Genomic DNA, 283,785 nt, shown 5'->3' with positions numbered 1-283,785 from the left:
TTCATTTCATACAGTGGGTGGTATTACGCTCAAATTTAAATTTCAAACAGAAAATGCACTGAGTTTCTCACGGATGACTTAGGGGGGGAAGGGTTGTTTCTTTCTTTAATGGAAGTAACATTTTCCTTGTTAATAAGGAAGGATGCATTCCAGATCGCCTCCAAAGCCTGTTCCAGAGAACAGCAACCATGCTACATTATGTTCCTCCATTTTACATAAAGCTGTTCATGAATATGTTTTTTTAATTAGGACTGCTTTTACAGAAAAATGAGTTTATGGATAAAATAGTTAGCTGAAACCCAAATATTTCAATTCTGATATGCCATCACGCTCTCTCAGAGGAGCTGTACTTCAGTTGCTTAATGTCCTTATTCTCATAGGTGGAGTGGATCTCCCCTGCCATATTTCATACTCTGTGATGCATCAGGCCATGAAATTCCCCTAACGTATCATCTCTCCTCCCTGAAGCAGAGGCTGGTGGAGCAGCATGGGCGATGTGCTTAGTCTGAGTGAGTCTGGGAGGCGCTCCCCGTGTGGCTCCCGCGGAGCGCTTGTGCAGCATTCGCTCTCTGAATTGGTATTGGGCCAAAATTGTCTGGTTTCAAGAACTGTGATTTCAGTGAAAATGCTTTCATTTTTTGTTTTTTGCAAAAAGTTTGAAAAAGGGAAGGGAAGGGAAGGGAAGGGAAGGGAAGGGAAGGGAAGGGAAGGGAAGGGAAGGGAAGGGAAGGGAAGGGAAGGGAAGGGAAGGGAAGGGAAGGGAAGGGAAGGGAAGCTGTGCAAATTCTGAAAGGATCGTTACAGGGCGTGCAACACTGCCATACTTCAGCAGTGAAGCTCTTCAGCATTGCCCGTTGTTCTTTGCACGTTCACGTAATCCCCCGATACCCTTTCAATATGTCCTTATGTACCTGAAAAATGTTGCACGGGAGGCAGCTGGCATGCTCATAAAACATACCTTTCAGTTTTGGCAGCTGTCATTAGAGAGTGAGGATCTTCAGAGAGTGGATCCAAAGCATTTTATAATGTGTATGTGCCAGTATGTCTCTCTGAGATTATTGAACCAGCCTAGCTGCAGCTTTGTGCAGAATCCCCATAGGTCCCTTACAACTAATGGCACAACTTCTTATTTGGGATAGTAACCATTGTCAAAACACAATAATGAAGAGGTAGTGTCTCTTTTCACTTCATTTTTCATCCAGAATTGGTATCTCCCATTTAGTTTTTGTGGTTCATTAGATATCAGGGAGGATAAAATGTCTTAATACTCTACTGATATCAAAAATAAACTGTTGCTCCAACAGGCAGTAGGGGCAGAGGCTCTATGGCTTCTTTCGGAAGGTTAGTGAAGTGCACGGCATCAGTAGAGAGTCCAACGCATTTCCAGCAGAAAATCCCATGAATGGTCCCTAATCTTCGGGTCAAATCTTTCTGCATAGGGTTACCTTCTGCCTCACCCAGTAAAGAAGCCGCAGGGAGCTGTGGAGAAGGGGAGCATCTTCCTTGTACACCAAAAGCACAGTTGCAATGTGATGTTTTATATGAGTTTTCAATCTTTTTTTGCTTTCAAAAGTGAAAAGAAAAAAAAAAAAGAGTGTATTCTACTTTGGAACAGAATTGTTTCTTTCTACATTACCTTCTCTTTGGGGTTTCTCTCCAATGTTTATCTTTTTTGTTCCTTGCTATATTCACTCAAGAATATAGACCAAGTGAAAACAAATTAATGCCTTTTCTGGGAAAAATAAAAGTACTACAGGAAAACCATTTTTGATAAAAGCTTTTTATTAAATGAAGATTGTTAATGACAACAAAAGCAAGCAGTTGGCAGTAAATTAACTATATTCTGACAGTACTCTACGGATAATAGTGGTGAATGTACGTAAGGCTGCATTAGTTGTACAGTTCAAAGGAGGAAGAAAGCAGGAGGGAAGCTAAAGCTGGGGGAAACATGGAAAAATACTGGTTTTGTGATAAAAAGACAGAGATTCTAGTCTCTTTGTATTGGGATTGAGTTTTACTAGCAAACTTGAAATCAGTAAAGGTATTCAAATTGTAAACTTCTGAGCAACCCAAAACTTTCCAGAAAAGGCTTAATTTTTAAAAAATACTGGTTTTTACTCTGACCAAATGCTGTTGGCTCCAGGCTCTTGTTAGTCTGTTTGTCTGAGTGGAAGACCAGATCTCCCACTTCCAAGTTGTGTTAGTTTAGAATAGGAAAGCTTGGAAAGAAAAGGAGACGGGGGAAGTTTGACTGAAATCAGCATAATTTGGTGTTACTTCACTGTCAATACATGTCCCTGCTTCCGTCATACCTGTTACTTCATCCTCTTTCTGGGACTGGTTTTACAGGCCACGTTAAGGCTGGGATGTCCAAAATTAAATTGTTCCCTGGCTGCCTAGTTTAAAGTGAATTATAGCCCTATGTGGATCATCACACGAGCACACTAAAAGTTGAACATATGACCTACATACACCTAATTAGGTACCAGAAATTAAGAATGGACAATTATTACCTATTAATACCTTCGTCCTTAGGCCTGTCTTAGAAAAATATCAAATGCTGTAACAGTCATCTCAGAAATCACATAGGGGATAGGATAAGAGGAATCAAACACATACACACACACACACACACAGAGCCACAGCCCTACCTGTAACTAGTGTAGGGGGAAAAAAGAGCAAATCCTGACATGGCTGTTCATTGTGGTGCAGTGTGTGTCAACCGATACCATCAATGAACGATCCTTAGAAATATCGATTCCTTATGTTTTCCCATGTCTTTTATTACCTCATTCATTTTGTTTTCCCCGGTCAATGAACGTGTAGCATAGGAAGATACTTATTCAGTGGCCAGAAAACAATGCTCAGTAGTCAATTTTTGGCTGCAGCTGTGGAGTGCTCCAGACAACCCACACAGGGAAAATCAGGCATTTTTGCAGCACATTATTGCTGCAGCTGCCCACTGTCCCAAGAAGGCAAGGTATTAAGCATGGATTTCCACAGCTCGTGGTCTGTAGCCTTTTTCTCCCAGTGATGCTGTGGAGGACAGGAGAACAGAAAAGCAGTTGCATCCAGCCTGGTCTCACTGGAAGGTTTCCTTAGTCGGAATGACCTTTCCATGGCTAATTGCTCCAATTCAGCATGTCCTAATAAGGCACTTTTGCACGAATCACCTTGCTCAGATCTACCATGCCCTTTGGGGAGGCGTTGGGCAGGGAGAAGGGTGGGAGCTGTCGTACCCCCGTTGGTGCGACCTCCCTGGTGCAGCCTGCGTGCTAGAGGCGGTGTTTCCTCCCCTTCCATCCCCACCCCATCACACCATCTCCCAAATTCATCAGCCTCTGGAAACTTGACGGAAGAAGTCTGCTATCCCACGAAACAAGCTCGGTGGGCGTGTTTCACTTTGCCGGGCCTGTTCAAAGCATTTTGAAGTTCCTACTCATCTGATACCCAGCTCTTTTACATAAGGTGGGAGCTTTCCAGGGGTGTTTGCAATCAGCCTGACTTCCCTGTTGTTGAAGTCGGGGAGAGTATGAGGGGCCGCTTTCCCCCCTTCTGAAAGTACACATAAAAGGAATATTCTGGGCCTGGTAAATACCTTTGTGTTGCCCCCGCTGCATATATTCAGCGAGATCTGCAGTACAGACTAGCTGTTCGGTTCCTCTTCACCCTCCTTACGTGGGCTGATTTGAGATGCAGCCACACTGGTAAAATGAACCTGACAGAAAAGCCTCTAATTTAATTCAGAAGCAGAATGCAGATTTTTTTTTTTTTTGCAATTAAACCATAGGCACGTGTCCACATCACGCAGTAGTTGCTGGGAAGAGTAGGAAAAACCCATGATAAGTAACACATCGAACAAAGGGACAGCAGGAAAGTATGAAAACAGCACTCGGCAGCAACATAACCATTCGTCAAAATGGAGTCGAGGCCTCCAAGTTATGTCGTCGCCTGCACAAAGAGCAAAGCACGCATTCCTCCCTCCGGACAGCATCTATTTCAGAATGAAGACAAATCACCTGGGAACGCAAAGGCCCGGTGGTAGGGGGCCACAGTGACTGTCTAACTGCAGCAGCCACCCCCAGCCAGCCCCATGAACATCAGGGAAATGCCGCTGTCGCCTCAACCGCAGCATCCAAACACCTGACGACAGTGTCAGACACTGCAGAACTCACACAGGTCGCACTCACGGCCACAATAAAGAAGGGAGGCAGCTATTTCCCTCCTGACTGTATTTGGGTTTCCTTCCTCTACTCCTGACCTGTTTGGGATGTCAATGGGGCTGAATCCATCCACATCACAAACATTTCCTGACTTTCCTCTTTTTGCTCTCACACCGCCTTGCTGACAAGAAAAATGAAGGGTTTGGCTCAGCAGAAGTGTCAATACACATCTCTCCGTCTTCCCACCAGCGGTGTAACTTGTCTGTAGCCAGCATCTCCGTGCCCATTGTCAAAGCTCTCCCATCCAGCCAAGGAGGCACCGCAATGCACTCAAAAACCCCCAGCGCTGGCTCTGTTCAGCCAGACTTACCAGTCTGCTTCCTTCTGCCTAGGAAAATTCTGTCGGCATTTCTCCAAGTCTTGCGAGTTGCCTTGAGGATACGCCATCGGTTGAGGCTGCATGACTGATCAATTCCTCCCTCTCCTCCCATCCTCCATTTTCCAGCTTAATCTTTTCAGCTGATGGATAAAACAACAACAACAAAAAAACCCAACAATTTTTAAAATTCCCATGGCAATAAATAGGTAGATAGATTACAGTCAATTACCAGAAACTGCTATTGATCAAGGCTGGTTTAGAAGTATACTTGCTTTCTGCAGTCAAGCTTACAATACAGTTTCCCCTGCATTCAGCATCTATTTCAATTAAAATGAGAGGGGAGGAAATGCCACTTATTTTAAATAAAAAGCTTTCAAGCTATTCTTGCTTTGAGGATCTAGGACAGATCAAAGCTGCTTTGAGAACTCATCCATTCTGCTTCGAATATGATAGCGCATTGTCCATAGAAAAAAATAAGGCGGTGTAAGATATCAAAGCAGCAAGCACATTTGGGGTTTCCAAGCAGTGGTCTCAAAACTGGTGAAGCCTGCCAGACAGTAATCCCCTCCGTTACAGAGACCAAGACATTGGCAATTGCGGGCACCGCACCAGAAATTGTTTCTTAAAGTAATCAAGCCTCTGCCTTAATGATAGTGAGGTCGTCTGTATGGATCAGAAGCCTTGGTCAATACCAGCTTCTCAAAACTGACTGAAATAGTCAATTATGAATAAGTTAGGAATTGAGGTTTACCCCAAAACTAATTCCTTTGCTGATTAGGACTTTATTCTAACTTCCAGCCTAAAAGCATTCATGGGAAACATATCCTTTTAATCCTTGTTTTGGCATTGTCCTCTGAATAATGTGTCTCTTTTTTGCCGCTCGATGCCTACTCCTTACGTAATGGCAGATAGCAATCTCATCTCTTTTCAGCTTTTCGCCAAGTTTAGCGAACCAGACTTTTTGGCACTCCGCTCGTGTGATAGTTCATCTTTCTTCTGAACACCCAGGTCTGCTTCTCTGTCTGCCTGTTCCAGGCTGAGTGCATCTTCCTTGAATAAAGGTAGCTATTCACAATAACCTAAATGAAGTCTCAGCAAGGTGCTGCGCTGTTCCAGTCCCTCTCATCTCTGCTGTCACTCTGCTGCATCCTCTCAATGTTTCTTTCTCCTGTCTTTCCGCTTCCTTGGGTTTGCGCTTCCTCCTACCACTTATTCCCACTTATACTGCTTTTGGTCCTGCTTCTTTTCTTCACTGCTGCTTTTCTCATCGAAGGCCAAAATAAGTGAGAGAAGTGTCGGGTCCCCCTTTGCAAACCTGTTGATTGAACGTGCTGAAGAATAAGCGGTCTGTGGGGAACAAGATTGATTGGGCTGTTAGCTTGAACGTCTGGTTCAGCCTGTTGAGTCTCTGAGCACAATTCCTTACTGCACAGCTCCACCGCTGCTCTTCCTCTCTCTAAATGCACTTTGAAGGGCTTTTGTATCAGTGTGTGAGGAACACGGGTAGGACCTAATTTAGGGGATGGGAGAAGCAGACTTCTCTATCTATCAGAGGTGGTTTCATGCCCTTAAAATGTATTTTTCAAAGCAACAGGTCCTGATGCTGCATGGCTAACTTGTCTTCCCTCTGTTGAAATTAGAGCTGCTGTCCTGTTGGGGTTTTGTCTGCTTGTTTGGAGGTAACCCATGTTAGCACAGAGAGAAATATCTTGTCTTAAAGTTCAGTCGAACTTCTGATTAAACTCTGTTCTTTTTATGAAGGAGGGACCTACTCTTATTTGATATGGTTCTACCTTAAAGATGGGGCAAACTCCAGATCTTGCTAATGAAAAGGATAAAGGAGGTTTAAATGAGAGATGAAACCCTTCTGTCATGCTAGGGCATGAAATTAGCTGGTTGCTAGCACGTTCCACACCACAGTGGGGCCGTATTTATTTTTGTGTGCTAAAGGCAGGGATAGTTACCAAATAAATAAATGAGTTGAGGTTGGATCCTTAAAGGAATTTCAAGTGGAACAAAAACTAAAGTGAAAGTAGAGACTTTAGCAACCTCGACAGTGTCCCTTTAAATTACACTTAATAAATACCATGGAGCTGAAGTGTTCTGTGATTATGCATATATTTGTAACAAACGGTTGCACAAATATTTGGCTCCTAACAATGAACTAAATGGTATGACATTTGCCTGGGAAAATTAATTACTTTAACATGTGTTGTATAAAATATGAGATAAGCATGTAATGTATGTGTATACTGTGGAGTGTTGCTGAGTGACTAAGTTATTACCAAAGGAAATTTATGAGAAATAAACAAGAAATACTCAGAGATGCTGTAAATGTCATGTTATGCTCAAGGGCCTTTTGCGGCTGAATAATTTTTATGTGGATGAGGAGGACAGGATCATGCAGCGAAAAGTCAAGATGGAACGAGTTAATCTTTGTATTCGCACGCAATTTTATTGGTATTTGATGTTGCTATGATGTTTCTGTTTCAGATTGTATGGTCAGTTCATAATGAAGAGGACAAGATCAAATCAGACTAAACTCAGTGATCCAGCACGGTCTCAGCACCAAATTTTAAACTGTTTATGTTCAAGAAGAAAAGCTGCCTATTAAAGAAAGGGGGAATAAGCCGGTTTTGATAGTCAAATCATGGCTGCTGGGTTGGGCAAAATCTTACTGCCTAATTTATGTGACATCTTGGAAGGATGAAGTAATCTCCTTTAGAGGTCTTGCCTGTGAAGAGGCGCTTCTCTGTGCAACTGTCACGTCTCGCAAGCAGGGAAGGTTCAGCGACTGCCAGAGCTCTGCCCTCCCCTCCCGTTAGGATGCTCCACAGGCCCTCCATGAGACTGCGTACATGAGGAAGAAATGGAGAGCAGTGAACTGGAGAAACATGAACTGGCGAGGGAAAAGCGGATACGTACATTTCTTCTCAGACAAAAAGTGTAGAGCGCAATGGGCCTGATCTCTAAATAGTAGCAGGAAATAATGCGGTAAAAAAAATCACATCCATTACACTCGTCTCCTTTCCCCTAAGAAACTCCGAGAGATGAGGGTCTTTTGTGAGCAGCTAGCAGAATCATTTAAAAAACCCAGGGCTGACTGGTTTGAGGGGGGTGTCTTTAACTACTCCAACAGTTATGAAGAATGTGCTAAACTAGGGCACAGCCTGCTTGGCGAGCATGTCGCCGGCATTTTGTCATGCAGCAGTACAGAAAGCAGCTTCCCAGGTGGCCATCCTGGAGTCGGTTCCTACCGCAGGAGAGGAACCACTGAGGAGTGAGAGGGTGAAGGACAATGTTGGTGAGAGAGTTTTAGGATTTGTAAGCCTCAGGGAACGAAGGAAGGATAACAGAAACCTGAAGGCAATGGACTGGAAGGCAGTAGACTTTAACGAGCACAGAGGATATTAGCAGGTAAATTCCTCTGGGAATCAAATCTGTGGAAGAAAAAAGCTCCAGAAAGAGCTGATGGTTCATTAAAAAAAACCCGAACACACACAAAAACAAACAAAAAAAACCCAGAACAAAAGACAGTAGGAGCAGAATCACGAAATATCCAAGCACGTAGAAAGGATTGAAAATGCAGTAAGAGATATCTGTGAAATCACAAGCTCTTCGATGATCTCAAGTGCAAGAAGAGAGTGTACGGAACATAGAAACTAGGTCAAATATCTAAAAATGAATGTTAAAAAAAACTCAGCATGAGCATACTGAGACAAAATCAGAAATTCTAAAGCACAAAATAAAATACTTCTATTCTTTGCTTATACTAATAAGCCATTTTAAGGGCATTTTTGATAATAACAGAAAGGGAAACCAAGGGAAAATAGGCAGATGATCCTGAGAGGCTCAGAGAGCTTAGTGCCCTTTTTGAAGAAGACTAGAAGAGGACAAACATAGTGCTTCTGTTAAAAGTGGGGCAGGGAATCGTGGAGCCAGGGAATTGGAAATAATCACCATCCCTGTAACACCTCAGAAAAGAATAAAACAACCAACCAGGTGATTTATAATCCCATGAAATTTAAAAATGAGATGCAGCTTGACATGATTTGCATTTTTTCCAAATCCACCAAATTGCCTTTTATGGCAAAAAAACAGGCATTGTAGGTAGGAGAAAAGCAATACAGGCCACGCACAAGGTTGTGTGTGTGTTTGTATGTGTTTGTGAGCGCGTGTGCTGGGGGTGAGGGGGAACCTGGCCAGGCTTACCACAAATACACGGGGTGGGGGCTTTCAAACAGAGGCCAAATGTGAGATCCCTCTGGTTCCTGCTACCAGTGCTCATGCAGCTGCCTACGCTGCAGGCTGTGCGGACTGTAATAGCTGTAAAATGCAGGGAGCACCCGAGCTGAAAGAAGCTGAGAGAGAGACGTGAGCGGTGGGTGAGCTCCTGCAGTGCTCGTGCAGCTGAGAGCAGTTCGGGCCCTTTGAAAAAAGAGGATGAACAGCAAGGAGGGGAGGACGCAGGGAGCGCTTGGAGACTGGTGGGGCCATTTGCTGCGTAGCTTTGAGCATCCTGTTCTTCTCAGACGAATGGCAGGAAAAGGAGAAGACCCCCAAAGCCTTGCAGGTAAGGAGGAGCCAGTCTTCCCGGTGGTGACAGCATCTGGCTGTGTTTCTGCATCCTGGGTGCTTGGGCCAATGCCTTAAGGAGAGCACCAAATGTGAGGAAAGACGCTGCACGTAAGAAAGGCCAATGCGCAAAATATCTCTCTGGAGCTGTGATTCTGTATCTGTGTTTAATGGCCATAGTGGATAAGACTAGACAAAAAGTAATCGAGTTAGAACAGAGAAATACTGTAGTGTTGGGGATGGCAAAGAGGAGTGTCTCACCCCCACTGAGCAGAGCACCCTCATCTTCCAGTGTTCGTAATAACAGGTCAGACAGATTTCTGCTAGGTGTGGCTTAGGTACAGCTGATCCACCCCAGGGTCAGCGGGGTGCTGTCAAAGAGTTTGTGTAGTCTTCTTTGGCAGTGTTTTTCACCCAGGATATGGTGAAGTGTATCTGCAGTAACGGCCTGGCAGGAGTCCCACTGGAAAGGTGAGGGAATGGGTGGCCTTTCACTCACGGCAATCTGGCTCATCGTTTGCTCTGAGGTGCACGTTCAGGGTTGTCCCTGTGGTGTCTTTTCCTTCTGCAACGGTATACTCACTCGGAAACAGTTGAGGAGATCACAAGGCCAATCCAGCGGGTGGGATATTTTGTCTCCAGGGTCAGCTGTGCCAGACACCTCAGGGGGAAATGCAGAAGCCTTGTGAGTGGGTAACCAGTGAATAAACTGCTCGTTGGTGGAAGAAGGGCAAATATGAGAATCCAGTTTCTACATTAACAAGTGAAGTCGTAACCTGAAGCACAGCTACCCAAGCCCTGAGACTGGCGGCATTTTAACCCTGAATAGCATAGCTGTTGATAATCTCGTCAGTTGTGGAGCGGATGACATTTTTTTAATCCTGCAAGGCTTTCATGGCAACGAAGCCTCACCCCCTCAATTCAGTAGAACAGCCTTCCTCTCTCATCCTCTGCCTCTCAGTGTCACTGATGGCTTTTGCTCTCTGATTACGAAAAAGTTGGGAGAAGTGCCAGGTCTACCTGCTCGTGACTTCCTTAGCGTGTATACTTCTGAATGCTCCCTGCGTAAATCAAACAGCTTCCTCAATCTTAATTTGTTTTTTCCCCGACTTCCCTAACAATTTTCATTAACTGTGCCTTACATTTCCGTGTGTCTTGATAGAGAAAGGGCTAACATTAGCATCTGTTTTAATGGAGAAAAACAGACTATTCTGAAGGATGGCAGAGAACAGTAACCTACTGCAAGGTGCTTGAAACGCCTCCTAAGAGAAAGCCAAAAGCTCGCTCTCATCTGCAGAGGGATCTTAGGGAGAGTAAGCTCCTTAAGCTAAATTATCTCTTCTGAGTAGGGCTCTGTAGAGCATTAGGCTGACCAGAACCAAATGCAGTGTTCAAGGCAAATAACTAAATCTTAATGGCACTGTAGTGGCATAATATTGGGTATATTTCCTGTCCCATTGCTTATGTACCCCAACATCTTGTTTGTGATTTGACTACTGGTTTGCACTGAACTTCCAGGTGAATGTCTCAGTCTTTCCCCGACTTTGTTGTCTGTGATTCAGGACCAAGCGCTGTGCGGAGCGTTTCAGGCTACTCCATCCGCGGGACATGACTTTGCATTAATAAGCACCAACAGCTTTATCATCCCACTGCCCACATGCTCAGGCTGGACAAAACTTTTGCGAATTCTTTTCCCTCCGTTGTCTCAGCCTAACCTAAATAACTTTGTGTCACCTTCAAAGGTTGCTCCCCCACCTCTTTTATAGATCACAAAGAGGTACTGCAAATGCCACTCGTCATGTTATACAATCCTCTGGCATATTAATATTAATACAGGATCTAAAAAAAAAATATTTAAAAAACGTTTCCATTACAAAGACAGGAGATGCCAGAATTAAAGCTTCTTATGGAATTTTGATCTAAATCCCTCTGTACAGCAATATAGGGTTTAGTCATGGGTATATAGAGGATTATTTAGAGGACCCCTTCTCATTTAAGAGGTAGTATAGATTCTGGACTAGAGGGACTATTTTCCTGACCAAGGATGCAGTCTCTGGGTAAATGTACTATTATTACGTGGGCACAGAGAAAATGCCGCACCAGTTCTGATTAGACAACATAAAAGCGACTTTGAGATGCAGTAGAATGTTCTCTCCTGGACCTTATTTTTTTTCTAATTGGTATAAAGAAGAGGGGAGAGAGGCCATCTTTCTAAGACCTATACATTTAGGTCATTTTAGATGAGTGAAACTGCCTTCTTCTTTAATAAAGTAGGAACATGTTTTATTCTGTGCCTGCTTCATCATAGTTATGGTGGAAAAGTACATTTGGAAATGTAAAGATTTGTGGTGCTTGGAAGCCATCACAGCTAAGCTATGATGACCAGCCCAGATACCGGACAGTTTTTAGTAATTTACAAGAACACAATTCATACAGATTAGTAAATTAAAATATGTGTTCTATGTGAAGCAAATTACTTTATAAATATACGTTTTCTTAGAAATTGACTCTTATTTTTTGATTGTCGGCTGGTCAAGGAAAACAAGGTGTGACAACATAGTCAATTTGAGATTAATGTTATGTATTCCTAAATGGCATCAAGACGGTGTCATTGCTACTGCGAAATAAATGAGTAATACCCCTAATCAAAGGCGTTTTTACCAATAATCGGTTCTGTTATTTTTGCAAAAAACAGTTCCACTATATACTCAGTAGTGCAACTCTATGACATGAGGGAATTACCTGCAGATGGGTACAGATAGGACAGATGAGCTGCAAAATGTGCCCCACAATGTGGCTATGCCCACCACTGCCCATTGGTCTTCTCCCAGCTGTGTGGTGGTCAGGGAATGGGGCAGTGGAAATAGCAGGCGTTCTCTCTCAGCCCACAGGCCTCCATAGCTAAACACAACTGAGAGGCCCGTTCCCTCTGCACATATGATGAGAGGGCTGGAGCACCTATGCTGTCAGGACAGGCTGAGAGAGTTGGGGTTGTTCAACCTGGAGAAGAGAAGGCTCTGGGGAGACCTTATAGTGGCCTTCCAGTACCTAAAGGGGGCCTACAGGAGAGATGGGGAGGGACTCTTTATCAGGGAGTGTAATGATAGGACATGGGGTAACGGATTCAAACTGAAGGAGGGGAGATTTAGATTGGATATCAGGAAGAAATTCTTTACTGTGAGGGTGGTGAGACACTGGAACAGGTTGCCCAGGGAAGCTGTGGATGCCCCATCCCTGGAAGTGTTCAAGGCCAGGCTGGATGGGGCTTTGAGCAGCCTGGTCTAGTGGGAGGTGTCCCTGCCCATGGCAGAGGGGTTGGAACTAGATGGTCTTTAAGGTCTCTTCCAACTCTAACCATTCTATGGTTCTATGATTCTATATCTTTGTTCCTAAAGCACCTACTAGGCTTCTGACAAAATGCTGTGTTCAGGCTACTGCCATCATCTCACGCATTTGCCCTGTGCTTGGACTCTCCCAACAAGAAGCGAGTATGCAACTGAGGCACAAGCATCCTGGGCTGGTTTGTGCTACCCAGCTAGGGTGATGGGTTGACGTCTACACACAGAAGATCCCAGACACAATCCCCCTTTACCTCCTGTCTTCGTCCACCAGGACTCCTTCACCCCAGCATGATCTCAAAACCAGAAAAAGAAGAGGCTGGTCTCTCTGTAATCTTTATAGTCAGGAAAGTAAGCATTCCCACTTTCTTGTTCCCTGTGGAGAGATCAAGAGGCCTAAATTCTCTTCTGCATCTGTAAACAGCTGGGAAAGGCTGACCCTTAAACTGTGTCCATACTGCTTTTCTTCTGGATTCCTCACCCAGCAGTTTGGCAGATTTTATGAATTTTGCTTTGGAACAAAATCAGATTCACTGAAATGGATAGCAATTTTATTAAGTGTTAAACACACAGCTGTATTAAGTAAGTAAAGTTAATTTAACCGTAAGTAAGAGCTAAAATTCAGTATAATCAGATTAATACAATGAACTACAATAACATGCTTTGAAACAGAATGACGCAATATCAACTGCATTTGCAGTTTGTGCTGATCTGGAAAGAAAAAAAAAACGTACCTGGGAAGACTGTCACCAGAGTATTACTGAGAGTTTTTTCTGTTGTGTAATTTTTTAAGAACCAGGACTATTTACTTGTCAATTGGAAATTAAACCAGTGAGACTCAATTAATGCATGACACCGTTCCCTTTGAGTACAAACATGACTCAGAAGCAGTTCATAAAGACGACAAGCTCTTGCTTAGTTTAGCTACATGACCTGCTTAGTTCTCAAAGGGACCCATCAAACTGAAATTAGGCAGTTAAAAAAAAATCATTCTAAATAAATTCAGGAACTAACAGATCCTGGAATCCCTCTGCTAATTGATATAGCTTTGCAATCACATTTTCCATTTTTTTTTTGTCAAGTTTTTCTCCTAGATGAGAACATGAAGGTGAGGGGAGGTTGTCTAATCAGAGCTTTACCGTCTGCACATCAAGTGGCAAGTTGTGCATAGCATGATGTCAGCCTATTATCAAGAAAAACAGGTCGCAATTTGTCCTGTGTGACCACTGACCACAGTTTTCTATGTTTTCGATGCTTGGTCAGCCATGGTGAGGATCGCTATGGTGGCACTGGTCATTTAAAGCATGAAGATTTTTGCAGGGACAAGCTGCCAGCAAGAGCTGAGCACAGAAAGTATCTGCCTTTCAGACCATATCATATCAACTCGAGGTCCCAGGGAAGGGAAGGGGCATCATTCCATTGGAGTGTGGTCATGCTGGCCATGACTCCTCTCCCAGCTGAGAGACTCCTCTGGCCATGACTCCTCTCCCAGCTGAGAGACTCCTCGGCGTGCAACGTTTGCTCTATTTTGCTGCAGATTATTTACAGGAGGTTTGAGTAACTGTGACGATATTTGGAAAAACAACCCAACCCCCTTTTTAAAAAACATTTCAGGCTCAGCAGTTTTGGGAAGAAGACAGGTTGGAAGTTGGTTGCATGCTTTCAAACAGGAGCTGTATAGAGGCGAGGGTGACATTCCCAGCTGTAGAAGCAAGCTGGATCTCTTGGAGCTATGATTCAGTTGTCTAAACAGAGGCACCCTGTTCCATGTGAAACACCCTACAGTATCCAAGTCATCCGTATAAAGCTGGTAGAAATGACACAAAACCCCATATGGATGGCTTTGGATATCCTGAGGTGTCCCAGGGGCACTGGACCCACTCTGTTCAGGCACCTGGGTCCTGCCCCTTCTGTTGCCCCATCAGAGATGAGGTGGCACCCAGATCTACAACATTCTGGACAGATAATAGCATGCATGCAGGGATGCCACTTTTTACTAAAGAGGTCCATCAGGTGAAATTTTAGGGTGCTTAAGAGGGCAAAATCCCTGAAGGACTTCATTATGCCTCTATGAATCCCTCAGCAACACTAGGCTACCTGAAAAGCCTCTCACTGCATTAGATTAGCGCATCCCAAAGTTGCACTAAGTCACAGGTGGAAGAGGCACCCTCCCAACCCTTGCCGCCTCATGCGCTGAGACAGGGCTGAGCATTTCTGAACCATCAGTGCTGGAAGTTTCCGTAATCTTCTGTTTGAAAAATTGAACAAAGCATCCCTGGCTTATGTCTTCCAGTGCTGCACGACTGCTGTCATTAGCAAATTTTCTCTATTGCCTAGCCTAAATCTACTTTGCTTCAGTTTAAGCTGATTTCTTCTTGTCCTTCTTCTGATGGACATGACGAGCAGTTGATCATAATCCTCTTTATAACAACCTTGTACGTACTGGAGACTGGGAGACAGATTTTCTGAGAACTTGGTTTGGCCTTAAAATAACTCTTCCAAATTGTTTTGCTTTTGTACCACTTGGCCACAAAATAGGCAGTTTTCATAAAAGAAAGAGACAGGAACGATCATTTGATAACCATCTCTATCCCTCTGCAAACACCGGTTTTAGTCCTCTGAGAGGCGACCTGTCAGACATTAAACTGATACTCCTATTTATCAGTGTCATGTATAATCTGTAAATCCTTCTAGTGAGATAAAGGTTTGCAATTTTGTTCCAACCAAAATGTTTGGAGAATTTAACTGACTGGTGCCTCTGATCCCTTATTGAACTTGCAGTGGCCTAAGTGACTAGTTGCTGAGCCAAGGAAAGCTATATTAGGTAATCTGGCTAGTAACACAACAGAGTTCCCACTTCTTACAAAGCCGGAGATTAAGAAAAGCAGTGCAGATAATCAACAAAATCAAAATACACTGATTTGAGAAATCACTCAGGAGCATTTTCTCAGCCATGTAAGACCGATGCTGCTGCTTCAGCTGTGCGTGTTTAGCTCCTGGTGCGAACCTTGGGATGCACGTGTCCACGTCTCCTCCTCTCTTCGGAAAGAAACCTCTTGCATGAAACTCAATTTGCCTTTCCTGAAAAATGAAACCTGTTTGTCAAGGAACAGGAACCCTGTCTGAAATCCACAATCAGTTGGCGCTGCTGCCGTTCATCCATGAGAAGCACTGACAGCCTTTGAAAAGCAACACAAAACCTGTGGGTGCCTCACGCTACCGTTCCAGTTTAGGTTTTGGTGCTGGGGAGATCAAGTCCATCACTGCTCGTTATCTTGAAGGAGAATCAAGGAATCAAGGAGCAAACAAGACTGTCTGTCTCCCAACGCTGAGCAGGCTGGGAGAAAGTCAACCCCCAAATTGAGAATAATACATATTGCACAGGAATGCTATCACTTTTAGCCATTGGTGGACATACTTGTGCTCAAGTTTCATTCAGAAAACACCAGTTTTGCATGTTATATAGCTCCTCGGTGGTGTGACATGGTAGCAAGGAGGAGCAAAAGTGATGGGTGACAGCGGTGGGCACTGCCTTGTCACCCCCAAGTCAGTAGGAATTGAAGCAACGCCTAACCGTTATGTGACCTGAGGAGTAAAGCATGGCTTTGTAGGCTTGGTTGTCGCTCCCAAAATACCCACACTATAAGATGGGCAGTGCGGTGTTGTACCCCCCTGTCTCTGTAACCTCCCCCCAGCGAGCTCGGCTGCCTGTGTCTCAAGGACTCAAGGCCCCCAGCTCTGATACGGCACAGCTGCGTAACCTTGAGTCAGGCTGCTGAGAAAGAGCCATGAGAAAGTCAGCACACAGATAAGGGAGAGTTACAGTCAGAGGCAGGGATGCTGAGATGGGCTTGTTGTGGAGCTCAAGAATTCAAGAGAGAAAACACCTGCAGGGAAATGTATTGAATCCTTAAAAAAAAACCAAAAAAAACCAAAAAACCATCAAGTGAGGCTGTCTGGGGGGCTGGTCAGAAATTAGGAGATGGTCAGGTCACATCGTTGGTGTTACCTCCCACCACATGGGGATACCCGGCTTTTTGAAATGCCCGTCATCCCTTGTGGTAGAGGTTCTGTTCCATGCATGGAGAGATGCTGCTGCAACAGCACCGGGGGTACACCCATGTCCTGTCCGAGCAGCACGGCGTGGAAAAGCAGATATTAATTTTGACACCTTGAGGTGAAGCAAGGATGCAGGTGGGTCACGCTTGCTGGACCAGTGCACAAACTCCAGGAACATGGTGCCTGCCTAGATGCATGCACACATGCACACACACAGAGCCACTCACTGGGTCACTACCGGATTTTCTGGCCCTCAGCAGGCTAATTCCAGCTAGACTCAGTGGTGCCGTTATTTTTCCCCGAGTCCTGAAATTAGCCAAAGATGAGTTTGGATATCCAAACCTGCACAGCAGCTGCCAAGCAGAGCAGAGGCCATGGTGGAGGATGAACTGGTGTCCATGGAGAGCTGAGGAGGGGAGGTCCTTCTCATATGGCAGCAGAACATGGGGACGGCACAAGGTCCCAGTCCTGGGTGGCCATGCCTCCAGGCATCCAGGCAATGTTGGCCTTGGCAGCTCTTTTGCCTCTGCAGTGCAGCTGCAGAGCGGTCCCATGAGGTCTCCCAGCCTCGGGCACATGCCTGAACCACACAAGAACTGCAGGTATCTAACGGCGGTCTGTCAGCCACCCTGCAGTGATGACCATCTCCCATTGACATCCATTTAGGATTTGGGCCTGCACAAGTTCTGGAGAGAAACCTCTCATGGCAGGTGCGATGTAAGTGTGCTGGGCAGGGTGGTCGCTGTAGATGGGGAGGATCTGAAGGATGCCGTTGTGTCCCTGAACGCTCCTCTCATTTTCTTAGTGTTGGTTATTCTAACACAGTCTGTAGCTCCCACAGCCCTTGCCTCACTGATTTTCTTCAGCCAGCCCAGCCAGGGTGGTGCTGCTGGTGCTGGCCACCGTGGAAACTCTGTGCAAAGCATCTTTGCCACCCTTCAGCTGGCATCTTCTGGTAGATGTTTCCTCCTGCCAACTGGAGATGGACTGGTTTATTCAGCTGCCCTCTGCAGAGGCTGCTCCCCTCAAGAAGTTCAGATTTTTCCAGCCCGTTTCCTTATCTCCTTTTTTTTTTCCCCTCAAGCAGAGGTCCCCCTGCTGCTTCCTGAGGAAGGTACTACATGCAGCTCTAGGAGAAGGTGAATGAAACACTCTTCAGTGCTCATGACTTTCTTCCTACCCAGTCTCACTTTTCAGCTCCTCTTCACCTCTGGAGACGCAGGCTGATGGTCTCCTGAGGGAGTCCTCTGGGGTACCCTGAGGGAAGCCCCATCTGACCCTGGAGCCAGCGCTGGGAAGAGGACTGTGGGTGAAGGAGCTGTGGGCAGACTCTTTGGGGAGCTACTGCCCGGTGCAGACCCTCGTCCCAGTCCCCCACCCGGCCATGGGCCCAGCTCATCCAGACCCCCACCCGTGGGCCCACGTTACCGAACCAGGGAGGTGCCCTACCACCCTCCCATGGGGTCCCCCCGCTGCCTTGGTCCCTGGGGAGGTATGCAGGTAGTGGGATCTTCCCCCCACAGGCAACAGAGGATTTAACCAGCCCGCAATACCAAGCAGAGAAGTTTACCCATAATTTTTATTTTATTTTTATCGGCTGCAGTTAAACTATTTCATAAAGGAGTCATATTCCTATCTAAAATAGATCAAGCAATAAAAAGGTGTGGAGATCAGAAGAGGGAAGGTGTGTGCAGATATAGCATATGGAGAACTTGTATTCTTCTCCCTTCTTATTCAACCTGTGGATGATAAACTGCATAGTACACATATTTACAGAGTTTTGCAAAAGGTTAGCAGTTACCTCCTCTATAATATATATTTATGCAGGGAAAAAACATCATTTGAAACTGTAGAAACATCAGAAACCCTTTGGAAAGGTAAATCACGAGCATAACATTGCCAAGACCTCTCCTCGTATTGACAAGAAAGGATTTGCACTGAGAAATCCTATTAATAGAGGTTATTTGCATAAATCTTTTGTGCAGCAGACTCCAAATCGTTTGTATGATGTGTACTTCTCCCATGGCATGTATGTTAAACCAGTGTATTTTTAATAATATATTCATTTTGCCACTTACAAACATCCACAGGCATGACTCACCAGTATTTAGTTTCTCCTGCAGAGGTGAACTCAAGCTTACAGCTCTGTAAATGCGGGGGTTGAGGTGCTCTCTCTCGTTTTTCAGTGTCAACTTCATTAAACACTCACCAGTTCTCAATAACTCCCTTTCCAGTACGTTATCACAACTGCTCCACAAAAGCTTTCCAGCATCTCCCTCTCCCTTTACAATCCTAGGATGTGATTTATCACTCCAGTCTGGGTGCGCTGACAACTTTTAATAGTACTAATTGCCTTATTATCCACTCCAGTGCAAGAGTAAAACCTTTTGACATTTTCCTTCCTTCCCTGAGGAAAACAAATCCCAGTTCCTGGGATATTGCCTTCTGCTGCCTCTGTGATTACTGGGGCGAGGAATTCCTTTAGGCCCTTTGCCTTATCAACCTCATCTGTCACCAACTTTCCATTCCCGTCTCTCTCTTGGTGCTCCCTAATCACTTTGCATCTTCTGTTATTTTGTGTTATTTTTTTTTCCTCCTCCTTTTTCATTTGTGATGTCAATCTTCATCACATATTCTATTCCTTATTTTCTATCAATGTACTTTTTCACATCAGGCTCTGTGATACTTACCTTGCTCCAGTTTACTATTTTTAAATTAGTGTAGGAGTGCCTATTAGAAAGAAAAAAAATATATCATTTTTCTAGCTGTTCCATATTTTAGAATTTGCTGCAACAACTCCACGCGTATACGAATTCCCGTATGTCACCTACCAGAGGATCTTAATTTTCAGAAAACAAATCTAATATCACAAGAACAGGCAGGTCTCTAACCTTTCCAATGCTGATATAATAAATAAATTTGCTTTTTTTTTTTAAAGCAAAAAAATGGAATTAATTGCAGTACCACATACCCTCAGCATCTATTTTTCCTGCTCAATATGAGTAGTAAGAAGAGACCAGCCATAGAAGAGCATTTATGACGTACATTCCGATGTGCAGGAACACAAGGCTAAGCCCAGGAGAAAGGCTGATGGGCTGAGTGCGATAACACCTGTCTTTCACAGTCCCATAGAAGTGCTGCTTGGACGGGACCACTGCAGCCTTCTGCTCACAGCAGGATGGTTGGTCATCAACACTGAATCAGGTCAGCTGTGGCTTTGTTCAGACAAATCTTGTAAACCCTGAGGAGGGAGAACCCGCACCAGCTTTGGGTGACTTGTTCCAGTGCTGCACCACCCTCCTGGTTTCCTCATGTCCAGTGTGACTCCCCCAAGCCACAGCTTGTGGCTGCTGCTCCTTGTTGAGGAGGGTTTGGCTCCATCATCTTTGTAACTTCCCTTCAAGTAGTTGTAGGCTGCCTTAGATGGCACCTCAGCCTCCCCTTCCCCAGGCTGAAGAACCTCAGGTCCCCTTCTAGGTCCTACGCTTTAGGCCCCTAACCAGCTTAGGCGTTTTTCTCTGGACCCTTTCCTATTTCTCCATATCCCCTTTGAACAGGAGGGCCCAAAAGTTGTCAGAGTATTCCAGGTGTGGCCTCACCAGCGCTAAGTACAGACAGGTGGGTCACAACTTTCTGTAACTGCTGACCATGCTCCTCCTAAGGTACCTCAGTATGTGATTTCCTTCACCTGCAGTAAAAGCACAGGGTTCATTCTAATTGAATTTGAGGTCCACCATAGCCTCCATGCCCTTTCCAGCATAGCTACTACTCAGGCAGTGGCTGTCTATAGGGTTAACCTGCCCCAGGCACTGGACTTTCTGCTTCTCCTTGCTGTACTCTGCAAGATTGCTCTTTGTGCAATGTTCAGCTTCCCCAGCTTTGCCTTTTGAATTTAAACTCTACACTTGAGTCTGCCGAGTTCCTCTCCTGACTTGGTGTCACCCACAGATTTGTTACAGGCCTGCATTGCATTCTGGCCCATCACACGGGTCTTTGATAAAGATATTGAAAAATATCCATGCAGCAGCAGTCCCTGATGTACTCCGCTTGTTACCACTGCCAGCTGGACACCGAGACATGGAGTCATAGAATCATAGAATTGTCTAGGTTGGAAGGGACCTTTGGGACCTTTCAGATCATCAAGTCCAACCATCAGCCTAACACTGACAAAACCATCATGAAACCATATCACTAAGCACCACGTCTACCCATCTTTTAAATACCTCCAGGGGTGACGATTCCACCACTTCCCTGGGCAGCCTGTTCCAATGCTCGATAACCCTTTCGGTGTAGAAATTTTTCCTAATACCCAATGTAAACCTCCCCTGGTGCAGCTTGAGTCCATTTCTTCTTGTCCTATCACCTGTAACTTGGGAGAAGAGACCGACCCCAACCTCGCTACAGCCTCCTTTCATTGATCGCTGCCCTCGGGGCCTGGCAGTGCCGGCAGTTTTCAGCCCACGTAAGAGTCTGCTCCACCAGCCTCCCCTTCTTCATATCCAGTCGCTTCTTCAGGGAAGGAGAACAGGCCAGGCAAGCATGACATGTCCTTGGTAAATCACCTCCTTGTCCTTCATGCCCTTGGCAGTTCAAACATGTTTCATGGGATTCATCTCACCCAGCCTTCAGTACCCACAGGTGAGCAGGTCAAGGCCTGGGATGCCTTTAAAAACAGTGAGGAAAAGCGGGTCCTCCTAGGTCGGATTTTCCTGAGCCACTGTAGATGTCAATTTTAGAATGAGGCAAATTTGCCACAGAAATGCCTCTTCCCTTTAATTCATATAAGCAGGCCATAGGGTACGTAGCTCGACATCCGTATTCAGACCGACAAATTCCACTTTTTGTGCCTTACCTTCTGCCCCTACACATTGTGCAGTCCCTGGTTTTTGGATTCTCTGCAGACTACCTGAGGGTCTCAAAGCCTAACTGGAGATTTCCTGCAACAACATGAAAAGAGAAAAAAAAAAAATGCGTATATCACTTCCAATGTTTGCTCTGCCCTTTGCTTTCACGCGCAAACCAGTTCGCCATTGAAGCACACGCTCAGCTTTACTTGCACAAGCAGCCTCAAAACAAAGCTCCTACAGGAGCCAGCACACAATTTACCTGGCACAAGAAGCTTTTAGGTTTGGAAATTAAGTATCATATTTGATGCCATGGAAATAGAAAAAAATATATTATCATGATTCGAAAGGCAATTTCTCAATATTTTTTAACTTTAGCAATCATACACTGTTAGAGGAGCATTAAAATACGGACTCCCTTATCGCTGTTAATTTTCATTCCTCCTCTTTATTGTCCCAAGTGAATTCTGAAACATTTGGCAACACTTGATTTCGATACATTCCTTTCATACATCTGCACGTTTTTCTTATGTTTACAGATTTGTTCAGATGTAGTTTGGCTTAGATTTCTGTCTGAGCAACATCAGCTATCAAAGCATTTCAATTGTCCCACTGGAGAGGATTTGAAATCTGAAAATGAAAATCTTTATATTTGGCTGCAGTATGAGTTTCTTGTCTGTTAAACACAGGAGAAAACAGCACAACCTTTACTTCACAATTCATACTTCAAGAAAGTAAGATGTTTAATTAAAAATCATACTAGATATGTTGGGTCTTAATTCTCTAGGTCCCATGAGCGTGTATCGGCAAGTGTGTGCACGTAGCCTCTTGTCACCATCAAAGTATCTGTGTTAAACGGGAATTTTATGATTCAATAGTCATTTATTTCCTTTCTAATGTTAACATTTTCTATTGAGTATTTTTAAAATATACAGTACACGTGTGCAAAAATGTTTTTTTACAGCCTAAGGCTGTAAGCAGTTGATTTTGTGGGGGTTTCACAGTGAAGCCAAAAATCTTCCCCTCCCCTCCCCTCCCCTCCCCTCCCCTCGCTTCCCCTCCCCTCCCCTCCCCTCCCCTCGCTTCCCCTCCCCTCTTCAAGCAGCGTATTTCACTATTTAGCAAGGATTTCAGGTAAACTTTGAGAAGGGACACAAGTTTCCATCCTCGTTCCCATGACTGCTGAAACACATCCCCACAACAGAGGGCATCAGCAGGAGAGACCAAGGATAGGATATCTCATGCCAAAATATCTCCTGGTTTGGCAGGTAGGGTACTGGTCTGGGAAACAGGAGAGGTTTCCCAGGAAGAGGTAACTGAATGTGGCCTCCAGCTTCTTTGAGCTCTCTAACTCAGAGGCGTTAGCTGGCAGACAGTCCAAGAGCTGAACAGGCTTGTGGGATTTATTCCCCAACTTCAGCCCACTTTCAAGCACTCTTTTTCACAGATCAGCAGTAGCGCCTGCTGTGGTGCTCTATTCCAGGTAGCTGTGAAAAAAAATAAGAAGGTAGGAAAAACGAAATCAGGGAGGTAGGAGCACACCGAGAAACTGGGGACACAGAGGTCAGGGGCCAAGAGAAGGGGGTGAGGGAGGCAGAGGACCTCTGTGTGCTGAACCCTTGAACTGCTCAGATCTGTTAACGTTATATTGGTTTACCCAAGCTATAAATTGAGCCAGCTTGGGTCCAGCAAGGTTGTTTAGTTAAAGCGTGGCACCTCTTGTCCTAGGACTCGCCCTGCTGCCTCCAGTCCGGTGTGTGAGCACAAAAGCCCGCATTAGGTCTCTGCACCGTGTCCCTCAGCGCTCCAAGACTTAAATGGCCTCTTGGCTGGAATGTGGGGCCAAATCCAACTGAGGTTTCAGGCTGCGCTGGATTGGCGCTGGATGCTTTGTGGTAACCCATCCCACAATTATATTAATTAAAATTGGCTTCTGGTCTTACAGGTCCTGAATGAATGTCAGCTGTCTCAGTAGTTAAGAACTCACCACCCACTTCCCAGATTGCCCCAAAATAACAAATGTCAACTTTTCCGTTTGTCCCGGTACCGAGACATCACCATATCACATCAGACCTGCTTCCCAGTCAAACAAAGGAAAAACATCTCTTTAAGGTGTTAATTCCTGTCAAATTTGTGAACTATAATACAAAAGACAAGGGAGGATGACACTCTCGGCAGATGTGATTCTAGTCCTTGTCTCCCACCGCCCCCCTGCCCCAGTCACAGTCCTAGGGTGACCAAAACCCACATTTTTTTATGATCAATCTCCCTCCCAAAATGTCACCGAGTTGTAGTTGCGCTGAATTTGGGTGAACATTCTCTTTTTCCACCATCACCTACAGACCACACACAGGCAGCTGCATGCTACGCAAGTTTGATTTTTAAAATAATTGAGATTTCCAATGTTTTTCAAAAGGTTAGGAGGAGGTATGACTGATGCTTCTTCACATTATTATATGCCAGGTGTGTTATGAAATCTGCACAGGCATCAGTTTTGAATTACAGCATTGACTTTGCATTTCACTCTGTATACATCCCCCCCTTCTTAAAACCTCACAACAAATGCACTTGAATGTATCTTTAGCTGCAATATTTTAATTTTCAGGGTGGCTGCTAAAACAGAAATAGCCTTTAAAGTCTTAGACAAACTTTAACTTCTCAAAGTTCAGTAATAAGATCACACTGGTTTTGACCAAGCATTCATCTCACTTTACATTAAAACTCATTGCCCAATGCTGCTTTAACTTAAAAAAAAAAATCAGAAAATTAATTATCCCATTACCCAGAATGGTAGGGATTGGAAGGGACCTCTGGAGATCATCTAGTCCAACCCCCCTGCCAGAGGCAGGATCACCTAGAGCGATCACCATTAAAATAATACAAAACAAATAAATGATTTATTAGTAACCTCTCCCAAAACTCACTATTTAGTAAACTTTCAACAGCTGCTCACTACAGAGGGATACATGGTATGCCTTAGTCGTTTAGCTTAGTATTCAATTTTGAAAAGTGACTGATGATAACAATTGTTTGCTGGAAAAAAACACACAAGCCTGGAGAAGGCAAAGGCAGGATAATCTGATCGCTAAGATGATTTTATCATGAACTTCACCAAGCAATATTAGCTATGGGCCCAGAAACCTGACATTGTTTTTCTTACGTCTTTGGATATAACTGAGCACTCCTGCAATTTACCTCAGCGTTGCCCCATCTTGCCCTGAATGGAGCCCGTTCCCTGGGTTCATTAGCACGCAGTGCAAACGAGCTCCACGGACCAATTAGACCTTCTGTGGAAAGCTGTTTCCCTGTGCTAGCTTCACGTTTTCCACCTTCCAGTTCGGTTTTCAGCTATACAATAAAAAGCACAGAATTGCTGGGTCAGTCTTTCATTAATTTACACATTTCTAACACTTTCCTTCTTAATCATCTGCTTTCTAAAATTGATGTTCTCTCTTCCCCCCTCCCAAAAAAAAAGGGTCTTCAAAAATTTTTTCTTCAATCTTTATTTCACCCTTCTCTGAACCTTCTTAGTCTGCATTAGTTTTTCTCAGAGGGTAATAGTAACTTTGAAATCATTCTAAAGAATAATTTACCACCAGAAACATAGTGTTTCCATTATGCGCCATTCCGTTCTCGATAATCCCATCCCTTTTTCTGACGGTAACTTTATAGAGCATTCCCTTACGCACAGTGATAAACAAGGCTGTTTTCTGAGCTGACACGTATAAAACCTCAGGCATTTGCAAGAAAAGCTGCATTTATTTGCCTCAGTACTTTATGTTTATCAAAGTCTGCCACTCCATCATCTCCTCGCCCTGTCAGTTGTTGCTGTAGTTCCTGGCAGCATCCCCTCTACCTCACCAACCTAAGGAACCGCAGCGGAGAATTTAGCAAGTATTGCTGTGCCAGCAGTCCTTCTTCTTACATCATGAATGCATTTATGTAAGGCCAATCCTAACACAAACGGCCAGTATTCACCATTTCAATCATACCCGTTTTTCCTTACTGTTTTTTTTTGTCCCTAGGACAGTTTTACACGTACATTACGCTTCTTATTCCAAAGGCTTCAAAAAAAGAAAATAATAAAAACCTCAAATATATTTAATTTGACCAGTTCTTTATTCATTGCCTTACCCCGAATCTCAGATAATGGCAACAGAATAATAGCAGAAGAACTTTCCTCTGTGGAAATCAGTCTTGCATATTAATCTATGCAAGTTGGAGGGTTTTTTTTGTGTTTGGTTTGTTTGTTTTTTTGTTTTTAATTCTACTTTTCACTATGAATTATATTCCTTGGTCACATGAGCAGCCTTTTTAGCAAGCGCACTAAAAGACGCTCCCTTGAAATCCTTTCACAAAGTAGACTCTCTTTAAAAATACAAGTTTACGGGTCCGTGCTATTGAAGTGGCCACTTCATTCCTAAAGGCCCCCAGAACGCCCGAGTTCATTCCAGTGGGGGTGGGTGACTCACGTCAGTTGGCTTCAGCAACTCTTCTGACATGCCAAAAATCCATTAGCTTCATCAGCAGAAAGGAGCCGAGGGGTTACCTTCCATTATCCTTTGGGCTGAACACTAAGGGAAAGAAGCTTTCACATTTTAACATTTTCATCTTTCTTAGTTTTTCTTTAAATCCCAGACAACCCAGCACGCGCATCCCTCCGTGGGCTTCCCATTTCCAATAAACTGCAGCAATTGTGTTTACATAGCTTTAGATATTCACCTTAAACCCAAAATATTTAGGATGCTAGCATGTTAGTTGTGGCCATTTATGTTCCTCGGTTTTGGGGGTTTGGTTTGGGGCAGGGGATGTGTGTCAAGTTTTATTTTCAAAAGTCCTAAATAGGCTTAACTAAACCCTTAAACCTCGCAGATATGCATGACGTGCTTTGCGACCTACTCACCTTGGCCACAAGCAGGCATGTATGAAGCCAAATATAACACAGATCTCTGAAGTCCACAGATGCACTAATCTAAATATATAATGGGCTCCTATGTCAAACGCCTTTCACATACAGCCCAGCTGATGGATGTTCATCCCATGTCCTGTACATGCAAAGTTCACACCCAGCCACCTGATGCCAATGCTGTCCAGACATGTGAACACGAACCCAACAGAACCTGTGTAAGAGAGACTTCATTTCACTTTTAACTTGCTGGTACAGTAAAAAAAACAGAGAGCAAACAGTTCTTCTTGGGCAGAAATTTCTGAAAGGTTCACAAGTTTGAAATGCAGAAAAACACATTAAGCATTTGTTTGGATTCTCAACTTCTTCAGAATAACCTAGTAACAAATTACCAAAGCCACCTTAAAAACCTACAAGAGAATAAATTTTCCAGCCCATCCACAGTTATGCTTCCAATCTCCTTTAGTATCTGCTTCCTGCTCTGACCTGTCAAAGGCGGAGGCAGCAAACACACTGAGGAGATTAAGTCCCATTTGCTTTCCCAGACATAGGCACTCTCCCAATAAGCTAACTGAAACCCATCTGTGCCCTTGTTTTCCCATAGCTGACATCCTAGACAGTGAAAGTCAAATTAAGTGACAACGGAGAAAAAAAGATATGTCTAAGTTGGGGAGAACATAGGTGGCAATAAAGGCGGATATGAAAGGGAGTACCATTTCCATCTAAAACAGACTGCAAGAGCAGCCTTCAGTTTGTTCCAGGCACATCGCGCTGACATCCTACCAAGCCCTACAAAGTACCAAGCCCTTGCAGAGCGCTTGGACAGAAGCCTCATCTCGTCATCTCCCCAACTACTGAATGAGTTTACACATGTCTACACATCTGGGAAAAATAACAGATACACACATTTACTTAGCACACAACTATCTCTGCAAATATTTGTACCAGATGCCTGCAGGCTATAAACATGAGACTTTCTTATTTTCTGCGTACACAAAGGCCAGAGTCAAAGTTAATTTTCACCTTTAATAAGCTCATGATTCTTTGTTATTTAATACTCTGTAAAAAGGTATTACAGATTGATAGATTATTGCAGTGACTTCAAAGAACATGGACAGCCACGAGGCTGAAACTACAGTATCATATACATTATGTAGTCATTGATACTATTTACTACAGCATGAAGAAATATACTTTTAAAATAAACAACATTTAACTGAAAACATAGAAATGGAGCTTTCATTCTTAAAGTATGGTTACATATCTACATTCCAAGAATAACATCTTAAAAAATGCTAGATCTTGAAAGGTCATAGATAAAAAGAGTCATGATGAAGATGAACCAGTTTTGCCCAGAAATGCTATGAGCAGCACACACTGCACAGTTTTTCAGCAAATCCTAGTTTTGCCAAGCTTCGAGAGGCAAAAGCCTGAAATGTAAGCGCTTCCAAGCTGTCTAGCTAGTCCACTCGTCCTGCTCTGGAAGGCCCAGTGACCCACACTGCTTTAAGACAGCGCGTCACCACAACTGTTCTTTGCCGGCACGAATGCCACCGGGAAGAGACGATTCAGGTCCTTACGATGCCAGGCCTAACAAAAAGCCTCCAACAAATCCACTGGACACCACGATGTTCTGTTTGATAAATTCTGTCGACTGAGAAGAAAAATAATATTCGTAAAGAACTGAGTCATTTGTGTCTGATTGTAACCTTGAATACTTATCACAATTGCCTGGAAACAAGAATACTAAAATTATGTAGGGAGGGAAACAATATTTTTAAAAACGTATAAAGCTAGGTGGCAACTGCTGGCACCAATGGAGTGAAAACTGACTCTCAGCTTTCGTTAACGATATATTTAAAACACTGTTAGCATTTTAAAAGTCAAAATACAAAGGAGTTGTCACAGCAATTTCATGCCAACACCACTCTTGTTTTGATTAAAACAAGACAGATATTTTACAAAAGATCCCTTGGCAAAAAAGCATGAGCACTACCATCACTTCAGTTTTAATTACATGAAAAAAGTTTAAAAAAATATTGGGTTTTGGAAGATTAGATCATTGAAAAAAAAAAAAAAAGAAATACGCTTCACTCCATTATGAGCCAGTTTCCTAACAACTTAATGCTACAAAAAGCACTTAATGTACAACGACATTTGTATACAGTATTCCATTAAGTAATAGCACAGAGTATAACGTTGTATCAAACGTGACATTTCATAAATCCTCCACTTCAAACACTTCAGATTGGCTACTAGTGCACAATTAGAAGAAAGTAACATAATCTGAAAAAAAAAATAAAAAAAAAGGAAACAACCAAAAACACCATGCTGTCCCACTCATTTTTGCGGGGTGATGGAGAAGGACAAGTTAAGCTATTTGGGATACAGAAGAAGCTAGGAAGCCATCTCTCTTGAACTTCCGCTTCACGTTAAAATTTAAGGTAACTTTTATCAACCTACGTGCAACTCCACACAGGTTAAATCTGAGATGTCAAAGCTCTTAATTACAGAGCATTAGTGTGGCTGCTGTTACGTTGTTTGCAACATTTTCCATGTCAGGATTTACTTACTAAGAAAGAAACTTAGATCGTCTGTATGAAATCTGAAAATACGTAAAAACAGGCTAAACGTACTTTTTTAAAAAAAGATAAAACAATTAAATAAAAGTCTTCAAATGACAGAATGAAACAGCCTCAGTGACACCGATCAGTATCACAGGCTACCTCGTTTCAACATAGTATCTGACAGATTCTGAAGACAGATATTCTTCAAACTGTAGAAAAATGAGATAAAAACCCACAACTCTAGTTAGGAAGTGGTTATAGCTTTTCTCCAGAAAGAAAGGTCAGCCTTTTCCAACCAAGTAATTGCATTATCAGCAGTCTAAGAACATTTGGGTTTTGTCTTTGTAGCTACCATGTTTTAACCACAACACCCTCAACTTTCTACCGTGTCATGACCTTACTGCTTTCTCACTAGCCAAGAATCTGCCAATAGCAGTCCCTAAGCTGTATCAGCTGTAAAAATGGATTAATGTTGAAGTTTGTGTGTCATCTTTAAGAATAAACAAAATAGAAAGCTAAATGAATAAAAGAGAGTACAGTCTGATAACTTTTAATAAAATATACAGCCAGACCATTTCTGATGCCTTCCAGTTTTGCACCTGCATTTTCAACTAATCATGACCTGCAATGGAAGGTAAGAAAAACTGTCTGGTAGAAAACAATTTATCACCATAGACTTACCTCTTCAATTAGAGTATTGATTTCAGGCGCTGCCTTATTTGCACGCTTTTTTAACTGTTTTTTTGCTTTGTTTACATCTTTTTCAACTCTCTTCCAGTCAACTTGTACATATCCACTATGACTAGCAATCTAGGAAAATAGAGAGTATTTAGTACAGTTGTAGTTAACATTTCATGAGTCAAAATACAGTATCTTAGTGCCTACAAAGTTGTTTTTTTTCTTGGTTTTTTTTTTTTAATTACAGATACAGAAAGATATTATTCCAATTACAGCAGGTACTCTGCTTCAGACACTAATATTTTCCACAGTAACAGCAGTTCAAATCAGATCAATGGCAAAGTTCAGTAGACTCTTGTTAATTTTACTAGTTATCTATTCTTTAGTTATAAAAACTTTAAATAACAATGTTTTTCTTTCAGCATTTACTATAACTTTACTTGTAAAAAAAAAAAGGACACATCGATGGGACAACAATGAAAAAACTGTTTCATTTCAGCTTCTTTCAGAATTGTGGAATTCTGATTTGTGACAGAGTATCTGAGGCTAATCAGAATCATCCTTAGAAATACTGAAAACTGTTATTTTATCCTACATCATTTAAACTGTCCAACAAAAAAGTATTCAATAAAAGAGAATTCTCATACTTTCTACAAAAAAAAGCCAGTAAGTAGAAAAATAACATGGCCTGTGTACAGTAGAAGTTCTGTAACATCAGCAAAATGGGTGCGCTTTGGGGGATTGCTCATAGCAATTTACACTCAAACTCTCCAAATGCTTAACTTAAGCAACACCCATGAGATTTTTAGGATGTTTAATCATCATCCCAATCCCCTTATTTCTCTTACTAAGATTTGATACTGGAAAAAAGTAAGATGTTCTGTTACTTGACCAACACTGACACTCCCACCAATTTCCCTAAGATAATTCACAAAAGAAATAGATTTAAATATTTATAGGATCATAGCTTAAAAAAAAAAATAGAAATCAGGCAATTACTGCATGTTCTAGAGAACAGTTAAAACAAAAAACTCATTAGTTGGGGGGAAAAAAAAGAGGGAAAACTATCAAAACTAAGGATTACTGCTTATTTTAACTGCTAAAACAAACATATAGACCACTAACTTTACAGGTAAATTACTGTTATACAAAAAACTCTCTATGAAGAACTGAGATTTCTCAGGTCATTCTTAAGCTCATGTTTGGCAAATTAATGTAACTTATGTAACAGCATTCTATGCAAACAGTATACCTGGTAAATAAAAGCCACAGATAATGAACTTTTGTGGAACAGATATTTAAATATACCATTTATTAGGTTTGGCATAAAAATAAATGTTTCACATGGCTTACAGGCACTAAATTTTGACGTTCACATAGTTCTTTCTACCAAATAACTAAAATGAGATGACCTAGCTTGTTTTACAACAGCCACAATAATTAAGCAACATATTTCACCACAAATTAGAATTTCATGATCCTGAAAAAACCCTAAAATGAAACAAATGTCAGACAGATTTTGCCTGAATTCAAAACAATGCTCCTAAAAGACCACCTCTGTAAGAAAGTAAGCTTCAGTTTCCATTTTTGCTCAAGATTTAAAAAAACAATTGACTGGACAAATACAACATGAACTTATTTAATATTATACTCTCATTTACTTCATACCTCAGAATACAACAACTTCATTGACCTTTCCTGTCGATTGTAAAACCTTTTATCCACACGGGCACTGGTGTCAGGCAGGGATAGCTAATTAAGGACTGTCTGTACAGTATGAAAACATGAAACCAGTTTTAAAGCTGTACTGGTTGCACATCCAGCCACTGGATGACATACCAGGAAAGAAAAAAATGTTGCACACTGGGGAAATTTTTATTTTATGAATTTACCATTACCACAAGAATTTCAAAAAGGTCCAAGCACTGAATTGGTGCCTTCTAACTCACAAAACTGAAAACTAAATATGGACTGATCTACAAAGTCCAACACAGTGTAAGAAATGCTAATATATTTGCTTGTCTGTAAAAAAAAAAAAAAAAAAAATTAAAAAAATATTTTAAAAAATTTGAAAAAAAACCCCAAAACCAAAAATTAAAAAAAATACATTTCATCAAGACTAGTTTAATTAGCTCAGTTATCCATCCACTACAAAGATAAGGCAGAAATTTTTAATTAAGTTCTGTTTGGCTCTCCAGTAGGTACAACTTACATTTGAATCAAAATTCAAGTTTACACAATAAAAATTATACTACTTTTCTCCCTGAACTTAGCACCATAGATCTTAAGTTCTGTTTTTGAGTATTTGTACACATCTATGAAATAAGCAACCGAGGACAATGTTTTGAATATAAAATTTATAACTGAAGAAAAAAACCCAAACTGTACTTCAGTGCAGTGACAGTCACAGCCTGTGTCATATCTACTTTGGCTGCAATCCTACTAATTACATAACTTTGTGTGTAAGCGTAGAAATAATCCCACTGAACTCACATGTTGGTGAGACAAGACTTCAATTTTTAGACCCTAATATCTCATAAAAAAACTCTTTGCTTACAACAGTAAATTTACATAAACACAAATTCTTAAAGTTCATTAGTATTTTTAAAACTAGCCCCTAAAATAACTGAGCAAATAATAATGTTACATTATGAGTTACATACTCATATATATTGAAGAGTCACATAGGTCTATACATATATATATTCTTAAAAGAGCCATATACGGGGGGGGTGTATAGCTATATATATAGAAATATATATTATATACATATTTCTCTCTCTCTCCCCCTCATATATCACATCAGTAAAATTTATTTTTGTTCAAGATCTTCCAGAACTGTTGAAAAAATAATGGATTTTTTCCAAAAAGGCAATTGAAAAAAATATATCCATTCAGGAATACTAAAAATACGTGCTTCTTTCTCTACACTAATCAAAGAAAAGAAAGATCTAAAGGGAAGACCTCATTTTGGGGATGATACTGGAGAGGCATGCAAGTACTTCATTATTGCGAAACATTGTTGAAAGTAATGAGCAAAACACATTTAAAAACAAAAAAATGTATATGGAAAGACGGCATAAGAGAGTTTTAATTTCCTCAAAGACAAAAATCTCTTACACTAAAACACACCCAACCAAGCCCAGAAAGTACATGTGAGGTCCCTGTGCCCAGCTGCCTGCGCAGCATTGAGAAGTCATGTATACTATTAGGTATTATCTGGTATTTAGATAGGTAGCAATCCCCGTCACACTCAAGCAGTTTCCAGAGCAGATCTGACAAGTCTCTAACTTCAGTATACAGGTAAGGAGGGACTGAGAAACGATACATTTTTTTTCAAGAGTTAAAACTGCAGAGGCTGTATCTTCAGCCACCATCTGCTGGTGCAGCTCCACTGTAACCAGTGAAACTACTCCAATTTAAAAAGGCAGAGAAATGATGCCCCTCCATTTCCTGTCAAAACCTGCCAGAAATATGGTATTTCTTTAAAAGGCTAACTTTCAACTACCATTTGCTTCAGCTGTTCACTGAATGTTCACTCAAAGTCTGCAGGCATCAACTGTGAAGTGGGATATTCAACGCAAAACTAAATCCAACTCCTTCTTATTAAGTCCCCACCCCCAGAAGCGTGTTGTTCTCCCCCCACTCACTGAGATGCCACAACATCATCGTGGCATGGTATCACCAAACCCCCTGTACAATATATAGACAAGGATACCTTAAGAGTTTGCTTTGCTTCTTGTGTTGTTTTCAAAGGTTCATTTTTCTTAAGTTAGAAAATAATTTAATGAAGAACTGAGTTGAATTCATCAGTGGCATATTAATGGGACAAGGCAAACTATATTAGTGAAAGCACAAATAACTGAAAAAAAATACAGTTTTATGATTAAATAATAGTCAACACACAATGGAAAAACCTGCAATTTGTATGTTGACTGCAGAGCAAAAAGCAATGAAACCATTATTAAGGATAGAGGAGTTTAAAAACACAGAGAGAACAGGTGCTCGTTAAGAACATTTGTTTTTATCTAATTCATTATAGCAGAACCACATGAGTTCATACATCCCTACCTTCAGGATTTCACTAAACTGTGCTGCATAAACTAGAAGTTATACAAGGAAAATTACTTGTTATGAGAAATGAATTATAATTTCCTTAATATAGTGCATAGGTACTGATCTTATACCAACACAGTTGAAGAAATACATCTATTTCAATAAAAAAGGATAGTTAATTGATCAAACTAAGCTGTTGAAATATCCAGCATAAAGATGTGATAATAGATCTTAATTTTGAAAACTATGTAAATTCCTTAATGTCATTTTTATTCTTTTCCTCAGACTACTTTTCGCTCAATCTGTATTAAGGCTGAAAAATTTCTAGATCACTTACAAAAATCTGAAAAATCTTTTTTGTTTCTTGTACAAACTGCCACTCCAAAAATATATCGCTTTCGGTTTCTTACTAGATTTCTTGAGATGAAGTCATCACACGCTGAAGAAAAAAAAATGAATTTTTTTAATCTCAGGACTGAAACGTTTCACTAGATGGGCTTTAGCCAAGAATCTTGCCTTCTGTAGAGTTCTTTTTTAGCAGGTAATTACAACGTCAATATTGCAATCAGCAGTTGAAATGACATCTGCAACTTCAGAGAAATTTACAGATAAAAAGGAAGTTTCTAGTCATGTGCTGAAACGCTCCTCTGCCCACTCAGGGGAAGCGCTGAACATGTATTCATAGGGAAATTAAAATCACGATGTGTGATCTTTAAATGAAAAAATTAAAGACTACAGAAATGTAATTACACTATAGAATTTATGACTCAGCTTTAAAATGCAAAACGTTTTGAATTAAAATGAAAGACCAAGGCATTTACTTCATTCCCTTCCAAGAGAATCTGATCTTACTTAATTAAAGATATAGACAACTCAATCAAAATATGCAACTCATTTTTCCTCTTGGATAATATTCCTTTTCAGATACACTGTAAATGAGATCAACTAAGAAATCAAGACACTAAAACACACAGCAAATCTATTTGATGTACAGGAAAGCTCCCAAAGCTTCACAGCTCAACAAGCAAAAATACTGCACAAGTAACGTGTTTTAAGCAATTTCTATTTTCCTTTGTCTATAGGTCTTAATTTTGACTTTTTGGCTTCCTGCAGTCAGAAGTACTAATGAAGGCACCTGCAGGCAACACTCTGCCTGTTACCCCTGGACACCAGGCCTCTGTTCTGTAGGCTCTTCAGTCATATTTAGATAAGAAATGTTATTAAAAGAATTAAAACCAAAGGCATACAACATGGGAAGAGAGAGTCAGATCTTTAAGTCAACTAGATGAAAAGGATGAAGAGTACTTCAAGATCCACTGTGTGTATATAAAGATTTAATTCTTAGCTCATGATCCAGAAACACACATTATGGGCTAAAGAAGTCCAGAGTACTCCATCAAATTGATTCGTTTGCCAGCATAGCACATTTTGCCACAAATTTACATCTGGATGATTCTGAACCATTTTAGATTACACACTCTTGTAAAATTCATCCCTATGTTTAGGTACAAGCCCAATAGCCAGTGATTTCCAGATTTAAAAAGGTCATCAGTGCACAATGGTGAAGTGGAACGAATGTTAATACTCTAAAAGCTTCAAATCAAAACTATTTCTCTTCGACTTTTTACATTGTTGTTGATGCTTGCTTTTGAGTAATTCAAAATAAAATACACTTTGTATTTGTTGAAAACAACTTAAACCAAACAATTCCAAGAGCATACATTCTCACGTAGAGTGCTGCAGTTCAGCTAGATGTTTAGCACAGGGTTTAAAAAAAAAAACAAAAAACAAAAATAAACCCCAAACCAGTAGAGGACATGATAATGAAGAAAGTTAATAAGAGTATTTCACACACTGTCACATTTTGATGCGTTACCTCTGATGCAGCAATCAGAGGTACTACCCAAGCCTTCCTGATGAACGGTTGACTGTAACAACCATTACAATCAAAGGAATAACCAAAAGTGGGATATGCCTTTCAGAAACCCTCCATGGTGATGTTGGAAAGAATAAAAGAAAATATACGTATCTTTAACATTCTGTCTCAAAAAATGGTATGTTACTGAACCTAAGTAGGCACTAGTCTGTTTCTTCTAGAATGATTTGAGGAAAAATTACAAGCTCCCAGGTGTTAAGACATAGAAAATGCCAGTATAAAAATTAAGAATTACTTGGCATCTTACAGAAGGATATGTTAAATTCTCCTTCACTTAAAGTTTCATCATCTAATTTAAAGGCTTTTTGGAAATATGTCCTCCCTTAACCACAATATCTGATGAAAAATGCAAATGGGCATGCCAGATAACATCATTAAAAAATTCTGGACTTGAAATCCAGTTGAACAGAGGAATGCAATGAAGCTATCGAAAATCAGCAAAGCTCCAGAGGTTCAACTAGTAAATACAACATGGGGAGAAAGGAGAAAAACATGGCTTCATAATGAGACCAACGCAAGCCTTCCAAGCAACTGCCAAAGCAGCCTACTTCTTCTAAAGCACTGATAAAGTTCTCAAACCTATTTAAAAAAAAAAAAAAAAACAACAAAAAAACAAAAAAAAACAGCTTAAATTCCTTTATCTCCCTAACCATCGCCTTACAGGCAGCTCCCGGCAATATTGAATCACACATAGCACAGAGATTTCTTTTGGCTTACTACGAACTATTTTACAGGATAAAGCAGATTCTGATTTATCACTGATTTTTAGCAATGTCTCTTCTGTACACAATATTCAAGCTGAAATGTAACTTTTTGACTGATAACACCAAAAAGATGAAGTAGATAAGAAGCCTTCCTAATTAAATTTTACTTAACAGCTGTGTTTTTCCTATTGTTTAGTAAATAACATTTGCCAACTTATAAAGCATGAAATGCTACATACTTGAAGCAGAAGAAAGCCACCACCTACTGCAGTTGCTGCAAGCTTTCCGACTTTCTGGAACAAAAATCCCGCACACCTTAGGAGAACAAAACAAAAAAAAACCCAGTCCAATGAAGCTGTCGGCTGAACAATGCCACACTCCAAAATTCCCAACTACAACTATTACTATTTTGTCATTTAACAAAGCAAGTGTATCATTTCACATTTTTAAATTTTAAAATCAGAATATTTAATACAAACAATATTTCCTTGATAATGTCTAACACAAGACAACACAAGTAATGGTTGATAGTTCATGGCTGTCTGATGGCCCCTTTAAAGTCAGCTTGAGATCTCCAGACCTTGTCTACACAAAAAAGCTGTATGCTGCTATTAAACGTAGCACGTTAATAAAGCACAATGTAATAATACAAAAGTGGCATTATAACTGTTCCCAAATGGAAAGTAAATATATTATACCATCATTTATATTAACTACACAACCCATAACTTAAATATCTCAGGTAAAAAGAAGTTACACCCCTACCACAAGAGTTAAAATCAGCAGGGCCACTCTGCTGGGACATGGCCTTAGTCTATTTTTAATGGAGCAAGGCAACCAGAAAATTAATTATCTTGTTCACAGTCTCCAAACATTCCCACGTCAAATACAGAACAGCACAGATATTGATATCATAGAACAGTTTAGACAGGAATGGACCTCTGGAGGTCATCTGGTCCAGCTGCATTCCCAAAACTGGGCCAGCAGCAATGTCCAATCCAACCTCTGAGCTAAATCAAGGTGCTCAGGGTCCTAACTCATGCAAGCGCTGAATGTTTCCAAGGCTGATGGCTCCGTAACTTCTCTGGGCAACTCTGCTGGTGTCTGACCCACCCCCCGCCAGCCCACACACAGAGGGGATTTTTTTTTTTTCTCTCTGCATATGAATGGTGAATTCATATTTATATACATGAACACACACACAGAGGTATATACATCTACACATATGGAAATATACAGTTTCCAGATCTTTCAATAAGCCAGTTTTTATGTATGCCAGATGAACTATTCCCTAGAAGCTTCAGAGTTTATGTATACACATCTAACTTTTAAAAATAATTTTAAGGCTACAGAGGCAAATAAAAAAATCAAGACTGAAAGCTAAACCTATGCTCCTCAAAGCTATACTGAGCCTGGCCACGACAATTTCATTTTTAGTCTATTTCATCCCCAAAATCTTGCATAATTCTGATTTAAAAGTTACTGTGCTACCATAATGCTGTTTTTCACTGAACTTAATTTTTAACAAATACCTTGACATAGCTGCTAAGACTGTGGTCGTATTTTCCAGTTTAAGTTCTCATCTTTACTGTCTAGCTTTCACCATGAATTGTTTTAGCATGTGGTATCTCTCTTCAGTTAACATGAAAGCAGACTGTTAATTTGTTCAAAATGGCTTCAGCTGAATTTAGAGGGAAAAGTCTCTACAAAATGGGGCTCTGAATTAAAAGTATATTGTGCCACACATTTTTTTTCCTTCATCTCTTTTACCTTTAAAATATGTCTCAGCCATAATATCATAACTGGGTTTCTAAATCTATACTAGTAAGGAAATATGCTTTTCCATACAAACAGAAGTTATATGCAGCAATTCTCCACTTATTCCTTGTACTTTTAGAGTTCTGACATTTCCCTAAATCCTGTTCACAGTAACTGGTACAAGTTCGCTTAGATAACTGGTGTTCTACTACAAAACACTTCAGAATGATGAGTCAGAGTAATGAGTTAAGAAATTGTTCACACGTGAATAATCTTGATCAATGATAAAGAAAATCCCGTTAGAGAAGATAAATGTATTTGCTTTAAATAGCCTTGGAAACGGGTCTTCTAACACAGTAAAAGGTCTAGCACAGTTATGAAAAGTGATGCTCCCTCACCAGCCAGTCACGCCGCCCATCACAATCTGGGTAGCTACGGAATATTTTTCTACAATTGGTCCTGAATTCCTGCCAAACACACGATTCCACCAATGGTGACGCCGTGCATACTCTGTTAAATCCAACACTTCATAGGAATCATCATCACTGTCGTGTTCTTGAAAAGACAAAAGAAAAAAAAGACAAAAGTTATTTCCTCACTTATGCAGTAAAAGTACCAACCTATGTAAAAAGCCCCAAACATCAGCAGAACCATTTTTGGTATTAAGTGGCTCATCCAATGGTTTAAATTGCAGCATACAGGCTACCTATGGTCAAGCAGCTCAGGATTTTGAGATTTTATGCCGTAATATTCAAGGTAAGGAGGAGACGATTATAGGGAAGGTACAACCTACAAAATCCATGACCGACACAGAAAAGGTGAAGAGGAATCACCAAGAGGTATCAGATGAAACTAGAAGGTAGCTGCTTCAACACAAAAAAGGAAGTCTTCCTCTCCTCTCCTTCACCCCGCATCCACCAGAAGCCCCAGTTAACCTGTGAAACAGCTCGCTGCAGGATGCTATAAATACCAAAAGCTGATGTGGACTCCAAATAACAACAGAACAAACCAAAAGGGAAAAAAAAATAATCTACCAAGGGCTGTCAGACACAAAGACAACAACCATGGCTAATGAGGTCCTGGGATGAAAATTATTAAAAACATTCTGAGAAAGTATCAGTACATGTTTACCCTGTAAATCTTTCTTAGATCATCCTGCAGCTGATGGCTTTCAGACACAGTATGCTGGGCTTTCATCGGACCTACTGCAGTTGCTTTTATGATCTTAAGCAACGTGAAACACATCTAACTTAAATAGAACGCACACACATCTCTTCTGGATAGACCAAAACTTTGAAAGATTGAGAACTTACGGTCTAGTGTTTTCCTCAAAAGGCTAGATGTTAGCATATGCTAACGAGCCAAGAATAGACACTTCTGTTCCTTTTCCACAACAGATAAAACAGATTAAGCTGGAACTTCAATTAAATTCCATACTTGCAGTACAATTCTGTCAACATTTTAAAAATAGGCCTCCTACAACTTCAAATTAAAGATCCTAAATACCATATACACTCAAACATCAAAGGGAAGAGATGGTTAAATCTTTTTTTAAGAAAAATAGTATTTCAAAAGCATACCATAGTTCTGTGGACATACACACATGAATTAAAGTCCACTGCAGTTAAATAAATATATTTAAGGTGAAATATAAGTTCAGTAATGATGCTGGGACATTCCAGAGAGGAAGAGAAGTTAAATTACTACCTGGAACTGCAACAAAAGGCTGTAGATATAAACATTCTCTTATATAAGAGTGTCAGCAATTTTTTTTTGTCATACTAAAAGTATGGCTAAACGGTTAGAGAATGCATGAAACACACACGTAGGTATGAATTCTTTCCCTTTATTATCACTTAAGTGTAGTGAGTACTAAAACATAAATAGCAAGACCCATAATGCTAAAAAGTTGTTATTCAATCTTCTTTTTTTCCAACTTTGAGGTATCAAGTACAAACCATTTAAATTCTTTAGACGGAGAACATAAAAACACCATCAGAGACTGATCGTTAATTCTGCCCCAAAATTAATATTATTCAAATCAAACCTTACACAAGTGTAACACATTGCATGGAAAATAATAGCGCTAGAGCATCTTCTACTAGTAAAAAAAAAAAAAAAAAAAAAAAAAAAAATCAATATTACTTTCCTTGCAGGATAACATTATACATACTCTTCACGCACGTAAAACTGTGCCTGTACAAAAAAGTGGTTACACCGTGAGGCCAAACCAACGCACTTAAAAGATCTGCACGTTAAAAGATGCGGAGACGAGGGAGGCAGGAGAAACGGCCCCTCGTTTCGCCGGTGAGCCCCGCAGGGGCCCCGCCGACGCCAGGGCCCGGCACCTCCGTCCGTCCCCCTGCTGCTCTGAGGGCATCTCGCTTTTAAGGCGGCTTTCACCCCCAGACCTGCCGCTTCCCCCTCGCCCCCATCATACCGCTCCCGCCTAGAAGCCAGAGGCCGGGAGGGGGGAAGCGCCGGGGCCACCAGCAGCGGTGGTGGTGGAGGCAGCCGCCGCCGCTTGAGCCCGCCCGAGCCCACTGACCTGAGGCGGTGCGGGGTCTCCGCGCCGCCATCTTGGCTGGTGTTGACAGGGCAGCCGGGCCCGCGGCCGCTTCGCTCCGCCCACAAAGTGCGCGTGCGCCCGCCGCTTCGCGGGTGTCTCCTTCTCCTCCCCCCTCCCTGCGGCGCCGCGGAGGATTGTGGGGGTTGCAGTTCCCCGCCGTGAGGGAGGGCGGCCATTTGGGCGGGGGCAGCGGCGGGGCGCCGCTGCCCCCGCCCAAATGGCCGCCCTCCCTCACGGCGGGGTCTGTGGTGGGCCGGAGGGTTGGAAGCCTGGGCCTTCTTGCCTGTGCGGTGGGAGGGTTATTCACCTTTATGAAACGTGTAAGGCCCTCAAAAAGTCTCAGAATAACTCTCGTGAGTAAAAAGGTGGCAGCAGAGGTGGCTGGACAGCAGGCCGCACGCAGCTCGGGGCGGGGGGAACGTTCGGAAACAGGCGTCGTGCGTTGCTGTGGGCATTAAGCGCCCCATAAAAATTAATAACCAGAAAAGAAAACGCGGTGCAAGGCCCCTCAAAGAACAAAGGTTAAAGTCAACGCGAGCCGTGAAACGTTTTAAAAAAAAATGAAATCTAGAATCGACCCAACCCAGTTTACTCCTGCCTTCAGTGGTGTCGTCGTTTTGGTGGGCTAAAAGCCACACAATTGTATTTTACTGCTTTTATTTTGTTTTTATTGTATGCAGCCTCATACAACCTTTATAGCCATAAAGTAGAGGTAGCTGACACAGTTAGGTACAGCTTGAGGAACGTTGTGGCAATATGCGCATCAAGAACACAAGAGAGTTCAATTATTACAAATAATAAAAGAAAATTGGAATCGGATTGTTTAAAAACGTTTACAGTCTCTCATTTGGACTCTCATGCTGCCAATACACAAGACTGGCAATTATAATGAAAAAAAACCCCTTTTTCCCATGTCGTAAAGCTCTTTTTATAGAATGAGACATCTCGCAACATGTGAGCTAAGCATTTGAGATTCTAATTAACCCCTTAATTGCACCAGCCTTAAGAAACATACAAAAAAAACCCTAACATATGTTCTACGTGAAGGTACTTCTTAAATCAGCTCTGAGACGGAAGTTAGCATGTGAAATTTAAGTTAGTTATAAAATTGTGGTTTGCTTAGTAACTGATTTTTATCACAAACATCATGATAGGAGTATGCCAGACAGAACTAGGTAATACATTATTTTCCTTAAGATTTTCAATAAATCTATTAATGTATGGAATGCAAATTTGTCTTACCGTTTGTTTTGACAAACACCTAAGATCTTTGGACTTTCATGTTTAAGCATAAAATTTGTGGGGTTTGATATTCATTTCCCAATCAATAATGAAAAGCTTGTTGACTTTTATTGATAAATGAATAACAATCTTTTTTTCTAACATTCATGGTTTGTCCAAAAAAAAACCCAAAAGATTTTGGATTGTGTTATGCAGTGGAAGGCAGCATGCAACAAAACTAAAAAAAATGCTCTCCTGGCTTCCTTCACAGGGCCAAGGCTGTACAAAAGGTAACCCAGCTAACTCATCCATGGTATCTAGAAAAGGTTTCCATTATCTAGGTCTTTTCGGTCTTCCTGGCTGTTGTCAGTGTGGGTTTATACCGGAGCGTATGCCTGCACGATATGGGTTGCTGTAGCAGATAGTCTCCCGGCCAGGAGAAGAGGGAAGGTGCTTCGAGTGATGCAGACAGACCTGCTGGCCGTTTTCAGTTTCACAGCTGCGGATGCAGTTGCAAACCCTACAGCAGTTTGTATGGCTGCCTTTCAGCGGCTCTATTTCTATATCTCGGGGAGATCCCAGCAGATAATTTTTTACTACTGTTTACTCTTCTGGCTGAGTGCATCCCTGTGGAGCTCTTGCAACCTTTCGCTCCTGTTGTTCATTGTGTAGACGAGGCTGTAGAAGAGAGAATAGAGAGAAAGGATTTTCAGGATGGTCACTATAGCCAGCCTTAAACCCCGTTTTGTGTCTCAGTCAGTGATTGAAATTTCTTATCCCGTGCCTGACAGAGACAATCTTAAATCTGTGCAAGATTTCCAAGTCAGGTGCCAATAAGGTAAGGGAGGTGACCAGAAGATTGTACTTTAATTGTGTGAGCCTGCTGGCTGACATATTTTTCTACTTTCTATTGCTCAAATTCTTGATATTTGGTTTCACTGTTTTTAAATTATCGTGCAGCAGTACTTCTCAGATGACTTTCATCATGCCTGCACAATTATATTCATTTCCCTTCAGAATGGAGAGATTTATATGATCAATACTTTTTTTAAGATTAATATTAGAAACTGCAGAATATTCCATATGCAACATCTGTTTGCATCAACTCAGAGAGTGGAACTAGACTAGAAAGCGCTGGATTGCTTGTTGAATTGCGTTTGTCTTAAATACTTAGCTGTGCATTGATGAACTGCTGGATACTGAATTTTGTCTGAAGTTCAAGTCTTGTGACTTATCTGCTAGGCTGTGTCTGCGTCTCACATGCAATTAGTGGTCCAACTACTACTCCAAACTTAACGCCACTGCCCTGAGGTCCCTCTGATCTTGGGGCTTGCTCTCCTCATTGGCACAACCAACCACGTCTGCACCCGTCTCTTCGTCATGCTCCACGGTGCTGTACTCTCAGGATGCCCACATCATCAAGGGCGTTCACACATTGCCCGGTCCACAAGCCTTTGCAATGTTTTTGGCAAGACCATCCTTGCACTTGTTTTGGATCCTGCCTGGGTGTACCAGACAAATACACCAGGCAGGGCAGTGTGACCAGCTGAAAGGAAAGAGTTTAGGAAAGAAACAGAGAAGGACCTTTGGGCAGGTTGCAGGACTGTGATATTTCACTCTTGGGATCAGGATGCACTCACTTCCTAACAGAAGACATTTCCCAAGAGGTAATTTACTGTGAGGGTGGTGAGGCACTGGAACAGGTTGCCCAGAGAAATTGTGAATGCCCCATTCCTGGAGGTGTTCAAGGCCAGGTTGGATGGAGCTTTAAGCAATGTGGTCTGGTGGGAGGTGTCCCTGCCCATGGCAGGGGGGTTGGAACTAGGGGCTCTTTAAGGTCCTTTCCAACTCCAACCATTCTATGATAATATAGGGACTGGTTGTGGAGGGTGTAGTAGGTCTCTGGCAACCACAGCCATGGTGGGTAGCTAGCCACGTCCTCAGCAGCTTCTTGGTGGCTGCTGAGTGTCCCTTATGGCTGCGTGGGATCTATGGGCACTGCCGGTGGGATTTGCTTGATGCCAGCACAAAAAGATGCCATGAGGATTGCTCTCGCTTCTTGCAAACTTCACAACCTGCGCAGAGACAGCAAACCTAGTGGCTCCAGCAATCCAGAATATTTTGGAGAGCTTTTGACCAGCCCCACCGTGATCTTTCGCTTAATTGTGTTAGACTGTACTGAGGAGACCACATGTTGTTCAATCTGTGTAAAAAACCCCAAGCCCATTCAAATTAAGTGCACATAGATGCCTCTTCAATCTATACACAGGGACAAATTTTTCAGGGAAAGGTAGGGAATTTAAACTCAGGCCACATTTTGGCTTCACCTTTAAAGGCTCTTTACAAACAAAGAGTTTCCCTGTAGCATCAGAGGGACTGTACAGAAAAATTGCTCTCTTTGCTTTATAATCCCTGGCTGCAAGTTCAGACGGTGCATCCGCCATCTGACCATGTACTCGTGGCAAGCAAGTTCGCTACCAGGGCTTGCAAGAGAACGTACATGGGATACTTACCTTGCGAATGCTAAAAAAAAAAAAACCCAATAAGCAACCCAAAGAACAAAAAGCAGAGGAGAGGCTGCGTGACTCCAGCTCCTACATCTCCTTTGTGCTGCTGACCAGACTCCCAAGCTGGGACACACACACTTGAATTTTTAACCATCTTGTGTGGTTAGTTATAAAAACTCAAGGCAACACACACTGCAGGCCATCTTCACTAGGCCATATATGTGAATAAAACTTACATTCTCGGCATGTTTAGCCTAGTAAATACAGTTTGAATAACCTGGCAATAAACATATTAGGAGGAGTGGATGATTCCTTTTCAAAAACCGGACTGGACGTGTTGTTATTCAAAGCTCGATAGGCCATTAAGCGGCAGAGAAATGTCTTCTCAGGTATGGGAAGGGATTTGAGTTCCCAGTCCCTCGAGATCCTGGCCGAGGGCTGTTGTGGGAAGGCAGCAGACTCCGACTCTCGGAGGTTACGACTCTTCTGCAGCAGCCGCCGAATTGTTTTTGGAGCAGGAGTGAAAGCTTGCACCAGGAGTTATCCCAGCTCTTGAGTGCTCGGCAGAGAGGTGCCGTAATCTGAACTGCGATGCACTAGGAGGACATTGAAATGAAGATCCTCCTCCCTGTAGTTATTATGCTAAGAAATACATACCCTTCTGCCTTGTGCCATCTCCGTATGTGACTTTTTATGACTTGCTTGTATTGGTTGTCTTCAACCTTCCTTTGTCGCTTTTCTTAACTTTGTAAAATGTTATTTAGTTAAGAGAACTTTTTTTGGTTTTGTGATCATCATATAAATTCTGCTTTTCTGTGTTTTAGTCCTCTAATCCTGTAACAGTCTCTTTCATCTTAATTTGTTTATCCTAATGAAAATTCAGTTAGGAATTCCCGCCACAATCCATGTATGAGGAGAGAAGGAGAGGGCGGAGAAAGGGATGCCTGTTGTTTAGATTAACTAACGGGAATTTAAATTTTACCTTGCTGATAAACTAATAGGTACAAAAAGAAAAACCTGAAGTTTAGTGTACTGTGAGAGGTTTTTTAATCTGTAAGAATCAAAGGCATCACCCAAGCAACATGCACTGGATCCGCAGCACCTGCATTTTCATTATTAAACAAAAACGCAGGTAAGGCTGTGGCAGGATACATTCCCGTGACCCTAACCTGGAAAAGTAAGGAAATAAAATCAAAAAGTCAAGTGGGAAGACTAATCTTTCCACTTTGTATTATTCACAACGTTGTTAATAATGCACGGTGATTACCCATTCATCTTTTGATCTCACCTCTGATCTGTTGTGAGACTTGGGCTTTGACCATGACCATGAGCTCATGCTATTGTATGAATCCCATCAATGCGTTCGGGCCGTCTGTATGTATTTGCGTGTGAGATGTAAATGCCGAGATCCCGGCCAGAGGTGAGCTCGGTTTTGCAGTAGATCGCACATCTGGTGAAGTTGAGCTCATTATTGCTTTAGGATCTCTCCAGGGGGTAGCTAATACTTGAGCAGTGGGAGCAGGCTGCGGGAGGAGATGACTGCTGTGACTCACGAAGATTAATCTTGCACAGTCAAAATGCTTAATAAGGACTGGAGCGTTGAACTAAATTTAAGGCTTCTTGTGATTACCTAGGCAAATAAAGGGAGAGGAGGGGAACTGAGAGTCTTAGAAAAGCAGAAGGTCTTCCAAGGCACTGGAAGGTTGTCTTTAACGTGATATAGGTCTCAACGAGATGCAGCTCTCGTCATGTTCTTGTTAAAGGCTTTTCTCATGTGTATGCAAAGTGACATTTTGGGTTTTTTAAGGGGTTCTGCAAAGTTTGTGTTCTTAATTTTTAGTTGCGTTACAAGTAAAATAAAGGTTTTTAACTTTCTGGAGGTAACCTTTCATCTACTGTATATCCATATTATAAAATTTCAGAAAAGGGTATTGACTGTATTACTGTGTTATTTTAGAGAAATTATTTAAACAGCTCTTAGCTATGATCCTGAATGTAATGATATATTTTATTTTTAAGTTGCCCTTCAGACACAAATATCCGATTCCTTTGTTATACCTTGTAGGTATTCAGGAGTTGCCAGCCACTGTCACTCAAGTACTCGAACAAACAATGGAGAGAGCGAGAGCATGGAGTGACAGAGGACCTTCTGGCAGTCTGTCTTGCAAAGGAAATGTAAGGAATTACTTCTTTAGAGAAGCTGTGATGATGAATCAATCATACATACCACTTCCACGGTTAACAGATGTTCCTATTAAGTTTCTGTAGCTAAGTGCACATAAACAATTCAGAGAAAAATAAAACTCTTTTGTATAGCTTTTTACAAAGCTAACAGTAATAGGATAACTGGGCAGGGCAGATTTAGAAACAATCCACACTGGAAAAAGTTGAGGACCCTCCAGAAATGCCATATGAGCAGCAAAGAACCCAAAGAATTTCAGACTTCTCTGTTCGTGAAGCCCCACACCAAGAAAAGGTTAAAAATCCTAAACTGAAGGGAAATGTGGTAATAATGTTTTTCATTTTCTTGCAAGAAATGAAAAACAATACAGAACTGTAATGAGTAAACACTAGACAGTATACAAAGAGAGAAGATAATTCATGTGAGTCATCACTGCTGGCAAGGAAAAAAACCTTTAATCAGATACTGCTCTGCTAGTCATAGGTAACATTCACTGAAACACCTGGCTGCTCTCAGCTCGCCTCAAGCTTATGAAGAGCCCTCCTACAGCTTCTTCTGTGCTTCCTATTCTTAGCTGAAATAAAACTAAATAAATTTCCCCCAGATAACTGAAAACATGCACATGGCCAACACAGTCAAACATGAGACTCCCGGAGTACCGGGCTGCTGCCAACTGCTCCGTTCCCTGTGGCTCTGTCCCCTTCCTAGATGCAGATCTCAAAATAACATTTCTCTGGCCAAAGGACTAGCTTAACTTTAGCAGCCCTGAGATTAAGAGAGCTGGATTTGGTTTTCAAGGGTAATTTTCCTGCAAAGATTGAGGCCCCTGGCAACTGGGGAGACAGACTGACAACGTAGAGAGGCATTCCTTATTACACTCGTACAGAGTAACAGTACCTCACCACCAAGACTTTTCCTAACTTCACAATGGCAATGTCAAATAAAATTTTAAGAATGTCTTTATAACAAAGATTAAGTCTTGAGAAATTCCCCAAAGGATCAGACTGTCATTTAGTTACCTTTCAAAGCTCAATAATAATAAAGTAGACTATATCACATGACTATTTCCAGGAGCACTATTAATTTTTCCATTTTTTAAATACTCAAATCTTGATTTCTGATAAAACAGTAACACAGTGTAACAAAAATTGAAAGCAGCCATTGCCTCTGACAAAACTGTTCCAAGACAGATAGTGTTCACCTTTTCCCCCTGATTTTCATTAATGTTTGTTTCCGTGGAAGTATTCCACCCACCGTGACTCATCACCACTGATTATCTTCAGCACTTACGGCCTCTCCAAGGACTCGACACTGCTTTTTGCAGACTGAGAGCTACGCCCCACCAAAGAAGACCAAGCACTGCTGTGCAGAGCTTTCAGCACATGGCAGGACAGAGGCAGTGCCGCCCGCTGAACCTATTTGGGACATAATTCTGAGCTAAACACCTGTAGCAGCAGCAATCCTGAGTTTGATTGAACCTGAAAATGGCACAGGTAGGGATTAGAGGAGGAAACCTCGTTTCTCTTCCTGTCGTTAGTTCATTGCATTGACAACCAGCAAGAGACTCTGCCTAGAGAACTTTTGGTTGCCATGTATTTCCTGGCGCTGATAGCATCTGCCCGATCCTACGGGTTGCAGCAACAGTGAGAGTGTGGTGGCAGGGGCTCCATTTCAGCCCAGTGTTTTAATGCTGTTCTCATTCAGTCTCGTCTAGAGTTACTCGGAGGAGGATGACAAGCATGAGAGATTTGTTTGGTCCGTTTTCCAACTGGAATCAAAACTAGCATGTAGAGTTTTCTAGTCTATTCCTCTATTCACAAAGCATGTACTCACTCGGAAGAGGGCAAGCAAGAACAACAGACTTACACACAGGCAGAATCGCTTCTTGGAGGAATCTGCTTTTCTTCATTTTGAAAATTTTGTTTCATACTGAGGGGTCGGATGGCAAACGCCATTTTGAATGCGGAGCTTCTCTGCTCCCTTTTTCTTGTAGACCAAGGTTTGGCTGAAGTTTTCACAGGGAGCTGTGTGGAAGCTCCACTGGTTGCTGCTGGCAGCCAAGTTGTCTCTCAGTGCTCAGCCCCAGGAAGCTGTACGTGTGCTGCAGGGACGTAGGTCACGCAGGAGCACTGACCTGTATGTCGCCTGGCAGAGGAGGAGGTTATGGAGAAGCAGCAGCTGGGCACGGTCTCCAGCCTGTGCATGAAAAGATATGGTAAGCAGAGACAGACATTGTGATCCAAGGGAGAAGGGGAGTCCTTCCAGGCTCTGGAAAAACCTGACTAGTACCTAAAAGGTGCTCAAAAGTGGTGACAAAATTAAAGCTGTGAAAAGGTATAGGCCTTCTGTATGTGTGTGTGCGTGTGCATTGCTATATGTTACAAGGGGCAAGATCAGGAGTGACTTACAGTTCGAAACCTTTCTGTGTCCATTTACCTCAACTTCCACATTTCGAAAGATGTGGATGCTTTCAGGACTGCCCCAAGACCAGGCTCCTGGAAGGCGTGGATGCTTATGCTGCCAGGGTATTTTCTGTGTTAGCATTAAGTTCCAGAGGCACAGATAGATGTGCTTTGGGACTCTGCTTCTGTGAGGTGATACTGACTCGTCGCTATGCACCACAGAGCTACGCCAAGCTGCTTGGAGCCGCAGAACGGCGACAGGGGTCTGCCAAAATAGTTAACACCCATGTGGTCACCACGCAGCAGCATCGAGCAGAGGGAACGACCGCAGGGATGCACATCACCCACCAGCTCTTGTTCAGCTGGGACCTCACCCAGGAGCTGCCGGGAAGGTGGTGAAAGCGGGGAGGATGTTCTGATAATGATCACTAGTGTAGATGTACTTTATCTCTTTCTTGCTTATTCATGATGTATCAGCAAAGTTAAAAAGTAAACTAGTGAGTGGATTATAAAGCTGGGCATCAGCAGCTCAATATTTTTGAAATACAACTTTGCAGCATATTATCTATAAACTTTGCTTTACAGTGTTTGGTGGTATTGTTTTGCTTATTTGTATTTCTGTATGCCATAGGCAGCTCCTGAATTCAATTTAGATTATTTTTTTTCTTCTGATTGATCAGGACCAGTAAGTAATCTTTAGAAAATTTGTTTGTTCTGTTTGTTCCTGTCTTCTTCCTAAATGTGTTTGATGAGTGGGTGATTTGTTTGTGCTGTTGTTACGAAAACCATATGTTGATGTGGTCTTATGGAGGAGTGTTTTTATTATTTTAAGAGTTCAACTAAGGATGTTTCCAAAGGAGTCATAATTGCTCTTCTAAGTACAAAGGCTGAACAATGACTGGCTTACAAATAATGCCAAAAATCTGTTCAGCTTAGTCTAATTATTTCAAAGACTAAAATCTGTTTCTCAGAAACGTCTTCTTTCCACAGTCTGAACTTCTTAACATACTAAGAAAGTTATGTTTACTCAAGTTCTCTATGGATTTATAGTCCAATTGCCTGGAATGAGGGAAAGTATCCACTTTTCCATGTATATGTCAGTGTATACAAAAAACCCTTAAGGCTGCTTCTGCCTTCATGTGAAATGCGTTGTGCCACAGCATAACCGATGGCTGAATCGCCCAGGGCGGGTGCAGGAACCAGCTCGGTGCTGCGTTTTGTGTAGGCCACTTGTGACCTCCATGAATAAAGGAGCCGGCACAGTTTGAAGCAGATGAGGATTTTCGCTTGTGAGCCACCTGACTCCTATCCGTTAGGAGCTGAGAACCAAACTGCTGGCTGCCAACGTGGTGAAACACCTACTTTACAATATCTGGTGAAAAAGGTTGGCTATAAGTTGACGTCTAGTGCTTTTTCTCTGCTGATGTGAGCTGAGTGTAAGACCCCATGTGGAGTACGGGTGCTGGGGGGTTTGGTTGCCCTTTCCATGGCCGTGGTCAAAACTGGAGGGAATTTTCTGCCAGGGGACTGGCAGCTGTACTGATGCCGGCTGGTCAGTATTCCTGGAAATACGGTGTGAGGCTGTTCGGCATCACAGGTGAGCAAGAGACAACTGCCGAAGACTAGGTTTTGACATAGATGGTATCAATTTACTCCGTAAATATGACAGACCCGTTGACACCTAGGGGACTACCTGCAGTATAAGAATGTGCGATGAGTGTAATGGTGGTGGAATTGGTCCCTAAATTGGCCGGTCTGTAAGGGGGTAAATACTACCCTGGCAAAAGGAGAAGCGCTGACAGTGCCTCAGTGCCCAGTAAAAGCTGCTGAAGAGGGAAGCGTATGGTAGAGAGTCAACTATATCTTTTATATGTAAAATATTAGATAGGGACTATTGTTCAGTGCTGCAGCAGTAAAGAAAATGAAAAGAGGAAAATAGCTGTGCAGCTGGCCAAGACCTTGAAAAGGACAAGACTTTTCAGAATAAGTTTCAGAAAAACAATTTCAAACCTCCCTGCTGCAAAGCCTCCTACACAGCCCTTGCAGAGAGCCTTTCAGAGGAGAACTTTAAACAAAGAAGTGCAACAGCATGGAAACATTTTGTGAGCAGCAACATGGCAAATAAATGCTACACATTTATAGGTGCACGTCAGCCAAAATAAGTTACCGATGAAGCTGCTTTCTTGTGGGTTGCAAGAAGAAATGGACGGGGGGGGGTAAAAGCGGAAAATACTAATTCTGCAGAGAGAGACAACATGTCATACTAACTGTCATACTAATGCACTTTGAAAACATATGCATATATATATAATGTTATATAAACCATGCATATATTATATAAATGCCATTAGGTTATAAATGTTACCTGAAATAAACGTACATGCATTTCTATTTTGTGAGTGTCTGTCTGTGTATATAAAATATATATCTAATGTAAAATATATGTTATTAGATTATTGCTGAAATGAACTATTCGTTTTTCTCCATAATCCAGCAAGATTAGAGAGGAAGCTGGCCCGGTGGTCAAAGCCACAGCCTGGGATTTGGGTTCAGGTGTTATTTTGCCTCAGAGCTCCTACATCATGTAAGGTGGGCGCTCTATGCCTTAGCTGCAATATAGCTCACAAAGAATTTAAGAGGATAAGTAATTTAAAGAATGAAAAACTCAACTCCATAGTGATCAGGGCTACCTAGATACAAAATAATAATAATGGGTATTTTTTTCTGAGGGATTCCTTTGTGGGAATTCCTGCTCCACGTTTCTTGGCCTGCAGAAATATCTTTTGCTGATCGTTGCCTTTTGGGATATCATACGATTGTAGCATGGGGTTTGAAGGGCAGTGTGAATGAAGAACTCTGTCATGGCTGTTGACTGAGGAATGGGAAGTTGTATTCCCGGCTTTGCATTGGTTTTGGTCCAGGTTCATTATGGCAAAGTGCAAAAGACTTAAAGAAACTGCAGACATCTAACTGCAAACCTCGGTCTCCAGAGGACCAAAGTCTCAGGTCTCTGTGCTCCCAGGGAGATGAGGCCGGGAACCTGGGACCCAGCCTCCCAAGGCTGCGCTTCCAGCAGAGAAGCCAGCCTACCATGGTGCCTGTGATCCTGGAGCAGCCACTTGCTCCCAACTCTTCACTGGATCTTCCCGGCCCTTCCTCATGCCAGCGCTTCCTGGACTGCGCTGCCAGCGGGTCACTGGAGGGATTGGAGCCAAAAGCCATTCTGCCGCAAAAAGGGGTGTAGTGCAGGGAAATGCATCAAGAAAAGACAGAGCCCCGTTCCTGTGCCTCAGAATTGCAGTCTCTGGGATTTTATTGGGCCCCTCCGATGGTGGCATGAGCAGACCAGGAACAAGGACAAGGCCAACACTGCCTCTACGGCGTGGGCTGCAGCCAACCAACCCTTTCACAGCCTGGACTCTTCCAACATATTTTCCCTGGTTCCCAATTTAAAACCAACCCAAATCACTCTTCTGCTTTGGAAATTATGCTGAAAAGAATTGCCTTTTCCAGGGTTCAATGAACAATGGGAGTCCCTCAAACTCGTCCTGAACCTAAGGGAACAAATGCCATCGTTCCCTACCCTATGGAGGCTGTAGGTTACAAACACAGGGACGGGCAGAGATGGGGTTGGAAGGGAGGGCTGAGAAGCAGGTTTTCCTTTTTTTTTCACCAGGCACGTCTTACTGCCCTTCCTTGCTTGGCTTGGTGAGGTACACTTGGATTGCTCAAAAGACTGAAAGTGACTATAATGATGTTGTTTATATTTGTTAAACCAAAGAACAGAAACCTCTCCCTTATTTGGCCGTGTCATAGCAAATAGACAAGCAACTTTAAAAAGAAATAAAAAAAAAAAAACAACATTGAGCTTGTTGCCCAATATTTTCTTGTTGAATATTCTCAGTGATTCCTTTTGGGTTGTAGAACCCAGAACGGCCAACCGGAGACACGGCTGAGCATTGTTGGTGTAAAGCAGTGGATCACTCCTTTATGAAGATGAAGTTGTGTTTGCTGCAGACCATGTTTCTAGCACGATCAGTGGGAGAGCAGGTACTGTAACAACTTTGGGATAACGCTATCCCTGCGTCTGCTCCTTGGCACCGTGTGCCCATTACTGGTGGAAGCCGGCAGGATGGACAGGATGGTGGCCTCCCCAAAGCTGAACTGCAACTAAGCCCTAGGGCAAACCTCTGGTTTAGCTCCTAGACAGAAACCTACCCACTAGTTTTCTTTGGGAAGAACAAGAATTCAAATATTGGTTTGGCCTGAAAATTGTTCTGGCTACCCTGAAGGCAAAGGGAAGGTGATTCTGCAAAGCCACAAGAAGAAAGTATTTTAATTCACAACTCATTTCTCTGATTTAAAATGTTAATTTTTATCTAACATTTTCCTTACTCCAAAACCACATTGGGTTTCAGTTACGTTTCCTTTGAAACCAGAAAGCGATTGTACTGAAATGCAATAAAAGGAACTAAAAATACATTACTTTTTGCCCCCTCTTTGTGCCTTTCCCTGCCTCCCCAAATGTCAGAGGAGCAAAACTGGATGCTACCGTTGCACAAATTTGGGGGCAGGAGCGAATGGTGCAAGATGCCATCAGGGAATCAGTATATTTAGCACAGAAGGGCTATTTCAGAAGAACTTAGCTAGAGTGACGTGCAGCTGGGTTGTGGCTTGGGTAGAATAGCTGGCAGGTGCTTCTGTGTTTAGCCGAGCCAACCGAACAAGTAGCAGATAAAGCCCTCGGACAGGTTACATACCCTGCACCAGACGGATTAAAACTCCCTGGAATGCTCAGGGTACCAAAGGGCAAGGAAAGCGCGTACCCGCCGTCGGTGGTGGAGAGAAGGCAGCGGCTGCTCGGGGTTCCTTTGGCCAAGGCAGGGCTGGGACCTGCCCAGGGACTAAGTGGTGGTTTCACAACCTATTTGTCAAGACGGATAAATTGGAGGGTAATCCCTATCTGAGATGCCGCCTTCATGCCACTAGCAAGAAGATCCTATCCCTCTGTCCCTGTAGCGTCTGTTTCGGAGGAAAGGAGAGAAGAGCAAGTTTCTCTTTCTCTCGGGAACAGAAGCGCCGTTATCCTCCGCAGAAGTAAGACTTAAGAGGTCTGTTGCTATTCTGATGCTAAATGTTCTTACAGATTTCTGTGAGAACTCTCACTTTCACATGTGCAACGCAGATATGAAATACTGCCAAATCGTCCTGTTAGCCTTTGCCCATGCTTTGCAAAGTTGTATGTGGCCACCGGTTACGCAGAACAGAGGAGATACAGGCCTGCTCCTAGCAGGATCCATTCATTGCCCTGTAATGGATTTTTATTAGTTTGCAATGAAATGTGACAAATTAATCACGGCTCAATTACACTTGTAAATAGATTGCTGTATTTTAACGTGTGCATGCATGCTTGTCTGTTTTTAATTACCCGGCAAAATGCAAAGTTAGGATATGAAGATCAAAGAATTCAAATTTGTCCCACAATGAACAACGTCGCTGCCTCGCCACATGAAGCCAGGCTGGGGGTGAGCACTAAGAAGCAGGGAACAGGGGAATTCCCCTGTTGGCAAGCGGGAGGACTGGCAAATCCAAGAGGCCGGGAAATCTGATGGAAAACTGATCCTCATTCTCCCTCCTTGTTTTTTCTACTCCCACATCTCCCTTTCTCAGCCTGAAATTCACTGTGCTTGTTTCCAGAAAGTGCCCACCATCGTACTTTTGGGGTGTGCTTCATCCTCGCCAGCCGGGGAGCGCAGCTTCGGGTTCAGGCATCGCTCTGTCCTCTCAGCTGGCCCAGATTTATCCCAGGGTTCTCTTTGTTTTTTTCTTCTGTCTATCTGGGTCGGTAGTACTGGATAGCCCAGTTTACTTTTGGCCTTGCCTACTGGGAATGTCAACTGAGGACAGAATTAAAATGTGGGTAGACAAAACGTAAGGATGTTTCTACAGTGACACATATTAAAATCAACTCATTCATTAGCACTCACATTGTGAACTTATTAAATGCTCTTAGTTAACATAAATCTCTTAAAAGACTTCCTAGTTTAATGTCTAGTGCTGCAAACAGCTGCTTTCTGTTTACAAAATAAATGGCGTCTCCACAGGATAAAGAAAAAATAAGATAGGATTTTTTCTTTCCAACAAAGTCTGTAAAAAAGTCCTTTGGTACCTTACACGCACAGTCTGCTCTGAGTAACTGCGTTCGCTAAAGGGCAGTCTTGTACAAACACTGCCTAACGTGTAGTATCAGGCCTTTTCACTTCTGCATATTAATTTATGCTGACGTCAAAAGAATTTGGATCGTATTTTGTAAAATCTCTTTAAATGCTTAACTCATACTGAGACTCCTGTGCAGTGCTGAGGTCCGTACCTAGCGCTAGACTGTGATGAAAGTCGCTGAGGCAGTAACGATATTGAAATAAGGAATGGAAGCGCATCATTGGACTTGGGGGAGAAGCCAAGGGTCACCATTTCACTCTCGGGATCGTGTGGACGTGGGTAAAACACAGAAGCAGTTTCTGTGCAGGGGACTGCTCAAAGCAGGTGGTAGAAGTAAGCATAGTTTGAGTAGACTGCAGGTTGTCCCTCGTAGCTATGTAAATAAAGGTCTGTCGTGGAGAAAGTGGAGGGTGTGAACATTTGATCTCAGAAGGTACCTCCAGCGGCCTGAGATGGCTCTTAAGTCCTTTCTTCTCTCCTTGACCATTTGAGGTACCCAGAGCACTTAGACACCCCAAACACACAACCTCCCCCCCTCCCCACGTCTGTGAGATCTTGTTTAGCCCTTTTCTCCAACACGAACCATTGTAGCTGCTCACCTCTCTGTCTCCCAGAAATCTCTACCCTCTCCTTTACCCACAAGTCCCAAGACCCACTTTTTGAGGGGCCTCTGGGATAATCTCTCCAGTGAGTTGCCCTCCCTTCTGGGTCTAGCAGCGTGGTGCGCCTCTTCCCCCTTCAGTGGGTGGCATGGATTCAGTCCCGCTCCCCCTCCTTGCTCCCGAATTTGCCCAGCTGCCCAGGGCACATGCCCCCGCCTTCAGCAAAGGCTGTCCTGGCCAGCTGCAACCATTATGCATCAGCCCCTTCCCTTCTCGTTACTGCTTTTAAATACAGATGTATGTACGTACCCATAAAGGGGGGGAGGGTTTTGAAAACAAATTGCTTCTAATTTACGCTGAAAAAACTTTATTTAAAGAAGTTTTCTGTCCCCCCCATCCCCCAGAAGGCCACGTAGAGCCGGTTGGGAAGTCAAGCGCGGGACCCCACTGCCAGCCGCTCCCGTCGGGCCAGAACACCTCCTGGCCTGATTTCAAACTGACATTTAGAACTACTCGGCCATAAAGAGAAACATGACGAAGCCTTTAAAAAAAAAAAGGAGTAAAATTTAAAAAAGCTAAATGGCTCCTGCTCTTCGGCTGAAAAAAATTAAAACAGGCAGCACAGTACAGCGGAGGAGTGGGAAAGGGGACGTAACGGGAGCGTGATGTGATCCAGGGAGGCAGCTGCCTTCAAGGGCTTCAGCTGGGCACCCCCCAAAGGTGCCTGCTGGAAGGTGGCTCGTCTGCGATGCAAACTGGCACCACGGAAACGGGAGAGGGGCAAAAAGCTGTAAACACCTGCACTGAGCCGGAAGATTTCTGCAGTTTCTTATTCATTATTATAAGACACGTCGCTGTTTTTCTAAAGATAGAAGAACACACTGTAGAAATTACTACAAAGCACTCTCAATTACTTGGGTATAAATAAGGGCAATTTATGATCCACTTCTTATCGCAAATGCTATTTACTGCAGCATACCCTGCGCTAATTTTCATAGTTACACAATTTTTAGCTTTTTATACTGTTACATCGAGTCAATAGGACTTTGGAAGTGTAAACGAGGAAAGATCTCAATCACAATGACAAATTAAACGACCACAGGCAATTATTGTGAAATCAGAAAAAGCATATTTATACCACACATAAAATTGAGCTAGTCTATCTTTTATGATGATAGTCAAAGAAAATAAGTGCAAATAGATCCTTTAGAAGACAGGGGTAGTAATTACTGATTACGCTGTAGTTAGGCTGTTTATGTCTGACGTATTAAGTACAATTCTACAAGGTCTTAAGCCATGTTTTATAGCAGCTTCTGATTGATGTTGCTACTGTAAAACATTGTGGTTTCCAAGTTACCAAACATCACATTTGTTTCTATGTTAACTTCCATTTATTTTTATTTGGAAAAGAATAATTTTTTTCAGCACTATGGGCATTATATCAATTTCTTTTGTAGTGATCCTAGAGTAACCTCTCCGCTAATGGCATCTGAATTAAGAACAACAGAGCAAAAGATTTTTCACTCACAACCTCCCAGCAGACAAACAGATCAATAATCCAGAATTATTTGGCTCTTCCATAATTCCCCATTTAAAATAACTACTTTAGAGTTGATGTAAGAATAAGATGACTAATCCTGGCTGTTGTAGAAAGCAGCTGTTTGCTAAACCCATCTTCAATTTACTGCAAATGAAAATGTCATCTGTAAAGGTCTGTGATTTTTTAGGACAATTCATCACAGTGATTAGGCACCTCCTCAAGCAAGACGTTATCGACTCCTGGTTTGGAAGAGTTAATTCACTGTGCTGCAAACTGATGTGAAATGGAGGAATTGCAGGGGAAGGAAGTTTTAGCTTTGATATGAAAAATGAGCAGAATGAAACTGAGAGAGACATCAAAAGGGAGCTTTTTATAGAAAATACACTATAAAACTGAAATTCTGCTTCCGTCTCTCTCTGTTCACTCCCAGCACTCCGGTCAGGAGAAATCATAGACTCATAGACTGGTTTGGTTTGGAAGGGATCTTAAAGATGATCTAGTTCCAACCCCCTGCCATGGGCAGGGACACCTCCCACTAGACCAGGCTGCTCAAAGCCCCATCCAGCCTGGCCTTGAACACTTCCAGGGATGGGGCATCCATAACTTCCCTGGGCAACCTGTACTTACTGATGACTGTTTCTGTGTGCTTCCTGGTCCCTGCTTATGACAGGGTAACCTCCAACTCACCTACCCACCTCCGCAGCATCAAAACTACGTAAAATGTTCCTATTGACCCATTACTTGCTTTCCTTCCAGTGAATCCTCAACATACGTCTTTGTACAAAGGTACAGCTATACCCCATAGACCCTGAATTTAAATAAACAGAATGCTGTTTTGACTGGGACAATGCTTAATTCAAAGTGCTGCCACTTCTTCCTGTAGGTCAAGGGGTAAGCTCGGCAGAAAATTTTTTCCGTCAGATTTGGATTTCCAGAGACTGAAGATCTCGTCGTCAGTCTCTCCATACGTACAGCCTTTAAACTGAACTGAAATAGATGGCAGAACTGAAAAATAAGACTGACACAGTAAATCATAATGATTTATGAGCATTTAGGAATATGGGAAAATTTACTCTTTCCCATTTATTTAAAAATAAATACATTACTTATTTATAAACTTCACTCTCTTGCAGCATAGAATTTGGGATTGTCTTGCCAAATGGAAGCCATTGGATTTTACCAATTATAGTGTCAAATTCTGGTATCCCTTGCGTGCATGTATATGCAGTTTCAGTTTCCTGGATGCGGTACAGATTTTAGATACTAAAAACCTATTTTATTAGTCATCCTAATACATTCAACCAATACAGAATTAATCACTGATTTTTCCACATCTTTTCCTATCTAGTTTTAAATGTTCAAAGCAATGGTTTATGCTGCCACGTAGACATCAGTAACTAAATGTTTGCTAATAATTAGCCCAAATCTTATATATTTTTAAATTTTATCTATTTTCTTTCATTTTTTTTAATGAGTTGCACTCTAGTTCCCTTCTTGATGTTGTAGGGCTTCCTCAGCTTGTATATTTCAATTGTATATCACTCCTGAATGTTTAAACCTGTTTTAGAAGAACACACAAGCATCTGGCAAATCTGGGGAATGGGATAACCAGGAAGCAAAAGAAACATGGTCAATATTCCCTTTTTTACTGACAATTTTAATCTCTGAAACTGTAAACACATAACGTCAAACCTTGGGATCCAAACCTTAGGGAGTTTACTAACTCCACTCCGCTCCTCAAGAGACTGTTAATTAGGATAATCTGTAACAGTTTCATTTGTTTGGGTTTGTTTCTTTTTTTACATCTTGCTGTTTAAATCATAACTTTTAATCTCCCTGTCACTTTTCTGTTCTTTTGTAAACCCCTGAGTTATTTTTCTGCTATCGAGATGAAACTGAAATCAGTATTTCAAATGTGATCGCAAAAGTCTTGTGAAAAGAAGGCAATACGCGTTGGTCTCCTATGTCACACCTCTGCTACTTAAAATTGCATTGGTCTTTTGCTGTATGGACTTGCCCAAAGCCGCTCCTCGGTTTCTTTCAGCATTTTTGTCATCCAGGTTTGTCCCTCCCCTGGAACAGCATTGCTCTTGATCACATTGCCTTACCAGCACTAGGTCACGCTTGGCCAAGCATTCTGTCGTTTGTTGTTTTCAGTCCTGCATTTGCATTATGCCATTCCTCTGGTGTTTGCATGTTAGAATTCACGCTAATTGATAATAATCAACTTCCTTCCTTTTTATCTGAATGACTTACTAAGATACCAAACAGGACAGAACAGCGCTCCGTGTCCCCCAGTGTTCTTTCCAGCCGGAGACATGTATCCTCATCCTTGGTTTAGGAGAGTGCTCGCGTTCCAGGTAACCTTTGCTAATCCATGTAAAACTGAACGACACATTGTCAAATGTTCCACTGAAGTCCCAGTTATATTCTACTTGCCGCATTCGCTTCACTGACTAATCCCATGTTTCTCTATTTGGTAGTCGTACAACTGCGTAGGTTTACAGAGTTTTTCAAGTTTGTGTTCTTCTTTTGAAACAATTAGAAAACTAGCTATGCAAAGGACACATAACTGGGAATACAGAATTGTATACAAAACTATTTATCAATTAAACAAATAAGTCTGAACTACAAAAAGTCCACAGAAAGACACTAGGAAGATAGTCAGACTTAAAAAAGCAGCAAAAAACCATTTCAAATTAAAAAAAAAAAAAACCAGAGACAGAAAGATAATTCAGGATTCCGGACATCTACTGTAAAGAGAAAACACCAAATAATGTGTTAATACAATAGGAAAAAACCAGTAAAGAATTTATTAAAATTCTTGAAATAAATAAGTTTCAGGAACATCAGAATCTGGAGTCTAGCCTTCACCCTACAAAGTCTGTTTTTTATCACTTAGTTGACATAGTGGAAAGAACTTACACTGTTTTGATTAACTAAGATATAGGCATTTGGAAACATTATTAGTTTATGTTTGGATGAAAGTAACAGAGAGATTTTGAATCCTATGAAAGCAAATTAAGGATACAAGGTTCAGGTATTTCCATGATTACTTTGACTTATGGGAATATCGGGGGAATAAACCCAGTTTTTTTTCCTCCTCTGATCACCACACTAGAAAGCTACTTACCTTTTGCACTGTTCATTAATGGTATTTTTCTTATTTGGCATTTCTTGATTTCACAAAAATGGATGTGGTGCAAAAAATTACAAGACACATAAACATAAATGCAAGACTATTTTACTGGATGCAGTAGCAAAAGAACAACAAGAAATAATTGTATAGAGGATCCTATAAATGTTTAATATATTTGCAGGCTTGACAACAAACAAAAAACGGATAAAATGTTAAAAGAATCTGCATTATTGACTAAGTAATAATCAAAATGCTTGGGGCTTTTAAATCACTTTTATGCACTGTACTTCATGATGTACTAATATGTTAGGCCTGTTGATGATCCTCAACCTTGCTTGAAAGCTTCAATGCAAGTGCTGCAACGCTTATTTAAATAGTCAGTCAGATAACGACTACTTTTAGTTAATTCTAGTTTTCTTCCTATATCCTGCTCAACCTTTTGTGCTTTAAACATGATTTTCTTTAGCCTTTTCCAGCTGCATTTATATTGGAAAAATGTAATAATGTGCCTTTACATCTTCTCGACAGGACTGTTTGGTTTGGTTTTCACCAAATAAAATACTTCAGCACTACTAAATTTTATATTCTCAGTTCTTATTGTATTGAATGTAAACATCTCACGGATGTTGGTTCACAGCTTGGAATCTGTACTTATGTGGACAATAGCTGACACTGTTTGCCATAGTAATTATCACAAGATAATTAGACTCATAGATTGGTTTGGGTTGGAAGGGACCTTAGAGATCATCTAGTTACAAGCCCCCTGCCATGGGCAGGGACACCTCCCACCAGACCAGGCTGCTCAAAGCTCCATCCAGCCTGGCCTTGAACACTTCCAGGGATGGGGCATCCACAGCCTCCCTGAGCGACCTGTTCCAGTGTCTCACCACCCTCACAGTAAAGAATTTCTTCCTGATATCTAATCTAAATCTACCTTCTTCCAGTTTGAAGCCATTACCCCTCGTCCTATCACTACATGCCCTTGTAAGAAGTCCCTCTCCAGCATTCTTGTAGGGCCCTTCAGATACTGGAAGGCTGTATAAGGTCTCCCCGGTGCCTCCTCTTCTCCAGGATGAATCGCTTTTTTCCTTCCTGTGATACTCTTCAGGTGGATCAGAAAGGTGACCTTGTTTTCTGCACAGCCACACGATCACTCGGCCTGCATGAAAGATGCAACCAGAAATACGGCCATCGGTGGACACAAGAATGTGACTTCCCTGTTTGGCAACAGCACGGTTTTAGATCAGCTTCAAGAGGCAGCAGTATTCGTCCCATGTCCACTGACAGCCGATTCCTGATCCCACTGAATCTAGTGGAAAATGTTTCACTGATTTCAGTACAACCAGAATTTGCTTCTGATCGAAACAGAATTAGTATGGGGTGAGGGGGTGGAAAGACCAAATAAGTTGAAGATAAACACACAAAACACCACGTCAGAACTGACGTATCACTCTCATGCAAATATAGGTAGGTCACTAATAAAATATTTAACCTCTCAGTACACCTATTTGGAAAAAAACAACAGTACCACCTGAATTTGGAAAGTTCCACCAGCTGAACTGTGATACAGCAAAGCAAGCATGATCGACCATTTTATTTTCATTGTAGGATAACAAGATACTTCCAAATAACTGCTGTTTGTACATTGCGTTACATGTCATCATATCACAAATACGCAGCCTCCAAATATTTTTGTTTACAAGCTGCCACATGGAGAAGCCAATTGGCATGTTCTTTAGATATGAATTTCTGACACGTGCTTTGTATACAGAAAAATCTCATTTAGGAAATGCGAGATAGAAACTTGTTGGTTTTTTTCAATAGATAACAAGATAACTGACTGCACATAAATCATGACTACATCCACAATACATTTCAAAAAGCTCTAACAGTTTATTTTTAAAAATTTGCCATGATTTTGCAAAAAAAAAAAATAATTTTAGTTAAATTGGTCTGAAATTCCATATGATTATAATTTATACAAAATATTTTAATATGCTGGATGCTTTATTGACGAAAAAGAGCTGATAATCTGAGTCTGATGCAGGAAGATCATGAGTGAAATACGACAGTGAGGAGACAGAGAGAAAGGCTAAAGGCTACAGCCCTCCAGTCTGGTAACTGAGATACCATATGCACATCTTGTCAACTCAGATGAAGTATTTTAAAACATACTAAATATGGGCTAATACAGCAGCTAAAGTTTGCGCAACTTGTCCCCAATTGACCTTGGTGGAGCTACGCTGATTTACATTGGAAACAGTAGAGATTTTTTTAAAAAAAAGACAAAACTACTGTTATTCCATATGGAATAACTGTAAACCCTTCAGACAGGATATTTTTTCAAGTTAAAAGTTTCCATAAAAAGTATCGCAACTTTTTTTATTTTCTCCTTTGTTTTGCTTTTCTTTTACCTTTTTCTTCGTTCAGCCTCAGCCTTCTCGTTCCCCCTCTTCTGTTTTGCCTCAGAAAAAGACGAAATACCGAAGAACAAATAAGGAGGATAAATGAAGATGAATATGGCAACAGTTTTTCATTTTTTAGTTTCACTGAAGACAAATGAAAATAATAAAACAAGGAAGTCCCGCAATAATTTGTTACATTGCCTCTCCGCTAAAAATGACAACAGAATAAAAGTTTGATGTAGATGTGGTAAGATGTAATAATCTAAGCTCATGTCTTACTCATTTTATTTTGTAATTTCTAACAAGTGCCTCAGAACACATGAAGCTCAGAGTAAACTTCATCAACTGAATGCCTATCTGAAAAGGGAAAACATCTCCTGCATCAGGAAAAGCACTGAAAAAGACTCTGGAAGAAGCAGCTTAACGGAGCACCGCTAGTGGCATTAACCATCAAGGGAAAGGTAAGTTCCAATGACACTTGGTTGACTAATTACGGGCAGAGTTAGGAAGAATTTGAAAGCTGAGATTGCCTATGCTACAAACACCTTTCTTTAATTGCTGAATCATCTTGAAGTGCCAGTCCTCCTATATGACCTGGTCTTGCTTACTCTTGCAAAATTTTATCTTTTATTGGCATCGTTGCCAACAATAGCAAGAACTAGGGTAACAACTTTACTATTTGTTAATTACATGATAAAATGCATTTTCTTTCCAAGAAGCCACAATTAATACTTAAAATTTTATGCGTAAATCAGTATGGGACACAAATTATGCCAGATTAAAAGCAGACGTGCCGTGTAGCCTCAGACTGACCATCTAACAGCAACACGCAAGCCGACAAAACCTGGCCTTTAGTCCTCTGAGCACTTTGGAAATGATTACTACTGTCATCACACATAATGCTCAGACATTTCTCTACAGAAACAAGACTACTTTTTAACAGACAAAGAAAAATGAAAAATGTCAGTGAAGGAAAATTGGAAGATGCGAAACCAACAGCTGTGAAAGCTCCACAGAGCAGTCATTGCATCATGCCAGGGAACACCCCTCCCCAAAGACAGCACCCTTTTTCCAGGCAGGCACAGCACAACAGTGATAAGAACTTCTCTAGCTTTCAAGAATGACTCCCAGGAAAGCATTTGGTGTATGACCCTTTGTGCCCCACGAGCCTCCTCTGTAAGGAGTACGATCCTGAGCACCCCTTCCCTTTTCTCTATGCATTACATCATTCAGCGTGAGGTTCCTAATGCTTCCTAAACATATGTGAACATACTGCTGTTTGCAGGTACCTACTCTTTGTTGATTTCTGGCAACTAGTTCATTTTCTTATTTTTGTTGTTATTTTTTTGTTTGTTTGTTTGTTTTTTGTCACAAGAGAATAACCCATGTTCTGAAGCCAACTACTTCCCCTGCAAAAACGCTAAGTAACTTTTCCAGCTATTTATCCAGTAGGGTATTTCACTGCAGTAAATGTATTATTTTTCCCAATAAATTACTCTGGAAGTTATAATTTCTCTCCCTGAACGATATAACTGTTACTGACAGATTATTTGACAGCCTAGATGTCAAAATATTTTTCTTCAGTGTGTACTTGCAAATGTTAGAACTGACTGTCAGGATTTTGAGCTTGGATGAAGTTCACTTGATTTCAGAAAACAAACTGATTTTTAAATATTATATTCAGTTGCTTTGTTATTGAAGACTAAATTGAAATAAAGCAGTGGCAAAAACACATGGACGTTATCTGTCTGCCCCTTTCTAGACCAAAATATTTTTCATTAAAAAGTAAGATTACCTACAGATAGGACTTAAGAACAGTAGACTGTAGACAGGCCAAGTGGCAATGAAGCATCTGTTCTAGGGAGATGATACAATTTCTCCTTCTGCTTAGAAAAAAGGCAGGACATGCTTTGCATCAATTTTACAGTGTGGCATGGGGGAAGCCCTGAAAAACACACTTGTAGAGCACACACATTTCCCCTCAAAAAGAGTGATAAATTTGAGTTAGAAATCCAAAGGCTGAGCGGAGAACAAGAACTGTGCAGTGATTTCCATTAGAAGGCCGTGGAAGAAGGCCAAGAAAGGACAAAAGAACAAGTGCCAACTGAGAGCATGAGAATAGGTTCAGCTGAAAAGTTATTTCTAAAATACTGATTTCTATGAGTAAAAAACAATGATACCTTCAGGCATCACTCTGGGATACAGGCTAGCGAATTACCTCTATTCCCCCCATTTCTCGGGTGTACAGGAAAGAAAGACTCCCCCGCTAACCAAGCTGGAGGACTGTTCTATACAGACTTTCTTTAACTGCAGAAAGAGTTGCTGTTGTTTTGTTTAGGGATTGTGCCCCAGACTATCAGGCCGCTATCACATGCAAAAGCATATGAAAGCAAAAGATGGTGTTGACAGAAAGACTTTGAGAAACTTCTCATACGGTGCCAGCCCTTCTTCTCCCTACATTAACCGTTACAGATAATTTCTATCTTTTCCTTGGGAATTTGAGACTACCCAAACTTGCTGCTATGGCAAAACTCACGGCTCAGCTTTGTGCTGCGGTGTCTTCCCGGAGACATTCAGAAGTTTGTCTGCACATGTGCAACGATTTGGCTGGATCAGAATTTGAACGTATGTTGTGTAGCATGATGAGGAAAATGAGGAAAGGCAATAATCAGAGCAGACTGCTATTGCAAGAACTATTCATGCAGGCTATTATTATTCCCCGACTGGATCTCAGAAGACGGGGTGGCTGGGAGTAGGCCAAATTAATTGTTCTGATAGGTCTCAATCTCCTCCTGAGGAGAAGGTAATAGATTTTCCTGAAAAGAAGTCATGAAGAAATATAACAGGAAGCCTTTAATGATTGATCTGCTTAAGAGATAAGACAAAACATTGCTGAGTATCTCTTCACAACTAAATATCTTTTGTAATTGTTGGACTCTGTCCTAATTAGCTTTGATATATCAGAGGACTGCTTTGTGAGCTGTTTGGTTAAAACATGTTGTTCTGTTCTACTTCCTTTCAGATGTTCTACGGATAACATTATTAGGCTTATCTTTGTGTTCATTCACTATACTATTTCTATGCTAGTAGAACATACACACACGCTCTTAATTTGATTCAATCTTTGAATAAACTATCCAACTTTAAAAATTAGATTTATCTCATTCTATTTTAGCACTCAGGCACCCACTGAATGCCTGGAAGTTGCATCTGGTTCATTAAAGCATGGGCGTATTTGAATCTGCATCTCTCTTTTTTAACACTTTTAAAGTGTCTAGTATTTTACTCTAAGTTCTCCAACTAATTCTATTAATTAACAAACAAATAAAGAAATAAAAAATGTCTTAATTAACTAACTAATTCTATTCTAATCTTTTCAGATTTCATATCTTCACTAGGAAGTCCAAACTAATGAACCTATTTTCATCTTGAATCTCTCGGTTCTTTGCAATTAATACCAAGATCCAAAATGCTCCATCTCATCCTTTCACAGCAAGAAATTATTTATAGCAACCAACAGTTTAGATTAAGCAAAACTTTGCTGGAATTGCTGGAATTACACCACATATTGAGGATAAAAGTGAGAAGCAGTCCTGCTTCTTGGAGTAATTAAAACAAAATCTATGATACAAATCATAGCTCACACGGCAAGCCAAATGATGAATGCAAATGAATTTTGCCAGGGCCTGAATGGTCCAGCCTACTGACATTACCCAACTTAATGAGCTGGGAGTGCTTTAGAGTAGGTGTCTGTATCTTTGAGTAGAAGAGGATGTTAGAAAGTTGAAAATGGCCAGAAAAGCCATAGAACATTTTTCTAGAAACACTTGGAAATTGAACAGACATTCTTCTAGTTTCCTTCTGTATTTCAAAACGACTCAGTTCTTTCTGCAAAGGAATATGCCTCTGTCTACTGCTGGTGAAGAAATATGTCTGCAAAGATACAGCAAGTTCAATAAATTTAATTTACTAAAGAAACCTATCTGCAAGACCATATAACTGTTTACGTCAAAAGAAGTAACAATGTTTTGGAAAAATAATCAGAAATTTCCATAAAGCAGAACTTCGTTTCTCTCTCAAATAAAAAGTTAACCAATTTCCACACATTGCAACAAATAAGCCTGTACGCTTTCATTTCCTCAATATATGCTTGGTTTCATTAAATTTTACTGAGCTAAATCTTGTATATTTCTCATCAATATAAATTTGGCCAATCTGCAAAATCTGAAATACTCTCCCTGATGTAATTTTACTAGTTACACTGAAGTCATTAGCTGGTATTATTCTTCCATTTTAAATACCCATAGGCATGATTCTAATTTCGCATACAACAGTTAAGCTTCTAATACAAACAATTACATGATCATGGTGAAAAACTTTCTGAATGTTAATGTAGAGCAGAAATCCTAGCCTATGTATTAAGGCTGCAAAGCAAGCAGATAGTAGTTAAAAGTTTAATTTTTAATCTTTAACCCTTATGGTATTTATTGTTCATTTAGTATTACTTTAAACACTTCCAGGAATTGACATTTTAGCTAGGATTCCTACGCTTCTGAATAAGCGTAATGGAAACATTTCAAAGGTAGTCTTAAGAAGGAATGATTAGTTCAATAAGATAATCTTTACACTTCTGAACTTAAGAATTAATATATAAGACACAAATTCTTTCCTAAAAGTTTCTGTAAGTAACCACCTAATTTGTAAAATTTGGAAAAAAAGTGTATAAACCAGATGAGAAAACACTGGCATTTTCTTTAGGATGAAAGAAGAATGTGGGTTATTTTCCTATATAACCTACCAATTGTATTATTTGGTAGATGCTGTTTCCTTCTTAGCCTTGCCAACTGTGATGAATCATGGTCCATCAGGAACGAGATGTGTACACAGGTAACGCAGCATTCAAAAGCGTTATCTTGAAAAAAAAAGTTATTCCTCCTTGTGTGTGGATCAGGGTTTTGACTCCCAGCAACAGCTTCTGCATCGGTACAGTACAGAAAGAGAGCTCGTGACAAAGACCAACAGCAATTTGTCCAACCCTCCCAACTTAAAATCTGACTAACTGACAGGCAAATTAACAATTACTTATAAGTAGTAAGGATTTAGTAGTAGGTCATTTCTATGGCTCACAAGCTTTTAGAGGTTTCAGGTTTTTATAATTTTTAACTTGGTTTTTACTCCTGTGATAGCAATCTCCGGTCAACCTCACAGGATGCAATCATCTTACTGTGTTGTGCATCAGCCTACCAGCTCCTGAGGCACTGTCATGAACAGGCTGGACCTCCTTACAAAAGAATCTAAGGATTCTTCACAGCGGCAGCCAGCAATAGTTAAGATTTATTAACAAGAAAAATTTTAATTTAATTGAGTCTGCTACTCAATAATACAATCACGGTATCATCTGTTCTGGCATTTCATGTTAAAATGATTTTATTCTTAAGTATTTTTCAGAGTGCTACACAATATTACACGCGAATACTTACCATAAAAGTTGTCTGGAGGCGGCCTTCACCTCCCCCTGAAGTTTGGGGTTTTTTTGCTGTTGTGGTTGGTGGGTTGTTGTTTTTTTAGGGGGTGGGGTGGTGGGTTGGTTTGTTTTAACTGAGACTACTTCAATGACTTTGCCTGAGTTTCCAGCATGGCATTGTAAACAGTGAAACCGGTATTGCTGAGGAATGGCCGTGGCAAACTGCAGCACGGGGTTGGTAACAGTGACTGGGAAGGGACCTTCAGAGGCAGGAGTTGCTGTTACAGAATAAATGTCACATGCCCACATTCTGAGACACCTTCATGGTGGTTACACAGCTGTGTAATTTTTGACAAAAGTGCTGTCGTAAGTCATTGGTTTGACTAAGGTTGGAAAAAAATACCCAAACAAAACCCAAACCATCTGATCATTTCTGCTTTTTGCCAGACTCCTTGTAATTTTAACAGAACATTCATATTTTACACAAGTAGTGGAAAACCATGACAGCAACAGAAAGAAGAGCTGGCGTGACTAGTCAAGAATTCAGCCACAGAAAAGGCCTCTATTCAACCAGCGTCCAAATCCACCTCTCGCGCTTGGCTCTGTCCTCGTGACCCTCCAGGTGCTGCCGTGATCTCCACCTCCTGCACCCTACCAAACCACCCCCACGCACAGCAATATCCAAAACCAACCCCCTTCCACTGGGAGACAGAAATTGGAATCATCCTGCTTGTATCTTCCCTGCATTTTTTGCAGACCACTGACAGTTAGCATTTACATTGCAAAACTAATAACCCTAAATAGAAATACACTTGAAAAAATTCAGTTGATTCGTAAAAGAGGCTTAACAGTAGATAGGTAAGATTTGTTCTTCGCTAATGATGCATATTGCATTATGTTTTCAGAGAGAACAGAAGCATAAACAGTGCAGGATGTCTGCTTCAGCATAGGCTGATGTAACAGAAACTGGGAACAACACTGAATTTGCAAGAAAACCTGTTTCTTGCCCGATTTCCTGAATAAAGGAGTTATGATAAGCTTGCAAAGTTTGCAAGCTTATCTGAACTGATCCATTAAAAATGGGACTGGATCCTCCCAAGTGCTGAGCAGAGTGTCTCTTCAGATGGCATTCTGTAACTTGCAGGTTCAGGTCCTTAGCAATGTGGCATTATTCATTAGAAATGCACTTATATTGAAGGGATATGTAATAAAAGCATAACCAATCACTTATTTAAAAAAAGAGCCAGTGACATGTTTGGCAACAATAGTATTTATAATAAAACATTTGTCCTCCTTTTTGTACATAGAATTATAACCTAAGCAGGACCAATGTAAATTTCTTAAGATTATGCCCCAGTCATTTTTATACAGACTATCCTTGAGAAGAAGGAATGTATCCACATACTTTCATAAGTCTTTGATGTCTTTAAAATAGTGCCAATTGCACTGATAATTTCACGGTATATAGACAGCTATTGAGACTCCAGTAAAGCAGTAAACTTGGATGCTTACATGTAAACATGTGAATTCAATAGGGGATGTGGATTTTTTTTCCTAATTTCTTAATTGAGAGGGAGGAATATTAGAGGGACTTTCTTCTCACTGATACTAAGAAGCCACTGGTGAAACATTGACTTTGTTGTATAAAAGTACGTAGTAAAATTTTGTGTATCCGCTGCTGGTAGAAAAAGTACTGATTTAAACATACCAAGGCTTTGGAAAATATTGCCCATTCTTTGTGAGGCTGCCCTTTGCTGCCCCCTTTCCCAAGAGGCTCCCATTCTCCCATTGAGACCAATGGCAATTCCCTTTCACTTGGCTTTCAGTTTGGGACTATACATCCATGGAGAGAAACACTATGCTTTAACTTTCCTCACAAAAGTAAACTACCATAGGACTCAAGTACAGCCCAAATAACAAAACAAGACAAAAAAAAAAACCCAAACACTAGAGGAGAACTGCTTACACACTGATTTTAGTAGTACTGAGTATATTTACACAAATACACAACTGCAAATATTCACAGACCAAATCGTACCTTGGGAAATTTTAAGATGGGAAATTCTCCAAACCATTCCTAAACTAGCAATTTCCTATTTCACAGGTTCTCAAGTGAAATGCAGCTGATGGGTGGGGGAAGCAAAGGAAGACGTATACCTAAAAGCAAGGTTAGCTTTTGGTTTTATGAACGTCAAGCTTACGGTAGAAACTACTTGTCTTCCTCATGCCCTCCTGACGTTCTCAGCTCTGTTAGAGGCCTGATCCAACTCTTACTGACATTCAGAAGACACAGTGGAACACAAACCGCTAGAGAGCTTCTGAATAGAATCCACCTCTTGATAGAAAGAATTTTATGGGGAAAAAAAATAAATTCAAATTTCAGTTTGGTGTTTTAGTATAGGACTTGTTTTATCTTCCGGTCACACATGATGAAAAAGTTTACATGCTTTCAGTACAACCTTGTCCCTTATTCATTGAGTCCTTGATGACACCTTATTTTGATAAAACTCTAAAATGTAAGAGAAGAAATAGAGAGTTACATGCCCTATAGCAACAATCTTCAAACTTAAGCATCATGTTTTATTTTATTTAAAGTACCTCCTGACTTATCAATTGCTCTAAAGGAATCCTGAACTGTGTTTAGACAAGGACAGAGAATTGTCATTGTCTGCATACAATAGAGCTTCTTGAGCCACTGCCTTAACTCTGGACAAGACATATACAATGTCACAGAGCCCCTTCTGCTATTTGCACCTTTAAAACTTCTGTCTGTACAGGATTACAAGATTTAATATATACCATTACTTGTGCAAATTACTGGATTTTAAAAGTTGCTGCATAAGCAGATGTAGCAGGATTATCATTTTAGACATCCGCAAGAATGTTTACAAAAAGCAACATACACAACAGTTGACACTTTTAAAATAAATAGTTCTCAGATACCTTCTTGAAAAGATTTTTCTATAAAGCCCTAAATTAAATCCAGTAAGAGCATGTGACATCCTCTGCATTAGGAGAAAAACAAAAATATCAGATAATAATGTATCTTGGATAATATTGCATTCTGTTCTAGGATTTACAAAAGTAAACAAGATATCCATTCGTCTAGTTTGTGAGCATCATGAACAGCTCCTTTCAAACGTTTGTACAAAAAAACCCCAAACCCTTAACTTTGCTTCAGAGCTGTTTTAGAAATTTTACTTGTTTTTACTTACAAGCCAGAAAACCAGCAAGCTATCAAGGTATTAGCCTGGCATCTTATACTAAGTCAACACATACATAAATACCTAGTCATAGAAACACAAAGCTGTTGGTTTGTTTTTTTTTTCCCCCACTCTCCTTGACAGCATTCGCCAAATTCTATAATGCTACAGAAGAGCTACAATTGTCAATCTGAAGATGAAGACAAGTTAACATAAACATGGTATTTTTATTTTCAGCTTCTCAACAGTTGTATTAAAGTCCTGGATAATCACAACCGCAAGAAATGTCACTTTCTTTGCATTGTTTTTGAAGAGTAGAGATACTTGTTCATGATCACCTTCTGTCAAACAGGTGACTTCTTTGGAAGGGGTTATGTCATAGCTGCCACATCCAGTTCCTAGTGGGAGGGTGGACACTTACCTACTTACCTTCTGAAACTACTAACAGAAATGAATGCATGGCAAATTTGGAATACACACCACTGGACACAGACAAAACTCCTGGGGGTCAGGGGGAGGAACTGGTGCAATTAAAAAAAAAAAATCTACTAACAGAAGCACTATAAAGGAAACACTTCCTGGACAAGTTTAATTTCTCATATTATTTATTTGTCAAACTCTGCAGAAATTGACAGTTAGTATATGAGAGATCTATAGAGTGCAAAAAATATGATATAATGGTAGCTCTTCTAACAGTCACTTCTTCTGGTAGAACTTAAGCAAACAGGTAAAAGTGTGTTCTTACTAGCATGCAAAGAACTAATCTCTCTTACACAGAAGGTCTACAGAATATCCAAAAAAGCCGATACCTGAATTTCATGAAACAGCTCAAAATACAGTTATTTATACAAATTCACTGTTTCCCATGTTTAGATTGAATTGTTGACATGTTGTTTATTATTTTTAAGTAAGTAACAATTCCTTTGACTTTTCTATTGCTCAAGGGACAATTTTATGATTTCTGCTGACACACTGCACAGTGACAGATTTACTGCTTAACTGATAGCTGTGTGTACTTCTTATGACTATGAATTACCACTTAAATTTCAGATTAATTCAAGCATTAAGCCTTTTGGATACAATCCAAGTTTTAAAATCAAGCTGACCAAAGGGAGGAGAGGGCAAGAAACAAAAATGACTATATGATTCAAGCAAGACAGAATGATACTAAGTAAGGTCTGTAACAAAAGCATTTAGTAATTACTAGTTTTCTAACACTTTCATTAAGATAAAATATCTTCATGATCACAACGCATTTCCTAGATTAGCTCACCTTTACTCCTCTCATCACTCAAAGTTAGTAAGGTATTCTGAGATCGAAGAGCAATTTGTTCATCAACATAGTGATAAAGAGTATTGGAAAGACATTTTTTCACACATTTTCTAGTTTCAAGAATTACTTCCACACGTGTATTGTTTTTTCTTATAGCTAGCAAAAGCATTTGACTTTTTTGGTGTGTTTTGGAGAAAAGAAAACCCCAAACCCCATTAGATCAGTTTCCCCTACTTTCTTGACCACCATCCATTGTCAAAATGTAACACGGATGATCGCACAACACTTATCAGAACTTTAATGAGGGTAATACAGGGAACATGCAAATTGCAGATCATTTTATTATGAAGTCCTGGACAATATGGGAGCTACTGCTAAAATACAAAAACGAAGTACTGCAGAGTTTTTTGTTTCCAATTTCAAGAACAACGTAATTTAGTAATTTAAGCTTTTCTGCTTCTACCTTGGAACAAATGAAGAAAAGAGCAGTAAGAAAAAAGAAGCAGAAAAAAAAAGCCCCTGTCAATGAATATGGAAGGTTAAACAAATGGGCTACTTTCTCTCTCACTAACCTATTGTCAGATGGTATTATTTTATGTTGCTTTCCCTTATATGCCAAATAATCACAAATTTCAAGCAGCTTGACTAAAATCTGGCAAGGTGGCAACAAAGCAATGTTAGAATTTATATTTTCTAAGACACAAAAATGCCATCCTGTGGACTCTTCTGCTTAGCTTGCCTTTGTTTGCTGTTTTTTCAATATGTATACCTTGTCACACAAAACCAACATTGTTGTCTTGTCATGTTTCTCCTGGGCTACTGCAAAAGGATTTTCCTTATAGTTAGAGGTCCTCTGAGCTACTAGAAGTATAATGTTGACTCCATGCCTGGAAAACTTTTTTTTAAAACAGTAGCATCAGTAGAGATCACATGTGCATCCTGAACTGCTTCATACTCCTGCATGACAGTGTAAGGAGGTGACTTCTCTATCAGCTCATAGCTTGCAGCTGCAAAGAACTTCAAAAAGCAGGAATGAAAGACCAATCTGAGATGATATACTTAACTTCAAGCACCATAGTTTTTCCAGGGGTTCAAATACCGAATCTTGCTGTAGGTGACTAGCAAGTATGTTCTGGACTACAGAAGACCATGACATTTCAATTGTATCCAGCAGGGATTGCTATATTGCTCATTCAAATTTGCTACCTGGTTTGGAAGTCACACCAAATATGTTAATAACAATAATAAAAACATCACTATTCTTGTAAATAAGCGTGTATCTGAGAATGGATCTGATGAGGAAGTCAGATAGTAAGAGAATAGCGTTGTCCACGTGACCCAGAAAATCTTCATGGAGCAAGTCTGGCTTTTCAACGCAATTGGTAAGACCACAGAAGTGGTAGTTACTGAAAAAACTACCTTTAGAAAAAAATAATTATTTTTGTATGATACTATGCAGAACATTTGGAGAGTTCAAGAAAAATCTCTCCTCATTTTTTAAGTCCAAAAGCAAGTACAAAGAGGCATGTGGGCACTCCACATCATGAGTTGTCATAAGATCAGGTATAGCTAAAATGATCCAGTGTGGTATACTCCCACTAGGTAACCCTTTTGAGTTTAAGTCCACAGTTGTCTTCTTTAAGGAGATGTACACATTAAAACTTTTTAATATTTATGAGTCCATTTACTCCCCCATATTTTACATACAAGCAGCCCAAAACATTTTACAATTTGAAGACCAAGTTTTTTTTGAAAATATAATTCTCTTCAGAAAAATCTACTAAATTTGGAGGGCTCTAATCTCTAACAAACTGCTGCTTTGTCTTGTCCCAGATCATGACATCGGAAAAACGAGCAGGCCTCATGTGTTTGTCATTGCAAGCAAGGAGCTTCATGCTTTACAAGAAGCAACATTCCCAACACTAGACAGTATTTATCGCAGCAAACAAGCCTCCAGTCAGGACTTCATATTAACATATTTACAGTGAATTTGTGGTGAACATTCATACCAGACTACCATACCCTTGCTCATAAAAAACCCTGTAGGATCACCACCATCTCTAAAAAGCTCCTCCCTTAATTAACAATGGCAAGCTAAACACTTGATTGCTGGGGTTGATGGCAGCGAGATGTAATACTGGATGCGAGGGTGAAAAGAAAAAGTAAATCTGGAGCAAGGCACTCCTCCCCTACATGGAATTATTTTCCTGAGATTGAGCTCCTATATATGTGCTCAGGCTTGTCCTATTTGCCAATGAACCCAGATGTTTGAGATACCACAACTACCTTTGACATCAAGTGAGATGACAGCTTGAAATCCAGTGCTGAAGCCAAATCTTTCTTCCATATCAACTTTTTTGCAGTGATTTCAGGAGCTGCTTTTCAGATTAACAAGACCACAGGTGATGTGTATTTATTTATAATGAGAACTCTAGAATTAACTTTTGCTGTTTTTAACATTACTTTTCAAGAAGTGGCACATTAACTTGACATCTCAATTTCAAGCTGCAGAGAATGACCAGCATGTTAAACACCTACTTTGAACACAGAGCTCTCTCTCTGGCATAAACTACTCTGCAACTGTACACACGTTAACAGCATTCAGTCTCTTAACAGATTGGGTGAGTCTTGCAGCATGACCAGGCAACGCTTGACGCAGTGTATAGGAATACACAAAGCAATTCTGCATGGAAAGTCAATGGGAGTTAAAAATATACAGGAGAGGGGGATCCAAGTTCAGTCCAAGAGCTTTGTCGGTCCACAACTTTCACACAGAAGATGGCGAAGTGGTTCTGGAGATTTGCAGATGACTTCAGAATTTAAACTAAGCTAAAACCTATTGAGTTAACTAATACTTGATAGATACAGAACAACACTGCAGTTTCCTTCTTTATTCTTAAGAATTTAAGGACACACTCCTTCTGAAGCCACCTTACTGGGGGTATCTCAGAATGGAAGGCCAGCATCGCATCCGTCAGAAACCATCTCTCTCCTTTCATACAGGTAATAGTGCATCACTGTTAGTTCCCAAAATTGTTAAGTGACTGTTTGCAAGGGCAGGCAGTGTTAGTTTCAGTATGCATTTTCAAGCCTTTCTTGCTATTATTAAAGCTGAGCTTTGGATACATCTTGAAGAGTTGACACAATACACAGGCCTTCATGGTACCTCTTCAGTCACTCAAACAGTAGATCAAATACCCAAAAAGGGCAACTGGAAATTCAGTTCAAGCAATACAGGCAGGATGCAGGGGGGTAAGAGTGGTGTTGAGAATACTAGAGGAGTTAACTGCAGTGTTGTTACTTGAGGTGCAAAGGAGTTCAACTGAAAGTATAACGAGAAACTAAGACATCAGTATCCTTCTATGAAGTCTCCTGAATTGTTCTGTAATTTAGAAGTTACCTTCCTGGTAGTGAGAAATAGTTTTGTCTGCTATCCTTCCCATTGATTTATACTCGGGATACTGCAAAGCGGAAGCATAAGACCTCATAGTCAAAATTCTTTGAAATAATCTGTGCTGAAATACCTTATTTTTGGCACATCGCCAATCAATAAAGTTCTTGGACGCAAGTTAGGCACCTAAGGAAGCACTGCCAAGAAAAATATATGACTGAGAAGCCACGCAAAATACAGGTGAAGATAGATGTTTGATTAGACCTCTGTTTTCACTATTAATAGACAATGGCCCATTCCCAGAACTGAAAGTAACTCGGTTTTTATCTGGTCTCCAAGCTCAAAAATACTTTAAACACAAATGCTGGTCTCTTATATCAATACTCTACCCAGCTAGCTGCTGGCAATTTTATAAAGATATGCAACCTTAGTAAACTCAGGTGCTTTTTTGTTCTAACTGCATTTGCATCAAAAAGCTTGGCTACATGACAAGATTCTGCTTCTGAAAGGAGAAAGAACATACTAATTTGAGTCTTCTTTTGCATTATTCAAGACTTTGTCTTGACCAGATCTCCCATCAGTATGCTGGGGAGCAGTGCAGGCCTCACACACTTCTGCCAGTGTCTCTGCACTGTGCTATAGACACCAGGACAAGAAAACATTTGAGGATCCATTTGGAAAAGTAAATGACACATAAATGTTACCTGTAACACCTAAAGAGGCAGAAACGTGCTTCAATTTCATAAGTATGTTATTTGATGGTGGCAATTAAAAAAGTGGCAATAGAACCAGCAAGGAGCAGCATTATGAGTGAACATCCCTTGCATAGTTCGGCCTTTGACCTTATTAATCTATTTCTCAAAGGCAGTTAATAGCTTCACTGATGCTTCAGAGCACCTGGCAGTCATAAAACAGGCCTTTCTCTGACGGGAGGAAATTCAGCTAGCAGAGAAAAGTCTGCCCAGTCATAGGGCTTTGGCTAGACATTGGAGAAGCAATACAGTGATATTACAGAAGACTACTGCTGATTCATTTTCGGCAAAATGGGTATAAGCAGTGAGCATCCACCACAGCCCCACAGAAGGCTGATCTTCTCATAAGCATCACAGCAGAAACAAGATCTAATGATTTTCAAAAGCCTCACTTAGAGAGCTCTAGAGCTTCCTGGCTGTATGGGCAAATCAGGGGGACCGTGAAGAGAAAACTGGACCCTGGAGCTGCTGGCAAAGCTGGGAAGAGTGGAGGACTCAGGGATATCCAGGTAGCATTTAAGCCACACGGAAGACCGTGGACAGGCCTGGCCTTACAATGGAGGGGCAGCAAGCCGAGCACGCGAAGCCCCTTTCCCCCCAACGTCAAAAGAAACTCAAGACACTTACTCACGCGTGAGACGCTCCCGGCAGCCCGACTTCAGTCCGTGGTGCTTTCCTACGAACCAGCCCCCGGCCCCCCTCCAGCCCACCGTCCCACGCCCTAGTTGAGTCCGGCCGGGAGGCGAAAGCCGGCGGCCCCACTCAGCCCCGGCGGCGCGGCCTCCCTGTCCCGCCCTCACGCCTGCGGCCCGCCGCGGCCTCGCGAGAGCGCTCTCGCGCGGCGCCCGCCCCGCCCCCGCGCCACGTGACGGCCGCGGGGGCTCGCGCCCAGCGGGCGCCGCTCCACCTGTCACTGGCTCGCGGGGAGGGGCGGCTTTCCCTTTCCGCCCGCGCGCAGCGCGCCTCGCGCCACACCACGCGCTCGTCCGTTAGCGGGCCAACGGCCGCCCTCCCGCCTCCCCCGGCTGGCGTGTGCGGGAAAGTCCCTCCCCCGCTGCTGAGAGCGGGCGGGCGAAAGCCGTAAGCCGGACACCGGCGGCTCTGCTTCCCCGGGCGGGTGAGGCCAACCGCCGCGCCACGGGGGCGGCCCTCGCTTCGGCCGCTGCCGCCACCCTTCTGCCCGGGCGTTACCCGCCGCCTAGCCACCCCCTCGGGCGGTGGCGGCTTCTCCTCCTCCTCCTCGCCGCGGTCCAAAGGAACGGAGCCCGAGCCAGCACCGTCCCCCGCTCGGGGCAGCCATTATTATCCACTTGTGCCAAGAGCGCCACGCCCCACGCCCAAGGTAGGGCGGGCGGGTGAGCGCGGCCCCCCCCTCCGATTTGCCCGGCCCGCTTCCTCAGTGCCGTCCACTCCCCCACAGCCCGGAGCCCCCGTTACGCAACTCCACCCGTAAGCACAGCCCACTCCCCTCCTCCTCCCACCCCGCACACCCGCCACTGCCGAAGAGCCCCCCCGCCTCCGCGTCCTCCGGTTTTTAAAGGTGCGCTGCCAAACCTGCTGGCCCTGGGTAATCGATAAGCTCTTCTGACTGACGGCCCGCCTCACCTCTCATAAGCCGCGAATCCCTGAAAGCCCGCCTCCTCCCTCATACTCCGACCAATGGGGTGAGGCCGGGAGAGGGAGGCGGGCGCCGACGGCCAACCAAGCCGAAGCGCCGCGGTGGAAGAGCGCTATGACTGACGTAAGTCAACAAAGGTCACGTGCGGCGCCACGGGGGCGGCGATTGGCTGCGTGGGGCCGGGTGGGGCGGGGGGGGTGGGTCACGGTGGCGGCGTGGGGCTGGCGGTGTGACACAATTACAACAACTTTGGGCCGCGGCCGGGGGGGAAGTTTGTCGGGGCGGCGAACGCTCCCCGCGCGGCGGGGCGGGCTGGGCCGTGTCCCCCCCCCCGCCTCCTCGTCCCGGCTCCCCGCACTCCCTCCCGGCGGCGATGTAAACACCGCTCCACCGCCATCCGCCGCAGCAGCCGCCGCCGCCTCCTCCTCCTCTTCCACCACCCCCCCCCCCCCCCGACTCTCCAGCGCTGGGGCTCCCTCCCCCCTCCCTCCCTCCCTCCTCCTCCTCCTCCTCCTCCTCCTCCTCCTCCTCCTCCGAGCAGCGGGGCTTCCCCCCGCCTCCCTCCCTCTCCCCTCCCTCCCTCCCTCCCTCCCCCTCCCTGCCGGCTGTTGTTGTTGTAATAAAAGTTGTGGTGTGTGTGTGTGTGTCGGGCACCCCGCCCCGCCCGGCGCTGGGGGGTGTTGGGGGCGCGCAGGGGGGGGGGGGTTTGCGATCGTGAGTTAATTACGCTGCGTTTCCATGAAATCGTGCGGAGTGTCGCTCGCCGCCGCCGCCGCCTCTGCTGCTCCTTTCGGTGATGAGGAAAAGAAAATGGCGGCGGGGAAAGCGAGCGGCCAGAGCGAGGAGGACTTCGCCAGCTTGACAGCCGAGGAGAGAGAAGCCCTATCCGGCCTCGACAGGTACCCGCTCCCCACTCCGCCCCGGCCGCCTCCGTGTCCCGGCTCGGCCCGCGCTCCCTCCGTGTCCCCCCCCTCCCCTGCCCGCGGCTCCCCGCTCCGGGAGTGCGTGTGTGCCCCGGCTGCGGGCTGCCGGCCCCCGCCGCCGCCGCCGTGCTCTACCCTGGCCCGCCGGGAGCGAGCCTGCCCGCCCGCCCGCCTGCCCGTGCGGGGGGCTGACTCTTGCTAACGCTTGTGCCTCTCTCCCCTCCCTCCCGCCCGCTCCCCCTTCTGCAGCCGACTCTTCGGATTTCTGAGGCTTCATGAAGATGGCGCCAGAACGAAGGCCTTGCTGTTAAAGGTAAGCGCGAGGGTGGATGTGGAGCGGGGCTGGGGGGGTGGTAGAAGGGGGGGGGAGGGGAGGGAGCCGGCCCGGCCCCGCCGCCCCCTCCCTCCGGTCCCCCGGGTCCGCACGGTGAGTGTGTGCGTGCCGGTGCGCATCGGGGGTGGGGGGGAAGCACCGCCACATCGGCGGACACAGGTCCCCGCGGAGCGGCAGGGCGCTCCGCCTCGCACCCCCCTCCCCACCCCAGCTGCGGTCTCCCCACGCGTGGCTGCCACCTCTGCCCCTTCCTCGCTCCCCGCCACCTCTCCCACCCGACCCCCCGACCCCCATTCCGGGGCGAGAGGGCGCCGAGTGGGGCCGGCGGTGGGACGAAGGGAGCGCGGCCTCGCGGGGGTTCCGCTCTGGACACTTTGAGGTGGCTCCGTCCAAGCCCCGGGACGGGAAAGCGGCGGGGTCCGGGAGGGAACGCCGAGCGGGGCGGGGGAGGGGGCGCGGGGGGTGGGGAGGAGGAGGAGGTGGTGGTGGCGGCGGCGGCGGTGGTGGTGGTGGCGGGGGGGGGCAAAGGCGGGGGGAGGGCGCGCGCGCGGCGCTGCTGACGTTGGCCTCTCCCCGGACCCTCCCTCGTGATTTTCGCCCCGCGCGGCGGGGGCCGGCGGCGCGCGCGCCCGGCCCGGCGGCGCGGGGGGGAGCGGAGCCGCAGCCGGAGGGAGCGAGCGAGGGAGGGGGGGGGAAGGGGACCGGGCCGCGGCAGGGCGGGAGCGAGCCGAGTGGCTGCCCCGGAGCCCGTCGGCCAGCGACTTGTTTACTCTCCCCGGCCCGGCTGCCTCCAGCGTGCCGGGTCCTCGCTGAGCGCCGCCGCCGTGTCCAGCCCGGCCGGACGGTCGGCCTCTCCCCCCCGCCCTTCCCCCTCCGCCCTTCCACGGTCGTCCCCGCCGCCGGGCGGCTTGACAAGGCAGCGGGACGGCCCCAGCGTGTTGCTGGAGCCCGCCCGGGCTTTGGAGAGAGGTGTTTGTTTCTGTGAAAAGTTGTTGGCCCTGTCATTTAGTTAAGTAATGGCTGCTCCTGTCGGCCCAAGATGGCCGGACAGGGAGGAGAAAGAGAAGGGGGGGGTTGGTGGTGGTGGGGAGGTAAACACGAAACAAATACCGGGAAGGAATAGGGCACGTCGCCTGGAGCCCCCGGTGAAGGCTGGGGGGAAACTCTCCTGCGCATTGCAAGTTCTTTCTGGGTGCTTCCCCGCTGCAGGCAGGGCGTTCGCAGCCCCGGTGTCCTCCTTATCAACCTGTAGCACGTTCTGCTGCCCATCCGTGAGCTGTTGACAAAGGCCGCGCAGGCTGAGCGCCTGCCGGCTGGCTTTAGAAGACTAAACCCCTGTGTGACAGGATAAGTCCAACTGTTTTTAAAATACCCCACAGTTGGAGCAGGGGACGATGTTCGGCTGGTTGCTGCTTTCTGACTTGTTCCTGTCAGGAGCGCTGCGTTTGACACTTTGTTCATCCCATTGTTGTGCCCGAGCTGCACGCTGGTATTTTCATGCAAAGAATCTTTTTCTGTTGCTGGTCTTGGTGGATCTGAAGACCTAACTGTAAAGCGTGTTGAATCTGGTAGCCTAGGCCCTTACTTGTGTTTGGGTGTTTATTTCTGTCGTGACTGGAAAAGCTCAATGTCAGGACATGGGGGAAGGGATGGAAGGAAAAGCAAGTACAGTTTTCTTTGTGCTTAGATGTTAAAAAATCTCGTGGTTTCCTCTTGATTTTTCAGAGTTATTTATAAAAGTACTTCTTCCAATAAGTCAAAAAGGTAGGGGAGAGACATGTCAGACCAGTTAAATAACATACGTTAACTGTTAGTGGACCAGAATTAGTGTCTGCTCTGTGAATGCTGTCGAGGCTATTGGAAATATTACAGAGAATCATATGAGATAGAGCTTAAGGATGCCGGGTTGAAAATAAAAGCATCATATGTAATTAGATCTGTTGCCTGACATCACTAGGGTAAGTTTTATTTTGCGTACTGTAAAATTAATGCAAGCAGCAATTCAGCATATTAGTTGAGTTTTGATGCCTTTCTTGCATATAATGCATTTTCTTTTTTATACCAGTCGATTAAAGTTTTAGTATATGCAGACAGTCTGAGATGACTGAAGTTGTGTGGCATCTTGATAGTTTTGAAGTACATTTCTAAAAATACCATTGCATGTTGTCCTGTTGTATCAATGTATGAATCTACATAGCAAATACTGCTCAACCAAATATTTTGCCTCAGTTTTCTGACACTGTTTTGAATGTTTATGAATTACACACTAACTCACAAAGTATATTGTCAGTAGAACTTGTCTCTGAGAAAAATAGATTGTTAAGGAAATAGAAAGATTAAAATGTTACTGTTCAGTGCAGAGATGTTTGAGAAGAATTTCTTGCCTCAAAACAAGTTAGGTTGTGTTTGTGCTTTTTACTTTCAGGGAATGTGCACATGTTTCAATTACTGTTATTGATAAGTAAGAAGTTTTATTTTTAAGATGTTTGTTACTTAATTCCTTTTCTGTGTGCATGAAGCCTCATACAGTCTACACTGTACAGGGAGGTTTAGAGCAATTCATCTAGCAAATCACTTTAATTCCATGTAAGAGATATTTTTATTGTAGAAAGTGTAGCCATATATATGTCCATTTAATTAATAGGTTTTACAGCGATAGTAGCAAAATCTTCCCTATTGTGCATGGAGCAACAACAGCTAACAAAAGATCCTAGACTCATAATTATGAAATCCTAACTGATTGATTTAAGAATCTACAAGCTAGCACATTACAAAGTAATGTGAGATTTATGTGCAAGTATAGCAAGTAAGGAAAACCATTGAGTCATGTTTCCAGAGGAATCCTTCACAAAGGCAAAAATTTATTGGTACTCCTCTCAATGTGAGAATAGCACACCCGCTATTGAAGCTTTTGAAAAGGCAGGCTGTAGCAGTGTCTATTCTGTGGACAGTCTTACCTGTGGTTAAGGTGGTAGGAGCAGAGTATGCGCCCAGGGAGAGTGACTGGTGAGCACCTGGGTTGCAAGTGTTGAGGGAACTGCTCCGTTATCCGCACAGGCACTTGTGCAGCAGCAGGATTCTGTTGGCTTAAATTCAGTGCCTCAATACGAGGAGGTGCTACTCTCGTTTTTCCTGGGGTTCACTCAGCAGGAGGCAGTGCGTTGGTTCCATCCAGCCACTTGCAGGCCGTTCAGGAGGTTTCATGAAGCCTTTGCAGTGGGAACTCTGGTTTAATGAAGCCACACCCTGACAGAGTTTAATACGAAGAATCTGGGATCTCTTTCAGGGATGGAGGAAGCTTTGTGTCCGGAGTTTTAACATAGTTGTGGATTTTATTCATGGTCCAGGTCTGGGCTGCAATCCCTGCCTTTTTTTTGCTTTGTAGGATGTATGGCTGTAGTATCATGCACTAAACTGGGTCCTGCTGCTGGGTGTAGCAAATCAAAAGAGCAGATAAGACATCAGATCTATACAATTTTATGAATTATTGAAGATAGAGACTAAAGGTCAGGAATATTGTATTGTTGCTCCATGTATCAGATATCTCATAAGCCAGAAGAAATCAAACTTTCCTGTAATGGTGTACACACTGTTAGTATGTGTGACAGAGGAACAGAATTTTCTGTTGCCAAAAATTTGGTATTTATTTTGCAGAAAAGGAGCCTGTAAGTCATAGTTTGCAGCTAGTGTGGTTTTGTGGGAGAGGAGAGGGAAATTGAAAGAGAGGTTACCTTTCAAACTGGTTGAAATGCTGGAAATCCAGTGTAGCCAGACTTGTACAGGAGAAAGTGCTTACTGTTATTCATCTGTGGTTGACAAGAACATTAATGTAAAGAAGCAAAAAAAAACCCTAAACAAAACCAAAAACCCCTGCTGTTATCTTGATGTCTCTTTCTCCCAGGAAGATGTTCTCCCAGGAGGTGAAGCTTAAAGATTACTTGGGGGGGGGGAGGGGGATGGCATCCATTGTATTGGAAGTGAATTGGAAAGCATTTCCTGTTTCTTTCTTTCTTCCTTCCTTCCTCTTTTTTTTTTCTTTCTTTTCTTTTTTGATGGTACTTCTAGTGTTTAGCTAAAATTGATTTTATTTCAGTGACAAACCTTTATTTCATAGCCTGTGATTATTTTGGCTTCTATACAGATTTAGGTTGATGTAGTTGGTCTAATGTATTGGGTAGAAGATGTTTGTTAATTCCTATTCATTGAGTTTAATCAGTTTGTCATATCCTGTACACACAATTTGAAGCATGTTTCCATTTAAAAGTATTGATATTGAAGTCGATTTAAAGAGAGATGAAGTAGTTTCACGCAGTATGCCACTTTTTGGTCTCTGTTACCTTTTGTGGTTTTGCAGCCCTTTTGTTTTCAAGCTGATTTTAAAAATGGTATTTCCTTTGTGTAAAGGCTGCGTGTGTTGACAAAATTAACAAAGTGATTATCTGTGCTTTTATTAAGCATACAAAATAAGTGCACAGTGACAATATTCTTTAATCTTTCTTATAATTGTAGGTGTTGCTTGTTTAAAAATAGTTCCGGACAGTGTGAATTATCATATATTGACTTTGTCCCTTTCGAGTTGACTTTAATGTTAATTTTCTACTAATCTATAATTAAATATCCTCAGTTTTAATTATAACAGACTGCTTGAAAAATAATTATGCAGGAAAACATCTTAGCAGATTAGTCTAGGCGTAATAAAGTCACATTTTTTAATAACTTTGGAAATGTTTTGGCTTAATTTATTTTCATCAAAACAAAGAAATATTGCTTTAAAAAGAATTATAGTGATTGCCTTATATAATGGCAGTGCTGAGAACTGAGAAACTGGGAATTGGTACCATGAGAGATTTGTGAAGCATTCTAGGAAGTGGGCAGCCTCTCCAATTTCTGTAAATTTGTATTTGTGCTGTTCCTTTATGGCTTATTTAAATCATATTCTGCATTTCTTATTATTTGTTTATTTTCTAGTATACTGTCTGTCAATGTGGAACAAGTTGAAGTTGGTCAAAATGTTGTAAATTGTGTTGTGTGTGGCCTTTTGTGCAGGTGTGTGGAATTGGAAAGATTTGAAGTAAAAATCTTAAGTGTGTTTAGTGTCTAATCGGGACTGATGTATACATTTTTTAAAATCAGTATTCTTCTGTATGCAATTTGGGCTTTATGTTGATAGATTAGGGTTTTTTAGGATCCAATTAAGATGTAATGGATGACACATTCTGTAATTCATGCTTGTACCATATTTATTCTTTGAGTCTATGTGATATTTATGTATCCTGGTACTTAATGACATAGTTACAGGTTTGCAATATTTGTACTTCATCTGGTATTAAAAAACACTTTTTTTTTTCTAAATGGACATTACACAGTACTTTTTGCTTAAGTATAAGATACTTGCTATGTTTTTCATACTTTCAAAACTAGCGTTCAAGGCATATTTCTTTAAAATAGTGGGTTTTATTGCTCGAAACATGAATTCTGGAATGTTTCTTAAGTTTAAAGTGCAGTGTTGTTACTGTTTCCAGAAGTTAAAGAAAGCAAGGAAGTTACAAAGGTTACAGTTGTCATTTTAGTATGTTAATGAAAAGGCAAGGATGGACCTCATCTCTGCGAACAACATGTTTTTGTAGAAGTGTAGTTAAGATTGCAGGACAGCTAGCGTATTGGTATTTGCATTTCAGTAAGCTTTATGTTCGCTATCAGGAGACTATTACTAGGGAATACAATGTAAGATTTTTCCTTGTTATAGTAGTTTTTCTTGTTTCTTATGCAATAAATGTTACAAACTGTAGCTTTTAAGTACTGGTCTGCTGAGCCTGGAGGCTGAAGTGGTCCGTTTCTTTAAGTGACACATATGCATAGAGTTAAGATAATTCATGCCCTACTGACTTAATAATTAAACAGGCAAGGCGGGCAACAATGTCGGATGAAGAAGAGAGAGAAATATTGTATTTTAGCAGTTGAGGAATAGGCATTCTAATAAATTATTTAGTTGTTGTAAGTGTGAAGAAAACCTGTGTCAAGGGTGGGATGCAATTGTTTTCCTTCAATTCCATTCCAGTAATTTAATCACTGAAATCCTTCCATTAATTCATTTGTGGATCACGGTACTCATGGACTCTAGCTTCCAAATTTCTACACACGTAATCTCGGGTACCGTATGTGGAGAAGAAATAGATAATCTAAACCTTTTTTTCTGTACCTAGTGTTCAGGGGTGCTTTCGACTCGTGGAAAGCATGGTGCTCTGCCTCTTACCAGCCTTTGTAGCTGTTTGTTCACTGTAGTGGGTTGAGTGGACTTGATAATTATAGAGGTAAGACAATCTGCAAGTCTTGATACCATCTGAAGTAGGTGTTGAAAGCATCCTCTAAAAGCTATACCATATGTTTATTACACCATTTTAAAAAGGAGTAGATGTTTCATACTTGGATAGCTCTGTGCACGTGGAACCATTTGTTTTTGTTACGTTAGTAAGGTGATATAAAATTAAGGAGAGTCATGGAAAATATTTACGATTATAAAGTGATTTTGTACTGATCAACATTTATCACAACACTTTCCACTACCAGAATTAAATCCCATGGCCCACTGTTGTTCTTTATCCCACTGAGAATTAGGCAAACTTAATGTTTTGTGGAGAAATTAAGCTTTGGTTTCCAGTCTTACAACTTCATGATTAAAACTTCAGGTTGATCTCTGGTTAGCGGACAAATATTGTTCTTGGTGTCAACTGATATGATTTTTGGGTAATGTGGGGGATTTTGCAATATTTTCAACAAGCTGAAAGGGAAGGGAGTGTGTGTATTTGTAGTTTGAGAATACTAAAATAGTTGTGTAAAAACTAGTCACTGTTGTAAAGGGCCTAGATCGGCTTCTCAGAAATGAATTAAGCAGATGGGCTGTGAGTCTGAGGTGAATACTCATCTGAGCTGGGTGGCAAGGTTTAGTATTGGTTCAGGTAAGTCCAGAAGCTGATCCGTTATCATGCTCACTGTGAATGCATGTAGGTATATGTATACAACTTCCAGTCCTGTAGTTTCACACTTATTTTACATGTTCAACTCATTTAAGTTACTTTTTGTCTTAACCTGCCTTCTTGGTGAGATTCTGCAACTATGGTGTTTGAAGTGTAATGTCTGAATAACACATCTTTACAATTACAAATAGAAGTGAGGCTCATTAAACTTCAGATGTCATTATAGAGACCAGTTGACTGTCTGTGTTACAAATGTTAACAATGTTAATTGTGTTCACTAGCAGAAGATGTCTTTGTAGTTAAAACCAGACAAAATTGAACTAAGTGGTCCTGTTTGGAGTCCTACACAAGGCTGCCAGTATTTGCATGGGTGTACCTGAGAGGATAATCTTGGTACCTTACAGAACATTTTTGTTATGAAGAAAGAGAGGAACTGTTTGATATAGTCTGATCTGAGTTTGTTGGACCAGGGAAGGTTTGTAAAGGAAGAGAAAATAATCAAATATTTTACTATGTGTTTCTGATATGCAGATATGCACATTAAAGAAATAGCTGTAGTAGTTGTAATTCCTCTTGTGGAAAGGCTGTTTTCAAGACTGGCCTATTTCAAGGCCAGTTCTATTGATACTGTCAAAAGTACTATGTGCCATTTGATAGTTTGTTTGTGGACCTAATAAAGTTTGTTGAATGGTACATTTTTAAAATGAGCCTCTGTTTGTCAACATTTTGCAGTGCATCAGGTATTATTCTTGATACTGAATACTATTCTTTGTATCTAAACAATGATAGGAGAGTATTCCTTATGTAAATAAATATTGTGTTAATGAACAGAAAGCCCCTTAAGTGTATTTGGGAGTTGAAGAATATTCTTTCTCAGCTACTTTCATTTTATGGTATGAGGATGCATGGATTACCATTAGAGCTGTTTTGACAAAATAACTTCCTTTATGGTTCTTGCATTTGCTACGTAGCATTCATGGAAGAAGCTTGTTTAATTAAGATGTAGAATTAAGAGCTCATTTATAGTTTTGTAAAGGGAGTGACTAAAAGTGTGCTATGAATTACAACCAGTACACTGTATGTCTACATATGAATTTCCTTTGTGGTAAGTTGTTAAATTAATTGTTGTTTGTTAAAATGGCTTTAAGTCATTTCCTTTTCTCACAGTGGCATTTTGAGGATAATGATTCACTTCTCAATATAGATTGATTATTAAAGTCTAAAGCAGATTGAATTGTGAATGTGCGTTTCATTAAATTTCTGCTTGCATTTTGAGAATTTAAAAATTCTGAACAGTTTCAGGATACAATTTTCAGCATTAGTCAGAAGATCCAGTGCAATGGCTTTTAAAATAGAGCCAGTAGGTCTCTTTTTTTTCTTTTTTTGGTAGTATTACATTACTTCCATCACAGTTGCCATTTTAACTTTTTATTTAAGTACTGTTTTCATTGTCTTATGATTTAAAAACTTACTTGCATGAGAATCTGGAGTAGAAAATGGACTGAAGTTAAGGCTTTAGTTAAATGTATTTTTCCTGTAGGTAACAGAATTTTAAGTGCTGTCTCTGTTGCTTCTTGTATGTGCTAGTGAAGCCATTTTTGGGCCTGTGCGATGAATCAGGCTGCAGAACTGACTCAGATCAAAAATAATCTAGTAAAAATGGAAAACTCATAGTAACTAGTACAGTTCATTGTGCAGACTCAAAAAAGGCTGTACAGGTGCTTTAAGGGAGATAGATTTGGGAGGCTAGGGAGGAGGGTGCAGCTTAGTGTGACACTGTTTCTGTAAAGAATATTTATAAAACTGTTACTGAAGCAGAAAAGTTTGCTCCCTTATCTTCTTACGGGGGATGGAATTATATATATTTTGGAAGTACAAGTTGCCAGGATTGTATTTCTTTTTGGAGAGGAGTGAAGGGATGAGCACAGTGGCCTGTCTTCATTACTCTCTCTGAAGGAAGACCTAGTATTTTGTGAAGTTAGTCTGCCACTAGGAGACTTGGGACAGGTTCAGATCTGAACATATGTGCAGCAGCAGAGAATGCCAGAATATATGTAACATGGACTGTAGGAGAAAACGAATTTTTTTATGAAGCTGTTTTTTGTCATTGCGGACATGACTCGGAATGAAGGAAAGATGCTGTGGGATCTAGGTTGGGTACTTAATTAGTTCTATTTGAACCTACGTCTACTGAAAATCAGGCCTCCATTTTATTTTGGGGAAGAGAAGAAATGAAGCAGTCTTCTGGGAAGGTTTTTCAGAATATAGTGTAAAATACAAGGAATAGATTTTCAATTAAAGGCAGTGGAGGAAAGGTTGGAAAAGGATACTTAAAAGATTAGATGTGAGAAAGAGTGTGAAACTAAGGAATTAAATGGGTGACATAGTGATGCAGACAAAATGGGAGGGGGCAGTGGAAAGCATACTATATTTATTCTTTCCAGCAGGTACCTGAGTCTTGTTCCTGAATACCATCTAACTGTTATGGCTAATTTAAAGTAGCGTTTAAGCTCTTGATGGTGCTGGGCCCTGCCTCAAAAGGTTTTAAAAACAAGGTAAACTGGAACACAGTAGAGATAACAAAATTGAGGAAGGTTTGTGGAGGGTGTGAAAAAGCTTGAGTTATATGCTGTAAGTTCTGAATATAACAGTGCCTCTGCTCTCTCCCAGTTTTGAAATAAAAGTAAGGCACAGTAGAGGAAGCCGCTTCTTAACAGAAACGTTGACTGCGTTGTCTACATCTTTATCTTCTGTTGCTGCTTTCCTTTTCCCCCCTTACCCCCTAAGGAGGGGAAGAGTAAAGAAACCTGCTGCTTCTGCTCTTCCCTCAAGGTGAAAATGAAGGCCAAGAGCTGTCATGTGTCTGTTCTCATGTCATGTTTTGCTGGCTTTAGATTTGACGGATAAAGAAAGCTGAGCAAGTATGGAAGATGTAGGTGGAAATGTTAAAAGGGCAAGAAATAGTTTAAAGTATTGAATTGAAAGCCAGTGTAAGGGAGAATGATGCTGATCTACAGAATGTAACAGTATAGTTTAATGCAACAGAGTGTAGAAAGAGTGTAAGATAAAGTGGAAGGATAAGAAAAATGGAAAACATCCATTATATAGCATCATAAAGCATGTCATAAGCAATCTCTGGTAGGAAAGAAAAAGTGGAATGATATTGGGAAGAATAAAGAAGTACAAAAATTTAGTACATTGGTTGGTAAACTTTAATGGAGCTTCTGGGCATGTTGCAAATAGAGTAACTAAAGGTAGATGATACACACCATGGTTCTTAAAACTATGAGTTCTTTGTCTTTGGTGTAGTGCACAGAAGTGTGTTGTTTTTTGAGTATTTTTAATCTCTCTTGGGTTTTAAGGGTTGGAAGGGCAGAATTTGTGATTTCGTTAACACTTGAACATTATGAATTTTCAAAGATGGGAGATTATAAAACTATTCGAAGTACTGTCTGTTCTGATTTCAAATGTTACCTGTTAAAAAGATCAACAAATTAGGCTTAAGGGTCTTTTGTGCTTCTTAACCAGATTTGTCCCCCCCGTCTTTTAAAAAGAAATGAGTGTTTATTAGCCCTTTCTTAATTCAAAAGAAAGGGTGAGTATAGCTTTTACTTTTTATGATTTCTGAAAAAGAATCCCTAGTTAGAAACTATTCAGCTAATTTTGAATCAGAACAGTACATACTTCTCAATTTCTTGTTTAAGAGGTGAGGAAATAAAAAAATCAAGATGTGCATGAAAACAAAACTCTCAGCATTAGATGGTATGAGAGAGATGCATGTCTGAGCCAGCCTCTTTTGGCATCTTTATGAAAGTCCTCAAATACACCTTTAGCATAGGACCACATGTATTTTAATTAGCAAGTTAAGTTTTTGTAGTGGAGAGCTTTTTTAACTGTAGTTACTATATGGAGGAAATTAATAGCTGAGATGGCTTTAATGCCTCTTCTGATTATATGTGGGGAGGATTTAGAGGTGTTCATGCTTATAGCAAAGTTAATTTTTGTGGCCTAAGTAAGATGAGATCACAGAGACCATCAGAGTCCATGTTAACTAATGAGCAGAATAGGGTCTCATTTTCAAACTTAAAAGGGGTCTGTTAACTTACAAGTTCATGTGTTAAAAAATGTATTAGTTTTGACAGTTTTCTGGGATTAGTTATACACTGTCCATCTTTGCTGTCTTGGTGGAAATTTTTTGTATGTGTGGTCTCAAGGCAAGAAATTTTTAAAAGTTTATTTGATATAAATAATTTGAAAAAAAAACTACTAAGGGTTGAGTGGAACCTGGAAAGGAGGCATTTGTTATGTTAGAAAGAGAAAGCATAGCAAAAGCTGTATTGTAGTATGGAAATCTGTTTTAGGGGAGGTGGATGTACTTGGGCCAGTTTGGGAAGAATTGTGGATGGTTGTGTAAGGATTCCTTAGATAATTGTGTGTGGTAGGGATATGGTTGTTGCTTAGGACTGTGATGCCTAATCATGAAGGTTGTCTTCAGTTAATTTGGGAATGTAGATATGTTCCAAACTGTATGAGGAAAAAGCTGGAATTGGAATGTTGCAATCTATTTATTCCCTGTCAGCAAAAACGCTGTCATGTGAAGTTGTATTTTTCTTCATTAGTTGATTTTCTTCCCTTGTGGCAGCTTGTTTTTTGCTTTTGAATGGTAGGATGTTTTCCTGTAATGCCAGTTGCAAACTTCGAGCTTGCTTGCATTGTGGCCAAAAATCTGAGAAAGACGATGACTCCATTATATCCAGTGAGAAAAGAATCTTTTGTACTGCTCACTTTTAATTGCTAATTAAGCTAAGTCCTTGGTAGTTTGAAAGAATGGAGTAGTTTATGCCCTCCACTTTAGACCGGTATTTGCTACTCAGTTGCAGAGAATGATGGAAGGGGTGATTTTTATTATGATTTCTAGATGAAAGTGACCTTCCAGAGAGAGTGAAAATGGCTAAGAGCACTTATTTTGCACAAGAAGCTCTCAGGATTCAGGGAACATGTGGTGCCTGTGGAACTGAGGAGCAGCTTAGGACTTCTGTGCTGCTTGAGAAGGCCTAGCAACACCACCTGCCCCCTCCCAAGCTCTGAATGGGTTTTGCCTGACTGCTCTGCTTCAGTTTCTGTATTTAGTGATTAAAGCTATTTTGGATTGTCCAGACAAGCTACAGGGATCTTCTAGAGAAAGCTTGTTGATACTCAGAGATTATTTTAATTTGTTCTTGATTTTTATTTTTAATATTTGTTATTATTAAGCAACGAGATTAGTGTGAAGCTTCCTTAATAGTGCAGCGTTCCTTCCAATGCATTAGAACTCACTTATTTTAATGATTCTTAAGCACAGGTAGGTAGGAATTTTGTAACACCAGGAAACTGTGCCTCAAGGGGAGTGAGTGAGTAAGCAGATACGCAGATTTACGGACTGAAACAGGAAAACAAGTTCCAACTACAGGTCATTTCACAACTTTTTCCTTAGGGCCTTCTTGCTTCCACAATTGGAACTCAAAAATGGAACAATTCAAAGCAATTCATCAATGACTAGTTTAAGGTCTGTCAGGCTTCAGACAGCTGGAAAGGAGAAGGAACACACTTCTGCTCCAATGACTTAATTTTCATGATTTTTCTGTAGCATTTGAGAACCTTTCCAGATTTGTCATGTGATTGCTGAAATTAACTCATATGTTCCCATAAACAGATTACCTGTATGGCTTAGCACCTTGTTTGCCAATGATTCCTTTCTCTAAATAAAAAAAAAAATACTGAAGAGTAGTAATTATCAGTAGCCATACATATTGGTACCTGGGTTTAAGAACGAGTGTACTGTCAAATTCAGATAACCTCTTTGTGTTTATGTTCGCACTTGGATCTCAGTTGGACAGTAGTCTCTGCTTCTGTAGCTGTGCTGACATTTTCTCTACCTCAGCAATCCCTACACAGCCTGTGGTGACAGAAGTTATTCTCTTAGCATCATTGCACTGTTATGTGCAGTGTCAGAATCAAAACTCGTTAGAGCTCTCTACTGTTACCCTAGTGGGAGGGTTGAACCAAGGTGTATGACTTTTTTTTTTCGTGCCCTGGTGTATGAGCAGACAGAATGTGGTAGAGCTGATTTCTGTAAAACAGCAATGCTGTCTGTAGCTGGGGCCTTCATGTGCTGTTGTGGTACTACTTGTATTAATTTCAGCTTTCAGTATCTTCCATGTTTTCTAAAGAATGAAAAATTCTGATAGGCCTTAAATCCTGTTGCAAGCAATGTAATTTAGAGCCCAGGTCAATGTGATCTTACTAGTTGTTATCTCAAATGAGCAGAAAAACTAAGTAATGTTGTACTGTGGCATGGTTGCATAGGATTCACCTCTGGTTAGGACTGAATATTCTCTGGATTAAAACTATGCTGAAGGGATAGCTTTTGAGGAAAGAAACATTTTTTAGAGCCATTGCTTTTTGTCCTTAATAAATGGTGTATCACAAGTTATGTAAGTTCTTTACTCTGTTGCGACTGCTGTATCAGCTTACATATTAATTGTACGCTACTATGTTTCTCCTTGTTTTTTAACTTGGTTTGAACAAAAATTTGGAAAATAGGCTTTGTGGATTAAGTCTGCAGTGTGAGAGGAATGAGTAGTGTTACTTTGATGGCAGGTAGAAGAACATTATTAAACAACAGATACATTCTTAAGGTGATGCAACATTTACGTAACGTCATATGGCTTGTTAAATTGTTAATTCCTTTAAGTAGAACAAATTCACATTTTGCTTAGAAATTAAAGAACAGACACTAAATGAGTAGGGCAGATATCATGATACTGCCTCTCCTTCCACAGTCAGATAAGGGAATGAAATTAAATTGCCACTTCTGAATAATTTTGGCTTTTAGTGTAAAGAAGAGTTGTATTACTCCTTGAAATGCACATTAAAAATGAAATGTTGGGTTTTCTTCCTTCACATGTATCACAGCCTTGGCATTTGTTTATCCCTTTGGCTGGACTTCTTGCTTTGAACATAGAAGTTAAAGGGAGATTCCCTTAACTTTGGAGAAAGAATACCTCTTGGGAGATACTATTATCGCACAGCACTTGCTCAGGGGATCGATTTGAGATGAGAGGTGAAGTTTCCATTGCCAAGTGTCATTTACTGCAGAAAAGTGCCTATGAAGTTGTACTTACATGTCTGTATGAAGCTGTAGATCTCTATAAGTTGTCTTTTCTTTGACTGGTTAGAAACAGTTAAAACTTAAAGTTCCATTGCTTGTGTAATGTTGGCCTCCTAACCTCTCCAGCAAGTTAACAGAGTTCTTTTTATTTTACTTTATTTGTCCCCTGCCATCCCCCACTTACACAACCCCCCCACCCCGCAGCATTTTTAGCTCTGGTTATCTTAAATTCTGCATGCACCTAGCCTTCTGTCATGTAAGTGTCATGATGTGTGAGGTGTTGGTCGTAAGTTTGCATGTAGTGATATGAAAGGATGTGGATGAGGGGGAGGCACATACTCATTAATTTTAGAAAAAATAGTTTCAAACAGTGTTTATTTTCAGTATTACTAATGACGTTCTCCACCTTTACTTAAGTCTATTACTATGCTTTTCAACTAATAAATGAATAAATATGCAAAGAGAACCTAATCAGTTGTGGTAATAGCACTTTTTAATATACACGTATCTTTTTGAATGATCCTCAGTATTTTTCTCTTGGATGCTATTATGCAAGTATTTACTGTTTTCTTTCTATGTGTGTAGCCTGCATTATCTGTGGGGAAATACCTTTAATTCAGTATCATCTACTTTTATGCAGTCAGTGTATAAAAGCCTTGAGTTTTGGACTAGCATTATGTCTAAGCTCTTAGAGGTCTGAGTTGCTTTCTGTGTTCTCAGTGAATGAAATGTTGAGCCCTCAAACCCTATAAGCATGTATCTGAACCACCACAAAAGCTTTATAGATATGGTTACCCAGAACTTTCTCCAGTGAGCTGAATTTAACTGTCCTGTGAGACTTGGCCACGTGTAACAGGTGTTGGCCTTGGAAGTAGTTTTACATTTACTTTTCTGCAATGAAAAATAACAAAAAGTGTGGGTTGGAATGAGAGGAGGGAAGAAAGGGCAGATGGATAACAGCAGACTGTGAGTAGTGGGAAGATTTCTAACACAGGAAAGAGTAAGTAGCCAAATAGTGTTTCCAGAGGTCTCTCAACACAGCCCAGCTATGCAGTGGGGTTGGAAGTAATGTATAGCTTGGGCCACATAATTAAATCGGAAAGTTACATGCCTATCTTCTCTACCGTTTTTAAAACTACTATGACCAGTGGAAGGAGGATTTGGGGAAGTAACCCACATTTGGGACATAAATGTCTCCATTAGTTGTGCACTCTAAATATTAAAGTCTCTGAAATATGAAAGATTTTGCTTTCATCAGGCTATATAGTAGGTGAAGGAAAGGACATCACAGGACAGGGAAGACTTGCAGTGCTACACTTGAGTTAAATACACCTTACGGTGTCCTCGTTTTTTGGTCTTGAGGCGTTACTAAATTGCAAACCTCCTGTTGTAGCAGAGCAGTATGTAGTATTTGCCTCACCTGCAAACCTGTATGTCAGATACAGACTGACCAGTTAGTTGCATCTGGCACATGAGGTCATGGAGTAGGTGAGTGCCAGTGGTTTTAAATGAGTCCTGGAAATGAATGAGATACAAGTCTAGCTTTTTGGGGTGAGTTTTGAATGCACAACCCATAAGTTCCTTTAAACTTTAGCAGAGTTTTCAGGAGGAGGGAGGTATATTTGAGAATTGCATAGGGTCCTTTAGCTACTGATGGCTTTGTCATATGAAGTCCCCCTAGAATACAACTATTCAGATTGTTGTAGTAAGAGGAAGGATTTTTTTCTTTTGTCCTTCCCCTCCCCAGCAAATTCAATGTCAACAGCACAAAATTTTGGTGAGTGAACTTTGTTCTGTGGTATCTTGTGTCCCTGCAGACTGGTTTAGCAAGACTTTTAAAACCGGGGAATGAAATTGTTGTGCCTATGGACGTAATTTTAACTCTGACTTCCATGAGTGACACTCCCTCTTTTCAGGTCTGTAATGTGCATGTGCTCATTTGCCAGTGTCTGCAACAGAAGCACAGCTGCCTGTGGCATTCGTATGGCTCAGTTCTTAGGCTGCTTTCCAGGAAGAGTCAGCTCTGCTTTTTTCTAAACTCATTTTATGTCCACACCAGGAGGTTGACCTCTCTACACCAACTTTGAGATTTGTGTGTAATCCTTGTCTTGTGCAGCTGCTGATGGTCGTAGTGGCTTAGGTGTCCCTGAGTCTTCCTCCTGCCTGTACAAGGCAGTGCTAAATAAATCATAGTGGTTTTCTTGAGGCACAGAAGTGTTCTTTTATTTGATCATATTAGCAGTCAAGCTCCCAACATTTCTCAAAGAGAAAGTCTTTCTGCATTGCATCACTACTAACATAACATTTCGTACTTTTTTGCCTAATACCTTGACTGTAGCGAACAGCTAGCCCTGATGCAGCTAGAGTACTAACAGCTGTTTCCCAGTGACTGTTGTCAGGTCTTTGTGGACAGAACTGTGGTTACATGTATTTCATGTTTTCAGGACATCGTTTAGTTGCATTAAGCCTTCTGGAAGGCCTTACACAAGATTCCACTTGCTAACAAACTACGTGTTAAATTTTATTGACAGAGGTCTTTTCACTTAGTATTTTTATACTTGGCATGTCACTCTGAAAACCTTTTTTACCATCTTAGAGCTACAGTTTCTATTTAAAAGGTATATTACATTTTCAGATAAACTGTACAAAAATAGTGATACAGATTTCACTATCTGTAGCTTTCACTACAGTTATACAGCTGTCGCTTTAGACGATAGCTTTTTCTAGTGAAAGCAAGTAGTAGCATTAGGACATCAATTCTGAAAGCAGCACATTTCAAATTTTATAATGCCATGCCAGATTTAGCCTTGTGTTGATGAAAATGGGTAATTAGTTTATTTGATTCTTAAGTCATGAAAAAAATGACAGCAGAATCTAACTGTAATGCTGCATTTTGCTGGATCTGTTTCTTTGTCGTTTGCTTCTGATCTTGTTGGTAACACTTCTGTTTTGGAGAGAAAAATTGATATTCATTGGCTTTATGAGAACTAAGAGCATTTCAAAATAACAGGTGACAGTGGCTGTTTATATGTATTTCAGAAAAAAGAGTAAGTCTGAGTTAGAAGCGTACCAACTAGATAAATGACGCAGCAGAAAGCAAATTGCATGCTTCTACCCATTTGAATGGGGAGGGGGGAAACATCTTTGGATGGGGGGGATGAGTAGGAAGGGGAACATCTTTGGGGAAAAAAATGCTGTGAACAATTACTTGGAACATACTGCTTTTGGAGAATTTGAGACGGTAGCTTAGCATTACAAAACTTTAAAAATACCCTTCCTAATGTAACTGCCATGATTCCTGAATGCCTGTTTTTCTTGTAGCATATTATTGATAGCTCTTGAGGTCAGAGAACTGTTAATTCTTTTGCTACTGTGCTACGGGTGGCAATGCATGTTGGGCACGAGACATCAAAAGTTATTTAGAAAGTGATATCCTGTCTCATTTCTGTTGGTATTTGGTGACAGGGGTGTGTGTGTTTTTTTTGTTGTTGCTTGTTACCTCTTTAAGTGATCTGTTAACAGAAAGTTATGAATAACTTTTTTTTTTTCCTCCAAAACCACTTTAATTTTCTACATAAAGTTTTGGAAGCATATCTCAGAACATGTAATGCTACTGACTTTTTATGAATATTCTTGCTCTTTTACTCTTTCATTTTTCTTTTCTGGGGAGCTGCTAAACTAAAACTTTTATTCAAATTCAGGAGAAAATAAAATTTCACAAGAGGGTTTTGAAAAGCAGTTACCTTTGTGTACAGGAAAGCTAGTTTGTATGAGGATGGGAAGCTTCAGTTGTTATGGTAGGTGATACTGACATGCCTGCAGTATTAGTACTTGTCTGGTTAGAGTAATGCTGAAATTAAAGCCAAAACACAATCTGAAAGACCATAATAGGTGGGTTTGGTTCTTAATGAATTTAATATATCTGCTAAAAAATTGCATTCCTTCATGAATTACAATTTAAAATTGACATTCTCTAGAGAGAATCCAAGCACTGAATCTTGCATTTATTTATGTTGTTGAAGCGGCCAGATTTCAAATATTGTCTGTGGGTTTTGGGTCTGTAGTTATACTCTGAACTTACAGACAACGTGTTTGCCTCCTGTCTGGACAGTAGTGATGCGGTATTTCAAAATCTTAAGAAGTTAGTTCAATCTTCTACCCAAGCTTTCCAAAATACTTTTATGCAGAAGTGCCTCAAGGGCATAAGCCCTTTGTTTCACAATTTAGCTCTTTATAGTAAGTAATTAGTATTGCTTCTGTCGCACTCAGATAGAAATTGCTTACAGAAATCCTGTGCAGAGTCTTTTAGAGTGAACACGAAAGAATGCATAGGTTTGCATGAGAGTTTCCAGCTCTTTTTGAAGGCTGTCCCTTCATGTTGCAGGCAGTTATGTCATGGATACATAGATACATATACTGTCATTACATTTATGAAAATCGCGGTCTTAAAAGTGATTTAAAAAGAGGAATACTTAAAAAGTGCCCCTTTGCCTCTACTGCTTCCATTTAAATGTGTGCAACATCATATTTTTTTGCTTCTTCAAATCCTTTTTGAATTTTCAGTCTAAATTTATACATGTTTGTTTGTCTGTCTACATTGTTGTTAGGCTGAAATAGCTTTTGTCTTTCCCTGGTGTTTGTCCTGTTGGTACTTGTAGAAAACAGTCATACTAGCTTTGGATTTGCTAAACTAAATAATTTGAGCTGTTTTGACTTCCTTTTGCAAGCGAGACTCTTCGTCTTTCCTCTTACCACTGCAGTTCTCTTCTAAATTTATTTAAGTTTATCTTTTCTGAACATGGGAAAATTGTATAGAATGCTGTAGATCAAATCTGCTGAGATGGTGTGAATATTTCTGCTTTTAGAACAGGTTGTTTGCTTTCTCTACTACTGTAAGAGCTCGGGGGCATCAACTGAAAGTCCCAGGAAGCAAATTTAGAACAAAAGGAAGATGGTTCCTTGCAGTTAATCCGTGGAACTCCTCGTTGAAGAATATTTTAGTCTTAAATGAACGGACGTGGTTTTAAAAAGTGGTGGGGCAAATTAATGGAAGGAAAATCCATCAAGAGCTGTTAAGAACAGCAGTACCACCTGTGCCCAGGAAGCTCCTAAACTTAAAGTGCTGTAGTCTGGGGAAGTACTAGAAGAAAATATTATTATATGGTAACCTTTTTCTTTTGCTTCTTTTTCAAGAATGTGAGTTCATGTAAAACCTATGCTAATCTTCTGTTATTGTTATTTAGTACGTGTGCCATTGAAGTAAATGTGAAGGCAGGATGCTGGACTAGACTGACTGACTATGGGCTGACTGTTACCATGGTCATCTTATTTTATCTTTGTTGGAAATTTATCCTCTGTTGAACTCCAGAATTGTGTATGCTTCTATTCATCTGCCTTACATTGGCAGCATATACTCATCTTGGTTTGTTGCCTCATAATTCAATAGTTTAGGTACTTGAGTTGTTTTTTTTTTTTTTTTAAGTAATTTTAATAAGTCTGCAGAGTTCGGGATCTTATATGGTTGTATAATGTTTTACTGCTACATGCCTCCTAGATTGCCTTCGAAAAATCCATCTGTGGCATGCTGATGGGTGTGTTTCTAATGTCCTCACCTCACCTCAGTTGATAGACCTAAATTAATACTGTAAATTCAGTCCAAAGGCCAATATTGTATCACTGCAAATTATGGAGATAATGATAGGCTACCACCAATAAGTATGCTTAATATTGCAGCAGTTCACCTTTTATGTTGAATTTTGTGGTGCTTGGACACTATTAAATACCTGCGAAAATGGATTTTAGGTAGAGCTTGGACTGACTCACAGGAAAACAGAAAGCATGTTGAAATGTATGTGAAACAAGTGTAGGAAACTGTGATCCAGAGTCTCAAACCTCATTCCATTACACGCAGAAGGAATAAATTTTGAGAAATATATTTATGCCTGCTGCACCTTCTGCAGTGTAACTGTACTGTTAAGCGTTATGGCAGTAAGGAGAAAGGAGTTGAGATCCTGCTCCTTTTAGTCTACATGGGTGTGAGAGGGACTAGTGTAAAGTTAGCAGCCAAGTCTTTATATCTGGAGAGGTAGGGAATGAAAATTAACAAGAGCTGCAAACTTTATTGTAATATTCCACAAAGACTTTAGTTTTTTCAACTTAACTCACAGCAAAAAAAGTTTCAAACGTATTTTCAGTAAACTGTATTTTTTTCTCTTCTTAGCATAAACTAAGAGTCAGGTCTGTGTGGTTTGTCTTACTAGCCTGCAAATTTTAAATTTTATGCCTACAACTTCTAACAAATATATCAAATGTGCTTTCCGGTGTCTCTGCCCTGATTCTAGAACTCCTTGGCTTACTTGCATACCTCCTGGTTCTACTTTTTCTGCAAGGCTGGGCCTTCTTCTCTTCAGCTGTCAAAGACACCACTTAAGGAGTTCTTCCACCTGCTCAGCATGAGGAGAGGAAGGAACAACAGACAACAGAGGAAGCCCCCCAGTCTTCTGTGCCCTTCCCCAGTCAGTGCAACCTGGCCCTGGCTGTGGGAGCTGCTTCTCCCCTAGCTATCGGGTGCTAATTGGCCAAGAAGTTGAAAGCAATTTCAGCCTTGCCATGCGCTGAACAGCAGCACAGATCTCGCTAGTTGGGAGTTTTTTTTTTCCCTGTAAGCCACATGCACTTCATGAGATGCCAGTTCTCCATCTGTGGCCTAAAGACAACAACTTAAGTAATCTCTCTGGCACATGCAAGTGTTGTTCATGTTTCCAAGCTTAAGCATAAAGCTTACACACCTCCTGTTGCTTGCACAGGACAGGCCACAGGCAGTCCAGAATGATGGGGTTTGCTTTTTTTGGATATAAATAAAACTGTGACTGCAGAAAGCTATGAAAATTGAACCTTTTGTACTACAGTTGACACTTTATTTTAAAGGGATTGAAAAGATTGACATTTGGGACTGACTTGCATGCTACCCTTTGCCTTTTATGATTACTTGAAAATGTCTTTTAATTTAAATTTGATGCATTTTTAAATGTTCTTAAACTTTCTCACTTTTGTATTTTTTCATCCTCCCCAAACGTTCTCTGCAGAGGGCTAATCTGTAGAGATTAGCTAATCTCTGCAGAGGGCTAATCACTTGTTCTCTGAGTGACTGGCGTGATTGAAATGATTATTATGTGGAGATGCTATGTATTAGGTGAGTAATAATGGGGAGGCTGTTGTGCTGCCAGATGGAGGAGGGATGGAATGAGAAGGCAGTGAAGAGGGTGCTGTCGTTCAGGACTTGAGTAAACTGTGATCTGTCGTCTTCCCTTCTCTGCCATTCTCCATTGATGAAGGTTTCATCTCTCACTTGTGGTCTCCCTCTTGCTTGCTCCTTTGTTCTGTCTGAGCTTTTATTTGCTGCTGCTGCAGTTGTGCCCAGTGTGCTCTTTAGAACTTTATTCAGTATCTGACTCTCATGCTTGGTTCATAGATTTTTGTTTTGTTTTGCTGTTTTCCTCATTTCCTCTCTAGGGGAATTGCTTGTTCATCGTGACATACTGTTTTGACAGGGATTTTTCTACAGTGTATGGTGGGTGTTTTATGTATATTAATGAAGGCGAGTGTAAAAGTGTGTGCACCTTTCCACATACCTTGTGTTGATGACATACTTTTTCTAACAATTATTAGTTCCGCTCTTTGGGACCAGTACTTGAAAAAATCCAGTCTTCTGTGGAAATAAGCTTTTCTTGCATTGAGAAGTGTTCTTGTTGACTGCAGTTTTCACACTTGTGTGTTCTGGCAATTTAAAGATCTTTTATGATCAGGCCATTGAGTTCTTCAAAGGTGAGAGCAGAGCTGCTTTGAAGGTGAATTTAACCTGTAAACAAAGATAGATTACATTAGTAACGGTGAAGTGGAAGACATGGGTATGCCCCATTCATCCAAAAGTTTAAAAAAGATAAAGGGAATAGAGACAGTCAACTTTTTAGTGTTCAGGAACTGTCTTTTTAAAGATAGGCTCCTGAATGAGTTTATGCCCAGGTCACCGTGTCAGTGCATTTTTGCAGTCTCAAGTTGGTTGTGTTTTGGAAACTATATTGCCTGTCAAACTGCTCAAGTTCCTTCTAAGGTTTTGCATTAATGTATACTTGATATTGATGATGTCTGCCACTGTAAACAATATAGGAATTGGTCCTTCACCTAAAGGCCTGAGTTATTGCAGCTTTAGTTGAAGAGTCGGATACTTGACTTACCAAAATACCTCATCTTCTGTGGAGTGAATCCTGTGGAATATAGCATTTTCATCAAAAATAAAAGCTTCTTAGCAAAAGTCTGAAATGTATATAATTCAGTTATTCCTATCATTATTTCATTTTAAATGAGAACCTTACAGTAATATATCATAAAGAGGTCTTCAGAGGCATTTGGTGTATGAATTGCATACACATGCTCATTTATGAATGGTGCCAATAGCCTTTGAACTTCCTGATGTTGAATGCTGTACATCTGTTCTTTTGGGATACTTTGTCCCATTTCAACTCTCTGGTGATGGAGTTTGCATCTCAGTGGGTTTATAAAATGCTTTCTACCAGTTTAATTGTTTAAAGACACTTGAATTTTCTCTCTGGCTCTGAGAGACAAGCAGTGGTTTTAGTGCTTAGAGATACTGATTTAGTCTCTCTGAAATGGGTGCAACACAAGATAAATGGCAGGTTAAAGATTTGGGTTCCATACAGTGGAATTACACTTACATTGTGCAATTTTTAATTTTTAGCCTACAAATAGACATTTTTGAAGAAATAAGATAGCCAGTAGCTCTTTTCTGTGAAGTTTGGGACTGGCAAATGTAGTCAACAGTGTGTAAACTGCCCTTTTTTTTTTTTTTTTTTTTTAAGTCTGAGTGGTTTAGCTGGTTTGGAGGATTGGCCTTTGGACGTAGGTATGTTGGGGATGTGTAGTGCTTTTTATGGAGTGTAGGGACTAATTTTTGAGGTAGTTTTATGATAAACTCACAAAATTCTATAGTTAATCGTGGTTTGAAGATGAGGATGCCTTTTTTGGATTTTCAGTTATTTCACAATTTTTAACCTATGCTGTTAAAATTGAAATCTAACACAACAATTATTAATATTTTTTTCTTAAATTAGGCTTATGTATAAAGGACTTAGGTGTGTCTGGTTGCAGAAGCCCTTGTTACTGAGCACTGTTCTATTAATGGTTTGAATTGGTGGCTTCTTGTCCACAAATATTGGAGTATTGTGCATTAAGTAGCTAGAGTATGGGGTAATGGAAAGTTAGGCCAAACAGAAGGGAATATTGTCTGTTTTCCAGCTGGGCATGGTAGAAAAGAGCATTTGCAAATCCTTCTGTTGGAAGGAATAGCAGCATGATGAAATTGAGAAGAACTTTTAATTAAGGCTATGTTTATTAGGGTTCAACCAAGACATATGGTGGTGTGGCCCCGAACTCCTCAGTACCTTCCTCTAATGGATTGCATTCTTCTTTATCCAGTTGTTTATTTGTTTTAAATCATAAAATCCACCTTGTCTACATAGGGTTATATTGTCGTTGCAGGTAGGGAAAGGGTAGGTGGAACAGTGCTCTCTGCATATAGGTGGAAGCTTAGAATATGTCATTCTGCTTCTGTCCTGCTGTGAATCATTGTGGTGACTTTTGGCTTAAAAGTGAGGTTGTCGCTGGAGTCTGATACTTAAGGCACTTGGTATGAGTATGGACATCTCAAATATAAATCTTTGTAATCTTTGTTTCAAATTAGGCAAAGCCCTGAATCCTGGTCTTTTGTATCCTAGATGAATGTCTTTATTAGATGTTCTTAATGTGTTTTTTTTTTTTGGTGAAACTTTTGAGCATGCCCTCACCAATAATAGAATTGGTTTTTGACCTGCTGCCCTTACTAGGAACTGTGTCCTTTGAAGCAGGCTCTATTTTCTAGTTCAGTGGTGTCCCTGAAAATACAGAGAGATACACGGAGAATTGGTGTTAAGCTTGATATGTGCATTTCCACTTGATATTTGGTAATGTCCATCTCTATATTGGATGTCAAATTTGATAGGGCTTGGGAAACATTCAAAAAGGAGGTCTTCTATCCAGCTCCAGGGGAATGTTAATGAAAACAGTCTGTGTTGACAACCTGCATGGCTATTTATCCCGCAGCTAAAGGATACTTCAGGATGTGTTGCCTATGAAAATTCAGTATGAAGTTTTATTTATCAGAAGACTCCGTTGGCACGTTTCTGAGTAATGTTTGGGTCTACTGTCATTTTACTTGGTGTTTAGTGCATATTATGATGCAAATGCACACTAGTAGCTAAAATAATTTGGACTTGCACTTTCTAGTGCACAAATACCAATTTTGAAATCTATATGAATGTACCCCTCACACCTATTATTGCTACATAGCACGAGTGGACATTATTTCTGTCCTGGAATGACGTACACCAGCTCTTCCATTCAGAAGTGGTACTGATCGTTAGCTGTGTGACTGTATCCAGAGGACTGTGTTCTTATTGCCTCATTGCATATTTTTTTCTTTCAAACTGCCACATGAGGTGGGAAAGGTGAGGGATAAGGCTGGGTGTTTGCAGGCATTAGCAGAGAAGAGCTACAGCTCTTGATGGGAATTATTGTAGTGCTTTTCATGGTGTTTACTGGGCATAAAGTTATTCTCCAAAACATTTTTCTATGCAAGCTCGTATTCATGCACATTTGGTTATGTTCCAGTGTTGCTCACTTTTATAGGTGAGCAGCATCCCCATTGTCTAAGCATAACTAAACAGCTGCAAGAGGAGTATGTATGAATGACAGTGGAAAAAGGAACATTATGTGTGGAGTAGTACCTGTATGTGAGATTTTGGTGACGTGATGGAAGATCATTGTGGGGCACCCTTCCTGGAATACTGGCTGTGCCAACTTTAGAAGTACTAGCATTCTGAGACTCTTAGAAATAGTGTTATTTCAGTATTTGAAACCAGGTTCTTTCAATTTAGATGGGTTTTTTTATCCTTTGTGTCTTAATGTACCTTTACCAATTTTATGTCTCCTGTGGTGCTGAAAACTCCATGCTTCCCACCCTATTAGCATTTTTTTTTTACAATTTCTTCGTAAACAACTTCTAACCCATTTTCATCTCCGTTCTTCTAAAGTAAATCTTCTTTTCCTTATATTTGTGGGCTAAGCTACCAACAATATTTATTTCTGAAAACCGGAGCACCTGTGCTACTTGAACCCTGTTGGAACTGAATTTTAGACTGTGCACCTTTGGCAGAGCAATCAGTAGTTTTTTAATATTTTGTGACAGCTGCTCTTCTATATCACCTTGTATTCAAACAACAACACAGAAGATCATTCTGTTTAGTCTGAAGCAAAGTATTTTCACAAATACATATTTGTGTCAGTCTTTGTAGGCATTTTCTTATGTATATGTATGTACACTGTTCTGTGTTTAGTACTTTTTTTCAAGCTTCTTTATTCATTGTTTCATTGTTGATTTTATGGTTGGTAGCTGATAGTCAGTGTTACATTTCCAAAGACATGTGTCCAGTTCAGGAGGTCTTTGCATAAGTAACAGTTGTTCAGATTTCAACTTCGGAGTTTTTTGCTAGGTAAAACAGGCAGCTATCAATGCAGACTCTGGCTTTAATTGGTCTTTTATCTTCTTTTTTTTTTTTTTCTTTCTGTGTTGATCTTAATTGTATTTCCAAAGGTATTTACCCACTGAAATCGAAAACAGCAATTTATTTGATGTATGATATTTTACTGAAATCTGTAGCCTCCTAGATACAACTGGTTTAACATTTTCAAAAAAGATAAGTTTATCAAGTTAACTGTCTAAATGTTCTGAAGTATGACATGCTTACACCTCAGTTGTGATGTTCTATGTTGGTATAGTTAAAGTGTTGCTAAAATAAAATCAGATTTAGTAGTCTTAAACTTTTAGTGTGTGGTGAACTATTCATTAGCTCCAGAGCAATTGCTAAATTAAGGTGCTGCAATTCTACTTGAAATAGAATTATTATGGTAAAAATAACAAAAACTGTTCCTATTATTCTCAGATAAAACTCAGCTATTTCAATTGCCTATGAAAAATCTACTGCTACATTAAAAAAAGTTGTTTTAAAAAAACAAAACAACCTATGCAGGATATGGAATGATAAAATTCTATACAAAATTCATCAGAATCATCTGAGTCTTCAGATTATGAAATGTTTTCAGGGACAGGATAAGAGAGCATTTGGTTTGCTGATAGTTTATAATTTGTTTTAATTTCCTGTATAATGGAAGTTTTTCTGTACGTTCGTATTCATCTACACTTGTAAGTATATCTTACTGTATTTAAAAGAAGTAATGGGGGGGAAGGTGTTGCGTCCTAAGGGTGATGTCGGAATTTATCATAGAATCATAGAATCTCCATGGTTGGAAAGGACCTTTGAGATCATCGAGTCCAACCAAACAACCTACAATCTCTGCCACTAGAGCATGCCCTGAAGTGCCAAATCCACACATTTCTTAAATACCTCTAGGGATGGTGACTCAACCACCTCCCTGGGCAGGCTGTTCCAGCTCCTGACCACTCTTTCAGTAAAGTAATTCTTCCTCATGTCTAATCTAAATCTCCCCTGCCGCAACTTCAGACCATTTCCTCTGGTCCTGTCATTATTCACCTGGGAGAAGAGGCCAACACCCACCTCTCTCCAACCTCCTTTCAGGTAGTTGTAGAGGGCCATGAGGTCTCCCCTCAGCCTCCTCTTCTCCAAGCTAAACATGCCCAGCTCCCTCAGCCTCTCCTCATGTGACCTGGTCTCCAGACCCCTCACCAGCCTGGTAGCTCTCCTCTGGACACGCTCCAGCACCTCAATGTCCCTCTTGTAGCGAGGGGCCCAAAACTGAACACAGTACTCGAGGGGAGGCCTCACCAGTGCCGAGTACAGAGGCACGGTCACTTCCCTGCTCCTGCTGGCCACGCTATTCCTGATACAAGGCAGAATGCTGTTGGCCTTCTTGGCCACCTGGGCCCACTGCTGGCTCCTGTTAAGCTGGCCGTCCACCAGCACCCCCAGGTCCTTTTCTGCTGGGCAGCTTTCCAGCCACTCTTCCCCAAGCCTGTAGCGTTGCTTGGGGTTGTTGTGACCAAAATGCAGGACCCGGCACTTGGCCTTATTAAACCTCGTACAGTTGGCCTTGGCCCATCGATCCAGCCTGTCCAGGTCCCTCTGTAGAGCCTTCCTACCCTCAAGCAGATCAACACTCCCACCTAGTTTGGTGTCTACTGCAAACTTACTGAGGGTGCACTCAATCCCCTTGTCCATATAATTGATAAAGATATTAAACAAAACCGGCCCGGAAACTGAGCCCTGAGGGACACCACTGGTGACCGGCCGCCAAGAGGATTTCGCCCCATTAATCACAACTCTCTGGGCACGGCCATCCAGCCAGTTTTTAACCCAGCGAAGAGTACACTTGTCTATGCCATGATTCACCAGCTTCTCCAGGAGAATGCTGTGGGGGACGGTGTCAAAGGCCTTACCAAAGTCCAGATAGACAATGTCCACAGCCTTCCCTGCATCCAGAAGGCGGGTCACATGGTCATAGAAAGAGATCAGGTTGGTTAAGCAGGACCTCCCTTTCCTAAACCCATGCTGGCTGGCCCTGATCCCTTGGCTGCCCTGCACTTGCCGTGAGAGCTCACTCAAGATGATCCTCTCCATGATCTTTCCTGGTACCGAGGTCAGGCTGACAACGCCTGTAGTTCCCTGGATCCTCCTTCCGACCCTTCTTGTAGATGGGCGTCACATTAGCCACCCTCCAGTCATCTGGTACCTCCCCTGTTGACCAAGATTGTTGATAAATGATGGAGAGAGGCTTGGTGAGCTCTCCCGCCAGCTCCCTGAGTACTCTTGGGTGAATCCCATCCGGCCCCATAGACTTATGTGCGTCTAGGTGCAGAAGCAGATCATTGACTACTTCCTCCTGGATTATGGGTGGGTTGTTCTGCTCTCCATTCTTGCCTTCCAGCTCAGGAGGCTGAACACCCTGGGGATAGCTGGTTTGACTATTGAAGACAGAGTCAAAGAATTAAGTATCTCAGCCTTCTCCTTGTCATTGGTTGCAAATTTTCTCCCCGCATCCAGTAAGGGATGGAGATTCTCCCTGTCTCTCTTTTTGTTGATGTATTTATAAAAGCTTTTTTTGTTGTCCTTTATGTTAGTGGCTAAGTTGAGCTCCAGCTGGGCTTTTGCCTTCCTAATTTTCTCTCTGTATAACCTAACGAGATCTCTGTACTCCTCCTGAGTTGCCTGTCCCTTCTTCCAAAGGTGGTAAACCCTCCTTTTATTCTTAAGTCCCATCAGAAGTTCCTTATTCATCCAGACTGGCCATTTACCCCGCCCTTTAGACTTGCGACACTTGGGGACAGCCTGCTCCTGGGCCTTTAAGATTTCCTCCTCGAAGAGCGTCCAGCCTTCCTGGACACCTTCCAGTCCCAAGGGACTCTCTCAACCAGTGTTCTGAACAGGTCAAAGTCCGCCCTCCAGAAGTCCAAGGTGGAGGTTTTGCTAACCCCCCTCCTTACATCACTATGTATTGAAAACTTGACCATTTCATGATCACTAAACCCAAGACAATGCGGAGTTATTCACTGCATTAACTCCCAGTCAACAATTTTTTCATCAAAATGCAATTGGTTGTGGACACTGTTGGTTGAAAATGACTAAGTTTCCTATGTTTTTCTTTGAGAAGCCTACACTATTGAGTTTACATCTGTTGGACAGAAAACATTTGTAAAGAATGTCTCATAGTTGATAATAAGTGTTCTTGATTTAGTGGTGGCAAGTTGTTGGGTTTTTTCCCCCTCTGCTAAAACGTCACTTTTCTCCATTTATCATTCATTCACATGTATTCCATTTTGTAATCTGTTTTGCAGTTCTGTGCTTTTTATGAAGTATTATGCCTCATCTTTTCAATGATAATTGGCTTCAGGAAGAATTATTTCTAAGTTGCTACTGTCTCCTGTCCTCCATCTGACTGTAGCATTTGTTTTGATGATACTAATTCTCTGCAGTAGGTTTCTAAATCATTAATTTTTTCTATTTTACTTTTTGTTTCTTACGGTGGTAGTATGCTTCTTTCACACCAGTCTCTAGAACGTTTTCCATTTGTGCTGTTTACCTTTCAGTTAGCTTTTGTGTTAATTTTCGCTTGTAAACTTAGCAATCTTAGCCTTACTTCTACTGTTTGCTGCTTCATCTTTTCTACTTCCAGTTTATACTGAAGATGTAACAAATATTTTTTTCAAATGATGCCTCAGGTAGATAAGTGCTAGACCACAGTAGTGGCTTTTAAAGGAAATTAATCTTATTTGTTATCATCAAGCTATGCATAATGTGTGCGACTGCTTTTCTTCTTTATTGCTTGCACTATTTATTCTTGTGTCCTGTTTCATGAAGCAGTAATCATGGGAAAATAAGTTGGCCAAAATTGATGATACATTTCTTGAGAAATGTATGAGGAGGATCAGTTTCCATTGTTCTGTACTACTGCCTGAAATGATAAGGACTTTTGATGAACTTAAATATTATTAGCAGACATTCCAATATACCATAGAAATTTTGCAAGAACAAAGTTTCCAAAGAGCTCAGGTCATGTTTTTCCTTCTTGAGGCCTAAGTCTTTTGGGGCATGAACCTGTTTGTGGCTAGCACCCTGTACTTTTAACACTCTTATTGAGTCTATTTTATAATATAGTCCATATTTGAAATACAAGGAGAATAAACCTGTGTTGAGAGAGAAATTTTACATAACACAGTATGAGCTTCACAAAGATAGAGAGCATATAAAGAAGCTTTGAAAGCTGTAGTGGGAACTGATATTGAGTAAGAAAGTAAGGTAAGTTAAGAGTATTGGGCCATCCATGCATAATATGAGAGCCTTCAGCAGAGGATCTGCGGAATTAATACAGGTTATCTTCAATCGAATATGAATTGTATGCTTTTCTCGGCAGAAGTAAATGAGGTGTTCCTTTAATTTGTCTACAGCCCAGGGGGTGGTGTTTATCCAGCCAGTCACTGATGGGGAAAAAATAGTTTAACTTTTGAAGAATCCACGCTAATCCTTTTTTTTTCCTCCTTGCTTAGCTGAAAGGGGCCTTGTTCACACTTCTGTTGTTGCAGAGCAGGAGCTAGAACTGAATCAGGAGGTTCTCGGGATGGTAGCTGTTGTCATTGTTATTAGAAAATCACGTGTGCATTTTGATGAATTGTGGCATGGAGGAAGGTATGGAAGAGAAGCCTTTCAGAACATCTTTCCATACTGAGGTGGGGAGAATGAGCCCAGCACATACGTTAGCTTCTGATTTTGTGGTCTGTAGATACCCCTCAGTCTGACTGGCAGTAGATAGTGTGATCATCGCTTCAGTGTCCAGCACTGTCTACCTAATGAGTTTGTTTTCCAGAAGGGTAAACTATCCCTTAAGAGCTAATTAACACTTAATTTCTAAGCATTAGTGTAGTATGCATCTCATCTGTGAAGAGTCTCCACTGGTGTCTCTCCACATTTTTTTTCACATGGAACTTTTTTTCGTGCTTCTAGTTCTCATTACCTGCTTGCAAAGCCCATCCATTCAGGTTATTGCTTTCTAGAGAAACAAGAAAAAAGAAGCAGGATCTGTTTGTTTGTTCCCCCTGCCACGATAGAAGGCTTATCTTACACATGCAATAGTATTTTCTGTTGTGAACTTTAAGGTTCTAGGAACTTTGAATTTGTCGTTTTACACTAAGTTGTCTGCATGAAAGTACTAACTTTTTCTTCAGTGGTTTATTTATTACCCAGTAAAGTTCAAATAATTTCTTTCACTGGACATTTTACTGCCCAGCTGTTGCCATACTAATGGTTTATATTGCTGGAGTTTTTTTGGTTTTCTGTGGTTGGCAATGTTTTTTCTGTTTTAAGTAAAAATTTGCTGACTCAGTGCAGTCCTCCATTTTCATATCATTAATATATTAAAGAGTTAATTATTAACTTTTTGGTGTGTTGGGCCATTTAGTCCTGCTACTTTCATCTTAGTCAATCATGCTTGTCAAGAGTAAGAAAGGACATCATTACATCATCTTTATAAACTATTCAAAAAAGCTGTCTTGATATGTTTTATTTTTAATACAATTGTTTAGCAGTAGTTTGAATTTGTGCTGTAAAATACAAATAATTGCAGTATCACTGCAACCAGTAATAATGTTTTTTCTTCATATTAGTTGGAGTAGAAATAACATCATCCTTTTCCTTGATGCAATAGAGCTGTACTATGTATCAGTGACCTCTGTATGCAAAACTTAGAATTCTGGGCTTATCTGTTGGATTTTTTTTTTTGTTGTTTTATTCCCAAATCTAGGGTCTTTTCTTCATTAAAAGAAATCATGTCAATAGTAGCTAAAATTTGCATTTGTTTTATGGGGTTGTTTTTGTTTGGTTTGAGTTCTTTGGGGGGATGGGTAGGTGAGAACGTTCCTCTTACAACAGAGGGAAAAAATATTCCAGTTCCTTTCCCTTTGGGATAATAAGTAGTGAACATACAGGGATTTGGTAGTGCATTTTAAAGATGATGATGGAATTATTTTATCCTTTTGTGAACTCAAAAGGATGTTTTGCTACCTTTGTCCCAGTTGACAAATAAACTGACTTTTTCTTCACTATGTTATATTTAAATGTGTCCTAAGAACTGGTGGTTGAATTTGTGAAATCAGATTTACCCCAGTCATGAACTATGATGTCATAAGTGGGGTTTGTAACTGTCATGTCAGCAGTGTCGACAATGGTGTATTACTTCAGTTTGCTTTTAATCAAGCAGGTGGCAGAAAACATGAGTATTACTGGGTTTTTTGTATCATATAAACGACTTTTTTTTTCCAGCAGCCATGCCTGTATTTGTTTCCTGCTTCTGCCCCTAGTTGCCACACTGCGAAGCAGCTGTGGGTGATTATTTTGCCAAGTTCCTAAATTCTTCAGGTTTCCCTTCTATCTTCATGCAGCCTTGAACAAAGGGAAGGAAGTGTACGACGTTCTGTAGCAATCTTCCTTTTCATTTCAGGGTCTTTCTCTTCTTAATTTGTCAATACTAGCAATTCTCAAGGCTGGCTCCATTGAGTGCACTTATTTGGAGAAATAACAATACTTAAAATCCTGAGGGGTTTTAAACTTCCTTAGAATTCTTAGTGTCTCAGGATGATTTAAATTGGTTGCACAAGTGGTGCCATAGATGGCCTTTACAGTTACAGATCTATTGAAATGAGATCTTTTTATGATTCCTTCAAAGAAATCATATACAGATACGTGTAGTTGTGACCTCCCTCTTCAAAATGCTTTGCATCTGTTCATTCAACTAAGAGACAAATTCTTATCTGTACAGAAAAATACTTGTTCCTTCCTGAAGTTGTTTATGGAGGGGTTTAACGGGGAAGAAAGTTTCTCAACCAATCCCAAAGTTGGATAAATCAGTTTGTCTAAGTGAATCTGCTCTGGCTACTAGAAAGAGCAAGAGCCACATACTGACTAGTCTGCTCATCCTCCAGAGACTCGGAGGTTGACTTTGGTCTTCGCATTGAGGAAGTAAAGCTTGCTCCTAGTTTCTGTTTCATTTTGTTAGAATGTGCTAGAAGAATTTTAAAAATTCATATGAAACAACCTTCACAATTTAAGTTTGCATAAATGTGTTTTCCTGATAATGTTGCAAATAGGTTAGAGATAACCGAGAGGGTGTACTTAACCCGTGTAGCTGAAATGCTCTTACAGTAACAGTTAACTGTTACTTAAAGAGGAAGTTCTGTTTTGCAGCTGTGGTGTACTATGCCTTGCATAGTGCTGGCATTAGTAAGATGGCTTAGCGGTACCTGCAAAGTGTAATTTAAGGGAAAATTTGCCTTATTGAGAATTGGTTTGAGTTGCGTGAAAGACTTGGGCACAGCTTTTTGTATCCCTACTATGTAGTGCTTCAGATGCTTGTGATATATCTTTTAATGAGGATTTACGTAAAAAGGGGCTGGGGAAATGTTAAGGGTCCCTTGACGCTTAGCTGCTTAAGTGCATGTGATTCATAATTTCCTTGAACATCTGTATAGAAAAATTCTGTTACATTCGTTCATAAAGTCAAGTTCCCTTTAAATACATGCAGCCATCTAATTCAGGAAATAAACTACCCCAACTTCCTCTCCAACAGTTTTTGTAAGATACCTGTTGTGGTAGCAGTTTCTATGTGCTCTGAGCAGTGACTGAATTGTAGAAGACAAAATATTAATGTAAGAAAATGTCATAGTGTGAGTATTCTCTTCAGCAGCTGCCGCAGGTATGGCATATCATTAGAAAACGGAAGGCCTATCTGCAAATTAATCCGTGACAGTAACATTAGGGGCACCAGCAAGAATTGTTCCGATTTGTACAAATTGAGAGATGAGACCAAAAAGTGGGGAGAGGAAGCAAGGCACAAACCCCAAGATTCTGCATTAAAACATTTGCAAATGGGAATAGCTTCAACTGGGGAGCCAGAGTGTTGGAGAATCAGTTCATACACACATATAGTTAAGAAACTCACTTTAAGCTTGTGTGCTTTGCGTCTCATTCCAGGGATCATATTTTTTAGATTGAGAGTTGGCTGACTCCAACAGGCATTTAAAAGAGTAGTAGCTTCAATTAACCATCAGCAGAATTCCAGTCCTTCCAGTGCAGTATGCTAAGGCAAAACATGCACCATGAATGAAAAAATCTGCAGCATTTTTTAGATATAGTGGCAAATACTTATCTCAATTTAATATCTTCAGAATATGGCCAAATAACTACACTTTGAAATATGTAATTTAAATGGTTTTATTAAATCATTTTAATACCGCACATACACCTAATAGATTTAATATAGATGTTACCCGCTTTGCTGCAATTTTGCGGCAAGATAGCTTTGTTTTTATCCACCAGAACTTTGTTTCTGAAAACAACCATAAAGTAAGGCTATTCTGGACTTGGAAGTAAGTGAAAGCGTATGTAATAACATTTCAAGCCTGGGATGCAAACTGAGACCCACTCATCTGGTTGCACACATGGCTCTGTGTCCATCGAGTACAGCAAGGCCTATCTTACTATGGCTTACTATTTAAAAAAAATAAATTTAAAACTAGGGTAAAAATGGCAAATTAAAGTACAGATTAGATCAGTAGTTTGGATTCTCCACAAGTGTGTTTTAACTATTTCTTAACATTTCCTCATTTTATTGTTGACATTTCTCATTTCAATGATTAATACAAGTGTACACAAAGAAAAAAACACAAATACGGGCAAAACTACTATTTTAGTATTTGGACCATCTTTTTTCCCCTTTTGAATTTCCAGTTTTAATAAAATGACTTAAGGAAGCTCATCATTTCAGATTAAGTATTAAGGTCTTTGATTACTGTAATATATTAAAATCAAGCAGATCATAATTGCAACCAAATATTTAACATAGTCAGACCATGAGCTGGTGAAAGTAATGGATTAACCAGCTAGAATTAGAACTTGTTGGAAGTCTGTCAAGCTTTTGAGATCTGTGAAGTCTTCTGCCGGTGCAAAAGACCTTCCCTGCCATTTAAGTTTATTCAGCTACTTCATTTTAATGGCTAGTATGTTCAAAAGCAAGAAACTAGAAGTTCCAAAAGTTGGGAAACTGATTTTATTTATTTATTCCTAAAATGAAGTAGGGTCATGAGGTAAGAATGTAATAGGTAAAAGATCGTAACCACTGTGGTGAATAGAAGGTATTGGTTCAGTTTGTTAAAAATGTGCGTTTGCAGCGCAGAACATGCTTTGATTGTGTGTGCTGCTTAAAAATTTCTCGGGCAACTTTTCTCAAAGTAGAACTATTTTCTAATTGGATTTACATTTCTAACTTTAGCTTTAGTTAGTCTACAGTAACCATATATTAAGTAGAAGGTAGTAAACTGCATTTTATGACATGATAGAGGTGTGTGAAAAGAATCAGGTTTTGGGAAATGGATGCTAAGGTATAGATAAATATAAATATTATAAATTGCCTAAGCTAGTATGTTGAGGTAGCATATTCTTCAGTTTAGCAAAAACTAGTGAAATATCTGATAGAATGAAATGTGACTCCTTTAGAAAAAAAAAACACAGAATGAGAATAAAATCAGAGAGTTTTCTTTCTTGCAGATTGGAAAGAATAAATAAAATCCATCCTTTTGCATTTCGTTGATTTTTTTAAATTAAAAATTGTCATGTATGTTTGAGGTTTGTTTTGTGCTTGGGAAATTGAATGCTTCTGGAGACCACAAATAAACCAGAGAAAACTATTGTTCATTTGCTGTCAATTTGCATTAGAATCAGTGAACTAACAAATCTATTCCGTCTGAAATATTACATTTCTTTTTTGAAAAGTAATGCTAACTGCGTTATTGAGAGTGTTTGTAGACTTCTTGCCTTGCAGACTAACAAGAATCTTTGTTATTTCTCAGAAAATGTATTATTTGCTTTAGTTAAATACAGAATTTTGAAAACCTTGTATTTCTTTTTCCTAGGCTGTTCGCTGCTATGAATCGCTAATTTTGAAAGCTGAAGGAAAGGTCGAGTCTGATTTCTTTTGTCAGTTAGGTCACTTCAACCTCTTATTGGAAGATTATCCAAAAGGTAAGGCTTTTCAGTACTTCTGATAAATGTCATTGGGGGATTGTCATTAGATATAGGTGACACGACAGAATGAAAAATATTTAGATAACTCACTGTTTTCTCGGTTTGTGCTATATTTCAAAGCCCATAACAGAATAAGACTGATGATGTCTTTACAAAAGCGAGTTGTTCTTTTCTTTTTATTTTAATTGAAAAAAACGAAAGTTTCTTCATGTTATACAGCACTACCATACTGCCTGCGTCATTTCTCTGGTTCATTATTACATGACTGTACAAGCAGTTGAACCCCCCATGCCTCTGAAGGTTTCCTGTGGGGGGTGGGAGACTCAGGTGCATAGGACGAGAGCCTGTCTTACTGCTTCCTTGTATGTCCACAATCTCAACAGGTAAGGCTAGGCTGAAAGTGTTAATTCAAAAGCAAAAATGTCCACCACTTAAAGTGTGTTTCAAGTTCTCTTTAAATATTGAGTGGAAGAATGGGTATAGGGGTTTGGGGGTGGTTGTGGGTGTTTTTAGGTCTCTGCTTCATCAGATTTTGAAATGACTTTAATGTTTTTTGCCATCCTTGCAGCCATAGAACTGTACAGACGTTTGTGCTTTGTTGCTTGTGGGTCAGTAGAAGGCTTTTTTGGTAGTGGTGTGGATTCTCAAAGATGCTCTGCTGTGTTGCTGACTGAGACATAGGGCTAGATCTTCAGCTTGTCCTCTTTCCACTTCATGTCACGCTGGGTGTCAGACCCAGGGTCTGAGAGCTGCCTGCCTTCCAGTCATTGTGGGAGGTATGGATGAATAGAAAGCCTTTTTGGATCTTACTCTACCTAGCTAATTAGAACAGGTCAGAATGTATTTTTTTTTTTCCTGGGTTGTCTTTTTTTTTATTGTTGTTGCATTTAGTTTTAATATGAATGCAGTTCTGGTTGACTTTGTGTAAGGAAACAAACAACACCCCAACCCCAAAAATGTCTACTCCCACCCCACCCCTTTTTCTAAACACACAAAAATACTGGTTTACCTTGGGATGTAGAAATAAGGAAATGACTTGTAACTGACAGTAGTTCAAAAGCACTGCTTAGTGATTCAGGCTAGCTGTGGACCGTTTCATAACAGTGTGTATATATGTCCAGTCTGACATAAAACAGTGTGAGGTAGGGTTCCTGGAAATCTACCTCACCTTCATTTTTTGGGTGACAAATGTTTAGTTTTGATATTACTGTGGAGGAATTTGCAGTTATCTAGATTCAGTGTGTAAATTCAGAAGGCTTTGAGTGGTTGAAACATCTGTCTCTTCCTGTTGAATACATGGGGAACTTTGGAACCTTAGTATCCACAACTTGTACCTACATCCCATTCTACTGGTCTGATATAACCACTGCTATTTCCAATTCCAGAGACATGAGAAAACCTGAAGAGAACACGGCAATATGCTGACTATAGAATTTACTGAAGAATAGTCTGATCCCATGTTTTTATTTTATTTCATTTTATTTTATGAAAATTCCCAGCACCCCCTCTGCTAACAACTTACTCTGCTGTTTCTGATTAGCCTAATACAACTTGCTATGATGTGAGTGCAATATGGCTTATTGGTTATACTCTACTTACCAAAGACAGGGCAGGAGTGTGGGCTGTACTGTGTTATCTTTGCTGTTGAGTTGATAACAGTTAAAAGTGACAGGACTAGGTGTTGCTATGGATCAGAGGAGAGGTTTACTGATGGAGAGTCTGCTTTTTACTGTGTATATAATTTTAAGAACAAGCCTAAAAAAATATAAATAATGGTTGAAAATACCAGTTCTTCAGAACCATAATCAAACATGGGCAGAACTGTGTGGGAAGAAACGTACAGGCATTAAAAACCTGAATTTAAAATACTTTGTATTTTCTTAGATGCCTGTTTAAAGACACGTCTCAATCATGAAAGAAGTCTCAAAAAGTGAAAAAAATTAGTAAAGAAGTATATAAAAAAAAAGTGTATCTTTATTTTCAAAGAAATGGGATAGTAGTGAAAATAATACTGGAGTCATTGTAATTGACGGGAAAAGGGAAGTTACAGGTTTGGGGTTTTTTTTATTAGGTGAGGGACACATGTTCTTGTTCACAACAGTTGTTGAACTCCAGTACCAAAGACAGTAAAAGTATTATCCACACTGCAAAAACTCATAAGTGTTCTATAATTAATTTACTACTGTTATTTGAACAAAGTAGAATGCTGGTATGTTTAAATTATAAATTTGAAGTAAAAATAAAATTTTATTCCATTCTATAAATTCTGTTACTTTAATTATCATATATTCTAATTGCAATTATAGTTAAATTTTACATGCTTGGGAACTGAAAATTAAAGGGAGTTCAGAAATGTTTTAATCTCACTAATGTATATTTAATTCAGTTTTTAAGTCCTGAACTTCCAGAAGTGTAAAATGCTGAAGCAGGAAGGATGATCTTCAGAACTATAAATCTGTCTAGTCTGAAGTTAGTCTTCGACAAAGTTGTGGAGAAACTGATTTATTTAATAAATTGGATGTAATCAATAAAATATCACAAGATAGTAGCATTACTAATGCTGAACAGCTTTTTTTTCCTTGGAAGCCTATTATTTATTCAATTAAATATCTTTAATAAATGTCTACACCTTTGTATATAGTGTGAAAAGATATGTCTTTAATAAAGGCAAATGTGTCAGTGTTCTTTGTTTAAAAGCGTTTGCAATATAGTTTGTGCGAAGCAGACCAAAGTTGTTAGTTGATTGCGGAAGTTGGACCAGTGATCAAGATGAAGCAAGGCTTGGCTGATAACAGTTCTATTGGGTTTCATGTCTGTAGTTTCTTCTGGTTTGATCTGTCTCATTTTTTTCACAGATATGTTGACAGATGTGGATCATTCAGTTGGGTGTATTCGTTGTGTGTTGGTATTTTCATGTAGCTCATACCTTCTTATAAATGTAGTAAAAAAGACTGTAGGTCATTTCTTTATAAGAATTAGGACTCATACCTCAGAGAAGAGGGACTTTTGAGAAAGATTTGTGGCAGGTCGCTGCATGTCATTATCGGAACTAACCAGGCAAATACTTCTCTTGCTGCGTGTAAGCAGGGAATATCAGTTAGGGGCAGGCTGCCTTGGAATGTGGAGGAAGTTTATGGCTGATGCCTTGCTGAAGTCTAAATACATCTAGCATATATATTTATATTTTTAAATGAAACTTGTTGAAGGTTGTAGCAATTTCTCTTGAAGTGCATTATGTTTTCTGTCACTTATAGCCGCTGAAGTCCAGATTTAATATGCTTTTTTTTCCAAAAAAAAGAAGTACTTGTCTCCAACAGAAGTTGTGAGTTTACATCAGAAATGACTGGATGAAGTGTATTTTCTGCATTATATCTGAGGTTAGACTACAGTATCACAGTGTTTTTTCCTAGCCTTTAAAATCTCCGAAGCTGGTCCGGAGCTTGTAGTTTTCCCAAAATGCAGCATGTTTGGATTGCTGTTGTTAGCTAAAGACTTTTCTCTGCAGCCATGCAATTGAATTGTCTTGTTAATTGCACTCTGCTACTCTTAGGAGAAGGTCCAAGGCAAAGCATCAATCTTTTTGGAGATTTTGAATACTGTGAGCCACTGACTTGTATGATGATTATAACCAAGGCAGATTGGTTCAGCTAAGCAAGCATGTTCAAGGTGGTTTCTGTGCCCAGCTTTCATCATCTTGATCATTACTGGTCAGAATTTGGTTTCAGGATTTCCCAAAATGAGAACATTCACTCCTCCCAGTGAAAAACTATTCTGTTTCCTCAGTAGCATTTTCTTAACTCTAATCAGATGTCTTCCTCCTATTTTTTTTTTTTTTTTTTTTTTACTGAGGCAGCTATTCCCCAGCTGTTTAATTGTTTCAGAGGTTTCCAAACTGGTTGTTCCCTGGGCGTGTCTTTGGTGGCACCCCCCGTCTGCTTGTTGCTGCTCTCTGCTTTGTGCTGGCACAGCTGAACGTGCAGCTGTGTGGGGAACTGATCCAACTGAAAAATAACCTAGCAGAAAAAAGTGACGCAATTGCCCCAGAATGTGAAACCTCAGCCTCAGGTCTTGCCAGAGGAGGTTGATGAGTTGTCATGTAGGCTTTTGGACTCTGGAAGCATTGTGAATCCAGCTAGGACTCCATGGTATGGTATATACCTGTGAACTTTGTTTACTACTGCATTCCTCGGGAGGGATGGGATTTTACCAAAATTATTGTACTGTTGGTATTGGAGGAAACTGATGCTACATCAGTAGTTGGAGATCTTTTAATTTTATTTTTTTTTTCCCCATGACTCTGGTTTCCGTAAGGAGTACTGAGTGCAAGCAATGATCTTTTAAGGTTTTGGTTCTAGTCGAATGAGCTCATGGACTCTGACATCATCTGTGTTTTCCTTTGGGATCTTTATTTTGTAGAAGGGTCATATATATTGGCTGTGTTCCAGCCTGTGATTTGGGGGGCAGCTAACAGTTGCACAAGTGGAGACATACTTTTATCATTTGCCTCCTTGAATTGCTGTCCTCTAAGCAGAATTCCTGGATGTAGAAGTAGATGACACAATTAATGAATGATTTTGGAAAAACATGCAATTACTCACATCACAGTTACTAAAGCACAATAAATACTGCACTAAAGTAATTCTTACTGCTGTACTCAACTGATAATCACATTTTTGTACTATGTCAGAACAGTTTGAATAATACTTATTTTGTTTGTAGAGGCTGCATTGTGAAAAACACTCATATAAAAATATTGGAAGTAATTTGTAAGGTTGTGTTAATTAGTCCAAGGGCATTTTTTAGTGATTGTTAAGTTAAGATTTAAAACAAAACTGAAAAAAGATACAGAATGATTATTGAGGTACTCATTTATTAAGATACAGCATAAACCCAAAATTTAAACACTTCTTGATTGGTCTTGTGTAAATTTGTTTGGTTGAGAGAACAACTCCCAAATTCAACAATGTATGTGTGTTCCCTTGTGCTTTCTATTCCAGCTACGGAGGTGGTTTCTCTGTAGTGGTTAATGTCTTAGTCTTTTAGGACTTTGAAGGAAAGTATTGTCATTAGGAAGCATTTCAATGCGCTGTGTTCTGAGGTATGGAGTAGTAGGAGCCATCTTAAAAAATGTAAGAGAGAATTTACCAGCATAGGTAGGGTTGCTGCAGGGTTGCTGCAGGGTTGCTGCAGGGTTGCTGCAGGGTTGCTGCAGGGTTGCTGCAGGGTTGCTGCAGGGTTGCTGCAGGGTTGTCTTTTACTGATGGGTCCTGAAGAACTGGAATGGGTTTTAAGTAGCATAGCAATCTGAATGAGTTGAGGAAGAGATAACTGTGTTTCAAATAAGTGTGATTTTTTCTTAGGTTTTAGGTTTTTTGGTTTGTTGCTTGTAATTGTTAATAACTGGCAGAAATTGTGTTGCTTCTATTTAGAGCTGTTTATTTCATCTTCAGAATGCTGTTAACTTTCAGGCGTTTTAATTTCAAGCAGTTCACGCCGTTGTGTGAAATTCCTATAGAAAGAAGTAAGAATGTTATCTTAAGCTTAGAACATTAAAATGTTCTTCAGTGGCAGGGGGGAGGGGGTTAGCAGTAGAAGATTGTTATTAGAGAATACACCTGGACCATGTTTTTTTGACTGGTTGTCTGAACATTTTCTTTTTTGGGCAGAGTTCTAAATAAACAATTGTTAAAAGTAATTTTGTGGAATACGCTCTTTGAAGGATTTTTGAGCTTCATGTGATTGTTCTGTGTTCCTTCACTGATATTCTCGCTATTTTAAGACCTTTCATAGAGTTCATTATCTAAAGGATTTCTGTAGCGGTGAACTCCATGTCAGACTTGTGTATATCTTACACGTTTAATTTTTAGTCTCCTGTGCAACTCATAGTTGGACATGATCATGGGGCAGTGGGCTTCTCACCACTTTGCTGCTGCATTATATTTCCAGATGAAGATGTGTAGCGTAAAATTACTTGGAGAACTATTTGGTGATTTTTCTTTCTTAAATATAGGATTTTGTTGCCTTTGAGTGCCTGCTTTCATTCTGTGTTAAAAGAAAGACATGCTTTAGGCTTCTTTGGTTGTCTCTTAGGTACTTTCAGCACAAGTCTCTGGAGGAAGTGGAGAACAGCCTCTTTCCTGAGGCCTTGGAGCAAAAGACCCGAGCTGCATTTTGCTGCTCTAGCTTCCACAACGTTTTTTTTTGGGTCATTATAGAATCACAGAATAATTTAGGTTGGAAAAGATCCTTAAGATCATTGAGTCCAACCATTAACCTAACACTGTCTAATCCACCACTAAACCATGTCCGTAAGCACCGCATCTACACCTCTTAATACGTCCAGGGATGTTGACTAAACCACTTCCCTGCACAGCCCATTCCAATGTCTGATAACCCTTTCGGTGAAGAAATTTTTCCTCGTATCCAATCTAAACCTCCCCTGGTGCAACTTAAGGCTGTATCCTCTTGTTCTATTGCTTGTTACTTGGGAGAAGTGACTTGGGAGAACTGACACCCACCACATTACAACATTCTTTTGGGTAGTTGTAGGGAGCAATAAGGTCTCCCGAGTCTCCTTTTTTCCAGGCTAAACAACCCCAGTTGTTTAGCTAAATGACCTCAGTTGCTCCTCATAAGACTTGTGCCCTAGACTCCTCACCAGCTTTGTTGCTCTTCTTTGGACTTGCGCCAGCACCTCAGTGTCTTTCTTGTAGTTAGGGGTCCAAAACTGGACGTAGCACTTGAGGTGCAGCCTCACTGGTGCTGAGTGCAGGGGGACGGTCACTTCCCTAGTCCTGCTGGCCACACTATTTCCAATACAAGCTGGGATGCTGTTGGCCACCTGGGCACACTGCTGGCTCATAGTCAGCTGGCTGTTGACCAACACCCCCAGGTCCTTTTATTCTAGGCAGCTTTCCAGCCACTCTTCCCCAAGCTTGTAGCGTTGCTTGGGGTTGTTGTGACCCATGTGAAGGACCTGGCACTTGGCCGTGTTGAACCTCGTACTGTTCGCCTCAGCCCATCGGTCCAGCCTGTCCAGATCGCTCTGTAGAGCCTTTCTACCCTCAAGCAGATCAACACTCCCGCCCAACTTGGTGTCATCTGCAAACTTACTGAGGGTGCACTCAATCCCCTTGTCCAGGTCATTGATAAAGACATTAAATAGAACTGTCCCCAGTACTGGGTCCTGGGGAACACGACTTGTGACCGGCTGCCAACTGGATTTAACTCCATTTAACTCCATTCTGCTCTGGGCCAGGCTCACTCCTTGGGCCTGGCCATCCAGCCAGTTTTTTACCATGCAAAGAGTCAATTCCATTGACTCAACCTTGGAATTTCCTTCCCTTTTGATGTCTTTAATTTTATGGCCCAGCAGCATTCATCTTCCTGGGTTAAAACACTATTGTGGATAAAACGTGCACTGTGTAATAAGCTGTTTTCATAACCTATATATGTCTCCAAAGTATTTAATGATGACTTATTTTTCCTGGAAGCATTGTCAGATTTAAAACAACGTATGTGCCCTTTCTTTGCTTCCCTTATGCGGTTCTTCAGCTAATTTTTATCTTACTATTAATTTTCACATTAGAAAAGCACTAAGAAATGTTAGTGCTTGTTTAAAAATTAATATTAAAAAAAGAAATTTCTATTTAAGAAAACAAGTATTGATTTACACAGAAGATTATGGAACTTTGAGTTGTTTTAAAGTTCTCTTTTCAGGGGTATGTCATCAAAGTAATGCCTGCTCTTAACTTCTTAAAGTTTAGCAAGCCAAAAATCTGTTAGTCACATTTAGCCTTGCAAGGTGCCACTAGATGGTGTCAGTATCTAGTTCACTTTTTCCGTACTCAAGCACTAAAATACTCAAACTGCTCCATGTTTGCATCACTTTCAAAGGCCTCTTAAATTTTTAGGTTTCATAAAGCAGGTTTGTTAGAGCAGATCATAAAAGCCATTCTTCTGTGACAGCATGATTTCAGATTAGACGTGCTAAAAATGACAGGTAAGTGGGTCTCAGTCCAGATGTTTTGCTGCCCATTTTCACCTTACTGATTTGCTTAAGTTATGTATTTAGGCTCTGGATATGAAGAGAGATTGTCTCTCAGATTGCTGAAACAATTATGTATTTTACAAAGTTTTACCATTTTCTCGTGAAATTAAGTAGATTTTAAAAAAACACAAAACATCCTAAAACTGCATACATGGCAATTATGCAAAATTTATTTTGTATTCTCTGTGTGAAATCAAGGAATCTTAAACAGGGCCAAATAAGAAACCAGTATTGTCGCTGTCCTGATTCTGAGATGTCCCTTGACCCTAGTCGTAGTAAGAGAAGAAGTCAAACACTTAGGGGCAAATAATAAAAGCTGTCAGCGTTAAAGTAACTGTGGGTGTTGCAAAGTGGGTAGTTGTGGTAGTTCTTTGAACTCATCAAGGGTCAGCTTTGCTCTAGGTGGCAGAGGCTTAAAGACAGATTCCGAAGGGAGCCTGAGCTGAGGAGGTTTCTTACTGTCCCGTAGTTTTAGTTCTTTGTGTGGAAAGATGGTGTTTTTCTTTTCAGAGCTATTTTAGGTAAACATTGTTTTGTTCTCATCAGGCAATATAGCTGATGGTGATTGATCTGTAAAGCTACATATACCATTGGGCATACACCACCACCACTCCCCCAGTCCACCCCCCACCTCCACCCCCACCTCCATTCAGGGCTGGATGGTAAATGCTGTGTCTGCCACTCAGTGGGATGTAGGGTTTTCAAGAGTCTGATCACAAGGATTACCTGTTAGACAAATAATGTAAATTGCCAGGTTTTGGAGAGAGATGTTAATAGGAAGAGTGTAAACTGATACAGTAAGTAATGAAATACTGGGCAGAGGATGGTGATAGATAATTATGAGCACCTTTTTTAGGAATTCAACATTTAACCAGGGCTAATGACATTAATCAATTTTTACTAAAAAGGAAAGAAATAAACTAGTCAGATAATCCCTTTTGGTGTAGCATAAGGAGAAGTAAACAGAGGCAAGACATCCATGAAGGATTGTAGGCCTCTGGACAGACTGTGAACCCTGGAGTACCTAACCAATGGGAAACAGGGGAGGGAAAATTCGGCCGGGGACTAGGAAATAAAAAGGTGTGTTTCAAGAACCAAAAGTGTGCCTACTTGCTAGGTCACCCGTTCTTGCAAGAATGTTTAAATAAAATGTGCTTCGTATCGTTCACTGCCTGAGCCGTTGTTACTGGATAAGGAACATTTCTCACAGTCCTGTTCTTCCTGAGACTGGATGTGCATTTTCTAGATGCTCAGGGGTGGTTTGCATGCTGAAAAAAGCAGTTTCTATAGATGTGGCCTCTAACAATTCTATATATTTAAGAATTTCAGTGGCAAACTTTTAGATTGGAAAAGCTCACTAATAAGTTCCTGATCAGAAAATTGTCTGCAGAATTCTGCTGTGCCTGAGTGGTTTCAAAGTACTCGTTTCGTTATACTTAAAAAGGAACAACTTAACTGAAATGGGGTAGTTCAATTGCATCCGTAAAAATGGGAGTTGACCCTATGTTGTAAGAGGGGCTGTAGTTCATAGAATTTCTTCTTTCCTGACAAAAATTGTCCCCCCTTGGAATGACTAGTCTTGGATGAAAAGTAAAGGTGCAAATGACATTGCAGCCTTCTATGTGTGGGGCTTTTTGGTGTTGTTTTTTTTTTGGTTTAATTCTACTAACGTGATGCATGACCCAAGTGACTTTTCACTTTTTAATAAACTAGAGAATATAATCCTATAATTAGAATCATAGAACTGATGAAGTATAGTCCATGTTTCAGATAGGGACTTGTGCAAAATTTTTGTTGCTTAGCAGATTCACTTGCTCTTTTTTTTCTTCTACTAGTAGGTTGGTTTAATTTTTCAAGTCTTCCTTACATAATTTGATTTCTAGCTGCCTCTTATATTCAAGATTCTTCTTAGGGATCTGCTTGATTAGGGATGTTTCATGTGGTCTCTGGCAAAAATATGTTATCTTGAATCCCTTTTTTCTGTTTTTCTGCCTGTTCCTTCAATCCTTTTTAGTGGAGCTTGAGTGCCTGTGGAGCATGTGTTTAATCTAGATGTAAAGGGGGCTGAAATAAACTTTCACAGGTTACTAACTGGAAGTTGAGCACTTGTTAAATACTGAAATTGGGCATCAGTAACAGTTTCTAGTTGTCTAATGAGGAGGAAAGGGACGTTTAGCTCCTGTGTAGGGGATGCCTCCATGATTCGTTGTTATGCATTTTCAGTACAACACTGACAATTTCAACATTTCGTCTTCAAGATGTTAAGTAGAAGCAGAATACTGTTACCCTAGAAGGAAAGGCTGGATCCCTGGACAAGGTTGCTGAATCCAAAAGTAGGATTGGGCACTTCAAACTCTTAAGAGGAGCACTGTAGTGTCTTCTTTGTTCCTCTGGAAGAGTCATGTGACCTTCCTTAGAATGAAGGTCATATCTTCTAATCATGTAAACATGAAGTATGCTTCAGCAGTCCATACTTTCCACGTACTTATTTTTAATTGTAGTGTGAACCCGTCACGTTAAAGCGTTCATTTAAACTGTTACTATGGGAAGCTGCTAAATTTTATTGAAGAATGGAAGAGTTAGAAAATAAAATGGTTTGCATACGTCAGCACTCTAAAGAAACTGGTAGAATATCATGGATCAAAGACTCCTTTCTTTGATATAATAACTTTTCCCTGTGTTAAATGGAGGTGCTAGAACTTCTCTGAGCAAGTTTGTTTATGAGCAGTGACCTTGGTGGAGCCTGTTTTTCTGTGCCTCCCAACCTTCCTCCTCCCCTGACCAGGGGCTTTATCAGGTCTGAATGACTGAATACCTTCAGATGTCTTCTCTCCCTTTGCTCAGTGCTGCTCACCTCTGTTCCGTTGATTCTGTTTGGCTGGGGAACAGGCCTGTGTATGCTGTGACTAGCTCAAGTTACGAGCAAGAAGATAGGCTTGAGCTCTACGCCTTTTTGCTATACTTGCACAAGGAATGTTTTGGTCACTAGCAGTAAGGCTTTTTTTTCTCTCTCTCTTTTTTTTTTTTTTCCTTTCCTTTGTAGGTCTTCTGTTGCTTCCCTGTTTTTGTATTTTTTTTAAACTGTTGGTGTTGTATAAACTTATTAGTACCTTAACTGCTACAGGGAAACATATTTCAGCCCTCTTATTTAACTGATATGCTCATGTAGGTACTCCTACATTTTTTGACATCTGCACTGAAAAAGTTCTCCCTTTCATTTTCCCAGTATATATCCTTAGCATTGTATTTAATGTTCTTTTCATCTTTTTATTTTATCCATATGCCCTTTGTAATTGACTGCAATAGTTACTTTTTTAAAAAACATAATAAATTATGTTTTCAGTTTCCTAAATCTTGCATAATATTAAGTATTTGAAATATGCTTTAACCCTTAAAATTGAGATAGGTATTGCTTGAGTTAAAAAAAATAATCATTTAAGCATGGTGCATTACAAAACTGTTTCATAGTGTGTGCGTGTTTCTGTTTGGGAAAGCAAAGCCATTCCCACATTCAAAAGCTAATTATGCCTTTCTGTTGAAAAGTCATTAATGATACCTGGGAGAAGGGAAATCTAGAAGGAGTATTTGTGGTAGGTTGTTTTGTGTTATTGTGAACATCCTTTATAGAATATGCTTAGTCTTAACATTCTTAAACTTACATTGTTAGACTGCAGTTTGTACCATATGTTTTTTTTTGGGGGGAGGGGGAATCGTGTTCTTAAGATGTGAAAGACTTAGCCCAATTGACTAGATTTTTAAGTGATTTTATTCTTCTGAGTGGCATGTAAACATACTGCATGTTGATAGTGTAAGGATAATGAGTGTTCTAGGTCTTTTTTCTACTCTGGGCATCTAAATAAATCACAGTTTAGAGCATCAAAATTCGAAGCTGGCTTCACAAGTAGTTCAGTGATGAGGGGCACCTTATGGGCATGATTCAGCATGTGTGAGTTAGGCATTTAAAAATACAAGGTTGTGAGTCTCCATAGACAGATGAGTGCCAAGGTGTATTCTTAAGAGGAGAAAGCTCTGTGTGCCTTGTCATTATGTGTATGTTGTTCTTACTTTGCCTAAAACTTGAGGACTTCTGTTAAGTTGTGGAAATGAATATGCAAAACAGGCATTGAAGGGTGATAAAATTTAGGGATGTCGTTTATCCATGGTACTTGCAGGAAATGAACCTGCACATAAAATGTATGTTGTTCTTACCGTCTTAATCTGTTTAGTGTTTGTAGTTTTTCAAAGCAGAGGCGGTCTGTTTTCTGTTTTGTTGTTTGGAAAATACATACTGTGTAGAAACCATTCTTAAATCTTAAGAAGCAAACACTTGAAAAATCAAAATCTTGGTGTTGCTACAGTGAATCATTATTTAAAATTCTTTATTTTTGGATGATGCCTAGTGCAGTCTTTTATAAGAACATAAAGCCTGTTTGAGTTAAGGTCTGATGTGGCCTCTAAGCCAAAGGGCAAGATGAATAAACCAGAATTTTTAGTGGGGAAGAGGGATGCAGCAATGGTGATTTGAAGAATTTGTTGCTAAGTAGAGCTAATATTCTTCTGAACAGAGCTGTTGTTAGCTCTGTTTTCCAGGTTAGTCTTGGTCTTAGATGTTGAATAAAATGTAAGCTTATTTCGCTTTTGTTTCTGTAGCTACTGAATGAAAGGGCATGTGAAATTGATTTCTCCTTGTATGTCCCTCCGCACCAGTTCTTTAGAAATTACAGGACATCAGGGAGCGTGATAAATGAGCTACATGATTAAATTTTTAAATCGTACAACAGCTCTGTCCAGGGCGAAAATCCCAAAATTTCAAATGATTTCTTTTGTTGTAGGCTTTCTTTAAAATATTGCTTGATTTACATTTGTAAGATTAATAATAAATATACTTTTGGGTTGACATTTCATAAAACAAAATTATAATCTTAAGGAATGCATTACCCACAACAGTGTACTTATCGTGGCAGTGTTACTTTTATTAAACCATTTATCATTTTAATGTTGTGTATTCTGAGTGTTAAGGTTTTCTATCTTTTTCTTCAAAGAAAATGCAGCAGAAGAAATTCAACATTTGTTTTTCTTTCCTACAGCATTATCTGCATACCAGAGGTACTACAGTTTACAATCTGACTACTGGAAGGTCTGTATATGCTGCTTTTTTTTTTTTTTTTTAAGGTATTGTTGTAAATGATTGAATTTCTACAATAGATTAATTTCAGTATAAGTTTGAGGTATCTACATGCAATTACTTTTTGGCATATTAATTGGGTCTTCATGGAAATGTTCACCTTATATGTACAATTTGTTATAAATCTAAGTGGAAATAAATATTCACACCATTCATTGAAATGGCAGATCAATTAACTTGACACATTTTAGATTTATTTTTTTATTATTATCCATTACTTCAGTTTTTCTTATATAAGCATAGATATTTGGATACGTATGAGTATTGAGAGAATCATAACCACTTGAAAGCTGCTGCGCAGGCGTTGGGTTTGTACTTGGAAAAATGTTCTCAGGTTGCTTTTTATTTCCACAGACGCCAAATTGTTTGAAGTCCCTTGCAGTATTTTGGATAACATTCTTATGTAAGGCAGGCAAAAAGACGTGTTAGTATAGCTGTCTTATCTTTTAGTCCATGTAGAGATATCAGGACTTTAAATGATAAAATTAAAAAGTTTCTTACAACGATATTGTGAAAAATAATTAGCACTGTTACATTGTCACATGAAATAATTTGAAGCTCATGATTTAGATAGAGGTGCAGGAAGGCACATAACACAGTAGATACTTGTGTGGTCTTAAGCAGCTGTTTTCCTTTAAAGAGAGCCTAAGTGCATATCTCAAATAGGGAGTGCTCGCTCTAGAAAGACATGAATATTATATACTGGCATTAGAGAAGAAACATTTTCTGTGTTCTTTGCATTTTATAGGGACTATAAGTACGTTTTGAAAAATCCTGAAATAAACAACTTCTCCATTTGGGAGGATGGAAAGGGAGAAAGTCTGGGTAAATAAAGGGTAGACACTGAAATAAGTGTCTTCCGGCACATGGAAGGAGAGGTCCAATTGGAGGGTCCTAGGAATATAGTTCATATTGTAAAGACTCTGCTCCAGTAGAAGTTGTATCGGTGCCATTTTTGTGCCAGGTGATATTGGAGTTGAAGTACATTTTTTTTCAGAAAGAAGCCCATGTAGTTTAAAAATTACAACAATAAGAGCATTCATCAATTCTTACTTCTTACATGCTCTTGGAGAGTTAGTTTAAGGACTGCTGTAAATGAGTGTTGAAATTGATCAATTAATTAAACATCCGTTGTAATAGTTTCTGTTGTTTGTACTCTTCCCATGTTAAGCATTTCAGAATAGTTTGTGACTTGAATTATTTTTTCTGTCTTTTGTTCTAATGGCTCATTATTAGAAGTGATAGATGATTAGTAATTCCCTGCATTTTCAGAGACTTCAGGGTGAAGTGTAGTTGTTTGTATGTATTTCCATAGGCGTAGTGTTTCAGCGTGGCTCAGAATATTTTCAGCAATTAAAATAAATGCAAACTCTGATAGTTTTGCAATTCCATTTCAAGAACGTGGATGGCAGTAAAATGTGTGATCTGTGCTTGACTTACTGAAAGCAATTTCTGTTTGTATGCAGTGTGCTGATACTCAAATATACCAGTTTCTTGTGTGTATATCAAGTGTTTTACCATGCAGAGATTATTTCAAACAATTCCACTTGCAAGCATGAGAGCATTGTTTGGTGCTGACAAAAGGGCATTTTGACTTTTACAAAGAAAAAACCACAAAAACCCAATAATTTTTCTTAAAGTTGGCCTCACCTGTGAAAAATACTATGCTACTGGATCTCATTACAAGCTTCCTTATAAATGTGTAGTCCAAAGTGGTTTTTTTCCATAATAATTTTTGGAGATTTTCTTAGTTTTTATATGCGTGAAAAAGAGCTAAAAGAGACCAAAACCATTTTTCAGTTAAAAACTATTTTGCTGAAACTGATAAAAATCACAGATGAATTATATTTCATCTTATTAATGGATGGTTAAGCTTCTCTGGAGTTGCCAGTAGGAAACTGCCTGGATTTGGTCTAGAGAAAGATCTTCCCCCTCCTGCCCCCCATCTGAGAGGATTTCTTGTTTCTTGTTATTCTTCATGCCTTGTATAAGAAACCATTTAGTCAAGAGCAGTAAGTTTGTTGGTGTATTTTTGTTCACCCTTATATGCTGTTTCGTTATACTTGTAATTAACATTTTTTTTCAGAGAGATGCAGATGTCTTAAAAAAAAAAAAGCAGTCACATTTCCCTGTTTTACCGTTGTGTTTTTTTTTAAGCTGTGTTTTGTTTTCGTGTTTTTAGTTCTTACAGAGTTAGATTTCATCAATTAAGATGTTGGAATTTGTGTTAGTAAAGAAAGAAGGGTGTGAAGAAAGGGTGGCATTTATGAGCTATGAGGAGAGCTGTGTGAGAGTACTGAGAAATTGATGGAGAGTGCTGAATCACAGGAAGGTTATTATATAAGGCAGGGTTGAAAGCAGACAAGGAACACTCTTATAAACTTAGGCAGCATATCTGAAATTAATTACTGTGGTGCAGTGCAAATTTATGTGGTTGAAATAAGTGTCCTGTATCTTCTTTGTTTTATAAATAGAAAACTTCTAGAAGGGTTGTGAGAGATTTTAGGTTGCTTTGGATATGGTTTGCCCTCCTTACATAGTATTTTTTAGTCTCTGCTACTTGGTTTTTTTTCACTGTTGCATGGGGTTGGCAACTGAGCATTATGTTCGTGGATTGTTCATTATATGATATTCATTCTACAACTCATTTGGGTTTTTTTTGTTTTTTTTTTAGTTTTCATGAAGAAACACGTTTTACTTTTTTTTTTTTCCATAGATTTTTCCGATGTTCTGAATTCTTTTACTAGGTTGTTTTCTGTCAGAATTTGGTGCATAGATTGTTTTGTTTGTAATACAGTAGGCATTCTGTTGATCCTATGGAATAAAAAGAGAAAGAAAAAAGCACTTTAGAAAATATATTGTGAATATATGTTATAGTGACAGAAGTCAAGGTGAAGGGTTAGGAAGATGCTGTATTTTGCCATTTACCAGATCAATACTCCCTCCATTCTGATGAGATATGACTTCCTTTCAAAGAAGTAATACCTGTACGGATAGTTTTGAAAGAGCTGTGTTGCACTGTGCAACATATTCCTAAATAGACCACTTTTTGCAGTAATGTCTTTGGGCACCCACAGATCAACATAAAATGTCCTGCAAAATTACTGAGTTTCTGCAATTTTCGTTTTACACAGGCACTGTGGTACCTTAACTCTGCATTTAAAAAAATCATTTGACTTGAGACCTTATGAAGTAAATATCTCAACTTGGATAAAAGTTAAGTTAATTGAGTTCTTGCATTCAAGTAGTTTTCTCAGTGTTTCTTCTTATGTGCCTAGGCTAAAATAAATCTCCCTTCTGTGCAATGTACTTCATTCTGATTTCTTTTTAAAACTTCCCTGTGTCAACATGTTGGGGGAGGTGAGGAGGACTGTGGGGGATGAACGGATAGGAAGGGCAGTTCAGGAGAGGGAGATACCAGCTAGAACTGCAGTTTGTAGATTTGGATGCTACTGAGAAAATAAAGATATCAAGTTGTAAGTGTCTGCCATGGTTATTGGTTTTGACATATTATGAGGAGGCAGGATTAGAAGCTCAGCAAGGAGTAAGATATTCCTGATTTTATCCAAACATGATGGCAGATATCTGGCACCTGGAAAAAGTTATTTTAATCATCTCATGCGGTTGTATCATAATGCAGTTGATCGTACAGAACTCCTTTATATAACGTCTGGGTTTGAGTAGGACTGTCCTAACAGAAATTACAGTACATGAGTGAATTGAGTGTGTATCAGTGTAAAACACCTGGATCTGTTGCCTTGACATGGCTGCCCAGAGCAGGGGAAACCTTAAAAACCTTCCTCCACGGATGTGGGGCTGCGAGAGGTTTCAGTGCTCGCTCGAGTGATTCCTTGGAGGGTTTTACAGAAGCAGCTGGTTGCCCAGTACTTTGACTAGATCTCCTCTGCTTTGGCACGACACTGTTACTGCAGCCTTTACTTGATTTGATAATCTCGATTAAAGTATATTTGTGGCCTCTTGCAGGCCTTCTTCATATTTGTCTCTTAAAATAAAGGATTCTTAGAAATTTAATTTTGGCTATATGTTTGCAAATAACAGAATTTCCTCTCGCGTTTCTCAGTCTTTATAAAATTGAGGAGAATCCAAAACCATGCTAAGAGGTATTAAAAAAAAAAAAAAAACACAACCCAAACTGAAATTTTCTTTAGAAAGCCCAGGAAAATGCAACTGTGTATGTGTGTGCTAATCACGGAAGAAGGATGCGATCTTAGTCCATGCTGAGTTGTTGGTTTGTTACAGAAAGCAATTTTGTAGTGTTCCTTGTTATGTAGACCTAAAGTGTAATTTGATATGAGGTGATTTTTTACAATGCTGTTTTCTAATTAAATCTACGTAGAAATGTTACTAGGAGCGTTATCAACCTTATGGCTAAAACACTTTTAATTCGTAGTAAGGCTTGTTTTTCCAAAGAACTAAAGTAACAAAAGACCACAAGTGTTCATTTATAAATGTGACCTCTTGCTTGTTTTAATATTCTTATGCAGTTTCTTTTCATCTCTCTAACTTCTCTGTTTTGATAGGCCAAATGTCTTTTTTGGTATGTTTTCTTAATGCTATAAAATAGGAAAACAATTAAAAAAACATTAATGCTTTAATTTTGTATGTTTTGCTGTCTCTTTTTCTCTAGACTCTATTTCCCCCTTTTTAAATAGTTGGACAAAAAAGCAATTACTAGACATACTGATAACAGCAAATAAGAGAATATTTTGCACCTTAGAGGATCTGTTATAAGACAGCAATTTTCCACTTCATTGACTCACAACTGTTTTATTTTCTGCAGTAACCTCGAAATACCAAGTAGTGTTTTTAGACAGAATTCATCAAAACTTCCATTATTTTTTTAATTAGATATAAATGCTTAGTTTAATTGAAACAGTACAGTGGTATAGGATCAGTAGAAATTGCTGGAGCAGGCACTTTCCTGAAATGAAAGCTGAAGGCAGTAGGATGGTTTGTGAACGCTTACTTTTTATTCAAGCCCCTAGTTTTTGGAACTTAGAGAATGAATATCCCATATAAGGAGACAGATTTCCCCATAAGTGTCCTCAGATTTAAAATGACACAAAAAGCCTTTAATGTAAATTATTGCCATGTAGCAACACAGAGCACGTACAGGAAAAGCAGAAAGACAGAAACAGCCCCTTTGATCAGAGGAGGCTTCATCAGAGAAGAGTTTAGAAGAAGACTTGATGAGGAAAGCAAGTTTCAAAAATCTTCAGAGAAGATGAAATTTGCTGAGATTAAGTGCATTACAGAAGGAATTGGGAGATATAGTAGGTGACCTAAATATGGGTAAGGTGAAAACCTGCAATTCAGAATATATTTGCAAAGTAAAATCAAAATGATGGGGTAGGAATGGAATAAACAGACATTTCAGAGAAAATGGAGAAACAGAAAGTGAAAAATAAAACCAGAAGTTGAATAAAAATTCAGCGGCTCTTGAAGGTGTGGAGAAGGGAGACAATGCCTTCTATATGCTCTTCTGTCTGGAAATAATATTCATCAGCTCAGTACATGGAATTCTATACCACCCCTCACTTTTGACTAAAACAACAGTTTTTAGATTACAGTCCTTTCACTGGAAGGGTTTTGACGAAGACATTCTGGTCATGTTCTGAGAAAGTAAGAAATGCAACTGTTTCAAGACTTATTGTAGACTAAGAGGGAGAGAGAGGCATGACGATATTATGTGTTATGGAACAGCAAATACAAAATAGAGAGAAGTTTGAAAGGAATGTCCTAATTTTTAAGTACTGAAAACAGTAAGTTGTCATAATGGAGAGAAAAAGCATTTTTAGGGGGTTTAATGGGATAAGCATTTTCAAGAAACTGTTGTGGAAAGCAATCGGGAAATACAGTCTGAGTCTGATACAGCGTGATAATATAGGATGCAAGCTATTATGCCCAGAAAAAGAAAATAAGAAAAGGGGAGGGACAAGGCTTAGGAGAGGAAAAACTGTAATACTGAGTGAGACTGAATGTATAATATGAGGAAGAGGAAAGTTGGGCTGGAGGAAGAATCACAGGGAGTGGGGGAAGGAAAATGGTAGCCCTGCTGAGAATTTGAATGTGAAGAAAATGAGAGAAGAGAAGTAAAAACATACTTTAAGGCTAAGAGCATGTGGGGAGAAGTGAGGTAGTTTAAATATAGAATAATACAGGAGTGGACTGTGGGAGGTCTGAAATGAGACATTTGCCATCTTTCTCCCCAACAGCAACCTCCGTGTCATAAATTCACCAGGCACAGTGAGAGAGATTTAAAAAAAATAAAAAAATAAAAAAAAAAAATCCAAGGAAGACAGTAATTAGTCAAGTGAGAAGCACAGTATCACTGTCCATCAAAGGACCAGGATGTCTTTGGTTTTGAGGAAGGCAGAAGAAGGTAGAATGTGAAGCACTGAGGATCAGTTGGGGAGCTAGATAAGTAGATAATAAAAATTCAGTATGTTTGGAGTGGAGGAAGCTACATTAATGGGGTTTCAGGTGATAAAAACGAACTTTCTGTCCTGGACTTACTGGACAGTGCACGGCAAGGGGAGGAGTGAGTTAAGATGACAAAAACTCCTCTCATTAATTAAACAATGAAGATTTTTAATGTGTTAGCTGCTACTGCAGCTAGTGATAACAGTTTTCTGTCACAAAAGAAAGGGTTTTACAGGAAATCAGGAACAAAGGATCTAGCAATTGCACAAAGTCTTTAACTGAACTACTGATGAAAAATATACCTGAGGACAGATTTTCCATAATATATAATTTTTTGAGGTGCAGTGGACAAGAGTAGTAACTCTATTGGTGAAAACTTTTTACTATGATACTAAGATATACTGGAAAAACAAAAAGAGGGGAAAAGAAAAGCTCATGCGACATAAGCAAAGGTCATGTTAAAGAAAAATAAGTTAAAAAAAAAGTACAACAAAGCCCATAGCTAAAAAAAAAAAGTCTTTCTCCAAAGATCTGTTTAAAGGTTATTAATATGTTTAGATCACAAACGTGTCCCTTCAGTATGTCAATATGGATAGAAATTGCATGTGAGAAGATATTTGGAAAGCTATAAAAATTAGTTCAAAGAGCAAGACCTAAGAGAAATTTGGAGTATGAAGGCTGCTAAATTGAAGGGCTGAATTTATTAATTGTGCACCTTATAATCGCTCTTCTGTATCAGAATACTTGGTAGCTTTGGTAACACTGTAAATGAGGTTTTTTCAGCATCCCATAGGTGTGATCATTTAGCATGACTACTCAGTGGTGTTAAAAAATTGGAATTCTCGAATGCAAACTATGTTTCTGAAGACTAACTGGAATTCTCTCTCTTAAGGGTAAAAGAATTATGTGTACGCTTTCAAAATATTTCAGATGAAATTATTAATAAATAAAGAGAAACTGTGGAATGCTGGAACGGTAATGATGATTGTGTTACCGGTAGCACTTGGTCATCTATAAAATACAGATAAAATAGAGCAAATGAATTTGGGTATTTGGGTTTCAGAAAAAGATTTTTCTAATATTAGATGCTAAAAATAAATATTACTTCTTGTAAATCAGTAAAGCAGACAAGCTGAAAGAACTATACGTTGTTTTTTTTTCCTGAAACGTTGTTAAATGAATGCCACCTAGAAAGATTTAGCAGAAAATGTGTTGTATTTCATGCTCTTAATTACAATAAAGCACAACTGATCCCTAGTTTAGAAGAGAGGATATATTTATCCAGATATTTCTTAAAGGGTAGATATTAAGTGTTATAGTTTTGGGTTTTGTGCATTCTGGGAGGGGTGTGTGTATGTCAGTTGAAACAGAGAATTCTTAGATAGTCCCATGACAAAGAATTGGGTACTGTTTTTTACTATTGTTAACGCAGACAAATAATGCAGCATGTCCAATTTCGTGTACAGTGAAATTGTACAAGGTTCTAATAATTAACTCTTCTTGTTAAATGATTTATCTAATGAAATTATGACAGCAGAGCATATTCCCTATCCTTGAAAGGAATCAAGAGTAGGTGTAAAATCTTAAAAAGAATGAGAGCAACCAATTTAACTAATACATTTTGACATGTTGTCTTTGACCTCCAAATAAATTAGATAGATTGCCTCTTATGTCTCTTGCCATTAGCTGTCACCATACAAAACAAAGGAATCCTCCTCTGCACATATAAACCATGTACCTATTTGGGTCACAACAAGTATTAGGTCTTTTTAGGGAGCATTTCTGTTGCTATTTGATAAGAAACCTTTTGCATTTGCACTAAATTAGAAAAATATTATTATTTCAGTGTCTGCAGTTCTGGTTATTTTTATTTGTATGTTCATAAAGCCACTCATCTGTTTAATCAATGGATTTATAAGAACCCAAAACTCTAGCAAATCTGTAATATACTCAGAAAGTTCATGGTAAAAGAGGAAAGAGCATGCGTTTGCTTGGGTCAGGAGAATGAGAAAGACAAGACAGAATCTTGGAGAAAACACTCTCCCATCACCCTAAACATGGCATCTGTTTCCAAACAGCATCCATAATATTTTCTAATGGTGATGTTTCACCCTGGAAATTCAGCAGGCACGCTCTTCTTGTCTCCCTGTATGTATGATCTCTGTCTAGAAGTCCAAATACTCTGTGTGGAAATAAGTATCATCAGGATTGATGGAAAAGTCTCTTCAGAAAAGCTTTTCATGCATGTTGAATTCTCCTGTTGCAGAAGTTTCCTTTGTGCAGAATAAAAAACTGTCATCCTTTAACTACTAGTACTTAGAATAATAGCACGCTTCCTTTCTTCCAATCCCTGTGATGAGAATGTAGGATGCTAAAATATGAGACATGCTGAAGTGTGACAGTGGAGAAACTCATGAATTCAGATTGTTCAGAGGCGCGTGTTTAGTTGAGTAGAACAGTTCTGACTTGAACGGAGGACGCATCTTCAGTAGGCAAGAATATTATTTGAATGTTGATAATATTAAATGAACAAATGTTTCTTTTTCTAAATATAAACTATATTGACAATGCATATGATGCTTGCTTTTTCAAAAGTATTCTGTTGTTTGCAGAAGCCACAGTAATGGTACAAGTACTTCATACTTTATATGATTGCTGTTCTGTTGCATGGAAAAGTTAAAACACACCGCCTTGTTTTTCTTATTTGTAGCTTGCAGATTCTTCTTTGATTATAAGCTATAAGTGGATACTGTGTCTCATTGATGAGTGACATTTATTTTCTTCAGAAATGAACCTTTTACATGTTAAGGTTCTTTATTTAAAAGTTGAAATATTTGCTTAGTTTTAGAAAGAAAGAATTGTTTTATTTTGCAAAGTTCGAGTCTTTGAATTTGCTCTCTCCGGAACTGACATTTCAGTTCTAGTTTTTAAATACTCTTTCAACCATATACCTAATTAAGTGTTCTGCTACATCGTTTCCTCCTTTTCCCAGGGATACAGTTTCAGTCTTTTCTGTGTGGTGGTGGTGGGCGGGGGAGGAGTGGTTGAGGTGTGAGTGGAACTAGTACAAATCGATGGAGAAGTTACCAGCTGGGAGGATGGGGAGACATAGAGCTTGGGGTGTCTTTCTTAAAGAGCCTACGAGTAGCTTGTGTGAGGCTAATAAGCTCATGCTTTGAAGAAAAGGCAGATAATTTAAAACGTTTTTAGAGTAGTGTTTTAGCATGATTGTGCTCTGCTCTCTGAAGCACCCTTACAGGGATGAGTATTTAGAGGAGAAATAGAAATCAGTTTTGCGTCTCCTGTTTACTTGCATAAAAGTGTTGCAAGAAGTAATCGCTGGTGTCTGCTTGCCTTCGTGGGGCGCATCAAGTGAGATCTGTGCTGAAACCACTGAGTCCTCTCCTTGAAGGGAAGGCCAGATGCTGAAAAAATACGGGAGATTCAAATGCTAAAGCATACTAACAGCAAGCAAACAAAACCTTTGAGTTTAGATATTTTCAGGCAAAAGTGTTTCTAAATGTATGCTGAGAAGGTCTTGCAGCTACCTAGCAAATCTGTAGCCGATCATCTGTCCCTATGCATCTTGCAAGCTTGTAGTAAGTAAATAGGGATTTACCAGCATTCAGAACAAGTTGGGAAAACATTGTCTAGCCACCCTCAGCCGCTTCTCTGGGCTGCTATATTCGAATTATTTGGCACTGATTTCTAAGTCACTGTGCAGGTATCATTTTGTTTTGTACAAGTTATCCCTCCTAACTTCTGAGGGAAAACTCAGAACTCGTAACTTCTACTGCTTATGCTGTGTCATTTTTCTCATCTCATTTGCCAGAGGAATGGGACTGATGAGAGATCCAGTGTCTCAGATATGGGAGAAATAACAGTCATTTAGGGATCTCTTGCCCTGTTTTCTTCTTTCCCAGCCCAGCCTTTGTTCTGCAAGGCCAAAAAGTTCCTCAATTAAATTTTACCTGGTATTTACCAGCCAAAATAAATGTAGGTATTTTTCCTGGTTTTTTCATTCAGTCTTTCTTTCTGGATTAGGTTTTTACTTAGTGATTTTCTTATTGCAGGCATTGTTCTAGCCTTTCTGAACTGAATTATTCTTTCTGAATTGTTCTGAATTCTCGGGGTCATCAGAAAAAGAGCAATGAAACTGTATTGCCAGACAGCCTAACTGTACTGATGCTGTCTAATGTCTTTTCTAAAAGTATTTCAGGTATTGTTTTTTTCTGGTCCCAAAGAGGGTTGGGATCCATTTCATGCATTTACCTGTCAGACTCTGATTCTTGGGATCAGACACTGATCCGTTCCCAGCTATCTGAATGATGTAATCAGAACTTTGTGAACTTTTTCTGAAAACAAACAAGCTGAAAAATCTGATTCCAATCCTGGTAAACGCTGTAGAAGAGGAGATGGATTGAACAGGATCCAGTAAAGGGGCGAGAAGGAGGAAAAAGAAAAAAAGGAGAGATTCAGTTATATGTGCAGTTAGCTTGAACTTTGTTTTTGGAAAGAAAAGATGATAAACTGTTTATCATTCTGAATTACTTTTTTCATTATAGCTGAGGGATGAAAACCCGTAGTGGCGACAGAGAAGGGGGAATCTCTTTATTTAAATGAGACTAGTGCTGATGGTGTTTTCGGTTCTGTTGTCAACTGCTGCAGAAAATACATGCTTACTCCATCTTCCAGAAGTTTTTGTATCAGTGGTTGTATAGAATGTTGCATCAGTTTTGCAGATTGCTGCTGACTCGCAATGCTTTAATGGTTTCAAAAAGCAGTTGGACAAATTCAGGGAAGAAAAATCCATTAAAAACAATTAAATATGAAGACATTTTGTCTGGCTTTAGAAACCTCTGAACCACAAATCACTGGAGGTTGGGAGGGTATTCTTGGGAGGGGAAGGCTTAGAATAAGGATAGAAACATGAATGAAGTTACTCTTAGCAGTAACTTCAACAGCAACGTTTTAGAAGTTAAATGTTACTGTTGAGTTGTACCATCACTTGCCCCTCCCTCCAGGGTCATCTACTCTGAGTTATGTTTGTGTTTCGTGACATAGTCTTTACCTTTTGGAGAGGAAGTATGATTTTCTGATTAAATGGAATCATTGGATGTTGTCTAGAGCAGAATTACTCTGTGGAGCTATACAAGAATTTCAGTACGCTTTATACTGTTCTCTCTCTCTGAAATCCATGAAAATATAATAACATAAATGAAATCATCCATCTAGTTCATAAATGGTGCGTTATAGCCCTGTCTCAATTCTGTTTCTGATCTCAAAATCTAGGCAGACAGAGCCCTCTATCTGCCTGAAACTTGTAAATAAGTTCTGAAGAAAAGCTTGTCTTGAAGGCATTGCCACTTCACTCAGACAATGTCTTTCAGAGGAATGGCAGCCTTTTTCTTTACTAAACTATCTTCCTTCTGCGTTGATGTCAAACTAATTCCTTGCGAGTCTCTCCTGGATCACGATGTCTGTAACACTGGCTTTTATAGGAAAAAGAACATTTAGGTACTCCTTGCAGGTGAATTGTTCTGCCCTGGACTTTGAGTAAATATAAAACTGAAGCAAACAGATGATGAATGTCACTTCTGAGTTCAAGACAAACCCAGATGAACGATGCCACAGGAAATCAACTAGTCTTGAACTGAGAATGAATATTAAGTGCTGCCTTGGAAAAATAATGCAAAATAAAAATGGCTCTAAAGGAACACAACTGATATTTTGGATTTTTTAAAATGCTACTGTTCATTGGTTTTGCTAATTCTGAAATTTTATGTAGGCATGTAACTCCATGTGGCACCTTCCAGAGTTCCCTGTTAACTAACCTTTCTAAACCTCAATTTTTATCTTTTCCTGGGATTCTAGTTTTAGTTACATATTCTTACTCTTAGAGCCTGTACATACAAACTGGGACATGTTGTGTGTGTCTTGAGATATTTAGGTGATTCAAGTTCAGGGAGCAAGTACCAGGGGTAGGACTTCGTTATTTTGTTATTTGGCTGGAACACAGTGAATCACTGAGGTATTGGAGCCCTGTCTTGAAGCGCTGCTCCTTTCCATGGTAACTAATCTGTTCTGGCTGTGAAAAGAAAGTGGTCGACAGTTTTGTAATTATTGGGAAGAATGTGATCTGCCATGTTGACAAAGGATTACTTTGTCATAAGCGGAACAAAGTTTCCTGTCTCTGTGCTGTGTCAGTCAAGTGTGAGATGAACAGTAGTTCATTGGTCTGGGTTATCAAACCACTTTAAATCCAGAAGCGTACCTCTTCTTCTGAGTCGCTTAGGTAGACTTTGCTTTTAGAATCAGGGGACGAAGGGGTGAGTGGCTGTGTGTAAGAAAATCTAAGACATGGATTTTATGAAGCCAAGTTACTCAAAATTCTTATTATAGGAACTCCCACTTCATTTGAATACAAGTAAATAAAGTAGGATTTTCTGTTCTATTCCTTTCACCCCATGCATATTGCCCAGACATCAGAGTTCTCTAAGGGGCTTGGGGAGGACTGAAGCAGGTTGTTAGCATGTTTCTTTGTTTTACAGAAGAGGGTCTGAATTTTAGGCCTGAAAGTATTTATTGGAGCCCAGTCACTCACGGAAGGCACTAAATAGGTTTAAAAATGATTGAGAGGCATAGCTATCGTTCTCTGAAATCTTAAGTTAAATTGAGAAGTAGAATATATCTATGAGTTGATACAGAATCACATATTTAATTACCACATTAAACAATTAAATGTAGCCTGGACTTCCTAAAGCACATCCTAAAGTGGATGTGTTTGTGTTTAAGAAAAGGATCAAATATAATGTCAAAAGCACATTAAAAAGAGGGAAGTGTTCTTATCTTAAATGTTTCTGCAAGGCATCAAGCACAAGTTAGACCTTCCATAAAATGAGTTCATATTCTATCCTTTTCCTTGACATTGATCACGAAGAGACCTTTTTAGGCTCCCTGCCTGTCATATTCCCAATCTGTCAGAACAGGCCTTCAATGGATATGGTTTGTCTCCCAAGGAGTGATATATTTTTTTAATTTTTTTTTTTTTATGTTGGCGGTTCTTCCCAGCAGACCAGTACTTAAGTACCGTTAATTAATTCACATAATCTTCCCATGTTAGTATTCATTCTCCTGTACATTTGAGAGACAGGTTTCTTCTTTGGTTAAGGAACATACTGTGAAGAGTATTGATAATTTCAAAGTAGGATATTTGTGCCTGCCCATTTTGAGATCTTCTACGTGACCACAACGCCGTGATCACAGGTTTATGAAGCTGCCCACGTCATTGTCTTCATGACTTAGAACTATCTTTGTCTTTCTGTGGGTGTAATTTACTTCATTTTTTTTTTTTATGTATCTGCAATTAAAGAAAGATCCTGTTTATGCAGATTCCATTGTAATAGGTAACTGGAGCTTAAGACAATGTATGAGAAAGCTGTAAAGTCTTTTTTGAAAATGTTACTTTAAATAAGAAGGTAGAGAGATTCAGATTACACTGGCGAGGAATCGCCGCTTCAGGAAAGATGGGAAGTAGCATACAGGATATAATTTTAAGCAGTCCTTAATGTTCTCTGAGATGATAGAAAACTGTTAATTGTGTTGTGAGCGGGGAAAACACGTCTTTGATCTAGGAAAATAAATCTTAAATTGATGTACATTAGACAGTATCATATAGTAGAGTTGTAAATGTGGGGCTGGTATTAAATATTTTTAATAACTTAATGATTGGAAGTGAAAGCGATACTGGTATTTTAAAATAAAGATAAATTTTGTGTGATGAATAGTAGAAATTTAGAAGTAGAAAAAAAGATTATGGAGAACTAAGACCATAGATGGAATTTCATATGGTATGTTGAGATTTTTAAATGGAAGTATTTGAAACTGTTTGTATTCACCATCTTATGTGTAGATAGCTGATGGTGTTCAGGGAACTGACTTGAGTATCAAAACAAGTAGGGAGTATGAAGAAAATGTTAGAAGCCCAAACAATATTTAGTTTAATAAAGAACAATATAGAAGCCTATACTGGAAAGCATGCTCTTGTATAAAAGATAAGTGTAGCTCAGCTTGACATTTGTCTAGAATCTAGTAATCCTTCTCTCAAATGTAGAACTGCAGAATGAAATTTCAGATAAATGATAAAAACACATCCAAGAACTCTTTGCAGAGGAGACAGACAGGAAGTAGAGTGAATCAACACATGCCATGTATATGGGTCAGAGAGGAATTCTGCTCACTTTTAGTACAACAGTAAGGGGGTATCCACTCACACCAAGGAGCAGCAATTATAATGTAAAATTAATTTGTGGAACTCAACTTGGCAAGGTATCTTTAAATTAAGAGCTCCCCAGAGTCTTGCAAAAGAATGTCAAATTAAAACAGAGGAGGAGGAAATCACCATACTATGGCATTGGTTAATTGGCCCTTTTCTGTCCTCTCTTTCCTCCTCCTTCAGGCTATCGGCTAACTGCATAAGCAACAGAGTTTAGGAATAAACTGCCCAGAGGAAAAGATTTTAGAACTACCAACTTTGAGAGGTTTCTTATAATCTTTCCTTGTAAAATAAGGTAATAATCAGAACTGAGGAGGGATTAGTGGATTTAAAAATGTTCAGGTTCCTGATTCAGGACAGTTATGATGTTTCTGTTTGTAGTTTTTGAGTTAATTTTTCAGAAGTTAAACCATTGACAGAAGTAATTACGTAACATCAGGTACAGCAGCAGGGCTACAATGGCAAGAAGAAGGGGGATTAGTGAGGGAAAGAAAGGTGAGCTCTGGAGTAGATGAAGAAAGAGGTAAGTAGACCAGTGCAGAATTGGCGGAGAAGAGATGGTGGAGAATGAAGGAAGTGTCCTATAGTTTGGCTTGTTTGTATTTTTTTTTTGTTTGTTTTGCCTTTAGAAATTGAAGGCTCTTAAACTCACTAGTATATATATTCACAGAGTGGGCTGAAAATTTACTGATGTACAGTTTTCTGTTAAGAAATGATGATTTGATGGAATTGAAATATTCTGTGGGAATGGTTGGTGGGCTGCCCAGCTGCTTTGCTTTGCTCTTGGCTGCTGGCCATCTTGTCTGCTCCCCCAGCTGCCTGTCATGTGGGCCTGCTGCCTTGTCTGTTGTATCCTATTTTAAGTATTTGTACATTCTAACAAATAAAACAGCAAATCACCAATTAGAACACCAATTAGTGATTACTACTAAACCATCTACATTCTTAATTGGAAAATAATTTTCAGTAATAATTGATGGATATCTAACTAGCAACCACTAATCAATGATCTTGCATTTCGATACTTAAAACAATTAAACCTTTTAAAAAAATAACAGATTTTTATTTTAATATTTGATATATGTATAACAATACATAAAATTTATACCCCAAAATATGCCATCCAGTAACATTTCCCATCTTCAGATGTTACTAATGTAAAAATCAAGTCAAAATTGAAGCGACCAGTGAGATTTTTTTTTTTTCTAAAGCTGAGACTCAGAATTTTGTTCCAAATATGCAATTTTGTTCAGTTTGCAGTTTACAGAACAAACTGTTTTTATGCTAGAGTTAATGAAGCCTCAGTAATGACGGGTTGGAATCTGTTGTCCTTTCACACCTCCTGTCCTTCCTTCTCCCACTTCTCTTTGTAAGCACACATGAACTGGAATTCCTCTGGTTTTCTTAGTGAAGCGTCCTGAATGACATCTTGTTGACTGTGACATCTCTGAGCAGGAAAAGCACATGCTTGATTTAAATCTGTGTTAATGGGCTAAGTGTCTCTTCCCAAAGAAGAGAGAGTGATTAAACTCTCTCAGCTTTCTGAAAGTAGGCCTTGGTTTGACTGCTCTTTTCTCTCTGCAGCAGGTATTTTCAGTGACATTCCTCAAGTTTTTAATCTTTGAGATGTCTTGCTTTCTATAAAATGCATTTGAAGGCAGCTGACAGGTTCAAGAGTTATCCACCTGGAAAGAACAACATATAAGTACCAACAGTATTCTTAGGGAACTTTGTTAAAAATTCAACTTAAAAATTTTCCATTAAGCAGTGTTCCAGATTCAGCTTGGTTCTAGTTACTGCCCAGCACAATGTGGCTTAAGATCGGAAGGAAGAACCATAGGCAGTTTCACCACTTCATTTTGGTAATGGTTTTCCTTTGTTTTTTACTGGTTTGCTTGTCTGTATTTGAATCACTTTGTAGTCATTCATACCTTAGTATATCTAGCTTGTCTACTCCCATTTTATGTGTAGTGCCTCAGGTAGAGCAGCTGTGTAATTAATGATATTAAGGCTTTTTTCCAACACGGTAGTGATTCTGCAGCAGTGAGAAACTGACAGGGAAATAATGGGGCTACTTGTAAACTCAGTAGGATTCCTGTCTTTGCTAGAAAGGGTTAGAAAAATGGTGAATCAAGAATGCAAAATTCTATACTAGTAGTTCTATTTTTCATAAAATGTTTTGAAGATGATGGATATAAATAGTGATGATCACTTACCATATAAAAGGGAATAAAACATTTCAATAAACTGTCCAAATTTCATTTTCCAAAAAAGAAGCTTCAGTAGTCTCTGTGTGTATACATGAACAGACATTAATTTCTGTACTTTGATTCTGTACTCTTTGTAAAGAGATCGAATAATTTTTGTTAGGTCAGCATATCTATCTGGAAAAAGAGAAAAGCCAAATCCTTTAACAGGTATGAAATAAGAGCAGTAGTCGTCAAAGAAAAGCAGAAGTTAAGAACTGCTCTGTATTTAATTGGCTTATGCTAATCAGTATTGGTGCTGCACCTCAAGGATATGGACAAAATAAGGAAGTGCCTACAGGACAGCATTATAGGGGAATCTGTTTTCTTTTCTGGGAAACAGCACAACTGGGTGCCTCTCTGAAGTGCTTGCGTGCTAACAGATGCAGCATGGGGAAAAATGGGAGGAGTTAGAGGTCCACATGCAGTTGCAGGGCTGTGATCTCGCTGGGGTCACAGAAATGCAGTGCAATAGCCCAGGCAACTGGACTGCTGCAATGGATGGGTACAGGGTCTTTAGGAGGGTGAGGAGAGGGAGAAGCCTTTTATGAAAGAACAGCTAGAATGCACAGAGCCCCGCTTTTGAACACTTGAGAAGCTAGTTGAGAGATTATGGGTCAGGATTAGTAGATGACTAATGTGAGTGACGTGGTTGTTGTCTGCTGCAGACAACCTGGTCAAGAAGTAGTAGATGAGGCCTTCTTCCAACAACTGGAAGAAGCCTTGGATTTGCAGATACTGGTCCTAATAGTGGGCTTAGCCATCCCTGTATCTGCTGGGAGGGCAACACAATGTAGGTGCAAGCAATCGAGGAAGTTTCTGAAGTATATTGATGATGAGTTCCTGACACAATTGATGGAGGGGCCAACAAGGGGAGGTGGTCTGCTCATCTCATGCTTGCAAACATGGAAGAAGGGGTTGTGAATGTGAAGGTTGAGGGCAACATTGGCTGCAGGGAGCATGAAATGATGGAGACCAGATCCTGAGAGAAGGGATAAAGGCAAATAGTAGAATCAAAACACTGGACTTTGGAGAGGAGACCTTGGTCTGCTGAGGGATCAGCTTGGAAGAATCCCTTGGATATGGCCCTGGAGAAAAAGAGGGGATCATGAGAGCTTGTTAATTTTCAAGAATAACTTTCTTCAAGCTCAAGAACAGTCTTGCAGGAAGTTAGATAAAAAGGAAAGGAATTCTGCATGAATGAACAAGATGCTTCTGACTAAACTCAGACATGAAAAGGAAGCATATAAGAGCTAGAAGCAAGGATAGATGACTCAGCAGGACTACAGAGACATCATTGAAGCATTCCAGGATCACATAAGGAAAGCCAAAGCCCACATGGAGTTCAATTTGGTGAGGGGTATGAAGGGCAACAAGAAGGGATTCTATGAGTATAAAGGCAGCAAAAGGAAGATGAGAGAATATATGAGTCTGCTGCTGAATAGGATAGGTAACAAGCCTCTCCTCCATCCTTGGGAAGGTGATAGAGCTTTTTTATTATTATTATTTTATATATATAAAATATATATATATGGGAACTATTTCTAAACACACTCAGGGCAAGCAAGTCATTGGAAGTAATCTGCATGGATTTATGAAGGGGAAATTATGCTTGATGAATCTGATGGCTGTTTGCAACACAATGACTAGCTTGGTGGAGGGTGTGAGAGCTATGGGTATTGGTTATGTTTACTTTAGTAAGGCTTTCCACACTGTCTCCCATAACACAGACAAATTGATGAAGTACAGACTAGATAAGTGGTCAGTGTGGTAGATTGAAAACTGGCTAACCTGGGCTCAGAGGATTGCGATCAGCATCAGTCCAACTGGAAACCAGCCGCTACTGGTGAACCCTGGGGGTTGGTAGTGGGGCCAGTGTTGTTCAGTAGCTTCAGGTAATGACTTGTATTATGGGGCAGAGTGTACCTTCAGGGAGTTTGCAGAGAATACAAAACTAGGGAGAGACCACATAGTTGTGCTGTTGTTCAGAGGACCTGAACAAAGGGCGATGTCAAGTACTGTATCTGTGGAGGAGCAACCCTTTGCACCAGCACAGGCTGGGGCTCACTGTCTGGAAAGCAGCTTTGCAGAAAAGGCCCTGTGGCTCCTGGTGGACAAAGTAAACCATAAGCCTGCAACGTGTTACTGCAGCAAAGGCAGCCAACAGCATCCTGGGCTGCATAAGGCAGAGCATAAAGATCAGGTTGAGGGAGGTGAGCTTTCACCTCTACTGAGTGTCCCGGTGAGACGCATGTGGAGTGCTGGGTCCAATGCTGGGCTCCCGAGTAAAAGGCGACAGGGAGATACTGGAGGAAGTCCAGTAAAGGGCCATGAGGCTGATTAAGGGCTTTGAACATCTGTCATACAAGGAGAGGCGAAGAGAGCAGGGATTACTCAGCCTGGAGAAGAGAAGGCTCAAGGGCATCTTATTGGGGTGTACAAATATCTGATGCAGGAAGTAATGAAGACAGAGACAGACTCTTCTCAGTACTGCCTAGTGAAAGAAGGAAAGGCAGTGGGCACAGATTTAAGACACAAAATTCCTTTTAAACACAGGAAAAACATTTGTTTGTTTGTTTTTTCAGTTGTAAAGGTGATTGAACAGTAGAGGAGGTTGCCCAGAGAGTTTGTGCAGACTCTCTACTTGGAGGCAATTGAAACCCAACGGGACATTGTTCTGGGAAACCTGCTGTAGTTGACCCTCCTTTGAGCAGAGAGAAGGGTCAGCTCCCTGGTTCTCCATTTTTTTATGCAAACCTTGGGCAAATTGGTTTAGTTAAAAAGCATCCAGTATCAAATATGACTTTCTTTTTGGGGTCAGGAGTTTTCTTAAAAATCATGTATCATAGAATATAAATTAGAAACTTTGTGATTATTAACAGCATTTAGGGAATCTGTAGGGAGAGTATTAAATTTAGTTAGATAAATCTTCTCTACAAAATGTCTTTCAAGGTGAATTTAATCTTTGTATGTTGCACAACACTATTTCTCACTTGATCTGTTTTAGAAAAATACTATTTTCTGTTAAAATATTTAAGTTATTGAAAATATTTGTATCAAGTGGATACTTAATACAAAGGAATGAAGATGTTTACATCAAGTGATGTTTTATAAGCTTCGGTGGAAGGCACATAAGTCACGATCACTATTTAGACATTTGCTTGGCTGTTTGTTCTTATGACAAATTTGAGGATGTATGCTAGTTGATCAGTATTCCATTTTGTCAAGGACCTAAATCTACTTATGGCAAAAGGAATACCCAGCTTACAAAACCACATAGATTCCATCATTAATGAATGGGGTTTGAGTTATTTAATGTTGCTTTATCATTTTGTCTTTCACATTATAGGGTTCCTTATAAAGAGATTATGGCACAGGGTATTACTCAAGGAGTTTTGAAATTATTAATGTATTTTGAATTAGTTATTGTAGATGGGTTTTTATAATTCACCAGTAGTCTTGTCTTTATGTACTCTCTCCTTCTCTGTGTTTGGGGTTTTTCCGTTTTGGTTTGTTTTTTCTGCTTCACTTTCTTAAGAACTTTTCTATGAAAGGAAAAAAAAAAGGGGGCTGAAGTATTTTTTGTGAATTAAGATATATTAGCTGGTTTTCTTCTACAAGTAGTAGATGCGTTTTGGCAATACTTACTCTCTGAAAAGATTAACTTCTTAAAGACAAGATGAAATTACTTTGCAGTTATTTACTGAAACAATAACATTAATTAATCTGTTACAAATGCCAGAATATATTTGTCACAGGAATAATGACTTTTATATATTAATTACTTTCACATGGCTGCTAGGATGCAGGCACACACCCAGTAACAATTTTTTTTATTATTGTGATTATTGCTCAAAAAGCAGCATTGTGCAAGCATGTTATGGATAGCTGTATTTTAAAGATCCTGTATAAAGCAAATGATTTTCCAGGTACTATAAAATTTCTTGAAGACCTTGAAGAAGCCAAAACTAATCATAATGATTTGTAATACATCCTTTGCAGGGATCTAGTATTTTTGGAGGTGTTGGGAATGTGTAGATAGGTCTCTTTTTCGTGTTTGTACAAATCTAAACAAATTTTATTTGAACCCTCCCCTCTTTCTCCCAAACACTTAGAATCTTTGTGACTGGAACTGCTAGAGCTTGTCAGCTCCCAAAGGCATATATTTGTTTATGCGCAAGAGCCTGAGTGGGATTTTTTATGCAGTATATATTCTCCAGGGAACTGTTGTTATATATTGAGTGGTGTCAGGAGGAAGTATTAGGCACCATAGTGTCAAAACTTCATCATTCATTCTCTCAGTGAAGAAATAAACCTATTCACACATTTGAACACAAAAACTGTTCTTTTGCTTCAAACAGGTGGCTGAGAGACCCTGTGACCTAAACTGTACAACCCTGTTTTCCTAGTTAGATTTTCTGAAGAGCAGTGGCCCCCTGCCCACGTGTGGGCACACGTCTTCTGCAGCCTGGTGTGACGTGGGCTGGACTGCAGGTTCCACTGGAACTTGAGCAGCGCCCTGCTGGAAGCAATTTTAATATGTAATCAAAGACATTTTGATTCCTGGCAATAGTAAGCAAATACAAAACAGTCACTGATCTCATAAGGGTGCTGAACTTAATCTTTTTTTCCATAGTTTTCCTTCAGTCTTCCACCAGTGAACTGCATGGGGACTTTGTTTCTCCTGTTTGTTGTTTTTTTTTTTTTTTTTTTTTTAATTGCATTGTATGGTGGGATACACTCAGATTTTTGTCTAAATATTATCAACTTTTTAATGAAATAAAGGGGTTGTTTTGTCTTTGTCTGGCCCTGCCCCTTAGTGTCATAAAAAAAGAAATGGTGTATTTGCCTGTGTGTCTCACTTGTTAAGGACCTGCATGGAGAAGGCTGACAGGCAGGCTGTGATGTTACTTCATGGTTTTGTCCTTCTTGTACTGATCCACAGAAGTTGATTTCTTGCAAGTCAAACATTTATATCTGGCGTAGGAGGTAATAAAGTATTGCTTGCTTTTTTTTTTTAATATAGGTTGCCTGTTTAAATCTTTTATCTAGGATTTCACTCTTTCTGTTTGAAAAATCATTGTAGGTTTGATATGCATTTTGCTGGTAGGCTTAAAGAGCTTTTACATATTTTGCTTACATTCCACTCTTTTGCTTGTGCTAATGCAGTTGTTTATGGGGTGTGGGCTACACACTGAACTTGGCTGGGAAGCTGATCCAGTTAAAAATAATCCTTTTTTATCTGGATATTAATAACTCAGATCAGCTCTGGCATCACTTGGCTGTAGTACTCTACAAATGATGGTATCAGCAAAAACAAGAGGCAGTGTTAGACAGGGAATGTTTCTAAATCAGTAATGCTATGATATTATGGCAAAAACTGTTCCTTTTATTTTTTAAGTTGGAAGGTCCTGAATGGATGCTGCCCTGAGGCTGCTTTAACTCTTCAGCTTTTTCTACTCTCTGACTTTCTAGAGGTACCTGCTAAATAGGTTTTCCACTTGGCAAGCATAACTTCTTTGTATACTCTTGTATTTATAAAACAAATTTGGAGTCGGTAACAGGCTCTCAACTGCTTGTGGCAGATAACGTTACTGGTGAAAAATATCTGGACCCCGGATGTGGTATCTAGTCAGTCTAAGTTGGTCATCATTTTTAAGTCTGAATGTGAGTATAGCAACTTGTTACACAGGACAGGTGCATTTTTCTGACCCTGTATTTATAGGTAAAGTGTAACTGTGGTGGCCTAGTCTGACATCTTTCTGATGGAAGCATTGGCTGCATGCTGGAAGACGGAGAGAAGTGGTTTGTTGTGAACTTGGCCTGAAATAGCTTGAGAACAGAGCACATGAAATGTTTGGGATCTGTTTCATCTGCTGCTTCAAAGAGACTATAAACCAGTCATTTGGGTTAATACAGAAGGTCTGTGAGATGGGTGGGCTGTTCCTCATTGGTTAATTATTTTTCTCTTGATTGCTTAAAACAAACAAGACCGAAAAGTCTTCAACATGATTATTCATCTCAGTTACATAAAAAGGCACATACAGATATCTTTTTGCCTTCTGAGTTACCTATCAATAAAATAATGTGGCTTATACATTTTGTAAAATATAATTGAAATGTTGCTCAGCATTAAACAGAGCACGTAAATAGCAGAATACACAATATAAACTTGACAATGTTCTTAAATTGCATAAGCATGTAAAATGGAAAGAGGTATTTGAGCCATCTAGTGGTTGGTATGAAATATTTTAACATGTTTTGATAGTACATAGAAAATGTAAATGATGTGGGCTTGGAAATAACATTTCTGATTTGTCTGCTTTTTAATAGCATGGCTGTAGAATGAAAATACCCCAGACATTAAACTTCAAATTTGAGGTACAATCTGTTTCAGTTTGCAGCTTTTTTCAATTTACTGTAGATTTCAGTGAAGAGAGAGATCTGATAACATAAAAATTACATTAGAAGTTAGTAGCCAAAGAATGAGATTTTGTTAGCATGAGATCTTCAGAAATTCTGAGAGTTGTTAAGAAGTTTAAGGGAAGTAATTGTAATAACATAATTTTATCTTCTTCTTACTGAAAAATGTTTGGAGGAAAAAACATGGGCTTATATTCTACCTCATCAGCTATTTATAGCAGGGATCTTGAATATATTTTGAATAGCAGGGATTAAATTAAAAAAGTAATCTTTACTGGAAAACATGTAATGGATATTTTTTGTGATAAATGTGTCCAAATAAAAGTAGCAGAGGCAACTGAAAACAGGTTTCTTAAGATGGGTTGTGTTTCTGGTAAACAGTCACAGAATCTTATGATGTTAAGAAAAAGGTTGTTTTGCAGATGAAAATTTTGTGTAATGATCCTGCTTGGTCCTGATATGCGTCAAGCTGTTCTAGCCTTTCATGTTGACTGTTGCCAATAGGAACTTGGCTGTATGTTGAACTTGATGTCATTCTGTAATACAGGCAGAAAAGTTAGTTGCTAAAGTAATGAACTTTATGTGCATCTCACCTTGAGTTATTTGTGGGAAAATACTGCATACATTGAACCACTGTAATATCTTGCAGTCCTTGTCCTCTAGGTTCAAATACAGATTAAAAGATATTTTTTACTCTTTATGAAGACGAATCTAATACACGGTCAACAAACAGTACTAATGGTGTTACATATTATTAGAGCTATAGTATTTCAGAACAGATAAATATGATCCATACTGACATTTCAGAATTTGCACTTTTACATTTGTAGTAAAGTATTACAGTCTTAAATCTTGCCCTGTTTTTTTATTGAGAAGACAATGGTAGCTTAACAGATTTTTAAGGTCAATCTCAAGTGCTTTGTAAGGCCAAATGAGAATGAGAGAAAAATGAGAAAATCAGTCACAGAACAAAGGACAGAGCATTAATGGTTGATTTGTATTTTACTGGGGTGGGGACAACCCGAAAGCTTCATGTGAGTTTGATATATTAATTACATTTGGACAAATCGCCTACATCTTGTCCTGTTGTGCCTTGAAAGTTGATTGTTATTAACCCTTAGGATCAAAATATCAGCTAGATGAATGTTCTGAATCTGTAACTTGTTTGGACTGTGAATTCTAATAGGTTTCAGAAGAGGAAAATAATTTTAGTTGTCTGGCATATTTTTGCTTGAATTTTGCAGTGTGGTGATGAAGGGTTTTTGTTATTACTGTTATTCTCAATCTTTGAGATTATCTAGCCTTGATTGCAGTTCGTAGATCTCTGAGGTGATACTGGATAGTTTGGTTAAGTTCTGTTCTACTAATGAGCCCGACCCAAACACAATAAAGGTTACGAGGTGTGTTTTGCAGGCTTCCGTGTTGTAGACGTGAAATTCTCTCTTTCTATCTTACTTTTTCATTTAAAATTACTTTTAAATCAAGGCATTATGTATGCTCAGTTTTTGAGCTTGCCTTTCCTAGTCTGTTGTTGCCAGAGCACGCTTGGAAAGGAGGAAGTACATGGGCTACGGAATTAGCGATCTTTTATCTTGATGATGTCCATGTTGTGTTTTTGTTCAATTAAACAGGAATGCGGTTTTATGGTAACATTAAAGTGTCATCTTTTATTGTTTATGTACTTCCCCCTCTACTCCCCCTGTTAACATCTTCCAGTGCTCTAATTGACGTAGTATCTGGTCATACCACAGCATTTTCTTGGAAGCTGTCCACTGCTGAAGCTATGATCCAACTGTATTCATGAAAGGATCTTTGGCATTTCCCCTGGTTGTAATTTGCATTTAGAAGATGCAAATGAAGTATAATGAAATGGTAATATTGGGTCCTGTTTCAGATGAATTGCTACTCTTTGAATTGTGTTCTGGTTACCCCTTATTTTTTAGGAGAAATTTGGTTATACCTTTTATATTTGGATTAGGTTTAAGGCATCACTATAATGCCTTCTGTGGAATTCCATAGAAATTTGACTTGTTCAAGAAGTGCGTACAAGTGGAAGAGGGAATATCTTGAACTACAGTCTTTGACAATGGAAATTGCATTTCTTGTCTGTGTGTCAGAGCTTTATGTTCTTTGGGATGTATTCTTGGTCTCTCAAAACCAGAATTAACGTGTAAGAAAAGCCTAAAAATGTGTCATAGGCAGCATGTACATGTTGTCTCTTGTAAATAATGGAATAGCTGTGCTAAATAGAAGACAACTATGCTGTGGCAAATAGAAAAGGCAATTTGTTTATTTTTACTAATTTAGGAAATTTGTAATAATTATTTGTAGAATTGGATAGTTAAACATTCATTAAACCTCCTCAGTAATGTCACTTTAGAAGCAAATCATACTTTTCTGTGAAAAGAAAATGGGGGGGAAATGGGTTTCCAGGAGGAGAATGACTTTTTTTCCCCCCCCCCCCCCTCCTCTTGTCTTCTATTTTGTTTTCTCCTTTTTTTCGCCTCTGCTCCCCTTCTGCAAAGTAGGGAACTAGAAAATAGCAATTTGAGTAACGATGAAGAAATATGCTTGTCTTAGCTTTGAAGCCCTTAAGCATATTTTCAGATTCATATAATTAATGTTCTACTTCAGACACTGAAATTAAGAGTGTGTGGCTTTGTTTACTTTTATGTGAGTATAAATTGTTGTGACGATGAAATGGTGTTTGGTTATAAAACATTTTTTATTATATTTAATTTCCCAAGACCTCTACTCTGTCATATCTTTCCCTGCTGTTGTACAAATAGAACAAAGCACATCCATTTCTCTGGTCTAATAGTACTTGAATATTATTGTTCTTACTATTCCTCAAAAAATATTTTGTGGAGAATCACTTTTTTTTATTATTACTAAATGTTCAGCTGTCTTTTCATTCCTTCTTTTTGGTTCTTCCTGTTCAAGGTGAAATTGAAATATGCTTATCTTATAATGGAAATAGAATGTCAAAGGATGAATAAAATACTGGAAACTCAATCCTGCAGCATATGGTTGTCTCTACTGGGTTTAAAATGTTGTTTCTTTTCTTTACAGAATGCTGCCTTTTTATATGGCCTTGGTTTGGTCTACTTCCATTACAATGCCTTTCAATGGTAAGTTGGATTAAGCTAACAGTATCAGTATTGTGCAGTGTTTTATTGATAGGTGAATATTTCAACTTCAGTTCCGCGTGAGTGTATAATAGTTTATTTTTTTTTTAATACAGATGTGACGTTTGAAGACATATTGTCCTGGGTTGCATTATCTGACTTACTGTAACATACCTGTGGCAACCACAGCAGTTGCTTGAAAAGGAAAGCACTGACAGGAGAAGAATTTTAGCGCTCTTTAATACAATTCAATAAGGGGGATGGAGCAGTATGACTCAACAGGTTTTTGTGAATTGTTGATATTGATTGTTTGAAAGCCTGTTTACAAAAAACTTTACTTTTCTCTTGGGGAAAAAAAGTGGCAAAGTGAGATTGTTTTCATTTAGCCTGGTATTCAGTAATTTTTACATAGCTGTATAGTGTGAAAGTTTTGGATGTGAGAAGCAGTACACTCAGACTTGAATCAGAATGTTTAAAACTGATGTAAAAATGCAGAGTTAGAAAGAGTTGTAAATTCTGACAGGGCTTTTTGGGGACTGGATGGGGCTGAATGTTGGATATGTGGCGGAGGGTTGCTTTTCAGTTGGAGTTTTGGTTTTGCTTTATCGGTGATGAGAGAAAAATGATGAATGGAGCAGACTCATCACTGGGGTTCTATTGAAAGGTCCTCAAACTTTCATTGGGGTTTATTCTTGCAGAGACACAGTTAGTGTTGTTGGAAAAAAGTCAAAAAGGTGCAGCGTTTAGGTCAGTGCTTTTTTGCACTCAGCGGATCATGCTATCTAGCACCTTCCAGTGGATGGGGCAGTAAAGTCAGGTGATTGTGAAGCCTAAGTATTAATAAATTAGAGCTTTGAATTAGTTTAGATTTTTCTTCTATGCCTTTAAGTGAGATTGTTGAGAACATCAGTATAAATTGATGCATTAATTTACGATGTCTTAACTGCACATAGAGCTTTATGTTAAGGTTGTGTAGAATAATCACATTTGCCATTTCATTCATACAACAAAGTTATGTGTAGTGTGGTACTAAGAAAGTTGTGTATCATTAGAGTATTGCGTAGAATTTTTAGAGGAAGAAAATCTAACACAGATAAAATCTTATACCTTTTTGTGTGATTTTTTGAGTTTGTTTTTAATCCCTTTGACTGCTTTCCCTTCCCTGCCCCCCCAAGTTTTCTTGGGGGCGAGAAGAGTGGGATGTGTTGTTGTGGGTGTTTAGGTATGACAGAATCGTAATAAACTTAGAGGTGATAGCAAGTCATTTGTAGTAGATACATTCTTTGTAGATCTTCATCCTCCACAGGACTTTCTTGCAGAATGCAAGGAGAATCCCGCTTCTTTCAGAGTGGAATGCTAGTCAAACTGTCTTATTTCCTGCTGCAGCTATTCCATCTATTTATGTTCACAGAGTTCAAAAATCTGTAAATTTCAGGCAGATAGAGACCTCTAGACCATTTAAGGTAGTTTAAGCTATCATGCTTCATCCTTGAACATATTTTTTTTTTAACCAGACCACTTCAGATATTCATAGATTTTAATGAGAGGTATGTACATAGCCCTCCTAAAAGGAGGGGGTAAGGAACTGTTTGAGGTTTTTTCATGTCTCATATAAACAGGGATAATGAAAAAGCAGGTGGGAATAAGGTCAGTTTTAGAATTCTTTCTCATATTTTTACATTATTTTTTGAGTTTTCCAGCTTTCATAAAAAGAAGTGTTGGATTGGCTCCAAGGCACATACGCAATTCACTGTAATTCAATATTGTACACTTCTCTATATACTAAAGCAGCATTACAGCATTATCTTAAGTACAAATCTTAGCTGATACATCATCTTATATTGATGATTTTATTTGACTATTCATATAAGAACTGAAAGTTCTCAACGTATATACAAATGCTGCAATACTGTGCTCAGACCAAACCTATTTCATGCAATTAATATAGTAACATATGACATAAGGGATTAGCTCCATAAATTGAGTCAAGTATAGTAAAATAGTTCTTACGGATCTTAAATTTTGATACTCTGTTCTTTTATACCATTTATCATCAAGCAGTAAATAAAGTGGTTGACTGATTTTTCCTTGTTGTTTCCCTGTTTCTCAAGTAGGGTAGAACACCAGTAGAATAGAGATAGCTGAGATATTCACATAACTTGAATAATTTCATGTCCCCCTTAGTTGTCTTGTAGATTGGACACTTAAACAGTTTCAGTAGTTCATCAAAGGCTACCCTTTATTTCTGTGCAATAACTGTATCCAAGTGTAGTCACTTGGATGCCAACTTTTCTCTTTTACTTCAGTAAGGATTTTGAACCTGACTAATCTGTCATTTGCCGATTTACACTGAGTCCCTCCAAGATAAAAAGATGGAGTCCAAGCTCTGAAATAGTGTTCTGAAACTGGCTCTACCACCCTCTTTGGATCCCAATGTACCAACCGTGGTGCTCCAAGGCCAGCCTGTCTGTTACCTTGTAAATTGCTGGACAGTGTGTGTGAGAAAGACACACTGTTCCTTAGAAACACCTTAAGGGAGACTGAGATCAGTCAGCCTTATTGCCCCATTTAGAACACCCTGAGGCTCCTCAGTTCAAGGATTCCTTACCAGCTATAAAGGTTAAATGTTACATAAAACCTAGTCCTTCACCATTGACACTTTTGTGGGGCACAGTCCTGCAAAAAGCTAAAGACTAATGCAAGAGATAATGCAGACCCTTTTCCTCACTTCCATCGTAGCTAAAGATGCAGACTGCTGGGAGGAAATCTGTCATCTCTGACTGGAACTTTCTGGCCCTTCTACAGCCATCCTTGCCAAAACAGAAGCACTGCCGTCATCTATTCTGTATCAAGTGATATCTAGAACCACAGCCTCTGCTTCTGGCTCCTTTAAAGTAACATCACAGCCAGCCCAGTCTGTTTGCACTGCTGCATCCTGGCCCTTCTCTAAGTTAGGGTCTTCTGTATGCTGGAATTTCTTCTGTTAGTGTAAGTTTGATTCCTTGAAACGGGGACATGGGAGTTCCGCACAAAAGCTTTTTTTCCCATCTTCAGCTCTGATTCAGAATTGGATCTTGACATCAAGAAGGCAGCTGTAGTCTTTCATTATTCTTGTCTAATTCAGGTAAAGACATTTAATGGGCAAGGCAGAGCAAGCATATAGCTCCATCTCCAACATACAAGCACGGAGCAGCCTGTCTGTGTCACATCTCTGCTGCTGCTGAATTCCACAACCCTCCAAAGGCCAAGCAGACAGCAGAAGGCAGCCCTCAGTTGTTATCTGTGGCACTGCAGGCCTCCAGACACCAGAGGATCACTTTTTTTCTAGAAGTCCTTTGAAGGCTTCAACGGAGCAGGAGCATTCTTTTCCATGTACCTCCAGGAAAACACACAAAACTTACCATCAGTTGTGAGATGGCCTTAGCAGCAATCACATTGGACCATTTACTTGAGCTGAAGGAGTCTGGTCTCCTGCTCTCTCTAGCTCTTTCATCTTTTTCCAGAAAATTAAGTTTTGCTCTTCTTGCAGTCACACTAAAATAGTAAAGCAGCTGTTTAAACTGCTTTTAAAGTGGCCAGGCCTATAGTGGAATGCAGACTTCTTTCCAGTAGTCTCATGCACCAACCTTCAGTATTGCACGCCTTATTCATTTACCCAAGAAACTGTTGTTTTGTGGTGATTGCTGTTTACCTGTGAGAGTGGGTTGCCTGTGACAGAGCGCTGCCAAGGTCTGTTCTTTGCCCTTCTTTGCTTCCTCTATCAATACTTTTTTTTTTTTTTTTTAGGGGCAAGCTGTTAGTAATACAGTAAGATTTGTTCTTGAGAGGGTTGTTTGGGGTTTTTTCCAGCAGGACCAGATCCTTCAGTTGGTTCTCAAGCTGTTTGTGTCAGTGGTTGGCAGATCCAAGGAACTGGGCTCTACCACACAAAGAGTAGTCGAGTGGGTAGTGTGGGATGTGTAGGAATGCAAACCACCTAATGGGGACCTCCTTCACTTGTGTGGGAATACTCCATCCATCATGCAGACAGCAACCACTGGACTACTTAATCAAATGCAATGTCTGCTCTGAATGCCTGCTGGTATTCAAGTAGTTTGTGCCATTGTGGAGGGCACGCAGCATTTGTTGAAATAGCTCAGTGGTTGCGGTTTGCACGAAAGGCTCTGAGGTTCACCCAACTGACAGTGACATTGCAGTGACATTGCAATTGGTAACTGGCAGTCTGTGGAGTTCCTGCTTTGGAAACACCTGCAATGGAAAATCCAGAAGGGATAAAATTTTAGAGTAGGAAAATAGCTTGCTTACCAATACTTTGTGATCGTCAAGGTGCACATCTGTTTTGGTGCTTCTTTCTGTGTTCTGTCAGAGTCCTTTCAGCTGGTCTGGTATTTGTAATTAGCTTCATAAGGAGGGGAGAATTTAAACACACATTGCGTAAATACTGCTTTGTCAAGTATTTCTCAGGTTTCAGGTGACTGGGTTTATATATGTATTTTTCAGGTATATAAAATGGGAATGTACGTGTAGACCACACATGCTAATTGTAATTAACCGTTAAGAAAGTGGTAACTAACTTTCTCTTTTGTCTTCTGATCTTTCTGTGATTGTGTATCAAACATACTTCTTGGATTGATGGAAACACATAATATCTGCTAATGCTGGAAAAAACCCCATCACAGTCAGCTGCCGTTCTAGAGAAATGTTTAAAGACACTGCTGCTCAAAATGTTTCACTGTTCAACTGTTACAGCTCTATGGACAGAGGAGTTGTATCTAAAGACTGTAGAAGTATTTCATAAAATTGCAGTGTCCTAATTACTGCTGTATACAGACATTTTGTTTACATTCAAACTATGATTATGAGTTTGAAATAGGAATTTGTCCATTATAGCAATGTGTCATTTTCAATAGTGAGGTTATGAAATCACATAAGTCTTAGAATAGGTGGTCAGAAAATGGAAAGAAGATAAAGAATAAGAAAGTTTCACTCCAGCTGCATCAAGTATTTTCCATGATATGTTAGAATAGTATTGTGTTCTTTTATTTTGTAGGTTTATTCTGATTTTCATGTTTTTTTATTTGAAATGTATGAGTATTAACTTTCGAAAAAAATTAAAGTTAAAGTTAAAAAAGCCTTAGCAAGGCTTGTGACACTGTCTCCCATAACATCCTCATTAGGAAGCTGAGGAAGTATGGGCTAGATGAGGTGACAGTGAGGTGGACCGAGAGCTGGCTGAGTGACAGAACTCAGAGGGTTGTGATCAGCGGCAGAGTCCAGTTGGAGGCCTGTAACGAGTGGTGTCCCTCAGGGGTCAATACTTAGACCAATTTTGTTCAATATATTCATTAATGACCTAGATGAGGGGACAGAGTGTATCCTCAGCAAGTTTGCTGATGATACCAAGCTGGGAGGGGTGGCCGACACTCCAGAGGGCCGTGCTGCCATCCAGCGTGACCTGGACAGGCTGGAGAGCTGGGCAGAGAAGAACCTAATGAGGTTCAACAAAAGCAAGTGTAGGGTCCTGCACCTGGGAAGGAAGAATGCCAAACACCAGTATAGGTTAGGGGCGGACATGCTGGGAAGCAGCTCTGAGGAGAAGGACCTGGGGGTCCTGGTAGACAGCAAATTATCCATGAGCCAGCAGTGTGCCCTTGTGACCAAGAAGGCCAATGGCATCCTGGGCTGCATAGGGAAGACTGTGGCCAGTAGGTCGAGGGAGGTCATTCTCCCCCTCTACTCTGCACTGGTGAGGCCACAAGTGGAGTACTGTGTCCAGTTTTGGGCTCCCCAGTTCAAGAGGGACAGGGAACTACTGGAGCGAGTCCAGCGTAGGGCAACCAAGATGATTATGGGACTGGAGCACCTCCCTTATGAGGAAAGGCTGAAAGAGCTGGGACTCTTTAGCCTGGAGAAGAGAAGGCTGAGGGGGGACCTGATTAATGTTTACAAGTATCTAAAGGGTGGGTTTAAGGAGGACGGAGCCAGGCTCTTTTCAATGGTTCCCAGCGACAGGACAAGGGGCAATGGGCACAAGCTAGAACATAGGAAGTTCCGTTCAAATACACGGAAAAACTTCTTTACAGTGAGGGTGACAGAGCACTGGAAGAGGCTGCCCAGGGAGGGTGTGGAGTCCCCTTCTCTGGAGATTTTCAAGACCCGCCTGGATGCAGCCCTGAGGGATGTGCTCTAGGCAATCCTGCTTTAGCAGGGGAGTTGGACTAGATGATCTCTAGAGGTCCCTTCCAACTCTGAAGATTCCATGATTCCGTGAATAGTTAAATCAATGCTATTTTATATTCTTTTAGCCTAGGCTGATTTTATTCACAGTCTATCCAAGTAAAACCTTCCAATAAAAGTCTTATGAGAGTTCACTAAATGTTTAATACAGTCTTCTATTAATTATTATTCAGCTGCTTTCTTCACTTTCATAATGGTAGGCATTGTTGTATAGATGAGTGGGTGGAAAGATAGCTGCAGTATTGATTTTAGAAGTCTTGATTTCAAGATGATAGATTCATGTCATTTTTATTTTTCTTGAATTACCGTAGCAGTGCTGTGCAAAATGTAAGCCCAGAGGTGCTTTTCATTCTCTGTAGTGTCTGTTTTCCAGTCCTGCTTTTCCATTTTCGAGTGTTAGATAGCCTTTCCTGACTGTTAGTGGAAAAGCTCCCATTCTTAGAGAAAACTCGTATTTAATTTAAATAAATTCTAGTAGACTCAGCCAAAGTTGTTTCTTACCAAGCAGTTGGTCAGTATCTTCAGAGAATAACCCAAAAGTTGTCTCCTGCTGAATTTAGACTACTGTCATTTATTTCCGCAGTATGAGAGCTCCCAGCCCTTCATTTGATGATTTATCCTTTGGACAAATGTATGTTTAGTCTGCTGAAGGATTAAAATGAAAAGCTGTGTCTGTGCACAAAGGCCAGTTAATTAGTGGTGGAGACTGACAACCTATTTGAGGAAGGCTGTGTGCCATCATCTCTGAAGGAAGTTGTTAGCCTCTTAAGCCAAGTCCTGCTTTGTATGTGACGGATCATCAAGCTATTAGCTTATATCTGCTCTTCCGGTTTTGGTCAAACTGTAAGAGAGCTTTGAGGGAAAACATCTGACTAACTTAGATGCATTGGATCCTCTAGACCCATACTGTTCTGGGTGTAGGCTTGGGCAGAGGATGTAAATGGGATTAGTGATGTTTCAGAGCAAACATCTGTACAAGATCTGTACAAGAATCGAGTGGCTCCTCCTGTATCCAGAAGGCTCAACTTGGGCAAACAGATGGCCCAAGAAAGACTGCAGTTATCAGCGTTGGGCCACATTCTTTCTCATTTCCCTTTACTAGTTCAACACGTGCTCTTACTTTCCACTTCTTTTCACGTCCACTTCCTTCTGTATTGTACCAACCTGTACCAAGCCCTAGTGTCATCTGCGTTGGATGTTACTGAGCGCCTACAACTTAAATGGATGTCAGTGATGTTGCAGTTGTTTTGCTATTGATGTAGTAAGGGACTTAGTCTGGAGCTCTGGGCACGGCACTGGGAAACAGGCAGCCCCAAAATAAAACTAAAGTTTTTACTGTAGTCCATGTTCTTGATGTTTCCTATAATCTTGAGTGCATTGCTATTTTGTTTAAATGTTTCCCATAGGCAAAATTAGATCAATGTTAATTCGGTTATGGTGTAGAATTGCTTGTCGGTCTGTAAGAGTTAATAAGGAAATGTGTTTTCAGAGTGTTTTATTCTATGAAAATTCTACTGACTATTTAAAAATCAGGTTATAGTTACCAAATTACGTGTGAACATCTACCACTGGTAGAAATTGTTGAAAATGCTGCCTTTCAGATCACTTTGTGAAATTTTGATGATGCCCTTTTTCACAGAAGTAGTGGAAGTAATTTGTATTTGTTGTTATTGGTGATTGTCATCCTGGAAAAAGTGCAAATTGCATAATCAATATAGAATTAACGCTAGACTTAAGTAAGATGCAGGACAATATTTTGAGTGGAGAAGATAAAATATCTGATTTTTAGTTACGAAAGCTCCTTTGGGAAATATTTGGTGTGTTCTTAGGACATTTCGCCTTAATTTACTGATGTAATTATGCTTCATTACAAGTTTAAATATATGGTACCTTTCAGAATTCTCTTAGTTTTCATTAGGGCATCCAAGGATACAGAATTTAAGCTGCAAGCAAGACAATGACCTGGGAGTTCCCTAGCATTTTGAATGCATATGGATTCATTCTTAAATGTAAATCCATCACATATTAGAAACTGAAAGAAAATTTTTAAGTGGAGAGTCTTTCACCAAATTCTCTACCAGTCTGTCCATTCCATTGCCAAATCAATGCAAAGGATGGGAGCAATCAATACTCCCTGACTACGCTCCTTTGAAATTTTTAACCTATCAAGGAAATAATGCCTTTAAAGCATCTCTGCTTTTCCTCCCAAAACCATTGGTTTATAGGAGAGATCAAATACAACTGAAATGTATGCTAGAATGTTATTATTTAGCATTTAGCATGGTAACTCTTAAGTGTCTTAAAAATCTCTGTACCCTTTGACTTGGTTTATTGGATATATTTTTCCAAGCATCCATCAAAGTGGTTTGAAAAGCATGCCATTGCATCCTGCATAGATTATGTCTATGGGAATGATGTCTTGTCCTACTGATTTTCTTCCTCCTTGTACATTTTGGGCTTGTCTTCATTGGAAAATTGTGTTGGGTTGCAACATTATCTCAAAGACTTGTGTTAACTACTAATGTTGAACCTGACTCCACAAGCAGCTTAGACAAGGACGAGTGGTGTTCCCATGTTGTCTGTACGGAGATAAACCTTACACAAACCTCGTAGGGCCTGTCTGTGACTAGCAGGTTCTGTGCCAAACATAACACAGTCTTTTCATATTGTCCACTGATGATAATTCTACTGTTTTTTAAGTGCTGTGCTTCTCTGAAAGACCTGGGGTAGGCAACATGCTTGTTCTTTTGAATGAATGACAGTATACATTCAAACTAAATTTCAAAACTGTCCTTAAAAGTCAGTTGTTATAGTTGAGGCTTTGTTTAACTCTGTTGCTCAGCTGTGGCAATGAATAATGTTTCCTGTTCAGTAAGCAAGAGACTATAAAAATATTATTGTCTCTTACAGTTTCTCTTAAGCTTTTTTTAAGAAGTCCACTTTTCAGTGATCCTTGCCAATAAGACATGACATAGCGGAAGTACAGAAATACTGAATTCTGGCCAAGCTAGCTAAAATGTGAAGCTCACAAAATGTATGAGAGAATGGTCACAATCTCCCATGTGGTAGAGAACCACTATGTCTTTATTCCTGATTTTTGTCTTCTCTTTGGTGGGGACCGTAGACACTATTTTTCTTCCATTTTAGAACTTAGGGTGCTCTCTTTGAACAAGATACAAATAATGGATTTCAAATGCCAGTGGCTAATATAGCGGGTACCATATTAGAGTTAAGACAAGAAATGCAAATATACAATCGTAAGATCTGTCCTTTGGCAGAACAAAAGCATAGCTTAAAATATGAGCTGATATTTAGTGATCAGTCCAGTCTTTGGCCTTCCGGTTTGAGTGGTGGTCTTGTAGATGATAATGAGCATACTGTTATGAGACATAGATCCTTGTTTGTACTGAGCTGTGTCATTCATCACCACCCGTACTATCCCAGGGAAGTTTAGATGAGAGCTGAGAGACCACTTAGTTGGTGCAAGTTTGTCCCTTTTGTGCTTCACTTGCTCATTTTCCTTGTGTTAGCAGAAAAGTTAGGGTACCAGGTAAGGAGAGCCTTTCTGAAGGATTGTAATACAGGAAGCTCCAGTTCCACAATAAAAAAGTAATGTTTTTTTAAGCCCTTCTGCCCTTAAGTTGTATTTAAACAAGTCAGATAATGCTTTACGTACAAACGGCTTTGGATTGTTTAGAAGTTCTGTGCCTTTGGTTTGCTTTGCCATCAAGAATGAGAAGAGCCTGTAAGAATTTTAGGGCAGAAGTGGTTTTGCTGATGGATTAAAAAATGATTGCTTATGTGTTTTGTGAATAAAGAAGTCTGAGAAAATATTTATTGAATTTCACATTGCAACTGCTAACCTTTTGTCCTCCTAAATAATACTACGCTTGGAGAGCAGGAACGAAATCAATTTGCCTAAACATTAGGTGATTTTAGGCACTGTGGTAATTCCTGTCCAGTGTCCCCGTGCTGCCCCACAGTGGGTATGATTCTCCCCATAGGCTTGGCTGTCATCTGCCTGCTCAGCGTTGATCTCTGGGGTTGCCTAGGGCAGCAGATGGGACTGGGCTCCCTGCCTGAGGTGCTTCAATCCTACCCTAAGTGAGACTTGATTCTGATTTCTGTCATTGTATGAGCAGTGATGTATGTGAAGGTATTTTGTTTCAACCTGTCATTGGATTTCAGGCGAGATAACACAATGAGCCTTAGCTTCTTTTCTCAGTTCCTCTGTGAATTTAAATCCATTATCTATTAGCTGCATTTCAGCTGTCCTAATTTTATGCAGTTGGCCGGAGAGGCAAACAGGCCTGTTCAGAGTCACGTTTTTTCTACCCGAAGGTACTGTTGTTACGTAGCATTTTTGTTTTATCTGGTACAGTGCCATCATGAACAGAGGCATGTGTAGAGAGGTTTTAAAGGTAAGGAAATAGAATAAGAGACATCTTCACCTATCGTGGGAATTTAAAAAGCAAGTTACAGTGGGAGGAGGTGGCAGGCATTCATATATGTGTTTTTCTGGAGGTAGTTGAGTTACTGGAAGGTAATGGAGCAATAGGTATTAGTTGAGTCCTACACAGTGCTGGTGCTAAGAAAGGGAGGGACAAAGTGGAAAGTGGAGCAGGTTGGTGCAGTGGAAGGAGATGTGCATGATCTCCCCTTCTGGGCCTCCTGTTCTGCTACTGCTCTCGGGGGTCTACACTACCTGGAGTCAAAAGCAACCTGGCAGTTAGTTGTGACATGAATGATCAGTGTGTTGTTCTAAAGTTTCACTAATTTTGTTACTAATTCCTGAGTCATCCTTTCTGAAATAGCAGATATGTTATTGTATTTCACGCAGCAGATTAGTTTCTCTAAATTAACAGAGAAGATTAGAATTTCAAGTATACCAGGATATCTGGATTACAAAGTTACCGAGTCCTTGAAGAATCAAAAGCTATGCACCAAAAGCATTGCATATAAACCATTATTTTGATTGTTCTTCTGTAACAGTGCTTTCTGATCCACTTTCTGCAAGTCATATAAATAACATTGATTATAAAGTAATACTTCAGTAAAAAAATAATTTTTTAATCTGTGTTGGTTTTTTTTTTTCAGGGCAATTAAAGCATTTCAGGAGGCGCTTTATGTTGATCCCAGCTTTTGTCGAGCCAAGGAAATTCATTTGCGACTTGGGCTTATGTTCAAAGTGAACACAGACTATGAGTCTAGTTTAAAGGTAGGTTTAAGTCCTTTCAAATTGAATTAACATCTGTTGCAGGTTGTGTTGCACCTTAAAACTGCAAGGAATGCATAAGCGTGTAGCAGTTAAATCCTACCTGCTTTAGAAATAGAAGTGCTTCAGTATGAATTATCTTAGTCTAAAGACAGAGTAAGGGTAAGATCTGAGGTATGCTAGGTGCTAGAAATACTCGTAAAAGCCCAGCAAAATTATAAATGAGCACTGATACTCCAGCAGATCAAAAATTTGGTGTAGGGCTCTTGTTAAAATAGTACATTTTGGGAGGAGGCTGAGGATGTACAGGAAGATCAAGGCAAAAGAAAAGAAAAATTAGCAGCTTGGATTTCTCAATGTTCGTTCTTCCCCACCCTGAGCTGCACTATTGTAAACTGCAGGTTCTTAAAAATCATTAAAAATAGAGAGCTTTTATGCAAAATAATGTTCTCCTATCATTTTTTTTATGCCATTTCTACTTTTCTAGCAGTTAATCATTCTTTTACTTCCTGGTTTGAGAGTCAGCTTCTAAGGCAACAATTTCTGGCTAATCAGTTAGAAATGGCTTGTGTTAATACAGTACTTTGGGGTTTTTTTCTGTACTCATTTAAATTTTTTTGACTGCTTGTATTCTTTTTTGGTCTTCGACTGTAATCTGGCATTTTATCTCCCTCCATGCAACATGTTTGCCCATTTTTTTCCTCCTTCCATTTCCTACTCTATAACTGTGTTCTTTCCTTCCTGACCTCTAGATTTTGGTATGTGTATCTTGGAAAAAGGAAGTGTTCTTTATTGGAGTTCCATGTTATGTTGTGAAATACGCCTGCAGGGTTGAGAATTTTGAACTTTATAGTTAAGTGTAATTTATAAACGTGTTTCTGCATATTAATGTCTTCTAAAACGACTGAAAACATTAAATGTTTTGTTTTCAAGAATCCCGTGGCTTCCTCTTCCTGGCAGATTGTTTTTCTGGAAGCTCTATTTGTGAGGCTATCAGAATTGCATTGTCCAAGATTTGGGAGAGTAGAGTGTTATGCTCAATTTTCCTTTCAGTATTTGTACTAATGGGAAGCACTTCTCTCGTCAGGCTTCCTTTTTTCACCGGGAGTCCAAGCTTTCAGCTACAGAGACCAGTGGAGTTGGAAATTGTGATTAGAGGGGATGATACTGCATTAAGAGTAGGAAAGATTCAGTACAATGAATGGCAAAAGAGAGCAAGAGGAGGGAGAGGTAGTTCACTGTGTTGAGAAAGAGATTATGTGGGAGTTTGGGTGGTCCTATTTCCTTGTACTTTGGCACAGATTTAGTATTGGCTGTCATGATACGCAGGGAATAAAAGAAGTGCTGAAGAAGTACAGTTTGGTTTTATTTTTAAAAAGGTCTTAGGGATAAAACATAAGAGTAAATTTACAAGGAGATAGTAAACTGGTAATCAAGTAGTGGAAGGAACTTCTGCATTTTAATTTGTAGTAGAAGAAATTGATCAATAATCTTTTCCTGCTGTGCCATGAAACATGTAATTTTATCACCGAATCAGGTATTTAAATAGATGAGAATTCAATCTAAACAATTGACTGTTTTTAATCTTCACAACTTTGCAAAATAAAAAGTGCACTGATCACAAGAATTTTGCATATACAGTGCTTCTGGTTTTCAGTACACCATCTAGGAATGGGAAAAGCACCAAAGTAGTATTTTGAAAATAGAAAGAAAGTAATCTTTTTTTTGTAACACAGAATTATCATGGTTCCGTTGCTTTTATGTTGCAGTATGACTAAGTCACTTAAGAAAACAAATGGTAGCAGCAAAAACAGCTTACCCTGGGGCAGAGCGAAGATCTTCAAAAGGATGATGAAATAAACAGGGGGAGGTGTGGGGTTGCATTGATAGTTTCACATTGTCCTTAAGTCAATATAACTGCACGTTGTTGCTAAAAGATTGCCTCATTTTCCACCTTGCAATCCTGATGGCGTTGTTTGGCATCTTCTGCTGCATTGGATCGAGTGATTTTTCCATTTGCAGACTGAGGTGGAGCCAGAAGTCTGAACCAGCTCAATTTGAGGTTGCCCAGTTGCTAGATCCAATGCAAGGTAGATGGCAGGAGTGTGTGAATGAGAAAGGAGTGGGGAGAGCCATGTTACCCCCTCCTGCTACAAAACCTAACACGAAGCTGTGCTCTGGAGTTATCAACTGAAACATGTAAGGTCGAGTTTCTGGTTTGCTTCCTTTGCTATGGAGGTTGCAATCCTTAGCAGAGAATCCACAACAGTGAGGAGCGAGAAAGAACAGACCGAGTGGAGCAATCCACTTGGTCTTGAACAGTTTCAGCTGTTTTCAGCTCAGCTTTGGATTTAATGTATAGTCCTGAGACTGATTCACTTGAAAACACAGCATTACTGATTGAAACATAGCAGTTTATATATCAGAATATATCAATTGAGGAGCAGACTAAGTGGAACAAGCAGGGCAATAGCTTCTTTAAAAGCCTATCTGATTGATCCCTGAGTTGAGGTTTAAAAAAAGACCCTCAAGCCAGAACTCTGTGAGTGATAAGAATGTGAGAGGCAAGTCAGAAAATACTTAGTGAAGAGAACAAAATAAAGTGCCAGTGCAGTAGTTACGCATGAGCATGGGGAGAATAAAATGAGGAAGAGATGATGAAAGAATGCGAAAGGATGTTTTCACAGAATGTCTGTCTCGTTCTCCGAGACTGAATGTCTCATCTTTTCACAGAAGATAAGTAACCCAAAGTAATGAAAAAGAAGTAATGTAAAGACCCAGTTGTCTTGTTGTGCCCCTTTTTTTTTTTTTTTTTTGTGGACCTTGTTAAAAGGATTTTAGAGGGTGGTTATGGGGCTTAGGATCCAGCTTGGCAGTGACTGGCCTTGTGCACAGACCCTTTCTCTGGGGCTCTGTGTAACATAAGCCATAGCCCAGTTTGAGCTTCCCATTGCACACTGAGGCAGCAAGTGGAAGTAACTTTTCATCTGATACTCACTTGTGACTGTTCTGGATTTCACAGATTGTACCAACGTTGCATTAATGTACTTTGAAATATCATAATATTTTTGATGGTATTTAAACATTCATGTTAAGTCTGTAATTGCTAAGAATAAACCATTGCCAACAGATGAGTCATTGTCAGTAAGAGTCTTCAGGCAAAGGGGGAAAATGGGAGTCTGAAGGTCATATATTCCACGTTTTTAACAATTTTAGACCATTAACATAAATCACCTATATTTTATATAAGCAATTTAAGCAAAAATTTAATTTTTACTATTTTAAGATGTTGATGATTAAGGTAATTACTAGAGTGCTGTTTAACAAGCATAAAATCAACTCTCGGTGTTTTTTCAAAAGCAATTACTGCTTTTGCATGTTTTTAACATTGCTGCAGTTAAGGCTTGCAAATTACTATGAGAACCTTTGGCTGCTCCATTATCCCATTGCCATAAACTCTGGCAAGAACACCAGTGTTGTTGAAAATTACTTGGCCTTCAGGCTTACATTAAGAGGAAACAAACAAACAAAAAAAAGCAGCCCCTTCTGGTTGAAAAGAAGGCAGACCTTGTGTAACCTGACAGTTTGGGCAGTGTTACCTTCAGTGGTGATACGTGAAAGCTGAATTTGCCCCATTTGTCAGAAAAGTGCAATTCCAAAAATCAACTGGCAATGACTTGGGAGGGAGAAGGGGGGAGATTTTATTGATTACTATAGCAGCAACATACTATTAAGGCTTACCTCACAGTCCTAACTTTTTCTCACTTTACTATGTGTTCTGCTCCCGCTTCCTGTTTGCCATTTCCTATAAACAATACTAGGAGTCCTGTGTTTGATAGTGTTAGCTCTGGTGGCACCGTGATAATCTGAAAGGAAAATAAAGAAATATCTCTAGGAATATAATATATATTTTTATTGGTTTGGTAAATGATGTTGGAAAAATGTTTAAGCTTCTGAGCACGTGCCACGTTATTTCTGGTTTGTTGCTTGCTATCCTAGTCATTTTCCTATTTATTGAATATATTTTTTCAGTTTTAGCCTCCTTTCTCAAACACGTGTGTAATCATCGTGTCTTGTGCATGTGTCTCAGTTCTTCTCTTAAGTACTTTTGAATCTTAAATAAATTCTAGCCATTAAGTCAGAATGAAAGAGATTTTGAAGAGAACATTCCTGTGCAACGTGTTGCCCCAGACCCATTTGAGCTCTGCAAGTTGAGGACAAGGTGATCTGGTTGGCTTAGCCCACAACAGAGGTGCCAAATGACTCATCATGGGTCTGGTCTGTTGGGACATGAACAATTCCTATGAAGGGACCTGTCCCATCCACACAGGAGTTGCTGTGCATCAGGCAACCCCGATGCCTCTTGCCCAGCTGGAAGCTGAACATAGAGCTGGGTAGAGCATGAAGGGGGAGCTGGGTGTGTTGTGTGGGGCCATTGATATGCATGAAAGAGAAGCTGAGGAAGAAAAGAAAAATTACAGCTTTGGTATTATTTATTTTAATAGTAGGGTTGCATTGGAAAGGGGCGGCTATGGGAAACCAATCTTCCATCTGGTTGCTCATTCTGCTTGGTGGTGTTGAAGTATCATAGTGTGCTTTTGGTGGGGAGTTAGGGCTACCACCCTGAAAGCCCTTTGAATGTAAAATTCAGTTCACTTCCATTGTTTGCTGACTGACTACTTAAAGCGGAAAAAAAAGAAATCTTGGTTTTTCATATCTATTAGAATGATAACATTGAGGTAACAGTGGGTGGGTGGGAAATTTTCTGTGGGTTTGGTTTTATGAGGGGGTATTTTGTTTGGGGTGGGTTTTTTTGGTGATGTATTGGTTTTTTGGGGTTTTTGTTGGTTTGGGGTTTTTTGTTTGGTTTTTTGTGTTTGTTTGGTTTTTTTTGGTTTTTTGGTGTTTTTTTTTGTAATGGATGGTCAGTGGGGACTCTGGACACAAGCAGGTTATTTTATCGCAAACCAAGCTGTGTTGTCCTTAAGGAATTTTGTTTGGTTTTTGGGTATTGCAGATGCATTCTGTACACAGTAACAAAAAACCTTTAGAAGTGTGAGAACTAAATTACTTACAGTTTCAATTATCTGCCTTTTAGTAGAAATACTGATTCTGCCTTTCACTTTTAGAAATTTTTGCTCCTTTTTTACACACAAAACAGCTATTCCGTAGTAGTTTGCTTCAGGCCTGTGCTTTGATCTTGCCCATAAATCATCAATTTAAATACAATTTTAATTTTTTAATTATTTTCCTAAACATTCTCATTTGTTAGTAACGTTAAGACATACTGCTTATATTAGGATAAGAAAAAGACTGTGAAAGAACTAGAATTTATTGGGGAAATATGCATGAATTACATGAATATGCATGAAATATAAAAAAAATAAATAGCGATATACAGATGAACAGCTTGAAGTACTTATTTTTAGTCAGACACTCTTCCATCACTTACTCAAATAATTCTCCTGTCGATACATATATCTTTATGAAAGATATTTTTAACTTCTGCAGCTTTTGTATGCCAACATCTAGCTGTTATAGACATATAGTTTGGGGGTTTCATGTTCTTTTTCTCAGTAATAAATAAAAATGTAATTATGAAAGTGAAAATTTGTGTTTTCAAGCCTTCAAGTGCCGTTTCACAACCGAGTTATCTTTCATAGGTGCTTAGATTAGTAAATTTTCATCTTAAACATGTTAAACTGAAACCTTAGGTGTTTATTTTTAAGTATTAAAGAAAAAATAACTAATCAAAATGCATAGTTATGAGAAGTTTTAATTTCTTATGTCTATTTTTATGTCTGTAATTCTACCAGAAACTAGTCAGTGACATTTTTAGGTAAAAAACAAAACAAAGGGCTTTAGCTATTACAAAGCGTATATCCAAGATTTCAAGCATTTCACCTAAAAAGCATTTTTTAGAAAGCAAGATGAAATGAGTCCAAAGATTATTTAAATAAAAAAGTGGATGGAAGACAGCATTTGGGAATTAAATTGTTTTCTAAGTCTTTGTAGTTTGCATATGCTGGAGAGACATATATTAAAGTTTTTTAACACAGCACGGCACTATTATCAAACTGCATGAGAGTTATTAGTGCAAGTGGTTTTCACAGTGGGTCATGGTATCACAATGTCTGGCCTACAGTGTTTTCTTTTGTTCTCTTGCACTCAGTTTTGCTTGAGTTTTTGAGTCATTTTGGAGTATTCCTTTAAAAGAAGACTGTAGGTGTATTTTAGAAATGTCATGATTACAAAGAGGAGTAAATGCTAAAGTTGAATTTGACATGCTGTGTGGCATCTTCTGTCATTTTGGGGGGGGGGGGGGGAAGAACAAACCATGCGAAGAGAAATAGTTTAGCGTTCAAGCTAGTGAGTATTGGTGCTGGTACACTTAACATCATTTGTGGACCTTCTCCTCGTGAGAGGTATCTTGGTCCATTTATTGGCTGTAACTGCAAGGCTGGCATTTGGGGCACACAGTAACAGCTAGCTATGCGTACTGGCTACGTAGCCACAGGTACCCAGCAAGGATTATGCTGTGCTTTGGGTTCTGGGTGTGCGGGCTGGAGGCAGGGCGCTGCAGGTCCCAAAGCCACCCCAGCTCGCGGTGGTGCAGCTCCCTGCTGATGCTGGGGCGTGCAGCAGCGGGGACAAGCTTCCGGTCACCCCCTTCCCCTATGGCACTTTGCTGCTGCTGGCAGCCCTTCGGGCTGCTAACACAGGAATTCTGATGTAGCACAAATACGTGCAAATGTGCAGGCAACGCGAGTATTGTGACAATCACTGTGGTGCGCTACATAAGATGTTGGCCAGCAAATTCGAATTCAGCCTTCTTCTGGCTAGTGCAAATACAGCTTTTCTGATCTTAGTGTTTGAAAAGAATTTTTCACTTACAGCTAGTCAAAACAAGAGATTCTTCTGAACATACTGCTGTTATTCAGTTTTTGTCTATGAGTGGCCTTTGTTTCTTCTGTCCTCGAGCAGCCGCCTTCTGCCCTGTCTGTGTAACAGTTTTCCTCAGTCTTGAGGGTTTTGTTTTTTGGTTTGTTTTTTTTTTTTTTGTTTTTTTTTTTTTTTAATGTTGGGCAAAAGTAACTGAGTGTTTACACTACACAAACCTTCATCTTAGGAGGTGAATCTGTTCTGCGTTCAGAAGAGGCTGCAGAGCCAGAGCAATGATCTGAGGTAGCCGCACATAGAGCGCGTCCTCTCCTGACCCTCTCTTCCCCCCCTGGCCCCACGCAGGCCTGGCAAATGGAGGCCTGGCGCTCTGCCACCGGCGGGTTACGCAAGGCCTTCTCTGCCCTACTTCTCTGAACAAAGGCTGCTCTGAGGAACACAGCCATCACACCTAGGTCACATAGGCAGGAACAGCCATCTCCTGACAGAATTTTACTGAGTCATGATGGAGATTTCCTTCATGGTAAGTCTGTGAGGGTTTGTCAGGTTTCAAACGATGGCTTGCCTTGCTCGCTGAATAAATGTGGAACGGGGAGCTATTAAACTTGCTAATGGCATCCTCGAGAGGAGGAGGGAGTAGAGTCACTATTTTGAGCTCTCAGGCTTGGATGTAAACACAGACGGTGATGAAAATCTTGGACTAAGAGGAAAACCGTTCTTTTTTGTGTTGGTCATTTATTGACTAAATAAACGACAAAAAACTGGGTACTTGCCTCTCAAATTGTAAAGGTCTAATTTGTTAGGAGAACTGGTGTTAGTCCTAGTAGTGAAAACACGTTAAATTGCCTAAATCGGCATCAGATTACTGTTATTTTACTACCAGACCTAATGCTTTCATCAGTTCTGTTTATAAGCAATCCACCGTACTTCTGATCCTTGGAAAGGTTACCTTCGAAATTGTTTCCACAATCAGAGGCAAGTCAAGGACTCCAGAGGAGACAAAACAGGCTGTAGATAATTGTGTAATTACAGATGGCTACAAATCAAGGTATATTATGACTTGGGCTGCAGCTCGTGAAGAGAGCCTGTTACTTTTTAACATTCAGAACACTGCCTTCTAGGTAAATCCTCTTACTGGGGATTTGAATTTCTATAGACTGCTGTCTGCCTTGAGGTATTGTATGCTGTCTCTGAACTGCAGCGGCCTCTCCTGCATAATAACTATTTCACACAGCAGTAGCCAGCTTCAGTACTGCAATATTTGAGAGAGGTGCAGATGTTTGCTGGCCGCTTCTGTTTGTTGCAGAAATGGAAGCTGGAAATGATTACTGTTTTTTTTTTATTATTATTTTTTGGTGCTGGTAATTGTGATCAGTGGATCTGCTTTTGGCTGATGAGGTTTATGTTAGAATGCATGCATGTTTTTTTTTCTGTCTGATTTTGAATACTTAACGGGGAGCTATGTATTATTTATCTGGCAAGAGGTGTAGGTTTGCTTGTATATGTGCATTTCTAAGGTTCTTGGTTTGAAAGGTTCCGAGTTTTCTGTGTATTGCTTTGCGATAATTGTTTAGTGCAAATGGTTTATTTTGCTGTAGTTACGGGCTTCAGTTTACCAATTTCTTTACTGTTTGTGGCTTAGTGAATAGTGCAAGCAGAAATTTACTATACTTAGAAAATTTTCATAATGTGGATTTTGAAATTTGAAAGTCAGCTAATGTAGCAGTAAGAATTTAAATTTTTAGGAGGCATTGCTGAGAATATTCCTGCTTTTTTTTACTGTACTGCACTGATACTGCTGACATATTTAAATATTAAAATGGTTAGATTTTCTTATATGGTTGTCTGCTTTATCTCAGTGAGTCTCACTGCAATAACCCTTCTGAAAAGCTACTACAGAACAGCTGTCAATCGTTTCTCTTTAGATCTGCTTATTTCTTATAATAACATTGCTAGGTGAGCGCAAATCTGTGCCTTTCTGTTTTGTCTTTTCATATTAATTGTTGGTGACAGTGCAAGATGACACATCTGTGCAAAAAGGATTTTGTACCATTTAGATCGGTATGCTCAATGTACAGGCCAAAGTATACAGGTCTGTTCCGTTTTTTCTTTTGTCAGGCAAAGTGCAATATAAAGTAGAGCATTTTATTTTTATTTAGTCTTTAAGTTGCCTGCTTAGTAGAATCACTATGGTAACCGACTAACGGATGTCTGAGGCACACAACCTGCATTGCAATGTAAGTGAGGAGATTTTAAGTTGTCTGACTGCTGAACAGTAGAAGAAAGAACAGGCAAGGCAGAGAAATAAGCAGATATTTAATATTTATAAGCTGTTATTTAATTCATGCTCTAAGGTTAAAAAGTTATTTTACAAGTAATGTATATGTGAGTACATTGTTTTCTGTGCTCTCTTCTGGGAATGGTATTGCTAAAATGTTCATTAAAAATCATAAATTTGTGTTATCATTCAACTTGAGTTTGTTTCATTTTTTAAAAGCTGTTATATATTACAAATTATGTTGATAGAAGTCAGTGAGGAGGTAAGCTGCATCACTCATGAGAACATTCATTTTTTTATGCTTTGCTATGCATAATGCATTATTTTGTAATAATTTTTCTGTTAAAAATGTTTATTTAGAAATTTGGTGATCTATTAAACTCTTCTTATAAATCTTTGATGTGTGTGTTATATAGGCATACTATACTTGAGTTATTATTAGGACCCTGAGGAAAGTTGTGTAGTATCTAGTAGCTCCGAGTATGCCAATACTGAAAGCAAGCTGTATATACATCCATTAATAAGGATCCTTTTTTTTTCTTCCCAGCTACACTAATAAGCTCCTGATGCCACCTACTTTGGCATCCTGGGCAGCTGGGGCTAAATTATCATTTTTGTGCTAACAAAATAAAACATCAGTAATGTTTTGTGTATTAGAAGCCACCTGAAACTGTATTTTGTAGATAACTGTATTTATTAACAGTAATATTTCTATATACTGTCTCTTAGTACCTATATTCCTAGGCCTTATCCTCTGTTGAATCAGTATGTTATTCCAAATTCTACAGCGTAGGAATTCTCTGAAGTTTATGGTGAAGTTCAGAGGCACTTGAGTTTGTATGCCTGTTCCATTCATTTTAACACACTTGGTTGCGTTTCAAACTGTAAATAGTGATCACTAATTAGCATGACACTTGTGAAATGATTGGTCACATCCAGACTTGCTGGCAGGCAGGCTTCATTGCTCTGCTTGTGTGACCTTCTTTCTAGAAGAATGAAATACTCGGCTCGGAAGTTCAGAATGCAAAGATGTTTTAAAAGATATTTTTCGTTATCTCTTGAGGAAAAGTTAGTAAAAAATAAACAAGTTCTAATGTTTAACTGAAGTTATCTTAATATCTGGAGGAGAGGATGTAAGAACTTATGAACTCGTGTTTTAATGCAAAGGTATTCATTTTAAGCGCTTTTTGACAAGAGATCAATTTTTTAAAAAGGCTTCAAATCACTCAGTCTGGAGGAAGAGTATGCTATTTTTCTAGGTAGACAAATTGAGAGCTTCAACATTTTATCTCCATGAGCTAATTAGTATGACTATATTCCCAGTTGTGTATTCTGAGGAAAACTTGATCTTCCCATTTTAACCATTCATTCGATGGTCAAATCATTCTTCCAGATGCCATCCCAATTATTCTGTGAATATGTTTGTTGCCATCTTACATTACTAGACGCATTGCTGATTCTGCAATAAAAAACTTTCCTTTAGCAAACAGTTGAACAGAAAGTGAAAATTAACTCTTAAGACACACGGTAAAATGCAGTATTGATTTTTTAAGTATAAAATTGATTTATTCTTAGTAATTTGCCACAGTGGTAGCATTATGTTGTTTGAAAAATAATTCTTATTTTTTTTTCCAGCATTTTCAGTTAGCTTTGATTGACTGCAATCCCTGCACTTTGTCTAATGCTGAAAGTAAGTAACCTATGAGTATTTCCATTTATTTTGTTTCAGTTGGTTTTTTTAAGTGTTATGCTCACAACTGTATCAATTTTTAATGCCACAATCCTTCAAAATCAGAACAATGAGTACTGAGAGAGGGAGACTACAAAACCTGTCTCCATCTGTTAATAGAGACAGATATTCCAGCGGCATTATGGATCGGTTTAGTAAATGGAATAAATAAAAATTGAGACTTAGTTTATTAATTGCTCTGAAGACTTGATTTCTGGAGGAAATGTACTATTTGACTGTTCATTTATTTATTTTTTTATTTATAAACATAGTGCTTTTGCCATGGCACACATTTAATAGTAATTATTTAAAAATTTGTGGTGTCTTGGTAATCTGTCATTTTTCGGTGATCATTTAATGCCATTTAAATTTATAGATCTAAAATTCAGCATCAGTCGTGTGCTTTTGAATTAAGAAAAAGTACAAAATGAAATTGGCTTTATTAGGTGCCAACTATATGTTAGTCTGTAGTTGAACACATTAATCTTTTAGTGTAATATGATCTATCATATGCAGTATATACTGTAGGGTGTTACGCAGCATCCTGTAGGTATTTGTCCATAGTTAGTGGATTTGTATGCAGGAATAAGTGTATATTCCTGCATGTTTTGGCAGCTGTAAGAATTAAAAGGCAGACAGTTGTGAGTGAAATTACTCCCTCAGTTTTTAAGGTACCTTCATGCTGCTCTTGGTGTTGTGCTTAAGTTACCTCCGAAGTCTAGCTTCAGAAGCACTGGCTAAAGTATTTAGAAGCACTTTTGTATTTCTTTAATTCAGAGCTGGGTGGAATTGTGAATATTCGATCAGCAAGGGTAATGAAAGGGGGTTTGTTTACGTGGGTGAAACTGATGGCTGTATTGGTACTAAGGAGCCAGCTGTGCTACAAGGTCTTCTCTAAAGCTGGAGCGGGCACAGATAATTTTGTAAAATTATTTTCATAATTCTTCCTAAGTCAATAGGCTTTTATTGTTTTCTCCCAGATATGTGATTCTTTATTATATTGCATGTTAGTTCATATTACTTCTCGCTAACTTTATCAGTTTTCAGTGTATCTCTGAATTTTTGTAAGATTTTTCCTAACCTTTCACCCATAGTCCCCACTGCCCCCAGATTTATGTAGTGGTATGGCCCCACGTAAAGGCGTCATTGCCCCGTGGCCTTGGGCATGGTGCTTGACAAACCCAAAGGAAGTGAGTGAAGAGGAATGAGAGAGATACTTTGTCAGGTTCTCCTGTACTACTTAGAGGAAGGAGAACCGTGCACTCTGACCCATGGTGTTGGGTACCATCACATAAATGCTTGAAATTGCCTTAGTCCTATCCTTTGCATTTCTAAAGGTTGGGTGAATAACAGCATTATAGTGAGCGTGTTCCTAGCAGAAGTGTTTGAGTACTAAAACGTGTCTTTCTGTTTAGGCAGTCTCTGATGTGACACCTTTAATTTCTTTCCCCTGCATGGCATGGCTTCCTTTTGTAGCTTCACACTGAAGGGGTTTTGCTACGAGGGGGGAAAAAAAGAAAAGATTTTTTTTTTTTTTTTTTTTTTTTAGATAATGAACTCCCAAAACAAAAGCAGGTTTTTTTTCTTTCATCAGTATAGAGTGAAGTTTGATGATAATGGGTATGTTATGTGCTGTTTAGCAAGGAACACAAAAACTTTATTAAAACTTTAGATTATGCATTTCATTATGACCTGGTTTCTGAAGTGCACTAGGCTACCTTCTTTATAGTGAAGGACAAAGCAGTGCACAAAGGGAGCTTTTCCCCTCCCTTATGACCCAGAGAGAAACCCTGGAACTCCAAATTACCTGTATAAACCTCTGTGTCACACTGTTCTGTAGCTTCAAGAGAAAGAAATCTGTGTGATAGAAATAACTGAGCTTGGCTCAAACACAGGTATCTTCTTACTTGTAGTCCTCGAGAACATGCAGAAGTCTGTCTCAAAGGAATTTTTCCTTCCTCATCAAATCAGAGTAAGGATTACTCTTATCTCGACTAGCTTTAGCTATTTACCAGTTGATGGCTAGTCTAGGTTAGCAGTTATCAAGCCTTAGAGATCAGCCACTTCACCTTTTCTTTAATCATTTGAACAGCATGAGGATAATTTTCCCTCTGCTTTTACTCTTGAACAGCTTTCATTTTCTTTCTGCAGCTAGCAATTTTCTTGCCTCCAAGAGCTGCTAGTAGTATTATGGCATTCAGTGCAATTCATATGAGGAATTTAAGATGCTTTACAGTAAATATCAGAATACCATCTGTAATTAACGCTTTTAGTTCAATTTAACAGGGGAAGGACAATTCCAAAAAAGGAAACAAAAAACCCCCTACGTTTAAGATCCTGTATAAAGCTGGCAGTGTATAATTTAATTTTCTGTTCTGTAACCTAGCTAGTCTGTCCCTTGGCAGTCGAATGAAAATAAAAAATAAATCTTTATTTATAACTCAGTTATGTACAGAAAATATTACCTGCATTCTCTTGTTGTGCATCTCTGCTTAAAGAGGCTTCATTGCTAAGTTTACTGAAAGGTTAATGGACTCTGCATTTCAGAATACAAATAAAATCCGTGGACTGCCTTTCTGCAATATCTGTTTGCAGTCTTAATGCTTTGTTAGGATAGATATTCATTCTCTGTCAGTTCTGTTATATTAAGCATAAAATATCAATGTAAACAAATACTTTTTTTTAATCTTCAAAATGTAATTTATCTTGGTTTTGCACTGATAAATTTGAAACGCTGTTTATCCCTCACTTGAAAAAACATTGCAATTGTAGTTGTCATGTGTTAAAACTAATAATTTTGATTTTCCCACTCTTACAGTTCAGTTTCACATCGCCCACTTATACGAAATCCAGGTAAGCTTTAAGCTCCTTTTTAAAAAGTGTGGTTGAGTTTCTAACTACATGATGTAATCAGTCTGTGGAATTCAGATTGTAGATGCTTTTGTAAAGTTAGGTTTATGTCTCCAATCACTGAAGAAACTTTATTTGCTTTGGCTAAATTAAAAGTATTTTTATGTGGACTGTCATGCTATAAAATGGAGTAGCTATTTCAATAAACTTACATATTTACTAGTCTCCCAAATTGAGTGCAAAAAAACCCCTAAACATAATCTTTAGTAAAATTCTTTTATGAGATTATATATGTACTTACAAAGTTATACATAGATATAAAAAATATGTAGTTTCTTAGTTCATATGTATACCTATTGTTTCTCTTACATACACGCACACAGTCAAGTCTAGCCAGTTGCCCGGGTGCCTTCTAAGTATATTTGACATGAAATTTTCAAATTTAACTGAACACATGTGACAGAAACATTTGAGGTCTGAGGTAAACAGCACGTAAAGCTGTGTTATTAACTCTATATCAAACCCTACCACAGAGTTTTTTAGGTGAATCTTCTGAGAAGTTAAAGAACAGTTACTGAGCTTCCAGAATATAAGTAAATTAAAATCAAGTATCTGCTGAAATAGCTATTACGTATTGTAATTTGACTGACTGGTCATATAATGAAGATTGTATGCCCTTTTATCATGTGTAGAGGTATTATATGACTGAGGAAGGGATGTGACGTGAAAACAAAAACTGTTGAAATTAAAATGGATGACAGACACAAACTACATTTTCAGTCAGTTGAAAAGTAGCTTGACAAAGTTGTGAAATGGTGAAAAATGGCTAGGTATTTGTATATAAATAAAATTTATAAATTTGATAAACAAGATATTTTTCTTTTGAATGTTTCTGGTGCAAAGGTATATGACAAGACAGAAATCCCCCCCCCGAGAACACCATTAAGAAACTTCATGGACTATTACAGTTCTTAACTGGGCACTGTCCAGATTTTATTCTGAGCATTGGAGCACATCTGACATGTTTATATAACAAAGCATCCTCAACACCTTAGTTCTTTTGATCTGCTAGGGTAAAATAGAAAGTCGGACACCTCAGGTCACCATGCCAGGTGCCTTATATAATTATGTGACCAAAGTTACAAGTGCTTAAGCTATGCTTTCTAAGTGACAATTGTAGGCAACGGGAACTTTATTTTAACGCAAGTCAGAGCAAAAAAGTTTCAGTGCGTTCTGCTATTAGATCTGGTTTGTCTCCCTGTTCTGGTTGTGAGGGGTGTCCTCTTTTCTAGAATTTGAGAAACTTAGGGTCTTGACTTCATTCTGGATATTACCTCTGACACAATAAAGAGGTGTTTTTGGAGGCAGGCTGGTTGCTTGGTTTCTTTTAAAGGACACAGTTCTACGGTTTTCTGAACCCCTCCATATATTTGAAAATTATCTACTGTCTAGCAGTTAATGAAAGAGTTAATTCATTCCTTAATTATGTACCTTCACAGTACTGGAGTTTAAATGATGGGTTGCCAGCCTCTGAACAAGAGAATAACCTGGTGCTGATAAGAGTTAGCAGTGGTTTTTCGTGGTGTTTAATGCTAGTTTCTATTCTTTCATCTGTGGCAGTGTGAGTCCCTCTGTCTATTTAGGATGGTAGCTTATAGGGTGTCCAAAGAAAGATGTTGTGTTGGGTTCCCCTCCCCCTTCCCATTTCTAAGACCATTCATGATGCAGCCAAACATCTAGGACTTTGGATCTTTGGAATTAACATATCTAAATAAAACCAAATGTAATCATTATGACAGTTCTCTAATATTTTAAGGCGTACATGTAGGCAGATTTCTAAAGGGGGTAAATAATACAACAAATAACAAAAGTAGAAAATATTCTAGATGTGGGAAACGTGCCCTATTTTAATAGGACTTTCTGAATGTTCCCAAGCGTGTAAGCATCTTTTTCAAAGTGTGAATATTAGGCACTAATATTTACCTGTTTGACATCCAGACTGCTGCATCTGCTGTCATGCTATACAGCGAACTTCTGTTCATCTGCTTATTCTCCATAGTCATAAACTACAAGTTTTGTTCCCAATGCTAGGTTTAAAATTTTTTCCTGATTGTTTTTATTTTGCTGGACATGGATATTTTATTTATTTATATTATTTGTTTTCTTACCAGTTGTCTGCATTTCATGAACACCAATTTAAAATCTTTTCTACCAACTTCCCCTTGTTCCAATTGAAAGTATGTAATTGCTGCTTTAATTTTTCTTCCTGACTAGAATAAGGTTTTAAAATCAACAGAGTTGTCTTTTGTGATTGTGAAATCTCAAGAACCTAATGACATTTTTAACTTCTAAAAGGTGTTTATATTGTTTAGAGTCTTCTCAGTTGTCCCTTTTAAAACACCAGTAGTCAGTACTGTGTCCTCTTTGCATAAAACAAATGTAACTGTCATTATCATTTGCATTTAGATGGCCCCATTTGTTTTAGTATGCTCTTCATCTATTTGCCAGAATGAAGCCTAATGTTGAATTACCTGAAAACATATTTTTCTTTAAAAATTGTATAGAATTTTTAGAATGTTTAAAAAAAAAAAGTACTCTTGACAACAGACCCTCAGCATTTATATCTTCTAGAGTTTTGTGGGAGATGAGGAACAAAAGAATTAAGCATTTAAAATACATTCACTGTTAAACAATTACTGTTAGGGTAATGCGAAGAGAAATGCCGACATGATCACAAGAAAAATTAATCTATCGAGAAGTCTTAACCTTTAATATATACAAAACGGCTCATGCTATTCCAGAAGTCAATAAAGACCACCATCCTAGCCTGGAAAATATGTTTTCTATATCAAGATCTGTTGGCATAGGGAGTTAAGAACTGAATGTTTCCATGCTTTAAGCACACTTAAACTGTATAGCAAATAATAAGATGACATACCTTCATTCTCTAGGCACTCTAGGCATAGTCCATGGATGTGTTTTAATTCTGCATATGGTGGGACTCTTATCAGGATAACAAATTTGTTGAAAAGGCGGTTCAAATATACTGAAGGGAAGGAGAGGCGCAAAATTATACCAGCCACCAATTACCAATGATCTTCATTTCTGTTATGAATTTCCTGGGAGGAATTTGTGTAGGGTTTTTCCAGATGTAGACTCACATTCAAGCATTCTCCTTAAAAACAGCATATTCATTTTAGCGTGAGAAGCATAATGCATATATGAGGAGTTGACCAAATTCAATAATTTGCAAATTTCCCTTGATTACTTTAAGTAGCCAATTTATTTTAAATACTATATTTATGAAAGTTATTCTCTTACCATATATACGTCACTCATTAAGGCTTTCATATGCACTGTATGCAAAAAAAAAAAAGTTCTAGAATTTTTTGTCAATGTGTTTGTGTGCTGTCAGTGCTGTGAAATCGTTGCTATTGGTGATCTGTTGTAAGCTTTATGATTAATGCATTTACTTTTTTCCTTTTGCAGAGAAAGTATCACTCTGCAAAGGAAGCTTATGAACAGCTTTTGCAGATCGAAAACCTTCCTGCACAAGTAAAAGCAACTGTCTTACAGCAGTTAGGTATGTAAAATTAACTTCTATTTGCCTGTGTGTTTCTTTTTTTCCATCTTCGCCTTCAGCAGTGTTTTTTAAGGCTCCATTTCCAAAATGAGTCTTAGACACTGAGCATGATACGTGAGATTTTCACCCAAAATAGAATGTATAACAGTAGATAATTAAGTAAATAAGAGAGGAGGAAAAGATTTTAATTAAACTTACAAAATTAAAAAGCTCTTAGACTTGCTACAGTATGTTCATTACAGGTTTTGGGCAATGAGGGGGTAGTCTTTCAGAGGAGGAGTGCAGCAGTTAGAATTCTGTATTCTCTGTTCTGCCTCTGACAACATGCCTTGAATAGTCAGGCTAAATGCAGTAAACCAAAATACTCTTCTCTGTTGCAGAATAGAAGAACATGGCAAATGAAAAATTTATCTTTTCTTTAATTATAGTATCTAATGAAAACCTATTTCTGTGAGTAAAAAGTTTATCGTCAGATTCCATAAAAGAAACCACATAAAAAGAAGAAAAAGTATTATTTTTTAATGAAATTGTCGTCTTCCATAGTTATAGAAAGCTGATAAATCATTTTTAGACCAAACTTTCTAATGAGAAGAAATTACTTTTGTCCTATATGTCTTATAAAAGTATTTCCAGAATATTTTCTTAAAATTGTTCAACCCAGTGCAAAACTTCTTCATTCACTTTCTCCATGTTCTTCATCTAATTTATTATTCTAAATATTAATTTAGTCTGCTTACGCCCATTTTTTTTTTCCTCCCTTCACACAGTGGTCATTTAATTCAAATTAGTAATTGGCACTAAGTTATGGCCACAATGCTTTCTTTTTTTGTAATGCAGGTTGCGTATGGATTTGGGGTGGGCTAACTTCTTTAGCTTTTGATTACTCTGTGTGAAATCACACATGAAACTGCTGGGAGGAGTTCACTTCAGGACTCTAGGTGCTGATCTTTTTGCTGTCACATGGCGGTGTTGCTGACATTTCAATATCCCCTTTGAATATTTTTCAGCTTGGTATTATCCCACCAAGTATAAGTTGTCAGCAGTTTCATCCAGAAAAGCTATACATATGATCAAGAGAAGACAGGCTTCCCAAAATAGCTGACCAGTGCTTTTTCAGCTCTGATGTATGTTGCCACAATAGAAGCAAAGGCGCATGGTTGTATTCGTAAAATCCTACCACAGGTCTCTGTGCTAGCAAGAGGAACAATGACTTTGAGAACTGGCTGCTGTTTAAAAACTGGATTAACTTCCTTTATTCAATCAGCATAGGTTGCCTAGTTTTGTAGTGTGGGTAGCTTCTATGTGGAGAAAAGGACAGAGTAGTCTTAACCACAACATTCAAGGAATAATACCATTTCTTTTGCTCTTCGCTGTTACAGTGGTATTTATCTGAGTATAGTGTTTATCGCATATTTAGTCTCCAGCAGCTGGTAATAGAAACACCTCCTCAGGAAAAACATAGTCTGGGTGGTGCACTGCATGGCTGCTTAGAAAAAATAATAGAAAATACCTCCCATCTGCCAGAATGCTACTGGCAAAACCCAGTCAAAATATATTTCTATTTCTACATTGAACTCTTTTTTTTTTTTTAACTACATCGTTTTGGCTTGAAAATATCTTTTGTTTATTTTCCTTAGCTAGTTAATGTTTATTGATTTGAAATTTAGGCAAGTTTAGATGTTTTGTGGGACAATTTTTAAAATCTTTGCTCTTGTTGCTGGTTTCCAAAGCAGGTCAATGTGGAGGAGAACCCTGTGATTCTTGGGTAAATAGGTATCTGTTTAAGCTAATGCATGCTGGCTAGTTCAGGTAGAGGTAACAGTAAGATCGGTACAGCTGGATAAGAGCAGGTTGTTTCTTCCTTTGTGCCATTTCATTTGCTTTCCAGACAACAGTTCTTTTCACCGCTTTACCTAAAATTACATTAAATTAATTACAGTGAAGATCAAATCTGTTTTGGTATTCTTTCTCCAATTGTACTCAGTAGTTGCATAAGAAAGAGTGTAAGAACACCGTAAGCATCTGCTTAGAGATTCCCAAAGCATTCTCCCAATGATTTTTGGCTAGGTGCATTCCTACGGGTGTCCACGTAATTGGGTGAGGCATCATGAGATGCTAAAATGGGGAATAGGCTCATCTCTTCAGAGACTGAGATGATGGTGTTTGTTGGGGAAAAAGCAGTTGCCACAAGTTCAGCGTGAGAGTGATTGATCAGCATAAAAAAAGCCTGCAGCATGAGCTAGGCTAGCCACATTCTCTTCCTGAAGCAACACAGTGATTTGTTAGAAATTAGATTGTAAAGACCTGGAAGAGAGTGTGGAATATCTGTGAAGCATGGACAAAATCTGGGCTTTTGTTTATTATGTTAAAAATGTCCCAAGAGTGGAAGAGTAGTCGCTATGCTACTTGAGAATTTGAGTTAGGTCTTGCAAATGGGAACTGCACAGCTTACCAGGGTTTCTCCATTGCTGTCTTTCTAAATGACCTTCCTTTTATGCATGAGGAGAAGAGACGTCCAGTTTCCTTTACCTCTGCTATTCTAGTGGAAAACTTATGTCTGTTCTCCCTCACCCTCTGTTTTGCTTTCTGCCCTTTTTACCTCCCTGCAGAGGAAGATAAAATGGGGAAGTAACCCTTGTTTCAGCACTAGGGATTGCTAGTTCTCGTTTCTGTCTCCTAGAAGCATATTATTTCTTTTTATCAGTGTATCTCAGTAAAGATCTTCTGAAGACATATATTATCTTTCAGCCCAGCAAGGTTCTGATGAAACAGAAAATAGGCATTGCCACACAACATTTCCAAAGATTCTGGAAGTTGTTTAATGTCCTTTTTTTTTTTTTTTTTTTTTTAACCTTGTTTATAATCCCTGAACTATTACCTTATCTCAGACTTTCCCTGGCACTGCACCACCCGGTACCTTTATCCTTAATGTACAGTTAGACAGGTGCATTCTGATAGCCACCCTCACATAAGCCTTTTTTTTCTTAAAGCATGAGTATTTTCTGTATGCTTAAGAACTTCAGTGACTTGGGATTTGAATCAAAATCATAGCTTGTTTATGAAGTCCATAAGAGAAAGTTGTGAATGCTATGTATCTCTGCAAAAATCATTGGGGTTTTTTTCCTTTTTTTTTAATGATGGGTAGGGTTTTATCTTGGTTCATCTTCAGACAAGATAAAGTAGTCTTTTTTTCAGCACTGTAACTACTTGGCTCCTGACCTGACATTTCTTCCAGCCCATGAAATATTCAGACTTCTGCTTCTGACTGCAGTTTCTAACTGATACTTCTTAAAACACCTTAGGCAAATGTTGTTCAATAGATACAATTTTCTTTTAGGCTGCCTTTTTTAAAGCTTGGAAATTTACCCTTCATTTGCAAAAGTGTCGCTGCTACTGTTAACAAACTACAAGCCTATGGAATAAAAAATAAGCTGTATAGAACAGGTAGAATGAAAAATTTTTAAGGTATATTCTAATTACAGAGAGTGAAGTAAGGCTGCAAATACTCATCAGTTCAGTTCTCAGCCTTGTCCACTTTGTGTAGCATTTCAGATGAGATCAGAATCTGATCTGGATTTTTTGAGTGGTATTACCTGTTCATGTGGTTTGACTGTATTAAAAAGGATAAGCTTAGGGTGCTGAAGTTTAGTTGATGGAGGTTTTAAATGGACATTTAGGGCAGGTTGTGTGTACAACTCTGTAGGTAACTAAAGCTGTATACAAACCTTGGATGTTTTATGAAATTGGTATCATAGTGTTCCACAAGGGACTGTTTATGGGTGGGACACCGTAAAAACATAGGGGGACAATCTGTTGTCACATCCTTTATTTTACAAATGTTGGCTGAAAAGCAGTGGATTGTTAGACAAATACATGGAGCTTAAACAGCAAGAGATTGTTGACCAGTGTGTTATGTAGTGATTTCAGCAAGCCAGCTGCCTGCTACAAAGGATTTCCTTGTACTCATGATATTAACAGTGAGATGATTTTGTGGCTGCTTAAAGGAATACCATCTAAGCATAGGGGCAGATGAGGAGCAGCTTGAGAAGATGATGAAGGTGCTTTATTTGAATGGTAGCCCAGCCTGGCATCAGTGCTAGAGCATGTAAATGATGATAGGGGAGTATGGATTGTGGGAGGCCTTTAAAGTGGGGGTGAATAATTTGTCTAATGTAATGAAAGAAAAAAAGGCATTTGAAAGAAAACGATGTGTGGTTAGATGAGGAAATAAAAGAATCTTTTGAGCAGAATTTGTTATGTAGATGAGAGGTGATTGTGTTTGTCAAGGTGAACAGAAAGGATGTTGTAGGAATGGAGATGAAAAGACAATGTAAGAAAGATAAGTGGAGATTCAAAAGTTCTTACTGATGTTGTTGGGGAATTGTCCAAATGTAGATACGGGATAAATATGAGGATTTAGAAGAAAAGAAGTGAACAGAACATAATATACAGATAATGGGTGTGTATACAGGGAGAATGGTGGCATTTTTCACAATGACAGGGAAGGTATCTATGTTCGGAGGTGGAAAGATGTAACATTTTCAGATTAACTTTTTATAGTAGAAGATTGAGCAGTTCATAATTGTGCAACTAACCTCATAGAAAATTATTTAAACAAAAAAAATGCTTAAAAATACCTGAAAGTAATTTTGACTTAAGGTCCTTTTGACCTGTAATTTTAGTATAGAACTTTAAAATTTTTAGAAGTTTAATTCATAAAATTATATGTAAGTGATATTATTGTTTGATATCCCTTTTTTAAAGAGGAACTAATGCAATGAATATCCTGCTGTGCCAGAGTGTTAAATGGTCTTGGGAAATTTCACTTTGCCATTTATGGATTCTTTTTGTAGGCTGGATGCATCACACCGTGGATCAGCTTGGAGACAAGGCAACCAAGGAAAGCTATGCTATACAGTATCTCCAGAAATCTCTAGAAGCAGATCCAAATTCTGGTCAATCCTGGTATTTCCTTGGAAGGTGAGAAATGACTTTATAGACACTGTAAATTCATTGAGGGTACTCATTATTTTGAGTATCTTACATTGTTTTTCTTCTTAATACTTACAGAGGAAAAATAAAGGGAAAGGATGTATGTTTCTGCTGAAGTCTAGGTTTATAGAAAGTGTATAAAAAGACAAGGTGCTAACATATTTGGGATGAATATAGATTAGAAGTTGAAAAGAAGTATGTTACCCAGGTGGTCCTGCTTTTTTTGTAGTTATTATTCAGTCTACACATTTACAGTAATCTTAGTCTGCCCTGCCTGGTTTTACCTGTTCCTCCTCCTACCACATTTTCTGTTCTTTTTTTTTTTTTCTTCCCTTTTTTTTTTGTTGGTAACTTCTCTGTAAATGTTGTTACTTTTCTTCATACCTTTTTCATAATTCTTTGTATGTTCTCAGAATCTCCCTTCTAATTTTAATCAATTTTCGCACTAAAATACAAATATTTTCCCAGGTATACATCCATTTATAAACAGCATATATTGCAACTAAATATTAGGCCAAGATAGCTCAGATTAATCCATTCTAATATCTATTTAAGTGTTGTAATTATTCTGTACTATGAGACAGTATTTCTTACTTGAAAACTAACTAACCTACTAAGATGTAAATCGTATAAATTTGATGAGTCTTCTTGGTCTCCTTTTTAAGGAAATAGAGTACTTTAAGCAAACCAGCAGTAACTCTTGAAATAATAAGGTTTTGGAGAAAGCTTTGAGGGCAGTTCAAGTCCTATGTGAACAAGTCAGTTCTGTTCAGAAATACATTTGAAAGGAATTATGCAAAAATCAAATCCTAACCTCAGTACCTTCCAGCTGACTTTCTTGGGGGTTCTGGTCACATACAACTGGAACCTGCTTTTGTTTTTGTCATCCTAATTATATTCTTCCAGCTGTTCCTGTAAGACAGGCCTCTTGGACCAGCTGTCTGCAGGCTGAGGGAGGAACACCAGCACTGAGTGTGAAGGGCAGAGGGCTAGAGCAGGTGTGGAGGGAAAAGGGGAAATGAACTTTGGTTCATTTGGTTCATGATCATCTGGCTCATGTTATCACCCACTGGGCTAAAGTCATGTTTTTAGCTCAGCAGTCCCATTGCATGTGCCTTGAGCTAGTTGAGTGCTTACGCAGCAGCAGGATGGAGCCAGGGCTCCATGAAGGTTGTGTGCCCAGCTGCCGTATTCCTGCTCCTACCGTGCCACAGCTTTCATGTAGTTAGAGTGAAACCTACAACCACACAAACAAGGGGGAGAAATGCAGGAAATGGGGGGGGCGGAAATCTAGTGGTCCTTTCTGTGCCCCATTCCTCCAGTCCATACAAGGGCAGGAGAAGAGGAAGGGAACAGGGTTACAGGGTTGTGCATTTGTTCTTCCTCTTTTTTCCCTCCACGTGTATTCCACTGTATTATTCCTTCCTCTGCTGGTTGTCGAAACTGGATAGCAAGGCAGTTTAAAGGTACCTTTCAAAAACATACCACTACCACCCGCCTCCCGCACTGAAAAAAATCCATCACCCCATTTTAAGTTTCGTTGGGTAATTAATGTTAGTGCTATCCTAATCAAAGTCTTCATGTATCTGATAAGCAGACAGATTGAAACATGTCTATTGGAAATTGGGTTAGATTGTGATTAAAATGATCTTCTGAAACATTGTATTCAGACTTAATGGATGTTTTTAGGCAAAGTACTGCTAGATTTTATTGTATTCCTCTTGTAGTATGCTTCAAGAACCATGAGAGAGAGTAGCATGGTTGACAAACCTTTGCCTGGACAGTTCTGCTTGGGTTTTATTTTTTACTAGAATAAAATTTCTGTTGTTATTTATGTGTTTTGAAAGTTGTCGGTTCTTTTTCCAACAGGAAAACTTAACTACAAACAATATAAGAAGCAGAGCTATTGTAGATTAAACTAGTAAAGATATTTATATTTTTAGTATTGTATTTATTTGAAGCTTTTAATTTTAAAAAGGTAGGTGTTATTCCCTGTGGTATAATTGTAGTTCTCTTTAAAGTTCTGATATTTCTGCTTATAATGCCAGAATACGTTTGAATTTGTATGTGAAAAATATTCAACTAAGAAATTGTGAAAAAATCCAGAACAGCAAGATTTTTTACAAAAATTCATGCTCTATATATGCAGTAAAACTTAACATTGTTGTTGTTCATTACTTGAAATCTTATTGAGATGTGAGAAATGCACATAAAAAGCTTCCTGGGCAATCAAGAACCATCCTGATTGAGTTGGTCAATATCTCTTAATAATTCCGAAACACTTCTTGTAGAACACGAAGTTTCATAACCATGTGTTTGATGAAATAGGTAACTTAATTGTTTCTTTATAATGCTGTCTGTAGATAAATATTGTACTTACTGACTGATAAGTTACCACAAATGAAAGAAATATAAGTCTTTAAAATATGCTATGAGTCTTTCTTACAAAAGCAGTGAGCTGGGGTTTAAGCAGTTTTGGTGTACTTCTCAAAGAAATAGTTAGTAATACATGTTGATTAAGATGTTTGAGTCTGATTATGCCTGGCGTTCTGAAACGGCAGATGTTTTGCATTCATCTAGATGAGTGTGTATTTGTATGACAAAACATTTATCAGATAAGTCTTGGTAAGCCATCCTCAATAATTACCTTCTATAAATATTACCAAAGTTCTTTTTTCTTCTCCCAGGTGCTATTCAAGTATTGGGAAAGTTCAGGATGCCTTTATATCTTATAGGCAATCTATTGATAAATCAGAAGCAAGTGCAGATACATGGTGTTCTATAGGGTAAGGATGATTCAGGGTAATACAGTGATATAATTCAATGCTAATATATGTAAATAAAGAATATCAGCTTTTTAACTCTCTTGTGTTCTCAAAGGGACCGTAAAGCTTTTTTTATTTATACCTTCATGTTGTCAGACTTGTCTGATTTGAAGTTTAAATAAAAAATTTATATTTACTTTCTCGAATTTTTTAAAATACTGAATGCACTAAGTATATGAGCTTTACATGTTAAGATTTTATTTGTTGTTTATGCTTATTACGGTGGTTTATATAATAGCAAAGTTTATTAAGGGTTTCGGGGCGGGTGGTGGTGTATATTTGACTTGTTTGTATTTTGACTTTGTTATTAATTCTCAACTTCACTAATCTTTCTATTCAGTGTGCTGTATCAACAGCAAAATCAGCCTATGGATGCTTTACAGGCCTATATCTGTGCTGTACAATTGGACCATGGCCATGCTGCAGCCTGGATGGACCTAGGCACACTCTATGAGTCCTGCAACCAGCCTCAGGATGCCATTAAATGCTACTTAAATGCAACTAGGAGCAAAAATTGTAGTAATACCTCTGCACTTGCAGCACGGATAAAGTATTTACAGGTAAAACGAACGTTTTAAGAAGCGGGAAATAGTCTTCCAAAATACAGAGCAGAGGGGAGGGGAGAAGTAACATACAAGCTTAACTTGCAATTGTTTGTGGTGTGTATAACCTGTTTTCATGTGTATTGTAAGCATATCATAGCCTGTAATATTTTATTTCTTCATTTTTAAGTGAAACTTAATTCCTTATAAACCCTATTTTGCACATTTAATCAAAGCATACTGTTTTACATCACTTTGCTTTTTTCTTTGTATTGTCTACGTTTTTAAGTTCTCATAACATATAGAGAGAATACACACACGCTATCTTTCACTCTTGTTTGCAATTTCAGAAAAAAGGAATTATGAGACCTCTGAATCCAGAGCTCATCTTTGTTCTGATTCTCACAAAGGTTTATATTCTGGTTACCCTCTTTATACTTAGCACCTTTCTAAAACCCCAAATTTTAAATCTGTCCTCTCTTTAAGACATAATTAGCTACAGCATTTAGGAAGATTTCATGGACTTGCTCTTACTAAAGTAGGCTTGTGTTAAATTTGCTTTTTACATAATTTTTCCTAGGCTCAGTTGTGTAACCTTCCACAAGGTAGTCTACAGAATAAAACTAAATTACTTCCTAGTATTGAGGAGGCATGGAGCCTACCAATCCCCGCAGAGCTTACCTCCAGGCAGGGTGCCATGAACACAGCACAGCAGGTGAGAAGTTGGGTTATGTTCTGCAGGTGCCCAGCTTTAAGGGTTCTTTACAATCGGTAGTGGTCAAGCTTATTTTATTGAGCACAGGACTGGCTTTTATTAATAAAAAGCCTTTGATTTATTTGCAAAGGGATATTAGATCAAGAAGCTCCCTATAATATGGGAGAAATATGGGGGTACCAATTTAGAACCTTTGTGGATTTTCATGATTTTAAAAGATTTCATCTTAAGTAGAAATGCTGCAGTGGTTTAATAATCCCATGAAAGGTACACATTCCTCCATTGATGACCATATGGAAACTGATTTTTCAGTTATTGAGATCAGCTTCAGAATATCTACTCGGCCCTTTTAAGATATGTGGGCTGTTAAAATATATAATTTAAAGGAAAGAATTAAGAATATATAGAACCATATTTTTGTCTTCCTTCTGTGATTCTTAGGCTTGTAAACCTCATCATCCAAATACTGAACCTGTACTAGGCCTCACTCAAACACCAATTTCACAGCAATCCTTGCCACTACACATGATTCCTTCTAGCCAAGTAGATGACCTGACCAGTCCTGCCAAGAGGAAAAGAACATCTAGTCCAACAAAGGTATATATTCTGATGAACTAAAGAGCCCCCTACCAAAATTATATGGAGATATGCATTGAAATAATGCAGCATGCACAGAATTTGTGCTGTGAATTTTGATCCTTTGGCATCAAGGTGGGGAATGTTTTTAGGAATTTTAAAAGACATTTTTCAGTGATGTGTTTAATCAGGTTACAGTTCAGACAGGAAGTGCATAAGGGCAATGCAGATCGGTGGCACTATACTACAATCATAGTTGTATAAGTGAAAAAGTACAATCATAGTCTAATGATAGATAGAGAGGGAGACGATCATGTCATCCTGTCTATTGCCTTTGCTTATATTTAGAATTCAAGTGTTTCATCATCATGTAATAGTGTTACAGTAGATAAAGTATCCAGTTTTAAAAGTAGTGTACGTTTAAGTTAATTACATAATTTGATTTGATTGTTTCTTGTTATGATATTAGATATCGTTTAAGTTTTTCCTCTGACTACTCTGATACTGTATGGGAATGGTAGAATGAGACTTGACATGTTTTAGTATGTTATTTGTTTATATTGTTATTCTTGAAACAATGACTAGTTCTTTCATAACTAAGGTAAAATCTAGATAGTAAAAGAAATTATGTTGACCCTTGTATAGTCACGCATTTTAATGTAATATTTTCTCTCAGAATACTTCAGATGTTTGGAGCGGTGGCCATACAGTGTCACATCCTCCTGTACAGCAACAAATTCATTCTTGGTGCTTGACACCACAGAAATTACAGGTAAGTATGTTGAAGATCTTAGAAGCTTTGTGTATTTTTTTTGTTTCTTTCTTCCTTTTAAGAAAATAAATCTGGAATGGTTTTTGGTTTCAAATTTCTGAAATTCAATGTGAAATACTTCCCAAATATTTCCCACAGTGTAATTCAAGTTGTGCTAATATTTATGGCTTCTCCATGTGAGATTAGTTCTGTAATAAAATAAATGGTCTCTAGCAGAAACTGAGCACTTACATTGTATGAATTTTATAATTTATAAAGTAAGAACATACAGTGATTCTTTTTTCTTATGATGTTTTAAAGATAGATATGCAAATTGGCACACTTCTGTGCTAAGTGAATTTTGCTCCTTGCTGTGATGAGGGGGGATATTGAAGGAGTTGAAGTATTGTAATATCCTCTTTTTCCTCTGAGGTAGCTGCTTGTATCAAATTGCGTAAACAAACATGCACATTCTGCAAATACTCAAATAAAATACACAAAAGCAGTACCAGGTTTCATGTCATCTAATATATTTATATGACATGCTAGATTTTATTTTTGAAATATTGTTTCAGGTCTTTTTTTGTTACAATGTTTTGTTGTCTCTTCAGCTCATTAGGGCTTGTAGCGAGCTTCAGCAGGAATTCCATATTATGAAGATCAGGCCTAGCTGGAGACTCTTACTCATGTATTACAGATACTGCTTTGGATGCAAGGAAAAATAATAGAAGGGAACACAGTGCAGCAACAGAAGGCATTCTGATTTGACTGAGCAGTGTTCCCCTCAACTCTAATATAGTTCTTCAGCTGTTTCTCTATCTGAACAATATTGACTTTATTATTTGGTTCTCCCTAATCATTTTCTGTGTCTCTCTTCATGCATTCTCGTTATTTCTCTCTGCTTATTTTATATCCTACTACTTTCCCCCCTTTTTAGTTTCACCTTTTTCCAGATCCAACTTTAACCTCTAAGCAGTATCTAAATAGGCTTCTCTAAGTATGATATACTGTATTTGCTGGCAATAGCTCAACAAGGTTCCAGTATGTATGAATAGGAAAGCCAAAAAGATACGATGCAAGACAAGGGTGAATAAAACCTTTATTATATTTTCTAATTCAGCCTTTTAAAAGTGGCATCTCAGAGACTGGATGGTTATGGTAAAATTATTGAAAAGGAAATCAGTTCTGTTCTACCTCAAATCAGGACAGTAACACACACCAAGTGTCTCAGCTGACAGAAGCAGAAGGGGGAAGGGCTATGGTCCCACAGTAGCTGCCAGGGCTGCAACATGCTAGTGGAGGAGGGATGGGTGTGTTGGTTTCTCAGAATTGGTGGGCAGCAGGAACAGTGGTGCTCGCAAAGCCTCTGCACCCATAGCACTGGAGAGAAGCGCAGTCTTACATCTGCTGACATATGTGCTATGTCAGTCTTTCTTATTCCTATTGCCTAAGTTGGATTATTTTTTTTTTTAGGTGATAGTTTGCAAATACAGTTGTTCAAAGCAGAATGAACTACACTTTATTTTAAATACTCATAGTTCAGTTCCATTTATGTATTACTAATACAGCATAATCAAAGGAAAGGAGAGGAGAAGGATGTAGAAAAATAATACATGCAGACCTGAAAGGAGCTAAAACCTGATTTGTGTTTGGTTTTGGTGAGGCTTGGTTTGGTTTGTTTGTTGTTTTCTATTTAGGGTTTGGTTTCTGGTTTGGTTTTTTTTTGGGGGGGGGGGGTTTAAAGGATTTATTTACAATGATGTGAAGTAGCTTCGTATTTAAAAGCAATCAAGAAAAATGTATGTCACCTTTTGCATACCACAGCTTTTGCACTCCTTTCCACATACACCCCTTCCTTCTCAGATAGTGCTTTTGTGTTCTACAATTTCAGCATTTATGTCATGCCACTTAACAGCAGCTGGCTTACTGGCAGAATGATGGTGTGTGTTGACTAGTTTAAAATGGGTAAAGATCAGCTTTTTTGGTAATTTTATCAGTTGCAAAGGAGTTCAGTATCATAACTTAAGATATTTTCTGTAATTGTATGGTTTTCTGTTGTGTTTTTTTTTATTTTTTTAATGTGATTATAGGTTGAATTTGCTTCATGCTGAACAGTATTAATAAAAGAGTATCACAGTATAAAAAAAGTGTTAAAACATACATAATGATAATAAGAATTCTATGTACTCATACTTGAATGTAGTTTTCTTTCACAGTACCAGTACACTTAATTTTAGTGTGGTGATAATATTTATACGCTCAAATAATTTAGCAAGTCTCTTTAGTTTTAGTAACTAGTAATAAGGTTTGGTTACATAATAGCGTATGGAAAAATGTTTAAGTCTGCAACAGAAATCTCAATCATGTTTTCAGCTTTCCAAGTCTTGTCTTTGGGGATAATTTTTAGCATTATATGCAAGAAAGTTATTAAAAAGCACATGCAATTTTAATGTTTCTGAAATGTACTGCTGTTTTTTCAGCACTTGGAACAGCTGCGTGCAAACCGAAATAATCTAAATCCAGCACAGAAACTTATGCTGGAACAGCTGGAGAGTCAGTTTGTCTTGATGCAGCAACACCAGCAGGTGAGAACAAAAATATTTTTCTCTTCTACAGAACTTTTGTCAGTAATGGTGTCTGTTGTGTTTCTTGAATTCTGAAGAATTTCTATTGTACAGAGTTCTCCTGCCCTTTACTGCGTTACATTAAGTCAGGTTTTTTGTATAAAGTGTAATTATGGTTTACTGCTTGAAACGTAATGGGTTTAACTATGTTTTATTATAGGGCTACCAGATAATGTAAAAGTTTTCAAGCCCCACTTTCAAACATAAAGTGAGTGGGCACATCTAAAAGCAGTCTTACTTGAAAAATACTTAGTTGTAGTAAGCCGTATTACAGCATATCTCTTCTCCTCTCATTGTTAACTTCTCTCTCTTAGTGTCCAACTTTAGCAGTAAAATGCTAACAGTCAAACTGAAGGGTCTAGAAGAAAAGTGTGCTGATACCTTTACCTTAAAATTCGCTCTGTGCATTTATGAGCATGACAGTCCTCTTATTTCTCAAAAGCAACTGGGAAGATCTTAAAATCAGTATAAAATTGCAGTTGAACCATGCAATAAGGTGCACAAACCTTGTACGTTTTTTACTTCTTAAATTCTGCAGCTGATGTTCTTGTGCTTTTTCATCTTCCACTAGATGAGACAAACAGGAGTTGCACAGGTACGATCTACTGGAATTCCTAATGGGCCAACAGCTGATTCATCACTGCCTACAAACTCTGTCTCTGGTCAGCAGCCGCAGGTTGCTCTAACCAGAGTGCCTAATGTCACTCAGCGTGGAATCCGTCCCGCCTGCCCAGGGCAGCCTATGGCTAATGGACCCTTTCCAGCAGGCCCCATTCCCTGCAGCACAGCAAGAACGCTGGGTAGTACAGACACTATTTTGATAGGCAATAATCACATAACAGAAAGTGGAAGTAATGGAAACGTGCCTTACCTGCAGCGAAACGCACTCTCTCTACCTCATAACCGCACAAACCTGACCAGCAGCGCAGAGGAGCCGTGGAAAAACCAACTATCTAACTCCACTCAGGTATACAATTTCAGTTTATTCATACGCCACGCTAAGGAGCCTTGATAAGCAAGTCACTGTCTGAAGTCTCTCATTTGTAAACACATGTTTTCTGTTTCCTAAAGTCGATGACCTAGATGCAAAGAAAACATACACTAGGTTAAACCTGCCTTTTACTTTTTATTGTTAAAAATCTAGGTATTAAATTAACTACTTTCAGGATAAAGGAAATAATCATAAATCAAATAGGGCAGTTATATATTGCTCAGCTGCCTACATTTGCTGAAAAGTTTCTTTAAAAAGGATTACTTGTACATCTTTTTGTTGCTTCTTTAATGTGAAACATTGTGACTTTGTTTTTCATGTAGGAGGAATGTGCATATTTCATGGGAAACTGAATGTTGTAGTTATTTTTGACATTACGTTGTTTGTCATGTCGTAATTATTACCCATATTTTGTTTCCGTATCATCTTTCAAAATTAATACCTAGCAATCTGTCCCACAGATTTACTTGCAGAATAATACAATAATGCCAGTAAAAATTCATGAGGATGAAAGTGTGTAAGGAAGGGTGTTTGGTGTATGCGCGTGTTAAAACTTGAAGATGGAGTTTATTTTTTTGTTTTATTTCAGCCTAAATGTCTGTCTTCCAAGACATACCTTGTGGATGTAACAAGGTGTTCTATAGGAAGATCTCCTAGTGGTTTAATTCACTTCTGCCAGATGGGTTATACATCTTGACACAATACTGTTTTCTTCCTCAAAACTGCATAAATTTCTTGGTTAATTAATATTGCATGTTACTTTAATGCTGAAGAATTGCAAGTGGGCTGTGGCACATACATACACGCTTAACTGCACATACGCTGCAACAAAGGGCTGAGATCTGGAACATGTTGTGTAAAACATGGTTATTCAAAACTAAAACAGTGTGATAACATGCTTTTTTAAAGTTTCCTCTGTAGCAGTATTTACATGGTTTATAAGCATGGCAGGGGGACGTGGAGCCTATTAGCCTCACTACCTCTTGTCTGAAGTAGAATTCACTTTCCTATTTTCTCTGTATTGCGTAGAAGAAATTCTGCACTTGCTAGAGAAGTGTCTGCTTCATATTAGATGTCTGTGGTACTAGGGTCCATAAAGTAGGCAAGTAATAAATTGCAATAGGAGTTGACTGCTTTCCGTAGAGATGGTGTTTTGAAAAAGCTGGGTAATTGTTCCAAGGAAAGCTTGCAGTCCTATTTCCTGCATCCATTGCATCTTTGTTCTGTGTGAAGTGATTCAGAGAACAGAGTCTCAGCAGAGTTTCTGACTCTGTAACATTCTCCGTAGGTACCAAATGAACTCTTGAGTTAAAAAAAAATATTTATCAGTAATTAAGCTACATAGAGGAATTAAGAAATTATGTATACAGGTGTCACATGCATACTGTAGTTTGTAATTAACAAAAAAATGTGGCCTGTAATAGGTGTAGCAACACTTCTTGAAAGCCAAGTGAAAATCAGACTAGGAGGAAACTTCATCACAGTTGGGAGCCTCCAAATTGGGAATGCTGCCCTTCCAAAAATAAAACCTCAGTTACAAGTAAATAGTGGATTCTTTCATCATTTTTCGCATTGGCTTATAGCTAAGGGATCATTTAAACATCCAACAATTCAATTGTTAGGTTTGGGAATTTATAATGAAATATTTAATACAGTGGGGTGTTGCCTGAAATCAGCTACATATGTGTCAGCTTTGCAGTCACTGATATGTACTGTTTATTAAGAAGTTGAGCTCTCTCCGTAATACAACTGATTCATGCTATTAATGTCAAGGCTTAGGTTTTCCATGAGGTGTTAATTCATTTGTGTCCAGTTAATGATCAATAGCAGCATTTCTTTAAAATATCCATGTTGAACGTAAGCAAGAAAACATATGTTTTCATTGCTGTATATCTGTAGACTTTTAAAGTTGGAAGTGAATGAAATTCACTGGCTTCTGCTCGTTTAGAAAGCGGGTAGTTATCACTGGAGTCAAAATGGTTTGATTGCCTTACTTGATTTATATTCTCTCCTTTTTCATTGAACTCAACTCAGGTACTTGAGGCATCTGTCTGCTCAATAACAAAAGAAGAGCATGTGAGAAAACAATTTAAAATCTGATTTCTGAAAGAAAAGCTACTTGGATCTGCATAAAAGCTTTGAGCACAGAACAGTGCAGATCGCTGGATTTAAATAACAGAAAAAAGTGAAAATTTCGAAAGCCTTGTGTGGAAGAGTAGCTTGAACCTACTTGTATTAGTACCAAAATTGATGTGCCTTGATGATATGTAAATGTCCAAGAATTTGAAGTAATCTTTTTAATACCTTTTTTTATTCAGGATGGGGAAAGGGCTGTTTGTTCATGTGAATTTTACACATTTAGACTTAAAAGAATATATTGTCAATGCATATGTTAATTTTTATTCACATTGCATTAATTGTCAGGTTTAGTACTTTTTATGCAGATATTATTAACTATATAGGTAGCATACCATTTTATAGTGGGCCTCTTAGGTAGCAGTCTAGCATATTTTGCTGTCTGAAAATTGACTGTTGTAATTTAAGCACGTTCTACAAAATTTATGATGAGAGTTTCTTGTGATTGCTTAAGTTTACTATTCATGTGACATTTGCCATGTAAACATAATGGCTATCATTCCTTGGAATTTGGAGATGTAATCTGTTTTGTTTTGGTTTTGTTTTTTTTTAATGTCGCTGCATCTCTTGCGTTACTTGTGTCTGGTTTTTCACATAGTTCCAGATTGGGGGTTTATAAAGCCAATGGAGGGCTTTTTTAATATTCAAATATCTACTGTATGTGAATACTTCAGTTGAGATTAAATTCTAATTTCCTTCCTTCCTTCCTTCCTTCCTTCCTTCGTAGGGGCTTCACAAAGGTCAGAGTTCACATTTGGCAGGTCCTAATGGTGAACGACCTCTCTCTTCCACTGGGCCTTCCCAGCATCTCCAGGCAGCTGGCACTGGTATTCAGAATCAGAATGGACATCCTGCCACGCCTAGCAATTCAGTAACACAGGGGGCTGCTCTCAATCACCTCTCCTCTCACACTGCTACCTCAGGTGGACAACAAGGCATTACCTTAACCAAAGAGAGCAAGCCTTCAGGAAACACATCAGCAGTGCCTGAAACAAGCAGGCATTCTGGAGAGACACCTAACAGCACTGCCGGTGTAGAGGGACTTCCTAATCATGTCCATCAGGTGACGGCAGATGCTGTTTCTAGCCCTAGCCATGGAGATTCTAAGTCACCAGGTTTACTTAGTTCAGACAATCCTCAGCTCTCTGCCTTGTTGATGGGAAAAGCCAATAACAATGTGGGTACTGGAACCTGTGACAAAGTCAATAACATTCATCCAGCTGTTCATACAAAGACTGAGAATTCTGTTGCCTCCTCACCATCTTCAGCCATTTCCACAGCAACACCTTCTCCAAAATCTACTGAACAGACTACCACAAACAGTGTTACCAGCCTTAACAGCCCTCACAGTGGACATACAGTTAACGGAGAGGGGTTGGAGGACTCTCAGAGCCCCATGAAAGCAGATCCTCCTCCAATTAGCCACAAACCTAGTCCTCAGATCATACCATCAATGTCGGTGTCCATATACCCCAGCTCAGCAGAAGTTCTAAAAGCATGTCGGTAAGTGCTAAAGATCTTAAATACAGTTAGCTTATACAATATAACTTCCATTGCTGGGATTATGTGCTTTATTGAAATGGTTTCATTTGTTCTTATATAACAAATAACTAGTCATGTTGGTGAAATCATCATGATGTGGGTTTAGTTCAGTATCTTTTGAACATTGACTTTGCTTCTTGCTATTTGGTATTGCTGCTCATATCTTAAATAAGGCTGAGCTGTTTTAAGGAAGCTTGGTACAGAACTGTGTTAACTGCAGCACCTTTTAAAATATTGTTTAGACAAAGTCAGTAGTCCTGTTTATTTTGCATTTCGGTTGAGATTTGTCCAGCAGATCCTCAGTAATAACTGGTGTAGGTTGTATATGCGTTCTTAGAGGTTTTGGAGATTGTAAAAAAATCTATGTTGTAACTGCATTGGCTTAGCACTTTTTTCTTTTTTTCTTATTGAAAGCCTACAGTAGCATTTACTTTGTGTTGTGTTTTCTATTTTAGTGGTTTTCTCTCAGTACTTATGGGTACTTTGTCAGGAATATCCACAGCACTAGAGATAAATGGCTTTATTATCATGGTTTCCATCTCCTTTGCCATCTTTGCTATTACTAATGTTTCATTTCCAGAAGAACTTCAGAAACTTTGGTAGACATATGTAGTGATTTCTTTTTAAATGGAATTTCAGTATTTCATAATGTTCAAGAATCCATGCTAAAATTCATATACTAGCATAGATCTGGGACTGTCTTTTTCTCTAGCCAGTTGTTCAGTAGCTGCCTGATGTAAAACAGTCATTTTCAAGTGAAGTTGTCTTCTGTTTAGGATGACAGATATTGCTAGGTTTTCCTGGATAACTAAAGGCAAAGGCGGTGTTGACGTATCAGGAAAGTGTGATGCACTTGGAGCTAGTCCTTATATTCACTTGCCATGCTGGTCCAAACACTCCCTTTCCTCCATGCTAGGTCCCCAGTCCATTCTTGCTCTGTTATCCACGGTCATCTTTGCTGGATGACTGCAGACCCTATTTCAAGCCTTGAGTCATCTTGCTATTCATGCTTCCTTCTCTATATGTTTGTTTCCTTCCTCATACCCGTCGTACTTTTTCAGGGTCCACTTCTATTTCAGATGCTTGTCCACACAGACTTCTGTGGGAAACATAGTTTCAGTGAAGGGAAAATGGAGTGAAAAAGTTGTGGAATCATGTCTTGTTCCAGATAATTTCAGTCTAATGTACAAGTTACCAGACAGCCGGAGTAGGTCTCTCTCTTATCAAATAAAAATGGTTTTGAGTTAAAAGAAGCACAACAAATCAGACTTTTAAAAGCATAAGTAAAGTAAGAGTCTTAAAATGGAATATTGAAATATTTTATAGCATCGGTTTGTACACTCCTCATTTCCTTTTAAAAACCTTTAGATTGTTCTATGAAACTCTGGCTACTCTAGCGAATATAGTTAAAAAGTCTGTTTTAAAACTGTAAAAAAGTTTTTGACCATTGCATCTAATGGTGACATCAATATGTTTTTATTTCTAGTACTTTTATATGATTGTTTTCTTATAGAAGAAAGACTTCTGCAATAGGGACCTGATATCAGTACATGACAGATAAATTTATGGCTTCAAAACACGTATCCTTTCCATGGGGTTTAAGGCTTAATTTCTATAAGGAGCTTTGATACAGCTCCTACAAAAGGAAAACCAGTTGTTTGGATTTTTTTTCTTTTACTCGTTAGCTAGTTGTCTTCTATAGACGTAGTTATTGGTACAATACAAGCACTTCTTAGGTAAGACACAACAGCATCAATGTAGGTGTTGGAAATTATGAATGTTAAAAAAAATTAAAAATCAATCATGTTCCATGCTGGTATTAAGCATTTAAATTTTTTTTTTTTCCTTAATACAAATAAGTCATGCAAATTTGGTCTGTCATTACAAATCAGTGTTCTCGTTGCAAAACTGATAAATAGTCACAGAATGGTTGAGTTGGGAGGTCCAGGAAGTGACCTCCGGAGATCATCTAATCCAACGTCCCAGCTCACAGCAGGGTCGAGTAGAGCAGGTTGCTCATGACCATGTCCAGCCAGGTTTTGAATACTTCCAAGGATGGAGACTTCACAACCTGCCTGGACAAGCTGTTTCAGTGTTTGGTCACCTCTAAAATAAAAACATTTGTTTTCTTATGTACCAGTGCATGGGGTTATTCTTCCCCTGGTGCAGGACTTGGCATTTTCCTTTGCTGATTGTTGGCCCATTTCTCCTGCCTGTTGGTGTTGCTCTGAGTGGTCACACAGCCATATGGTGTATCAGCTTGTTGTTCCAGTCCTGTACCAGTTCTGTACCAGAGATGCCTCTTTTGATAGTGGTGGTTTCAGTACCTATAGCTCAAGTATAGGAGCTGTTCGTGTGGTGGATAGTGCTTTAAATATGCAGTCTTTCAGCTAGTTTTAAGTCTGTCACATTACAGCATAGATAGTTTTGACTCTTCAGAGGTCTAAGTCTGGGTTCGTCTTATATTCCAGTTGATTAGCAGGTATGTTACTGTCACTTTTTGTCTTTAGTTAGTAAGCTTGAATCATTTTAGATCAGATGCATAATGGATTAAGGCGAAAAGTGAGGCCAGACGCTGGGAAACCTGGTAATAATTGCAATGTGATTGTGCAAATTGCATGGTGTTTTCCCTGGTGTCTTCATTGCTAGTAATACAGGATGGAATGGAGTGTGGAAGGCTAGGTTGTAGAAGTTTCAGATAATGGTTCTTAGCAGTGACTTCTGGCAAAGATGTTTGTCCTAGGTCTGTCTTACTAAAAAGCACTGTAGCAGAAACACCAGGCTCCAAGCCTTGACGTTTCTGTGTGCTTCTTAGGTATTTATTTCTCATCTCAGTGTCATTAAATCACCAAAAATGGCAGGTAAACTCTTCCTTCTTCACAAAGAAAAAGAAATGGTGTGACACTCGTGCAGCTGTCAGAGGGTAGGAACCTCCATTGTAAAGAGTGCTGGGATTTGATGGTTATATCCAGCAAGCACATTTACAGAGTCTCTCAAATCCATCTCTTCCATTAGATACAGGCTCTAACAATGAAAAGGATAATTTCATAGACTCCGCTGCATCAAGGAAAGATGTATTTGCCACAGTAATAATAATTTTTTTCCTAAGACAGTGATTATTCTGCAGCTTTCTGAGACTTTCCTCCCCCCACACCACTTACAAGCCCTATATTTAGACAGCCTGCACAATAGCAGAGCTCTGCATGTAGTGTTGCTCTTATTATTGCACTGTGCTGTGTCATCATTGAACAGATTTTATCATCAGAATGAAATCCTTAGGTATCTTAAAGTATTGTAGGAGTTTTTCATGGATAATGTTACAAGTGCCCACACTTAAAATATATGTAATGACAATGGAAAAGCATTTCAGTGGCTGGCTTAATTTTCCATTAAAGCTGGCAGAAATACTTGGAATTTTGTCTTTATTTAGAAGGGTAAAGGTTCCTTTATGAAGCTTTGGAGTATATAGGTACTTTGGTGTAGCTATGGGGCATGAATATGCTGGCAGGCGTAAGTATGATGTGTTAATTACATAGACAGGTTTGAGATGTTCAGTCACCTCTCCTCAGAAGTAGACAGCTTTATGTTGTTATATGCTGAAACTTTATCTACATGGGAAAGCTAGTTAACTGCAAACTCTGTGCGTACTGTTTGTAACTCCGGCATTAATGAACCATGTTATCAGTCTTAATATACATTAAACAAAGATAATTTATTCCATTGAAAGTGGAGCAAACTCCACTAGACATGGTTTAGACAAAGCTTTTCCAAAGTAATTAATTATCCTTCAAAGGTAGGGTGAGCTCATGTTTACATGTGCTCACAGGGAGCCTGTAAGATGGTAGTTGGCTTTGCAAATTCACACTTCACTAATGTGATTATTGCTCACAGCCTTCCCTGTGTAGGCGATCTCAAAGTCCGCAGATTTTCTTGGTAGTTTTTGGAGAAATTTGCCTTCTTTCTCAAAATAATTTTATTTGAAATCCAAACTTGCTGAGAAATCGAAATTGCCATTTAGGGCGCTGTAATTTCTGTATCCGTGTCTTAATAGTTGTTGCCATTTGTGAAAAAGTTACATAAGATGCCTTTAAAGTCCACAGAAGTCCCTTGAATCATAAGCACATGGTTACTGAATGTTTTGGTTTGTACTCTAACTGCTATTTTCCATACTTAACTGTGTTTACAGTTGTTTTAATTGAAATGTTATCTGTACTATTCTGGTGTCAGAATGCTTGTTGGAATTTTTACCATCTCAATGTATTTTACTCCAAAATATTTTACTTGGGATTATGTAGCAAACGTGGTGCTTTTGAGCATTACTTTTTTAATGTTAAAAGTGATAAAAGTATGTTTATATACGTCTTTCACTGCACCCACATAAATCAGTTAAATGCAAAAAAGCTGCATCTGTTACTGAAAGTTACTAGTTTCTACTGTACTGGGATTTGATGACTAATACTGATCATGGTATAGCTGTCCATAGGTATCTGTTAGAAAGATAAATTTTCTAGAAGAGGGGAAAAAACCTAAAGGGAGCTTATTTTATCATCTTTCAAATAATAAGCCTTATATTGTAATGTTCATTTTCAAGTGAAATTTCTATACTTATTACATTCATAAAAATGAAGAGTTTAACAGCTTTTTTTTAATTGGGACCATGTATGTGTTCTTGCTAGTAGAGTATAAAAATAGCTTTTATGATGTCTGGTGTTAGGATGAGTGCATTGCAAATACACATAAAAGAAATTGTGGTAGACTTAAAAGTTCTTTCTTGAAGTTTAGCTGATCTATGTCTTCCAAACTTGCTTAGCAGAAGTTTGCATGCGGCTTCGTTGGAGAGTAACGGAAAGTGTATTCCTCTGTGTTGCATTTTGATTGTTTCAGTATGCTGTTCATCAAGTTCTTAAGTGAGGTGTGCAGTAAAGGGAAGTACAAAGGTATTTTTCTGTCTTTTTTTTCTGCTTTAAAAACTGTGGCTTTGTTATACCAAAACAAATTTTAAAAGCTTTGTTGTGAGTGACACAGAAGGATCTAAGCACACGCAAACTAAGCACACGCAGGGGCAGGCAGGTGCAAGGCTGCTCCTCCTGTGCTGGGAGCTGGAGAGCGGATGGTGCAGAGGTTCCGGGGTGTAGCTCTCGCCCAGGCTCATGGGCCAACAGGGGGCCTTGCAGCGAGTCACGGGCACGGCTGAGCGCTGCTTGGTGCTGACTGCGGAGTTCCTAGCTGCACCTTGTCTAAGGAGTCCTGCCTGCCAAGGGCTATTGACAGACTCAAGTCAAACTTGTGAATTTAGTGCAGAAGGGCCGAGTTTTAACCAAGGCCAGCACCTATAGATCTTTGCTGACCTGCATGTCACATTTACTTTTCGCTTGGTCAGGTACTGCCACTGTGCTTTCTTTAACTTACTCATGGGGATGACACCATGTTCTGCTTTAAATTGTATGTAAAAGCTTCTAACAGCATTCAGGGATCCTAATTAGGAAATATTGGCCCTTAAAAAAGTACTTGCTAATGCGGTGATCGAGTCTCTTGTCTTTTTCTACAGTGTTTCGCTTGGGTTCGTATAGTTATTTTTTCCCAGGGTCACATAATCATCATTTTTCAAGGGAGGTAACGTAATACTTTGCCCCCTGTAGTTTGCAGACAGCTCAAGAAGTGTTAGATGTGCCTTTTACTTTCTTTCTTAGTGAGTAGAGATTGAGAGCTCCCTCTTCAGCCTGTCTGCGCCTTAATTCAACAAGGCAGAGGAAGCTGGGTAATAAAGATGAGCAATGGTAAAAGTGGAGGAAAGACTTGGGTTTTTTACCAACTTGGAGGTCAAGAAATGCTTCAGTCTGGGCTCTGACTACTTTCACAAAGTTTAGAGACGGGATATCTCCTACTCAAACTGTACTTACTGTAAAGTGTCTGCATATGTCTTCTAAGCGTCCTAAGAGATTCTGAGAAATTTTGTGGGACTGTCAACAAGGTTACAATTGCAACTATATTAGGGTAAGCCAGAAGTGTAAAGGCAGAAAGACAATTTTCGACATGTGAAAATTCTGTTGTGCTCATTATTACTGTTCCTGACCTGTGCTAGGGCTGGTCACCTGTTAAGGAAAAGGTCTTGTCTACATGAGTTTTTTTGTACTAATAGAAATAATAACTCTATATAATATGACTACTTTATAATATATTAGTAAGGTTTTTTCCTGCCACCCTTTTTACATGTGTAAATTTGAGGACAAGGCTATCCAAGCCATATATTAACTAGCTCATTAGCCCTTGCTTTGTTTTAAAATGTGTTGAGGTTGAAGGTGTGCATGCATGCACATGACAGCTCAGGAACAGAGCTCTGCGAAGAATATCCTTGTTAGTGATGCTGTGTGCATGACTGACATGCACAAAAATGTTGGGGAAAAATGTCTAGAGGGGAGAATATTGAAAGATACTCTGCTGAAAACCCTGCTTATGTGCAAAATAAGTCAACCTTTAATACATAGTAGAATAGAACATGTTTATATACTAATATATCAGATACTGCGAACTTCAATACTGCATGTTAACTTCCATTTTAACACAGTGCAAGATAATGCAAAAACAAAGCATTGAAAGTACTTCCCATAGTACGGATCACGTTTGGGTGCTATCTCTGCAAATGGTATCTTGAGGTACAAAAGTGGATTTATGTCAAAAAATGTTGATCTTTAGGATTGCTGTAAAAATTGCAGAAAAGCTATCCACAATAGAAAACTGAAAAGAATTATTATTAAAAACAAACAAAAGCCCAAACACCTGCTAGAATAAACTTCATGCACAGGGAGAGGGGAGTTGTCCTGTAGTATTAGCTTTTATATATTGGAGCGACACTGGTTTGGGCCTTAAATGTACTAATATTTGCCAGTTGTTACATACGTACCCTTATTTCATCTGACGTGTTCGGAAAGATGTTTTGGCTGCATCTCTAATGTGGACAACTATATTCTATTGTCTTCTGGCATAATCTTCTTGCTATCTGTCAATGCTTGATACAGTCTGTTGCCATATTGTCCCGGTGGTATCCTCTAGGGGAAAAAAAAAGACATTTTGGCAGGTATGAACAGATGTATGTAACTTGCTTTTTTTATATTTGGAGCTCTAGATTAATCATTTTTATTTTCCTCCTCATCATTCTGCATTTGGTTCTGTTTACTATAAGCTTGCTTCAAAACCAGAGTGTTTATGTTACTTGTAAATCACATTGAAATTCCTCAGAAGTCTAACTGTTAAATAATCTTTTTTTCAAACGCTTACAGGTTTAAAAAAAAAAAAGTCTTGTCTAAGAGAAGCCATTTTTTACGTCTTTTAGATTCCTATGGGTTTATTTGTGCTTAGAGCACCAAAGATCTGAAATTATTAGCAGTTTGGAATTAAGTAATGCACGAGAGTTGATTCACAACGATACTGTAATTGACCTACTACAGGATAGTGAACTACAATATAATGAAGTTCCTCATCTCACAGGAGGGATTTTATCGGGAAGCAATATGGTAATACTAACCACCAAAACCTGACATGCTTGTTAATGTTGCTAGGATTTTGCTTGTTGCTTAAGAAAGGAATATCAGAGGTACAGAAGTTTGGTGTTTTTTAAGATAAAAGAAAAAATAGAAAAGGGGTTCAGAAATCATGCATTACAGTAAAGTAAAAATGGAAGTAGTCAGGCAAAAATAAATGCTGGGGGATTGTAATTTTGCTTTATGTAAACAAGAGTCGACTTAATAAAAGCTGCTCAAGTGAAGCCGTTGGGTGAAAGGAGAAGTTTTGTATCATAAAATGCAAAACACATGCCAAATAGAAAATTCTATTTGATTCTTTTTTTTGTTATATGTGAATAGATTGTCTGGTCTGTAGAACAGACTTGGTAAATGTTTTGGTTTGCCAAAGACTAAAGTGAGCGCTTAAGTAGGGCAAGATCATTGCAAAGGCTGAAAAGTTTCTTTATATCCTTCTTCCTTGGTGAGAATGTTGAGGAAATATTTAACAGAGACCTGTTCTATTCATGCGGTGAAATGAGGTTGTTCAAGGAGGCTGAGAAGGGGTCAAACAGAAGGTGCTGGCATAGCAATTGATAATTCTACAAGGAGCTTCCCTTGAAGGGCTAGACAATGTTCATTGAAAAGCTACAAGGAATTTAGAAATGCAGTAGCTGAGCTATTGACTAAATATGCAAATCTCATTAAAATGCTGTTCTGGAGAACAGTAGGGTAACAAATATGCTCATCTTGTTAAACTGCTGTTGGACTTTACGGCTGAAAGAGAATTGAGGAGGTGATTCTGGGAAGTGTAAGTGTGACTTGGTTAGTCTTCCCTACCAATAAAACTGATTACAACAGTAAATTTTAAGGTGGTTATAAAACAACTAAATTCTTATGTTTGGTAAACTGTCTACATAGTAAACTGAATTTCTTTAAGCCTCTGAGCAAAATAACAGATAAAAGGAGTGTGCTATTAAATTAATTATCCTTCCTTAGATTCCTGGAGAAGATCCCCTGTTGAGGTCATTAAAAAAAACCAAACAAACCTCAAGTAATTCTGAGCATAAGTGAAAACCATGTGATTAAAGGAAGAAAATATGTGACGAATAGCTGCTCCAGGTTTGTTACTAGAGAAGCCAATTGTTAATATGTGGGTAAAAAAAGAAGAGTCTGCTGCTTTGTCTCGTTGTGTATCAGGTCTCCTTACAAAGGCTGTTATCAAAAGCTCTTTTCTGTACTCTTAGAAATGTAAGTATCTTCTCCCTGTGAGCAATCCTACTGAAAGGAGAATTAATGAAACATTATCACTAGAATTGAGATTTAACACTCATGCTGTTTATTTCTACTTAAGTGAAACCAGCTGATTTCTAGCTCTGTTTCAACTGGTGCATCTAATTAACATCCTGGAGGAGTGAAGTTAAAAATCCAGTATCCGTCACAGTTAAGAGGGTCCATCACTTGCCCTTTCTAAAACGGACGTGAGGTCAAGTCCTTCCTTTAAGCAGTGTAGAGAAGTCCCTGAGTTGACTTGATTTGTTTCTCATGAAAAAATAACTAAGCTATTTCTTATTTCTTCTATCATTATTTTTTTAAAGCTTGTTCACAGCCTTGAAAGAACAGGCAAAGCTCCAAACAAAACTTCTGTTTGATAATGAATTAGAGAAGTCTGTGCAAGAGGTCCTCAAACAATTCTAAAGAGAGACCATCTGCATATCTGGGCAGCTTCATGTCAGCTGAAAGTTGCCGTTGCCATTTTTATGTTGATATAGGGAGAGACTAATTTGAAAAATCTAAGGAATTTCTGAACTTGAAAGCTTTACCAATTTGGCTTAATTGGGGAAGGCAAAGGAGAGGTATAGGCTTGATGGTAATGCGTATTGAAAGGGGCTAACATGCCTTTTTATAGTTCTTTTTGCTTGGGGCGCAAAGAGGAAAAGTAGAGAACAATCCATTGAGAAAAGAAAGTGACAGGAGACCAGGAGAGATCAGCTGCCTTTCAAGGGATCTTGTAAAATGGTGGAAGTATAGGACAGCAAATGGAAGTTGGTCTGGGTTAAACAGTCTGGAAAAAGGGTCTGATGAATGGTCAAAATGTACACAAGCGTAGGAAGTAAGCTTCATGAAGACGAGTGGAAAAAGCGATGCAGAGGTTAAATGATCAGACATCTCCTTGCTCAATGGGCTCTGTGTTGAAGCCTGAGGCAGATCTTTGTGAAGGTGCTGCTCCTTGGCAATTAAGCCTGCTTTGTGAAGTCAATTAGTGAATCACTGGTTTGGGAACTCGGCAATCAAGAGGCAAAGAGCATAAATCTATTTGAGGGGAAGTACTTTGAGGAGAAAGGAGCTGGATTAAGTTTGTGTTTTGTTCTTAGAAACAAAACCAACAAAAGCAATTCTTGTTTTATTGGGAGGTTTCTTTGTCTGTAAGCAAAGAACTTTTTTGGCTTGAAGGCAATATCGTTCAATTGCTCTCACATTACTTCTGGCAAGTCAACTTCACCATAGCAAAATTTTTAAGACTAAAATTTGAAATATTGTGATTTCACAAGCTAAACCCTGCTTAGAGTAATATATTCTGTTTTGTTTCAAAAGGCAAATGCAGAGATGGGAAGCAGAATTATCTGGGAATAAAACACCATAGGAAAGATGTATAGTTTAGGGCAAAGGCAAGCGTATGAAAAAGTTCAGTTCCACTTGTTGTTACAGTGCTTTTCTTCCATAAGTCATTAATGTGATTCTGTTTGTCTTACAGCCTAAGAACATGGTGATTAGCAAATGAAATAGGAAAGAAAGATGTAAAAGTCATTTAGAAAAGAAAAGGAACATTACTTCTTACATAACATATAATTAACCTATGAAATTCACTGCCAACCTGTACTATTGAGGTCAAAACCAGAACAGAATTCAAAAATTATTAGAAATACATTTACATAATGAGAAAATCCACAATTCTATTGTAAGATTTTTTTTGTAGGTTTAAAAAGAAAGATCTCTGGGAGTATTGCCAGCTAGTACCTGGTTGTGAAAGGCTGGGGTAAGGAATTGCATGATAAACAGGTTGTATAATTATCTGGCATTACTTGCATTTAAGTGTAATGTAAGCTTGACTTCTTTATAATTCCCCTCTGAGAGCGCATCTCTCTACTGTCTACAACAGGAGCTTGGGTAGCTGAGCCTCGGAGAGACCAAGTTAGGCATTGTGAGTAACCGACTCCTCCTCGGGGTGACGGGTCTTGACAGCCATTTTTCTGCGTTTTTGTAATACCTTGGAGTATGGAAGCAATTAATTGTATCCGTTAATTGTTAAGAAAGGCTGGGTATTTCTGTTTTGAATCGGGACTGGGTCAAGTAAATACAGTACATCACAGTGCTTCAGCCGAGTTCTTCTGCAGGCACGTTTTCAAAATGTTTAGTTCGTTGTTCTTTGTAGATTAATTAATTCTGGTAGATTTGAGGTAAAGTATCACATAAATCCACAGTTCCTTATATTCTTGTTAAATGTGATTTTTATTTGGGGAAGAGAGTGTATTAATTTTGTTCTTCAGAATGACTGTAATCTCTTGAGCGGTAAAACTTTGTTAATTCTCAAGCAGCTAATCCTCAAATAACAATTCACTTAAACAGACTGACTTCGCAACAAAAATAACTGCTTAAGTGCAAATGATTGTGACTTACTCTGTTTTGGCTTGTAAAGCATACCTAAAATCCAAATGTGTAGATAACTGGAAATTGCTTGGGAACTCTTCATTATCATCAAACAGTTCCAATCTCCCAATTAAAAACAAAACGGGAAAATATTTTTAAAAGTACTGAAGCTAAGAGTTCTAGAAAACTCTGAAAGGACGTTTGGAAGAGGGAAATGATAGCCAAGAATGAAAAAGAAGAAACTCAAGAACCAGTCATGCTTAACCACTACACAGAGCTATTAGAATAGTCAGTAGAGGCAAGAGAGTTCAGTAAATATTTTTGTTCTGTGCTTGGGAAAAAGGCAGATACGATGTTCACATCACGGGATGCACGATAACACACTCTCTGTTTTCATAGTAATCAAGGAGAAGGCTAAACAGTAGTTAAATTTGGTATTTTTAAGTCAGAGGCCTGTATAACGTACATCCATGAGCTCAGGCCAGAGAATTGTTGTTTATCACTCATGCGGATTTTATTTTTTTTATAATTCTTGGAAAACAGAAGAAGTTCCAGAGGAGGATTTGAAAACCACTATGGAACTGCTTTCTGAGAAGTAAACATAATCCTCTCAGTCTGACATGAGGCTCAAGTAAAATAATAAAATTATCGAGGTGATAAATTTAATAAATGTAAAGGATAGTAATGAATGATAATGATATCTGGTTTTTGGAAAATAAGTTTTATCATGTTAACTTTAATATTATTGACGTAGTTGAGAGTTTGTGTAATAAAATAGAGTTAAAATTAATACAGTTGCATAACACAGTTGGCTTTAAGCTTGCATGATAACTTTTTTTAATCAACTAGGATGATGCAATGTCAATACAGTGCCTGTGAAGTGTATAGCAACTACCTGATATGTTTCGTGTAACTGTAAATGTTTCAGTGATTTTTGCCTTGGATCAGATTTTGGTCCTGTTTTATTTGGTTTTTGATAGTGACGTAGGGCTCTGGCAGGCAAGTCTCTAAGGCTAGAGCAGCTGAAGTCCATCTTTCCACGGGGCAGGGACACGCCAGCTGCGTTACAAGCTACTTGTTGTCCATGCAGTGAAAAGAGTAAACTCTAGGGAAGAAGTCTGGTAGGTGGATGAAGGCATCATCTCAGGCGGAGCCCTCAGTCTCCATTTGTCAAGAAATCCCTAGATAATATTAAACTGTTGTGTTAATACTTGCTAAAAGCAGAGACTGGGCAGTGAGCGCTGTATAATGAAGAGGAGAGTGACTGTTGCGACACAAACTGGGTCACACCTCTGCTTATGGTTAACTGTGTGTTTTGGTACAGCCAGAGGGGAAGTTGTTCTCTAAGACTGAAGGCTGTAAGCTGTTTTCAGAAGATGTGTTAATGTATCGTAGAAAGCAGTGAAATGTATGAATCTGATGATGTCCTTAAGAGATCCCTTAAGTACATGAGATTCAGGCACCTGTGTTAACCGTAGAGGTCGGTGTCACTCATAAGCATGCCAGTTTGAGTTTGGTCCTCAGGGTAAAGCAGTTGCATTAGTTGTTGTTGCTTTTACCCATCAAGTAAATTCCAGTGGACCAAGAGCTGCAGCTTTGACTCAGGACAACGCTGCACATCAATGTGCACCTCTGTCCTTACCTTTCTGAGCCTGACAGCTGCTCCTGCCTTCTCTTCCTGCTCTGCGGGAATGAAAGATGTTCTCCCGACTGCACAGTCTATGAAAAAACTAATTCTCTCTGGAAAGTCAATTTAAATGAACGAAGCCTGTCCTTTTCTTCATTCCTCCATCATGGCATTTTAGGTGACTGTTTGGGCATCCAGTTTCTTTTCAGGGCCTAAATGAGTCTTGTTTTTTCTTGCGCATTGCCTCTATTGCCTCTTTCAGCCAGTGTGAAATACGCTCACCAAAAATACACTCTTGAAACAGATGCATGTGAGATTTTCCTTATGGTTGTTGTGGTCAAAATGGTCTTTCGCTTTCCTTGTACTGGCCACCGTTGTCTCTTTCCAGAGGTGGAGAGGCCAGCAGTGGATTCTCACACTGCTTCATTTCAGGTGCTGGTAGCAAATCTTTTTAGTACTTCTGTGGTGATTTTTATAATTTCTGTTGCTCTGTTTTGCACACTATCAATTCTAGTGTTATTCTTTAGTAGCTCTCTTGTACTGTTATTAATAATAAATTCTTCTGATTCGTGGACAGAAGAAAAATGATAGAGTGAAACTGGTCTGTTAAAGAAAACTTTAAATACTCTGCCCGTCTGTTTCCTGTGCCACTTGAATTAGCCACCATTTTCCTGTCTCAGCTTTGCTTTTCTTTGGCCCTTTTTCCTCTCCTGAGATTTCCACACAGGGTTTTAGTAACTTAATAGGAAACTGTGGCATACATTTGGTGGGATCAGCTTCAAGTGCTGGGTTTATGAGATAATCACTGTTCATCTGATCTTTTCCTCTGTAGTGTCTGCTTTATTCTGTATCTCCTTTGCCTTTTCAGACCTGTAATTCTAAGAGTACAGGAGGTTCTACTTTCTCTATTGTCCCCCTTCCCTGAAGACCCCACGAACCCTGGCTTTGCTGAGCTTTTGCTGTGTTATCTTGTTGTGACTACAGTAGCTTAAGTTACGCTAGTTCTGAGCAATATCCTTTTTTTCTTCAGGTTCAGTCTTTCTCGTCTTTCTTGCCTCAGAAATTGCCTGAGAACTGTTTATCACTTCAAACTGAATTTTGTCATGGTTATCTTTGATTTTTAATAGTATGCATTTGCTTTTCTTGGTTTTATTTTTCAGTTCAGTAATGCAAAAATTATAGCTTATTCTAATACCTGCTATTCAGGTGATAGTTTCACTTTTTATAGGTGGACTGAATCTGATTCATGCAACCATGGTTGATAAATTTCTTTCGGTGATGGTGATTTTTATATTGCCGTATTTTTTTGTCTGGGGGCAGTTAGGGTCTTTGCAAGAACTACATCAGACATGAAGCATTGGTCAGTGAAGTTTTTGCCAAGTTGGATGATGCCTAATCAAAGCTTCCACATTGCTCTTTCAGTTTCTTTGAAGTTGCAATCTATTATGGCATTAGATTCACCTAAGCACAAGCAATAAGCTGCGTTTGGTATTTTGACAGGCGTGCTTTGGAGACAGTTGTTAAATGTGTCTCCGTCTGTATTGCTCTGATCTTCTGTCAGAGGGGAGCAATGTATAAGTTAGAAAGCTGATTTATGTTCTGAACTGAACGACTGACTTGTTTGTTGTGATGAGCACCAGTTTCTCAGGATGCTCTTCTTTGCTGCAGCCTGGGGTAGGGGAGGTGTTTGCTTTTTTTCTTTAGTGTTTTTCATAACAGTCAGTCTGATGTCATCTCAAGCCCCAAGTTCATCTTGCTTGTGGTTTGTGGTAGCTTGATTTGAAGCAGTGCTCTCACATGCCAACTTCCAGCTCTATGATGCTTCTCAGTGCAAGTGTCACAGTTTCTGTGTTTTAGAGACAAACTCTATTGCTAGGAGTTTCATCTAATATGTCAGATGTGTTTTCTGATGAAGACTGTTGTTACTAGAACAAATCTTTTAACGTATGAGTTCTATGAAGATATATGACTAAATTATGCATTAGAAATATCCCATTTTGTGGGCTGTTGAGAGGTGGTAACAAGAGCTAGTGAATCAAGAGAGGTTTTAGAAGGATTTGAATAGTGCTTAGTGTGGAGAATTTTGAAGTAGTTGGGTCAGTTTTAACAAACAAAAACTTGACGGATTAATAAATTTTAAGTTGCTAGTATTACTTAAGTAAATTAATAAATACTTTCCCGGTGATAGTGACTTGAAATTGAATATAGACTAAGCTCAGAATGCAAGTTTTTCCAGTTGTTCACACACGTACAGTGGATTATCCACATCTGGAAATCTCCAGAGAAAGGCGGCAAATACAACAAGCCAGGTTCTCATTCAAGTACACCTTCGGGTGTTGACACAGCAACTCGCTCAGGGTAGGTCCTTTTCTCTGTTGCTCAAACAAATGGATTATGCAGCAGTGGCTCCTTCTGGCTTCACAATGTGTAAATCGGAGAGGGATAGGTGATTGTTCAATTTAGCGTCGTTAGTGTAGTTCTGTGTGGTTTCTGTGAGTCAGCATTTTTTTGGCTGAGGCATTGTCACTTTCTGACTTTGTGCTCTGCCACAGTGCTATGCACATGCACAGCATTACCAGACTGTGTTATTTCAGCTGCTGTGAATTGATCATCAACCAGCCAATGCCAACCTAACAAGGTTCTTCTCTATTTCTAGTTGAAACCTGCTTTCTCTGTTAAATTTTGTCAAGTGAGTCGTACTTGCTTTTATTTAAAATGACTGTGTTTTCACCTAATAGCAGTGATGTTGCAGATTTGGCAGGCAAAATGGGAATTATTTTGAATATTATCAAATTATACACTGAGAATCCTTGATTGAAATATATGAGCTTTATTTGTATCTTGAGTTACGGTTTCTCCTTATACATCATTGTTTTCCAGAAGAGATGACACTAGTATATACGTATCATCTTAGTCAAGTATTGACAGAGGCAGCTCTTCTTTCCTTTCAGGAATCTGGGTAAAAATGGCTTATCTAACAGTAGTATTCTATTGGATAAATGCCCACCTCCACGACCACCGCCTCCACCGTACCCTCCCTTGCCAAAGGACAAGCTGAATCCACCTACACCTAGTATTTATGTAAGTAAATCTAATGGCAGAAGTATACTGCAGACTGCCCCTTGTATTTGTTTGTATATCTGAATTACATAATGTAATTATTTTAAAGATGCCCTATTCACAGCTGAATTCTAATTACAGTGCTCTCCCAACTAGTGTATAAGCGGGAAAAATGCTAACCTTAAAGAAAATTTTGAGACTTAGTTTGATTCTTAAAATATTTGTAAATTAAGAACTTCAGGAAACAAGAGGAAAAACAGCTTCAGAACTGTTTTGTTGATTTTTTTAATACTCAAAATATTGGCAGAATAGGCAAAACAGTTCATTAGATATAATGTACAGTATTTCAAATATGTGCGTACATTATTTGCAAGTGACAGTTTAGGAATAAAAGAGCAAGTAATTTAACTAAACTCTCCTAACAGTATGCTTCAAAATACATTAAAGAAAAAATAATTTAAAGTTGAGGTGATGTTAAGAACAAAATGTCATTAGGAAAAGGCAGACTTTAGTTGCGTAGTATTTTCTTGTGCAACCGTTAAAACTTCTGTTCTGAAAATAAAGTTTCATAATAACTTTAGAAGAGTTTGAGCTAACTTCCTTAGTGATAGAAGAATAAATTACAGGATGTCAATTTCCTGGATAACTGAAGAATAAATTCTAGTATGTCCATACAGCTGGTGTGAAAACCTCAAGTCAGCTTTGATTAGGGCAACTTGGGGACCAGAAGCAGTTGGCACTTTGGTGTGATACTATACAAGCAGTCTGCCCAAGAGTTAGGTTAAGTTGGGAGCAATGGAGCTTCCAAGTGTTGGATCTGAATTAATCTACCTTGTTAAAAGTCTGTCACAGCTTTGTTGAGTCTGTACAAAGCTAGTAAGTCACCATGTTGCAACATACTGTGTAGGTGTGCCAGCGTGGGTCCCAATATTTGGGAACTCTGTATTGTGTTTTGTTTATTGAAAGAGATGTCTTCAGCTTTTTAAAAGACTCAAAACAATAAAAAAAGAAAAAGGGGAAAAAAAAGATGGGGGAGACTATAGCATAAAATTGAGGTCATAGGTGCACAAAAGCATAAGAAAATCCAATCAACCTTTCTGGTTAACATGAGATATACTGTGAGAGTAGTCTTTTTAATTATACTGTTTCTTGTATACATTATCTATAGAATTAGCTTTTTGACTTCTGTAAAGAAAGTTAGTATATTATCTTGCTCTTCAGAGAATTCTGTAGATTTAGAGAATGTACAAGGCTACTGTCAGATAAAGAAATAAACTGCAGGAAACCCGAGTTGCAAAAGCTGAAACAACCTGGGAATAATTAATGCCAAGAAATAAATTACAGTAACAAATTGATTTCAGGAGTGAACCTAGGTTTTAACATGGAGAGGGTTGTATGATGTAGCTATTCATTCCCAAATGGAGAACATTCCTGTCTTCTTTCTGATGTTTCTCTTCTTTTAAATTTCTTCTTTATTTTACAAATAATAAGTCTTAAGTTCATCTGACATTTAATATTCTGTTATAATTTTACAGTTGGAAAATAAAAGAGATGCTTTCTTTCCACCTTTACATCAATTTTGTACAAATCCAAACAACCCTGTTACTGTAATACGTGGCCTTGCTGGAGCGCTTAAATTAGGTGGGTTTACTTTCTATGTTGTTTTTTTACTTTGGAAAAAAAAGTATGTGTTTTTTAAAAAGAAGCCTCTCAGTTCTTAAAAGTGGATATTTTATTGTTGGAAATATTGTGTATTCCAAGTAATTAGGGTAATGTGTAATTTCTCAGTTTGCTACTGTTTCTGATCTGTCATCTCAAAAAAACCCCAAAAAATCCAGCAGATTTGAGCACAGAGAGGAGCTGAGCTGTGGATATGGAAGCTTACAGATAGACTTTTTTCCTGTGAAAACTATGGCTATGTGTCTTAGTGCTTAGATTTAATGATCTATAATCTGACCGTGTACGGTATTTTGAACTCTGTAGATAGGAATTGGCAGTAGGATATGCTTTATGTGATGGAAGTGCATTCATAAAACAATAGTCTGAAAAAATACTTTATTGTGTGCAGATTTGTTTACACAAGTCATGTAAAATGCTTCTTGGAATGCTTCTTGGAATACAGTCCGTATGGTAGCTGCCAAGTTTTTTCTAAGCTTCTACTGTTGTGTGCAGAAAAGCCTCCTGAGTGTTAATCATGAGTGTTAATTTTTAACCTACAGGTGTGCTGTGTTATGAAGGCTAAGGGGGCAAAAAAGCTTTAGTTTAAACCTTGAGATGACTTTAGTATTAATGTCGTCTTTTCTTGAAAATTTTTATTATTTTTTAAATGTCATTTATGAATTTTATTCCTATTTATTAGATCTAGGACTCTTCTCTACTAAGACATTGGTAGAAGCAAATAATGAACACATAGTAGAAGTGAGGACACAACTACTGCAGCCAGCAGATGAAAACTGGGACCCCACTGGAACAAAGAAAATCTGGCGTTGCGAAAGCAGTAGATCTCATACAACAATTGCTAAGTATGCACAGTACCAAGCCTCCTCATTCCAGGAGTCTTTAAGGGTAAGCCTGTTGTTATTATTTAAGATACAATTTACAAACTGTATACTAACTCTGGAACCAATTAGTAACAGCTATTAGAAACAAATGGAAGCTGTTAAGGAAAAGGAGACGTTTCCATTAGCATGAAGAGTGCAGGTAGATTTACAGAATATGTTTTCAATAGAGGGTCAAATACTATATAGGGTGTTCCTCACAAATGCTTAATGAAAAACTTAATTTTGTTAACGTAAAACTAGCTATTACATCCTTTCAGAGCTTGTTAGCTCAAGCTTTCATATAATAATGTCAAAATTCATATAAAAATATTTATAGTTTAAGATGCTGGGTTTTTTTAACTTGTATTGCTTCTAGTTTCACATACTCTTTGAAATCAGATTTCTTTGTTCTTCATAGTATCCTGAGTTAATTTGGATGTGGTTTATTAGAAGTTAACACTTGTACTTGTCTTTCAGCACAAAGGTTTAAAATATTGAAATAACTTTTTTTTTCCAGAAAAGTGGCTGATGCTTTCCATATTTGTTATTGTTGGGCTATGAACATAACAGTTGCCATTTAGTTTAGAAGTTGTTAAACATATGTGACAGAGTGAAATGTTTGAAATGTTATTTTATTTGTATTACTTTTCAATATTTTTGCTGAAGTAGTGACCATATCCTTGGAAGTGGCTATGGGCACTCCTCCGAGGCTTATGTTACCTGCTGTTATAAAAAGATTAGGCTAAGGTGGAACAAAGACAAAAATACATTCTTGACCATTTGTTAATTAGAAAATAGGGCAAACATCAACATGAGGTGTTGACTATTACAGTTTTCACTGCCATTACATAGAAACAGCAATGGTTTCAGTAAGAAAGGAAAGAGAAATTCTAAATTTAAATTTTGCACATGAGAGGAAAGGGTTAGAAATGAAAAAATGAATCAGTAGTTGAAGAATAGAGAAGGGAAAGTAGCCAAAATGTTTTGAGCGAGAGTGATACAGGTTGAGGAAAAGAAACAGGAATGCCATTGGGAAGTGGGGAGCACTGAAGTCATCAAGAACTTGCCACATAGATGTGATTTTTTATTTTATTTTAATTTTTTTTCCTCTGCAGTGGTAATAAATTTCAGTAGGATATCAACTGAAGTTTACTGGTGCCCCTTGAACAATGCACCAGCATTGTATTCTTGTACATCATTCCAGAGGAGCTAGAGAACATTACACACACAATGTTCTAGTGAAGTACACGTTCAATAATGTGCATAACTGATCACATACCAGCTTGTCAGCAGGAAAGCCTCAGCTTTGGTTCTGCACCAAGAAGTGAACTGTGGGATTTTCTGATTATTTTTTTCTCTGTTACAAATTGGTGGTAAAAATGTAATATATAAAACAATTTTCAGAATGATGATTTTAATTTTCCCCTTGGAAATCAAAAAGACATTGTTTTAAGTGTACATGTGTTCTTTACCTAACACTGCTTTGACCTGTCCTTAGGTGACTTTTCACAGTGTTCAAATGAAAGCTTTATTGTCTGTTTCTACAGATGCAATCCTCTTGGTTTGCCCTACGTGATCTTTTTTTTTATGCCTCTGACAACTATTACATTGCTTTTCTAACATGTCTTGCAGTATTTGATAAATCCATCATCACTAGATTCCTTTTTGTTTCTCTTTGTCCTTCGTTCAAAGGATGAATAAGACTTTCTCAGGTACATAGGGCACTTTGAGATTTAACAGCAATCCCATTCAAAGCCAGAGATCTTTGGGTAGCCTCCAGGCAGTTCTTTCCTCCTTTTTGTCATATTCTTTTTCCTTCTACATCCGTACACTTGCCAAAAAAGAAGTCTTTAGAATAGACTTTTGAGGCCACTTTGCTAAAAAGATCAAATTACATCATTTAATATTTTTTAGATTTTTTCCACTAGTCATGGTCCTAGCTACTGCAGTGCTAAAATAGCATATGGCTATGAAAAATTCAAAAGATTTTATATAATGGATTTTATAAAATTAATTTTATAAATACTAGTCATCCTATTTTCATATCAAGAGACCTGCCTGACTTCGAAGGAAGGTAAATATTCTAGTCTAAAAACGTTAACAGTATTCCTTAAGACTGGATTCCAGTTCACCTGCATAATGAAGCAAACCGACATGCTCATTTGCAACCATAATGTAGGCTAGCAGAAATGTTTAGAGTGTAGACATTTTCTATTGTCCTGGCCTGAGCTTCACTGAATTTGTAGTCATAAAGAATTTTTTTGCAGTGGCTTTGGACTAAAGTTTATTTATTTTTAAAAAAAATTTCATAACAGTAACATTCACATAAAATCTTAGATATAGATACTTTAAAGATTATACCAGCATCTTGAAATAAATGTACTTATGTCTGTGAACCTGTTACCATTTTATACCTATAATTTGATATAGATTATTACTTCTGTGTTTATTTATGTATATATAAAAACGTTTCCACAATTGCATTTTATAGGAGGAAAATGAGAAGAAGAGTCACCACAAGGACCACTCAGACAATGAATCCACATCTTCTGATAAGTAAGTGTGGTATAACTGTGATAATTCGGTAGTTGGTTTTATGTGGTTTTACACATCATTCCTATTTCCACATTCACCTATTGTATTTTTTATATTTGCAGCTCTGGGAGGAGGAGAAGAGGACCTTTTAAAACAATCAAGTTTGGGACCAACATTGACCTGTCAGATGACAAAAAGTAAGTTGATTACAGTTTCTCCAGCTCACAGTGGTATTCTACAGTATGATACCCCTGGAAAACTAACGCAGTCTTCTCAGACATCAGTCAGTCTGTTGATAAACCCAATTCCAGTTGCAAACCCCATTTCCACAACTAAGTTGTTACCTTTAGTCTTTTAACTGTTGTTAAGAGTCCGTCTCACCCTAAAATCTCTTTTCAAGCTTCTATTTCTAGGATCTTTTATTTTTCCAGAAATGAACTTAAGCATCCATCAGAGACTTCTTGGTTGTCCTCCTTCTAATACATTCACTTTGTTTCGTTCTGAGGATTTAAATTGTTTGCTTACAGCTTTAATTACTTCTGACAATACCAAGTTTTCAGTCTTTGCACAGAAATTGAAAGATTAAAGGATTTTTCTTTTTTATTTCTCTGGATTTTTGTTACTTGGTTTTTTGTTTCCTTTTGTTCCTGCTGTCATCCTTTCTGTTTCCACTTTTCCATAGCTCTTGCTTCTCTGTCCAGGAGCAGGGTTTGAAATATGTGGTAAAGACAGATCAGTGCTTACCTGTGGATAAGCCACAATACCTCTGCCAGAAACACAAAAAAAAAAAAAAAAAAATTGTGTAATAATAATAAATTGTATATTGTTTAGATTACATATCTTCTGTGAGTAGATGAAGGTAGCTCAGAAAAACATCAGAAAGTATTAGAAATACTCTGAAAGCAAACTTTTTTGTGTCCAGTAATAATTTTTTGTTTGATTACATCTCTAGCTCGTATATATTTACATAAAAGATCCAGCATGTTTAGGCTGTCAGTCCCACCAGCTGCGGCACAAAAATTCTGATCTATTTCAATGATTAGAGCGGAAGAAAAGGTTGTGGTGTTTGAAACTGGAGAGTAAAGCCTGCTTAAGATGCTGAGGTCTTCTGTGGTATAGTCAGTGAAAGATCAATGCGTGTATATATGCGTGTGATTAGAGATTGTTTTAAATTTTTCATACTGATGCTATTTTTTTCTAAAGAAAATTACATCTGTAGATACAAAATTGTTGCTAATAAACTAGCACCCAGAGCAAATCACTGGGAGAGAGACTTTAAATGAACCTAAGCATAACTAACCTGGGGCTCATAGGAAATTGGATTTTGATACTTTAAATAGTTCTTGTAGGATCCCAGGCAGATGCATGATCTTCTGATCTGCAGTCGCAGCTTTTGCTAAAAACTATCTTTCCGCTCAACTAGCCTGTCAGGTTTGTGTTTATATTTGGAAATATTTTAAAATTAAGAGTAACACAGATACCTGGGTGACATTAGAGCTCCAAACTTAAGTGCTGATATTTTTGTGTTTGAAGATCTGTGTTTTTCTTAATGCAAGTATTCAGTTCCGAAGCACAAGCATGTAGTTAACTTCATTCTTGGTGACAGCAATTGTATGCACAGGCTAGGGTGTGTTTAGACACTCTTCTTGACATATGTTGTAGCACAATATCGTTTGGCTCTTGAAAGCATGGTTAACAGTTTCTTGACTGGCCTAGAGAGGGAGGAGAGCACAGCTCTTATTTCACTTGGAAAAGATGTACACCAAGGTGCAAGCAGAATTTTCTGGCAGTATAGCAGCAGACTGGCTAACTGCAAGAGTGAGTCCAGTCACCCTGGCTTTTAGCTCACCCTTAAATGAAATTGTCATTTAAATTTCTGTAACTGTCAAGTAAAGGTATTGCATTATCTTGGCTTCCATCTTAAGAAAAGTGAAGTTATGTAGAAGTAGGCTGTCTGCTCTTTTATCTCCTGTGCTAACAATTTTCTGAAAATGTTTATATTTCTCAAACTTTTCTAAGAGTCTTAGGGATTCACAGTTTGTCGATTTGCTATTTTGCTGCAGGTGGAAGTTGCAACTCCATGAACTGACAAAACTTCCTGCTTTTGTACGTGTGGTATCAGCAGGAAATCTTCTAAGCCATGTTGGTCATACCATCCTGGGCATGAACACAGTGCAGTTGTACATGAAGGTTCCAGGAAGCAGAACACCAGGTGAGTATAATCTCTTTGCATGAAAAAAATCAGGGTCTGCTGCTGTGGTATTGATGTAACTGCACTGCAGATTTTCCATATCTTACAGCATGCCTAAGCGTGATAAAATTGTATATATTCAGTATTTTTTTAATTTCTTGTTTAACTGAACTCTGCATGTACGGAGTACTAAATTACTTTATAGTGGAAATTTCCGGATTTCTGCAGTGCTAGGTAATTACCATACTAACCTCGTGCATTAAATACTGGATTCTTTAAAGGAAAAAAGGCAACGGATTTATATACTTGGACAGTATGTGTATTTTGCATGCCCTGAAAGTTTTTATAGGCTTCCAAAGTAGGTCTTGTGCAATCATAGAAATCAGTGTACTTTCACTTTTTAGATTCTTTATTGTCTTGGGATAGGACTCAACCCTCCATAATGAATAGTGCTGTGTTAGAGCACTGGACTGAGACTTGAGGGATCTGGACTAAATTTCAGGGTCTGTTTTTTCTGAAGTACAACTTTAGATAATTCCATTAGGGATTATGGCTCAGTTTTCCAGCTGTCAAAAGAAGATAAAATACTGGCATTTCTACATTGATTTTTGAAAGCTCTTTGTGACAGATTTTCTTACTACTTGTCTTACTCAGTGCCTGAAGTCGTGAAGTCTTGCTCCTGACTGGGACTGTCAAGAGCTAGCATAAAACACAAAATCTAAGCTTTAGCATCCTGAAGCATTCGTTTCTACAAAAAGGGAACTGCTGAAGTACTGGTCAGATTTGCAAGATTGGTAGTTCCAGCTTTTTATTTTCCACAAACTAACAAAAGCGGAATTCTCTTGTCACTGGGAGCTCAAGTGCATTTCTTAACACTGTGAAGCACCTAAGTAGTGTGTATAAGTGTCATATAAAAATATGTACGAATACTTAAACTATGATGTAGGGTTTTTTAGTACTTGTAACTTTGCGTTTTCATAGCATTATTTTGATAGGTCAGCCTTACATGAAGTGTGTTTATTTTTTCTCTTAAATTTCAGGTCATCAAGAAAATAACAACTTTTGTTCCGTAAATATAAATATTGGTCCAGGTGACTGTGAATGGTTTGTTGTCCCTGAAAGCTATTGGGGTGTCATGAACGACTTCTGTGAAAAGTAAGCTGGGCGTGCTGTTTTTCTCTATTTTTATCAAGTTCTCTGTGCCTTTCTCAGACCTAAGGGGGGAAATTACCGAGGGTGCTGTAAGAGGACATTATTTTTCCAGTTTTCCATGCAGTCAGAAAAGTCTTTTAAAATAAGTCAAAATGCAAAATCTAGAATTTATACAAAATATGGTATTTGTACAATGTATAGAAACTTGGATTGTCTTGCTTTCAAAAATTAACATTTGGGTCCATTATTTGTTTTTTTTTTTTCGAACACAGGAATGAAGTATATACAAGTGAGAGATTGGTAGTAGCTAATGCTCGCCTAGGTTCAAGATTCCAATTTATACTACATTAAGATGGAATAAGAAGTTTAGTATAAGCATAGACTGTCTGCTAGCAATGTGTATTGTGTGGCATCAATCCAGTTTTTGTAGCATAACATTTCCACATCAGAAAATCCATCTTAGTCCTTGCTGTTAATCTAGGCACTCTATCATGCATGTTAAAGCTGCCTCTACTGTTACCAAATGGTGATGCTTTTATAATGGTGTCATGACTTTCTAGAGCTATTGCAGTGGACTGCTGGAACAAAGTTGGGGGTGAGGGCGTTGGGGTTTTGTTTTGGTTTGTTGGTGTTGGGTTTGGTTTTTTTTAGGAGTGATGGACTAAAGTATTTTCCTGGTGATGTATGCTATTAATCTTTATTATGATTAATGTACATGTTGTACACAAGCAAGTACAGAGTCATTGGTATTTTGGCATGGTTTCTTGCTGCATCTAGAGGGAGAGCTCGGACCCCAGGAGGTGTCATGGCATGCTTTGCATACACTTAAATGTTTGTAGCTTGCTGGAAGAGTTGAGGTGCTCTGACCATTGGGGAAATACTTGGCCAGCTTTAAGACTGGGGTTTCTGTGTTGTGCCTTGTGTTGAGTGGATGCTTTAAAAACAAACAGAACACACCCATGCACCACCACACCTCACTACACACACACCCACAACCCCCCGTCTCCCCACCCCCCCCCCCCCCCCCCCCCCCCCCCAAAAAAAAGGAGGAGCAATTGTCTCCCCTAATCATGTTAGCATTCAGGCGGTAGCCTCTGAAACGGATCTTAAGGAAGAGATTTTTCTTCTTAGCTTTCCCAGTTAAAACTGGACTAAACTCTTGACTTTTCTTCAGAACTTTTCCAGAGCTCTTCAGATTCATCTCTGTACTCTGTATTTTCTGGCTGTCTACTGACCACTGTTCATATTTCATCCACCTTTACAAAGATTAGCCATCTCAAAATTGTAATTGTACTCATGCAATTGCAGTGTCTCTGATGACAACATGCCTTTTACCCCCATGACACTGTCCTCCTGAGGGTGACAGAGAAACTAAGATCTTGATAACCTCATAAAATGTCTAGAGTGCCTGATGGAGGCACTGAATTGTCCTTGAAAACAGTGAATTGCGAATGATGTGTCATGGTGCAGTATAAAAACAGTATAAAATCAGGATAAGGATGGGAAAGAAGTGTGTATTTTGCATAACCATAGTGGAAGAGTTCGTGCTTAGGAAATCCATATGGACGTGTTTTTTCATGCTTCTCAGGAGGGTCGACATGTCGTGGCTGAATATAGCATAGACCTGTGGATCACGGTTGAGATGGTGCCAACAGGTTGCTTGCTGGACAAGCTTCACGTGCATAAGCTGCCAGTACGAGTACATGGTTGGCATTGTTCAAAACAGAAAGCGTTCTTAAGAGCTGGTGTGGTCTGTGTATAAAATCAGTTCCTGGTTAAAAAAGCAGCATTCAGCACCAGTCTCACACTAGATCTGACCAAGCATTAATAAAATGCCACAGCATTAATAAAATACTGGGAAATTTGAAGGTAAATAGAACATAACTGGAAGCCATAAACTGGCTTCACATGGGCAGCCAGATGGTCAAGTGTTTTAATGTATTGCAGCCTGTGACCTGTGGAATTAGGATCAGGAATTTTACAGAGTAGTCCTCCTGGGTCACTGATTAGATGCAGAAAGCATTTATCACAGTGATCAGTTTTCACAGGTAATTTAATTGAAGTATCAACCACTAATAACAGATAAATGCTGAAGACTTTATTTTTCCTATTGTTTCAGGAATAACATGAATTTCCTAATGGGATCTTGGTGGCCAAACTTGGAAGATTTGTATGAAGCCAATGTCCCAGTTTATAGGTTTATTCAAAGACCAGGGGATTTGGTGTGGATAAACGCTGGCACTGTTCATTGGGTTCAGGCTATTGGTTGGTGCAACAACATTGCGTGGAATGTTGGCCCTCTTACAGGTATGGTTGAGTACTGCCTGTGCTGAATTACGTAATTAGGTAACGTTGTACTACATTTGCAACAGAAACTGCCATTTCTTACTAATTTACCATGCTTTACTAGATTAAAAAAAAAAAATTACTGTATTTTAAAACATTGTGTTGAAGCTTTAAGTAATTCCATTGGTAAGAGGAAGAGAAAGCAGCAAAAATGCAGTCTTTGCACTTGTTCATTTAATGGACTTGTAAAAATTACGATTGTGTAGCAAACAATAGCAGAATAAACTATTTAGATTAATTCATACACTCTGTCTTGTAGGCAGGCCATTTCTTAACTTTTTTCCCCAACCTTTTTTCTACCCAGCAGACTGCTCTATAGCTTGCATATGACTTAAGGACTTGTCCAATCTAACTTTCTCAGGGCGACAGATACCTAATCGCTTTTCAGTGAAAGCATCGGGAAATGCAAACAGTTGTAAAATTTTGTTCATAAAGTGAATATTTTTTCCAGACCTTCTGCTCTAAAAGTCTTTAGTTTTGAACTGTGGTCTTGGAAGGTTTTTAGATGTGAGAATGAATGGAAATCTCACTGCTAAAATGAGATTCTGTCAAGCATTTGAAGAGAATGTACTTCCAAAAAACTCCCCTTTTCTTAAATAGTTTAAGGTGTGTCTTTATTTCATTATGGTGCAATAAATAGTATATCTCCACGATTGCATGACTGACTGATACAGAGCTCACGTGTTTAGTCACAGTAAATTTTGTAAAACTTTTTTTTTTTTTAAAAAGGGCAGGGTGAGTAGGCTGCTTAATGAAAAAGTCTGACTCATTGCAACAAATCTCTCGAGGTGCAGTCTTCCTTTTCAAGACAAATTATATACCATAGCATTGTAAAAATATGACAAAGAGGAATAGAGTGAGATGTAGACATTTAAAATATAGACTTTTTTTATAATCTGAAATATTTGAAGATTTTTTTAAGTAACCCTTTTTGAAATAGTGCTCTCTGTTCACCGTAGAATTGAACATTTGTCAGCCAGTTATTTTCAGACAGTTGTTGCTGTTGTGGTACTGTGCATTCTTTTAGCATCATAAATACACTTTTTAAAAGAAATTTTATAGAATTCAAGTGTAGTTGGGATTAATGGATCATTGCAAATGAAGTTTAATCTAGCCTGAAAAGGTATTAATTTTGGTTATAAGCAAATGATTTTGGGTGTAGTTGATAACTGTTTCTTAACTTCACTAATTGCTTCTGTAATTTTGTTTTTGTGTAGCTTGTCAATATAAATTGGCGGTGGAACGGTACGAGTGGAATAAACTGCAGAGCGTAAAGTCCATAGTACCCATGGTTCATCTTTCATGGAATATGGCTCGAAATATCAAGGTCTCAGATCCAAAGCTTTTTGAAATGATAAAGTAAGTTTTATTTATTTGAACATTTACTGTACCCAGTTCCTCTTCCAGCATAAACCAATAGTTGGTTTGTAAGTAATCCTTTGTAAGACTTTTCCATTCCCGACAATCAAACCAGAATTATTTTACAATCTGTTTTTCAAATAATCCATTTATAAATACAATTAATTTGATGTTATTGTGGCATAGCTTTAGAATGATGTAATTACTTTTTTGTTAAACATTGCATAGACTTAATACACCAGTTTACAGAAGTTGACTTAGATGACAAAAGCTGTTCAGAGTACATACCATCAGAAATAACAAAATTAGGTCATCAACCCAAATATTAGAATGTTTAGTCATTTTTACAGCAAAGTTAAACTTAATTTTACATTCCTAGAACCTCTAGTTAGTGCTCACACACTTCATTTGGAGATCCAGTATAAGTGTTTAAATAAAGGAAAGTAGGAATTTGAAAGCCACCTTCTCTTGCTCTTCCTTCTGAACAATGAATTAATTGATCTGTAAAATGATAAGTGAGTTTAGTGACATTTCTCGTACACATATTCCAAAATGCAAGAATATTCCGGGCTCGGAGCACATTCAGTAATTTATTTATTTTTTTTAAAAAGTTCAACTTCAAGTAAATACAAATCATGTTGCAGCATCGTTATAGCTAGGTCAAGGAATGAATGGACATTTCAGCATATATTGTAGGTTTGTCCTAAAGGAAGTGGGGGGAATGAATTCCAAAGCACATTACTCATCATGAAAATACTCCGGCAGCAACACTTTCTGTTTTCCTTAAGCCTACCAAAGAAGCTTACGGCTTGAGCACTTCTTAGTTTTGTCAACATACTGGATCCACAAGCATTGTCCTTTTATAATTTGCCTTGAAATGGACCTTTAAAAAATGGGTGGGTTAACTTACAGAAAAAGAGCAAAGAAAAATAATTTCTTTTTTCTCCCTAGTAGGATTTATTGATGACATGTGAGTGAGACACCTTTTCACAGTAGGAATTTAATTTAGACTTGAACATCTGTTGCAGAATGGTGGAATTGGTGAAATGGTAACTTTGTAAGGATCAAGAATATTGGAATTTGAAGACAGGGAGATTTTTAGTCACTGTAAAGCTAGGTTTTGGAATAGCATTTACGCGTGAATACTTTCTTAAAGTCTAGTAATACCTAGGTTGAAGAAAATCTTTACTGAAGGCTTGACAATCCTGCCCCTTCAATTAAGCTATTAGTGCTCATAGTCAGGATGCTAGCTGTCATAAAAAGGAGAGGAGAAACTGAATAGTTAGAAATGAGAAAAAGAAGCAGGTTGTGGGAGAGAGGAAGCCAAAAAGGCCATTTAAAAAAACAACTCACAAACTTACTTTACAATTATCTTTATATATCTTCCAAAGCCCAGCAGGCATCTATTCTAAAGCTTGAAACAGTTCTGTAATGTTTTTGGAAATAGGATTTTGATTTTTTGGCACCTGTATTTGCATTTGTACACGTTAAGGGGTTTTTTTGCCATGGTTTAGGCTTAAAAGGAGAAAAACATGACTGAGCATAGCATCCTTCTCCAAGAGAATCTTTTAAAACATTGGGAAGAAACACAGCAGACAGAATGGTGGTTTTCTATTGTCTTGCTGGCTGCCAGCAGCTGAGCTTTTTCTAGCGAGAGACCTAAATTTTAGGTGTACTTCAGAAATAAACAAAGATGCTGAGGAGCAGATACAATTGGTCTTGTATGCGTTGTGTTTTTTCCAGTCTACTGAAACTATTTCCAGTTTACTTGGATTAAGCCCTCCATCCAAGTCAGTTGTCAGCCAAACCCCAAGTTCTGTGCTGTGTGTGCAGAGGGGAAGAAGATCCAATGATGAGCTCTGGTTTGTAACATCCAGTAGCAGTTACCTCTTCATTGTAGGTTATGGTATAGCTGTTACTAGAAATGGGTGTCACCAGAACAAACAGTCTGGTATCTGACCTTGGCTTTGTTAGCATACTGGAAATGCAGAAACCTTCACGATCTCCTTAAGATAGGAAAGTAGTTGCGTTATTATTTTTTTTTTTTTTTTATGGACTGCTTGTCTGCAGGAAAATAGCACCAGCTGGCAAATAGCTGTTGTCCGTTGCTCCTGGATTTTATGATGTACAAAATATAGACATTTGTGTGTGTGTATGCGTGTGTATAAGAAAACACTTGAGAAATAGTGATTTCTGATACAGCTGGTTGAATTTCATCTTGAATAGCTGACTTTTCGTTTGTCATTGGGGAAAAAAAATGTTTCGGTGACACAGCTGTCATCGTTTTTGCCAAAATGCAGGCCTGTATCTAAAATTGTACATTGAAGATACCTGAAGTGTTTAGGTAGTTCAACTTACTCTCTGGGCCTTCTTAGGTATCAGAATAGCACAAAAGAATAGCTCTTGGAAAATGATAAAAATTAATTTGGAATTCCAATTTGAAACACAAATACAAATATTTCTTGTTGGTTTATGTGAGAGTAACCACTACAGAGGCAATAAACTAAAATTTAAGCATACATATAAATATTGGAAACCAGATTAATGATGAAAAGAAATAGAATAGCAGTATGGGAAAAAAAAAATAATAGAAGGAAACTTTGATTTTGCAAGAAATCTGAAGCTTCTTTATATTTTTAGTTAATGTACAACTTGGTGCTGTCCAGATAAAAGGCAAAGCAAAACTAAACCTTTCTCCTGAGATGTCTTTTAAAGATTTGATATTAACAGTAGAATCATGAGCAGGAACACAGGCAGACAGAATGATTTAAAACTTGACTGAGGGAGCACAACCCTCAAGAAAAGAAAAATGAACTGCAAACCTCTTAGATGAAAGCTAGAAGGACTTTTACAAATGCATCTGAGCAAGAGAAGAATTTTAGAGGTAGTGAGAACATAGTAATAAGGGCTTAAAAAATTAATTCCAAAGTAACTGAAATACTAAGTTCTTTGACAAAAATAGTTTTAAAAACATAAAAGAACTTGACGTGGGAGAAATGATTCTGCACAAAATCATGAAGCCAGATAAAATACATTTTGGTATCAGTAGGGAAGATACATTGCTGAAAGACCAAGAGGTCAGTTTTGCATTGCCATTGAGATGGTCTCCACACTTTGAAAAGTTTTACTGGATATTTAATATTCAAACAGGTTTCTCAGTGCCCTTCTAGAATAAATCAGGATGATGTCCATTTTAAAATTTTCCTCTCTTAAATATTTGAATTTGACTGGACATGATTTACTCAGGTTCTTTATGCCATACCTGTAAAGAATTTGAGAGAGAGATGGTCCAGATTTTCTTTTTACTGAATTCTCACTGTATAAGAATAAAAGGGGGCCTAAAATACTAAAAGCTGACATCATTTAACTTACACGTTGTGACTCTGCTAGACACCTTTTCGGCTTTCTTTAGGCTTCCCATACTTAAGAAATTGTGGTGCGTTTCGAAAGTGGTAGTTTGTATGCTTTCTCCATTCTTTGACAGCATGAAATAGTTAACATTTATGTTTTCAAGTGCCATAACTAGGATCTGAATTTTATCCAAGGAGGGAGATTTCACCTTCTAGCTATTGTTTTTGGCTTTGGTTGCAAATTTGGCAAACATTGCAGTAGTGTTATGTGTGGGTTACATTTTGGGCAATTCTTTTTTCACAACTGTAACACTAGAAAACTCTTTGAAAATCACACTTTGAAACTCTTTGGAAGTCGGGAGTGGAGCACAATGGTGGCAAGTGTGCACATGTGCTTCCAGTTGCTCTTTGGCATACCCAAAGACTTTTCTGGCTAACAGCAGAAGAGAAGAGAAAAATGGTAGCTTTTAAGTTTATTTGAAATCAGGCTGTATTGCAGAAAAGAATGCTATACCAAAGTTACTAAACTTATCAGACGCACATTTACTTTAGCCCAACACTCAAGTGAATTAATACATGATCTATTACATATGGTTGGCCTTAGCAACGTAAGTCCCATTAGCATCAAACTTTGAGAGTGTTGATGGAGTTACAGCTAAATGAGCTGTTTAATTTTCTTGAAATTCAGTATCTGAAAATATGATGTTTAACATAGAAACATGCTTTCAGTTTTGCATTTTTTTACGGTGACGGTATTAATGAAGCTATAGCCTTGTTTTTAGTGAAGATGAACAGTCTGAGCATATAACATCAAGAGGAGAGTATCTCAAAATAAGCCTAAGATTCTATTAACTACTTGGAAACACATGAAAGAAACATTTCAAAAAAAAGAAAAAAAGAACGTATATATTACATTTTTAAGGCTTTAAAATGGGAGAAGGATCAAGCTGAAAACATTTTGATAGAACTTGTAAGCACTTTGTTTTCTGTCCAATGTTTATTCTTCCCCTTACATTTTTTCAATCTTCCTTCTGCATCTAATGAGCATGTAACGTAACCACCCTGTGGAGGAGAAAATTAAAGGCTGCAGAGGCTGCGGCTCAAATAAATAGGATGGCTAAGAGCTAAAAATTATTGTAAATAACATTGTAATTTAGAAATCCGGCGACCTATTTTGCCAATTTTTTTTTTTAGAGAACATCTGTAGCTCGTACGATGCTAGAAAACAAGTTAGACTTCTTAGCACAGAAGAGAACCATATAAAATTGTGAATATAAAATTATTTTTTTTATCCTTTACAGAAGTATGGCTGGGAATTGTTGATTTTAATTTGACATTTGACCAGTTCTTCATTCATAAAATAAGTGTTAAATTTTTTTTATCCCTTTTTCAAAATTAATTTTTTTAACTATGGAGGGGCTTCCTTTTCTAATACCAACCTGTCTATTTTTTTTTCCCTTTTACTTGGCAGAAAATACTTGTAACAGGGTTTTTAGAATGTTAGTTAAAACAGTTCTTTTATAGGCTGTAGTCATTTATACAAAATGTAAACGGTTATTTTGAACTTGGCAGTTCAAACTTTTTGCTGCTAAATTGATAGTTCAAAATAAAATACATTAATTGCTTTTGAAAACACATTGTTTTACTGTGCTTAAAAGAGCTTTCATGCGTTCTAGTCAAAAATTAAGGATGTCTAGTCGAAAATGCCCTGTTTGCAGGGCAAGGGGGGCAGGACTGAAATGGAGCAAAGCACAGAGGTCCATACTGGTTCTTATTAGCCAGCTGTTTCTGAAATCCCGGAGGAGGAGGAAACTCCAGGTGCAGGGTCTTGGAAGAAATTAAGGCCTATATCTTGCTATAAAGTTGAATATTGAACTGAACATACCACTGATCTTGATTGCAGGTACTGCCTGTTAAGAACTCTCAAACAGTGTCAGACACTGAGGGAAGCTCTAATTGCTGCAGGAAAAGAGATTGTCTGGCATGGACGAGCAAAGGACGAGCCAGCTCATTACTGTAGCATTTGTGAGGTCAGTAGAAATATGTGTTGGTCCTGTGTACTACTATAATATTTATTTAAATTTTGTCCTGTCTTTCATTGTTGTTGCTGTTCTAATTTTGCTTTTAAGTTGCAGCATCTACTATATGCTATAAGCACAGATATGTGATGCAATACTGTCTTCAAAGAGCTTATCAAGCTGTTTTTCTAGACACAGGCTGTATTTTGCTGCAGTCTCTTCTACCGTACTTCATGACATTGTTATACGCTAGGTCGATTTTCAGTTCTCAGTTATTATAAAAAGTTGTTATCCCTTCCTGCATATAATTTGATCTGCTGAGCTTCATTTTAAAGGTGTATCTGTCTTCATTTCAGAAGTCAACAAGAGCCCCAAAAGAGGGAGAATTTAAGTACATTTTCTTCACAGGACATAACCTTTTTGCTGAAATTTTTGATTCTACTTTCTGTTAATAGTTCCTTTAAAGTATTGGATAACAGTTTTCATGAAGCTTAAAAGAAAATAAATTTTTTCTACCCCTTGAAAATCAGTTTCTAGTTATTTTCTCACTGAGCCTCTTGGGCAGGATGAGCATGTGACTGAGTAGTAAGGAAATAAATCACAAACTTCTTTTGCAGACAAATTTAAAAAAGGAAAATTAGGGCTAATTGTTATAAATCCCCATGTTACTGAGCAACCCCTGTTCAGAGTATGAATCCTGCTTTGTCAATATTGATCAAAAGCTTTCCCATAGTGCTGTTCATGCAGACATTCTGAGTGTAGTATTAGTGGGTTTAGAATATTTCACTTTTCTGCTTGAGCCTTAGGAGTATACGTTATTCCCTGAACAAACCTAATTTTTCTCTTTGCATGCACAGGGTAAGGGTGAAAATCTTAAAGAAAATACAGTTTTTGTGGTTCAACTTTTTAAAAATGAAATTGTAACAGATGACTTTCTGTTTCCTATCTAATAGGTGGAAGTCTTTGATCTGCTTTTTGTCACTAGTGAGAGCAATTCTCGAAAGACCTATGTCGTACATTGCCAAGACTGTGCACGAAAGATAAGCACGAACCTGGAAAATTTTGTGGTGCTAGAACAGTACAAAATGGAGGACTTGATGCAAGTCTATGATCAATTTACATTAGTAAGTCAAATTAATAAGTGGGTGCATAAATACATTATTTGTAAAGCAGTCGTAGGCTGTCTTGGTACTCCATTGTATGAGTACCGTGGACTTTCTGATTCAAATGGAGGTATGGGTTGTGTGTGATATTTACAGAGCAAAGCGCTGAAGAGTCAGAATTATGTGAAATAGTAGAGTAACTTACTGCAGAACATAACCGCTGAGTTTTCAGGAAAAGTATGATGTTACAATTCATAAAGTTGTGGCTTTAAAAATCCAATAGAGATCACCTGAAGACCATAACTGGATCAGATGGAGATGGGAAGAATCAGGACAGTGAAGCTTGGAGAAACTAGCACCAGGTTCAAGAGCATCTCTAATACATTGGTTGTGGTATGAAGTCAGTATAGCAGCAGAGCATCCTATGCACTCAGACCCCTTCCTTCCCCTTCCCCGCCCATCCCCTCCCAAATCAGCACTGTCCTTCTGCTTAGCAAGTGGATGCTCTCAAACAGTTCTGTCTTTTGGCTTGGGGCCTCCTTTGCATTTCAATTTAAAGCAAAAAGCCTCTTTGCCATTATAGCTTTGTGCTATATATGGCAGCCTCCTGCTTTGAACTGTGTCAGCACAACTGTCCTAACATTTCACCCAGGTTTCATTGTTTCAGGCAAAGATGGCTTGTTTGTAATCACAATGAAAGCGATGCTGGATTTATTTATAAGCCTTGCCTTTCTGTCAAAGGAGACAAATATTGGACTTAAGAGTTATGAGAATTTCATGTTGAATTAAATACAACAGCCCTGAAATGGCTGTGCCTTTTGATTCGTTTCCAGGTGCTGCAGAAAATGTGTGTTTAGACAATTATTCCATGTAATGCTTGCATGATAAGTTGTGACCTTTTGAGCTAAGGCCTCAAGGTTCAGGCTGGTGAGAGTGCGGGACCAGGTACTCTGAATTTAATTCTCTTCATTGGTCCTACAGAGCCTGAGGTGGTTGAACTTCAGTTCATACTTCTAGGAGCCCATTGTCGTTATAGTTTGTGAAATACTGCAATTTCGAAGTGATGATCTGTTATAGAAAAGCATATAAATCAACACCTGTTCTCAGATACGTCATCCAGTTGAGTTGAAATGGGCAAGACTGTTTCTGTATGGAAAAGAGGGGGGGAGGGAGGGGTATTTTGTTGTCTGTGTTTATAATGTTATATAGGTAGCAGTGATGATGCTGTCCCTAGAACAAGGGTTCTCAACCTGTGAGCAGCTCCTTCCCCCACCAAAGCCTATACCTGCAGTCCTGAAGGGCATTCATTAATAATTGTTCTCTTGTGAAATTGGTGTGCACATTAATTTCTTTTAAAGGGGATACAGTCTCGATTGAGAAGAGTCATAGCCTAAAAGTGACATCTCTCAGATCTAGGAGAAGAGATGAGGTTTGTTGCAAGTCACAGGATGAAGATATTCTCAGATGGCAAAGGTGCAATAGGCCTAACGGAGAGGCTCTGTGTCGGGGGTGAAGTATTGGGAGCAAATATGGGGATCAGCTAGTGGAAGTGTTTCATGGGTGGGTACTATAGTATGATTAAAAGTATCTTTAAAGACTGTGGGCAACTTCTTGAAGGGATTCCGCATCATGACAGGACTGATGAGCGGGAAAAGAGAAGGAAATGCCATCAAAGATTCAGCATTTTGGTGGTAATGCCACAAAGTGCAATATTGGGAAATAGTTAGGTATCTTATAGACTTTGTCTCCTGAAAGCAGGCAGGAACAAGCCACCTCGCTTACTTCACTCTTGGGGTGCTCTGGTGGTGTCTTCCAGGATTACAAAAAAAAAAAAAAGACCAAAAAAACCCTAACTTTGTTCCCATGTCGGAGAATCTGAGACCCTTTCCACAGATACCGTAATTTCAGGGTTATATGTTATTGCTAAGGTAGAGGGGGGAAAAAAATGAAGCCCACAAGGCATTTAGAGAGACGCAAATGGACAATCCTTCCCTCCCCGCCATTGGTAAACAGGTTGAGAATCCCTGTTTTAGAGTATATAAAGATATATCCATACTGAACCCACATGGAGCTCTTTGCTGCCACAGTGGGACTTGTTTTGGCAGTTCACATTGTATTAACACAGACATCCCTACAGCATACTCCGGTCTGCAGTATAGGGAAAATCCTGATGCAGAGCAGTCATAAAATATGCGTTGTATTTGAGTAAGTTGGAAAAGAAAAGCCAGTATCCATTTGAAAAAGGCCTAAAGTGTAAAAACAGTAGCGCGTGTGACTTTAAACTCTCATGGTTACCGTTTGCGCAGGTCTTGGTTGAACAAATGAGTTTTACACCCTTGTAGAAAAGGTAATTTAATGTTTTCTTTTTCAGGCTCCTCCATTGCCATCCTCCTCATCTTGACATTTTTTCATGGACATTAAATGAAAACTTTTCTGATATTCAGGAAGTGACCCAGTTCTGCACCACTGATTTTTGTAGCTATCCCGTAAGGCTGCTGGCTGAAAGCTGTGTCTATGCAACCTTCCAAGTGCGGAGTGTCAACCAACTGGACAGGAGAGAGCACTGCCTCCTACTCCAGAACTCAAAACAAATAAAGCTCATCCAGCTGTACTTCAAAAAAATAATTCCATGTTTTGTATATATCTGACAAAACTGGCAACATTATACAGACTACTGACTTGAAGACCACCTCTTTTGTATTTCTCTGTTTCTGGGCTGATGAGTTGGTTTCATCCATTTTTCCCCTTCAGAATTTCCCTTGGAAAAGTACTAGCTTAGCTGGTCATTTCTTTGTAAGGTAGTTAGAAATTTTAAGTCTTTCTTTGGGCAACTTTTTTTTTTTTTTTTTTTAATGTGAAGAGTTAGGTGATATAAATTTTTTTACTGCTTTTATGTTTTTCTGTCTTGTTTTGAAACCATGACGGTTACACTTTTTGTTCCTAAATAAAATTTAAAACAATTAACAGCCAAGTCACAAAGATAAATGGGTTGCACATAGACTAAGGAATAAACTTCAGATTTGTGATTTTTGTTTCTAATCTTGATGTAAATTTACACTATTTATAAATACATATTTATTGCTTGAAAATATTTGTGAATGGAATGCTGTTATTTTTTCCAGATTACCTGCCATTGAAATTTTAAGGAGTTCTGTAATTTCAAACACTACTCCTATTACATTTTCTATATGTAAATAAAACTGCTTAGCATTGTACAGAAACTTTTATTAAAATTGTTTAATGTTTAAAGTTTTTCTATTGTTTGAGTTTTAAAAAGATTTTATGTACAGTGCCCAGTTTTTGTTCTCTTTTGAATCTGATTATATATATATTTTATATATACTCTTGTGCTTGTGTATATATATAATATATATAGAAACTCGAATATAAATATGTGTATAAAGATTTAGAGACTAAATTTTTCTCGTTTTAAGTTTTACATCTATGGTAGATTTGAGGTGTCTACTGTAAAGTATTGCTTACAAAAGTATGATTATTTTTAAAGAAATATATGGTATGTATCCTCAAGACATAAAATGACCTTCAGACTGGTTTATTGTTAAATTGCACTTTTTGCAATAACAAACCAATAAATAGTTGCTGCCAAAATGTAGTAGTAGAAAATAAGTAACGGCTAAACTTTAAAGCTCTTCGAGAAAATACTGGCTTTGACAGGAAGTTTGGCACTAGTTTTAGAGGAGGAATGAAAAAGGTGAATTTGAGTTTGGGTGGGGATGTTCTCTAGAATTCAACCAAATTGCAACTTATATATTACAATATGTTCTATTAACAATTTAAAAAGTTAAGACTGAATCATCTTGGCGTCATTGTTGACCCCAAAAAGGATGTTGTTTTGTGGTATACTATTGTATTTTCACATATTTTGTAATACGAATTCACTGGTAAATTTTTGAAGCACTAGGTTTATCTAGGACAAGTTTATAATATATCATTGTAACAGTTTGCAGTTTTAATGATGGTATTTATTTTAAGTTGCTCCTTTCTCATTAGCTTCTTGAACATGCATTAAATCTAAATTTCAAAATGGATAGCTTTCTTATCGATCAGAGTTGACTGATGCAGAAGGTTCTGCGTCAAACAATTTCTCATAATTTCTCATTAGTGGGGTATGTTAGTGATTGCATTGTTAAATTTTTTGTAATCGATGTGAAGTGTTAAAGGCGCAGAGCATGCTGATAGTTTCTTTTTGAACAAAAAGAATCGCCTCGGACATTTGTAGCTTCAAATGAAGGGTGTTTTAATGAAGAATCGGTACAGCTTGTCTGATGCTGTTACAACAGTTTGACTGTAGTTACAAACAACTTTCTCGCTAGTTCTTACAACAGCTGGACAAAAGGGTGTAGAGGTTAAAAACAAAAAAAAAAGTATAACAAATGCTCTTGCCGGCAAAATTATCAGCTAGCAGTTAGGAAGCCAGTATTTGCAGTTCTGTAAAGATGTAAGTCTCAGCTCTTGATAACAAGCTCTACAAATCATAATTTTTTTACTTATGTATTTTATGCAGTCATAACTATTGTAATCTTGACAAACCATGCTGCAACTGAAAAGCTACTCCTTTACAGTAGTCTTAAACCCAAATAAAAGCAAGATAACTTACCTCAACTAACGGTAAACAAAAAGACCTCGTTTCTCAGTGCTGTAAAAGAATACTGCTAACTAGGGAAAAGAGCTACTGGGCGCTGATCAAAAGGGCTTTGTACTTTGTCCTCCCCTTTGGAAAAGAGGAGATGCTATTACCAAGGAAGGAAAATCGTATTTTGCCAATGAGCAAGTAGACCAAACCAGCAGGGCGTCAGGCACCGTTGCTCGCTCTGCTCGGAGGTTTTGTCATGGATTTGAACCGCTGCAGGGCTTTAAATATTTTGCGGTTTTCATACTTACTGATTACACTCTGCTCCTGACCGGTGGACGGTTTTGGTCTATAAGCTGCTATGATTTAGAATGCTTTTGTTTCATTTTATTAAAACGGCACAAGTTAATATTTACATCAGTTGTAGTTATTACGAAGCACTTCTGCTTCTTAAATTATGAAGCGCATGATGGAAGCGAAACATTTGTAGTCACTGGATGTTTCCAAGCGTTGGCAATCGGGTGGGCGGGGGGGGGAAGGGGGACTCCTGAGCTGGACGGAGGGGACAACTCGCTTTCCAAGGAGCCCAGTCTCGGGGCCCTTGAGCTCCGCAGCTGAGCCATAGGTTATTGTAGCAGGGAAATTAAAGATCCAAGTGTAAAAGGATGAAAATGGCCTAAGACGTGGCACTTATTGCAAGAATTTTTGAAACGTACAGGCTATTACAATCAAAGGCATTATGAGGGGATGGATAAAACCAGAGATAGAAGAAAAAAAAAAAAGTGGCAAAAAGTTGAATTAAAGATAAGAGGGAATTAGAAATAAATAGCAACATTTGCTACTGAACTGTGGCCCTGAGAGCTGTCCCGGAGGAGCGTGACAGCAAAGGGTATTCCATAAATGGGGAGGAGGAATAGTCGTATGTTTCTGAGCTTCATTTCAGTTCTTCCGTACATGCATTGTGTTGAACAGAGCATTTGATTTTTAAGCTTTCCTTCAGGTACATAACTTGGGAGCAATATCTCTTTGGTTTTTTTGGACAAGTGAAGTCCTACCAGTGGTTACACTTTAGAAGTAGTGATGTTGGTAGCTATATCAGTAAGTAAGTAGAGAAAGATTAACTAGAAAGTGAGAAGTATCTAGTGACAGAAAATTCCCAAAACTTTCTGAATTTATATGGCAGAGAACTCGTTGATGCTAAAGACAAAGTATCCCAAGTCTGCGCCGTTCTAGTTGAAAAGAAGGAAGGACTTTCAAAGTTCTACTAAAATGATGTTGCTTTGCTTAAATGAGCACAGCTCAGCTCACTTGGGCGTAGTACAGCAGGTTCTTGGGACAAAGGTGGGCAGTGAGGACTGGGGACTCCGCAGCTGGTGATAATCCTGGCCACGAGTACGTTTATTGATTGGGAGATGGGAGGTGCAAGGATTCAACTGAGGTGACAGGTTTGGAGGGTGCTCGTTCTTGGTTGCTGCCCTGATCCTGGGGAGGGGCTCAAGTGAAAATGTTATTTCACCTAGAGGGCTAGGAAAAGGAAAAGCCAGAGCTTCCCTGCATTTTGTCTGGATCCATAGCAGAGAGTCGTGGCCCAATGATCCAATGTCTTAAGATGGGGCCAACAGATGAGGGTTTGGGGGGGAGCTTCGTCTCCCATGGCTGCTTTAGCTGGCGTGGGAAGCGGGCAGAGGAAGCACTCCAGGTGGGTGACCAGCACGCCATGCAGCGTGGGGAAGAGGCTGATGCGGGCAACGATTTACTGACGGGGCAGGTCAAAGCCAACCGGTATTGACGGCTTCCGTTGTGGTGACACTGACAGCAGAGGAAGGAGGGACGCAGGTGGTGCCCAGACAAGTTCAAGCAATCTCGGTGCAGGGTGGCTACCTGCGGGGCACAGGATGCCAGGGAGGAAGCGGCTAGCAAGGCAGTGATGCGGGCATGGGGCCTACCCAGCCCCGGGCCCGGAAAAAAGCAGCCTTCCTCCAAAAAGGGAAAAGCGGGATGTTTGTAATTGGGGAAAAGTTGCGGGGGAGGTGGGGGGAGATGGCAGATTTCCATGTTGGCGCCAGGCGCTACGTGCAAAGCTAAAGAAAACAGCAGGTGGAGAGGGAGAGCACCCAGGGCAGGAGGTTCCATGGGGTGGGGTGGGGTGGGGTGGGATGCCCTGTGTCTAGGCTAGGAACAGGGGGACAGCCCCCAAGCCCCACAGGAGCTGTCGCCCTGGGTCTCAGGGAGCCCATGGGCTGGAAGAACATGAGTGGGTGTCAGTGGCCTTGTGTTAGAGGAGCGGTGCTTGGTGTCCCCTCACAGGCTGGGCTTTCCCACCGCTTGTAGCAGCAGGGGTGGTGGTGAGGCGGGGGGGGTTGCTACAAGGCGCCTGCCTGTTAAAAGATGAGGTACGGGGTGAGGGGCACGCGTCCCCCTTTAATTTGGGAGGCCATAAAAACATCCTGGGGGGATGGAAGACGGGAAAAGGCATCTCACAGTGACAACAACAGGGAAGGCTCAGCTTCCAGCTTCACCCCTTGGGCAATAACATCAGCCATGGGCCTTGTTGAAGCGTTAAAATACAACTGCTGCTGCCCCTGCCTGGGGAACGGCAGGGCGTTGGGGATACGCAGCAGTTTGGACATACGTGTGGATGTGGGATGGAAATGGATTTATCGTTAGAGCCGCCTGCCTCCCTCCTGTCCTGCCCTGAGCTCTTGACGGGCGATGGTCCTCTCTTGCAGAAGGCAGGATGGAGCACCACTCTCAAATGACACGTCCCACAATTTTTTCCTGGCAGGAGGTGTTTTCTAGGCCTGGTTTAAAGGTGCATGGTTGTCCAGGATGTAGGAAGTGACACGTGGTTTGGGACTGAAGCTGGTGAAAAGGGATACCAAGCCAGAATGGCCATAGGAGAGAGCAATTTCAAAGTAGCAAAGCCTGGGCAATGGTTAATTGATGTGCTAATGGTTAAATGGGATAAAGCACTAACTCCTTTAATTCATGGAGCTGGGAGATGCTTGAAAGAATCCCACCCAAAGGCAAAGTGTACAACCTGGCCTTTGCCAGAGTCCATGGGAACACGAAATGTGGTATGAAAGAGTCGGCTGTCAAGTACACGCAAAAACTTAGAGTCACTGAAAGGGGCAGAAAGGACACCACGAGAGAAGATGGAGAGAATAAGTAGTGTAAGATGTGTCCACTGACATCTGGCTGGGCTATAATTTATACCAGCCTTCCCGGCAGAAAGAAACATCAACAGGAATAAAGAATATCTTCAGCCCTTTCCTCCTCTGTACTTTTCAGCACCAAACCAGTGGGAAATGGAGTAGTCCTTGGAGGACACTGGACTTTCCTTGCAGCAGTGATCAGGCATCTTTAGCTTTCAATGCCATGTGCAAAGTGCAATGGGCAGTTTATGTCCTGGCTGCTGCTGGAGTTTTAATCTGTTCAATTTTAAGATACAGCAGTTTTAATCCGTTCAGTTTTAAAATATGGAAAGTTTAAGGGTTCAAGGGTTTTTTTCCCAGTGGGCCATCCCACAGGCTGCCTGACCTTCACAGCAGTAACTCAAAGGATGGTTCCAGAGCCTGGGGAAGGCTGAGGGGTGGGCAGCGGGTGCAAACAGGGTTTGGTCACCTCCTGCCTGCAGGCAACTTTCAGGTGGGTGCAAAAATGAGCTTTTTAAGAACCAAACTGGACCTCAGAGAGCAGTGAATTTTGGTTGGTGGAAGATAAGCAAGCCACCAGGAATAACCTCATGTGGGCTGTGGAAAAAAAAAAAAAAGGCAAGAATAATAACTAGCAGCCAGTTACAGTTGCCACAGGCTTTTTTTCAGGGGGGAGAGCGGAGGGGTTTTTTGAGGGCAGTAGCACTGGGCAGGGTGTCCAGCGCAATGCGAGAAGAGCATCTGCCGCGGTTCGGTTCCAGGACTCCAAGGCCAACCTCAAAGGGCAAATATCTTCATCTGGAAACACTTTCCAGGGGCTCAGGAGCTGCTGGCAGGCTCATGGCTCTGTATTTCTGTGCAGGACCTTGCCTTGCTCATGAGATGCCAGCGTTACCTCTGCTGCCCTGGATTGAACGCTAACGATTCGGGGACGTATTCATTGCAAACAGGGCAGCTCCGCCAGCTCCTCTGCTGGGCGTCAGGAGGAAGGAGGAGCAGGGGGAGAGCAAATGAGGCCAGCCCTGCTCGTATCCCCCATGGTGTTTTAGGAGCCTTTTAGCAGCACAAGGGCAGTTTGCTCCGAGTCCTGCTCGTGGAGGACCCAGGGCAGGGCTGGGGGCTCCCCCACATCCCCTGAGGCTACATCAGCCTGGGGAAAACTGTCAGCGGGAGCTGTAAGGTGTGTTGGAAGGGGTTTAGGGCTGTTGCTCCTTAGTACTGTGCCCCAGCCTTTTATCTGCTTGTGCTTCCCAGGCTGATGGAACCCTGAAGGTGTTGTGAGAGTCTGCGGGAAGGTAAGTTTTTAGGTCGCAAAAGTGATCGTGGTTACTCTAGAGGAGGCAGAAGTGCCTGGGCAGCTTAGGGATGCTGATAAGAAGTCATCAGATAAGGGTGCAGATACCCGATAACCTGGCTGGCAGATTTAAAAATAAAAAAATTGGTTTTGGTGACAGGTTGCTTGAGTATAATGTTACTGAGAAATGGCAGTGTGGGCTCAGCCCCATGGGGCTGCCATCCCAAGCACTCACGTGGCACAATGCTGACATGTTTTGCAGCAAAATACTGCGCTTTGGCCAAGAACCAGCCTACAGCAGATCGTGGGCTGGTGGACATCTTAGGAGAAAAAGACCTCGGCTCTACACGGATTAAGTTTCTTTCATCGTTACCCATCGTAGGACTCAAATGCAACAAGAGATTTTGGTATTCCTAAACATGGATGAGAGAGAAATCGCTGTGTCTGTGTGCACTGAACCGTGTTTGTACTCTGTGGTTGTAAGTAAAGTTGCAGCCTAACACTTAAATCCTACTTCAGCATCTTTCAGCTTCTACCTGGGTAGGAATTCTACAGGGTTACATCTGACATGCAGCAGAAAACATTTCCCCAGAAAAAGAAAAATGAAAAGAACAGGGGGGAAAAATAATCACTGGTTTTATAAGAAAGCATCTTAGAGGTGCAAATATACAATTTTTTAAAGGTAGGAAACCAAGAAGAGAAGGAGCAAAGTCTAGCAGGGCAAAAGCCTGGGCAGGCAAAAAATTGTTTGAACGAGTGCTCAGTGATCCTCCCTCAGTTCTGGTTAACAGAGAAACAAAATGTGTGTCAGTGGTTGGTGAGACCTTTGAGAAGCCACTTCTGCAGCAGCTGCAAAGTAAAAAGCAAAGGTGGGGTGAGTTTTCCAGCATGGAACAAAATGAGTTGGCAATTACCGTTAAGTGCAACTTCAGTTCCTAAATTTCAAAATCAGCGCAAAACACTGTTCGCGGACCTTGATGGAGCCTTTAGCAATTATTGCTGTGCTATGAAGAACACTGCAGATAAATGCTGTCTATGGCTTATCGACGCAATTACAAGACGGGAGAACACAAGACACTGTATGAATGAAGTGCATGAAGTGCTGCTGTGTTGGAATAGGTATTTGATTGCCCTGCGCGCAGCAGACGCTGGCTATTTCAGCGCTGCCTGGTGTTTCTCCGGCCAGTCCCTTCGGCCCCTGCTGTATGTGCCTGAGGGCCTGGCAGCGAAACTTCACCCCCGCCGGACAGCAGCGACCAGATGCTTTTGGGGCACGATGCCGGGCAACACTCAGCTCTGTATTAATGTGGAGACGGCACTAGAAAAATCCATTTGCCTTTCGGCACGGAAACGTGCCCAGCCCCTGAGCTCCAGCAAAGGCCAGTCCCCTCCCCGCCACCTCCTCTCTCGCAGCAGTTCAGCCTGGGGGCTGTGGGGGCAGCCCCAGCGTAGGTGCTGGCGGCTGAAGGAGGGTGCTGGGGCAGCTCGGCACTTTGTCCCCTCACCGCCAGCTGGGCCGATGGGAGCTGCCAGGCAAATGGGGAACACGGAGACCTGCGAGGGAAAACACCAGGTTCTGCCGAGAAAGGCTCTTGGAAATAAGGGATAAGGAGGTTCATGCTGGCAGATTTTGGCCCTTGGAGGCAGGGTAGAGAGTTGGAACATCTTGTTTCACCGTTTCCTTTCCTCCTTGCCAGGGATTACCCACGTTTACCATTTCTGCCTTCAGAGCAAACCCCCAGGGAGCTCACGCGCTGCACGGGAGGTGCATACAGGGCAGCGGTAGATGTACAAGTTAAGAAAGTGGGGGTTTCCGTGGCTGGAGAGAAGGGAAGTGCATTTCTTCTCATTTTCCGGAAGCCGGGTGGTGTGTCTCCTTTCAAAAACTTGAAAACACAGAAAAAAAAATATCTTACATTGACAGGGAGAGCTGCTCACTGACTGCTCCGTGTCTTTTTTTGCACCTCCTTCCTCCTCCAGTTACTTTGGCAAGCTATCGATCTGCCATAGACGCAACCCTCTTTCTCTCTATTCCGGCAAATCTCTTCACTTCTTGAATGTCTTGTATGCTTTATGTGCTCATTTTGATGCTTTTTAGTCGTGCTCATCTCTCCTTCTCAAAATACCTCACCTTCTCTTAACATTTATCTCCGTGCTGTCACTGCCAAGCACCCTTAGCGTAAGCTTCCCATGCATTGACACACTCCTTGTGTCTCAGCCGTGCTCATCACCTTCTCTCGGTGTATTTGATGCTCAGAGGGGAGCAAGAATTTGGGTTTGAGGGGCAAGTTGGCATTAAAAGGAACTTCCAGGCCAGAGAATATGATAAAGCAATTAGCTCAATATGGTGTGTAGATCTATGCCTGTCACTGACAATGGCAAATCCACAGGGATGCAAGAAAAATAGCTCTTTTTAAAATAGACATTTATTTGTCTTCTTGGAAGGTGACTCATTTGCTTGGGCTGCCTGAGAAAGCATTAAGTGCCTTAAAGTTTTAAAAACTGTGGAGGCTTAATGTCCCTCCAACGCTCCTACACCTTAGTCCCCACTACAGAAATGCTGTTTTAAATGTTGGTTTAACTTGAATTACTCTGGGGTTCTTTATTTGATTTTCTCCCATTTACCTCTTGCCACGTTAAAATGCTCTGACCAGAGTCATCGCTTCCCTGCTGCACGGGTCACGTCTTTCCCTCCCCTGCCTCCCTCCGTTACCCACCGTGTGATTGACCTGAAAATCTATATGCCTCGTCCTCACTTCTTCAGCTGGAGCTGTGTGGTCTTTCCGCACACACGTGTGCAGTCGCGTTGCCCCCTCTCTGCTACAGCCTGCGCATCTCCCCGCACGGGAGGCTGCTGCCTGCCCATGTACCTCCTTGCACCACACTCCCCTGCCCGGGATGTCCTCTCCACATCAGAGAGCATCTTGCTCCTCTTGCTGATCATCTCTGGCTGCTCCTGACCTCCTCCCTGTGTCTCGCCTTGTTTTTAGGTGACTTCACATGGCAAATCTTTCAGGTCAATGAAGTGCAGTTGACGTGGCGCGATGGACTCTGAGCTCAGCAGGCAGAGGCATCTCCTGCTTCCAGGGGGCTTGGAAAAGGGCTGGGGGACAGGAGCTTTGTTGGATGGAATGTTCTTTTATTATGGCCTTTTCCCCTGAGGTCTGCAGTGGTTACCAGCTCAGCAGGGGAAGGAAATTGTGATTCAATTAATAGGAAATGGACTAGAAAGAGCTGCATTTGCTTTTTTTTTTTTTTTCAGTGAAACCTCCTTCATGGTTTCTGAATCCTGTAATGTATTTGCCGTATCTGTTTGGATGGCAAATTCCCCCGAGCAGGGTTTATCCCATCTGATGTGGGGCAGCACCAGCAGAAGCCCAGCACTTCACGCCATGGTGTCCTCTGCCCCGCCATGCTCCCTTAATTAAGTTGGAATTGGATGACCCAACATTTTGGGTGATAATGACCTTTCCCTAATTCCTCTCTTCACAATCGGCTTTCGTCTCCTCTGGCATGCACCCGGAGGAAGTTTTTCCCCTGACATCTCTCCAACTGCGGCAACTTCTAGGAAATAGTTTCTCTTCCCTCTTCCAAGATGCCAAAGCAGCTCAGCCCCGGGTGATGCCGCAGCAGAGCTCCTCTGCAGATGGGCCCCTGGGGGAGAGATGTGACCTGGCAGCTGGGGCTGGTGGCAGTGGGGACATCCTCTAAGAGCAAACAGGTTGATGGCCACATTTCACCTCGGGGCACGGAAAGGTGTCCTCCTCCCCGGCTGCTTGCCCCCAGGCAAAGCTGAGGAGCATCACTGGGTGCTCAGCAAAGTCCTCTTTCATTTCAGTTCAAAAAACACAAAGCTCTCCGTTTCTGGAATGAGCAATTGCTCCTTAGCAAGGAGGCTGGGGTCACTCGGTCCTCCTGGAGAAATGACTTGTCTCAGCAAACATAAGTGAGTGAGGATGGTTAGAAGAAAAAGCAGCCTTGCAGCCACAGATGAAGCTGTTTTGGGTAAGATATCAAGAGAGCACAATCATGGTAGTTAATCTCTCAAAAAACCCAAGAAGGACGCAAGGAGAGACAGGAGGAGGGACATGTTCCTGAGCTACCAGGCTTCACCTGGGAGGAAAGCAAGTTCTCCAAGACCAATGTTTCCAAACTCTAAAAAGCACACAAGCATCAGATCAACTCTCTTGGACTGTTTTGGGTCTATGAGAAGAGAGAAACTTGTATTAATCCACATACAGCCACTGACAGCTGCTTCAGATGTTGAAATAAAAAGTCACTTGAGGGTTCCTGCCCTCTAAAATTAAACCGTATTCATTTTTGCCTGACAACTTGGTTTTGATTATGACAAAGGTTTGTTCTGAATGAACATTTCCAGGCATGCAAAGCGGCTAGGCTGGCAAACGAACGTTTTAATAGATCTGGGATCTCAAAGCTGCCATGTGCCATTACACAGTGCTCTCTCTCCCTCCCACTCACAACACTGATCTTAAGATTGTTTCTCTGGATCAGGATAAGCTTATTTCCTTCAAGTTGTGGGGAGTTTTTTTTCCCTCCAAAAGCAGATATCAGTGGAAAATTAGGGTGTTTCCTTGAGAAGACAGTGAGTCATTAGTAGCTAAGTTGCAATAGCTTTATTCATAAATACAGTTAAATTATTCACATCTTTAATTTTATGGACATCACAAAGCTAAAGACTCCTTTTCCACTGAGGGAGATGTTTCCTTGGTCATCGGAAGTGGCTTCCTGGCCACCAACTGGGACGTCACCCCAGGAGCCCCAGCCCTCGTTCACGGCTTTTCCTGTGACCTTTGAAATTCACTTGGGCTGACACATCAGGCCAAATCTCCAGTGTTGTGTTTGGGGAGGAATGTAAGAAACAAGACAAAGAGGGATCCTTCTCCTGCTATGTCCTCCCACCACCCTACAATCCCTGACATGGGGATTTTCTCCGCAGTCACCTCTCTTTAGGCTCATGATGCCTTGCGAAGCTGACCTCCCCTGGGAAAATCCTCCCATGCCTGTGCCCATCTGGTTATCCCGTTTTCCTCTGTGCTGTGCTCCAAAAAACCCAGCTCATTCCAGGCTCCCTTGGCAGGATGAGCTCCCTGGAGCCCCTGCTCGAACTGCTGCTCTGCTCCTGGTTTTCTCCCCACGATGAGCATCTGCCTTGAATGGGGTTGTGCCCATCCTGTGTGTCGCCTGCCTTGGCAGCAAATAACTGAGCAGGGCTCCTCACTCGCACCCCCTGCGTAATATTTCCATCAGAACTGTTATTTGCCAACTTTCCTATAGAGCAGCAGCAAAGTCTTAGTTGAGGTGAGCTGCATGGCCCCCCCCACCCTCCCCCGTGTATCGACTCCTTACCCCGACAAATGGGGAGAATGGGGTGGGTTTTTACCTCATTTTGCTCTTAACAGATTTCCTTAAGCTACTACTATTTCTTCTTTGAGACACTGCCTGTGAATAACATTGCAAAATACTGATTTCTTTGTTCCTTGGGCCTCCTTGCGCTGAGATTGCGTGCTGGCCACAGCAGCTCTTCTGGCAGGCTTTCTGCTTCTGGTGTGTTTGAGAAAGGGTTTATTGTCAGCCTCCACGCTGTGAGCAAGTAGCTCCTTGGGTTTCTCTTCTGGGGCTGCCTTATTGTAGTCTTGCATCTAATTTGCCTAATTTCTGCATTTGATTTCTACTTTTTGAAGGGTGTCTGTTTGCTTTGAATCCCTCCGTTGTGCTACTGTTTAGCCACCTGGGGTATGCGTGTATTTATTTTTTTATTTCTTGTCGGTACGCATTTACCCTGAGCTTCTAATGTGGTGCCTTTAAACAGATCCCACTGTTGCAGGGCTCTTGAAGAAAGACTTGGGCAGACATCACAGCAGATCAGGCTTTCCTGTTGGGCTCCATATATGGCTTAGAAAGTTAAGTCATGAAGCGGCTCACAGCTGTCCTTGCAACCTGCAAACCTGGCTTCCCTCTAGAAGAGCTCACTCGTCTGCCACGTAGCATCCTTCTATCCTCGTCCAGCAGCAGGAGGTGATTTAGGGCGCTGTGCCAAGGGCCTTTGCCCCTACTTGCTCCAGAAGAAGCTGGCCAGTGTCTCAGAGCAGGAATGGGTGTGCTCACAGATCCGGATCTGCAGCAGGGAAAAGAAGGACTTTGTAGTTGCACCTTTTCCAGTAACTCTTAATTTTTGCCTCTAGTTCTGAGAGCACTCTCTCACTGCCCATCATTTAGATCTATGTTTCTGTCTAATTTATGAACAATCCTTCTCACAAAATCCCATGAACACTGACGTCCCTGAGGCTGACAGTCTTTTGAAGACTCTGGTCCAGTTAGAAAAATGCTTGTTGTTTCCACAGCATTTGGCCTTTTATACTTTCTCCTTGACTTTGCCAGTGCTGAGGGCTTAGACTAATTTTTAAGGTAAATATATGTATTTCTGGTAGAACCTCAGGGTCACATTCATACTCGTGTCCTCCATTCAGAAGCTACTCTTTTCTGCCTTCCTTCCCTGGTAACTTTATATCGCTGTATATACAATCCTTCAGTCATGCAAAAGCTGTATTTTTAGAAAGCTCAGCTTGGCTCCTACCTAGGGGTGTGCAACCATAAAGTTCAGCACTGCTTGGCCAGCCCTTCCCTGCTCTCCCTGCGCTTGGATGGACATTCCTTCTTAGGCAGAATACTGAGAACCCAACACTACTGCTGGAAAAAAACGTGTAACAGCTTAACTTCAGAAAGCCTTTCTCAAAGGAGGTTGACAAAACAAGTCAACAGCGGTTTGTTGGATTTTCTGGTCATTTTGCTCACAGAATTCAACAAAAGTGCTTCCTACACGGCTTTTTTCTTTCACACCCTTGTAGGCACAAAGAGAAACCCCTGTCAACGCTTGTCCCAAGGCAACTCAGCCATTAGATGGAAAGCCCCTGAGCACCAGGCATCACCCCTGGCCTTGCTCATCAGGCGGCTGCTTTGGCACTGGGGAGGTTTAATCCCGCACAGCCTTCACGTGGCCAAGGCACCCAGCAGGGTCCCCCTCTCCGGTGGAAGCGGACAGGCAGAGCAAGGAGCGCCATGAGTGGAAAAGGGGAAGGGATAAATAATTCATTTCCTGAAACCTGGACAGCCGTTCCCACCCCTTGCCCACTTGCTGAAGGGATTTCCATTTTTAAACACCAGTGGTGATGCAGCGACTCCCTTCAGGGTTGTCTGAAATGGTGACAGGTGCCCTGACTGGTAAAAGAGATGTTTAATCCCAGCGCTTTCCCCCAGCAGCATCATTCTTCCAGCACCTTTTGCCTCCTGTCCTTCAGCAGTACCTGAACTGTACACAAATTCCTGCTTTGTTTTGCTGGTAGAAATAGTGCAAACATGTAAGGGCACTGTCTTTACTCCATCTCCATCTTGAGATAGTGGGGGAAAAAAAGAGTAAATATTTACAGCTGCTCCAGCCAGAGCGGAATGAAAACCCAAAGGTGATCTCTCTTGCTCTTTCTGTACCAAGAATACGAACAGAGGAAGGTTTTCATCCCTGTGAAAAGTCTCTGATTGTTCCTAGTGACTTGATTGTTTTTCCAGAGCAAGAAAAAAACCCACTATTTTAAGACATCACTAGAGGAATGAAATTGACAAGTTTAAATTTTGAAAGGAAAAAAAAATCCAGCGTAACTGACAAGGTCCTTTTAAAATGCATAATACGCTGAACCTTACATGACGCTTCTGTGGGTGTTAGTCTAAAAAGCTATCTTTACATGCAATGTGGCAAATGAACTGTGCAAGACAAAGGTTGTAGCTATATGCATCCTTGCTGAGTAGTACTATAGGATTGTAGAGCTTGAAAAACTTGTTCTCTTAAAGCTCCATGTCCCCAGGGAAGAGGCTGGTGTATTCTTGTTCTTTCAAACACCTGAAAAGCTTGCTTTAGACTGACTCTTGCCATTTATACCTTGAGATTTAAGGAACAGAGCTTGCTGTTAAAAAAACCGCTAATCCCAGGCCTTTGATCCCTAAAGAAGTGAGGGGCTCAGGCTCAGAGAGTTGCTGCAGAGGGAGCTGGTAGAGGCGAAGGAGGTGCAGCTCTGGCTCTCGCTGGAGCTCATCATCCTTTTCCCGTTGAGGAAACTTTTGCCTGATTGTTCCTCTCGAAGGTTAGGAGAGGGCTGGGGGTCCTGTAGCCAGCCCCCATCCCAGCCTGATGGTAGCAGGGAGAGGTGAGAAGGTCAGTGGTGGGATTTAGATGGCCTTTAGGGCACGAGCAAGGAGGGCTGGCAGCAGCTGGAGCTACTTTACAGGGTAGGCAGCAGCCTTCAGCTCCAACTGGAGACGTGCCTTCAGCTCCAACTGGAGACGTGTGGAGAAAAGGAAACTTCCTCTCTTTGCTCCAGAAGAGCCAAAATGTAAAATCCAGCAAGTAAAACTATGCCAGAAACACAGTGTTTCTTTTTTCAATGAGAAAATTGGCTTACTGCTGCTGCCCCATCCCTTCTGGTGGGCTATGCGCAGATGGGTAACCCCACTATTTTCTTCTCCGGATTCAGCCACCAAACAGACCCATCTAACAGCTCCTCTTTTAGGAGGTCTTGTCTCCAAGCGAGATTTGTGGACCACAGTTTTAAGGGTTGACAGCTCATCACACATGATAGAGAGATCTGAGGTGAGAGGGTCTGGCCACCTCAATGGTCACCCCTTGTATGGGGAAGGATCTCCGGTAGTCTCGGGGTCAGTCTCCTGCCCAGTTTGGTGCCATGTTCAGCCATGTCACTATGCTCTTGCTTCGAGTCTCCCAGCAGTGGAGTCCTTGCAGCTCCTGTATCCATTTCCATGCTATTCTGACTGCAGCCCATCTAGCCTACTAGCACATAAGCTCCCATGCAGAACAGATTACCTCCATCCTTTTATTGCTTTTAAAAAAAATTGTTTGAAGATCTTTATCAGGTGACGCTCTCTGGCTTTCCATCTGTCTTTTCTTCTCTTTTCACTTTTTCTGGATGTCTGGGTCATCCTCACCCTTCCTTGGGGTCTCCTGTCAGTTGTTCAAGTCTTCCTTGAGGAGCAGTGCTAAAAACCTACCAATACCCTCTGGCTGAGGCCATCCTCATACAGAGGAGAGCAGATGAGCTTGGCCATTTTTCCTAATCCTTAAGAAAGAAACTGTGCACGCCTCTCCCAACCCCCCAGTGGACTTGCCATGAGTAGCTGTTTTAATTTAATTTCCCTTTCCCTGAAGTTCATGTTTGTTTGTGTTTAATTTCAGGATGGCTACCAACCTCCTTTCAGCACTGAATTAGAGAAACAGAGGATAGAGTGGCAGCCAGACTCACTTATTAATCAAATGAATGTGTCTTGGTACCGTGGTGCTGGCTCTTGTGGTTTCGTAACATCTCATGACATTCAATACTTTTGTTAAAGCTCTACTTTCCATATTCATGTGATAATGGGAGAAGCTGAGGTTTCACTTAGGAAGTATTAGCAATAAAGTATCTGGAGCACCTGGCTGTAGAGAGTAATTGGCAAATGGGACCCAAGTGCATCCTAAAGTCTCAGGAAACCAGAAGCCAAATAAAAAGCACCTGCAAAAAACTGTTGTTGGCTGAGCTTGCAACTAATGTGCTTATCTGGCTGCTCCTGTGGACAGGAGCTGTTGATCCTAAGTTCTCCAACATGCCACGATATTTTCTGGATAGCCCCTTGTGGGAAGCTGGGAGGTGGGTGGAAGAGGCATAAAGTGAGGCAAGAAATTATCACCCACAAAAGCTATGGAGTGGAAAACCTGGACCTCCAACACCCCCAGGACCAGATGTTAGGAAAGTGGCCCCTGCTAGAAGTGGGGTGCTCTGTGTGTGACCAGATACCAGATATCAAATATCTGCATGTGTTTTCCTGGTGATACACAGTGTCCCTGCCAAGGGCGCTGGTTGGGAGGTGCCGGGAAGCGTCAGAACGGCCCAGACTCAAGGGGCACAGATGCACCTGTGACATCTGGGGGCACGTGGCCACTTCAGAGTCTGTGTCTCGGTGGCATTTCCCCCTGCATCGGCCATATCTGAGTAAGAGCGTGTCTGAACGAAGACGAGCGTGCAGAGCAAATAGGCACCGGGTGCGTTGCTGCTGGAGGGGAATCAGTTTTTACCGATTTTCCAATTTCTGTGACGAGGGCCTGTTTCAGCCAACACTGCCAGGGTGCTCTCTCTTTGGTGGGAGGAGTGCATGAAAAATACAATTTAATGTCATTGTCAGCTGCCTTTCCTTCCCAAGGGGCTGTGTGGGACAGGAGGCCGTGGTGCGAGCACCATGGACACGTGTGAAGTAGCTGACTGAAGATGGTCCTTAGAGGAGTGGTGAACTACGCTAGGTAAAACCGTGACTGTCGCTTGCTATGGGCTGCCCGTACACAGCCCCCATCCCCTGAGGAGTCACCATGTTAAAACACTCTACTAGACAAAATATGGCAGAAAATGCAGTTTTACCAACCTCTTGACATGAAAACTTTAAAAATATCTGGGATATGGGGCATGCGCTATCGGCATGCGATAAACAAGGGAGCATAAAGGCAGCTGCAAACTACTTGCAAATAAAGGAATCTCTGAGGCTGCCTGTGAGACTGGTGGAAGACTTCTCCTGCCATCCTTGTCCTGCTATGGAAATGTTTTAAGTTGTTTTAAGTTGTTACCGGGAACAGTTTGCAAAAGCTTACACAAAGCCACCGTCAGAAACAACTTGAACGCAGAGAGGAAAAAATTGCTCGAGAGTTCTTTTGGGAAGGATTGGGTTTGAAATAATTGCCATTTATAAATTAATTTCACATCCTTTTGGAGCTTGGCCTACTAACATTTCAAGGTTTGACTGGAGCTGGCAGAGAGGGTGGGCACCGATTCCAGAGCCTGACTGCCAAGAGAAAGGAAAATGCTAAGAGAAAAAAAATGGCAATGCAAAAAAACCAGGCCAGGGAAATATAGGGAAATGAGATTTAGTTTAGGAAAATTATTGTTCTGCCATGGACTGATTTTATGGCTGGCATATTAGTCACAGTCTCACATGAGCCTGGCCTTTGTAATTGATGTCTGAAGAGAAACTGGCGGTCAACTCAGCTCTCCACACTTTAATAATTTTTAAATCCATGATTCCGTTATTTTTAATAATTTTTTTTTTTAATTCATATCAAAGTCTATTGAAAGCAGTGGGGAGATTCCTTTCAGCTTCAACAACTTTGAAACAAGCTGTGTGAAAATAGATGCCATGTGCCTCAAGACTTCTGTTGCAGTCTTGCCAACCGAGTCCAGCAGCAGGGTAAGACCATGACTCTTCCATTTCTTACACCCGACGTTTTAGGACCATGAGTTCTCAGGGCCCCGCTGAAGCCTGTGTGACACCTCTCAGTCCTTTGACTCAATGACGGATTAGACCTGAGAGATCTGGGCTTGCTCCTGCCGTTCTCTAAGATGCTGAGCACATGCATCCCCTCTGCATTTCCCTGGGCTGGTTTGTTAGCAGAGAGATGCTCTACTGCCCAGGAGACATTTTGCACAGAGCCATACAGTAGATGAATGGCTCATTTCCAAAAGAAAATATACAAAAACCATATGGACAGGATGGAGAGGGTCCAGAGAAGGTCCACAAAGATGATTAAAGAACCGGGAAGCCTGCCGTATGAGGAAAGGCTGAAAGCATTGGGTTTGTTCTGCCCTGAGAAAAGAAGGCTAAGGGGAAACCTTATCACCATGATCCAGTATTTAAAGGGTGGCTACAAAAAAGATGGAGACTCTCTTTTTACAAGGAGTCACATGGAAGAGAGGAGGGGGACTGGGTAGAAGTTACTCCTGGGGACATTCCAATTGGACACAAGAGGAAAATTTCTCACAATGAGAACAATCAGCCATTGGAATAATCTCCCCAGGGAAGGGGTGGATTCCCTGCCATTGGACACTTTGAAGATTCAGCTGAGCCATCTTTTCTAAACTGTGCTTTTGCCAAGAAAGGTTGGACCAGATGATCCTTGAGGTCCCTTCCAACCTCGTATTCGCTGATTCTATGAAAAGGAAAATGTCTGTGGTGAAAAGGAAAATGCCCAGGACACAGGGGAAAGGAGTGAACCCAGTGTGGAGCCCTGTTGCAAGGGCTGCTCCTCCTTCCAGTGCAAGTCAAACCATTGCTAAACCAAAGACCACCGAATCAGATGCCAGCCTGAGTCATGGGACACCTGTGAAGGCCTCTCTGCCGACCACGGCTTGCCCAGCATCTCTGCTGGGGCATGGGCAGCCCGGGCCAGTTCTTCATCTTAAGCTTTTTGGGCATTTTGCAGTGTGCGTTTTTAGTCATGACTACATGAAGGAGGCTGCCCTCCAGCACTGAGAGGAGGCTGGCAGCTCCAGGGTGGGCAGAACCTCACCGCTGACCCGAGCAAGAGCGGTGGCGGAGCGTGAGCTCCTCCTGCTCCATGCAAGGAGGCCAGCCTCCAGCACCGAGGAGGAGGGCTCGCTGGAGGGGAAGGGGCCCTGGGGGCTAGTGCCCAGCTATCAGGTAAAACCACAGACCGAGAGATCGGAGATGCAGACAGATTCAAGAAAAACTGTTGAAAACAGATTGTTAGTCAGCCTTATGGATCTCAGTGAAGGACATGTTTTTCTTATTGGAAGAGAGCCACGATGTAGAAATAGACTGAAATCGAGAAAGAGGGCTGCAGCCATAGCTTAGGCTGTATATTTAAACATTTTTGCTGTTAGACCATCTGGGCCTGGAGCTAAATTTACCTACAAATTATTTTCAATGTTTCTACTTCTTGAGAGGTGAAAGGTGCACTTGATACTTTATGCCAGCAGGAAAGGCAAAATAAGTGTCCCGGGTCAGATTTTTGCAGCATCTGACCTGTGTGTGGTTTTGGATGCCTAATTGGTCTGCAACACCTGCCGTGAACCCCAGGCCATGTGATCTGCACACACAGAGACCCTCCACAGCCAACACAAAATCTTGACTTCCATTCCTGCTCCCAGTAACTCCGTACAACAATTAGCAATGCAAATGCACTCACATCTTTTTCTGCTTTTATGCTACTGATTTCTTTTTTGAACCATGGCTAAAGGAAGACTGTTTCTGCGATGAAAATACTTACGGGGGATCCAGAGAGTCTAGTTTCTGACTCAGCTCAGTCAAATTTTCTTGATGACTCCCGCGCAGCTGTATCCCAAGAGAAAGCCTCACACCCAGGTGAGGTCTGGCAGTCCCCTAGACATCAGGGAAGGTTTGGTGTGGGTGTCTGACACCCCACAGGGAGCACACGGGACAGGGACTGACAGGTGCTGGGTGAGAAAGTTGTGGTTTGCAACATTTGCAACCTTCCCCCACAAAATGGGGCACCTGTGTTGGGTGGCCACTGCTGTGAAAAAAGAGTCCAGCGCCCCAAATATTAGGTGCTTGTGTCAGTCCTTTGGAGACTGGCTTACTGATTCCTCCCTTGAAAAGCAGATGGATGAGGATGGCTGTACCTCTTGCTGGTCAGGACTTAGACCTCCCCAGGTCTTTAGGGGGTGCCCCAGCACCTACACTGGAGTATTGAGTGTTCAGCAAGTCTCACCAGGCTCAGGGTGAACTAATCTCTCCTCCTCTGCCTGTGTTGTTTCTCCTCTTAAGGTATTTTCCCTATTTAAATGATTTCGTGCAAATGATTCCTTCAGTTTTCTTTAGAAAGAAAAGTGTGAAAGTATCTACTGGACAGTCACATCCTAGAGCTGGGAGTTTTTCTGAACTTAAAACAAGAATATTTATTAGTCTCCAGTTACTACCCATCAACTTGGGAAAGACTAAAAGTAATTATATTTGGGGATTAGAGAAATTAAGTCTCAAGAGACATTGGGCCTCTCAGCTTTTTAATGCTGTTGATTGCATCTTTCTGTTCTGTGTGCCATAAAAGTAATACAGTTTAAATATTTTATAAAAGTGACCTGTGATGGGTGATGGTACAGAACTGATGCGGTGAGTCAGTTTATCTATGATTTAAAAATCCCCACAAGGAAATTCTTAAATGCTTCCATCCATCCCACATTATGTATATATCATCTTGATCAGAAAGACATTCTTGGTAATAAAGCTCCTCTATCTAGCTAGTTGTGAGTGTGCTGCCTTCAGGCAGTTCCTTTTTAACGGATGGCATGGAAAACCCTTCCAAGGCCAAAATATGTGAATAAGATTTATTAATCCTGTAGCCCCTGTCACTCATGATAATGCTAATAATCCATAAGCCTTACATCATGTCTAATATCCCATGTAACAAATGCATCTCTGGGAGATGAACAATAAATCCCATGTACACTCTGCTCCCTCATTCTCCGCCTTGATGAGGAAGCCCCAGATTTGGTGCAGCTCTTTCCAGCTATCCTGGTTCCTTCTTGCTTCCCGCGCTGGCAGGGGGCCGACACTGCCCCAGTCCTTCCCAGGGGACTCCTTCTCCAAAGCCATCAGTATTTGTCACTGTATTTGCAGTCAGGGTAGCGGTAGGCAAAACGGGAATCGCAAGACCGTAGAGGTTTCAGGATCTCTGCCAGCTCTGCAACCGCCTCGTTGATGCCCTGGTCATCGGCAAGGCCATCGGCGCAGTGCTGCAGGAAGCTGTCTATTTTCTCCTGCACGGGTTGCAGGAATTTCCCCTTCAGGAGCTTAGGCAAAAGCTCTTGACACACCATGACGAGGCTGTGCTTCTCTCTGATGGAGTTACAGGACACAAATGCAGACTGGCAGTCCACAGTCAAACAGCTAAATATATCTTTATACTCCTGTTGTCTGTCAATCAGCTGGCTCCCTATTAGAGACAATTAAACCAGTTGTTAGAAGCACGGGAGTGAAATCATGGATAATCACATATGTCTGTACCTCGGTATTAATGTGAGGTTTGTTGCTGTCTAAAGGATACTGCTGTCTCACCATAAAGTACCCTCTGCTGTAGCTGTCTATGGGCCAATTTTCTCACTCCTGAAATATATATATTTTTCTGAATGGCAGAGCTCTGCAGAACAGCCTGACAGAGGAATTGGAGAGGAGCCTGTCGAGTTAAACTGATGCAGAAAAAATGAGAAGAACTGGAGTACTAACATAAAACATGGAGTTCCTACAAAAACTACCACAAATAGTCAAAACCATAACATTTCCATGTTACCCAAAATCATTAAATTGCAACAACAGCTCATCTAGCTGGAGTCAAGTCAACAGTAATAGCTGTTGGGACAAGAAAAAGAAACCCAGCGGAAAATTGTCTGACAGCTGCTTCTGAATATTTGAGATCTACTCAGCTGAATGTGTGAGCAGAGCAAAGGCCCTTTGAAAATTTGAACATTCAAAATGAAATTGTTAAATTATTGAAGGAATAGTCTTTGACCAGCCCTACTTCCAGGAGTAGACCGATGTAACCTGTGAAAAGTGAATAGTAACCCTTGATTTTATGTAAAAATGACTAAAGGGGGATTTTGTTGTTATAATAACAATGATGATTAGTTAATGTGGCAAATGCACTTAAAACGAGTCTGATTTGACCCAACACTTAAAACAAATGAAGTTATGAAATTTCTACTTGCAAATATTGACATTTGTGTGGCAAAAGTTTCAAAAGAGGTGATTTAGGAAGACTTCAAATGAGAGCGTTCAGCACTGTGCACGCTAAATGCTGTTGCTAGCCACAGAGGGGGCCGGGCAGGACGTAAGCGCCCACGATCAGTCACCAAACCATTGACCGCACAAACAAAATGTCTGTCATCTTCCTGACTCAGAGCCAGGATGGCAGGAGTTGCTGATGCTTTTGCTGTCAGTAAATCTCTCCGTGAACTTTTCATTATTTAATTTAGCAAGCAATGTTTGGTTGATTAAAAAAAAAAATATATCTGCAGGAGAGCTGAGCGTAGCAGGTGAAAGATTTGTTCCCCCCATCTCGCCAAGCCCTCCTGCGACAGATGCGCAGCCACGGAGCCTGCTGAGTACCTTCCTCCTTGTCAATGATCCCCAGCGTGCTGGCATCCCGGATGAACAGATGCCCGTTGCTAAATACACCGAAGGTGCCAGCGTCCACGTGGGTGAAGTAGAAGAAATAGTTGAGGTCATTGGTGCCCATGGAGCGGAGGACGGCCAGGAGCTGGAGGGCCAGGTCGGCGGCCACCTCGGGAGCTGCGTTGTAGAAGTCGCGCAGGGGCCGGGTGCTGGCACTGACCACCAGCCGCCCACAGGAGCCCAGGTACCGCGGGAAGGGCCATCCCTCCACGTCGGGGAAGATCTGCCGAGGAGAGCGGGAATGGGGGGAAATGCCCCTGCCTTCAGGCTGTTGCGCCCTGCCCGTGGACCCACCTCCCACCCAGAGGACTTTCAAGTGCCCTTTCTGGCTTCAAGCAGCAATGCTGGTGTCATCTTTTGCTATCTAAAGCCGCCCGCCGCCCTTCCTCACCCCAGCCTGTCCCAGCAGCCAGGGAAGGAGCTGCTCCATCCTGGAGTAGCTATGCTGCTTTTTTTTGCCTTTTTTTTGTTCTTTTTTTAATTAAGGAAGAAAAATATGGTATTTCAAGACCTATTGTATGAGGCGTACTAACTGGAAAGTCCAAGATAATAATAGAGTTCAAATTCATGAAAATTTTAGGCACAGAAGAGCTAATTTTAGGTGTCTTTGATGGGTCCCTCTTGAGCACTGCATAGCTGAGATCACGGCTTGGGGGTGAGGTGGGTTTTTGTTAATTTGTAAGAACTGCCTGGCTGTTTCGTAAGCAACTTTGCAGTCTCAGGGAGAGAAGCGCTGGGTGCGTGCTGCAGTGGGCACACCTGGGCTGGGCTCCATGCATCACTGCAGCTCGTGGTAGCAGGGCAGTTATCCCAGGTGGAAACCGAACTGCGTGACTGCTGAGCTGTGCCGACGCAAAGCTCTCTGCCATTTACATTATAACTTGTCTGTCTCCCCAGCACCCCTAAGCCGTGCTGAGGTGGGGGCTATGAACTTGTCCAGTTTTATGTTTAAGGTTACTTACCGCTTCTACTGTGCAGGCACTTTGGGCACACATGTAAAATCAAGGCATTTCTCTTTGGCATATTTTTCTCACCTCTGCAAGCTGCATTCCCACACCTTTACAGGGCTGAGAGTGCAGCCTCGTGCCCCAGTGAGCAGCGACTGGGCTGGCTGAACAAGCCCCGGGAGAATGCTAGAGCACGAGCTCCATTCTCTCTCCCTGGGACCAGGCAGAGCCCTGGGAGCTGCTGAGGGCAGCAGTGGCCCAGGGCAGGAGGCAGATGCTGCCACCGTCTCTCTTCTTTGTGGAATCTCAAAGGCTTGAAAGAAATAGCAATGAGGACTGAAGTTGGGGCGGTGGTGGGAAAAGGTGAGGATACTCCCTAGGAGACATGTAAGGAAAGAGAAGAGCCATGTGCCAGGCGTGTCAGCGGGGGACCAGGAGAGGGACGTGAGGCTTCCCAGCTCTCTGCGTTCAAACTCAGAGCTCAGTTGTATTTGGAATTCCACCAAACACCTCTGCAAAGCTGCACTTTGCCACGGAGCTAGTTACCAGGGGCTTGCAAATGGAGAAAACAGCATTGGTACATGGAGCCTGGGAAATCAGTGCTCCCCAATTCTATGTTCAACCTCAACTCTGCATCTTGGTCCTCCCACACTGAAGCTTGCTCTTTCTCTTTTATAAACAGGCTGTGATTTTAAGTAATATATTAGCAATGCAAACATAACACTGTGAAGTATTGAGGACGTGCAAAAGCCTGGCTTTCACAGTGCACTGGTGCAATAATCCGTCTGTATTCCTTTTATTTAAGGGGCTGGGCATCCATAGCTCTCCACAACTTCACAGGCTGATGCAAGGAGCACTGCAGGAGTCTGCCTGGCTTCAGCCACCCAAGCCCATAGAAGAAGGATGCTTTATGAAGGCTAGGGAGCTTGCCAAAGGCCAGGGCTGGGACTGCTCTGCAGCTGGGGGCTGGTGCACATCTCATGCCAGGGTTTGCTTGCAAGGGTGGCATTTCAAGCTGGGGCAAGGTGGTGTGTACCTGTAACAAGATGGGGTGTGAATTCACTGACAGCGTGTACAGCAGGCGCAGTTTGTCCCGGTCAGTGAGGTGGTCCATGTAGATGCTGCCAGCGTCTGGCACCTCAGCGTAGCGCCGCACTATCCTGTCCAGGAGACGCTGGGATGGGCAGCGCAGCATTGGGCTGGACAGGCCCTGGTGAGAGGGGAAAACACGACAAAAAGGTGTTTATTTTTCCAGTCTGAGGTGTTGCAATGTGCCTGGTCCGCTCTGGTGGTACAGGCACCTCTGTGCTCTGCCCACTGTGCCTCTGCCCCCTGCGGCAGAGCTGTGATGGGTACAGACACCCGGGGGGATCTCTATAGCAAACCCCTCCCACGAAAAAACCCTGTGCCATCCAAAAATGCCTGTTCACAGCTCAGGTTTCCAAAATGGCACACAGTCTTTGCAGCACAGCCACAGATGCTGTAGACCTGCTTCATTTTCCTCTGGCTGAATGGCACCACATTGCTCCGTGCCTGCGGGCCTCCTCTTTCCACCTGGGTTTCCAGCCCTGGCAGCCCGGCTTGCTGGTGGAGGCCTCCCCATCATTAAGCCAGTGAGTCACTTCCCTCATTAAATAATGTCTCCGGATCACTTCGCTATTTGCTTAGCCTGCGAGCTGCTTTCTTGGAAATACTATTTGCTGAGGTCAGTAAACATGCTTTAAAAGTGTAAATAAACACTGTATGTGGATACAAGCACAGGATATATTCTCTCTCTAATAAACTTGCACATTAACTATCAAACCCAAATTTTAATAACCCTTACCTATTTTTTGTAAATACCAGCATCAAATAAAGAGCTGTTGGGCTAATGAAGTCAACCATCACTGGATTTCACCTTTCGGATTTGGAGGTTTGGCTTGTAAAATTGCAACAAGCAATCTACGGATGGGATAAATGGCATAGAAATTTATGGATTCATAGTCAAAAAAAGGCCTCTGTTTTGAAGTCAGTCATCCTTAATAGCCAAGGAGAGCGGACATACGGAGAGTTGCCCATAGGGGTGCAGAAATGCTGCCCTGCCATGTCTCTGTTGGGGAAAGGAACCAGGTTTTTGATAAGTCTTTTTATTCCTAATGATCCAAGTAGCCAATTTTACTCTTTTGGGTTTTCTTTCTAATTTGATGTCGGGGAGATGTCCTTCAGAGGAAAGGGTACTGGAGCTCACATTGCTCCCTGCCATTCTTCATGCTGAGAGCAAAGATTTGACTCAGGAACTCCTCAAGTCATTTGGTAACTCTGAGGTAGGTCTCCTTCAGCCCTTCCTGTGCGAGCTGTTCATTTGGCATAAAACACTTAATTACCCAGCCATGATGAAGAAATGAAGAAACGAGGAAAGGAAAAGTGTGACACTCTCGCAGTTGGAGGTGGAAAGTGGGGACCGGCTCTCCCACATCCCCTCCTCTGCCTCCTTGCCGGCCTCAGTGAGGTCCCAACCCCTCCCTCCTTGGTCATCAGTTGCATGAAACTAGCCCTGAATGCCAATAGCTGGTCAAAACTACCTGAAAAACTCAACCCCAACTGGAGCATTATTTCACCACTTTTTCTCACAAGAGAACAAAACATTTCTCAAAAATAATTCTCCCCAGTTCTAGTTACAGGTCTTCATACACGCACTTCTTCTGGTGTAGTTTTATCAAGGAAATATTTTTTCAACTAATTATCTAAAACCATAGAAGGAGCGGGGAAAGGATGGTTACAGATTTCTGTCTCGCAGCACTTGCAGGCACTTTGTGGCTGACTCTGTCACTTTCCCTTTGGAGGAGAAGTGAGAAAAACTGAGCAGAACAGAGCTGTGTTAAAGAAAAGATAAATGGTGGAGGAAGTCTCTTACAGCTCGTCGTGTATGCAAATATTTGCAGCCAAAGTTAGAAAGCCTTGCTGCCTCCAGGAGCTCGCAACGCAGAAGCTGAGACCCTTAAGAGTATACAGCAGGAACAGAAATCACCGTGTCAGAGAAAGAGAGTGCACGGAAGTTGTAATTAGGATTTTTTCCAAGGTCAGAGCTCATCCTATTAACACAGAAACGGACTTGCGCTGCACGTGGCGGTCATGTCTGCTCATTTCCCGAGGAACAATTTCAGGCACACCAGGGACAGTGCGGGAGCAGAGGAGCAGGGCTGGGTGCTGCCACATTTATGTCAACCATCGGTGCATATTTCTATGACTGAATGAAGCCCCGATCCACCAAAGCTGGGCAGTGGGGTCAGAGCTATTCAAATGCGCCAAGTTCAGCACCTGCTCAAGTGTTTCTGCAGAGTGGGGCCTCCCCTTCCCGCTGAATGATAGAAACGTGCCTACAGCAGAAAAGGAGCTGAAGTTGTACAACCGTCAGACAAAAAAATGTCGATGGAAGAAAAATCTGAACACATACTTGAAACACTGGAGACACTAATTTATCTGAGAATTTCTTAAGTCCTTTGCAGTGCGACTTGACAGGCAGCCTGATGACTTGTTTGTGATCGATATGGAAAGCTTCTTATTTACTTTGATTAAACTGCCACATTTTTATATCTGTTAATGAGTAGTTCCTGCAATGGCTACTACCTACACTCAACTGTGACTTTTTTTTCCCTACTGCCCAGTATGTGATGTGTTTTAAACACCTGTGTATGCATATGTACGTGTATCTAGTGTGGATGCACCCAGATTTCACTCTGACATAAAGATGACTTCTGGAAGACAACTTTTCCTCACTCTGCTTTCTCTTCAGCCAGCCTGAGGAGGAACGGCATAGCCCAGGAGCACTGCTGCTTCCTGCCCCACACGCCGCTGCCTGGGTGCAGCTTCACCAAACGACCAAGTTTGGGGTGAGATCCAGGAGGAAACATTGGGACATAGGTGTCAAAGCACCTGGAGCTCCTGGCTGTTTGAGTCCAAGGGGTATGTTCAGCCCCAAAAGAGAGAAACTGAGGACGCCATGTGAAGCTACGGGGCTTGTCCCTACTGCAGGCACCGTTGCTATTGTCCTCCTCCAGGGGGGGATTGGGTGCAGTTGGTGCCAGCAGGTTTACCCAAGCAGGTCTCTGATGGTGAGGTGCAGGCTCAAAGAGGTGGCAGGTCTGGGAGGTGGCTCTGGCAGACCAGTAACACCTGTACTTCCCTAGGACGGACCGGCTGCCAGATTAGCGAGCTACTGCTCATGCTCTGTGAGCAAAGTGATGAGTACTGGCCACATAACCACAGTGCCGGCACATCTGCTGAGGGCTGGCAGAGGTGCCGGTCAATGGTTTCCAACAGTACATAGTAGAGAGAGGGGCTGAAAATGGCTGGCTTTTCACCTCGGTACTGCTTTCATCTGCCTGCCTTCAGCATTTTCCAGGCTGTGCTTTGTGGGCAGGGCTATAAATTTGCCCTGTGGGTGATCTGTGCTGAAACTAGCTTGCTTTTTTTGTTGTTCTTCCCCTTAAGCAGGAAAAGCACGAGGCACGGTTTGAGGTGATGAGCTCCCAGGCAAAGCAGTGGGTGGTTGGGGCTACCATGCAGGCTGAGCCCCGGCTAAATCCTGCTCATCTCCGAGGTGGGATGGATTTAAACACTGAAGACTTCGCTGTGTCCAATAAAGATTTTCATTGTGGCGGGTGAAATAATCACTGTGGCAGGCAGCTCGGCTGATAGTTGGGTCAGGCAGGGCAGGCAGCGTAAAGCGAAAAAACATTACTTCATGGTCTGTCATTTTGATTCAAGCACGTAACAGTTTGTCATAATTCTCTGCTCTATAAGACAAAATTACCTGAGCCCATTAGCTTTTCTTGGCACTGCTATATAGGCAAAACTGTGGGGAGGGAAGTACAGGCACTGCTGGGTGTCTGTGGGCTTGTGAAACGGGGTGGCCATCGTGTCGAGCATCAACAGTGGTGTGTTGTTACCGCTCCCGAAAGGATGGGGGGGGGGGACATAAACATAAAGGGCAGTGCTGCAGGTAAGCATTTGCAGTGATGTATGGCACCCCCAAGAAACCCCTCTCCCACGGCTCATGCTGGGCTACAACACGCATCTGCCCAGCAAAAGGGCAGAGGGGTAGCAGTGCTGGGCTGGGGTGCAGGCAGAGTCGCCCCTGTGGCTTTCGGCTCTGGGGAGGGCAGGGGGGGTGGGCAGAAAGGAAGGGGATCCCTGGCTCTGCAGGGCCAGATGGCTTAGGACGGTCACCCCGTAACCTGTGGTGGCCCATACAATGGGGCTGGGGGTTGGCAAGGGGTCTCATGTACACACTCACACACACTGTATGACTGAAATGTTGTTGCCGCAGGCTGTTTTTCAATCCAGACCACTGCGAAGCCAGCATTTGCACAGCACATGCCCGATCTTAAACAGTGATTGCTGATGAAATTTGGAGGAAGGAGGGGGTAGGACCCAGGGCCTCTGGATTGCTGTGCTCCTCTGTATGTTCAAGACTATTTGCTGTTAGAAGGGATTTATATCCCAGTTTAGGTTTCCCCGCTTAATTTGCAGAACCGAAGAACAATGAAAACATGAGCAACACAATCCTGAGACAGCGCAAAGGCCTGGGCCTCCCTGCAGCCTCCCGTGCCCTCGCCAACTGAAAAACTGCAGGGTTTGCCAAGATGTCCCAAGGCGTTTGTCACTGGGCACGTCCCTTCGGGCTGGCCCTGGCTCTGGCTTCAGAGGTGCCCTGGAGCTGGGGTCAGTTCATCTTCCCACCGCTGCACAGGGAAATTTAAGCACCCGGGAGAAACTGGATAGGTGTGAGGCTGTGGCACCCCAGCCTCTCCACATGCCTGTGTGTGTCTGCTTGTGCATGTGTGCATGGGTGTATGTACGTGTGTGTGTATGCCTGTGTGCATGCATACGTGTGTGCATGCGTGCGTGTATGCGCGACCCAGCCAGGGACTCAGTTTCAGCGAGGACGGTGTAGGGAAAGCTGTATAGCACGTCAGGAGCCTTTTAAGGAGAAGGATTTGGGCTCAGCTAATGCCTTAACTTTGCAGCAGATCTGTGATACTGCAGAGCTACATTTCCCCGGTTACTTTTTCACTCAGCTCAGCAAATTTAAGCTCGCAACTTCTTCTGTTTCACACAGCGCTGCTGTCAGGGGGCAGCATAGTTTTGCCACAAACCCCTTGGACACTCCAGCAATTCAGGAGGGCCTGGCACCCTCCTGCAGCCCCCTGCAATGCTGTCTTGGGGGACAGCAATGGCCAGCAGGTGCCTGGGAACCTGTTGCCTGCTACCCTGGGAGGTGTTCCTGCCCACAGCCCACAAGCTCAGGTGCGGGATGCTCTGTGTGGAAGTGATGAGTATTTTCCCCCTCTCCCTAGTCCCTCTCCCAAGATTACTAGACAAAGTACAGCATAGCTTTGTTGCAAATAATTTTTCCCTGTGCACCATGTGTCACGCTGCATCTCAGCCCCTGAGAGGGTGACCTGACATGTGGGGCTGTCGGTGAATCAAATCCTTCTTGGAGCAGCTCAGGCACCAGCCCCAGCGCTGCTCCTGCTGCTGCTACAGCATGGGGTCTCCCACCCTCCCTCCTCAGGCCTGTGGCTTCATGGGGTAACAGAAGTGGAAAAACTAAAGCAGCATATCTTTAGCACTCAGAAAAGCTGAGCGGATGCGGCAGCGTGCAGGCAGGAGGAAGCAGTTGCCTTTATAAAAAAAAAAAGTCGTCCCTTTTTCACAGCCACTTCTCTCTTGAAAGGTGGGGAGACGTACTGGAATAATCTTTCTTTGCCTCTCAGGGTCTTGTTCAGAGTATATTCAGCCTCTACACTGGCCCCTGCCCCCTTGCCAGTGGATATTGCAATGCTTTCTTGCTATATGGATGATGTGGAGGAAAGTGTGTGTATTCGGGGAGGGCACTTATGCTCTCAGATGCAAGCCAGCTGATGCAAAACACACTGGTGTGCCTGGTGACTGTCCCTGGCTGCCCATGGCATCCTTCGGCATGGGCAGTGCTCAGTCACCAGCTCGCCTGCCCGCTCTGCCACTCCGTCCCTGCCTGCATGTCTGTCTCCCCGCACCATGGCTGCCTGTCTGCCTGTTGGCAGTGACCCCCCGTGCGCCTGTCCTGGCTTCGCCTGTGACAGCCCAGGACTGCGACAGAAAGGGCAGTGTGCCTCTTCCCGCCTGAGATCATTTGCTATAGATGGCAGAGGGATGAGGAATCGAGGCTCCGGCTCTGACTGCCCATGCTGCCCAACCTGCTGGCCAAAAACAGAGGAGTACAAGCTGCCCCAGTCCCCTGCCCAGAGCAAAATCACTTTCAAGGCACGGGCTGCCCTTTTGGGGCAAAAAAAAAGCAGATACCTGATGGAAAACTGGAAAAAAAAAAGTCAGAAGTATCCCTACTCAAACTGTTGGATGTTTGTATGCATGGCTTTATGTTTTACCCGTGCATGAAACCACTGAGTGCTATGGCTTTCCACGGGCCGTCAGCCTCAGCCTGCCTGAGGAGCCGGGAGCCGGTGCCCGCCATCCCGGGGCCGAGCCCCAGCCCTGTCCAGGCTGGCCACGGTGTTGCCTATGGCTATTTGCCCTGGGCCTCAGGCACCCTTTGTCCCGTTGGGGCCTCGTTTTGCCTCTCCCTCATGGCGGGTGGGCTTGGACAGGGGGAGAATGGGGCTGCCTCCTCTCCATCAGGAGGGACAGGGCCGGCCATTGCCCTCCACCTGTCAAGTCGCAGCCATGTCTCCTTCAGACCCTTTTTTACCCCCCAAAAACCACACGGTAACCCCCCAGGGCTCCCTCCCCTTGCCGGTGTGAGGCACAAGGGTGTTGTGGGGCACAGACCTGGACCAGGTCGGGGGTGAGGCGCTTGGCCCGCAGCCATTTCTGGAACCGTTGCGTGCGGCGCAGGGCGCGCTCCAGGCTGCAGGTCTTGGTCTTCAGCAGGGAGGTGCAGATGCGCTTGTCAGCCCGGTCGTGCCGGTACTTGGAGGTCAGCCGGGTGATGTCCACCAGCCGCCAGCTCTTGGCATCGTCGGTGTAGTTGCCCGAGTAGCTGAGCAGGTAGCTGGGTGGCAGCTTTAAATGAGAAGAAAGCCAGGTGTCAAACCTGCCAAACCAAAACGAGAGCCCCACGGAGAGCGGGTTAACAAGCCACACGGACAGACGCGCAGCGCCGGCGCCATCGCAGTTGCTTGGCTGCACACCGGCCCCCAGGGGCTTTCTGCCATTGACCTGGGCAGCGGGGTGAGGAGAGACAGCCGAAGCCATCAGCTGAGGAAACACGCTTTGGAAAATATGTCTGTCTTGGCTTCCCACTTAAACCACCCCTGGTCATGAACAGTGCCATGGGGCAGGGGGGCTGAAATGCCCAAACGAGCTCTTTTGGGCCATGTGGAGAGAGGGAGGGAAGGAAGGGAGAGGGCTGCAGGGTTTTGCTTCACGGGAAATCCCCAGCATTTTTAAATTTCCTTAACCCTAGAGAAAGGGGCCCAAAAAAGGAGTACTCAACACTTAAAGGGACCCTGCAGAAGAAAACCTCCTGACAATAAACGTATTTGGGAATATCAAAATGACCTTTTGTTTTGAGGTGGTGGCTTTACTCAGTACTGGGGTCGACAGGTCCCCCCTGATGTCACTGGTTGTGTTTTAGCCTCCAGGATGAGCGACCTCCCCAGGCAATGGCAGGGTTTGGGGTGCGACTGGGGGGATGGGGGGACGGGGGGACGTGTGCCCTGGGCGTGCAGCACCACAGTAGCCATGGAGATCTTGCACTAATTTGCTCCCCCTACACAGGCACAGGAGGGGAGCATATGGGCCGGGTAATTAGGCTGTGACGATTTTTTTTTTTTGTTTCAGCAGCCCCCTCAGCCCTGCCCACACACGCGTCGCACATGCGGGAGCCGAGGAGCGCGGTGCCAGTTTTGCAAGTACGTCTGTAACCTGCTCTTGAGAAGCAGCTGAACTCTGGCCTTTGGTTTGCCAATGTCATGCATTCCCTGCCTCTTGAACCTCCTTGCCCGAGAGCATAAGAAAGTGCATCCTAATTTAATCTCACCATAAATTAAAGCCGATAGCTCAGAAGTGAAACAGGAGAGGCAAGAGGCTCCCTGCAGGATCAGCTAGCTGGAGTTAGATGAAAAGACATTAACAAATCTGAAAGCTGAAGCTGATCTAGTATGAGAAGGTAATTTTGTATCAGAAATAGTGTGGCCATGTGTACTCGGCGCTGGTAAGGCCCCACCTGAAATACTGTGTTCAGTTTTGGGCCCCTCACTACAAGAAAGACATTGAGGTGCAGGAACATGTCCATAGAAGAGCAACAAAGCTGGTGGAGGTTCTAGAGCACAAGTCTTATGAGGAGCGGCTGAGGGAACCAGGATTGTTTAGCCTGGAGATAAGGAGGCTGAGGGGAGACCTTATCGCTCCCTACAACTACCTGAAAGGAGGTTGTAGAGAGGTGGGGGTGGATCTCTTCTCCCAGGTAGCAAGTGATAGGACAAGAGGAAACTGCCTCAAGTTGCACCAGGGGAGGTTTAGATTGGATATTAGGAAAAGTTTCTTTGCTGAAATGGTTGTCAAGCATTGGAACTGCCTGTCCAGGAAAGTGGCTGATTCACCATCACTGGAAGTACTTAAAAGAGGTGTAGATGTGGTGCTTAGGGGCATGTTTTAGTGGTGGACTTGGCAGCACCAGGTTAACAGTTGGACTTGATGATCTTAAAGGTCTTTCCAACCTAAATGATTCTATGATCCTATAGTTCTATGATATTTCCTTTTGACTTCCATCTGGGAAATTGGCACAGAGAAATTTTAGGGGGACTAATTTCCTCTGATTTCATGCAAATAACTGATTTGGTGACACTAGCTGCCCTCCATGACCAGAGGCCGACCGGCCTCTTTCCCATGACCCCTCTTGAAGGCAGTGCTTCACTTCCCTTTCTCACTACAGACCCTGTGCAGCTCAGCTCTGGGGCAAGCTTGGGTGCCCGGGAGGGGAAAGCCTGTCTCCCCAAAGTGCTGATGATTGCTCTGCTTTGGCTTTCAGCTCTAGCCATGTGCCTCCTTCAAAAGATTTGCCACGGACATGCAGGTTGACTGCAAGTGGAGGAGCCCAGCCCCTTGTGCGAGCAGGTTGGGGGGTTCAGGCATTTCAGTCATTTGGGCATTTTGCCCAATATGAAATTGGAGCTTCCCTACAATTAGGGCATCTGGCAAGAAAATAAATGTCTTCTTTTTGGTTTTGGGGTTTTTTTTTGGTCTGGTTTTGAGCTAGGACCAAAGAGCAGAGAATAGTTGCTATGCCTCACTGTGATTTGTTGTGCATCTCAACCCCTCCCAGCGCCTAATCTGCAAAGCAGGCACAGTGTGCCAGGCACGTACAGGGAAGAGGTGGCTGTGGGCTGGGTTTCTCTTGCATTCCTTTTTTTTTTTTTTTAAGTTAAGCATAAATGTGCCTTGTGAGTTGGCTCAAGCGTATGTGTTCAGGGAAGCTCACGTCAGGCAGATACCAGGAAAGCACCGCCTCCCGCATGCAAGCAACGCATGGACGTGTGAAATCCAGGGCTGAGCGTTAATTTGAGTGCGGATGGAGCGATTTCCTCTGCAGGGCTCCCGGGGGAGAGGCACACGGGCCTGGGAACCTGCCATGGGCCACAGCAATTCTGTATTTGGCTTCATTTCTCGGCAGCGCAGCACAGGCCTGGCACACTTGCTAGATACTTTCAAGATTCATCATCAAGTTGTGCTGTAATAATAATTCAGTCTCGTAGGAAGCCTTTTAGTTAAGGGCCTGAACGTGCTTTAATTAAGACTTTCAGTAAGATCTCTGTGAATAACTGAGTCACAGATTACAGATTTTAGATCAACCCAGAACTAAACGTTGAAGAAAATCAGACTTCTTTTTTTTTTTTTCCTGCATGAAATGAAGTATTTTATTTCTGCCAAAATAATTTTGCTTGCATTTGGAGTTTTAATTTTTTTTTAAATTGAGTAAGTTAAGTCTTTAAAACCAAAAATCGAGAAATGCCATATAAAACCTCATCAAATTGAAACACTCCAGCTTTCTCAGACTTCCTTCCCATTACTTATAGCCAAAGCTCATCACCAGCATTGGCACAAGTCTGCAAATAGTTTTGGTCAGCTCAGTTTCTCAGTGTTTTGAAAATCTAATATTTTGCAAGAACTTTTGCTGCGCTCTGCTCTCAGGATGATTGGTAGTGGGGCTTTGGTAACCTCATTTACAGATGGATAAAGTTGGGCAAAGATAAGGGAAGTAAAGAACATTAGAGCACAAGATGAGTCACCAGCCGTTCTGGGAACAAAACCCACATCTTCTTACTCGTTAGTTGAGTGTGAATGCATGTCACAGCTCCCGGAAATGATGGAAAATTAATGAAGCATGTTCTAATGAGCATTAACACAGAGGAGTGCCAAGTGCCATCCACCTTTGTGAACATGTGAAAAGGTACACGGGGGTGGATCAAAGAGCATAAGCACCACTGAATTTTCCCCTGTTTAACCTTCCACTTGCCAAAATATCCCAGCTGTTCAAGAAATCAACTGGGAGAACAAGTTTAACCCCTGCAAAGAAAAGCCTGAAGCTGACTGACTGCTCAGGAGAACATTTTTAGAACCTACCCTTTCCAAAGCGCTCGGAGCAGAACTGTATGTTATCACTTATTTGTGTGCGGCATTGCTTGTGGGAAGCTCGCAAGAGAGAAAGAAAAGTCTAGGAAAATAGAAGTTTAGGAAGCCCCTCTACCTTCCCTGAGGCAGGAGCATCATGCTCCCACATGTTTGCAGCTCTGCACTCGCAGACCCTGCACCTCCTCTGCACACCCGCACCCCTTTCCTGCTGTCCCCCCGATGGAAAGCCAGCACGGGGGCCACCTGTTTTAGCTCACGTAGCACCTCTTTCCCATGCCCCGGTGCACCATGCAGCTGGCCACCCGCCAGCCAGAGGCAGTTGCTCGCTGCAGAGGGCTACTGCTATTTTGGGCAGGGCTGAAGGAAGCTGCATGGCCCCAGCCTCCCCAGCGGCTAAGCGGGAGCAACCGACATGGTGCACCTGTGACACGCTGCATGCGTGGAAGCTGCTTTGTACCCGGCGGCAGTTCCCTAAAAACCCCGCACAGCGGCAAAGGGGCTGCAGCAAGCTGGGACACGGGGCAGGAGTCAGCTCCTGTGCCACCCTGCTGCTGCAGAGAATAAAATGTAGGGCAGCCCGTACCCCGAATGCACCCCCAGCCCCTGCAGACTCACAGCAGCCCGTGTCAGCCATCTGACCGCACTGATTGCAAATCCATCCTGCTTTTTGGGACAGGAGCCCTGGCTGGGCTTGGAGAAACCCAGCACTGCTGGCCTGGCCCTTCTTCGTGCCTCTGCACCCTACTTAATTTCGCGCCCTGGCATTGCCCTTGGCATGAGCTGGGGGAGACAGAAAGCCAAGAGGGCAAAGTGCCGAGGGCTGGGACCCCCGGTGTGCCATGGCAAGGGGTGCCCCGGCCTAGCACAGCCACAAGCTGCCTTTCTCCAACTGCAGCAAGGGAAGGATGGATGTTCGGTATTACAAGTCCATCCCAGACAAACCATTATGGTTTTACTATGCTACATTTTATAGCAGAGTTTAAGATAAAAATGGTGATTTGTCCAGTATTATACTACTTACATTATAGCATTAAAAATACAATTTTACTATAATAATTTCTTCTCCCCCAGGCTTTTATATCTATAAAAGAATGTGCATATGGCTCTATAAATCATATCAGACCCAATAAACCCTTCCTCTGCCAAGCACTGCTTTTAACTTTCTCCTCAAATACACCGGCAACATTTTCCCTGCTGTCGTCAGATACACTCTGCTTTTGAGCCTAAAACTGATTGGATCAGCCTGATGACCGCTTGGGCAGCGTATGTCTCATCGACTTCGAAGCAGATACAATTTCTGCCTCTGCCTTCAAGTTCTCACAGAAACCTCCCACAAGCATACTAATAATTCAGTCCCGTCTATTTTCAAGTGTGTAGGTAACCTGATGTGCAAAGGTTCTCGTGCCTTCAGGCATGTTTAGATTGCTTTTGATCTTAGTTAATACGCACGTGAAATTCTGCACATTTGTGTTGTTGCACCTGGTACAAAATTATATAGCATGTTTATATGTTTGTAGTTAACATAGTCCGTTGGAAGCGTACAAAGCTAAACCCCCTTTGCATTTATGCAGGTGCTCATAATAAAATATTTCCAGAACATCTAAACAAGCTGATTTCTTCCTTCCCTCTTCCCTTCCCCCATCACTGCCTTGAACTGTTTCGGAGCCGCTCTCTGTGCAGAAAGTTGTGCCTTTTACTCCTGCTTTCAAATTACTATTCAGGGCTGAAGTCTGATCATGGTTGTGTGGCTTTAAAAGAAAACAGAGACAAAGCAGCAGCTTATAGACATTAATTAAAATACTAGGTGCTGTAATGGCAACCGGGTGCTAAGTTACTCTTTGCATTGTCGTTCATTAAAGTACTTGGAAATACTAACAAGCAACTTTCAAGTTACTACGCAGAATGCTTTAAAAATTAGTGTGCTGAGTTTCTGACCTTATTTCTTCTTTAAAGAATTTCTTGCAAATGGATGTCCCAATGCAGGCGTTGCATTTATCAAGTCCCAGGAAAGTCCGGCCAAAACTGTAGCTGGGTTTGGTGTGGGGCGCAGACGGAGAAGCTGTTGCTGCTGTGGAAGGGTTACAGCTCAGAGCCAACACCAGGAGCAGCATCAACGAATCTGCAACTCTGGAGCAAAGGCAACATGTCCAGCGCCCCATCTACAGTAGCGGAGAGCTCTGCCTTTTGCCAGTTACCCCTCTCTATGCTTTCGGTCTCTTTTTGGTGACCTCAGCCTGCAGCGGTGAACCCCGAAACACGGCAAGACACGCTGGGTGCGGGAGACCCTGCCGCAGTCCCCATCCTGCCAGCTGGTCACTGGCTCTATTGGCTTGAGGTTTGGGTGGGAAAGATATGATGTAGGGTGGGGAGAAGGAAATACATGGAGGATGCAGATAACTTGGGTTGCCATGGCTACCTTTCCTTTACTTGGTGCAGCTGCTTTGGACCCTGCTGACCCTCCCATCAGCCGACTTGGAAAACAACACGAAGAAGTGCTCATCTGCACTTAGTGCAGACAAATGAAGGATATCCTGTCGCTGGAGCAAAGGGCATGTGCGGGACACAGTAAAAACTGATTTGGAAGGAATAATAGTGTGGCAGAAAGGTACATTTTACCAGAAGCCAGACCCTTAGCGTTGCTTTATTCCTGGAGATTTGCCATGGTGCATTGCTTGACTTCTTGCGTGCTTTCTTGGTTCAGTTTCCCCTTCTCACAGAAGTGCTCAAAAGACTGACAGGTGGAATCAGTGCTGTTTTATTTCTTGAAAACAGCGTTGTTTAAAAACAATTGCGCCGCAGTGTTTCACGCCGTGGAAAGCAGGATAGCATGAAGCTTTCCAAAACACCCAGCTGACGTAACAGCTCGGCCTCTAAGCTGCTCTTAAAAAATGGGGCTTTTCAGCAAGACTTGTGTGCTTTTGAATACCTTTTCCTGACAGTCCTGGCACTGGAAAGATACTAGAGAAAGGGACAAGGGCTAACATGGGAGCTTGCCAGAAGTTTCGAATGAGTTTAGAAACTACTGCGATCACACCCAAAAGCTGTTTCCATTAGGCCAAAGACTTGAAAGTTGCGGAAACTGCTGATTACCCATCCTGGCTGGGATGCTGGGCTCAGGACTACGCCTCTCCCGGGCCCAGAGCGGCTGGGGTCCCAGAAAGGAGACCTTGTCCCTTGTTGTACCCTGGCCCCAGACAACACAGCACATAGGGTACTGCTGCAGTGGCACCAAGCTTTGCTCCTCTCCCATCCCCACCAGTCATGTTTTGATTGACACAGGAGGCTCTCCTGGGCCATATCTTACCACAGGAGCAGAGAGGAGCAGGCTGAGGCTTTGGAGACTTCTCATCCCCCCAGCTGGACCACCCACACCATGTAGGCAAGCCATTTCCTAGCATGTTTTTTAAAGGGAAAAAAAGGTGCACTGTAGATATCCTTTAAAGGGAAAAAAAGGTGCACTGTAGACATCCTTTACTGTCCCCTCCAGCGTTTAACTGCAGCCTGATGGGACTAAGGGATGCGTGAGCTGCAGGGGTGCATGCTGGGCTCTGCGATCACCCCTTGCTTTCCAGGGGGGCTGCCGAAGGAAGGTGATCCTAACAGGGCAAGGCAGCTCTTTCAAGCACAGATGCTTATTAGTTGTGGCACTTGGGAGATCTGGGGTCTCTCCTCAACTCCATACCCTTGTAAGAGGTTGCTTCATCTCCCGGTGTGTCCCTACACACAAAATGGAGACAGTGACATTTAGGGTTTGTCTACAGGGTGCAGCAGAGACTTGACGAGGGTAACGAGCCCTGCTGAGAGGGAAGGGGGATATAATGAACCCTGACAGCGCTGCAAACGAGAGGGGCCGGCAGGTGCTGGTACGCATTCACCGCACAGCTCTGCATTGCACCATGCACACAGTTGGCCTTATGCTCCAGTATAAAGCTCTTTGAAATATGCTGATGGAAAGAGCCGTACCAAAGCTAAACACCAGTATTAACTGCTTCCCACATCCAGAAGTTCATCCCTGGCATTTCCTATTGCCGGTACCTTGCTCCTTTCCCCCCTGCAGATATCAGCCCTTCCCACTGGTTCCTGCCAGCAGCTCTGCAACGCTGTCCGTGTTCACAGTGCTCCCTGCCCAGTTATTCCCTGGATGATACCAAAATTAAATGCCAGCAATCTGTCTTTATCTTCATTATGTAATATATAAAACAGATATCCTTCAGTTTCTTTAATATTTTAATTGCCTGCCTTCGGTCTTCAATTTTCCTTTGTAACTTTTAAGAGCAGAGACCCAGGCTCCCCCGTCCTGGTGCCTCAGCCTTCACTGCCCCATGGCAACCCATGGAAAGGGGAGGCCTTCAGCCTCTGGGGCGGGTAACTAGGCCTTTACCACAGCAAACCTTGTGCTCTGGCACAAAAAACCCCACTACATGGATGGTGGGGTTTCTGTTCCATTAATGATGCCTTGATGGCTGGGTTCTTGCACTTTTGCGTAGTTTAGGCACATGTAAAGAAAAGTTTATCTTTCCCTAGGGCCAGCATGTATACTTCTGTGTTTTCTTACAGTGTATCGCACCTTCATCACCTTGAAGTGTTATAAAAGCAACTTTTTATTCAAAGAGTGGGAGCTGGTTGAGCTGGTCCATCATACCCACCACAGAATTGCTGCTGGCATTGCCCAGGGGCTGAGTCCCCTCATTTCCTCAAGCACTTTTGCTCAGGCTGGGCTGTCCTGAGCGCAGATGATGTGCGTAGGAAACACCCAGCCCTACTCATGGCACTGAAAACAAAGCTAAAAACAACGCTTACCTCTGAGCTAGCCTAAAATGGCAGCTGGGAAACTGCGGCTTGCTATATGTTGTGAGAAGGGCTGTGCTTCTGAGGGCAGCCTCTCTTTTAAGGAGGTGGCTCAGCAGGTAATGTCAAGACTGCATTTGTTTTCCTTTCTTTCTGGTAACACCACACATAGGTGTTGTGGTCAGGTGGCAAACAGCTAGGTCCACAGTAGCCTTGTGGCTACTTGTCCACAGTCCCCTTCTGCCCATGCCAGATGGGAGTAGCAGCTCGGATTTTGAGGGCACTGATTGCAGTGGTGTCTGCTGGAGCTGCCTATGGGTTGGCTCTAATGACCCATCTAATTTTTGTCAGATTTAGGTTGATGGTTGGACTAGATGATCTGAAAGGTCCCTTCCAACCTAGGCAATTCTATGATTCTAATTCTGTGATTCTATGACCCAATGGGACCTTCATAGACCTTAAAACAAGACACTTCTATGCAATACCATTAACTGCATGAGAACATGGAGTCAGTGGCTCTGAAGGAATAATTTCTAAAAATTTCTAATACGGACCAAAATGCACGTACTGCCCTATCAAAGTCAGACCAAGCACAGAAAAGCTTTTGAAGTAGTTTCTACCAACAGTGGTATGAGGGGTGTAGAAATCCAGTCCTGGTCGCAACACTGTGGGCAGTGGATCTTCCGGGTCCCCAAAACCCCCAGTCTCTGCAGGCTCCAGTGACTGTGGGTTTGGAGGGGTATAGCTGCAGTCTCTGACTGCTCATCGAGGCAGGAGAGGACCTGCCCTCCCCTGCTGCCGGCTCTGGAGGAGATGAGGGGGGTGCAGGCTGATTTTCCCAAGGCATGAAATACACCTTTTGCTCAACTCACCCAATCCATTGGGTGGATAGTCTCCACCCAATCTACTCACGCAATCCAGCTGTTCCCCACTCCCTCTTTCCACCCTGGTCCCCTGCCTGACTCCTCCTGAGCAAGGCTGTCTTACCCCAGAATGGATTTCATGCCGGTGGAGCCTCCCAGACACCCTCTCCCCATCTCATTGTTGCTGCTGGCTGGCTCACCCCACGCCAAACATCATGCCAGCTCCATGCTCTGGATCTAACTGGGACACTGGAGATGGCTTTGCAGAGCAGGAGACCTTTTTAATTAATTAATTAATTAATTAATTAATTCTGGGTAATCACCACTAAATGCTTCAGAACAAACCAGATGCAGAGGAGCAGAAGGTGCAGTACTGCTGCTCCTCAGCTGATGTTACCACCAGAGTCCTTGCTGCTGCTGACTTGCATCTGCTCATAGGGACTTTGCTGCTTGGGAGACCTAAGCAGCAGGTTTTTGGTGTCACATCACCTCATTTTCCTCTTCAGCCCAGGTTCACTGCTGCAAAAGAGCCCTCTCAGGAAGTAGGGGGTTGCTGAGCAACAGAGTATTGCCTGGTGGGTTGCGGGAGGGCTGCATCTCACTGCCAGGCACAGACAAGAAACAAAACAGGAAAAATCAAGCTTTTGCTGGAAGAGGAGAGGCTACTGCTCTTCCTGAGGTCCTCAGTGGGCCCTGCCTGGGTCTTGCTGCCTGCAGGGCCAGGATAAGACCTTGGCTGCTGCACAGAGCGGCTTCGCAGGACAGGGTGGAAGTCAGCTGAGGGTGTGGTGCAACATGATTATTCTTAATAGTATTTTTCATTAATCACATCCAAGATAATCATTAAACTACTGCCAAGTAACCAGTACAGACTTGATATTGAGCTGCTTATCACTTCAATCCTAGTTCAGGCTGGATTTGCGGATTAATAGCTAGAGCATCTTGACGCGTTTTCAATTCTTTCAAAACAAAAAAAATGCATCTTTTTGAATGCTACAAAACTCATAATATTCGGGAGGATGCGATCACTTCCTTTTTCTGCATTTTCCTCCTGATTGCATGATTATGAAAGAAACATCTGTTTTGGAGTGAGCTGCAACAGAAAATTTTTGTTCCAGTTGGATTTGTAATGGACAACTTCTGTTACACGCTCTTATTCTCCCCACCCGGTTTCTTTCCCTTTTTCTCCTGCTGAAAGATGAAAGCGAAAGGGAGATGAGAGGAGAAACAAGCAAGCAAGCAAAACCCACTGCCCAGACTACAAATACAGACAAAAAGGAGCCACTGAGGTGTGGGTGGTGTCAAAGACAACAGCTGAGCTGGTAGAGCGTGTTTGCGCTTCGATTCACTATGAGAAGATTTGATATTGTGTGTGTGTGTGTGTATGGATTTTTCTACATTTTGAATCAATGAAAATACTAAAACACAAATAAGAATTTTACTTTTTTTTTTTCCTCACCAGGAAATAATTCCTATTGGTTGATAAGCCTGGATGTAATTAATCAGAGTAGATTAATCAATAATCTAATCTATTAATAACATAAGAAAATAGGTACTGTTCTGTATCCGTGGTATTTTTTTGATTCTCCCTGACTCCATTCTTCTGTTGCAGAAGCGGAAGCCGCCTGCTGTTCAGAAATCTCTGCCTTTGCATACTGGTAGGCAGCTGGAGGAAAAAGCCAGCTAGAAGAAAAGCCTCAGGCGCTGTGGCCAACAGATAAGGCCAGTTCTAGTTTGTGAAAGGCTGAAATGTCAGTACAAAAGGCCACCAAATGCTATCAGCTACTGTGGTGTTTAAGGCATTTACAGGAGATCATGCCAAGCATTGAAAAGTGTGGAAGAGGATCCCGGATTTTGGTGCATCAGTGTCCACAGACAGAAAATGAGATACAGGGATCTTGAGCCCACGGGAAAATGATAGTGAAAAGAAAATTGGCTGCACACCAGATCGGGGTGTGCTGGTCACTCCCTGCACAAACCATGCAGGAAAGAGGTGAGGAGGAGCTTTCTGGAAAGGAAACAAAGCTCCTTCTCAAGGACAACTTGCCCTCCGTTGGCCGTGGCCTTGCAAACACAAACAGCAGCGCTGCGTGTGCTCCTGGAACACTCATTCAGCAAAGCAGCTCCTTACGTGGAGTCCAAGTCCATGTGACTGCAATTGAAGCACTGGTGCGCGCGTCGTGATTTTCTTTGACAGTACTGCAGCAAAGAAACAAAGCATCCCGCCCCAAGCAAAATAAATTAAATAAGATCCTCTTTCTATAGAAAAGTAGAAATATTTTCACATCTACAGTTTTCCAGAAGGGAAAGACCTACCCACAGTATTTGTCTTGGATATGTGCTATTGATTCTGTGTCCCAACTGTTAAAAGGATTAAAAATAATGCAGACTTTTTGGTCTTGTAACTTCAGATTTTCTATCAAGTCCCTCTGTGAGGCAGAAGCAGGACAAAACAGGGTCATCTACAATAAAAATGGCCCGCTTGGAGTGGGCTGCCTAATGAACTGGAGCTGTTAAAATAGCAGCCTGGTTTTCAAGACTAAAGTGAAACACATTTAAAATATGGGTATGAAAAGATTCCTTCTGAACTAGTTACCCGGTAAAGGAAAAATCTTTAAAAAAATATGCCCCGAAAGAATAAAACATGACAGATGTTTGATCCAGTGGCAGACTACTAACTTTGTCAAACCGTGTATTTCTTTCTAGATACCAATTATTTGGTCCCATTTGGTTTCTGCCCATCACATTGGAATCTCTGGTTAAGTATTTTTGAGTGGGAGTACGGTAATCCATATTTTTCATCAGCGCTATCATTCCAGCTGTCTGGATGCAAGGAGAGGTCAGGTAGTTTGTGAGAAAGATGTGAAGGCTGCTTTGACTAACCTTGGGACTGGCCTTGACCAATATCCACCGCTAGGACAGGGAATTCAAATATGAATTTTAAGAGTACAGGTGCACTCTAGGCAGTGACCTTTGTTTTTCCCATGTACCAAAGGATACAACCCTTTAGTTGTATCCTTTACAACTTTACATAGTCTTTAATGTTCTTGTTATCATGCAACTGACATTTGCAGGTGACAATAAGCAGAGACCCTTTTCCACATGCATTAACAATTTTTGGTATTCGGGCATCGATTCCTGTTCAGGGGGGGTCAGAGCTGATGCAGACTGGGTGCTATTGTGTCTAGTGCAAACATGAACGTGTTCTTAAAATCTGGCCTAATCTAGAAGTGTATTAATTGGAAGGAGAAATTAATCAAGACATGAAATATATTGATTTTCCTTGTAATTTTTCACCTTTCTCTTAAAACCTTGGCTTCTATTCTCTTCCAGCTATAATTTGAATGTTTTGGTAACTAGATGTGTGACCTAGGCCACCTTCCTTCTCTTTACCCATTTTCTCCCACCAGCTTCCTCCTTGCATTTCATAAGAAAGAGCAACTGAGTGAGGGAGACTCCTCCAAAGCCCCCCAGGTATAAGCAGACTGTTACTATCTGGAAAACCTTTTCTACATGTAAGCATTGGTGTCTGGGGTCCAACAATGAGGAGAAGTAGAGCATATACATAAATTATATTTGTTTGGGCTTGTGGAAGACTGAGGTACGTGATTCAATGCTTTATTACAGTGGGGTTTACATGCCTGGATCCAGATTTTCTAGGATAGGCACCAAAATCCCTGTTAATGAAGCAGGGTAAGTGAATCAATTCCCTAAACGTGACTTAATCTTGGATCAAGTTCAGTCATGAAATCAAAGAAAAACTGAATAGCTCATGATCCATGAGCAGTGGTCAGCTCCAGCCTCTACAAACTCTGCAACACAGTCTGTAATGCTTTGGCTGCACACTACATTGCATATGTTACCAGGCACCTTTGAAGGCTTGCGACACCATCTGAGTCACCATCCCTAGAGGTATTTAAGAAACGTCTAGATGTGGCACTTCAGGGAATGCTCTAGTGGCAGAGATTGTAGGTTGTTTGGTTGGACTCGATGATCTCAAAGGTCCTTTCCAGCCATGAAGATTCTATGATTCTATGATTCTGTGACACGTGCTCCAGCACATTGCCACATTAGGATTAAAAAAAAAAAAAGAAGTTAAAATCTGAGTTTCAATGGTTTTATAGTCAAAACGGGGACCATACATGGCTTCAGAGGAGAAACGCTCTAGAAAACTCCTAGAAAGCAATTAGCAAGGAGGTGCCATTTCTTCTCACCAAGTTGCTTTGCTCCATTGCCAGTTTATTACTTTGGTCTTTAACCATGTGGGACAATCCTGCACGTCAGCTTCCCTTGTGTCATGTACTTCTTTCTTCCACTGCTGCTTTTGCATCTACCACCTCTGCTTGCCCAGGTGCCATTTTC

General features: G+C 40.5%; 3 protein-coding genes and 2 long non-coding RNA genes across 13 annotated transcripts; 2 read left to right on the top strand and 3 right to left on the bottom strand.

Annotated features, from left to right (window-relative positions):
- Positions 1 to 27,270: 27,270 nt before the first annotated feature.
- On the bottom strand, positions 27,271 to 40,652 carry FUNDC1 (FUN14 domain containing 1). The gene is made up of 5 exons (XM_074603363.1): positions 40,512 to 40,652; positions 38,362 to 38,518; positions 36,445 to 36,520; positions 29,513 to 29,641; positions 27,271 to 27,918 (listed from the first exon to the last, which is right to left on the bottom strand). The coding sequence occupies exons 1-5, from the start codon at positions 40,540 to 40,542 to the stop codon at positions 27,841 to 27,843; spliced, it is 471 nt and encodes a 156-aa protein (XP_074459464.1). The 5' UTR covers positions 40,543 to 40,652; the 3' UTR covers positions 27,271 to 27,840.
- Positions 40,653 to 55,945: 15,293 nt separating this feature from the next.
- Positions 55,946 to 78,293, bottom strand: LOC141749595 (uncharacterized). The gene is made up of 3 exons (XR_012589409.1): positions 68,230 to 78,293; positions 67,548 to 67,724; positions 55,946 to 62,808 (listed from the first exon to the last, which is right to left on the bottom strand). It is a non-coding gene; the product is annotated as an uncharacterized LOC141749595 (long non-coding RNA).
- Positions 78,294 to 78,649: 356 nt separating this feature from the next.
- KDM6A (lysine demethylase 6A) lies at positions 78,650 to 239,398 on the top strand. 9 transcript variants are annotated; one of them, XM_074603278.1, is made up of 31 exons: positions 78,650 to 79,349; positions 79,623 to 79,686; positions 115,373 to 115,481; positions 128,622 to 128,671; positions 155,180 to 155,238; positions 166,570 to 166,690; positions 177,501 to 177,555; positions 180,413 to 180,447; positions 183,934 to 184,027; positions 188,881 to 189,007; positions 191,707 to 191,805; positions 192,185 to 192,404; positions 192,967 to 193,101; positions 193,543 to 193,698; positions 194,354 to 194,449; positions 196,909 to 197,013; positions 197,624 to 198,019; positions 200,907 to 201,682; positions 217,444 to 217,573; positions 219,088 to 219,193; positions 219,912 to 220,117; positions 222,584 to 222,648; positions 222,750 to 222,824; positions 224,691 to 224,839; positions 225,859 to 225,973; positions 228,090 to 228,277; positions 229,534 to 229,675; positions 234,929 to 235,055; positions 235,997 to 236,167; positions 236,430 to 236,508; positions 238,518 to 239,231. In XM_074603278.1, exons 1-30 carry the CDS (start codon positions 79,189 to 79,191, stop codon positions 236,484 to 236,486), a joined length of 4,389 nt encoding a protein of 1,462 aa, XP_074459379.1. In that variant the 5' UTR covers positions 78,650 to 79,188; the 3' UTR covers positions 236,487 to 236,508; positions 238,518 to 239,231. The 9 variants fall into 9 exon arrangements, with proteins under 9 accessions (XP_074459379.1, XP_074459388.1, XP_074459398.1 ...); XM_074603287.1 differs by lacking the exon at positions 236,430 to 236,508 and having other exon boundaries at positions 238,518 to 239,398; XM_074603297.1 differs by lacking the exon at positions 192,967 to 193,101.
- A 19,633-nt stretch (positions 239,399 to 259,031) lies between these two features.
- Positions 259,032 to 276,099, bottom strand: DIPK2B (divergent protein kinase domain 2B). Its single transcript, XM_074603244.1, has 5 exons — positions 275,708 to 276,099; positions 269,969 to 270,233; positions 263,196 to 263,369; positions 261,147 to 261,435; positions 259,032 to 259,977 (listed from the first exon to the last, which is right to left on the bottom strand). The coding sequence occupies exons 1-5, from the start codon at positions 275,929 to 275,931 to the stop codon at positions 259,637 to 259,639; spliced, it is 1,293 nt and encodes a 430-aa protein (XP_074459345.1). The 5' UTR covers positions 275,932 to 276,099; the 3' UTR covers positions 259,032 to 259,636.
- Positions 269,308 to 283,501, top strand: LOC141749568 (uncharacterized). Its single transcript, XR_012589403.1, has 3 exons — positions 269,308 to 269,510; positions 270,986 to 271,053; positions 281,036 to 283,501. It is a non-coding gene; the product is annotated as an uncharacterized LOC141749568 (long non-coding RNA).
- The last annotated feature ends 284 nt before the right edge of the window (positions 283,502 to 283,785 follow it).

Source organism: Larus michahellis, chromosome 1, assembly GCF_964199755.1.
Source record: "Larus michahellis chromosome 1, bLarMic1.1, whole genome shotgun sequence".
Classification (NCBI taxonomy): Eukaryota; Metazoa; Chordata; class Aves; order Charadriiformes; family Laridae; genus Larus; species Larus michahellis.
This window is presented reverse-complemented; position numbering and strand designations above follow the sequence as displayed.

Bases quoted from the DNA above. Each gene is read 5' to 3' on its own strand.
- FUNDC1 (XM_074603363.1), bottom strand. From the start codon at position 40,542: ATGGCGGCGCGGAGACCCCGCACCGCCTCAG. The intron at 29,642-36,444 runs GTATGTAGCATT...CTATTTTCCTAG, and splicing joins GTGGCTTTCTTCTGCTTCAA to ATTGCTAGTCATAGTGGATA. The intron at 27,919-29,512 runs GTAAGTCTATGG...TTTTCTTCTCAG, and splicing joins TCAATACTCTAATTGAAGAG to TCGACAGAATTTATCAAACA.
- DIPK2B (XM_074603244.1), bottom strand. From the start codon at position 275,931: ATGGGGCGCTGGACATGTTGCCTTTGCTCCAGAGTTGCAGATTCGTTG. The intron at 270,234-275,707 runs GTCAGAAACTCA...TTGGTTTGGCAG, and splicing joins TTCTTTAAAGAAGAAATAAG to GTTTGACACCTGGCTTTCTT. The intron at 261,436-263,195 runs GTACACACCACC...TCTCCTCGGCAG, and splicing joins CACACCCCATCTTGTTACAG to ATCTTCCCCGACGTGGAGGG.
- KDM6A (XM_074603268.1), top strand. From the start codon at position 79,189: ATGAAATCGTGCGGAGTGTCGCTCGCCGCCGCCGCCGCCTCTGCTGCT. The intron at 79,350-79,622 runs GTACCCGCTCCC...CCCCTTCTGCAG, and splicing joins GCCCTATCCGGCCTCGACAG to CCGACTCTTCGGATTTCTGA. The intron at 228,278-229,533 runs GTATGGTTGAGT...GTTTTTGTGTAG, and splicing joins GAATGTTGGCCCTCTTACAG to CTTGTCAATATAAATTGGCG.